The sequence below is a fragment of the Trichoderma reesei genome (assembly GCF_000167675.1).
Source record: "Trichoderma reesei QM6a unplaced genomic scaffold TRIREscaffold_33, whole genome shotgun sequence".
NCBI classification, from domain to species: domain Eukaryota; kingdom Fungi; phylum Ascomycota; class Sordariomycetes; order Hypocreales; family Hypocreaceae; genus Trichoderma; species Trichoderma reesei.
The window spans coordinates 1-207,997 of NW_006711180.1; the positions used below are offsets into that span (position 1 = coordinate 1).

The 207,997-nt window shown below is 49.6% G+C and overlaps 58 protein-coding genes across 58 annotated transcripts; 34 read left to right on the forward strand and 24 right to left on the reverse strand.

The window, feature by feature from the left end:
* Positions 1 to 409: 409 nt before the first annotated feature.
* On the forward strand, positions 410 to 5,600 carry TRIREDRAFT_112103 (uncharacterized protein; the record flags this gene model as incomplete). Its single annotated transcript, XM_006969448.1, has 39 exons — positions 410 to 415; positions 653 to 672; positions 986 to 1,006; positions 1,115 to 1,165; positions 1,355 to 1,364; positions 1,875 to 1,878; positions 1,941 to 1,952; positions 2,015 to 2,026; positions 2,098 to 2,109; positions 2,255 to 2,266; positions 2,338 to 2,349; positions 2,412 to 2,419; positions 2,494 to 2,497; positions 2,569 to 2,580; positions 2,646 to 2,663; positions 2,726 to 2,733; positions 2,763 to 2,769; positions 2,800 to 2,811; positions 2,883 to 2,894; positions 3,062 to 3,079; positions 3,151 to 3,162; positions 3,345 to 3,356; positions 3,607 to 3,624; positions 3,733 to 3,744; positions 3,810 to 3,827; positions 3,884 to 3,901; positions 3,973 to 3,984; positions 4,130 to 4,141; positions 4,250 to 4,261; positions 4,324 to 4,335; positions 4,370 to 4,381; positions 4,444 to 4,455; positions 4,518 to 4,529; positions 4,595 to 4,612; positions 4,675 to 4,686; positions 4,743 to 4,760; positions 4,823 to 4,830; positions 4,988 to 5,001; positions 5,579 to 5,600. Coding segments are annotated over 39 exons (537 nt in total), but the record flags the coding sequence as incomplete, so codon positions are not given.
* Positions 5,601 to 6,312: 712 nt separating this feature from the next.
* Positions 6,313 to 7,770, forward strand: TRIREDRAFT_112104 (uncharacterized protein; the record flags this gene model as incomplete). Its single annotated transcript, XM_006969449.1, has 2 exons — positions 6,313 to 6,406; positions 6,641 to 7,770. 2 exons carry the CDS (start codon positions 6,313 to 6,315, stop codon positions 7,768 to 7,770), a joined length of 1,224 nt encoding a protein of 407 aa, XP_006969511.1.
* A 409-nt stretch (positions 7,771 to 8,179) lies between these two features.
* Positions 8,180 to 8,631, forward strand: TRIREDRAFT_112105 (uncharacterized protein; the record flags this gene model as incomplete). The annotated part of the gene is made up of 3 exons (XM_006969450.1): positions 8,180 to 8,245; positions 8,308 to 8,418; positions 8,476 to 8,631. The coding sequence occupies 3 exons, from the start codon at positions 8,180 to 8,182 to the stop codon at positions 8,629 to 8,631; spliced, it is 333 nt and encodes a 110-aa protein (XP_006969512.1).
* A 162-nt stretch (positions 8,632 to 8,793) lies between these two features.
* TRIREDRAFT_82208 (uncharacterized protein) lies at positions 8,794 to 15,745 on the reverse strand (the record flags this gene model as incomplete). Its single annotated transcript, XM_006969475.1, has 8 exons — positions 8,794 to 10,491; positions 10,547 to 11,305; positions 11,385 to 13,606; positions 13,668 to 13,813; positions 13,876 to 13,957; positions 14,023 to 15,010; positions 15,064 to 15,364; positions 15,417 to 15,745. 8 exons carry the CDS (start codon positions 15,743 to 15,745, stop codon positions 8,878 to 8,880), a joined length of 6,441 nt encoding a protein of 2,146 aa, XP_006969537.1. The 3' UTR covers positions 8,794 to 8,877.
* Positions 15,746 to 17,093: 1,348 nt separating this feature from the next.
* Positions 17,094 to 17,866, reverse strand: TRIREDRAFT_52476 (uncharacterized protein). The gene is made up of 3 exons (XM_006969476.1): positions 17,602 to 17,866; positions 17,344 to 17,540; positions 17,094 to 17,273 (listed from the first exon to the last, which is right to left on the reverse strand). Exons 1-3 carry the CDS (start codon positions 17,773 to 17,775, stop codon positions 17,216 to 17,218), a joined length of 429 nt encoding a protein of 142 aa, XP_006969538.1. The 5' UTR covers positions 17,776 to 17,866; the 3' UTR covers positions 17,094 to 17,215.
* A 774-nt stretch (positions 17,867 to 18,640) lies between these two features.
* Positions 18,641 to 20,945, forward strand: TRIREDRAFT_124079 (multicopper oxidase). The gene is made up of 6 exons (XM_006969451.1): positions 18,641 to 18,864; positions 18,927 to 18,982; positions 19,048 to 19,218; positions 19,280 to 19,450; positions 19,510 to 19,641; positions 19,716 to 20,945. Exons 1-6 carry the CDS (start codon positions 18,673 to 18,675, stop codon positions 20,863 to 20,865), a joined length of 1,872 nt encoding a protein of 623 aa, XP_006969513.1. The 5' UTR covers positions 18,641 to 18,672; the 3' UTR covers positions 20,866 to 20,945.
* A 1,656-nt stretch (positions 20,946 to 22,601) lies between these two features.
* Positions 22,602 to 24,002, reverse strand: TRIREDRAFT_112112 (uncharacterized protein; the record flags this gene model as incomplete). Its single annotated transcript, XM_006969477.1, has 1 exon — positions 22,602 to 24,002. One exon carries the CDS (start codon positions 24,000 to 24,002, stop codon positions 22,602 to 22,604), a length of 1,401 nt encoding a protein of 466 aa, XP_006969539.1.
* A 616-nt stretch (positions 24,003 to 24,618) lies between these two features.
* On the reverse strand, positions 24,619 to 25,685 carry TRIREDRAFT_112113 (uncharacterized protein; the record flags this gene model as incomplete). The annotated part of the gene is made up of 2 exons (XM_006969478.1): positions 24,619 to 25,348; positions 25,408 to 25,685. 2 exons carry the CDS (start codon positions 25,683 to 25,685, stop codon positions 24,619 to 24,621), a joined length of 1,008 nt encoding a protein of 335 aa, XP_006969540.1.
* A 1,368-nt stretch (positions 25,686 to 27,053) lies between these two features.
* TRIREDRAFT_112114 (uncharacterized protein) lies at positions 27,054 to 28,133 on the forward strand (the record flags this gene model as incomplete). Its single annotated transcript, XM_006969452.1, has 2 exons — positions 27,054 to 27,331; positions 27,386 to 28,133. The coding sequence occupies 2 exons, from the start codon at positions 27,054 to 27,056 to the stop codon at positions 28,131 to 28,133; spliced, it is 1,026 nt and encodes a 341-aa protein (XP_006969514.1).
* Positions 28,134 to 28,754: 621 nt separating this feature from the next.
* Positions 28,755 to 31,174, forward strand: TRIREDRAFT_112115 (uncharacterized protein; the record flags this gene model as incomplete). The annotated part of the gene is made up of 8 exons (XM_006969453.1): positions 28,755 to 28,830; positions 29,106 to 29,290; positions 29,353 to 29,377; positions 29,434 to 29,601; positions 29,660 to 30,309; positions 30,382 to 30,700; positions 30,804 to 30,955; positions 31,034 to 31,174. 8 exons carry the CDS (start codon positions 28,755 to 28,757, stop codon positions 31,172 to 31,174), a joined length of 1,716 nt encoding a protein of 571 aa, XP_006969515.1.
* Positions 31,175 to 31,568: 394 nt separating this feature from the next.
* TRIREDRAFT_70127 (uncharacterized protein) lies at positions 31,569 to 32,519 on the reverse strand (the record flags this gene model as incomplete). The annotated part of the gene is made up of 2 exons (XM_006969479.1): positions 31,569 to 32,203; positions 32,276 to 32,519. The coding sequence occupies 2 exons, from the start codon at positions 32,517 to 32,519 to the stop codon at positions 31,569 to 31,571; spliced, it is 879 nt and encodes a 292-aa protein (XP_006969541.1).
* Positions 32,520 to 33,201: 682 nt separating this feature from the next.
* On the forward strand, positions 33,202 to 34,862 carry TRIREDRAFT_70161 (uncharacterized protein; the record flags this gene model as incomplete). Its single annotated transcript, XM_006969454.1, has 3 exons — positions 33,202 to 33,612; positions 33,677 to 34,322; positions 34,393 to 34,862. The coding sequence occupies 3 exons, from the start codon at positions 33,202 to 33,204 to the stop codon at positions 34,860 to 34,862; spliced, it is 1,527 nt and encodes a 508-aa protein (XP_006969516.1).
* A 205-nt stretch (positions 34,863 to 35,067) lies between these two features.
* Positions 35,068 to 36,729, reverse strand: TRIREDRAFT_37950 (uncharacterized protein; the record flags this gene model as incomplete). Its single annotated transcript, XM_006969443.1, has 4 exons — positions 35,068 to 35,642; positions 35,727 to 36,184; positions 36,251 to 36,525; positions 36,628 to 36,729. Coding segments are annotated over 4 exons (1,410 nt in total), but the record flags the coding sequence as incomplete, so codon positions are not given.
* Positions 36,730 to 37,971: 1,242 nt separating this feature from the next.
* Positions 37,972 to 39,581, forward strand: TRIREDRAFT_37827 (uncharacterized protein; the record flags this gene model as incomplete). The annotated part of the gene is made up of 3 exons (XM_006969442.1): positions 37,972 to 38,132; positions 38,188 to 38,640; positions 38,699 to 39,581. Coding segments are annotated over 3 exons (1,497 nt in total), but the record flags the coding sequence as incomplete, so codon positions are not given.
* Positions 39,582 to 40,426: 845 nt separating this feature from the next.
* Positions 40,427 to 41,581, reverse strand: TRIREDRAFT_82214 (uncharacterized protein; the record flags this gene model as incomplete). Its single annotated transcript, XM_006969480.1, has 3 exons — positions 40,427 to 41,027; positions 41,093 to 41,344; positions 41,395 to 41,581. 3 exons carry the CDS (start codon positions 41,579 to 41,581, stop codon positions 40,594 to 40,596), a joined length of 873 nt encoding a protein of 290 aa, XP_006969542.1. The 3' UTR covers positions 40,427 to 40,593.
* A 1,738-nt stretch (positions 41,582 to 43,319) lies between these two features.
* TRIREDRAFT_70197 (uncharacterized protein) lies at positions 43,320 to 44,375 on the forward strand (the record flags this gene model as incomplete). Its single annotated transcript, XM_006969455.1, has 1 exon — positions 43,320 to 44,375. One exon carries the CDS (start codon positions 43,320 to 43,322, stop codon positions 44,373 to 44,375), a length of 1,056 nt encoding a protein of 351 aa, XP_006969517.1.
* A 1,037-nt stretch (positions 44,376 to 45,412) lies between these two features.
* TRIREDRAFT_112122 (glycosyltransferase) lies at positions 45,413 to 46,642 on the reverse strand (the record flags this gene model as incomplete). The annotated part of the gene is made up of 1 exon (XM_006969481.1): positions 45,413 to 46,642. One exon carries the CDS (start codon positions 46,640 to 46,642, stop codon positions 45,413 to 45,415), a length of 1,230 nt encoding a protein of 409 aa, XP_006969543.1.
* An 818-nt stretch (positions 46,643 to 47,460) lies between these two features.
* TRIREDRAFT_112124 (uncharacterized protein) lies at positions 47,461 to 48,525 on the reverse strand (the record flags this gene model as incomplete). Its single annotated transcript, XM_006969482.1, has 5 exons — positions 47,461 to 47,601; positions 47,658 to 47,882; positions 47,934 to 48,190; positions 48,268 to 48,410; positions 48,446 to 48,525. The coding sequence occupies 5 exons, from the start codon at positions 48,523 to 48,525 to the stop codon at positions 47,461 to 47,463; spliced, it is 846 nt and encodes a 281-aa protein (XP_006969544.1).
* A 2,342-nt stretch (positions 48,526 to 50,867) lies between these two features.
* TRIREDRAFT_112125 (uncharacterized protein) lies at positions 50,868 to 51,946 on the reverse strand (the record flags this gene model as incomplete). The annotated part of the gene is made up of 4 exons (XM_006969483.1): positions 50,868 to 51,006; positions 51,065 to 51,386; positions 51,461 to 51,636; positions 51,696 to 51,946. 4 exons carry the CDS (start codon positions 51,944 to 51,946, stop codon positions 50,868 to 50,870), a joined length of 888 nt encoding a protein of 295 aa, XP_006969545.1.
* A 1,870-nt stretch (positions 51,947 to 53,816) lies between these two features.
* TRIREDRAFT_112126 (aldehyde dehydrogenase) lies at positions 53,817 to 55,462 on the forward strand (the record flags this gene model as incomplete). The annotated part of the gene is made up of 2 exons (XM_006969456.1): positions 53,817 to 54,342; positions 54,408 to 55,462. The coding sequence occupies 2 exons, from the start codon at positions 53,817 to 53,819 to the stop codon at positions 55,460 to 55,462; spliced, it is 1,581 nt and encodes a 526-aa protein (XP_006969518.1).
* Positions 55,463 to 56,064: 602 nt separating this feature from the next.
* On the reverse strand, positions 56,065 to 58,016 carry TRIREDRAFT_112128 (Hypothetical protein; the record flags this gene model as incomplete). Its single annotated transcript, XM_006969484.2, has 5 exons — positions 56,065 to 56,337; positions 56,403 to 56,768; positions 56,828 to 57,119; positions 57,205 to 57,263; positions 57,345 to 58,016. 5 exons carry the CDS (start codon positions 58,014 to 58,016, stop codon positions 56,065 to 56,067), a joined length of 1,662 nt encoding a protein of 553 aa, XP_006969546.1.
* A 6,654-nt stretch (positions 58,017 to 64,670) lies between these two features.
* On the reverse strand, positions 64,671 to 65,475 carry TRIREDRAFT_112129 (uncharacterized protein; the record flags this gene model as incomplete). Its single annotated transcript, XM_006969485.1, has 3 exons — positions 64,671 to 64,714; positions 64,912 to 64,954; positions 65,137 to 65,475. 3 exons carry the CDS (start codon positions 65,473 to 65,475, stop codon positions 64,671 to 64,673), a joined length of 426 nt encoding a protein of 141 aa, XP_006969547.1.
* Positions 65,476 to 66,021: 546 nt separating this feature from the next.
* TRIREDRAFT_5888 (uncharacterized protein) lies at positions 66,022 to 67,765 on the forward strand (the record flags this gene model as incomplete). Its single annotated transcript, XM_006969435.1, has 4 exons — positions 66,022 to 66,207; positions 66,282 to 67,139; positions 67,200 to 67,566; positions 67,641 to 67,765. 4 exons carry the CDS (start codon positions 66,022 to 66,024, stop codon positions 67,763 to 67,765), a joined length of 1,536 nt encoding a protein of 511 aa, XP_006969497.1.
* A 433-nt stretch (positions 67,766 to 68,198) lies between these two features.
* TRIREDRAFT_112131 (uncharacterized protein) lies at positions 68,199 to 69,503 on the forward strand (the record flags this gene model as incomplete). Its single annotated transcript, XM_006969457.1, has 3 exons — positions 68,199 to 68,325; positions 68,420 to 69,013; positions 69,118 to 69,503. The coding sequence occupies 3 exons, from the start codon at positions 68,199 to 68,201 to the stop codon at positions 69,501 to 69,503; spliced, it is 1,107 nt and encodes a 368-aa protein (XP_006969519.1).
* A 780-nt stretch (positions 69,504 to 70,283) lies between these two features.
* Positions 70,284 to 70,799, reverse strand: TRIREDRAFT_42449 (uncharacterized protein; the record flags this gene model as incomplete). The annotated part of the gene is made up of 1 exon (XM_006969447.1): positions 70,284 to 70,799. A coding segment is annotated over one exon (516 nt), but the record flags the coding sequence as incomplete, so codon positions are not given.
* A 1,836-nt stretch (positions 70,800 to 72,635) lies between these two features.
* On the forward strand, positions 72,636 to 73,609 carry TRIREDRAFT_112133 (uncharacterized protein; the record flags this gene model as incomplete). The annotated part of the gene is made up of 5 exons (XM_006969458.1): positions 72,636 to 72,849; positions 72,906 to 73,061; positions 73,129 to 73,207; positions 73,254 to 73,357; positions 73,434 to 73,609. The coding sequence occupies 5 exons, from the start codon at positions 72,636 to 72,638 to the stop codon at positions 73,607 to 73,609; spliced, it is 729 nt and encodes a 242-aa protein (XP_006969520.1).
* A 432-nt stretch (positions 73,610 to 74,041) lies between these two features.
* Positions 74,042 to 78,782, forward strand: TRIREDRAFT_112134 (uncharacterized protein; the record flags this gene model as incomplete). Its single annotated transcript, XM_006969459.1, has 10 exons — positions 74,042 to 74,470; positions 74,538 to 75,035; positions 75,099 to 75,114; positions 75,180 to 75,576; positions 75,901 to 76,052; positions 76,263 to 76,351; positions 76,446 to 76,473; positions 76,530 to 76,692; positions 76,765 to 78,227; positions 78,283 to 78,782. The coding sequence occupies 10 exons, from the start codon at positions 74,042 to 74,044 to the stop codon at positions 78,780 to 78,782; spliced, it is 3,735 nt and encodes a 1,244-aa protein (XP_006969521.1).
* Positions 78,783 to 79,578: 796 nt separating this feature from the next.
* TRIREDRAFT_70108 (uncharacterized protein) lies at positions 79,579 to 80,888 on the forward strand (the record flags this gene model as incomplete). Its single annotated transcript, XM_006969460.1, has 2 exons — positions 79,579 to 79,722; positions 79,782 to 80,888. The coding sequence occupies 2 exons, from the start codon at positions 79,579 to 79,581 to the stop codon at positions 80,886 to 80,888; spliced, it is 1,251 nt and encodes a 416-aa protein (XP_006969522.1).
* Positions 80,889 to 81,569: 681 nt separating this feature from the next.
* TRIREDRAFT_5889 (uncharacterized protein) lies at positions 81,570 to 82,634 on the reverse strand (the record flags this gene model as incomplete). The annotated part of the gene is made up of 2 exons (XM_006969436.1): positions 81,570 to 81,879; positions 81,952 to 82,634. 2 exons carry the CDS (start codon positions 82,632 to 82,634, stop codon positions 81,570 to 81,572), a joined length of 993 nt encoding a protein of 330 aa, XP_006969498.1.
* A 957-nt stretch (positions 82,635 to 83,591) lies between these two features.
* Positions 83,592 to 84,140, forward strand: TRIREDRAFT_70201 (uncharacterized protein; the record flags this gene model as incomplete). Its single annotated transcript, XM_006969461.1, has 1 exon — positions 83,592 to 84,140. The coding sequence occupies one exon, from the start codon at positions 83,592 to 83,594 to the stop codon at positions 84,138 to 84,140; it is 549 nt and encodes a 182-aa protein (XP_006969523.1).
* Positions 84,141 to 84,408: 268 nt separating this feature from the next.
* TRIREDRAFT_5890 (sugar transporter) lies at positions 84,409 to 86,269 on the reverse strand (the record flags this gene model as incomplete). The annotated part of the gene is made up of 7 exons (XM_006969437.1): positions 84,409 to 84,736; positions 84,796 to 84,952; positions 85,009 to 85,097; positions 85,156 to 85,871; positions 85,927 to 86,013; positions 86,071 to 86,182; positions 86,241 to 86,269. 7 exons carry the CDS (start codon positions 86,267 to 86,269, stop codon positions 84,409 to 84,411), a joined length of 1,518 nt encoding a protein of 505 aa, XP_006969499.1.
* A 1,765-nt stretch (positions 86,270 to 88,034) lies between these two features.
* Positions 88,035 to 89,370, forward strand: TRIREDRAFT_112140 (glycoside hydrolase family 28; the record flags this gene model as incomplete). The annotated part of the gene is made up of 3 exons (XM_006969462.2): positions 88,035 to 88,501; positions 88,585 to 89,272; positions 89,320 to 89,370. The coding sequence occupies 3 exons, from the start codon at positions 88,035 to 88,037 to the stop codon at positions 89,368 to 89,370; spliced, it is 1,206 nt and encodes a 401-aa protein (XP_006969524.1).
* Positions 89,371 to 90,061: 691 nt separating this feature from the next.
* On the forward strand, positions 90,062 to 91,279 carry TRIREDRAFT_70186 (glycoside hydrolase family 28; the record flags this gene model as incomplete). Its single annotated transcript, XM_006969463.1, has 1 exon — positions 90,062 to 91,279. The coding sequence occupies one exon, from the start codon at positions 90,062 to 90,064 to the stop codon at positions 91,277 to 91,279; it is 1,218 nt and encodes a 405-aa protein (XP_006969525.1).
* Positions 91,280 to 91,387: 108 nt separating this feature from the next.
* TRIREDRAFT_52489 (cytosine-purine permease) lies at positions 91,388 to 92,937 on the reverse strand. The gene has a single exon (XM_006969486.1). The coding sequence runs from the start codon at positions 92,890 to 92,892 to the stop codon at positions 91,489 to 91,491; it is 1,404 nt and encodes a 467-aa protein (XP_006969548.1). The 5' UTR covers positions 92,893 to 92,937; the 3' UTR covers positions 91,388 to 91,488.
* Positions 92,938 to 95,769: 2,832 nt separating this feature from the next.
* On the forward strand, positions 95,770 to 96,582 carry TRIREDRAFT_124083 (uncharacterized protein; the record flags this gene model as incomplete). Its single annotated transcript, XM_006969464.1, has 2 exons — positions 95,770 to 96,050; positions 96,182 to 96,582. The coding sequence occupies exons 1-2, from the start codon at positions 95,777 to 95,779 to the stop codon at positions 96,580 to 96,582; spliced, it is 675 nt and encodes a 224-aa protein (XP_006969526.1). The 5' UTR covers positions 95,770 to 95,776.
* Positions 96,583 to 100,173: 3,591 nt separating this feature from the next.
* Positions 100,174 to 104,368, reverse strand: TRIREDRAFT_112146 (uncharacterized protein; the record flags this gene model as incomplete). Its single annotated transcript, XM_006969487.1, has 14 exons — positions 100,174 to 100,176; positions 100,228 to 100,234; positions 100,344 to 100,351; positions 100,463 to 100,471; positions 101,048 to 101,152; positions 101,613 to 101,813; positions 101,871 to 102,107; positions 102,174 to 102,386; positions 102,451 to 102,678; positions 102,772 to 102,945; positions 103,002 to 103,437; positions 103,507 to 103,862; positions 103,923 to 104,040; positions 104,100 to 104,368. The coding sequence occupies 14 exons, from the start codon at positions 104,366 to 104,368 to the stop codon at positions 100,174 to 100,176; spliced, it is 2,364 nt and encodes a 787-aa protein (XP_006969549.1).
* A 749-nt stretch (positions 104,369 to 105,117) lies between these two features.
* TRIREDRAFT_112147 (uncharacterized protein) lies at positions 105,118 to 106,377 on the forward strand (the record flags this gene model as incomplete). The annotated part of the gene is made up of 3 exons (XM_006969465.1): positions 105,118 to 105,477; positions 105,560 to 105,769; positions 105,835 to 106,377. The coding sequence occupies 3 exons, from the start codon at positions 105,118 to 105,120 to the stop codon at positions 106,375 to 106,377; spliced, it is 1,113 nt and encodes a 370-aa protein (XP_006969527.1).
* Positions 106,378 to 106,857: 480 nt separating this feature from the next.
* TRIREDRAFT_5894 (uncharacterized protein) lies at positions 106,858 to 107,962 on the forward strand (the record flags this gene model as incomplete). Its single annotated transcript, XM_006969438.1, has 2 exons — positions 106,858 to 106,890; positions 106,973 to 107,962. The coding sequence occupies 2 exons, from the start codon at positions 106,858 to 106,860 to the stop codon at positions 107,960 to 107,962; spliced, it is 1,023 nt and encodes a 340-aa protein (XP_006969500.1).
* Positions 107,963 to 108,091: 129 nt separating this feature from the next.
* Positions 108,092 to 108,984, reverse strand: TRIREDRAFT_70175 (uncharacterized protein; the record flags this gene model as incomplete). Its single annotated transcript, XM_006969488.1, has 3 exons — positions 108,092 to 108,452; positions 108,611 to 108,661; positions 108,914 to 108,984. The coding sequence occupies 3 exons, from the start codon at positions 108,982 to 108,984 to the stop codon at positions 108,092 to 108,094; spliced, it is 483 nt and encodes a 160-aa protein (XP_006969550.1).
* Positions 108,985 to 109,965: 981 nt separating this feature from the next.
* On the forward strand, positions 109,966 to 111,360 carry TRIREDRAFT_38372 (uncharacterized protein; the record flags this gene model as incomplete). The annotated part of the gene is made up of 1 exon (XM_006969444.1): positions 109,966 to 111,360. A coding segment is annotated over one exon (1,395 nt), but the record flags the coding sequence as incomplete, so codon positions are not given.
* Positions 111,361 to 121,516: 10,156 nt separating this feature from the next.
* Positions 121,517 to 123,079, forward strand: TRIREDRAFT_124084 (uncharacterized protein; the record flags this gene model as incomplete). The annotated part of the gene is made up of 4 exons (XM_006969466.1): positions 121,517 to 121,565; positions 121,713 to 121,982; positions 122,043 to 122,363; positions 122,440 to 123,079. 4 exons carry the CDS (start codon positions 121,517 to 121,519, stop codon positions 122,823 to 122,825), a joined length of 1,026 nt encoding a protein of 341 aa, XP_006969528.1. The 3' UTR covers positions 122,826 to 123,079.
* Positions 123,080 to 132,257: 9,178 nt separating this feature from the next.
* Positions 132,258 to 135,169, forward strand: cel3c (glycoside hydrolase family 3; the record flags this gene model as incomplete). The annotated part of the gene is made up of 2 exons (XM_006969467.1): positions 132,258 to 132,618; positions 132,735 to 135,169. The coding sequence occupies exons 1-2, from the start codon at positions 132,549 to 132,551 to the stop codon at positions 135,167 to 135,169; spliced, it is 2,505 nt and encodes an 834-aa protein (XP_006969529.1). The 5' UTR covers positions 132,258 to 132,548.
* Positions 135,170 to 136,423: 1,254 nt separating this feature from the next.
* Positions 136,424 to 137,922, reverse strand: TRIREDRAFT_28353 (uncharacterized protein; the record flags this gene model as incomplete). The annotated part of the gene is made up of 2 exons (XM_006969441.1): positions 136,424 to 137,288; positions 137,516 to 137,922. Coding segments are annotated over 2 exons (1,272 nt in total), but the record flags the coding sequence as incomplete, so codon positions are not given.
* A 5,175-nt stretch (positions 137,923 to 143,097) lies between these two features.
* TRIREDRAFT_70191 (uncharacterized protein) lies at positions 143,098 to 145,057 on the reverse strand (the record flags this gene model as incomplete). The annotated part of the gene is made up of 3 exons (XM_006969489.1): positions 143,098 to 144,301; positions 144,361 to 144,919; positions 144,991 to 145,057. 3 exons carry the CDS (start codon positions 145,055 to 145,057, stop codon positions 143,098 to 143,100), a joined length of 1,830 nt encoding a protein of 609 aa, XP_006969551.1.
* Positions 145,058 to 152,147: 7,090 nt separating this feature from the next.
* TRIREDRAFT_52499 (uncharacterized protein) lies at positions 152,148 to 154,848 on the forward strand (the record flags this gene model as incomplete). Its single annotated transcript, XM_006969468.1, has 3 exons — positions 152,148 to 152,243; positions 152,387 to 152,775; positions 152,910 to 154,848. Coding segments are annotated over 3 exons (2,424 nt in total), but the record flags the coding sequence as incomplete, so codon positions are not given.
* A 1,031-nt stretch (positions 154,849 to 155,879) lies between these two features.
* Positions 155,880 to 159,005, reverse strand: TRIREDRAFT_82235 (glycoside hydrolase family 31; the record flags this gene model as incomplete). Its single annotated transcript, XM_006969490.1, has 4 exons — positions 155,880 to 157,310; positions 157,404 to 157,958; positions 158,026 to 158,647; positions 158,777 to 159,005. The coding sequence occupies 4 exons, from the start codon at positions 159,003 to 159,005 to the stop codon at positions 156,041 to 156,043; spliced, it is 2,676 nt and encodes an 891-aa protein (XP_006969552.1). The 3' UTR covers positions 155,880 to 156,040.
* Positions 159,006 to 163,252: 4,247 nt separating this feature from the next.
* Positions 163,253 to 164,507, forward strand: TRIREDRAFT_52505 (uncharacterized protein). The gene is made up of 2 exons (XM_006969469.1): positions 163,253 to 163,619; positions 163,704 to 164,507. Exons 1-2 carry the CDS (start codon positions 163,379 to 163,381, stop codon positions 164,363 to 164,365), a joined length of 903 nt encoding a protein of 300 aa, XP_006969531.1. The 5' UTR covers positions 163,253 to 163,378; the 3' UTR covers positions 164,366 to 164,507.
* A 307-nt stretch (positions 164,508 to 164,814) lies between these two features.
* TRIREDRAFT_5898 (uncharacterized protein) lies at positions 164,815 to 166,654 on the reverse strand (the record flags this gene model as incomplete). The annotated part of the gene is made up of 4 exons (XM_006969439.1): positions 164,815 to 165,328; positions 165,416 to 166,293; positions 166,409 to 166,463; positions 166,521 to 166,654. The coding sequence occupies 4 exons, from the start codon at positions 166,652 to 166,654 to the stop codon at positions 164,815 to 164,817; spliced, it is 1,581 nt and encodes a 526-aa protein (XP_006969501.1).
* Positions 166,655 to 167,279: 625 nt separating this feature from the next.
* TRIREDRAFT_5899 (uncharacterized protein) lies at positions 167,280 to 169,822 on the forward strand (the record flags this gene model as incomplete). The annotated part of the gene is made up of 2 exons (XM_006969440.1): positions 167,280 to 169,517; positions 169,574 to 169,822. 2 exons carry the CDS (start codon positions 167,280 to 167,282, stop codon positions 169,820 to 169,822), a joined length of 2,487 nt encoding a protein of 828 aa, XP_006969502.1.
* Positions 169,823 to 170,162: 340 nt separating this feature from the next.
* TRIREDRAFT_70172 (uncharacterized protein) lies at positions 170,163 to 171,467 on the reverse strand (the record flags this gene model as incomplete). Its single annotated transcript, XM_006969491.1, has 1 exon — positions 170,163 to 171,467. One exon carries the CDS (start codon positions 171,465 to 171,467, stop codon positions 170,163 to 170,165), a length of 1,305 nt encoding a protein of 434 aa, XP_006969553.1.
* A 383-nt stretch (positions 171,468 to 171,850) lies between these two features.
* On the forward strand, positions 171,851 to 173,644 carry TRIREDRAFT_82241 (uncharacterized protein; the record flags this gene model as incomplete). The annotated part of the gene is made up of 1 exon (XM_006969470.1): positions 171,851 to 173,644. The coding sequence occupies exon 1, from the start codon at positions 171,917 to 171,919 to the stop codon at positions 173,642 to 173,644; it is 1,728 nt and encodes a 575-aa protein (XP_006969532.1). The 5' UTR covers positions 171,851 to 171,916.
* Positions 173,645 to 174,894: 1,250 nt separating this feature from the next.
* Positions 174,895 to 175,839, forward strand: TRIREDRAFT_39753 (uncharacterized protein; the record flags this gene model as incomplete). Its single annotated transcript, XM_006969445.1, has 1 exon — positions 174,895 to 175,839. A coding segment is annotated over one exon (945 nt), but the record flags the coding sequence as incomplete, so codon positions are not given.
* A 1,506-nt stretch (positions 175,840 to 177,345) lies between these two features.
* On the forward strand, positions 177,346 to 177,696 carry TRIREDRAFT_42355 (uncharacterized protein; the record flags this gene model as incomplete). Its single annotated transcript, XM_006969446.1, has 1 exon — positions 177,346 to 177,696. A coding segment is annotated over one exon (351 nt), but the record flags the coding sequence as incomplete, so codon positions are not given.
* A 6,114-nt stretch (positions 177,697 to 183,810) lies between these two features.
* On the forward strand, positions 183,811 to 184,647 carry TRIREDRAFT_112163 (uncharacterized protein; the record flags this gene model as incomplete). Its single annotated transcript, XM_006969471.1, has 1 exon — positions 183,811 to 184,647. One exon carries the CDS (start codon positions 183,811 to 183,813, stop codon positions 184,645 to 184,647), a length of 837 nt encoding a protein of 278 aa, XP_006969533.1.
* Positions 184,648 to 188,593: 3,946 nt separating this feature from the next.
* On the forward strand, positions 188,594 to 189,715 carry TRIREDRAFT_70139 (mPR-type GPCR; the record flags this gene model as incomplete). The annotated part of the gene is made up of 3 exons (XM_006969472.1): positions 188,594 to 189,097; positions 189,202 to 189,432; positions 189,545 to 189,715. 3 exons carry the CDS (start codon positions 188,594 to 188,596, stop codon positions 189,713 to 189,715), a joined length of 906 nt encoding a protein of 301 aa, XP_006969534.1.
* Positions 189,716 to 190,911: 1,196 nt separating this feature from the next.
* Positions 190,912 to 192,033, forward strand: TRIREDRAFT_82246 (mPR-type GPCR; the record flags this gene model as incomplete). The annotated part of the gene is made up of 3 exons (XM_006969473.1): positions 190,912 to 191,517; positions 191,583 to 191,813; positions 191,872 to 192,033. The coding sequence occupies exons 1-3, from the start codon at positions 190,939 to 190,941 to the stop codon at positions 192,031 to 192,033; spliced, it is 972 nt and encodes a 323-aa protein (XP_006969535.1). The 5' UTR covers positions 190,912 to 190,938.
* A 6,320-nt stretch (positions 192,034 to 198,353) lies between these two features.
* On the reverse strand, positions 198,354 to 199,376 carry TRIREDRAFT_70195 (uncharacterized protein; the record flags this gene model as incomplete). Its single annotated transcript, XM_006969492.1, has 1 exon — positions 198,354 to 199,376. One exon carries the CDS (start codon positions 199,374 to 199,376, stop codon positions 198,354 to 198,356), a length of 1,023 nt encoding a protein of 340 aa, XP_006969554.1.
* Positions 199,377 to 200,302: 926 nt separating this feature from the next.
* TRIREDRAFT_70204 (uncharacterized protein) lies at positions 200,303 to 203,826 on the forward strand (the record flags this gene model as incomplete). The annotated part of the gene is made up of 7 exons (XM_006969474.1): positions 200,303 to 200,910; positions 200,968 to 201,291; positions 201,363 to 201,499; positions 201,551 to 201,635; positions 201,694 to 201,826; positions 201,886 to 202,866; positions 202,930 to 203,826. Coding segments are annotated over 7 exons (3,165 nt in total), but the record flags the coding sequence as incomplete, so codon positions are not given.
* Positions 203,827 to 207,997: the final 4,171 nt, after the last annotated feature.

Here is a 207,997-nt window from a genome sequence, read left to right on the forward strand (position 1 = left end):
ATTATTAATATAAGAGTATATATAATAAATTTAATATATAAAGTATATAAAAGTAATTTTTATATATTTATTATAATTTATTTTATTAATTAAAATTAATATTTTAAATTAAAGTATATAAAAAATATACTTAAGTAATAAATATTTATATAACTTTTTATAAATAAATAAAAAATATATAAAATTTTAAAAAAAAATAATATATAATATAATATTTTTTATATATTTATTATATTTTTTTTAAGCTATTATATAATATAAAGTAAAAAAAAATAAAAATATTAAAAATTAAAAAAATTATTTAAAAAAAAACTAATAAAGCTATAACCTTAAAAAGACTAGTTTTATAAAAAGAAAAAAATCTATATTAATTAGGTATAGTAAAAATTATTAAAACTTTATTATTAAGAAAAAAGTACTTTTAGTATAAAAAAAAGAGAAATTTCTCTTATAAGCTATTACTGCCTTTTTTAAAATAAAGCCTTAAAAAATTAAAACTTTAATTCTAGCTTTAATACTTACTTTAAAAATTAAAAAAAAATATATATATAATCCTTATAGCTTATAATATATAAAAAGATTTTTTTAATATTTTTAAAGCCTTTATTTAAGATATAGTAAAATAGTAAAAAAAAGTAAAAATTTAATCTAGGGTAGGAAGCTTATAAAAAAGTAAAAGATCTTATATATTAAAAATATATAAAATTCTAATTAAAAATAAGTATTTTAAAGCTATTTTTTTTATATTTTTAGCTATTTTATTTATTAATAAAAAGCTATATAATATATTATTTTATTATTATATTTATATATAAAGCTTAAAATACCTATTTATTAAAGAAATATAGCTATATAAAAAATATATATAATTTTAATACTTAATAAGCTACTTAAAGCTATTTTTTATATATTTTTAGCTATTTTATTTTATAATAAATAGCAGTTTTATATTATAAGTATAAAATAATATACTTTTTTTATAAAGTAAAAATAAATACTTATATAAGTAAAAATAGCTATATAAAAAATATATAAAAATCTAGTAAAAAATAAGCTATTTAAAGCTATTTTTTATATATTTATAGCTATTTTATTTTACTTTAATTTTTATAAGTAAAAAGCCTTTTTTACTTTTTTTTTTCTTTAAGGCTTACTTAAGTAAAAGGTAAGTAAGTAAAGTAGTAAGGGTAAATACACTAGCAGGGATACTAACTGGATTTTAAGCTAATTATTTACTTAAGTAAGCTACACCTTACCTCTTAAATAATATACCTTATCTTCTTCCTTAAATAAAAAGCTAACTAAACTAGATATAAAATAGTAAATTATATAAAAAAATCTATTAAAAAATTAGCTTTTTAATAGTACTACTTATAGCTTAATGCACTTACTAATAGCCTAGTTATTTATAAGTAAAGATTCTTATACTACTACCTTTTAAGCTTAAGTATTGCAGGGGGAAAGGCACTAGCAGGGATACTAACTAGATTTTAAGCCAATTATTTAAGTGGGTCCTAGGCCCCACCCCTTATTAATACTATACTTAATTAAGGAGAAAATTATAAAAATACTATTTTTTATTTTTTAGCTTTTTTAAGCTAACTAAAAAAGGTATAGCTTAAATAAAAATATATAAAAATCCGCCTAGCTTAAACTATTCTAAAGGTATTATTTTTATTTATAAAAGCCTATATATAGTTAGTTTTTTATAAGCTTAAAAGTAAACTTAAATAAAAGAGAAAAAAAAAATTTTATTAAGTTTTTCTTTTCTCTCTTAACCCTAGGTATAAAGCACCTGTAAATAAGGAAAAAAAAATTATTTTATAATAAAACCTTTATTTAAAATAAGGGTTTAATATAGTAAGGTATTTAAGGTAGGTAAGAAATCTTTATTTAAGTAAAGAATTTAAGTTAGGTAAGAAATCTTTATTTAAGTAAAGAATTTAAGTTAGGTAAGAAATCTTTATTTAGGTAAAGAATTTAAGTTAGGTAAGAAATCTTTATTTAAGTAAAGAATTTAAAGTAGGTAAGTTAAGCTAGATATTTTTATTTAAGTAAAGAATTTAAGTTAAGTAAGAAATCTTTATTTAAGTAAAGAATTTAAGGTAAGTAAGTTAGGCTAGATATTTTTATTTAAATAAAGAATTTAAGTTTAGCTAAATATCTTTATTTAAGTAAAGAATTTAAATTAGATAAGAAATCTTTATTTAAGTAAAGAATTTAGGTTAGGTAAGAAATCTTTATTTAAGTAAAGAATTTAAGTTAAGTAAGTTAGGCTAGATATTTTTATTTAAGTAAAGAATTTAAGTTTAGTAAGAAATCTTTATTTAAGTAAAGAATTTAAGTTAAGTAAGAAATCTTTATTTAAGTAAAAAATTTAAATTAAGTAAGAAATCTTTATTTAAGTAAAGAATTTAAGGTAGATAAGAAATCTTTATTTAAGTAAAGAATTTAAGTTAGGTAAGAAATCTTTATTTAAGTAAAAAATTTAAGGCAGGTAAGTTAGGCTAAATATTTTTATTTAGGTAAAGAATTTAAATTAGGTAAAAAATCTTTATTTAAGTAAAGAATTTAAGGCAGGTAAATTAGGCTAAATATCTTTATTTAGGTAAAGAATTTAAGTTTAATAAGAAATCTTTATTTAGGTAAAGAATTTAAGTTAGGTAAGAAATCTTTATTTAAGTAAAGAATTTAAGTTTAATAAGAAATCTTTATTTAAGTAAAGAATTTAAAGTAAGTTAGATATTTTTATTTAAATAAAGAATTTAGGTTTAGTAAGAAATCTTTATTTAAGTAAAGAATTTAAGGCAGGTAAGTTAGGCTAGATATTTTTATTTAAGTAAAGAATTTAGGTTTAGCTAAATATCTTTATTTAAGTAAAGAATTTAAGTTTAGTAAGAAATCTTTATTTAAGTAAAGAATTTAAGTTAGGCTAAATATCTTTATTTAAGTAAAGAATTTAAGTTTAGCTAAATATTTTTATTTAAGTAAAGAATTTAAGTTTAGTAAAAAATCTTTATTTAAGTAAAAAATTTAAGTTAAGTAAGAAATCTTTATTTAGGTAAAGAATTTAAAGTAAGTAAGTTAAGCTAGATATTTTTATTTAAGTAAAGAATTTAAGTTAGGTAAGAAATCTTTATTTAAGTAAAGAATTTAAAGTAAGTAAGTTAGGCTAGATATTTTTATTTAAGTAAAGAATTTAAGTTAGGCTAGATATTTTTATTTAAGTAAAGAATTTAAGTTTAGCTAGATATTTTTATTTAAGTAAAGAATTTAAGTTTAATAAGAAATTTTTATTTAGGTAAAGAATTTAAGTTAAGTAAGAAATCTTTATTTAAGTAAAGAATTTAAGGTAGGTAAGTTAGGCTAAATATCTTTATTTAAGTAAAGAATTTAAGTTTAGTAAAAAATCTTTATTTAAGTAAAGAATCTAGGTTAAGTAAGAAATCTTTATTTAAGTAAAGAATTTAAGTTAAGTAAGAAATCTTTATTTAGGTAAAGAATTTAAAGCAGGCTAAATATCTTTATTTAAATAAAGAATTTAAGTTTAATAAGAAATTTTTATTTAAGTAAAGAATTTAAGTTAAATAAGAAATCTTTATTTAGGTAAAGAATTTAAGGCAGGTAAATTAAGCTAAATATTTTTATTTAGGTAAAGAATTTAAGTTTAGTTAAATATTTTTATTTAAATAAAGAATTTAGGTTTAGTAAAAAATCTTTATTTAAATAAAGAATTTAAGTTAAGTAAGAAATCTTTATTTAGGTAAAGAATTTAAGGTAAGTAAGTTAGGCTAAATATTTTTATTTAGGTAAAGAATTTATATTTAGTAAGAAATCTTTATTTAAGTAAAGAATTTAAGTTAGGTAAAAAATCTTTATTTAGGTAAAGAATTTAAGGTAGGTAAGTTAGGCTAGATATTTTTATTTAAGTAAAGAATCTAGGTTAAGTAAAAAATTTTTATTTAAGTAAAGAATTTAAGGTAAGTAAGTTAGGCTAGATATTTTTATTTAAGTAAAGAATTTAAGTTAAGCTAGATATTTTTATTTAAGTAAAGAATTTAAGTTTAGCTAGATATTTTTATTTAAGTAAAAAATTTAGGTTTAGTAAGAAATCTTTATTTAAGTAAAGAATTTAAGTTAGGTAAGAAATCTTTATTTAGGTAAAGAATTTAAGGTAAATAAGTTAGGCTAGATATTTTTATTTAAGTAAAGAATTTAAGTTTAGCTAGATATTTTTATTTAAGTAAAGAATTTAAGTTAGGTAAGAAATCTTTATTTAAGTAAAGAATTTAAGTTAAGTAAGAAATCTTTATTTAAGTAAAGAATTTAAGGTAAGTAAGTTAAGCTAAATATTTTTATTTAAGTAAAGAATTTAAGTTTAGTAAGAAATCTTTATTTAAGTAAAGAATCTAGGTTAGGTAAGAAATCTTTATTTAAGTAAAGAATTTAAGTTAGGTAAGAAATTTTTATTTAAGTAAAGAATTTAAGGCAGGTAAGAAATCTTTATTTAAGTAAAGAATTTAAGTTAGGTAAGAAATTTTTATTTAGGTAAAGAATTTAAGGTAAGTAAGTTAGGCTAAATATTTTTATTTAGGTAAAGAATTTAAGTTAGGTAAGAAATCTTTATTTAAGTAAAGAATTTAAGTTTAGCTAAATATTTTTATTTAAGTAAAGAATTTAGGTTTAGTAAGAAATCTTTATTTAGGTAAAGAATTTAAATTAGGTAAGAAATCTTTATTTAGGTAAAGAATTTAAGTTTAGTAAGAAATCTTTATTTAAGTAAAGAATTTAAGTTAGATAAGAAATCTTTATTTAAGTAAAGAATTTAAGGTAGGTAAGTTAGGCTAGATATTTTTATTTAAGTAAAGAATTTAAGGCAGGCAAGAAATTTTTATTTAGGTAAAGAATTTTTAACTTAAACTTATAAGACTAGTTTTTACTTTATAATTTTTATTAATTAAAAAACTAAGCTAAACTAATTAAAAAGGTATTTTTTATTAAGTAAGGTTTTTTTATTTAGGCTTAGTAAATTTTTAATTTATATTATATTTAAAATATATTTTTTATTAAGTTATATAATATTAAGCTAAAGGTATTTTAATATAAAAGTTTTAAATATTTTATAATTAATTTTAAAAAAATACTATTAAAAATTAAAAAGAAGTTTTAAAATATAAATTTTTTAATAGATTTTATTATATTTTTTATATTTATTTTAACTTAAGATTTAAAAAAAAATTTTTCTCTTTTTACTTTAACTTTTACTTTATAAATAAAATATAATTAATACTAACCTTAATAATTAATTTAATTAAACCTTAAAGTATAGTAATAGCTTTATTATTTATTTTTATAAGCTATAAAGTAAAAGCTATAAAGTTATTAAGGCTTAGTAAAATAAGCCTAAGCTAAGCTAAGGACTAGGTTTATATAGTAAACTAAGTAGCCTGCCTCTTACTTATAGCCTTAATTTATATAATAAGTTTATTTAAACTCTAAATCTTTTAAAAATCTTTATTAATAATAAAGGACTTAATGCCTTTTTTTACTAATTTAATATAATACTTTTTTATAATAGCTTACTAAAAGGGGCTAATTAAACTAGTAGGCTTTATACTACTTTTAGCTCCTAGCCTAAAAGTAAGGGATTTAATAAATATATTAAAAGTTAATAGGCTTATTAATATATATAAGTAATATATAAATAAGTCCTAATTAAAGCAGTTAGCTAATATAAGCTATATTACTAAAAAGTAAGATAAATCTCCTTACTTAATATATATTAATATTTATAATTAGCTAAGGGGAAGAGAAGTAGAATTATTTTATATTATATTTATAGCTAGAAATAAGCTCTACTTCCCTTTATTATAATATTATATTTTTATATTTAAAACAGTCCTATAACCTAGGTACTTACTTACTAACTATTAAGGACTATCCTGCTTATATAATAGCATGCTAAAGAATACTAATATACTTATAAAGGAGTCTTAAAGCTTTATAATTGCCCCTGCTTTTTTTAAAGAGTTTTAGATTCTTCTTATTTTTATTTCCTTATATTATATATAAAGATATTAAATATAATAATAAGCAATTTTAATTATAGAAAGATTAGGGGAGAGATACCTTAGCTTGCTGCAGGGTTTAGGGGCGCTTTCTTATCTAGGTGCCTACCTATATGTACTTATCCCTAAGCATCTCATGCAGTAACTCAGCCAGCCAGGGGTAGGAGAGAAAAGAGGTTGCAATGCCATTCCAGACTAAGGACCGAGCTTTCTCTCCTAAACACCGCAAAACTTAACCAGGGTAATGGACAAAGCGATACAGGCGAAGGATTGCGAGAAGGCTTCAGTCGGCTCAGGAAAAGACACGAGGCGTCTGTTTAGGAGAAGGTTGGCCCAAGGTCAGTCCAGCCTATCGCCTCTTGTCCGCATCATGACCAATAAGCAAACAAAAACCGCGGACTATAACAGCGGAATGGCATAGAGGAGGAGGCGACCGTCAATCATCAGACCTCCAAAACTAAATGGGAAAATACCCATTGCTGGGAACGCCCTTGCGACAAGGCACCAGGAAAAGGCTATCGACCTGGATTGGTATTGCTCTTGGCTGTCGAGCCGCCTGCTTAATTTACCAGCAACTGTCGCAAGCCTCCGAACTCAGGGCAAATCAGTTCGAGACATAGCAGCCTTCAATAGTGTTTGTGGCCATGTTGAATCTTACCTTCGCGAAAACCGCAGCTGTGGCATCAACGATGTGGTTGAGCACCTCCAGGAATTAGAGGTATTTGATGACAACAGCGAGGACTGCGAAACCTTCAACGCAATGCAACTCCTTGTTTTCTCAGCCCTGGGGTGGAAATCCATGGTCTACCAGCCGGAATTTAACGTCTGCAGCCCCGATAAGCTGGCCAATCATGACGGCAACGGTCCAGATTCTGGTCTAGTCTTCGACGTGTACAATGTGCCAGCCGACATGTGCGTTCGCCCATTGTTCGTCCTGCTGAAATGCTTCGGAAACCTCCTGCCCGCCCGCTCCAGTAGCAGCACTCAATTTGCAGTCGAGACGAGCAAGACCGCCGCTTCTTGGGCCGCGCTGTACCCAAGCGAGGTGAATGCCTACTTGTTACATACGCTGCTAGGCGTGCGTTTCCGCTGGGTTGACTCGATTGCGCTACATCTCGACTACGACAAGTCAAGTCGCACGCTTTCCATATTCTGCTTTCCGTCAATCTGCGCTTCTCAGCTGGAATCACGCAGCGGCACCATCTTTGCGTTTGCCAGCACTGAGAGAAACGGAGTAGATCCTCGCGCTGACGAAGATGACATTGCTCATCTACTGGAAGAGATTCTCCTGTCATACCGATTGCTATTCGGCCAATGCGAAAAGTCCAGAAAGTTTTTCCGGCTCGTCTTTGACTCAGCCAACTTGCCGTTTCCCCAGCCCGACACCCTTCTGCACGTCCTTTGTGGACAGCGCCAGCTCAGTCATGATGCTTACCATGCAAACTTGCTGCCGAGGGACCGCCGAGTTTATTATGCGGCGCGGGACTTCCCTGTTTTATATGAGAGAGTTGAGTTGCTGGCAAAGGAACTGAGCGGGGGCAGACCGAGGTCAATGTCGGGACTCCTCCGTGATCGACGAGACACTTTACAATTTTGGACCTTTTGGCTGGTCGCCTTGTTTGGGGGTTTAAGTATTTCGCTGGCTACCATCCAGACGATATTGCAGGCTATCCAGATTGCTCAACAAGCTGGAAAGATATAGATAGGCCTGCGCATGGAGTCGTGGTGTTAGACGGTTCCCCCACCTCTCACTTGCCGAAATTACTCCCAATAGCATTACTACTTTATGCATGCAGTTGGGATATTCTATATGGTTTGAACCGCTATTTCTCAGCAGCGATGGCGAGTCAGCGGGGTTTGGCCGGCAGCTAAAACGATCCTGGTGGTATTACTTATGTTTGCAACGTAAGTGGTGGAGTTCTGGCACTTGCATGAGGGGAAGTTCCTCTCTGTCTCTAGCTTAACCGCTCACCGTGGCTAACATTCATCTTATTCCTGCAATGATCAGAAGTTGCCCAGTCGTGGTTTTATTCTTTATTATATTCATTTACTTTGTGTCACTGGTTTTCTTCCCGCCTCATAGAATCTTGCTCCATACTACCCCCGCAGCCATGAGTATCACGCATACCGTGCTCTTCCAGATGAAGGCGGACGTGAAGCCTGAGGATGTGAAAGCGGTTCGTATCATACTTATCCCTCAAGCCTACATCTGGTGCCAAAGCTCACACAATCATCCCAGGCTTGCAGTCGCTTTCTTGCACTCAAGGACAATTGCATCCACCCAACAACAAACACTCCATACATCGCCTCATTAAAGGGTGGCCAGGACAACTCTCCTGAGGGATTGCAGGTATGGGACAACCGTAGTAAGCCTGTAGCTCTGTTCGTGTACTGACAGCTATGGAAGAATGGCATTACCCATGGATTTGTCGTGGAATTCAACTCTGCGGAGGATCGAGACTATTATGTTAAGACGGACCCTGCTCATCAGGCTTTTGTCAAGAGCATTGGCGGCCTGGTTGAGAAAGCAATCGTGGTTGACTTTGCTGATAGGGTCTACTAGAGCTCTGCTTTTATTACTCACTCAGCCACTCGGGGAGATGAATAAGATACACACGCACTCACGCATATATGTTATATATAGTTGTCCTTTATAGTGTTAGTAGTGCTAATACATATTGATGCTTCTTTTACTAGCTTAGATCTTCGTCTCATGTAGTTTGCTTTCTGGTAAATAGAATATATTTATAACTTTATGATTAGTTCTTTTACGTAAGGGAAATTCCGGTTACAAGCTTTTCCAAGTCCTTTACTTTGAGAAAGCACTCTTGATAAACTCTGCAACACGCTCTGTGTTCTTACCCTTATGCAGCATCGTGAAATGATTTGCATCCTGTATACGGCCAATCAAAAGGTTCTCACTACCAAGCAAGATATCCCAATTGTTCCCTCCGAAATTCGTTCGATTTTCAAGAAGCCATCGCATCTCTCGGGGATCGTCGTCTCTGTATTCCGGGCGTTCGGTAGTGCCCTTGCAAAGACCATCCTCGGCCCAGAGTATGTGTGTCTTTGGCGGTGGTGCTTTGCCACCGAGCGCCTTGTCCCATGGCACTGGTTTCCAGTCATCGAGTGCATCGATGAATGCAAGGAAGTGTGCGAGTAGCCAGTCTGGCGCCTTCCCATCTCCAAACAGTCCTAGGCCGTTGACGAAGTCGAAGAGTCGCGGTGGAAGCTTCTCCAGTCCAATCGGATTCGGCGAATCGAGGAGAATCAGGCGTTCGACCTTTTCACCATCTCGTGTCAATCTGATTGCTGCTTCATAAGCGCAAATACCGCCCGCGGACCAGCCTCCCAGATTATACGGTCCATGTGGCACTCGGCGTCTAATCTCTTCGACGTAAAGAGCAGCCAGTCCTTTCAGACCGAACTGAACCAGTTTGTCGGCCGACTTCAGCCAGGGACAAGTGAGGCCGTAGACACAGACTTCTTTGCCAATTGCGTTGATGGGGGCGTATGAGGTGGCGGAACCAGATCCATCTGGGAGGAGAAATAGAGTATAAAGCGCAGACTTGGGGCTGCCCTGCAGCAGTGTTGAAGTTGCCCGATACTGCTTCAGTTCGGCCAGCGGCTCTGGCTCAACTTGTTCCTTGGCAGCTGGCTGGAAGAAGACCTTGAAGGAGTCGTAGTTGGGGTGGGTTACAAAAAAGTCGGCGTCCAGCTCAATGTCCAGCTCTTCGCGGAGGCGGCCGAGCACTGTCAGCGACATAAGCGAGTCCATACCCAGTTCACCAAGGTTTGCATTATTAGTGATGTCAGTAGCGGACACGCCAATCTCCTCTGCCAGAATAGCACACACGTCTTTGCAGATGCTGCCAGACACCGATTCGGGTAAACTTCCGGTTGGAGTCGTGATGGCGTTGCTGGTCATGGCATCCGAGCTGTCGCTGGGTGGAGAGACCATCTCAAAGACGCTTGACTGCTCGGAAGACTGGTCAGACGGGGAACTGGTCAAGCCAAGATGAGCGATGAAATCAGCAAATGTGGCGCAAGCCTCAAAGACCGACGATTCAACGTCCAAATCAAGCTCCTCGCGAAGTCGCCCAGAGATCGTGAGAGACAGGAGCGAATCAACTCCGTAGTCTGCAAAGGCAAGATCATCCTGGATACTGCCCAAGGGGATACCAATCTCCTCAGACAAAATCTTGATAACGGCCTGCAGGGGATCCTTTGCAACCGCCGCAGCAGAAGCAGACTTCAGAGCCGCCTCGAGCTTCTGCGGTTCAATCTGGGCAGTCGGAATTGGTGCCGCCATCTTCTTTGGAGGCTCCGTTCTTACCACAGAACGTGTCTGCACTTGAGGCTCGTCCGCAGATTTCGGAGGTGGCATTGCCGAGTTCAGTACCTTTCGAGAAATACCTTGGAACTGCGCACAGGTTAGTAACCGAAGATTCTGGATGGCTTTGTAGGGCCAAACTTACAGTAATGCTACCGCAGACGCCAACGATCCCATCATCATCGAAGATATAAACGTCTCCGGCATAGAGGGTTCCTTCAACAGGTCGCATCCTGACATATGTGCGATATGTCTGGTCTTTGCGGAACTTCCTCACCATTCTGAACGATTGCCAGCCATGGTTGATGAAAACCTGGTCTTTGGGCGTCTTCGAATGACCGTTCATCAGAAATCCAGCAAGCTGACCACAGCTGTCGATCCACATCGGATTGCAATGGAAACTGCCCTCGTCAACTTGGAACTGGACCAGAGCAGTAGCTTCAAAGTCTTCGGCATCGACAATGGCCTCTTGCATGCCTTTATAAGCCTGACTGTAGTCGACCAGACTGGAAAAGAGCTTATATATCACGCCGGAGGAGAGACGACTGTTGAGACCCTGATCGGCTTTCCCCTTGAGCCACTCGATGCTGCGCTCAACGTAGTATAGGGTACCATCCCAGTTCTTGAGCCAAACCTTGGGCTGCCCAAAGGAGAGTGTGCATTGTGCATGGTCGGCTGTCTTCTTGCCCATGGGATTGATGCTGTAAATGGACATCGATGCGTCCTTTCCGAGAGTTACATCATGAGTGACCTCGATCCTAAGAAGCATTGGTTGACCCTCTTTGTGGACTAGGGCTTTATGAACAACCATTTTCTGGACATCTACCGAGTGGTCTTTGAGATCCACACGATGTTTCTCCAGAATGTAATTACCCAAGGTAACCCCAAAGTCCGTGTATAATGACTATGCTATTGTTAGAGAGATCCAATGAGGCACAAGTGTGGGAAGGATAAGGTAGGAGGGAGGGAGGCTAGATACTTACCGACGTACAAACTCGGTTGCCATTGACAACATGGCCATATACGACTTCACGCAACTGCTCGTTTGTAAATTCGCACTCCGCCGTGATGGTGAGCTTTCCTTTGTCTGCGACCTCATTGACAATCCGATGCACCGAGGCAGTTGAGAATGTCGAAGGCGCTTGCATTGGGGCGGCCGGTTCAACAGGAGGGTCGCCCCGTGTGAGCAACCAGTCATGCACATATTCAATCCAGTACCTCTTGTTATCCCAGCTATAAGCTGGCAAGGTCAATACCTCTTTGCATGCCTCAAAGTCGCGGTGATACTCGTCCCAAGTGATGGACAATCCTCGGCAGTACAAAGTTGCGAGGCTTGAAGTGAGTACCTGCCAGCCGTCTTTTTTGCGCACTAACGAAGGAACAGCGGTGATATCTTGCCCAAGATTGGCCTTGACGAGGTTGGAGCAGACAGTGTGTGGTCCCACCTCAATCCAGGTCGTCTTTTCGGAAATTACGCCCTCTTCTTTGGCTGACTGCAGAATGCCGCGGAAGTTGACGGCTTCTCTGCAGTGACGACTGATGTGCTTTGCGTCAAACGATGGCGTCTCCCCAATGTGGAACGTCTTGCCCAACAGGGGACAACCGATTGGAACGCGCGGAGAGTGGAACGTGACGTGAGAAGCAATGGCCTCGAGTTCATCCAACACTGGATCGACCTGGGCCGAGTGGAACGCAAACGGAACTTCGACCCTCGTGGCCTTGACGCCATTGTCCGTAAGCTTCTGAGCAAGACTCGAGATTTCATCTACACAGCCACTAACGACGGTATCTTGAGGTCCGTTGATGCACGCAACGTCATGAAGGGCTGCATCCAGATATGGCTGGATCTGATCGACGCTGCTTCGGATTGCCAGCATCGCATGGCTTCCTCTGCTGCACTTCTCCTGAAGTAGCCGGGCTCTCATGCCTACCAGGTAAATGGTATCGCTTGCTGTAAGAACGCCCGCGACTTTCAGTGCGGCGTAGTGACCCAGGCTGTGACCGACGACATAAGCCGGCTGCATTCCCAACGACATCCAAAAGCTGGCGAGTGCCATCTGCACACACGTAGTACCCAATTGGACAACGAGCGGCTCAAGGTCGTCAATGTTGGATGAGCCATCAATAAGCGGCAGGATGGAGGGGAACCCATGCCGTTGCGCCAAGCGGTCGTAAGAGTCAATCTCATCTCGAAAGCTGGCAAATTGTAAGAGATGCTGGCCCATAGCGCTGTACTGTGAGCCTTGGCCGCTGAAGGCGAAAGCGACAGGTGCTTCTGTGGATCGTTTGTGATCGTCTCGATTCACCTCTTGCTCCAGAGCGCTCAACAGCTGCTCGCAGTTTGCAGCCGAAATAGCAACGCGAAACGGATGGTGCATCCGGCGAGCGGTGGTTGTATAAGACAGCTTGGCGAAAAATCCCTCTGTTTGCGACTGTCGTCGAACGAAGTCTCTGAGCTTTGCCAAATTCCCCTTGAGAGACGGGATAGACTTTGCGGATATTGTCACCACGTGAGCCGTTCGAGGATCCTGAGATGAGGCGGTCGTTGTGAGTTCAGGATAGTCCTCCAGCAGCAATGCAGTGTTGCCGCCGGCAGCAGAGAAGTTGTTTACAAAGGCACGGCGGATGTTGTTGAGTTCCTCACGCCGCCTCCACTCTGTCACTGCTTTGGCAATATGGACATTGCGTTTATCAAGGTCGGTGGGGAATTTGTGGTTAATCTTTCCCTTGATACCGCAGTGCGGAGGAATCAGGCTCTTCTGCATCATCAACAAAACCTTGATCAGGGCAGTGACCCCAGAGGCAGACTCAGAATGGCCGACGTTGGCTTTCGTCGATCCCAAATAAAGGCTCTCATGGGGCAATCTTCCAGCGGTTGGTGAGGGAGCGAATACTTTGAGAACTGACGCCATTTCAGTCGCATCGCCGGCCTGAGTTCCAGTCCCGTGCATTTCGATGTAGCTGACGTGATGGGGATGGACGCCGGACTCAGTAAGTATCTTGGAAAAGATTTCCTCTTGCGCTCCGCAGTGCGGCCGTGTAATAGAAACAGACTCAGCAGAGTGGTTAGTGTGAGCACCTAGAATGACTCCAAGGATAGGATCATGGTCTGCCACCGCATCTTCAAGCCTTTTCAGGACGACAGTGCCGACTGCGTCTGCTCGACAGTAACCGTCGGCTGCGTCGTCAAACGTATTGCAATTGCCTATCGACAGGAATGTTGTCAGCTGCTGCTGAGTTTCAAGTGGTCCATTTGCAAAACGTACCGGTTCTTGACAGAAAATGTCCGCGATCCAATCCCGCAAAACTGTCAGGGTTCGACATGACATTGGTACCACCTGCAACGGCTGTATCACATTCATTTCGCCAGATGGAGTTGCAAGCTAAGTGAATGGCCGCAAGACTTGAAGAGCTAATCATGCAGAGTCAGAGCCAGAGGCTTTTGTATGGGGGCTTCTGGAATGTTCAACTTACCATGCAGTGTCAACACTGACCGATGGGCCGCAGTATTTGAAGAAATAATTGATCTTGCCTGGTGTAAAGGCTCGATTTCCACCTGAGCCAAGTAAGCATTTGATACACTGGCCTATCGACAATTCGTAGTTCGGGGTTGGTACTTACCTGGGATGAAATATGTGTCCACGTTCTGGCCACAACTGACTTCTCTGTAGTCGTCACTCGTCATGCCGTAAAAGACGCCCACACGGTCACGTTGTGTTGACGGCGTTCTATCAGCAACGATGCCTGCCATCTCAAGCGCCTCATACGCGGTCGCCAGGGCCAGGCGCTGGCCAGGATCGGATTGCTCAGCTTCTTTTGGAGAGATGTTGAAGAACTTTGCGTCAAACAGTCCAGGCTCATTAATCCAGCAACCATGCATGATCTTGCTTGTATTCTTCCGCTTGCCAGTCGGGTCATAGTATAGCTCTGCGTTGTATCTGTCTGCTGGCACTCGTCGATGGACGTCAAGCCCTTGGTAAAGAAGGTCCCAGAACGCTTCAACATCTGCAGATTCGGGGAATCTTCCGGACATGCCCACAATGGCAATCTTGGAGTCGGCTGGTCTACCGGTGCCCGGAGGATTCGACACTGTGCTTACCGCAATGCCTTCCGTGATGCTGTCGAGGACAGCGACGCGCCTCGAGAGCGGTGGCGGAAATGAGACCTTGAGACTTGAGCAAACGCTTGTTGACACTGGAAGCAACGCGCATTGGCCAGTGGGGCCTGCGGCCTCAAACACCTTTTGTATGTTCTCGGCAGCCTCTCTCAAGTCTAGCGGCTGGATGAGAATACCCTCGAGGACGTGTTGTAGTAAATCCTGGAACTGAGCCCCTTGAAGAGGGCTTCGCTCGGTAGAACTTGGGATGAAGGGCAGTTTGCTCGTGAGGCCGCTGACCGATCCAACATCCCGAAGCAGTTGTTCAATGTCTCGGACGGAGAAGATGTGCGACGCATGATACGGAGCATGTACAGCGATCGGCGTAATCTTCAGCTTTCCCGAAAACTGCGAAGACTGTAGGAAGTGCTGCACAACTGCTGGTGGACCGCTGAGTGTCCAGGAATTCTGACCCTTCGCACTGATGTATGGCGAAGACAGAGGGGGGATGTTCTGTTCTATTAGCCATTTTCATATCTAGAGAAGGCATAGTCATAGCAACTCACAGATTCATCATTATACGACGAGATGGCCTTTTCCGCAAAAGCCAGTGGGATCTGTGATTCGGGGACAACATATGACCAAGATGAGGTGCCGGTTGATTGTGGCTGGCCGAACAAAGCGGCAGTTCTGGCAACCAACAGACCTACTCTCAGTGACACACGAACTGCATCGATTCCCGCCTCCACCAGTTCGCCAAGTGACCGCGAGGAACTGACTGCTGCCGCGGCTAATGCTCCAATGCACAATCCGGAGACGTGCGTATCTGGCCCTGTTGGGTACGTTTCTTGGCCGTTACCGAAGTGACTGCGTTCTTGTTAGCTTCTCACTACACCGGCACTGCCATTGGCATTCTCACCTGAAGAAACAGCACAACTGATAGACAGTTGCCAAGGTACTCTCTACCGCCGCATTCTCGGTGTGTTTGTCGGTTTTCAAGACGCGAGAGACAAGGTTTTGGATGCTACAGAAGGCTGGAAATGATTGTCGCTCTGCAGTCGTAAGCCGAGCCACCTCATGTCTCAAGGTGTGATTGACCCGGTCGATGAAAGATGTCAAGTAGGGGCTGTCCTTCTTCAACAGCAGCTGCTGCAGCTTCGAAAGGCTACAGCTACTCTGATCTCCAAAGACGATAACCCGAACTGAGCGAATCTCGGCATCGGATTGGTAGATCGTCGTGCTTTCCATGGCAGACGTTGAATCCAGCATTGCGTAACGCATAAGCCAAAACTGACTCAAAAGGCTGGAGGTCAAGTCCAGCTATCACCCTCTTCGTCGTCCTCCCCGGTGTTTAGATAGTTTAAGTAATATACCATCAGGACAGTGCAATACACGGTGAGAACGAGGTACATTCCAAATCATTGCATGTGCCCCGAAGTGGTGATCTCATTGTCTCAAACTGAGACCCAGCCACCATACGCTTTCAGAGCCCCATAAGGCAGAGATAAAAGCCAAACTTACGATCAGCTCATGCCGAGAACGGCTCAAGATCACGATGCAGCGTTGCGGCCCGCACTGTCGTGTATCACGATGCAATAATGCGCCCGTATTGTAATGTACAACGATGCAATATTGCCGCCCAGCAATATTGCCGCCCGTACTATTGTGTATCACGATGCAATAATGCCGCCCGTACTGGTGTGTAACACGATGCAATATTGCGCCTTTACTGCCGTGGAGACTGAAGTCAGTGATGTGATCTCGGATATTTTTTGAAATGAGGCTGGGACTTTCTTAGAGCGGAATGTCATAGGTTCTCTTCCTTTCACGTTTGTTATTGGCTGTTTACACTTGGCAGGATCGTGTGCGAAACTCTTACGGTACTAGTATCTGTAGTTATCTTCCGATACTATCCAGTTCTGCCGTGGGACTCTTCCATCACCGGAATTGACTAGACCAACTAGTTCCCACCACACCGATTTGTGTCGGCCAGACTTAAAGAACCTCCCTAACTGCAAATAGTAATTGCCCTGGACTGAAAACGGGTGCTCCAAATATAGCTCCGTTGCTCTGTACAACTAACTATCCAACTTGGTCCGCATTCCATACCAACCTAAGGTTGCATGTGATCACCTCCTGTTGTCTCCATGCGTACCTATGTATACCAGGTACGCAGTAACTCTAAATACTGTGGGAAAGTGTATCGTCAGCAGCTATCACAGTTTAGCAGTGTTGATCTATCATATGGAGAACAGGGAACTTGAATCCTGCCTAAATTCAATCCCTTGGGCGACTTCGGAACCTACGCCACAAGATTACATGAAGTGGGTTTTGCACTGTTTAAGTTGAACAGATTTCGAATGTAGGTAGTGGTTGTTTAGGCAACTTGTAGCTGAGATAGAGAGCTGGTCTATAGCAGCTAATTGTAAGGTCTTTGAAAATATGCCACGCTAGAACATTCGGCCATTGGGGCAGTATGTTTATGTCAAGCAGACACACTTACAGGTTACCCGTCACTTACTAGACAGTTCGTATCATACATTTTTAGGTACTATCTGGCAAAATCTTATTGTAGGGATCAAGCAGTGATTAGCATCTATAGGAGCTTCGTATATCTCTCCTAGCAAGACTGACTGTTACACATTCCTGAAGACGCAAGGCAGCTAGTTCCCCATCTTCCTAAACCTTTGTTTTCCCAGCTGCCAAGGGTGACTAGTTCTATTTAGACACAAGCTCTCCATTGTCCAGGAATTCTTCAAAGTAGCCAATGGTCATACTATAGCCATGCGACTGTCAGCGTCTCGCGGGAGGTACTGTTACTTGGTCAGATAGGTATAATGACTCACGTCGATCTTGAAGTATCGGCAAAGTTCTTGTGATCAGGGGCGACCTTTTCCAAGAAGCGTGGATCGGCCTTCATCCGTAGGAAGTCCTCCATCTTCCGAAACACAAACTGCACGATGCAGTCATAGTCGGACAGCTTGGAGAATTCGGGGTCATATAGCTGGAAAAGCAAGGGCCGACTTGTGCTGTCGTTATGGGTCTATTGCATCATTAGCATGTTAGGGAAAGTAGGTAATGTCAGGCAAGAACAAGCGGCTTACCATGTTATATCGCACGATCCCATATTCCTTCATCAGTCCGCTAACTAAAGGAGCATGAGTCTTCGTCATGTACTCTCGATAGGCACTCTCGCTCAGTCCCGGTTTACGATAAGCAGTGATGGTGAGACATAGGAGCTGCTGCGATTCTGGGAGAGGGGAGTCTGAGATGGCCATTTCGGAATTCGGTGTGCTGAATGCTTCGCGTTGAGGGAACAAGTGTGCGCTTGCAAAATCGATGACGCGATCAATGGGCTTATAGCTGAGTTGATGAATTGTTTGGAAGCATCAAGTTAAGAGAAGTCATGAGCATGGCATTTAATAACACCGGGATCAGAGGAGCTGTGCCGTGCGACGCAATGCTGCATTCACCGGAAGCATGTGTTCAGCTGTCTCATGTCCTTCTGCAAGGGGGCCAATTGTGGATACGGTATGGGCTGAGTGACGCATTCGTTGATTCCATCAGCTTGTTGTTATACCGATTGCGGTGGCTTCAGCTGCGATGGGAACTTCGATCACTCACACCAAAAGGCGATTCGCATGCCTTGCATCCCTTGCGTCGCCTCGAATGACGGCTGTTGCTATGGATCAGAAATAAATCGTGTACGACAACGTCTCTCCCTTGTCAAGACCGTCCAAATATTTCGATCCCTCCCAATAGTCTCCGCGTAATCACACAGGAGAAAGTCTCCGCGTGTTACAGGGTATCTTGCAGCACCGGGACTATTCGCTTTAGATGATGCATGCAGTGCTAGCTCCAGGAAACGACACAATATCAGTAACAAAGCGAAACGGAGCTGTTTTGATGAATGCAGAGCTGAAGTAATTGATTACATGTGATGAATGCAGAAGTGCTTCTGATTTCGTTCCTTTTTCGTTTGCTAAGAGGCGAATTCTTCGAGCATGGGCCTTTCAGGGAGAGCTTGGACTTGGAATCCTGGAAGAGATTGTTGTTGATGTTGTGATATAAAAACAGCATCGTAGTAGGAATTTTCACAATCACCTGTCTTAATAGAAATAACACAACGACGCTCGCTCAAGACTTAGATTCTTCAGTACTGGATCCCATTCACCATGAGTCGTTTTGCGTGGGTGCTGCTGGTGGCGAGCCTGTTGCACACAGACGCCTGGGCAAAGACTGTTCGAGAGACTTTGCGCATCACCTGGGAAGAGGGTGCTCCGAATGGGCAGGCAAGAGAGCTCATCCGCACCAATGGGCAGTTCCCCAGTCCAACCCTTGTGTGGGACGAAGGGGATGACGTTGAGGTCAGTGTTCGGCATCCTCAAATCAGCTGTTCTCGCGACATCTAACACAATTGGGCCTCCAGGTAACCGTTATCAATGATATGGCCAAGAATGTTACTGTGCACTGGCACGGCCTAGAGTTCGTACAACTTGATCTCTCATGTTCTTGCAGCATCCGTCGCTAACACAAAACGCCCTTTCCAGTCAGAAAGATACCCCTTGGGCCGACGGCACACCTGGTCTTACGCAACGCCCGATTCAGCCAGGAACAGACTTCGTGTACAAGTTCAAGGCGTCTCCTCCAGGCAACCACTGGTACCACTCGCATGACAAAATGTCTTTAGTTGATGGGCTTTATGGAGCCGTTCATATCAGGTCGGCTTTGCCCCCTACCGCACCTTTTCAACGCTTGAATGCTTACCAAACAGTCTCATAGGCCGAAACAAGATCGCTCTGGACTATGGAGTCAAATAAGCGACAATCAAAAGGACATCGAAGCCATGGAAAAGGCCGCCCGTGATCCAGAATACCTCGTCGTATCTGACTGGAGTCAGTATACTTCCGAGGAATATTGGAAAATATCCACTGATTCTGGTCTTCTTGTCTTGTATGTTCCCCGTGCGGAAATCAGTTCTTGAGCACGATATATCTAACACTTTGGAACAGCTGCCTCGACAGCATTCTGGTGAATGGTGTAGGAGAACTCTACTGTCCGGGACAGAAGTTCCTTCAAAAGGAGCTTGCTCCAGGCTTAGCTCAGAATGGGTTCCCGCCGGGTACTGAGGTCTCAGACAAAGGGTGAGCAGCAAATTCTACCAAGTCCCTTATCGCTCAATCGCATTACATACATACTGACTTGCATGTGTCGCAAGTTGCTTTCCGGCGGATATCGACCAAATTCAAGGCGGCCCCTGGAACATCACCAAGCGCCCGGACCTTATACCCCCACGGGTCCAGGAGGGCTGCGTTGCATCCAGGAACGAGAACGCAACCATCTTTGTTGATCCGTCCAAGAACAACGGCTGGGTGAGCATGCACATTGTAGCCGCCGCCACCATTGCTCAGATTGCGTTTTCGGTCGACCAGCATCCTTTTTGGATATACGAAGTCGATGGCAACTACGTGCAGCCTAAGCGGTTCGTTTCGACCGTAATGTCTGCGGGCGAGACCTTTTCGATCATGATGAAACTTGACCAAGAACCCGGCAAGTACACAATGCGCATACCCAACTCTGGAGCCTCGCAGGTATTGGGCGGTTATGCCGAGATGGTCTACGCAGGCCATGCGCAAAGTCCAAGATCAGAGAAAGCGTACCTGTCTTACGGGGGCAATCCAATCACGCCGGATGTCGAGTTGCATTCCTATTTTCCATGGCAGCTGGAGACGGACCACATGCCGCCGTGGCCTCCGAACAAGCCCCGACCAGGCAATGCTGACCAGGAAGTTCTTCTCGCACTTGGACGCGTCGGCGCGCCGTACAATTACACCATGAACACAAAGTACCTGTTACCTGTCGATTTTCAGAACGACGATCCCCTGCTGTTCTATCCCAACGCAACCCTGGGTACCGAAGATGAGAACTTGGTGATTCGCACCAAAAATGGGACTTGGGTCGATCTTATCCTGCAGGTGTCGACTCTGCCCGGCGACAAATCGGCGTTTGAACATTTCATCCACAAACACGGGAGCAAAACGTGGAGAATTGGCTTTGGCACGGGCGTCTGGAACTACACCAGTGTTGAAGAGGCGATCCAAGAGCGGCCCGAGGATTTCAACTTGGAGACTCCTGGTCTGCGCGATACGTGGATCACAGCGTTTTCCTTCAACGAGGAGGCTTCATGGAGCGTTTTCAGGTACTTTGTTGACAACCCTGGCCCTTGGCTGTTCCACTGCCACATAGAGCTCCATTTGATGGGCGGGATGGGAATCGTCATCTTGGACGGTGTGGATGCATGGCCAGAAGACATTCCAGTCGAGTATCAGCTGGACAAGCCGCACGTAACACCAAATGCTTGTTCTTAGAATTGCAAATATGGCATATGGCATTCGAGTTCTTAGACATTAATTACCTTACCTAGAATTTAATATTTTCTTTCTCTCTCTACTCATATCGACGATGTACCACCAGTAGTCGGCGGCGAAACCAAGAGCTACCACCAAACCTCAAGTGCATAAAAGACATTGAGGGTAAGCATCTCTAGGGCGAAAGGACGATACTTGAACATGAACGGGCACGCTGAACCATCAACAAATATAATACAGCACGGTAGATTTGGCCCACGAACTCGCGCATAAAGTACTTGATAGGTGCAGCACTCGGCTTCGCAGTTTCACCGAACCTCGGGCATCTGGAAGCAGCTAGGCCGCTGAGCCCGCATTCCGCATAACGCCACAAGGGCCATTACTGGCCGCGAATCGGAATGAAGGGGTTTGAATAGGTCAGGAATGTCATACCATACGACTGTCCAGGATTGCATTGTTTTGGTGCATCTCTAGTAGTAACCAAGAAACGAAGCTCCTCCTTTTCGCTTGAGAGAGGTACCTAGCAGAATGGCGTAGCTTGGCAAGCGCTGCAGGAAGCAAAAGCATCTCCCTCGCTCACGATCTTCGAAGCGGGCAGGATGGACGCTTGAGATAAAGGCACCCGCATTGGCAGTCGAAGCAATGTTGTTCTGAGCACGTCCGACTTAATCAGCAGTCATAGACTAAGAAGCTTGGCTCGTGACAGTTGCTACTACAGCATACCTAGTCAAGCGGAGACCAAAAAAACAGGGACTGCAAATTAAATAAGTGCACAATTTCGATAATATCAGCACACAGAGGCCGATCAGCAGATCACCATTGATGTGCGTATAATTCATGCGTTGGGTGTTCAAAATTGCACTTTTCCCTATTATTTTGGTCCCCGCTTGCTAGTCTTCAATGGGCAAGTTACAATCTGTAGTTTAACTTCAGCGTCCAATTACGGAGCGCCCGCCTCCAACGCGTCGCTCTATAGCTACGCCATTTCTGCCAGCACGGCTTTTCCCCTGAGCTTATCGGATCATGCCTCCATTGCTGTTTGCCAACCAGAAAGACTGACCATGCCACCAGATTAGTAGCGGCATGGGAAATTGAAAAAGCGCGAAAAAAAAAAAAAAAAAAAAAAAGAGAGTGAGAGAGAAGGCAAAGGCTCTTCAGAGATATCATTGAACGCTTTCGGCGCAAAAAATCGCCATCTCAGACCAGCTTTCAACCTAGATCTCAAGGCGGGCAATAAGATAATTACCTACCTATTGGCCCTGAGAATAGGTACGAGTGAGAGCGATTGACGTTCCACATTTGGCAGGGATGATTACTTTACGTAAGGTATGTAGAGGATCTCAGGCGGTGCCACAGCAAAAAGGGAAGGTATAGCTGAAAGAGTTGCACTGGAACTGTCACACCTTGAGAAAACTGATATTTGAATGGGCATGGCACAAACAATGGCATAACAAAGGAACGAAAGGGGCGCAAGAATCAATGCAACTGTGGAAAGTGTCTGGTGCGTAGTTCTTCCCATCTACTGTAAGTAGTGTCCCTTCTTCTAGCAACTCGAATGTTTCAGCTGCATTATAGGGTACATTTTCCTTTTGTTCAATAATTGCGAGAAAGAGCACGGGTCAATTATTGCTATCGGAGGTTGTGGGAATAGAGCCCCCCGAGAGTAGGTGACCGTAAAGATGTTCATATCTAAAAGAATCACTGTCACCCAAAGGATTTATAAGTAACCCTGTGATTCAGCAGCCTATTATCTCCGCAACCTCTGTCATGAGTTTCAACTTCCTGAATCGCTCCATATGTGAAGGCTGAAGCGAAATAGCCACTTCCACGTCTCCGTTTTCATCCTTCTTCGATCCGCGCGGCGGCAGTATCACACACATTGGCATAAGAAAGATTTGAGCGACACGTAGCGCCTCACATTTGCCAATCCCGGAGCCCCAGTCGACGTCATATATGCGATGATGCGCCCAACTAGCGATGTAGAAATCGTTCAGCTTCTTCGGCCGCCACTGTAGCTTGCTTGCGTTTTCCTCCGTTTCGACGTAACTTATTATGTCTTTCATTTTTTCGTTCGTCACTCCATCTACACCTCGGCGAATAGCTGCGGCTACCCTGGCTAGCATTTCCATTGAGTTTCCCTCAGCTGCGGCCAGAAGCTGCCTCTTTGCCATACCAATGTAAGCAATCCCAATGGCACAGCCGAGGAAGTCGTCCGGGAGGCATGGCTGGAGCTTCGACCGGATGTTTACCGAAACACCGGTCGAGCAAAGGCTCGACGTGATCCAAGGCCGAAACTTGTGACTCATTGCCAGTGTAGCGCAGCTCCAAATCAGGGCGCAAAGTACATCGTTCGTAGAAAGGAAACGCACTCCAAGCTTGTGGACGAATCCGTTGATGATGACTTTGAGGTTCTGAAGCTTGTGGGACGGTAGACGGTACATAGTGATTGGCCAAGAAGAAAATAGAGGCCTAGGCAACATCGAGCTGAATGGCAGCCGAAGAAGGGATATGATGTTGAGCAGTATTTGCCGTCTGTTGGATATTTTGGTGATCACGGAAGGCTGAGATCGCCTATAAGTCGACTCGCTGTCCTCCAGAATAGCTCTTCTGTTCAGGCGCTCGAGGCGCACCTCTGGAGGCGGGCCAAGTGGATCGCGACAGGATGCTGCCCACATGTCGAACAGCTTAGACAAACCAACGCCATCAAAAACGCAGTGGTGAGCAAGCACCACGAGTATAAAGCCTTCACGAAGACGAGTGACCTCGGCTCGCATGACGGGCCAGGGTGCAACCCATGGCACTTCCGGAATGTGAGGATAGAAGAGAGGTGAGTTGGGAAAAATTGGAAAGGCGGCCATCCTCAGTCTCCCGTAGTCCGGTATATCTGCTCCTAGATCTTCTCGATACACCAGAATTTTGTCGATGGAATCACGTCCACTGTCGAGCCGAATATTTCCTGGCTGGGAATCGTCATCTAAGACGAAAGATGTTATCTGCGGGATATTGACGGCGATCTTGCTCAATCCTTGCTTCAGGGTTGGGAACAACGCTTCATCTGTACAGGGGAAGCAGAGGATTTTGCCAAAATACATGCGTGGAAGGATTTGGTCAAGTGGGGACAAGTACTGCCAGTCCATGATGAGTTTGCAGACTTGTCCAAATGGTCAACATAAGCAAGCCGAAGGGAGAGCCGTAACAAGAAGGATTGGGGACGGACATGCACGCGGTAACCGTGCAGCCTGCGCTCTAGATCTTTCGTAGACTTCCGGGATAGTGCACACGACAGCAACTGAATGAGCGCTCTTCTGTCCTTTTGAATAAAAGTCCTTCCGCATTTTTGTCACTAATCTAGGCTGGTCTGTGTGATTGACTAGGTCGCGTTGGCATGTCTATGGACCCAACAGTCGCATGGCTGGTCAGGTTGAACTATTCAACGGTCTTGCACATTAATAAAATAGTTGCATACTGAGTATTGAAGTCAGCATCTCAAATATATATCCACAGAGCATGAATGATTGGGTTACAAGGCTTTTTTGTTAAATTCTAAATTCGATGAGAAAGGTGTTCAAGGTAGCATATGTCTACTTGCATCGAGTGGATAAGATGGACGTCGGGTGAAAATCTTCACGCAACCATCCTGACATTAACGGGCTACCTTTGCATGTTCTGGTTTCAATTCCTGGCATATTGATCTGCAAACGCCAAGTCTAGCCAGACTTCGTAGAGTCAATTCTCTCTATAGCTAGGAAAGCTCTACCACTCTGCGCTATTGTTGGAAGCAGCTTCCACCTGGTTGGCTGATTGTGCTCTTGGAGTTGACCAGCAAAAGTACACATCTCTTATGAACATGAAGTAGAGGTAGCACAGCAGCAAGACCCATTGCCATACAAGCACTCGCAACACCGAAACTGTTCCGCGAGGAAACACTGACGGTATGTCTTCTCGCTTAAGGTCAGTTACCTGGCAAGTATGATCAGATTCGTCGGAAAAGGTTGTCAACATTCGATCTCCCCGCCGCAGGTCATCTTCGATGCTGTAGAAGCGAAGAAGCCATCGCCACTGCAAGTAGCACTCGAAAGTCTCCCAAATAATGGGAAGTGGAATAGCCAAGCCAAAGTATGCGTAAGCTTGATCCCATGTGTGCAAGAAGTAAAGTAGGTTCAGGTAGCAGCTGAGCACCGTAGTAGCAGTTAACCCTATGACACAAAATGTGAAGTATCTGTGAAGGGTGCTGCGCTTCAGATACTTCTTGCCCACGCGCAGTATGAAGACTCCGGCGCTGGCAAACACACCGCCCGTCGCTGCGCCGAAGAAGATGAACATCATCAAGCTGCGAGAAACCAGGGCGTCGGCTGAAGTGAAAGTCGAGAAACACAGACGAGTCCAAAGTAGCAGGGCTGGCCCCATGCAGTGATGAAGGACACCTAAGACATCCTCTCTGTAAATCATAAGGTCAAACAGATAGGCGCCAGTCATTAAAGAGCTAAATGCAGACAGTCAGTAACCGAGCCGTGTCTCGAAAAAGGATTCTGTGTGACGAACCAGGCGATGAGTGAGCGTTGAGTATCGACAGCCGTCCAGTTAGAGGCTGGTGTGAAGGCCAATATCACCGAGGGCAGAGAAAAGTAGACCAGGCCAATTCGGATCGGAATGCAGGCGATTTCAATACACATCCGGTTCCGCAGTGTTTGGGGGAAGCAATTCCATTTGGGAAGATTTCGGTCCAAACAAGAATGAGTATATTCATATAGAATTCCAGTGGCAATGAATGAAAGTAGGGCAATATGAATATCCGTGTCAAAAACCCCGAAGGGAGCCATTGTTCCTGTATCCAAGGCAAGTAAGGCCGGGAAATGAGTGTGAAGGAAGTATTAGAGCGATGCCTCTCTAATACGAGGTTGACAGGACTCAACAGAAGGACGAAAGGAAGAACAGTCACCTAAGTGTCCAAATATCAGGGCGATTATCGATCCCTTAATGCCTAAAGGCCTCGGCCCATAAGAATCGGTTCCCACATCAGGCCAGAAGCAATGACTGGGTTGAATAGACCACAATACGCGGTCCTTATCCCAGCAAGGAACAGTCTCCTGCCCGTGGGCACCCGTGGGGACGCGAAGTGTGCCGACATTGGTCGCACTGATAATGTTTCAATTCTGAGGTGGGTAGTAGCTGCCTTTTTTTCTGTTTTTTTTTTTCTTATTTCCTTCTTTCTTCCCCACGTGCCGGCAACTTTGAGACACGTGTCGAGGATACATTTTGTGAACCGAGATGCCGGTATTTGTTCACAAGATTGTGGCGACAGAATAGCTCGTATGCTTATTAGATGAGCTGCTTTTAAGGGGAATCAGTATCCATATCAGGATTAACGGCCTACCTATTAATAGCTATAAAATCCTAACGAATGCGATAAGGAGATCTTTTAACCGCATTCTCAAGCAAAGAGTAGCTAGGTATCTATGTATAAAACAACCGTTGAGTTTCAAGGCCTTGTTTTTTTTTTTTTTTGTGACAAGCTACCAACTACAAGTCAGTCGTTTTGAACGAGGAGACCAGAATGCCCCTCCCTTCTTTACCCCCCCCCCCCCCCCCCCCCCCCCCCTCCCTTCTCCGGCATATAGGATGTAAACCGGTTTCGGGTAGGTAGAATGGCAATGATTTGCAGACAGTACTAGTAACAAGTGGGAGACTTGACTTACCCCACTGTGATAATTCTCCGGAGGGCCATCCTTGCGTTGGCATTCTCTGCTTTGTCGGCCAGGCCCGTGCTTTGCGCGACAGTACATGCGATAGATGTACACTTGCCCCCAGGGCTTACCAGGACAATAGTAAATGATCCACTCAAATGCCTGAATACATGAAAAGCGGCAGGGCATTAGCAAGTCGAGGAAAGATTTGGCTGACTTTTGCAATAACTGGGTAACTACTAGGATCCGGTTCTATATAGAGATTGCTATCCGCAAGTAATCACTCACAACTGTATTGTCCGAGCGTTATAGTGTCAAGTGTGTCATGCAAACCTTCAGACCCCCCCAAAAGAATAAACAGAAATTGGGCTCTGTTCCGTCTGCCCCATTGATACTTCTAAATATAAGGCTCGACTCACCTCCGTTGAAGTCTACTTTGTCTGATGATCATGCTCTATTTTCTCCTCCCCCGTCGTTTTGACACCTTCATATCCATTTCCCATAATGCTCGCACAATCCACCTGGGCTCATGACCTGTTCATCGTCAGCCTTGTTGCACTTATCACGTCTGTAGTGCGCTCATATGCTAGGCTGTATTTTGAGCGTGCCATACCAGAGTGGTCCAAGCTTGATGAGTCCGTCAAAAGCCGCTTAGCCGTAGAGGTGGGCGTCGTCCCTTCTCGGATTGTTCTCTTCTACCTCACTTTACCGCTGGTTCTCGCGGGATTTTCTCCCATGGAATCATGGACTGCCGATGATACGGCAACGTCCCTCACATCGTGGTGCGTAGAAGGCTGTTAACTCAACACATACATCGGCTGATGATCGACTTGTAGTGCAATTCTGACCGGATCCTATATCATTGACCTTACTGTGACAAGGAATGACAAGGCCTCAACGTTGCACCATGTCATGGGTCCAGCTCTACTTTTATGGATACGCCTCTGTTTCTCATCGTTCACATCCTCGGATGCGCTTCTCTGCCGGCTGCTTATCCAGTTTGTCTTCTTTGGAGCAACTATTTCGGGTGCCACAACGACCGCCCTCGTCTTTCTGTACCAGTTCAGAAAGTCTTGGTTTCGCTCTTCTACCAGCAACGCTTATTACTGCTTCACATTGCTTCTCCCGGTGCTGGCCTTCTCAACGATTGCTAGCACCTTCTACTGCACCATCTATCTCCTTGTGTGGTTCGACGAAGTCTTTGCTTATTTTGGCCATTGGGGCTATCTCCCACTAGGATGGGTGTTGATTGAGTGTGGTATGCAGTGGAAGTGGCTAATGTGGTTCTACAAATTTGATGAGTGGTACCGCACGACGACGTATGACAATCCTGAGGAGTCGGACGAACTCAAGAAAAAAATGGCCGGGGTTGCTACCGCGGCATGGTGGCTGCCAAAATGGCGGTTCGCAGCTATCAGATGTTTGGCCGCAGCATGGTTCGCTACGGTTCTCGGAGTCACTTGGAAGACTGGTGATGTGCAGTTCTTGGCCAGGCAATTTGCCAGCTTTGTCTCGAATGCTTGGCAAGAGGCATTTGGACTCGGCTGGAACAGATTCAAGATCCAAGAGCATGTTGAGCTGTAATCCCAATGACAATGAAAAGAGCTGCAATTGCCCATTCGTGTCTACACCGGTGGATATCATCACTGACAAGGATGAATGCGATCATGAATTAGTGACCTTTTCAAACAGAGCAAGGTGCGTTACTCCTTGGTGTACACCCTGGCTCTGCTAAGGTAGGTGGAGCTTTAGGATGGAAAGTGGCCCAGCTATCCCGGACAAATGCTTTTCTCGATGCCTTCGAGTGTGTCTCAACACCAGATGCCACAATTGCTTGTGGGCGGGTTCCAACTGACGTCAAAGAAGGCACAGATCAACCATCGCCTTGATCTAGAAGGCCACGTAGAATAATGGTTGCACTGCTTCCACTTGCAAACCCGCTTTGAAGAGTGGGGTTCAGGGCCAGAATATGAGATCCACTTGCCCATTGGTCAGCCTTATAGATCGGCAAACCTCGCGATCCCCATTGTGGGCTACTAGCTGCAGGGCAGGGGTGTGCTTGTCATTACCACGCTTGGACTTCTTGATTGTCGGACACATCTACGACATTGTTAGGCGATACAGACCATTGCATGCAAGCTCATGTTGGTGTGAGTAAGTAGGCCGCCAGTTCGGCAACTCCGGCCACTCGTCTCACGCGGAAAGATGGCTACTTCGGCCGAGGCCGGGGCTATCTGGCTCTGGCTCTGTGGCATTGCTTTTACTGCTCGCTGCAGCGTTGGTGCGCCCTGTGGTTTGCGTGAGAGAACCTTCATTATGAATCGGAACGTCCTTGATGCGCGTTGTTGCATTTGATCATGATTTACTCCCCATGCTTTCTGGCAAAATCTGGTGTTCCTCTCAATGATTGACGGTTGGTGTCTCTTTTCAAGACAGCGTTCTGGCATCACGCGGGCCCCATTTCTCTTACGCGGTTAACCTACAGTATCTCGTATGGCTCAGGTTAGACTGTGGTTCAATATCCCCATTTGAACTGTATTGGTCTTCTCGCGATAGAAATGGCGTCCGACAATGTCTTTGGGTTCGCTCCAAAAGGTGCCAATTCGACTCTCAAACTACGGAAATTATGGGCGCTGAGGCGGCTCGTGAACAAGGGGGAGCCCACCACAGATCTGAACATTCCACTTACACCATGGAGGAAAGGCACCATTACGTGCGCTCTCGCTCTCGCAGGCTTCATGGTAAATCATTGTCGCATCAGAATCTTCCACTCTCACATAGCCAGTACTTATCATATTCTTAGATAGGCATAGACCAATCGATCATTGGTACGTCAAGTAATTGCCTGCTTGAATAGAGTTTATGTCTAATCTTCTACCTACAGAACCAGCTCTGCCTACCATCATTGCTCGATTTTCCGCTCTGCACGATATCGGCGTTTACACATCGGCATACCTTATCCCACAATGCGTGTTGCAACCTGTGTGCAACCGCCTTTATTCAATGTGCTCATTCAGCTCGGTATACCTCGGCTCAGCACTCCTGTTCATTAGTAGAGCCCCTCCAGCCCCCAGCAATGTCCAATCTAGCTCACTGACTCTTGCTTGCAGTCGGTTCAATCATTTGCGCTATTTCAGAAAGTTCTCCATGCTTCATATGTGGCCGGGCCTTATCAGGTGTCGGCGCAGTAGGTTTGAGTGTCGGAGGCTTTCGCATGCTGGCCCTGATGCCCGGGAACCAAAAACAGAATGTGTCAATGGGTGCCTTCTCTTTGATCTTGGGCTCAAGTGTCGTGATAGGCCCAATCATAGGCGGTGTCATCACCCAATCGCCTCTTGGATGGCACTGGCTTTTCTGGATCAACCTTCCCGCGATAAGTATTGTCATTCTTTTGATTATCGGAACAGCCTATACAGGGGGCCCCGACCTCAGGGGCGAGAAGTATGACCTGACAATATGGGAAAAAGCTAAGCTGCTCGACTGCATCGGCACAGGGCTATTGGCCCTGACTCTTATACCTCTGATTCTAGGACTGGACTACGGACGATCATACGGATGGAGTAGTACTCGAAGTGCAGTGATGTTCGCGGTGTTCGGACTGTCATTCGTGCTGCTGATCGTACATCAGAGAATGGCAAAAGTGGCGATATTTGAACGCAGAATTCTCTTGAACAGAAGCGTGTGGGCTACCACGGGCATCTTTTTCTGCGCGCTATCATCGGTCTCTGTCATCACATTATTCCTGCCTTTTCTACTACAGGTGCGTTTATCGTTCTTCGCTAGACTCTCATGCGCAATTCATGATGTGAAACTAACGGCTCTGCTTTATCAGGTTGTCAAAGAGCTACCCCCACGCTCCAGCGGGTTCCTTTCTTTCCCTCTTGCTGGGACGCTCGCCGTCAGCACCTTTGTCTTTTCAATTCTGTCTACGAAAGTCTCATTCTTCAACCCCCTGGCTATTGCCGGCGCCGTTATATTCCTTGTCTCTAATGTCCTCTTCATCACGTTAAGACCGGACTTCTCCATCCCTCAAATTGTAGGCTACGAGATATTAGGTGGCTTCGGGCTAGGTATGGCGTGGCTGGCTGAAATCATATTTCCCAGAGCAGTGCTCGACAAACACCAACTGGCCATGTCTCTGGGATACTCTCGTATGTTACAGCAGATAGGAGCGTGCGTACAGGACCCTTCAACTTGCTAAATGATCTCGACTACTGACTTTTTTAAGGGCTGTGGCTGTTCAACTATCTGCAGTCGCCTTCAACATGAGGTTGGCAAAGAACCTAGGCGGCTTGCCATTAACGCCTGATGAGAAGTCATCCCTCCAAGCAGGAAACCAAATCGGCGGTGACCTTTCAACAGAAACGAAAGATGCCATCCTGGTAGCGTATTGCAAGGCTATACAGGTAGGTCTGGCACCAGCGGCGGCATGGGCTGGGATAGCTCTTCTCTTTGCATTGGCATTACCTTGGTCATCTCTCCAGCGAGGCGTGGTAGACCCCAAGGAGGCGAATAACAGCGACAGCGGTAGCGAGTCACTCACGCTGTCGGTTCTTGGCCCTTCGGAGGAAGTCATTTCATCGAGGGAGCATTATCCCTCCGCCCATGGACGCGGGATGGTCTAAGCAGCTGGCCAACACAGCTTCTTTTTAGTGACTTTTCGTTCTGTAAGCTCACGATAAGCGCTTCAATGAGAGATCTGTTGCTTCCGCACCCTTTAATGGCAGTGATCAAGAGACTAGAGGTGCTCAAATGATGGATAACTACTACTTTAACAAGATGTAGGTGTGTTTCTACGCAGCTAGTGGTGAAAAAGGAACTCGTCACGCAAATTAAGACTTCAATAAGCTACCCAAACTATCTGAGAACAGCGTTAGTATGATTTCTTTGAATGAGCACACAGACGCGTCGAACAACTAGGATACCTAGTATAAGCAAATGTGATGATTGTGACCCAGACTATAATTTCGCGATTGCAGCCTGTCCCTACAACAACGAGATCCCCCCATCGATAAATAGTCATTTAGCTACCAAGGTAACAGGCTCGTTTTGGAGCAACACTGCAGGGTCAAGGACCAAGAAAACAACAGCAGCGATCACCATAAGGACTGCGTCGAGCCCTATAAAGTACCCCTCATGGGTGATCAAGGACCCAGTCCACCCCTCAGCCAATTCAACGGTACGGTAGATGGACCGGATGTATATCATCAAGAACGCCACAAAGAGAGCTATCAGGGCAAGTCTTGTGGGCCTCATCTTCACCAATCTTTTGGCGCGACGGAGGAAGTCACAGACAAGCAGCGCAAAAATGCTCATGGTGAAGAGTTGAAATGCGATCCCAGCGACCATGATGTGTGTCCCCGTCGTTGTGTCTCCGTTGAGCTCGACGGTAGCCTTGGCTGCCAAGGCACCACCCACTGCTTGCACGACAAGCGAAATTACATCGCAAGTGCAAAAGATGATTGCATAGGAGCTGGGCGAGAGGCTGCTCGTTTGGGACCCCAGCTGCTTGATCAGGATGCCGAGAAGGACATAGAGTCCGGCTGCGAAGAAGGTTGGCGCTATGATTAGAGTCGTGATCTGCATTAAGAAGGCGTCGTGGTTGTAAGGGCACTTCGCGTTCCACGTTCGTCCGGCCCATCCTATCGCCTCCGCTGCAGAGGAAGATAACACAGTCAGCCAGCCGACCTTGACAGACAGAGCTAAGATGGAATTGGATGAGCTACTGAGGGCGCCAATGGCAAACGTAATAGACGTCCAGCGTCTGAAGCGAATTGCCCGAATGACATGACCGAGGAATGTCAAGCCGAAGAGCACATCAAATGCGATTCCGGCGCCAAGGCTCGGCCGATATCCGTAGTCGTTTCTGATTTCGGGGAGTAGAGTAGGAAAGCAGCCAGTGCGAATGTGGAGGATGGAGTTCCAAGTCGCTGGATCGATGCCATTAGGAGCAGGCGGTGACGAGCTCATTTTGTGCAATTTTTTTTTTTTTTTCAAGATAAACGGCTTAAAAAGGATGAAGCAGTGTTGGGGTTTACAACAGAGAAGAGAAACATAGACGATGAAGCTGTGAAAAGAGTGAGTTAGAAGAGAGCCACAGTCCTTCCATAAGAAAGTACACGGGTATAATTCGTACCCTACAAGAGACCACCCTGACATGTAACCGATGACATTGAGTCAACAAGAGAGGATAAAGATCTCCAGTCACTTGCTTAGCCCTACCAACGATATCCCCGCGTTGTTGGGATGATGAAGACATAGCATCCCTGGGTTGAGAAGATGGAGCAGACATGCAAGGTAGGTGCGCACGCACTGATAAGCAATTCCTTGCTCACACATTCTCAAGGCTATTATCCGCAGTGGGACAATTGTGCTTTGATGTTGGTTCGCTCTACACTGGGTCAAACATGAACAGGCAGTGGAGGGGGGTGTGATGAGAATGAAACCAAGAGCCAACCTGTGGATCAATTTCAACGTGGGGCGATGTGCATGTAGGGACTCCGAAGTGTTTTCGGGACGGAACCGGCCTAAACAAGACCATGTTCGACGGTTTATTAAGCAGGCAAATATCGACAGGCATGGCGTATGTCAAGACCTAATCAATCATTGTCCTGGTGAGGCCTATACCTGCCGTTGTGGAAAGATACTCGCGATGTATTTTTTTCTTCTGTCTCTGTCATCGATACTTGCCTACTGGATCATCAAGACGGCCGTCTCTTCAAACAAAGATCGACTTTATGCCCGCCGAAAAGCATGTCAACCCTGCGCGCGCCTACCACAAACTGAAAGGGTCATTGGCTATTCTTTGTTCAAGCAAGATGCTACCATTGCACGCCAGGGGAGGTCCTTGCAAACAGCCCAAGACCGCTTCCGTTTGCTCGGTGACACGTTCTCCGGAGTCATCCTGGGCCAATTCTTCATTAGCACGATCGACCCGGAGAATGCCAAGGCCTTGCTGTCGAGTCAATTTGCAGATTTTGACAGTGGCAAGAAGGCCCTATTTGGGCCATTCTTAGGAGATAGCATGCTGACCACAGATGGAGCCCTGTGGAAGCATTCAAGAGTGCACAACCATCCGCTCAGCCATGATCTACGGGAAGCTCTGCAGCTGACCAGCTCTTTTACAGTCACTAGTCCGCCCGCACCTTGGCAGAACTCAGGTAGAGGACCTCAGTAACCTGGAAGGTTGCGTGCAAAACTTCTTCGCATGTCTTCCCAAAGACGGATCTACCGTCGATGTCCAGCACCTGTTTTTCCGGCTCACGTTTGATAACGTGATTCAGCTACTTCTCAATGAAACCGTATCTACCCTGAGCTGCCAGCCAGGCTCCAATCTGCACATGGTCATAAAAGCGTTCGATAGTATAGGGGACCTAGTCAACAGGCGTGCCACGCTTGGTCCCTTGTTGCGTTTCTATTGCGATACCACGATGAACGACGCTTGTAAGATATTGCATGACTTCGTTGACCGCATCGTGGAAAAGGCCTATCGAAAGCGTAAGAAATCAAGTGGCAGCACACCTCCTGTCTCATTCTTGGACAGCATGCTAGACAGCACAGATGACCTGGTGAAGGTTCGGTACGAAGTATTGGGCTTGCTCCTCGCTGGACGGGACACGACAGCCGGCACGTTGAGCTCTCTCTTCTATGTCCTAGCACGGCGACCTGATGTTTGGACGAAGCTTCAAACCGAGGTACATCGCCTCGGTGGGAGGAAGCCGACTTATAGCGACATCAAGGGCTTAAAGTATCTTCAACAGCTGATCGACGAGAGTGAGTCACCTTGAGCACGATATGTTTCTCGTTGTCGGCCTACTGATCAGTGTGGTTGAGTAATTGGTAGCCCTACGGTTATATCCCCCCGTACCAGTACTCTTCCGCGCCGCGAACCAGACCACCACCCTTCCACGTGGCGGGGGTGTGGATGGTAAATCACCAGTGCTGGTTCCTAAGGGTACGGTGATCAGCTGTTCCACATTCAGCCTCCAGCGTCGGCAAGATGTATATGGACCTGATGCAGAGGAGTTCCTCCCCGAGAGATGGAATCATTTGACTGCCCACTGGAACTTCTTACCGTTCAGCGCGGGCCCGAAAGTGTGCCTTGGCCAGACGTACGCATACGTCCAAATGGCGTATATCGTGAGCCGAGTTGTTCAGCATTATGAAAGGATAGAGAAGCGAAGCGATGAGCCCTGGATGGAAAGGTGGTCAATCACCTTGATGAACGCATCGGGGACAAAGGTCGGGATGATCCCCAAAAAAGGCACAGTACCTATATTGAACGACCACGTACGTAATGGGGCACAAGAATAACAGATAAATTGTTTCATAGCGACAAACGCACAGCTCGCAATCAGTGTACCGCTTCATACCACTCTAAGTTATTCTTATGACTTCCATCAAGAATACGGGTGTGTCGGAAAAAACGTCCTCATAACAGCGAAACCTTGACCTTCAATCCCTGTGGTTTTAAGCTCGTTCCTTTCTGTATCACGGGGTGCCAGCCAGGTATGGCCTCTTCAAATCGGAACCTGGAGACCAGAACCGTCAAGAAGACTTTGAGGCTAAGTGTCGCAAAGTCTTTACCGATGCAGATGCGTGGTCCACTCGAGAAGGTGAGAAACGCCTGAGACGTCTTGGCTCCACCGCTATAAGAGCCCTCCCACCTCTCGACCTTGAAGTCCTCTGCATCATCTCCCCATAGATCCTGTGACCGATTAACAGCATATGGACTGACCATGATTTGCTTGCCCTTGGGAATATGAAGCTCACCGACCATGGTGGCTTGGGCTGCTTCACGCATCATGGCCGGGAAGGCTGGGTAAAGCCTAAGGACTTCCATCAGAAAACAACGCAGGTATGTCAGGGAGTTGATCTCTTCCAGAGACAATCCGTTCGAACCAGCATCCTTGGAAGCGATGTGGATTTCCGCGCGGAGTTTCTCCTGGACATCTGGGTGCTGTGCGAGTTTGAATATCGCCCATGCCAATGTTATCGCCGTGGACTCGTGTCCAGCGGCCAAGATTGTCAAGATATGACTGAGAATCTCATTCTCATCTGTCAGTCCGGCCGCAATGATTGCCGATAGTATGTCTAGAGTTCATTGTGAGTGCTGACTCGGCGCGTATGTGAGGTGACTGGGGAGATGTGAGCTACCCTTTTCCCGTATTTCTGCACTATCATTCTCATCCTCCTCTATCTCTTGTCGTTTCTGTCGAATCTGGGCCAGGCAAAATTCCTGCAAAAAAGCCATTCCCCGGTGGAATTCTCGGATGGGTTTGAACGGCAGCTTGAAGAGCAGGTGTGGCGAGATTATCGCAGGAAGAGTGGCACCAAAGAACTTGTCTACCGCACTTTGATTCTCAAAGGACGGAAAGACTCGCTGATATGCTTGCAAGATTGGCTGGTCGGGATAGGTCACAGAGTCAAAATCGACGCCGAGAGTAGTCACGCCAATGACATCGAGAGTGGCGGCCATAGTGAGCGGGTGCATGTTGAGCACCTTAGACTCTGAGCCGCTTTCGGCAACGAGCTCCTGTATCTTGTTGGCTAGGATGAGAGCCTTTGCCCACATCTGCGGAACAAGGCGTCTGTTGCGATTCATGCCAAAAATGGGGGTGAGGAGTTTCTTCTGTCTCTGCACGTAACCAACGTTAGCTATAAGGCTGGATCGGCATGCAGAAGGCTGTAAATCTCTACACACTTTGTGAACATGTCCTTCGGCAGCAACAAGGCCAACTCCGAGGCTCTCGACAAGTCCATCGCGAACAGCAGCAGGTTTGTGAAACAGATATGGCTGAGTCATGATGGTGTTCACCGCTTTCGAGGATTTAGGAATCAGATAGTCGAATGGACCCAAAAAGATACGGTAGAAGCCGCTGGCGGTAGAGGGAACCGTCAGTTGCCAACGAGCCAGCGGAAATCCCCATGGTTCACTGAGGAATGGTATCAGGTTGCCCAGAATGAAGGATGTATCCTATAAAAGATATGTGTCAATCTATGAGATCATCCGCCATCAGTGTTGCTTTCTGCTTTCTTTCCTCCACTTTCTTCATGATGAGTGTCTCGATAGGCGTACTTGAGGGTGAGGAAGGTCTTTCGTTGGCGAAAGGAACCATCGGTAGACTAGGCTTGTGAACGCCAAGCATAAAGCCAGCTGAATTGCTAAATAGCTGGCCAAAGCAAGTAGAATCGCAGTATGAGAAGCGCCTGATATTTTGAGATACGACACAATGGCTGTTGTTCCAGCCAGGGCAAGGAATGACTGAACGCTCATCCTTGCCGCTCGAGCTTCGTACAACAAGATCTTGGACAGGTTCGCGATTACCACAAACAGGGTTTGCGAGGGTAAATGAGAGTAACAGGCTCAAAAGAGAAACAAGCTATGGCGGACGGCATTATAGGTAGAGCTCCGACTACGAGATACGCATTCTCGGAATGAGGTACCTTATGTTTCATTCTATCGTACCTAGCCACCTAAAGATGACCATCCGCTGGCGTTTACAGAGCTGCAGCATCAAGTGCTGGGGGTGTGGGCGTAACAGACTTTATCAAGACGATGGTGGAACACTCTGTAATGCTTATTAGCATCTAGTTAGCCACGCAGTTTGCACTTCAAATGCTTCAGAAACGCCTCATGCCGGGCGATAGTTCTAAAACTTCCACCATCTTCAAGCCTCTGGAGGATCCGGACTGCATCTCTAGGGTCGCAATTTGGTCCGTGAAAAGGCCTGAGTTATTGATGCGAATAATGAAATGGTCCAATGCCGCAGGATCCCAGGCACGGGCTTCAACGTCCTTGCTAGAGCAGGTCGAGATAATCTAGCGCCAACTCGCCTACGTATGTACTTTACAAACCCACCGCAGTCGACCTATAATTAGCGACATCCCTGATCGTACCTATCACCGTTAGTGGGCTATGATCTGACGCTCAATTACATTCAAGATCGCACAGAGCATGTTACTTGAACGAAGTCATAACTTGGCAAGCTTGGTTTTGTTGGAACAATGCCCCGAATACCCGGCCGCGGATTATCAACTAGCCTGTTGGGTGACAGTTGACGATCTGTGGGTCAATAATGCACAGGAGCAGACCAACTAGGGCATGGCGTATCAAGCAGGATCTTTCCAGACAATGCAAGCAATGATAGCCCTGCTTGACGAGCAGCATGAGGAGCCCAGAGAGCTATTTCTTGTCCATCGGCGCTTGTTGCCTAGGTAGTTCGAAGTGGCTGCGACAGCTGATACTGTACATATGTCAACGGAACAGCACCCGACTTTCTGTTTCGCGCGGTAAGACAGGACATCGCGTTCGCCCTTGATCTGGCAGGAATAGCAGCTGGCAGCAATAGAGTCTTGTACAATGATTCCTTCCTTAGGACTCGGCCATCTCGCCGAAAGCGCAGCCAGTCACACCTCCCTTACTTTTGCCCTCTTCCTGCTCCTCGTTCTCGCCATCTGGCACTATCTTGATACTTCTAGGCATGACTCCAGGGAACCACCGTCTGTGAGCCCTTCGATACCACTCATTGGCCACTTTCTGGGATTCTACCAGCATGGGGTCAACTATTTGGACCATCTGAGGTGAGCATAAGCTTCACGCGTCACCCTTGGTAAGCTTGGGGTCTAACTATCGAAGCCATCGCACATCATCGCCTGCGTACACTCTCAGCATGATGGGTCAGAAAATTTATGTCGTCACGTCCCCAGGCCTGTCTCACGCTGCGCTCAAGTCCAAGTCAATGTCCATGGATCCTCTGATTGCGAAGACGAGCAGTAACATGTTGGGACTAAGTAAGGAAGCCGGGCACTATTTTGGGCTCGACCATGCCGGGCTTTACAGAGATACCCTGGCCTTGAGAGAGCGGCGCGAGGAGTACAGTCACTCCCTCGCCCCTGGTCCAGGCGTAAATCTACCAGCTCAGCATTTCTCAGACGCAGTGGCTGAAGCAGTTAATGCTTTTGGTACCGAATGGGTAACGAGAGACTTTTTCATATGGGTGCGGGACGTCATTACCCTAGGCACCGGCAATGGCTTATACGGCCCGAAAAGTCCAATGGCTGTTGACAATACTCTCATTCAAGACATATGGTAAGTCGGGCATGGCCAGCTAGAATGCGTCGTGGTTCTCACAGAAGCCTCCAAATAGGACATTTGATGAGACTCAACTACGGCTCAGCTGGGGTGTCCTGCCCCTTCTCGTCGCACCCACCGGCGTACGAGCCGTTTCTAGAATTTCGCAGGGCTTCCAAGACTTCATTCGAAATGGAAGGGTCGAGTCTGCTAGCGAGGCCGTCAAGTCGGGGATTGCCACAGCCCTCAAGCTGAATGTAAGCATCGAGGATTGTTCTCGTATCGAAGTGTTCAAGATTTCCGTTGCTACGGTGAACACAGTGCCTACAACTGTTGCCATGATACAGAATATTCTCGCCAAGCCATCTCTGCTACAACTCCTACGTAAGGAGCTTGCAGCCGTCCTATCTATACACGATTCTCCCGCCGGTCGTGAGGCCGAGCTTGACGTCGGACTCATTGAGGCGGAGTGCCCGTTACTCCTTGCTTGCTACCAGGAAGCTCTCCGCGTCGGCTCCACGCCCACATGCAATCGGGTCGTTCTGGAAGACGTCGTGCTGAACGACCCAGATACCGGTCGTCAAGTTCTCTTCAAGAAGGGCTGGAGGGTCTGTATCCCAACATTCCTCCTGCACAACCGAGACAGCTTCTGGGGCGGAGACGCTGAGACTTTCGGGCCCGAGAGGTTTCTCCCCGGCGGTGTTGGTACAGACAATCATGGGAGAGTCAGGACCCAGGGATTCGTCCCATATGGCGGTGGCGCCCATTTGTGTCCCGGTCGCCACTTGGCTAAGAAGGAGATCCTCGCCGCAGGCGCGTTAATGATCATGGCTCTCGACTATGACGCAGAGAATGGGTTTACGGCGCAGAAATATACATCCAGCAAAGGGGCAAAGAGACCAGTTGGGTTGAAAAATATCCGCATAAGGCGGCGCAGTGGATGGGAGAGTGTTCACTGGAGTGTGAAGATATAATTTCACGTCAGTAGTTGGGTTTCCACATGAGCGACAATATGAGATGCGATTGATGGCAGAAATGAGCAAATGAACACCTGTTTGTTATCGGAAGAGTTAGGCCCTGGGTCTAGAGTTGAGAGACCATGACGGGCAAAAAAAAAAAAAAAAAAAAGAAAGGAAAACAGACGCATAAAAAAGAATCAACTGGCGTTGGGACTACTGCTCCCGGCAGGGCTTGAACCTGCGACCTTCGCATTACCAACACTTGGCCCAAAGGGAAAGTATTAGTACGAAGCTCTAACCAACTGAGCTACGGAAGCCATTGATTCATGGGATATACGCTAGCTAACGTGTTCAAGAGGGCTAGGGGAGGCATCGTATAGCGACCTTGTCGATCGAGTTGTACTGTCTCAAGGCGATGCCACGAAATCATAGAACCTCTGACCATTGAATTGCGCATGCTAAGACTGACTGCAAGCCTCTATCAAAGTCAGGGGCAAAGAGAGCCAGTAGTGTGACGAACTCCCGGATGCCGTAGATACGGACACTAGATAACGTCCACGACGTGCAGTAGTCACCGTGAGTTCTCACATCGTTGCTTCATTCAAGAGTGTAGCTCCAGGTTTCCTCCCGACGCTGGATGTTGGCATGATTGCCGAGCCCGGACCTGGAGGCGGCATAACTACTATCAATCTTTCTCAGTCCCAGCATACGGTCACTAGAGAATGGCCCAGAAAGTTTGAGAAGCGACTGCGGCAACATCTATATTATTCAAGCCACAATTGCCAAAGCCGACGCTGTATATGTGCGAATATCAATGTAGAGAAGTTATGTGACGTCGGCATGTCAGCTGTCTATGTGTGTATCAAGATCTATAGAAGTCATGAGCCATGCAGGCCTTGAAGATTAGCTCAATAACGCTGAATCTGCAGGAGCTAATGTAAAAGGGTCTCTTTGAGTGACTCCATGAGGCTTTCCAGTTACCGAAGTATCTACAACGACAAGCGAACCTAAACTACATTGCAATCTCCTGCAGCGAGTCGTTATAAAGGCTTTGCTTTTGGAGAAGAGGACTCATCTGTCCGGGATATTTCCAAAAGAGCCATGCAACAAGTAAGAACATGGGCATTGCGTCTAGGCAATAGACAAAAACCTCCGTGCTCAGTAGGTAGCCGTCACTGCCCTCGGAATACTCAACGAGACGGAATACATTGCGGATAATGATTAGCGTGCTGGCAACATAGAGTGCGTGAAGATAGCTTCTCCATCTGACATCGGGTCGTTGACTTCCTGCTGTTGGGGCCAGGTTCATCCGGCGATGGAACACGAGCGCAACAACAACGAAAAAGCCAAACCAGAGAAGCTGAAGTACAAGACCGCCAATGATGATGTCGTTACCAGCATTATACGCCGATTTGTTGTCTTTTGCTGAGGCTAACATGCCACCTCCTATAAAGGCGTCAGATGGAAATAGGAGAAGATGAATGCTATGTCTTGTCTTCGAGCGAACTCACCCCCAGCAAGGAGAAGGAAACAAATGACGTCGCCGATGACGAAAATCTTGGTGAGCCATCTTCGTCCTATGATCGCATGTCTTTCTCCATCAACAATCTCGATAATTCGACCGAGGGACATGTACACTGAGGCCGCAAAGAGGGCAGGGGCTAGCAGAATAAACATTGTCTGAACAAGATATGGTCCCCTCGTCCAGCATCCTGCCTTCTGGTGTGCCGAAACTGCTCTACCCATGAAACCGACAACTTCAACTGTGACTGGGTTAGACTGCGTCGAATTTTCATGGCATGGAACCACATACACAGACAGCCCAACACCAACGGCGTCAAGAACCATGCCTTGAACCTGATCATCTGAATGGTGTGACCGGCTAAGGAGAAGAAAAACAGCGCGCTGAAGATACCTGCAGCAGCGAGGGACGGCACATATTTGTAGTAGGAAAAAGATACATGTTCCCAGTCTGGAATGCAAGTGGCGCCGCCGCTCATCTTCGCTCGAAAAGGACGTAGAAGTAAAGCTCTGCCAAGCAACAAAGAGAAGGGCTGGAAAACACTGAAAGATAAGAATCGAGCCGTAAGAGATTACAAGTCATATATTAAGACTTTGCTGAGTGGTTTCCAAGGGCAGCCATGATGCTTCAGGCGCGTTAAATAGAAATCTACAGAAGGGTTTCCCCTTTTCCAGAAAGGCTGTGCCCTGACGCTTTGCAAACACTATGCGCGTATCCAGAGCCAAACAAACGCCGTACGCGTATCTTGGGGCCGAAGCCCATACGCGCGAGAGGACGTCGGGATTCGGAGTACAAGGTGTTCGCGCCTTGGCGGCATGATACACAACGGACCCAATACGTTGGGGTTCTACCCATACCTTACCTTTGTAACAGCAAGGTACAATGGGTCGCATCACATCATGCCTCCTAGCTCCGAAGGCATTCACTGTCTACTTTACTCAGCCTCGTTCAGTATTGTGCTTATCTAACTCTTAAAGTAGAAAGAACGGCTGACATTGAGATCGAGGCGGAGTTGACGCGTCTCCACATGATTGCGTTTGAAGAATACGAAGCAAAACCCAAGCCCTGTAATAGTAGAAAAACTATGCGAGTGGTTCCACGGGGCTTTATCTCGAAACATTGTCTCGATCGAGGAGATTAAATGGGATTTTCATTGGAACATTTACAGTACACTCGGGAAAATCTGAAGAACGTCTAGTCCTTAGGCAATGGATGGCTGCGTGGCTCCCTGAGCAAAGCAAGCGATGGCTCTGCAATCTCTTACCCTCTATGAGGAACCCCCCGTTCGAGATCCGAGACCGCTGCCTTTTCCCTCACAGGTCGTCTTTTCGGCGCGATTTCCCGTATATTTCTAGTGCGAGCGGCTTACAGGGGGCCGAGTCCTATTCCAGCTTTCGAGTACGCCCATTGAGGCAAACGCATTGCTTGATGCTGCATGAGATTTGCTTGAACCGAACGTACATACAGGGCAGTATTTTGTAGTCCGTAGCATATCGTAATTGAAATGATGGGAGGCCTCATCATCAGATTCCTAGCAACGTTGAACAGCGGAGACGGGCAAATGATCATGGATATCTGCGCGGAATGATGGTATCTTGATATAACTGTTATGTGTGATAGGAGTGCGCATTCGCCTTTCATGGAGGTTTACATGTCATGAGCATCAAATTGCCTGGAGTGAGAGACGGGGTCACAGAATTCGCTGTGCTTGGCGTAATTGGCTTCAAGGGACCTACCAAGCATAGCACTTCAATTATATAGTATATGGTATATGTAGTAGGTATGCAACGGCTGCACTGCTCAGATTGAGATACATATGCAGGCGTCAACTGGTAATCTGGTAACCCTTTTTTCGGCCAAGATGACTTGGTGATTCATTTTCGGCTACCTTGTTAGCTTTGGGCCGCTGAAGGAGCAAGCATTACTAGAGCCAACTCGCAGCGTGAGGGAATTGGTATTAATTGACAGCCGAAGAGAAGGCGGCGTGAAAACGCCCGATTTGTATGGTTGACATGTAAATCTGCGTATTCCGGGCGTCATACCCGCATCACCGGACGTTATCTCCATTCAGCGGCTAAAGGAGGGACAGCTAAGAGTCTGTGACTATAAATGTGCAAGCGGTGCACTCTCGGTTCAGTTCAGATCGCCGCTGGCAAAGCTTCTGCGGATTTGCTCAATTCACTGCCTGGAATATCTAGACTACCATGAGCTCAAAAATGCACCTTACTATTACGCCTTCGTCCAGGGTTGCGCTGCTTCGACCACAAGCGCAGGCCGGGAAGACCCCCAACAATCTCCCAATCAAAGACGTCCACACGCACCCTCGTTCTTCATCAGCAGGCAGAGAAGACGCCAGTGTATACTTCATTGGCAATGCCACCACAGTCCTCGAATGGGGTGGTTTTCGTATCTTGACAGACCCCAACTTCCTGCATGCAGGAGATCATGTGCATCTTGGTCCGGGAGTAACGTCCCAACGCCGGACGAATCCCGCCGTCGATCTTGACGAGTTGCCCCCGATGGACTGCATCTTGTTGTCCCACTACCATGAAGACCATTTCGATCAGCTTGTCGAGGAGTCGCTCAACCGAGATTTTCCCATCATCACAACTCCTCATGCAAAAGGATGTCTCACGTCCTCTTCGAAGCCCGAACCCTTCAGGGCGGTCCACGCTCTGGACTTTTTTGAAAGCATTCTCCTGGACGCTCCAACGAATATAGAGACCGAGACGGCAACACCCGTGATAAGAGTGACTGGCATGCCTGGAAAACATGTTCCTCCAGGAACTTTGTCTGCCCTCAACGATCTATTGAGTGCCGTTCCACCTACAAACGGTTGGCTGTTGGAACTTGGCTGGGCGGATGGATCGGCTAATGCTCAAGATGACGAAAATACCTCTTCTGAACTGCGCACTGGCTACCGTATCTACATCTCGGGCGATACTCTTTTTGTCGACGAGTTAAGGGAAATACCAAAGTGGCTCAACGGAAAACATGTTGACCTCATGCTGGTACATCTTGGAGGCACAACAATCCCAGGCGCCTCCGCGCCCTTGGTCATGGTGACAATGGACGCCAAGCAAGGCATTCAGTTGATTCATCTTATTCAACCAGATGTGACGATACCGATACACTTTGATGATTACGACGTCTTTCTGTCGCCTTTGTCAGACTTTCAGGACAAGATCAAGCAGGAGGGCCTCAAAGAGCGTGTGGTATATCTCAACAGAGGGGATCAGTATCGCTTTACAGTTCGCCGCAATGCAGATTGACACCCATGTACATGAGAAACCCTAGTTTCGTACAGTACTTAATGAAAATATGAACGGGACGGATCACCAAGCCATGAGAGGCAGAAAGTATTTAGATGGTAACATCAGTGAATGCTTCATTCCAAGCGATATGAGTCCTGCTATATCAATGATAGTCTCCCGCGCCACGAGCGAATAAGGCCACTTATTTAAAGATGTGCAGTGCGGTGCCCTGCATCAGTCTTCCATTCCGAACCGTGGTGTGATTGGCTTTTAGGGAAATGATTCAGCTCCCACTGGTCAGCCGCATCTGCAATGCAGAGCCTTTGGGCTTGATTTTGTTAGACTATCAGATTCAGCTCCGATATAGTGTAAAGATGGTGTCAATAATAGAAAATAGATGTAGGGGAAGAAACAGCATGACATAGGCTATAACTCATGGGTTTTCTGCTTAAATTATGATGGCGCAATGGGTTTAATATGGGTGTTATATCTTGCTATGCTAATTATGCAGAAGGTTTGTGTTTCTGTAATCATTGGCATATTAAAGCAATAAGCAACCATACATAATGCAGGTGATGGAGTGGCAGCAGTAGCGGCAGCAACAGGTTGTCCACATATACGAAGCTCCATATCCTCACTTTGAACACATCGCTTCCACCATCGTATCTCAGTCTATTTGGGATGTCTCACTACACCAACTGAATTATCCCCGGATATAGATTGACAATGACGCAGACCTTATTCGGAACGTCACCCGCCATCTCAGCTAGATATCGTTCATGGCGAGTGGTGCAGCAGACATCCGCAGCAGTAGCAATGGAGGATATACGGACGGAACTTCGGGTTGAGTGATAGAGATTGCTGAGTTCGGATCTAATGTAGACGCTCATGATGGCCTTCGAGAGCAGCATTTTCTCTCAGACCATCGGGCTATGCCAAAGGAGCCGTATCTATAATGGAGAGGGCGGAGGTTCCCTCCTTCTTACAGCTTCTCAGACACTACATGTATCAAACTCGAGACTCTCCACATGGATCATACACCCAATTGTGCCTTGTCACCTTCTGTATAGCCGTTCAAACCCAAAGTTCCAGACTTCGGCTCGACGCGTTCCATCAGAAGATTCCTTGAACCCAACATGCTGGAAAACACTCGGCTCCAATGCCCATTTGACCCATCCACGGGCTTCAGCGTAATCCTCCAGAATCATGTCCCCAGGGAAGTCATAGGGAGGATCCCTCAGCAGTGCTTGAAAGTCCGCCAAGTGTCGCTGAGGAAGAACAAGCCCCTGAGCACAACAGCCGTAATGCGGCATCTCGCGGGCTCCGTGCACTGCACTCCACCCGAATGGATTAAGTCTGTTAACAGAAAGACGACCAGAGAGAAAATACAGAGCTATAAGAGCGGGCAGCCAGAGACCGAAGATGAGCGCTGCAAGGTATCGCTGCGTGTGCGGCGAAACGCTGCTGGAAACGCCAACACGCACATATTTTCGCCCAAGCAAAAAAATGAGCAGCACGGCGGTGTACACCAGACAAATGACCTTGGAGTATGACAGCCATTCTTCATTGTTCCAGCCCATCAAAATCTCCGAGTAAAAAAGTCGAAGGTATATCCACTCCTTCTTGGTCTCTTCGGTCTTTCGTTCCACGTATGCCAGGCCCTTCTTGAATCTCGGAAACCAGTCGCGTGTTGTAACAATGTCGTCTTCCACTAAGGCGAAGTATGGATACTCTTGCTCTCTGCACGCTTCAACTAGGGCTGAGTGATCAAGCCTCATGTTCTCGACGCGACCATCGCCGCGAGTTCTCCCCTCCTTCAAGTCAAAAGGTATGCGACGGTACACAGAGCTTCCCGCGGGAGGCTCTCCGTAGAGAAGAACCTCGTCGACAAGCGGCTCGAGCCATTGTTGTCCGTACGCGAAATGCTCCGATGGCGACTTGTCGGCCAGCAGCACGACAATGCGAATGGACGCACGCTCTTCCGGTGCTAGGGTATCAGATAATGTAGCAATCGTGGAAGAGAGGAACGATTCTGTCGTGCGGTTAACGCTTGGAATGCCAATGCACAGCAGCTTGTCGACGGGTTCGGTCGGTATGACTCTCGCAGGCGGATTTCGAATGTAGGCGTCTGCCTCGGCTGCTCTCACGCTTGAGAAGCGCTGCTTGTAGGCTTTCTCGGCATTGAAGAAAATCGACGAGGGATCATCGTAGGAGAAGATGGCAGAAAACACGAATAGGAGAATCCACAGGACGCAAAAGACAGCGTTGATGCGAGCAACAGACATGGCTCTATTCGCGGCACGCACACTTCACGCTACACTGCCCGACTCCTTGCGACCGCCGCGGGATGGCTGGGCTTAATAGGGACGAGAAACTTTCCAAAAAACCTGACAGCGTTGCCCCCATAAATGTAATGATTGTGCCGGGGTATCATTAAGCGAGTTGGCTCGCTTTCACGCATTAGCAGTACCGAGTACTATTACAAGGTAGTAACGAGACCCAGTAAGGCTGTTTGCCCGTGTATGTATATCCCGTATTGATGCACATCATCCTACCCCATTTGAGGATGTGGGCTTTCTTTCTGCCCCCATAAACCAAGGCCAAATGTAAACACGGGGCGCTCCGTATCTTGGGTAGGTATGCAACAAATCGACGCCGATGACTAATTCCGCTCCTGGTCGATTACCAACCCAGCAGATATTACACCGCAAGCAGGCATACTTGTTCCCGGCATCCTTGCTAGATCCCCAAGTCCTCATTATTTCACCAGGTTTATCTATCTTCCCATATTCAGTGTCGTCAACAGAGCACAGTGCCAACCGAGGAATGTCAATATGCCAAGAGCAGCGCGTTCCTGCATCTCGCCAAAGAATTTGATAGCCAAGTATGAGTATGAAAGCGTTGCAGACCAGAACCACAAGCAATACTTCATCATGGCGGTTCACAACGGCATGTACATACTTCGTGCAGCAGGAAATTTAAGCCATACGGTGAAATTTGACCTCTTTCTTCTTTATGTCTACTCATAAATATGTGCCAAGGGGAATGATATAATTGCTGGAAATAACCCCCAGTGAAATCAATGTTCTTTCGCTGCTACCCATCAACATTGGTTGAACTTAGAGTCGGAGTACAGCCATCCAGTCATTCGATTGGCAATATCGCTGACGTATGAAGCCGTGGCTCCTTGGCCGTCGTTCAAATTACCGCTGTTTACCGAGCCCGAGTTATAGCAGCGAGCAGCCTAGTGGTCGCATGTTATTAGCCTCCTGATTTTGACATTTCTTTTGAGTCACTCACTTCGTATATGTTACCATACTGGTTGATACATTGAACCAGTCCGTCCCCGAGGGCGGTTCCCTGTGTTCCATCAATAACCATTTGAGTAATGCTGGACTGCTGGGCGGAGTTGCTGGCAGAGTTTCCAACAAATGTGACACCTCCATCGGACTGCATTAGGCCGGGATTGTCTGGCTGGGAAGGATCTGGATTGGTGGTCGGGCAAACGTTCACGCAGCCGATAGACTGCGAAATGTCAGCAACTCAGCCCCAGACAACGGGTCATGGAAAACCAACCTCTTGCAGAATGGTAGCAAGAATGAATCGATGGTCAACTAACGAAGCTTGAGCGACTTGTTGGATGGCATTCCATATCAGACCGGTTTGCTCTCCACTGTTGCCGGGTCCAAAAGCTCCAGCGCCATTCGAGCAAGATCCTATACCAAGGTCCGCGCAGGATTCTGCCATAGCATTCTTTGAGTAGTTCCACATGGCATCAAACTCGATCCATTCAGATGCAGGAGGGAAGCTCTCCCAGCCGCCATAGTAGCACCCTAATCAGGTCAGGGCCAGTCATGCGTGAAGAGTGTGCCTTATAGTGTGAGATATGAATGCGGGTACCAATACTTACGATATGTATCTGAGCCAGCATTTCCTGTACCATCGTAGATATTCGCATTGTTATTGTTGCCAGCACCGCTGCTGAAAGCTGCCGAACTGGTGACCTTTTGGCTGGAAGGGTTGGACACGGCCACGGACCGAGACTTTTCAATGCTGCTCTGTGGTCTGATAAGCCTTGAACAGCTTACAGGGGCATAGTAGTACAAACAGGTCCAGCTCCGAAGGCCAGACTGCCAAGAGCCAACTGCAGAGCTGCTGTGAGAAGCATGTTGATGTCTTCCAAAATTACGGAAGGGCAAAAAGGATTGTGTCAGTCAATGCTGCCAGATCATCCCGTGCGCCAAGAATGGAAGAGTAACCTTTTGTTTATATAGTTGTCTTTGATTTCATTCATGGTCCAGGATGGTCAAAAGAGGCGGATCTAGCTAGGTCCATCAAGGAAGGCAGCATAGATCCCATGGTGTTCACCCGAGCTTTTGCAGCTTGTGAAACAATATTGCTGGGGATACCTCTTAGTCTAACTACCTATATGGCATCTAATGGCTTTGAAATGTCGAATTCTGAATACACTTCGTGCCGCAGTATAGGTAAAGGTGTGCCGTCCTTTCCGTGCCCAACTTACCCTGAACTAGCCTTAATACGAGATATCCCCAAAGTAGAAGGAGGTTGTCGAGATACTCGGCAACTCGGTCCTTCTGCGGCAGATCCAACCAGGTCAAGGCCATTCAAGTTGGCTTTTGAGTACAGGTTTCAGTACTCTTAGCCACAGGATCTAAATCTTCAACCCCATACAAGACGACACAGTCGATTCGCTTTGTGCTGCAGCCATTCATACGAGCCCTCGTTTTACGAGTATGAGCCTTACTATTATGGTCGGGAAAATAAAACAGATAAGGGATCTCATACGTTCGATCAGCTGAGCAGCCGACGACGATTTGTTAAAGCCTACCTATACTTAACACATACGTCCTCTGATTGACTTAATTTCCAATTCCGTTCATATTGGCATTTGTCTTAGTTCCTTTAAAACTTTGGCGGCACATCATCTTCATTAGTCTCTACGTATAGTAGGATGTGCAATAAGATGACGGACTCCCGTTCAAGGTTCATATCAGCTGAGAATGTCTCAGCATTTCGATTGTTGATCGAAGTCTTCTTTACTGATCAATGTGTAATTAACTTTGGATTCAAACGACGAGAGAGAAGAGTGCCCCCCCTCCCCCCGAATAAGTGGTGGAAACTTCTTGGATACGAAGAACAGCTTTGACGCTTCAATGTAAAGGGGTTGCAACCACTCTGAAGTATAACATCAGAAGTGGAATACATTTGCCTCATCCTGATGACATGACGCCAGGTAGTTCTCAATTACCACATGATTGTATGTTGTCAGTTTCTTCCTCTTTGTAATATACAAACCAGTCACGCTGATGCCGTATGGGGTATGTAAGGCGATTTATGGCACGGGTATTTCTGTGTGCCTAAAAATCAGAGCCAAGAATGACATCCGAGGTGAGTCTACAGCAGTCGACTCCTTGAGTGGTTTCCGGCTCAAGGCGGCGAGGTTCGCGGATATATAAAGCAGCAGGTAAACATGGTGGCAACATGACTATAATCCAATGGTTCCTGCGAGTACTATGATGACATTTCGTTCAAGAAAAGTCACGGAATCGACCGCAGGCTTGCACAGCATGTCTCAGAAGAAGCACTTTCAGGGTCTCGAATAATATAGAGTTTACAATCGGCCACATACTTCGTGATGAATCTGGTCTTCCAGACAAGAGAAGATGAGCTACCACGGGTTCGGTGTGCGCCGTGGGTGTAATCCATCATTGTAAGATCGGGTAAAGTTTAGAAACCCTCGATTACCTCGATATACGGCAACCCTATTTTCTGGGCACCTAATCCCCAGCCTTATCCATGGTTCTACTTCTACTAGTCTAATTCGAATACTACCGTTAACAAAGGCCCACTTGCAGAAGCCATCACTTCAGCGAGTGCATCTCCTAAAACGCATGAGCCATCTACCCATCATGCTACAGCTGCAGTCACCATTGGCTCGCAAATGCTTCACGCATTCAAAATGAAGTTTATCTTTACCAGAAAGTTTGATCCACTCAATCAGGCACAGTAATTATCAGGTCACAGGGCTGCTCTCCCGTTTGCTGGAGGCGCCGATATAAATTTTCTCCTCGTGTACCAGAAGTCATGTTCAGGTATTCCGGACGTAGGTAGTACGCCAAATGCCTCTAGCGGGTGAGACGCTGGCGGCTGTCGATCCCATCGCAAGATACCCTCCCTTTCGTGGGTAAGGCTCCTAAAACGCAGAGCTCTATCGCTTTCGCTTTCAGAGCTGCATGTAAATCATATGCAAATTATGGCCAATCCATTAGCTCCGCCGGGGAAGCGCATGCCATTCTTTAATCGCAGGCGGCGAATGGCGTGGTATTCATCATCCATGGCTGAATCATCGTAACTTGAGATAATGCATTCTAGATAAAACAACTATATACCTAATTCTAGAGCTTTCTGAAGCATTTGTTTACACTGCGGGTGCGTTCGCTAAGGGATATAGAGGGATCTGAAAATTTGCTGCCCGACAAACATGCCGTTTCAGGTCGGAATCAGCCCTCGAGCCTTCTCTATGCTAGACTTTGTGAAGTTGGCGATACCCCAGACGTCTAGCATTACCACGATCGCTCCATGACCGGCTTCTACCAACGCAGGGACCATCTCTAGGTTCATAGCGGCACTATAAAGGATCAGCCTCTATCTACTACAGCGGGATGTCAAGGACCCTGGCGACTCACCCAAAGAGCGGAATACCGTGCTTCTTGCTTGCCTTGGACATGCTCTCCGTAGCAGCGATTAGGGTGGGATGAGGCTGCCCCAAGCTCAGCTCTAGTCCTGCATCGGCTGAGAAGTCTCCCGGCCCGAACATAAGAGCGGAGATGCCGGGTATTGAGGCGATATCATCGACGTTTTCAATTCCTTTGACGCTTTCAATCTGAGGAATGACGGCAATATGGTTGTTTGCTGTCTTCATATTGAACGCATCGTTCGGATACAGAGAAGCGTCCGAGATGCCGGGGGTGAAGACCCAGGGGCTGAAGGAGCGGCCACCCAGAGGGGCTAGTGTGAGACGTCAAATGATAAGTAGTGTGCCTCTATCGCGATTGAACTTGCCACTGGATTGGTATGCTTACGGTAGTAAACCCTCTTCATAAACTCTTCAACCTGTTCTCTGGTCTCACAGTGAGGAATGATGATGCCAGAGGCACCGGCGTCTAGAGCCGTACTTAGGGAGACTTCATCCTCCGCCGGTACTCTCACAACAACCATGGTTTGGCCCTCAGAGTGGTGCTGGGCTGCTTGAATGGCGCTATTCCAGTTAGCACCCGCCTCCCCCAACGCCATGGGGTGTGATATATCTTGTCTTACTCATGCAGCACCAGGCGGTCAAACATTCCATGCTCGACGTCCATCCAGATAAAGTCGGGTCTCGTGGAAGCAAAGACCTTTGTCAGAAATGTGCTTGGAATGCCTTGAGCGACCCCGAAAAGAGTCTTCTTGGGATCTTTCTGGGCTTCCTTCAGAGCACCCTTGAGGTTTCCGGGGTACGTCAAAAGAGCCGACCGCCATTTTGCCTGCGTGTGCAAGCTGGTGTTTTCGAGGTAACCTTGACCCGACATGCCGAATGTTGTCTGCTTAAACGAAACGGTGATGTTTAACGCACGTACAGGAATTGCTAGAAGAACAACGGGTCACAACAGCGGAGAGGTTCCCTTGGTGTATCAAAGACAGTGAAGAATGTATTTACTGACGACAATATCCACGTCCAGGAAAGGGCAACGGCTAGCCCTCCTTATATATGCCCCAACCCCTGTGGCTGTAACTCAATCACCTTAGTTGAAGGGGCAGCTACAGGTCAAGCTGTCTTGTTACCTAGTTAGCGCTTATCTAATTCTGACGGGGACACTTTTTAACATGATATCTTGACAAAGAATCGCGGTGATTACAAAAGACTTTTGCTGGGCTCCGCACGGTTCCAAAAGTCTGTCTCTAGTGCTGAGTCGCATGAATGACGAGTGGCTGTGATGCGATTTGTCACTGTTCGAAGGCCAGGCACCGAGAAAGGCTCGGAAAAGAGGCATGGTAATCTCCAATGTCCGACAGATCAGCCCCAACAAATGGCACCACAGTGAGGAACGTCGTATGCCCGATATGATGCGAAACCCATCTCGGAGAAAGATGTGGCTTGATGCAGTAACGCCGAGTCGTCAGCCATCTAAGGCCACCAAAATCTGTAGGAATCGAATCCTAAGCATTGTCGTACATACGAGTATGACCAACACAGCACGTTGTCTTTAGCGTCCAAACGACTGCTCAATACCGGCCCCCTTTCTCCTCGGATTCTGGAGACCTCCATGCTGACAGCATGGATGATGTAGAGTCATGTTTTCAAGACGCGGGACATTTTTCTCGGGGAGGCGCAGTGCTAGTAGTCCTCAATGATCAGTGTTCCTGATGTTGATGTTTCCCAAAAGTTATAGCGGACCTACGGCCCTTGGTTACATACCTTGGCTAGGCGCTGCTGAAGCCGATCTGATCGCTAGCATGCGATGCAAAAACAATGGGGATGTAACAAGTATTATTGTAGACCTAGGCCGTAAGTTATATATCGCGATATGCAAGCGTATTTGATATGATTCCCTTGCTCTGGGTAGCTTGCTTAGCACTTGGGCGAAGTCGACGTCGGCTGCTATGCGTCGTATTTCTCTTTGTAGCCATATTTGGAAGCAGCCTTGAGATACAGTGGCCCAATTCCCCTGGTCAGGTATGGTAGGATTCTACGCGTCAGCTCGGGTTGTCCACAGCGGAGCTGAAAGTGGACTCGGTGTGCTGGCCGATGCTGGCTTGCGTTTACCTTAATTCGCACCTAATTACTCTGATATCAGTGGGTTTGTTGTCAATGATACTACATGTAACCAGAACGCGACGAGATCGAAGCTCTATTGTACTAAATACTCCAATTCTACGTGCCATACTTACTCTCCCACAGCTACTACTCTCCAAGTCCCTTTGGATGATACAGCATAGAGATTGCAACGAGTTGGCCCAGACTCTAGGCGTGCACTTTGCTGTAGGTATGCACTTTGCTGTTGATTAGGGCAGCCTCTGCCGAGGCATCGACGGGAGGCCCTATTACGAGCACGGAGAAGGTAGCACGGTCGTTGTAAAACTGATCGATTGCTCCCTTCTTACTGGCCGTTGGCTTTTACCCTTGAGGATGATGATTGGCCGTTGGCTCGGATGAGGTCTCGTGCCACAGGTAGTGTCGTCCCCGCACGGCTGTTTGACTGGGCATCTTCGCAGATTGGGCTCATTATCTCAATTGCGGAGATGAGGTGTGAGGCCAAGTTATAGAAGTGTCAACACAGCTCGCTACGGACGACGTGAAATCTCTCTTTATCAAAGAAACTCATACATGAAGCCCTCGCCTGGTGACAGACGAACGCATCGCAATTGAGGCACCATCTACGCATGCACGACGCCGTCACCATGGGTTCTGGTCCAACCACAGCCAGTTTTCTAGGCTCAACATCCACCGACTTTCCTCGCACTCACGAGAAGATCTCAGAACCAAAGGACACACCGTATTTTGTGGACAATGAGTTCCGACTTTCTCAGTCGAAAGACTTCGTGCTTGTCCACGACCCTGCCACAAATAACCTAGTAACCAGGGTACCATTGATGACCACCGAAGAGTTGCAGGATGCGATTGATTCCGCGCAAAAAGCCTTCAGTTCCTGGAGCAGAGTCTCTATCATTGCCCGACAGCAGATCATGTTCCGCTACGTCGCGCTTATCAAAGAGAACTGGGACAGACTTGCCGCCTCCATCACCCTAGAGCAGGGCAAAACATTCGCAGATGCGCGAGGTGATGTGCTTCGTGGGCTGCAGGTGGCAGAAGCTGCATGCGCCGGCCCCGAGTATATGAAGGGAGAGATTCTCGAAGTCGCCAAAGACATGGAAACGAGGACTTATAGAGAGCCTCTCGGCGTTGTTGCCGCAATCTGCCCGTTCAGTATGTGCTTCCGCTTGCTGCAAACCAACCGTTACTGGTAGCGACGCCTAATGCATGCTGTGCAGACTTCCCGGCCATGATACCGCTTTGGTGCATTCCGATTGCCACCATCACCGGCAACACGCTGGTTCTTAAACCCTCCGAGCGAGACCCCGGCGCTGCCATGATACTTGCCGAGTTGGCCGAAAAGGCCGGCTTTCCAAAGGGCGTGATAAACGTGGTTCATGGCGCACACGATACCGTCAACTATCTGCTAGACTCCCCGGCGATCAAGGCCATCAGCTTTGTTGGAAGCAACAAGGCTGGAGAGTATATCTTCACTCGTGGCTCTGCAAATGGCAAGAGAGTGCAAGCGAACTTGGGCGCGAAGAATCATGCACTAATCATGCCTGATTGTGACAAGGGAGCGACACTGGACGCTATTGTCAGTGCGGCCTTTGGAGCGGCGGGACAGCGCTGTATGGCACTGTCGGTCGCAGTATTCGTTGGTGAAACGCGCAGCTGGCTTGATGAGTTAGTGGCCAAGGCGAAGACTCTCCGGACAGATGCTGGCTTTGAGGATGGCGCTGATCTCGGCCCTGTGGTGACACCCGAGAGCAAATCTAGAATCGAATCGCTCATCGCGAGTGCGGAGGCGGAGGGAGCCAAGATTCTTCTTGATGGACGCGGTTATAAGCCAGCAAAGTATCCAAACGGTAACTGGGTCGCCCCGACAATCATCGCCAATGTCACGCCATCTCAGCAGTGTTATAAGGAGGAAATATTTGGCCCTGTCCTGGTCTGTGTCGAGGTTGACACGCTCGAGGCTGGTATCGAACTAATTAACAACAACGACTACGGAAATGGCGCTGCGGTTTTCACATCATCAGGCGCCATTGCGGAGAGGTTCCGGCGCAACATTGAGGCGGGTCAACTGGGCATCAATGTGCCGATCCCAGTACCTCTCCCGATGTTCTCATTTACGGGAAACAAAAAGAGTGTGGCTGGAGGGGGTGCCAGTACCTTTTATGGGAAACCGGGGGTCAATTTCTACACACAGTTGAAGACGGTCACCTCCAAGTGGTCAAGCGCGAGTATCTCGCCAGCTAAGGCGGAGCTTTCAATGCCTACTGGATCATAGAAGTACGCACGTGCTCCACGATTGATGATAATCTGGACTCGCAACGAATATACTAGTTCTATCTTTGGGAGAAGCAGTGACTCGGTGACGTCGCAGTTGATGCGTACTGTATCTCGCCTTCCTACGAGCCCATACTCATCAACATCGGTTTCTTGGGCATTGATAAATTATATTCTTTTTATCTCAGAGGCGGTGGTGAATGTTGGCGATGTGGTAATACAGGGTATCTAATCCGATCAAGTCACGATGAAGCAAGGCGAACTACAATGAAGCTGGAATTCTATGCTATTGGAGCTACTGTGATCTCGGACGCGGTTATTGTTGTCTTAAAGAATCGGGTGGCTAAATTGTGACCGTCTACAATTCCAGATCAAACTGCATGACCCTTGTGATGTCCATTATGAGAATAACAACATTCACAATGACATAAGCAATGATATTTGCGTTGCTTATAGATTGCAAAGTATAACTCTCTAGGCTAGGAGGGATCCTATAGCGAAGATCACAAAAGTTCGCCTGCCGTGTCTTACACGACGAACGCAACAGGCCCGACCTCCTCGTCCACGGTTTGTGCAAGGAGGTTTCGACACGGGTGATTGTTGTTAATGCCTGGGAATGTCGTCCCAAGAGTTGAATAGGCTTGAGACTGTTCCATGTGGCCCCATGGCAACGATATCGAATGGATGTGTAGAGGCCGCTGAAGTCGGGCCACTGCTCTGCCATATGCCCGTATAAAGCGTGTAGTTGGTCCCGTCAACCTTACTCAAAGGCTGCATGGGGACTTCTTCTTGCGTCCATGGGCTGATTGGGGCGCTTTTGTTGGAGGGCTGAGGAACTACCAGAGAGACGTTTGTGAATCTCTCCGCATTGAGAACCTGGGATCTGGTTAGCAATGTGAACGCATTCCAAGTCAGGTACGCGGCGAGCAGGCTCAACATACTGCTGCAGTCAGGTTAAGCTGCATCTGGCTAATACCATCGATAGTCATTGCACCTTGACTTGAGAGGGAAAACATTGGCAAGACATCGTCGGGTAGAGGAAAGCCGGCGCCACCATTGCCGTGGATGGAGTTTGTGCCGGCCTGACTGTCTACGATTTCGACAGTAAAGGATGATATGCCGTGCTCAGATGGAATTTTCGAGTCAAAGGTGTAATATGTGAAACTTGGACCGCAATTCGGGTATGAACAGCCTCCCGTTTGCCCTCTAGATGTGGTTGCCTCTACTCCCGGCAATGGGTCACCAGAACGGGACGACAAGTGTACAATTATCCGAGTTCCGTTGCCATTGATGAGGTTATCGACAACCTGTATAGTTCCTGTTCTTTAGTATATCATTGAAGCATTATGAGTGTAGGAAAGCTTACCCGAATCACTCCAGTTACTGATAGTGTTTCATCGTCGTTAACAGTAACAGTCAATTTTCTTGGCTTGACATCGAGAGGATTGATGTCTGTCAATTTGACATTGCCTGGCACCGTGTTTATCATGCTCTCGAACATGGTGTTGCATGTATCAAGGAAAAAGTCATTTGACGTTGCCATTTGGGAGATCATATTGCCGCCGTCTGCGTTGAAGATACGAAAGTCCGACCGCGTTGTTTCGTTTTGGCCAAATGCAAGCGGGTTCTGAGAGACGTTGGCTATGAATTCTTTGGCACTGAAATAAGTTTTCCCGTTAGTAAGGTACATTGTATGTTAGGAGACAGAGAATGCAGAATGGAGAATTCCAGAGTGAGGCTCACACAACGTTGTCGAAATAGTCTGTTGTTGAATCAAAGGTAACGGTGTTATCGTTCTTTGACTATGTACATACTGCAAGTTAGTGGACTGGGTGGCAGGAGTGCATGGGGGAGTTATCAGCCATAGAAATAGGTATACGAACACCATCCGTTGGAGTAGGGTTTGGGACAATTTCTGGGAAGTCGACGCCATGAACACCTCCGACCGTATGCCCGCAAGCGACAAGGGCAATCATCTCAGAAGTGTCGAAACCTTGTTTCGCAAAACTTGCACTATGTGTCGGAAGATCTTGTTGAGGTTCTGGGACACCAGACGGACCCGGGCCAGCTGCGTCCACCCGGCCTCCCTTCAATGGAACAATGACTTTCCCATCAGAACACCCACCAACTGCCATCACCGTGGCCAACGCAAATAAATCAGACATCGACACTCTTTTGTTGTAATTGCCCTTGAAGATGTTGAGTGTCTCTTGGAACGCGTCACCAATGTTTTCCGGGCGATCCATCTCAAAGACGATCGAGGCATCCAGCCCACCAGTTCCAGCAACGACATCCGCTGTTGACATGTCGTGATAGGCATTTCGAATCCATTCTGCACCAAAGCTGCGGCCTATACCAAGAGCGCGCTCAGCTGGGCCACTGCATCCGTCAACAAAGGATGCGAGACCACCGGGGCCATCGAAAGGATTCTCTTGCTCATATAGAAGCTTCTCAAGTTCATCGACTTTTGGGTCTGGCCAGACGCGTTCGGCATTTGCGGGTCGAAATAAAAGACTGCTCAAGGCCGCATATGTAATAGCACGGCTCCAAGCCATGGTGCAAATGCCGGGCACGAGGTTGTAACGTCAGAGGAGTATTGATTGGGCTATCTAGTAAGGTTTGTGAGGTCCGTCCAACTTGATATAGACATATATACCCAACAGATCCCATAGCTTCATATGACCCCATTGCTATCTACGTACCCAGCTCGGCTCTACCACCGCTACTTTGCGGACTTCTGCATGGTGATTACTCCGCGCAGTCAGCACCTGAGTGAATCTGGATTGCGGCATCATCTCAACAGTTTCCTGAGGAGCATCGTGAATCACTCGTAGGCTCAATGTGCAATTGGGACGTGGGGGCTCTGCCAGTCCTTCCTTTGTACAGCGTAATAGAAAATTTGCCATTGGCCAGTCTGTTCAATACAAAACTCTCACAACTCCATGTGGCAGGAGAACAGTCTCTCTGACCCCCAATGCTCCTTGACTCAGCCAACATGGACGCGTAACGCAACAGGACATTTTTACCTCCTTGGCACACTAAGATGCCTGCAGCCTCGTGTCATTAAGCTTACATCCAGGTTATGTTTCGTATTGTCAAGCTTATAGGAATGCGTATACCCCGGTCTCCGAGCCTGTTCGGGCCGCGTGTGCATGTACGGGATACGAAGAGCTTAACCAACCACCGCCTCGGCAACTCGAGAATCCTTACGAGTGTCTGGCTAGCAATATTGCAGCAAGTAGTCCGCCAATACCATGTATGACTTGCGTGCGGATCCACTAGATCAACGGCCGTTGTACGTACAAGGAACGGTGGCCGTCCATTTCGCATCTCGAAGAGTTCTATGTGCAACCGTAGAGGCTGAATGGATTAATAGGTACTGATCTCGTAACTCCAGCCGAACGGAGCCCCGATAGCAGATACTACCCGCAATGCATGGTCACAGTTGCCCCTCATCATTCAGCCTCGGGCCTTTAAAGATCCCTGTCAGTACGCATCTAAGATACAAAATATACGCATGTCTTGGTGTCAGGTGCCAATGGCCGCGAATACTGCTACAAAAACAAGGGCTACAGTTCTAAGGATTCAAGAACCGGACAAGGTTTTGACAACGATTGAAACCAATAACGCGTTACGTTGTTATCCCGCTGAAGCCAAATCCGCGAAAGGAATTGTTTCGCCGCTCTCTGAACCGACGGCATGAAGTGATCCACAAACTTATCAACATTCTCCAGTGCCTGGATCCGGGAGCCGAAATCCTGAACCTCGACTGCCGCAACGAGGTAAGGCAATGTTACACAGCGACAAGGCTGTTTCGTTGCCCACTCAGCAAGCTCAAGTTCTTTCAAAATTATTAAAATGTATGTCAAATTGGCTTGCTTATTGTCCCTCTTCCTAGATGGGAGCGCGGCTCCTACTTATATTCTACAGACGGTTAACCCTTGCCACATATTATACTAGTACTTCCTATATTAGTGCCCCTATTTTTAACACTCCCACTCAACGACATAGGAAGCTGGAGTGTTGCTCCCACTGCTTCTATGCCTTTATAGTAGGGGTAACTGCCTAGAACCTACTCTCACTAGACTGAGTGTTAAGCAACATTCTTAACAGCTTCTATATTAGTAATCCTCCTCAGGCCTAGGGCTTTACAGAACTTTAGGAATCAGTCTTTGCCTAGAGGCTTAGTTAACCCATCTGCTACCATCTTGTCTATAGGGATATATTCCAGTGCCACCTCTCCAGTCTCAACTTTCTCGCAAACGAAATATTATTAGGTCTTAATGTGCTTTAAGCCTTTGTGATTTATGGGATTCTTTACTAGAGTAATGGCTCCCTGGTTATTACAGTAGATAATAACTGCGTTTAGAGATTTCTCAGGCGTTAATATTAACGACTCTGTATTGCGTTCCCCCTAAAGATCGTCCTGCAATTCTATAAAGAGCCTCTGCAGCCAGATAGCTTCCTTTATTACGTTAGTCTAGGCTATATATTCAGCTTTACAACTTAATAAGGCGGTCATTGCCTGCCTTTTTAATAACCAGCTGATTTTTCCACTTCTAACGTTAAACACATATCCAGAAGTCGATCTGCAGGTATCTAGATCACCAGCCCAGTCAGAATCACTATAGCCATATAGCAGTTGCAGGTCTCCTTAGAAGATAAGGCATAAATCCTTAGTTCCCTAGATGTATCTAAGGATGTATTTAACAGCTTGCCTATATGTGTTATTAGGGTTACTAGAGTACCTGCTGATAACTAAGACTGTATAGGCAAGGTCTGGTTGTGTTCCTAATATCAGATACATTAGTGACCCTACTATTAACTAGTATTCCTTCCGTTCCTCTAGTTAACTTAGATATCTGTCTTCAGCCTTCTGCAGTTATCTCTTTACCATTAGGGTTAGAGTTAGTGCATAATCTATCATGTCATATTAATAGAGGATTTTCTAGATATAGCCTTGCTGATTAAGTATAATTGTCCATGCCGTTCTGTTACGCCGGATTTAAATTCCCAGGTAGTAGTAACACTTTCCAAGATCTGTTATAGAAAAACGCTAGTAAAGAGCATTTTTTAGGTCTGCAATCTTCGCCTTATTTTCCCCCATAATTAGCAGATTATCCATATAGATAGTAATAAAGATGCCTTCTTTTATATATAACCCGCTGTCTGCTATTACTGCATAGAAACTAAGGGTAAGAAGGAAATCTGTAAGCGTCTTATACTAAACTCTAAGGGCTTGTTTTAAACCGTATAGCGCCTTTCTTAGTTTGCAGATTTTCCCTATACCGTCACTAAAACCTGTAGGTTGCTTAACGTATATAGCTTCTTCTATATTTCTATATAGAAATGCAGTCTTAACATCCATCTGCTCTATCTTAAGGTCTAGTGCAGCTGCAATTGCAAACAGCGCCTTATATGTTATTGGCTTAACTACAGATGTAAATGTTTTAATGTAGTCAATTCCAGCGATCTGTTTAAATCCTCTAACAACCCACCGAGCTTTATATCTAATAACTTAGTTATTAGGTCCACGCTTTAGCTTATATACCTATTTCCTGCATAAGATATTTATATTTAGGTTAGGATCTATAAGATCCTAGGTGTGGTTGTCTTGTAAAGCTTGCACTTCTTCTTCTATTCTGCCACGCCACTTATCTTAGAAGAAACTTCATTTAGCTTCTCTATATGTGGCAGGCTTAATGTCTTCTAGTAAGGACTCTGCAGAGGCGGCGAGGGCAAGAACGTTATATAAGGAGACCTGGTTTCTCAGTGGATAGCGCAGTTCTAGGTGACCTGGAATAGCATCTTCTAAGAGCATATCTCTTAAGTTGAAATCTTGTATGCGCACTTGCTTAGAATCGACTCGCTGCTCCATTAACGGTGGTTGTAGCGGTAGTACTTTAATTATAGATTGTACTAAACTTGTCTTTCTGTATTGCTTTCCCCTTGCTGTATCTGTCTAGTTGTCTATCTAAGTACTTATAGACTGCATGCTAATAGTTATTGTTAGTGCTGTAACAGCATCGGATTTAAAGTAAACATTTAACAAGCTGATCACCCTGCCTTTTAGCGTAAGCAGTTAATAGACTGTGTTCCTGACGAAGCTAAGGAGGGTGCATTTAATGCCTTTATTGTTAAGCTTCTTCTATTAAGCTTGCGGGATTAGATGCTATACTGCTGTACCTACTATTTAAATATTAGAGACATTTAGTTGTTGCCTATAAACATATTTAAACGGCGTTTTCTTAAGTGCTCTATGGGGACTTCAATTATGTAGGTAGTTAACTATTTCTAGAATTTCTAATCAGTACTGCTTTAAAATGCTTCCCCCTATTATTATAGGCAGCAATTTATTACATATTATGATATTAAAATTCTCGGCAACTCTATTTAACTAATATTATTCTGTAGGGGAACTCTTGAGATTGGTGCTGCGCTAGGCAGCCTACAGGTTAAATTCGCAACTATTAAATTCCTTTACACCGTCTAGGTAGATTATACGGCAGCGGCGTCCTTAGGGCTCTCTCTTCTCTAGGACCTGCATAAAGTACTAGATAAACTCCTAGGCACCTTGCCTATCCTTTATCGCCTTACTCCTACTAAATCTGCTGTATCCATTTACCAGCGTAATCTAGTATCTCTCCTTATTATAACTAGTAATATGAAAAGGACCATATATATTAACGTGGATAATATCTCTTACATAGTCTCCCTGTTATAGCTGTCCATAATAGGGTTTTTCTCTTATCCTTCCTTAAAGGCATGGTTTACAGAGATAGTATTCTTATGCAGCGTTTATCCTGTCAACTAGGTTTTTCAGCCTGTCAAAGTTGCTTCTACTTAAGTGGCCTATTTAATTATGCTATAGCTGCAACTAAGGGTTAACGGCATAGGACATGAGGACTGGGATAAGAAGGGACTTGGCCTTAATACTATAGGAGACTAGGGCTTATGTTAGAAAAGAGTCGGTTTAGAGGATAAACAGATTTCCAAAATGCCTTGCTATTATCTCCACATTATCCTTTCTAATTATCTAGCAGTCTTAAGCTATCTGTATCTTCCCCCCTAGGTTAAGAAGCTGGGCGATAGAAACTAGGTTAAGACCTAGGGTTAGCATAAAGAGAACTTTAGTAAGCGTGAGGGTGATGGATAGATTTTTATTTATGCATTTCTAGATAACTGTGCTAACGCCGTCCACTGGAATCTTAGAGTTGCCTATTCCACTAAGGAAACCTCTATGCGGCTTAAGAGAACCCAGGACAAATTAGTCTTGTTATGACGTTGCATGTTAACTGCAGCCTGAGTCTAATATCCATACAGCACTAAGACTGCAGTGAGGCGACATTTTCAGAACGTCACAAAGTGGTCGGTCTCTGTCGCTTCGTTCTTAGACAGAAGGGCTTGGTTTTCCCTGTTCGCTTGCTTAGCGTTTATGTAAGGACGACCTTGCCTGCCTCTGCGGTCTTCCTAGCGCCTCTTTTTCTCTAGATGCAAGTCCCAGCACCCCTTTTTTATATAGCAAGTCTTGCTGCAGTGTGTGCATCTCAGCACCCTTACTATTACAGAGTCCTTATTATCTATTAGCGCGGATCACTTCCGTATTAGCAAGGCCTGCGTCTGCATTATCACACCGCTTTTCTATCTAACCTCTTTAGCTTTAGCGCTCCTGATAACGCTATCTAGTATTAGGAATGTCTTAACACTGTGGCTGGACCAGAAGTTAGTGCACTAGACAAGGTACTATTCGCTTAGGCTATTAACAAACTTAAGGATCAGGTGGCTATTTAAGAGCTTATGCTAGCTTCTGGCTTAGAGGAACTTCTCCTAGACAGTCTTGATTCATTAAGCAAACTCTCAGACTAAATCTGACTCTAGATTAAAGTTGCAGTCCTCCTACTCCTTATACGCCGTTTATAAAGCTCCGAGGCCAGACTCCTAGAATTCCTCCTTAGCTTATTAAAACACCTTTTGCACTGTATTTTCTTTACTTATCATCTCGCTTAGCGAGATTAACAGTATTGTCTTTAAGATGCTAACGCATTATCATTACTTGCTTTTCCAGGCGCTAAGCTAAGACTCTAGGACTTTTTCTTTAGTGTTATAGGTGGTCAGCAGGTCGTCTCCCCTAATAAGGTTAATAACCAGCTTAAGCTAATGTTCCTAGACCAGGTAGTCCTCTTGTTTTTCTAAGGATAGTAAAGAGTGTAGGCTTAGGGCGTTAACGCTAATAGGTTTAATCTCAGGTTCTGTTACCTCTCTAGCGATAATTATTTCCCTAAGATTGCTTCTTTATTAAGCTATATTTCGTGTTGGTCTAGTCTATAGTAGTGGAGTATGGACTTCGCAACTGTAAATGTTAGTGTTGCTGGGAGGAGATAGAATTATCATTATCTTGTTATCTTTAAAGTCCTCATTTATTAGGCTAGGGGTTGCCTGTCTTGCTAAGTCCAGGCTGTCTTTATCCTTATAGATTTGCCCACTTCCCTAGGACTCCTAAGTCTCCCAGCCAGCAGGGGGCGCTGGTCCTGCAATTAGGTCGTCTAAGGATAGCAATCTTATCTGTCTTAGTTGACAGATGGATCTTAGCCTATCTGGGATAGCTGGTTAGTCTTCTCCTATTATCTTTTAGTTATACAGCAGCGTATCCTTAAGATACAGCAGGACTAGCAAGATTAGTCTATTAGCCCCTTAAAGTATTAGTACTTATCGTTTCTCAGCAATTTCGGCAGAAGCCGGGCTTATAACCTGTTAAAATGTATATTAAATTGGCTTGCTTGTTGTCCCTCTTCCTAGATGGGAGCGCGGCTCCTACTTATGTTCTACAGACGGTTAACCCTTGCCACATATTGTACTGGTACTTCCTATATTGGTGCCCCTATTTTCAATAAAAATTTCGTTTGACCAGATGCTCGCTTGGCCATCTTGGTGGCCGAACGGGCATCGTAGCCGATGGGCCACCAGTAGTGCCGCCAGCCGGTATACCTTTGCTTGCGCCAGCAGGTTGACCACGTCCACTGTTTCGTATCGTCGAGAGACGTTGCATATCAGCGGCGGCCTCCAGCCCTCCACTGCAGTTCGTATTCCATCGAGCTTCTTGTGAAGCTGCATCAAGCACGCCACGTCAATGTTATTTGCCATGGAGTGGCTAATAACACAGAGGTCGTAGTAGTAGGGTAATAGTGTTAAGCAGAACCCGAGATGATGGCTCACAATTGGTGTTTCTCCGAGTGGAAACCTCTGTGTAGGCTTCCTGCAGTGAACCAAGCAATCGGCGGTGTCCATCAGGACAAGAAAGCTATACTGCGAGACCGCTTCCGGATCACATAATGTCGCTGCAGATGTGAATGCCGCTGTAGTGCTCAGGCAGTGCTGACAGATCTCGGCTACGCCGAGCCCAGCCAAGGAGTACGCTGAGAGAACCAGGACAGTTCCAAGCGTGAGACATACTGTCGCCTCCCGTGCATTGGTGGCATGCAACAAGCGCAAAATCCTGATGGCTGATGAAGTACAGCGATAGCAAGCATTCAACTTTTCCAAGTCTGCTGCCTTATCTGACTGATCCAACTGGAGTGCCCACGCGTAGGCCAAAAAAGCGTCTTTGAGGAATGGTATGGAGGTGGGTAGAAGACCTGCGAGCGACCGATGTTCCGCGTCTTGGAAGCTGGGACTTACGAGATGATGCCCGAAGTTCTTGGGTTGGCTCAGAAGAAGCCTCAGCAGCTCTTTCTCTTGCGAGTCGATGTTCAGTCCATCAGTAACCCAGTCATCGATAGGCATGTGCGGCTTCTTCAGTTTGCCGGTTGCATTGGAACCGGGTGATGCATCTTCGGCGATCAATCTGGCCGATTGCTTCGGTCTGCGGCCAGCTGGCCGAACGGGGCGATTGATCGAACAAACGAGCGTTAATCGATCGCATCTCGTGCAGGAAACGCCAGTAGCTGAGCGATCACATCGTTCTTTGAGCTTGTAGCACCGATCACAAGCAGTCCTAGAGGTGTGCCGTTTGCGCATGGTGGTCGCCATCTGCTTGGCTCAAGATAGTGTGAACGTTGTGAGTGTTTTCAGTCTGGATGTTGAGTGGAAATGAAGCATGATGTACGAGCCCCCAACAATCCCCCCCCACCTCAGAGTGATGCTTCTGATTCGCTGCAAATTGTTCCACATTTGTCCGCCGGAAGGTTGACCGGAGATTTGATGATCTGCTGTCATACTAAGACTGGAAGCATGATGCTAAGAAATTGGGAACCGGAACCGGGGTATTTTGAGTGTAGACATGATTTCGAATTATAGGAAGAAATGTGATGAAGAGGCATGAAAGGACTGCACGGAGTGTTCCTCTTGGCTGCAGCTGGAAGCATATATAGACTGTGCCGAGGAGACTTGAATGTGACTTTGAACACTTCTGTTATCCCTTTTCATCAACATTTTCAACGGCTACTCAGCATTCACGTATACGACACAATGTCAGAGATGCGTCGCAAAGACTATCGAGCTATTTCACATGCAAAGAGGCTGCAGAGAAGTGAAGCAATTCCCGAAGAGTGGTCAATCAACCCGATGAAGTTTGAAGGCATCAACCTTTTGGATGTACCACTCGTCTGTGGCCTATTGTCCGATATCGAGCTCGAAGTCACATCCCAGCATGACGCAACGAGCCTTCTGGAGGGTCTCAAAGCTGGTGCTTGGTCCGTTGAACAGGTAACCATAGCTTTCTGTAAGCGGGCGGCTGTTGCTCAGCAGTTGGTAAGTTGCGCGACTCAGGTAGTGTCACATAGAAAACAGATGGCTGACAAGTATACATGCATGCATTCTCACAGGTGAACTGTCTGACGGAAATATTCTTCGACGAAGCCATTGAACGTGCTCGCCAGCTCGATAGACAACGACTCGCTTGTGTGAACACCGAGTTACTTCCACCGCTCTTCGGCTTGCCCGTGTCGCTCAAGGATACTTTTGCAGTCAAGGGACATGATACGTCGACTGGCTTAGCTTGTTATGTCAATGAGCCGGCGGGGGAACATAGTGCTATTGCTGCGATGCTTCTCGACCTTGGCGCCATCCTTTACTGCAAGACCAATGTTCCGCAATCCGTCATGACCGGAGACAGTGACAACCATGTCTTTGGCAGGACACTCAATCCGCGAAACGTCTCTTTCACGGCGGGTGGTAGCACTGGTGGTGAGGGTGCACTACTTGCCCTTAGAGGAAGTATTCTTGGGATCGGTACCGATATATCTGGAAGCATTCGTGTCCCGTGCGTCTGTAACGGAACTTATGGGATGAGACCGAGTGTAGGACTCGTTCCTCATGGCGGTACGCGTGAACTGACAGTACCTGGGACAGATGGGGTACGTTCGACCGTGGGGCCGTTGGCAACCACGCTCCGAGATTGCGCCCTCTTTCTCAGGACAGTCATGCAGGCAGGGACATGGCGATATGACAGCAACGTCGTATCACTACCATGGAAGAATGTAAAGCGTAAGGAGAGACTGCGCATTGGTCTAGTTGAAGATGATGGTGTTTACACTCCGGTTCCACCGGTAAGGAGGGGTTTGAAGAAGGCAGGCGATCTGCTTCGCATGAGCGAGCAGGTCGAGATTGTTCCGTTGACTTTACCGAATGTCCAAGACCATTACGAAGATCTTCTCAGTTATTTCACTCTATCCGGAAGCGAGGTAAGACAATCACTTACTTTCTCTCTTTATTTGGTAGCTTCTGACATGGGCTTCGCACAGCACTACCTCGAACAGTTCAGCCGAACAAGCGAGCCATTGGTACCATCGTTGGCAGCGATTGGCCTCTTGTCGAAACCGGCGTCGACCCTTGAGAGCTTTTTTGCTCTGAACGTACGCCGAGCTGAAGCTACAAGGACGTATCTTCGACTCTTCCTCGAGAACCAGCTGGATGCGATTCTGATGCCCGCAGCTCCCCATACTGCTCTGCCTTGGGATACTTGGACTAGCGCCACGTATACTGGGTTATGGAGCTATCTTGACTATCCAGCGGTCGTGATCCCCGTCGATGTGGTGGCAGCTTCAGACTTGATGGATGATCCTGGCAGAGCGAAATATGGGCCAAATGACACGGAGCTCTATCAACTGTGTATGTACACAATTGTGATGACCATTTAATTGCTTCAACCGTCGAAACTGATACAGATTGTTTTTGGCCTACAGATACAGGACCCGAGCGATACGAGGGCCTTCCGATCGCGGTCCAAATTATAGGGTACCGACACCAAGACGAGGAGTTGATTGCGACGGCGGAGATGCTGGACTCAATCATCAATGGCGAACCGTAACACACATGCGTGTCAATTGCGCGGCCAAAGCTTGAATGCGGGACGGTCAGGCTCTGCAACTGTTACGGTCACGGGTGATGATATGGCTCTGGTAGAGTCGTGTATGAGACCGCGTGGCTGCTACCATGGGTTAGGGGCCTCTTCTTTTTGACGTTATTACACGAAATGCGGTGCGACTCAACTTGATCTTCCGTATATCATCCGCTACACCAATTGCCAATACATACCCCTAGTCAAACTCACTATGTATCACGTGCTCTCCTTTCTTACTATTTCTTCGTAATTTCTTCATCCATTGCGCAATTTCTTACCATCCTCCGTCAATGGATCTGGGCACAATGGGCACGAATTTGCCTCGGACTAAGAATGGTCGCCCGGTTGCGTGCGAACCATGCCGTCAGCGGAAATACGCGTGCGATCGTGCTCTTCCAGCATGTCGACGCTGCCAAAGGAGTCGGATACAACAACAGTGCAGATACATCGGCCGGGCCGTGACGGTCAACCCAACCACGACGTCCCAACCCGGCAATGGCGCGAGCGCCGACCTCAATACGCTGCAAGTGTGTCTCGCGGGAGCTTCCCCCATTCTGGCGAGTGATTGGCAAGACATGGAATCAACACACAGCTCCTCAGCGTTGAACATCACGAAAATAGATCGATGCTTCGCACGCGTCGACGAGACCTATGAGACTGCAAGAGAATCTCACGTGCACGCGTTTCCAGCTGTGAGCAACGAGGACTTAGACATAGCTCTAGATATCCTGGACAGTCTTCCAAGCCCCGAAGCCGAATGCATCCTAGCAAAGCCTCATATTAACCCGTTTGACGGATGGATACCGTTGGAAACGACATGGCTGCTGACTGAGTTGAGAAGTACTTTTGCTGCTGCGTTCGGGTGTGATGGTGGGAGAGAGCGGTTCACCGAGCTTGCGTCTATCATCTTTTCCAATACCGCGCAAAGAGTTCCTCACACCCAGGTGGACTCAGCAGAGGACTGGTATACACTTCTTTCCGGGACAAGCCTAAGATGGGAAACGGTTGGCCTGCTATTCAGTAGCTGGGCGCTTGCTGCCTTGCAGAACAAGGAAGATATTGATCAATATCGGCCGCATATTCTGGCTCTGAGGTTTCTGAACATAATGGAGAGCTGCATCCGATTCTGCCGGGGGAACAGAGCGCATAATGTGTTATTGGTCTATCTCATATACCGAACAAGTATCGTTTCATCAATCTTGCATGGTACTGGTCGTGAGTCTCGAGATTCCGTCCGGCTCTACTGCAGACATTTAGGCTGACCAGTCACCCTTTAGATGAAAGCTTTTGGCGCCTTCACACAGAAACTGTCACATTAGCTTGCGCCATCGGACTGGATACTCTGCCCGTTACATCCATACGAAGTTGCTGCATATCGAAACAGTCGGAGCGTCGATTGTTCGCGGCAATATATGTCCTGGATAAGGCAGCTTCCGTCTCTGCTGGAAGGCCGCCACTGTTGGCTTCGAGCCGAGGTACTACGGCTTTGCCATTGGACATATCGAACACCGTTCTCGTACACTTTGAAGCTAGCCAGAAGCCAGATGTTGACTTATTGAGGATTGATGACCAAGGATGGAACACGGATGGCGAGATGTACGCGACAACAAGCCTTCGAGCAAGAGGGCTGATAGCGCATATTCGAGAAGAACTTCTGGCAATAGCCTTGAACAAGAGGCAAAACCTCCTGCTGGAACTGGCGTAAGGGTTTCCCTAATTGAGTACGCCGTAATATCTCGGCTTGATTTCAAGGGCTAACAGAATATACTCATCTCTAGGAACTTGAGATACAAGGAAGTCAACATCTACAACCACCTACCAAGTCAGCTGCGACTGTCTAGCGGAGACAAAGGCTTCAGGGGTAACATGCCCCAGGTTCTATACACAAAGCTCTTCATAAAGCTAGAACACCTTCAAAATCTTTTACTTATCGAAAAAATGCTACACAAAGCTCAGCCAAGCCTCCCTTCAGATAACCTGATTCAGAGAAGCCTGGACATTTTGTCGGTCACCGTCAGATTCTGGACTCATAACGATATCTTAGTTGGCATGGAAGGGGACCATGAGTGGTTCATCATGGAATACGCTGTCCCAGCAGCAGTTGTTCTCTGTGAATGTCTCCTGCAATGGCATGACGTTGGCTGCCTCGTAGCATCACGTTCTAACATCATAGAACAGTTGAGCTTGCTTGTGGGTTTCGTGGAATGGCTGATATCGAAGGTTCCATATGTTCGTCGTTGCTACAGGGTGAAAGATACCATTGCGAAGGCCTTGGATCTGGTACTAGACAATTCACCTGAATTGTTTCATGAGGCAGCGGCAAACTCGAAGCATGAGCAGACCAAAGATGAGGCAGCTGCTTGTCTTGATGACTTGAAAGAAATAGACACTTTCAGATGGCTTTCATAACAAAGCAATACGGTTTCTTTTATGTCTGACAAGCAATCCCATCCGTCTTCTCTACCCTAATTTTGCTCCACTGATCTCGTATCAGTCCTCGTATCACATTATTATATACTTGCCCGCCTTTGCACACCGCCATGCGTCTTGTTCCCTCGTGAAGATATCCAGCTCTCTCCAGCACCTTTATGCTCCCTCTATTCTCTTCAATCACAGTTGCCTCTAACCTCAGAAGCGTGGGGAGTTGCTCAAATGCCCAACAACTAAGAGATGAAACGACTTCCGTCATGATGCCATGGCCCCAATATTTGGGTGATAACCAATATCCGAGAAGCTTGGTGCGGGATTGTTCGCCCGTGAGATGCTGAAAGCCACAACCACCTATGACGATATCACTGTCGAGCGTGCATATGGCGAAAAAGAGGCTTCCTTCTCGATCCGCAATGTCGATCCAATTAACAGCATCTTCCAGCGTGTAGGGACTTGGGAACGTCGCTGTCATGTATTTCGAGACGAGATGTGAATTTGCAGCTGCAACTATAGCTTCCGCATCGGCTTTGCGATAGCGACGAATAACGCTTCGCTTGAGTTTCAAAAGAATGTTAGAAGAACCAGTCATGTTGGCCATTGATAGCACTGTTCCACGTCACAGAAAGAGATTGTCTGCTATGCTATATACTATTTCTTTCAACAGTACATTGCTCTGGCTGTGCCACATTCCACCCCCTATCGCAGGCCGCTTTTCGACTCTATGTGGTTAGATCAAATCGACCCCGACTCCGACTCCGACTCCGACTCCGAGCTTTACTTCTAAGTCATGCCGATCAAGAGCTGCAGCAACTTTACTACACCCGTAATTATTCTGCTATTTCTGTCCCCCCCGCTGCTCTTTCGAAGCTTGTCACCGCAAAGGGAATGCCTGATGTTTCCACTTATAGTGACCCACTGTTGGCACTCGAGGGTTCGAGGTTCGTAGACTCGCGGCGAAAGCGTATTCTGTGTAAACACGTTGTAGAAACAGCAGTAGCTCGCCAGCGACAGTTCATCGCTATCACGGACTCTTTACCTTCATCTATAGATAGGAACAAGGTCATCCACTCAAGTGCAATATAAGAAGGCATTTTTCATAGTAAACACTATTCATATATTCTAGGCTTTTAGAGTGAAAGACTTTGTGTCCCCTCCCCCAATTCTGTGTGAAGACGCCTAATTTAGACCAGGGGACACTATTGCTCAGAAAGTCATGTCAACATCAGAGCATGGCCCATACTCATTTGGACGAGCGTACCTTAGCAGCCAGGGAAGCACAGAGTCGCATCTCCAGAAGTACAGCATTGCTGGCCAGCCACACACGCGCACTGCCGCTTGTCGAAGATCTTTCCGTCACGCTCAACAGTGTGGCCAGGAGCGGCAACAGCAGTGAAAGCCAAAGCTAATGTAATGGTAAGAGTAAGGAGGTTCTTCATCTTGGTGTTTTTGCGAATCGAATTTCGTTAGGAGTCCTGGAGGCTTCTAATCGTGTAAAGGGGACAGGAAACAAGAATAGTTTTCGAATAGCTTGGTGATAAACCTCCCATCCATACGCAAGCCGATGGATGATACTTATAATTCAAGTCTGTGTAAGGGCCCACTACATGAAAGTCATTCAAGGCAATACTGATATTCTTCGCTCTTGCCCAGTCTGTTTGTTCTTTCGAGCAGAGTGATTCCACCAATTATACCCCCTGATTATTTTTATCTTGATTTTATAAGCCTCTACTAATATCTCACACTAGCTGGAGTGCCTCATGGCGTTGTTCTTGACAGATATGGAGGCACACACAGGATAGTGGGACATGGTGAGTAGTCTTGGCAGGACGCATTTACGAGGTGATATGCAAAGGAAAACAAGATAGACATGCATACCTATACAGTCTGTAACGAGGAGAAACTTGTTGTTAATGCGGGGTAGAGAGTCTAGCAGTTGCTCGAATTGTTTTTCCGTGAATAAGGAACGAAACAAGGCCCCAATTTGCAAACGCCCAGTAAGCTGACGAGGCAAGCATTCTGCAGTTTCCTATTTCGTTCGCGAATTCTGCCGCAGAATGCGCTATCGCGAGCAAATCACTCCCTTGATACCTTGTTCAACTATTAGGACCACTCAGAACATGTATAGACCCCCAAATCTCTCTAGGTACTCGCTTTACGAGCAGTGCACATCCACACATTGTGCTGTACCCGGTGACCACATGTCGTAAACTCGTTTTCTCAACATTGCAGTCCCGGGAGAATAATTCAAATCGTCACTGCTGTGTTCCAAGAGTGGTCAGATGAACCGACTGTTGTGTCTCCTGTCACTCTGGGGGTTTCATTCACTCACATATACACCTACAAACCACCCACTAACCACCCACGTTATCTTTCTCCGCCCACTCACTTCTTTTACCATCCCTTCGCCATGCTATTCTCTTCTCACGCGTCTTATGAGCCGCTTCAAGACGAAGGGAAGAGTGAAGCTTCACGTTCACGCAAACCGTCTTGTTCAATCTTTTGGCCATCTTGCTCTGCCGTCTTGCTGGCCATATGCTTGGTCCTATCATTTCTGTTGCAGCAAAGATCCGGAGGCCATTGCGGCAGTGGATCACACTTGACCTCCTCAAGTACTGACTTTAGTATGATTACCTCGTGAAACACAATGCTATATGTAGTACTGACGCAAATTTGATAGAGCCGGCTGTGTCTAGTATTCAATATCATCAAGTCCAATTTGGAGGCATAGTGCTGTCCGAAGGTTCATTCAAGATCACAGGAGGCGCAAGCACTCGACCCTACGTCGGGACTTCGTACCATGAAATCGACAAGGCATGGAACAACGTGCTGGAAAGTAAGCGTTGTGGATGTTGCTGGGCCGATTTAGCTTGTTGAAATAGCTTTTGCTAACACTATTGGAGAGAGATGGTTCAACCTGACTGTCAAGGAAAAGCGGGATGCATTTGGTGACAAAGCTGACGAGTATCTTGACTTTGTGCAGTGAGTCATACTCCAGGGTGAGCTGCATAATACTGACAGACTGCAGACTGGATACATTTCACTTGCTGCATTGCATCAACCATCTGAGGAAAGTTATTGATGCAGATTTCTACTACCCAAAGGGTCTACCTCCTCTTCGGATCCATACTGGTATGACCATGAGCTACAGAGCAGAGCAATGCCCATAGATACTGATTGTTAGATCACTGTCTTGACGTTCTTCGAGAATCTGTCCAATGCCATGGCGATCTCACCTTGATTCCCTATCGACCGGACAAGAACAGTTCCTACTATTACAGCGACTCCATCCAATTGCACACCTGCCGCAACTTTGACGAACTCCGCCATTGGCTCGCAAATACGAGGAAACCATTTTCCATTGACCCTTTCAAGCTGGAATAGGCTTGGTGCTGCAGACAGGCATCTCCGGACCACTTGCGTGAGTCACCCTTTCGCCGGCCCCCACGGGGGGAAAAAACGACGGGGGAACACTTGTAGTCCGTTTAGCCGCAGCGACGGCCCGGGCGACTTCCAGTGGCGACTCTTTTTGGCATTCTCCGCACGGAACTGCGGGGAGAAGATTGAAACATCGCCCGGGGAGTTAAGCAGCTTACCCGCATGGACCCGTCAGCATACAGGGGGAGAATTGGCAACGATGTGTGTAGTGGTGTGAGGGCCACTACTAGCTCTCTTTCAGTGCTGTCGGACATCTCTAATACTTGGGCTTGATCTTGCCGGGCAAGGTGCTACGGAATAAATAATGCTGAGACAGAGAGAGGGAAAACGTGATTCGATACTAATCGACCTTACAAAACAATCTTCATTACATCAAACATGCCGAGCCAAAAGCTACCATTCCACATCGCCATCGTTGGTGGTGGCATTGGCGGCCTTTGTGCTGCGCTCTCGATCCACCATCACTGTCCCAAGGACGGCAGTGTGGTGATAGATGTGTACGAACAAGCGCCGGAATACAAGGAAATTGGTGCTGGCTTGGGCATAGGAGTGAATGCAGCCAAGCTCCTCCACCGCATCGGCTTGGGGGAAGACCTCAACAAGATTTCTGGCCACCGCAATGGCATCTGGATCTCGTTTCGCCGTTACGACACAGGTAGCGAGATTGTTACTGTCCCGGTTGATGACCGACAAGAAATTAGACAAAGTCCCGTCCACCGAGCAGAATTTTTGGCTCTCTTGTTTGACCACGTGAAGAAGCGAAATGCAGCCACTCTGCATGTCAACAAGAGGTGCGTCGAGCTCAAGGTAAGATGCCATTTTGCTCCTTCTCAACGTTCTGCATAAAGAAGCATTGATTCATGTACTAGCTCAGGACCAAGGGAACTTCGTAGAGCTCTGTTTCGCCGATGGCACGACCACGACGGCGGATTTGGTTGTTGGATGTGACGGGATCCATTCCGTTATCCGCTCCCAGTTTCGCTCCGACAACCCCAAGTACAGCGGCCGCATGTGCTACCGGGGGCTGGTCCCCATCAAGGACCTTGAATCCTGGTGGCCGTTCCCATCGTACTCGGTTAGCTGGCTGGGGCCCGACAAACACTTCCTGGCGTTTCCCATCAGCAGAAACACGATTCTCAACATTGTCGCCTTTGTCTACTCCGATGATGATCGTACCAAGGAAAGTTGGACGGCCACTGGCCACCGAAGCGAGGTCCAGAAGGAATTCGAGGAATTCGACGCCACTGTCCGCAAGACTATCTCTTTTATGAATGAGAATCCGTCCAAGTGGATTCTGAATGACCGGGAGCTACTCGATCAATGGGTTTACGGAAACGGCAAAATAGTCTTGATGGGAGATGCAGCGCACGCGGTACGTCTCCGGTTCACCCGCAAAGTTACTTTATATCTCTGCTAATGCCTTCACGGTTTCTAGATGCTGCCACATCAAGGTGAGGACACACAAGAAGAAGTCGTAGTCAAGGGCATCCTGAAGCCACCTACTAACATGCTATAGGAGCTGGCGCTGGTCAAGCCATTGAAGATGGCTACATTCTGGGCCGAGCCATAGCTGACTACTTGTCTGCGCCTCCAGAGAGAGAGACTCAAACGCTTGACAAGTGGATGCAGCTGTATCAAGACGTTCGCCTTCCCCGTGCCCAAAAAGCCCAGGCAACAGCTCGACAAGCCGGGCAAGTGTACGAAATGCAGACACCAGAAATGAAGGGCAAAGCCTATGAGGACTGTCTCCCGCTTGTGCGAGACAGTCTGAAGGACCGCATGCAGTGGATCTGGGCTGGAGACATTGAGGCTGAATATGAAGCAAAGAAGCTGCGTCTAATGGATCAAGAAGCCCGCGAGAACTGTAGAGATACTGGCCGTAGCAAGATACACTCGGTGACGGAGCGTGCAGTGTTAGTAGGGCAAGACTAGAGTATCGCGGAGACGAAGTACAACAAGCTGCGGCGAGAGAATGGGTGTACTGACGATTTCATTCCATGTTTCCGTTGTACCCATAGTGGTAAAAACAATCATTTAGCTCGATTCGGAGAGTTCTACCAGTAAAGTCTTGCTTGTTCCTAAGCTCGTGCAAGATAGGGGGGGTTGAATTCTTCGCGACTGGTCTTGTAATCTCCCCGCTGTGGCGTTTGCTGCTCATGACACTAGTGACTGGACCACCGGTTCGAAGCCCTCTACCCATGATGAGGAGCAACGCGTACTCACCTAACAAGAGGTAGGCTGGAAGACCCCGCTGCTTATGGGAGGCCACGGAAAACCCAGCTATACACTGTGGCCATGGTTAGGCAGCTCTCCCCGAATCGAGCCTGCCGACGCCAAGTTCAGCGCGAGGAGTGGTGGTGGCTTCGCCAAGGCGTAAATCCTGACATAGGTAGGCACCTAGGCATCAATACATGTACCATACCCGACGACACAAGCCCCGTTCTTCTCCGGATAATATGCACCCCAGATCGATGATTCCATCCAACTGGGGGTGGCTTGTCCGGGGCCACATTACGGAGCGCCTTGATTATGCCGTTGCCAGAGAGGATGAAGCATGGAGCCGCTAAATTCCCGTAAGCCACTGACCCTCGCCCTCCAGGTGCTCGTTTGTTCCATGAACCAATACAAATCTTCTTGGGTCATCTCTGCCAGCGTGCACCGGCTCCGTTCGCCGTGCGGGCTGGCACGGTATGAGGAGTCGCTGCGTTTTACAGATGGACACCTCAATTGGAGACGGATCTGGGTAACGACGTCTTTCATCCCTAAATTCACCGCAACGCAGATGAGATCCCCCAGATGCGAGTCTACTCGTGAGTTCTCTTCCATAAGATGGAAAGCCATAGCCCTTCGCTGGCGCAATCTACAGGGCAGACCAGCTCTGCCTCTGATCACAAGGAAGGCCCCAGGAAACGGCGCCGAGCGACAGTGGCATGCCGCAGTTGCCGACAGCGCAAGACAAAATGCGACCACATTGTGCCGGCGCAAGCGTCTGATGAGATGCTTCGTGGCATGACCAAATCGGCCCAGATGTACGACTAGAGACTCCATCCTCTCATCGAATGATCCTTCACCGTGTGGACTAACCCATGCTATCTCTATAGATATATCCGATCGCTGGAACGCCGCGTGCGCAATTTTGAAGATGTTCAAAGGGACGCGAACAAGTATCACCAAAACCAGCAGCAGCCGCAGCCAACAGTCCAGACCATCTCTCCTGTACCGTCAACAAGCCAGAGCGAGGCAACGAGAATGCCACCCATACAGCGGTCTACACGGCCATCCGCATGGTCATTCGCTCACAACCAGCATCTGCGTCCCAATGTTCTTCCAACAACTCCGGACATCTTCCTCAGCGGGAAAGCCGGCGAGTCTTTCACACAGCTGATACTCAATGCCATGAATAATCCATCCGTCAAGCTCGATTCTCAGTCTTTTTCGTCCCCTCGAGACTATTCAGTGGACATTCGGGGCTCTGAGAACCTCTTTTCCCCGCCTGTCAATGCCCGAGAATATCTCCAGATCTACTTCGACTTCCACCATGAGCTGACTCCCATCTTCCATGTGCCCTCCATCATGGCCGAGTTCGAACAGATTCTCAGTACCAGGATCTCCTCTAGCAACAGTCATCATGTGTACATTCTGGCTATTCTCAACATGATATGTGCGTTGGCCGCGGCTCATAGTCGACAAAGACACGGTGATTCCGACACCATGTCTCGCAAATACTACAACACCGCCATGCAGCTAATGCAGCCCAATATCTTGTGCGATTGGAAGATTGAGAAAGTTCAGGCCCTCCTTCTCGGTGCGCGATATCTGCAGAGCTCTAGCTACAGCGATGAATGCTGGACGGTGTTAGGCCTAGCCATCCGCATCGCTTATGATCTGGAACTACATCGGTCGCCGGATCCAGGACAGTACGACTGTATAGAGCAAGAAGTTCGTAAGCGTGTATGGTATGCATGTTTTGGCCTCGACAAATTACTCAGCATGATATACGGCCGGCCTGCTGCTACCTCGACGGCGACATTCTCAACTCCCCTTCCAGAGGACTTGGACGACGATTGCATTCGACCGAATCGGCTACTGTTTCCCTCCGTTCACACTACCTCAAGCATGTCATTTTTCCTACAGGTCTCGAAACTATACCGCATTCTCGAATCAACAACAGTGCTAGGTGACCAGCCAGCGTTGGCAGACCTCGTTAGGCTGGACGAAGAATTTGAGAGCTGGCATGCCGAGGTACCCAACAGGCTACAGATCCGCGAAGCTGGTCTACGAGGCGACGAGGCAGCACTTATCTTGGCGCTGCGAGCCAATATGGTGTGCATTTTGATTCACAGACAGTCACTAGTATCCGGCCTAAGCGCACTCTCCTCAGTTCCATCATCAACTGCAACCCCGGCCGTAAAGGGATGGGAGGGAGGGCGACTACGGACAAGCATACTACAACGAAGCCGGCAAATATGTGTGAGCACTGCGGAAGAGACGGTTCGGTTGGTGGCTGAACGACATGAGCGGACCAAGAATGCAATGGGACCAAGCTGGTTCAACTTGTACTATTGTGTGTCGAGACCTCAATCTCCCCTGGAGGAATATCTGCTGACACCAGGGCATAGTGTTCACTTCTATTCTCATTATTGTCTCGCATGTTGTGGATCCTGCTTTCCAGGACGACCGGAGCGCATTGCTGCACCTCGACCAGGCCGTGAACATGATTCGACAAATGTCGGTCAACCATCTCTGCGCACAGAGAGCTTATGCATTCTTGCAGCAGTTGCTCGGGCTACTGGATAGGACAATGCCAGAAGACAGACGAAGGTCCCTGGACCGTTGCAGTACACCTCCCACCGCTATGACAGGAAGCAACCGAGGGACCGCAGAATCCTCGATGTACGGCAACTGCCCAACAATAGGCGCAGGCGAAGAGATGGAAGACGGCGTAGTTGACTTGTGGTCTCTTTGGGACACCACCCAAGATCTGACAATGGATTTGGGCTCTCAGCTGGAGCTTCATTCTAGCCTAGGCTCGTCCACGTGGTCATGGGGCGTTGACAATCCGGGGGCTGGGTCGTTGATGCAAACTCCACCGGCCCTAAACGGGATTCCGGGGGGGTGAATCTGTTCGTCCTCGGATCATTAACAAGATTATCTCATACTTTAGAAGACCAGGCATGCACACGGATAGTGTCGCTGTAGGTGCCGAGTTGCAGCTATCCAGCTGCCGGTTCATCGCTAGAACCCTTGGAAATCTACTGTCGTCCGTAAAATCGTTCTTCAAACTTTATCACAATACGTGGACAGGCTCAAGCATTGCGCCAAATTACGGTATTCACGTCCCAAGGTGATCTTCCGCTCCCTGGACCGAACAATAACACCAAACTGAGCATCATGCTCCATGCTGGCTGTGGTGAGCTCTCCTGTTTGGTGACATTCCTACCCCACAGTCCAGCGTCCGCTAGCCGACGAACTATAGCATTTAAAGTATATATGATGACCTCCGCAATTTCATTCTCTGCACATCTTGCCGTAGATTTTGTGGCGTTTGGAACTGGTGTGGGGGATGACTCTAAACTCCCCCCGATAAGCCGTCCGCTACCACTACCACCATCCCGGGACTCATCTCGAGGCCTACATTCGATAAATACCACGACCAGCAACGTCGCACAATGATCGGTCTCGGAACCGGAAGACATTCAAACCTCATCGCCATGATGAATAGCCGGATAATTTCTTGACGTACATGCTTCTCTCACTCATCCCATTTTCTTTCGCATAATTAGTGATAAACGCCAAATCGCCAACTTTAACAAGCAACAATAATGTCGGACAAGGCGGAAGCATCCGCTGCTGAGGATCGATCACAGAACAGCGGCACTGTGAAGCACGATGAAGAGAGCCGTGATCCGGTGAAGATGGACCCTCGCGGTCTGCCTTTGTCGCCGCAGCCGTCAAACGACCCGAAGGATCCTCTCAACTGGAATCGCTGGTTGAAGCTGATGGTCCTCGCTGAGGTCTCGCTCTTCTCGTTCCTTGCCTTGTTCAGTGCATCTTTGATTGTGCGTGCTCTTTTAATCGATCGAATCTTGAGCTCCATTAACATGTTGCCGCAATGCAGACCCCGGCTTTTGTGCCTCTCTCACTTTTTCTGCACAAAGATCTGGTGACGACCGCGTATGTGACAAGCACCTTCATCCTACTCGCCGGCATGTCCGCTATCTTCTGGAATCCCATCGCCAACGTATATGGTCGCCGCCCAGTCTATATTGGAACTGTCGCCGTCGCCGTCGCAATGTGCGGCTCTTCGGGTGCGGCCAAGAACTACGGGACTCTCATCGCTCTGCGCTGTCTCAATGGTTTCTTTGGAGGCGTGCCGCTTGGCCTAGGAAGTGCGACTGTCTGCGACATGTACTTTGCCCACGAGAGAGGTTTTTACATGGGCATCTACACCATCAGCTTCTTGACTGGTGGGCATATCGCACCACTTATCGGCGGGTACATCGAGAAGAACCTGAGCTGGCACTGGTGCTTCTACGTCCCGTCCATTATCACGGGCGGTGTACTCGTCATCTTCATATTGACCGTTCCGGAAACGCTCTACTCGCGTACGCCTGCGGCTGTGGCGCGTCCGTCTCAGTCATGGATGTCCAACATGCTCATGAAGAGACGCGCGCATCCCACGCGTCGAGTGCGCGCCATCGACTTCTTCCGACCATTCCAGATGATGATGTATCCAAGCGTCGTGTTGCCGACCTGGTGCTACTCGCTGTGCTTTGCCTATGGGAGCATCTTGTTCATCATCACCAGCGCAAATCTCTTCCGGCAGATATACCACTTTGAGCCCCAGCAAACAGGCCTGCTGTTGGGTATTCCAATCACGGTTGGCAGTATCATTGGGGAGTTGTTTGCTGGGGGCGTATCCGATTGGATCAGTGAAAGACGAGCACTGAAGCGCGGTGGCGAGCGTTGCCCCGAGGACCGACTGCTGGGTATCATTCCCTCCGTGCTGCTCACGCCTTTGGGTATCATCATTGAGGGTGTCTGTCTCGAGAACAGGACGCATTGGATTGGAGTTGCCATGGGAATTGCTATCGCCAGTTTTGGGCTACAGGTCATGACTACTGGAGTCTACACATACACAGCAGAGGCGAGTGACAGCTATCTCAATCTTCTGCTTCACCTTTCTCGCTATGCGCTAACTATGTATGTGCCTCTAGTGTTATAAGCCCCAATCTCCTGAGCTTGGTTCCCTGATTAATTTCGGGCGACAAGTGTACAGCTTCACTATCGGGTTCTATGCCATTCCTTTTGCAAACCAGATTGGCATTGAGGATGCTTGGATCACGTTGGCAATGATCACCTTTTTCTTCTTCTTGCCGCTTATTCCCCTCTACTATTATGGCGCAGGGTGGCGGAAACGTCTGGGCAATCCGACTTTCCACCAGGATCTGTAGGTATCTGAAAGGCTCATTGCGCCGCGCAACGGCTTCCTAACATAGTTTGTCAGATAGTATCGCAGTTTGACATTGATACCTATGAGGAATCACCAGTTATTCCAACCGTCAGTGAAGCTTGAACAAGAGACTATTCCCATTCGCGATGACTTGTAGCAAGTATGTCAAAGTGTAAGTCCTATGATCATGGGCCATCGCTATTCCAAACCTCAGTTCTATGGCTACCATGTAATCACGAAGGCACAATCTTGACCTCCCGCTTGTTCCAGGATTTATTGTACAGACCATAGCAGACTTCTCCTTGTTTCGCAGCCAGACCTCCTACTCGGCACTCTCGCGGGGTCATGGTCCTGAGATTGTGCGGCTCTTCTTTCAATCTTGGGATGATGCGAAGCACATTGTTTCGACCCATGTTGGTGTAGTCGTGTTGATTGACGCTGGCAGAGACATGTTCATCCCACCAAGCTGAATGACGCATTGTTAGAGGCCTCGTCAAACAACACTGGATGCATCGGACGAGAGCTTTCATACGTACCGCAGGCATTCGGAATGCTCTCGAAAGGGTAGTCAATAGAAAACATGATGGACTGCACCCCGACCTCGCCCATTGCACACATCAGCGCGGGAGTGGAAAAATGCCCAGACGTTGTGACGAAGAGCTGTTCGCCAAAGTAGTCACGCACAAGCTTGTCCTTCCTCATAGGCATGTTGGGGAAGCGGCTGCGATCGAGCTTATGGTCAATCCGGTAGATGTCATACGGACTGTATCTACGTAAGCTACAAGATTATATGGAATAAGGGAAGGAAGGGTTACTAGGTAGGATGGAAACTCACATATGCTCGCCCATGTGCCCAAAGATCAGCTTGACCTTCGGAAATCGATCCAGAATACCGTTTGTCACGATTCCCAGGATATGCATGTTGAGACGATCAGCATAGCCCAGTGCAGAAAAGTCGAGCCACGGGCGACCGTCCCACATCAGCTTGTGGATGAGCTTGTTGGAAGGCCGTGGATGCATGTATACAGGAGCTTCGAGGTCGTTTGCAGCTTGCCAGAATACATCGTACTCCGGCTGATCATAGTAGAGCATGCCGTTACCGTCATCGCCGCAACTCTGATAGTCGTTCAGCAGAACCCCGACGAAGCCCTTCAAGTCCGTCATGCATCGACGAAGCTCTGCCGCCGCTTGTGCCGGGTCATGCATACTCAGCGCGGCAAACGCTGCAAAGCGATTTGGAGCCTTCATCACCTCCGCTTCCATGCGGTCGTTTGCCAGCGTCGCCTGAGCCTCGGCTTGGGTCTTATCGGCAATGCCCTGGCAGCCGGGTGAATTGAATGAGAGAATCATGAAATCCACGTCATTTTCATCCATTTGCTTGAGGCGCGAGTCGTGAATATCGAGCAGCTCATTTGTCAGACGAGAGCCAGTTCCAGCTGCAACAAACTTGCCGGGATCATTATTCGCCAACTCCTCTGGAATTGTCCAGCACTCTTCAAGTGCAATTTTGCCGAGCATGGTGGAGTATTTGGGAATGAAGTCGGGCTGGAAGAAAGACGACGCCCTTTGGCACGAAGATCCAGAGATATCTGAAATTGGCATGTGTATCTAGAAAGAAGGAAAACAGTGCGATTCAGCGTCTTTCACTGCTTATAACATGAAGTTGCGTCGCAAGTATCGTCCACCAGCCCGTTTCTGTCTCGGGGAGTTAAGCGCCTCCCGACCTCAGTCCACCATCGCATCGCGTCTGGTCAGCTTGGCTATTTAGCCAGCGGGGAGACGAAAAGTCCTACGCGAAAGAACATGGGCGGAGATCCTCTGGCCCAGCCGGCAGTCATGTACCGGGGAGAGAAACAACTCATAGACGTAAAGACGTTTGATTGATATGTATTTCCTTTCCCAAAGAAGTGGTTGACGACCGATGACAATTTGGGGAGAGCACAAGTAAACATTTCTCTTTGTTTTGATTTTTTTTTTTGTTTTTTTTTCGTGCGCGCATGCTTACCGAAAACGAGAGACCATCGGTAATAAGCAAATGGATGGCGATGGCAAGAATGAAAGGCGCGAGCTACACAAGCAGAAGAATACGCCTCTAATATTGGCCAAGGGCGTCGTTGTTCTCGAAGGGCACATATATCGAGTGATCTCTGCGCCTTTGATTTCGACGATTATTGACACAGCTTGAGCATTGGGTCGCTTTTGTCGGTATCAAGGGGCGGTGACTCGAAGTCTCGCTGTGTCATTAGCGCCCTTGCTTTGACGGGTCTGCAAAAACTCGACAGAAGGATTGAAGCCAACTGGAAGTTTTCTGTTAGTTTTCGTGCTTGCTATGGAGAGGGCAAAATGGCATATAAGGGTGATGAGCCCTGAAACGTAGAGTAGGTAACTTTAGAATAATGCACCGGCATCTAGGTATCATTCCACATACTCCAAATCGAAGGTACAAACCAGCTTCAGGTCTCACACCAACCAACCATGGCGACTCGCAACCTCCAATTTCGTTCCGCGACTCTAGAAGACGCGGTGCAACTTCAGCAACTCGTGCAGTCCGCATTTCGCGCCGAGGACAGCAGGCCAGACTGGACGGGAAATGCAGAACTCGCGTCGAGCTTCAAGATAGGCGTTGAGGATGTCCTACCAAAGATTCTCAACCCCGACAACGTGGTCCTCATGGCTTTGGACGAGAACGATACGCTTGTCGCTTCCATCGAGGTCGCGAAGCGCGATAACAACACTGGTCGTCTGTCTATGATCGCGGTTGACCAGCGCTTCCAGCAGAACGGCGTTGGTCGGCTTCTTCTGGCCTATGCCGAGGATTACTGTCGCCAGACGTGGAACACAACCCGATTCTCTCTCGACGCCCTCTCGTCGCGCAAGGCTCTGATTGAGTGGTATATCCGCCGAGGCTATCGCAAGACGGGGGAAACCACACCCTTTCCACGCGAAAGGTTCAGCAACTTGGACCTACCCGATGAGCTGTGCTTTATCGAAATGGAAAAGGACTTCAGCCCGGATAACGCGTAAACAGCTGGAGGTGCATCAACATTGATGCCCTAATCATCAGCTAGAGCAGTCGATACTATTCATAGCCGGCAAGAGGAATCAATTATTCGGCAATAGAACAAGCATTCATTCTCGCAAATTATGAAGCTCCTGTTGCAGTTAAGCATACCTTTCATCGTTTCACAGTAATCGTGATTGATACCCCACGGAGCCAAATGATGATACAAGGAGCGCAAATCTTAATGTCCCCTTTCCTCCGATGGCCCTTCACACAGGTGATAATGTCCACCTAAGCATCCGCGATCTCCTTATCTTCGAGTTGTCGAACTACGTGCAGCTCTTTGCCACGAGTCTCCGGAGCGCCGAGAATCTGAGCACCTTTATCCACGTGGTTGACGCCGCCGAAAAGAACGTCAATCTCCTCCAGGGGAACCTGCTTTGTCTCGGGAATGAAGAACCAGACAAACACAACCAGCAGGAAGTTGGTTGCCATGAAGAAGTAAAGACATTTCAAGCCCTCATTTTTCAAGAATGTGGGAAAGAACTGCTGGAAGATGGTGTTGGCCACGTTTTGCATCTGACTACACATGCCGATTGCCTGAGCACGAACGTTCATGCTGGAGACATGCTGTTAGCACATGTATGCAGGCAAATGATGAAGGAACGCCACACATACCTGAAAACTTCCGAGGTCCAGATCCAGGTTGTTGCACCCCAAGACGGCTTATAGAAGAAGATGAACAAAAATAGCAGGAACACGATGGAGATGCCGACTGGTTTCGTCTTGGTGCCATTGATGTCGGGAGTGGTTTGGCCGATCACGGGAACCAATACTATACACTGTTAGTGTCTCTGCAGCTTTTAGAGTCCTTGCGAAGCAGGCGCTTACACATGCAGAGGCCCATGCCAACACCGCCAATGATAAACAACCAGCGGCGACCAAAACGGTCAGCTGTCCATGTCGCGTTCAGTGTGAACCTGCTTTTGTTTAGATGTCTTGAAGGCCTAGAGAACAGGAGTCGATAACAGTACTTACAAGATGCCAAAGGTCGCGTTCAAAGCATTGATAAGGTTGATGGTCTGCGTTGACGTCCAGACTTTCTTATAGATCGCCGTGGAATATGTGTTGAGTGTTCCTTGGCCACTCAGCTGTTGTCCTACATTGATGATGAAAGCGAGGTAAAGTCGTTTGCGGATCGAGGGGTCTTTGAAGAGGGCAGTGTAATTGTTGCTAATAGCCTCTTTTTCATACTCAAGAGCTTCACGAATCGCCAAGACCTCCTCATCAATTTCTTGTTCAGTATCGCGAATCTTGCGGAGAGCAGCCTTGGCAGCCTCCATGTTGCCATGGCGCTGTATATGCCAGCGAGGCGACTCGGGCTGGAACGGCAATAGTATCATGATAATGATTGGCACCATCATCTGGAAGATAACCACCATCTTCCAGTCCCACTCTCCCAACGAGCTGCGATGGAGAGAACAAGCGTAGTTAATCCAATAGGCAATAAAGGAACCGACAGAGTAAAAGAGTTGCCAAAAAGCCATGATGAGGCCACGGATTTGAGGAGGAGCCATTTCGCCGATGTAGACCGGTCCGGATGTCAAAGCGATTCCTTGCCCGAGGCCAACGAGAACGCGTCCGGCGATGAAGCACCCTAAGCTATGTCGAGGGGCGAATGTCTGCATAAACGTCGCGATAACAGTAGTAAAGCAGCCAATCCACATGCCCCATCTTCGCCCTACAAAATCGGCCTATCATCCATGTCAGTCAACATCTCGCGTCCTGGGATGGCGCAGCAAGACGAACAATTGGGCCACCAAGGAAGAAACCCGCGATAATTGCTCCGATTGTGTAAGTCGTGTTGATGAGTCCAATCATATAAGTGTCTCGCTCCTATGCTATCCGTCAGTTATGTTCTAGCCCCCAAGGTTCTCTGCCCTGTTCACGTACGGTGTCGAGATCGAAGTACGCCAGCCAGTTGTCTGAGCCTTGAACAGAATTGTATACCGATGCGTCATATCCATATAGAACCATGCACATGGCCGCTACCATAGAGATGTACCTAAAAATTGTGGTTAGAGGTTCTTCATACGCCTGGCTTGCGATACGATTTAACTTACCAATTGTATACCCTCTTCTTCGACGCCATTCTGCGGACTTTCTGAAGCTATCTCTTTTACTCTGTGTTCTCAATTAGTGTAGGACTCTGAGGACCATAGGTTCAAGTAATACCACAGAAGAATAAGGGATAGCAAGCAGGAAAGGATATATCAAAGAAAACTGAAGGGGAGGAACCCCAACAGGCGATAGTTCAACGCCTACTCCTTGTCGCTTGTTCAAGCGCCGAGACCAACCTCATGCAGAGTATTCCTTCGCGCAAGCCGCTACGGGGAATCTCTCTGAGCAGAATTGACTGGAAAAAACGATACCTGGCTACTAGTACGGTGACCTATACAAGGCACCAAAATTGCCTGACCTACGATACACGCTGTCCAATGGCCCCGTACGCAGTTGTAGCTAGGGAGCTGGGGTTGACAGGTTCCTATACACATCACATGAGAACGAACTATCCGTGATGATGCACGTCGGTAAAAGACCTCCGAGCCTATGAGCATCTCACAAGGTTATCCCCAATCTTCAACCGCTACATGCGCTGTGCTATTCTCATAGGAAGCATCCGAATCCGAAGATTGAGGTTCCATCACGGCAGACGGATCAAAATACAAAAGCTGAGACCCCGAAGCAGGAATAAAGTAATCACCTGGCAGTAGAAGTTGATTCAAAGCAGCCTAGGATCGAAGCTGCCACTCGAGATTCGTTGCTCCGGGGCTACCTCGTCATTGAACTCAGTTGTATGTAGCATGACCGATCAAGTTGGGGTAAAAGGTGTATTCCATAGCTCATTCCTTCTCCAAGTTGGAGCTCACACGGAGAATGCTCGTATATCAGCGATTCCCTCCGAGTTCCGTTTGCTTGTCGTGTATGACTGACCATATAGGTACATATATCTTGTTACATCTAAACTCACTTCAGCATATACCAACAACATCTTTCGAAGTTCCGAGACACAGCAAAAGTTTCGCCTGAGAAAGTGTCGTTCCAATGTTCTGTGACTCACGCTCATTGAACAGCCTGGAATATTAGCGGCTTACACTGAGAAGATGGCCTTGCCGCCGCACTTTCGCCAACTCATGATTGTTCTCGATTTTTGCTCGGTCGTCTTTATCCCGAACACGCGCATAGTAGTGCCCGAGAGCAGCCATCTATATATGAGCTTAGGGAGACGGCATTTCGTTATCTCCTGTATTTGTTGAACCCACATTAGTACAATTGTACTGTAACATGAGATCCCATCATTCATAAGACATCAAAATCTCATTCGTACGGATGATCATATTGTTAGCCGCGCCATTCAAGGCCCAGGGAACCATTGAGTTCGGCAATAGAGACCCCCCATCAATTTGCCAGTGGGCGCGCTTGGGCGTGGAGAGGCTGGAGAAGCATGTGCTCCCCGCATCTGGAGCCGAGATTTGCACTCCCTGTCCTTGCGGGGAATGACCCTGACGGTTGTGATTCTCTGCCATTGGCGGGATAATCCCATCGTCCAGGATGGGTGCCCTGTTTCTTTTTCTTGAAAACTTCCTTGCTTGAATACTAAATTAACAGGCAAGTGGCGAGCACTCCGTACAGTAGAGTTGCCAAGGTTGGGTATGTCTAGTCGAAGCTCACGGTCTTCCCTGCTGCAGTCCGAGCAATAATAGGCAAATTGGCCGGATGAATTGAAAATGGCTGTATAAAAATGATTGATCAACGTTTCTAAATGGAGGTTTATTACAGTATCCTCAGCTGACCGCAAATGTCCAAACCACCCTTGTCGAGCCTCGTCACTGCAAGTGGCTAAGCAAAGGAGCACGATGACAATTCTCAGTCGTCTGGCAGTCGGCGTGGCATTATTGGCCTTTCCGGAACTCATTGATGCTCACAGAGTTCCCGTTAAGAGACCAAACCTTCAATGGGGACCCAAGTCGCCAGGACATGCATTTCCTCATTCTCCTAAACGCCACAAGACATGCTATGTTCCGAGTTGCGGAAGTAACGACGCACCTGAGATTCTCAAAGCTTTCAAGAGGTGCAACAGGGGAGGCACTGTGGTTTTAAACGAGGAGTATGTGATTGCCTCTCCTCTCGATCTCACATTCCTGGAGTCTGTAGATGTGGCCATCACAGGCACCATCAAATTCACGAACGACATCGACTTTTGGGTGGTGAACTCATTCAAGTACGACTTCCAAAACTCCTCTGCCTTCTGGCGCTTTGGAGGAAAAGATGTCAATATCTACGGTGGGGGACACGGTTTGATTGATGGAAATGGCCAAGCCTGGTATGATCGATTTGCAGTCGAGCCTACTCTACTGCGTCCCATTCTTCTTGTCCTGGATGGACTTGATCGTGGATCAGTCACAGGATTGAAGATGCGAAATTCGCCCGATGCAGGTATCTCTTCGCCTATTCATCTGGAATCGTTGCTAATGTGGTTCAGTGGTTTAATCTCATTGCCAATAGCAGTGACATTCTGGTCAGCGATATCGACATCGCAGTCAAGAGTGAGAGCAAGAATCCGGCCAAGAATGGCGATGGATGGGACACTTTTCGAAGCGATTCAGTCGTTATACAAGATTCCTACGTGAATAACAGCGATGATTGCGTATCTTTCAAGCCGAACAGCACCAACATCATCGTGCAGGGCATGCAGTGCAACGGCTCTCACGGGATCTCAGTCGGCTCTCTGGGCCAGTATCCGGCAGAGTATGATATCGTCGAACACGTATATGTCTACAATATCTCGATGTCCAACGCCAGCGACGGAGCTCGTATCAAAGTGTGGCCTGGCACTGATACTCCTTTTGAACCCGGTCTCTCTGGAGGTGGAGGGGCCGGATACGTCAAGAACGTCACTTACGACACCTTTCACAACAATAACAATGACTGGGCTATTGAGATCAATCAATGCTATGGCCAGAGTAACCAGACGATCTGCGACAAGTATCCTTCCAATATGACCATCAGCGATGTCGTATTCAAAAACATGTGGGGAACAACTTCGAAGAAGTATGACCCTAAAGTTGGGACCCTGACATGCTCGTCTACGGAGGTGAGTCGAATCGTGAGAGGCACTTGTACTACTACAACCTGACACAGAGTTCTTTAGAAAAGCGTGAATATCGCGGCGAAGAACATCTCGGTGGTTAATCCGAGTGGCAGGATTCCTCAGTGGATTTGCACCAATATGGACGAAAGCCTGCTAGACATAGATTGTGTCCCGGCTACGTCGTAAACAATTTTGGCCTCGGGATTATGTTCGAGCAGGATGGTGGCAATAATTGAGAGTATTATTGCCATATTAGGGTTTTCTTTAGCTTTCAAATGATAACTCCCCCTGCATTGAATGACCATCTAAATACCTCGACTTGGGTTACAGATACACGTAGGCTCGTAATGCATGTAGACCTTGGTCACTGTATTCATAACCCACTGAAACCTCGAGGACGATCGCATCCTTCAATGTGACTATACATGATGCCGAAGCTGAGTCCCAGTGTTCTGGTACAAAGGGGCCTCGCGTTCATTGTAAGTCCAAACGCGTGAAGCTTTACCGCGCCAATGGCAATGAGAGAAAAGACACATCACTGCGACATCAAACGATAGAACGATTTAGTCTATATATGCTACAAGATGCAATGAAACTCTACTACAATGTGGGCGCCGGTTCGTTTACAACGTCGTATTGCGAGAACGCCCACGCGAGAGGACCCTACAACCTACCTCCAAACATAAATCTCGAGTGGACGACCTCCGTCCCAATATTGGCTTTGATCACTGACAAAGACCATCCAGTTACTCCAACCAATTGCCAATCCACTAAGCGTCATCGACTTCCATCATGCTCCTTGGCGGGTGTCTTGTTCTTGTGGCCGTGGTGGCCAACGTCGCTGCGGTGAATTTGCTGCAACCTCCGACCAAGGTCATCAAGAGAGCCTCGACGTGTACGCCAGTAGCGGGGCGTTCAAGTGCGACAGATGATACACTCGCGATTCAATCCGCGATCGCCAGTTGCTCCTCTGGGACTATTGTTATCCCTGCGTCTACGACTTACCACATCAATACGGCCCTGAGCTTCAAAGGCTGCTCTGGATGCACGTTGCAAATCGAAGGCACTCTACAAGCCATATCCGACACCAACTACTGGGAAGGTTTACGAGCCATCTTTCTCATGGATGGCATCAACGGCGCGAACATATATTCAAATACGGGCAAAGGCGTCATCGATGGAAACGGCCAAGCTGCGTGGGACGTCTTTGCAGCCAATTCTTCGTATAGACGACCGACGCTCTTCTACATCAACAATTCCAAGAACGTCAACGTCCGTAACCTCTACTTCAAGAGTGCTCCAAATGTCTTTCACTCGGTGACCGGCGGCTCCAGCAATGTCACTTACACCGACATCACTCTCTACGCCGTGAGCAACAGCTCCAATGTTGCGCACAACACTGACGGCTGGGACATCGGACAGTCAACCTACGTGAGCATCAATCACGCCACAGTCACAAACGACGATGACTGCGTTGCTTTCAAGCCAGGCAGCAGCTTCGCGACCGTTACCAACATCACCTGCACAGGTAGCCACGGTATCTCCGTCGGAAGCTTGGGCAGCGGTGCCGGAAATACAGACACGGTTCAGAATTGTTTCGTGAGCGGAGCGACCATGATTGACTCTACCAAGGCTGCAGGTCTCAAGCTTTACCCGGGCCCCCCGAAACATGGCACAGCTATCGTGACCAATGTGACTTTTGAGAACTTTGTGTTGAAGAACACCGACTACGCTTTCCAAGTTCAAAGCTGCTACGGCGAAGATGCATCGTATTGCAGCAGCAGCCCGAGCACCGCGCAAGTCAAAGGCGTGGTGGTGCGGAACTTTTCGGGGACGACAAGCAGCCATTATTCGCCGAATGTTGCAAACCTCAACTGCCCAGCTGCTGGGTCGTGCGGCCTCACCTTGAGCAACATCACGGTGAAGCCGCCGAGCGGCTCAGCCGTGTTTCAATGTGCAAACACGCCCAGTAGCATCGGGGTGCCGTGCTCTGCTGGCGCCAGCGGATAAGGTCTAGCATAAAGCATCCGCGGTGATCTGGCAACTCGAAAGCGCTCGACGCGAGACCATCGACGTGATTCAGCGTGGTCAATTGAGAGACATTCGTCCTTATTCTCACTACGCAAACTGTGTCTCTTGCTTTAGGTAGATCGCTTCAAGGTATATCGTGAATCGCGTATCTGAAAACAGGCGGTCTTTCCATCTTTAGACCGGCTACTCTACCGGCCAAAATACTTGAGTTCCAGGTATCTCGCTGGCACGAAAGTCAAAGCCGTAATCACAAACGTAAACTCATTCGCAACATCGCCGCCATTCTTTCCAATCGTCTTTGCCAGGGGTCCGATAAACCACGTCTCATCCATGCCCATGACCCAGGCAACAATGCCGAGTCCAAAAGCGACCGAGGCACCAATGCCGAGAGGAAGCTTTGCAGGGTTGTTCCAGTTGTCGAGATCGTAGTTCGCAAAGTTGCCCTTTCGAAAGATGAAATGCTCCTGAAAGAGAATAATGGCGTAGCTAGTGCACCAGTATCCGAGGAGACTCAGAAAGTTCTGCAGGTAGGCGTTCAACTGCTCTCGGCCGCCAAGAGCCAGGGCAAGAATGCAGAGGAAGCAGAATATTGTCCAAATGAAGCGGGGGATCGCTGCAAACGGCCGAGCAAGCTGCTGGAACGAAATGGCAGCGCTATAGATGCTGATGACGTTGGTGTTGATGCCGGAGAGGACTAACAAAGTAAGTAAGAACTTTGCGAAGCCACGCGGATATAGCACTTCTTGGATCAGGTAGCCCAGACCCTGGTCGTAGGCGTCACTCCATTCGGGCTTGTTGTTGAATCCGGAGGCAACAACGCAGCCGGCAACCATGCCGATAGATGTCGGGATTGCGATTCCAAAAGTCGTCATCAGGAAGACCTTGAGTCGGCTGACGTTGGCCGGATAGTGAACGTAATAGTCGCTGACCATTGTGCACCAAGAGGCACTCGAGCCGTAGACGATGGCCAGCAAACTGAGAATCGCTCCGCTCAGCGTGGCGCCGGAAGCGGCCGGTGGTGAAGAGTTGTCCGCAAAGCGACCGCTCTCGCCAAATATGATCATGAAGATGACGAAAAAGATGATCCAGGCGTATCGTTCGTACACCAGGATCGCGTTTAGGCCAACGAAGGAGATGGCCAGCGCCACCACCGCCAAGATAACAATGCCGAGAATCAGTGAGACATGGCCATCAGACACGGCCGTCAGGGCGAGGCCGCCCGTAATACAGGACACTGCCGCCCATCCCATCTGCTGAATGCTGTTGAGCAGTGCAATGAGCTTGTTCGGCCACCAGCCGAAGCTGTATCGGCTCACGCTGATCTGTCGTAGCCCTGTCGCCGCTCCAAACGTTGCACAGTAGCCGGTAACGGCACCGCCCATGATTGACGCGAATATCGTGACGAGAATGGCCTGCTTGAGGCTCAATCCAAATTCGGCACCCAGGAAGCCCGTTGCGAAGCAAGACGTATTCATCGTTCCGCTCGCCCATAGCAAGGCCATTGTCAGCTGCTCTATCCACGGAACCGGCTTCTTATCTTCCTCTTGCTTGCGGACGATGGCTTCGGACTCGATGCCGAGTTTCTTGTCCATCTGAGCCTCGATTCTGCGCAGCCGGAACAGCAATCCGCTGCCGGTTCCTCCAAGGGCCGACTCGGTAGAGTTGTCGTCAGATACAACGGCTGTGGCATCTTTTTCGTTGGCAGGCTGGCCAGGCGCCCTGTAGCCGAGTTCCGGATCGTGCTCCATTTGCAAAAATTCTCTAGGCCGTGGGAGCCTTGAGGAAGAGGAAAAGATGCAAAGGTGCACGACTTTGTTTTTTTTTTTTTTTTTTCTCCTTTGCTGGGATTTGAGTCAGTGGGGAGCTGTCCCTTTTAAACATCGATTCAACCATTCCCGTTCCTACTCCTCCAGATAAGACCAGGCCAGATACGATACTGGAGCAGCCCCTGGGCAACTAACTTTTCTTAGTTGCGACCTTTTGTGTGCCGACTCACGCGACCTCGAGAGGACTGTACTTGGTAATACTACGTTCAAACGGTCCGTTGGCTTATCTGGATGCGCCACCCGTGCTGCCTTTCCCTTAGCGAGAGGGTCTAGTTGTGAGAAGGGCACCGGCTCGCCATTCCCGAAAAGCGCCCCATAAGGTGGGATATCAGGGAACGGGAAAACTCCTGCTCTAGTCGATGATAAACGCGGGGTGGAGACGAAATGAAGGAATTTCATGACGGGAAGAACAGACCTTGTCTCACGTAGTACTACTACTACTATCAATTGATGTCTCACCGTTGATCACAAGATCTATGCCTTTATGCCAGTGCCCTTCGAATGCTCCCGCGAATTCGACCAGCAGTCACTGAGGCCCCTTGAAGCAGAATGAGCATCTCTCTATGTGTTACTGCTCCGGTCAGTCAAGCTGTGTTGGTCATCTGTCATCAATCTCGAACCCGTCTCTATCAGCACTCTGCGGTTCATATCTGGCACTAGTGGCCAAAAGACCGAATCGTAGCAAGGCTGGCAGTACGACGCTACGGCACGGCTATGCCGACATTCGGGGCAGTTCCCTTCCCGTTGGCCAGAACTGGGGTTGGTCGGTCAAGCTTTCCGGGCACTAAGCCTGGGCGTGGCAATCGTCGCCGGATCTTTTGCTAGTTAGGACGGCGAAGCGCTCCGTATCACCAGGTGATTAGAGAGTGTTTATAAGAGTGCAGGGTTAAACGCACAAGAGGCACTCATTTCTAAGCCCGAGATCCGAAGTCACAGTATCGGGTCGAAGTAGATGGCCGGCTATCTATCTCTATGGGGCAGATAGGCTGTTCGAGTGTCGGCATGTCGCAATGAAGTTCTCTTCTACCATCTAGTCGAGTCGGTCAGCTCTTGAGGGCCAGCGAAAGATCCTCATATGGAATAAAAGGTAGCTAGAATGGCAGTTCGCATAAGACTCCAAGTTTGGCGCCGCGGCATGGCCTTTGCACCAATGTCACTCAATAAGCGCTGGAATTGCCATTCAACTGTCTCTGAAGAGCTCGTTGTTTCGAGAGCGTGCGTGGCTTCAGTCCTACATTTGACTCAGTTGCCCTTTGAGATTCTTATTGACCCCAGACAACGTGCCAAGCAAGCTCCGCCAGTGGTCTCAGAGCTGTCACACTGCGCACGACCACCCGGCACTTTCACAGCATCCACCTTGCTCACTCAACTAACGGCGTCAAAAAAAAAAACAAAAAATAAAAAAGCCGGCAGTATCCATTTCTCGAGATGGTGCTGGAAAATAGAGCCTGGAAGTTTGCCCAATTCCTTTGATGCACCTAATATGGCAATGTTCAGGCAATACGGAGAAGAAAAAAAAGCCATGAGTGATCAAATGGGCTCTCTAGAATGTGCTCGTCGGGCCATCTCAGTAGAAGAAGTTAACAGCATTTATTCACGAGGATCGTGCGAGGCAGAAAGTCACATGTCTGTATTTGAGTGCGTGTGCACATATCCTTCATGGCTTTCTCTCTTCTCAATAAAAAAGGGCATCTCTGAAACAAGCTTGAATGAGAAACTCGATGATCCCATCACAAATCTGACTTCAGGAGATCGCGCGCTCAATTTGCAGGTTAACCTTGCTTACCCTAATATGATGCTTATCGTAATATGCTGCTTTCAGCCAACAATGGGTTACTACATTTCTCGGTCTTCCGACAGAGAGGCTATAGACCTGTAATCACTCGTTCAAGTCTCCATCGCTATTCTTCTCAATCTATCGGTGTCGTTGCAATCGTACAAGAAGAGGGAACACCTCATAATGTTGCAGAAGATTTGCAAACCCGATGCCCCAGCCGTCAACGTAAAGCTGAAGGAACGATCAATGTCGGCAAATTGCAGTTTCTGACCCTCTCTTTGACTGAAAGACTGCTACCTATCCATAAGTGATACCGCTGAGTAGAGGCATGATAGCTTACTCAAATGGCTTTGCCATGGTGACGAACGAACCACTCTCCTCATAGGTCTGTTTTTGTTTTGAACGACAAAACTTTGATGTGTCTAAAAGTCGAGCGGCGCTTGGCTCTAGCCGCTGAATGTATATACAAGTCCTGACCATCTCGCCCTGAGTGCGCCCTTGCGGATACTTGTTTGTGTGTACGAGTACACTGCAGTTGGTGGACATTACCACTGCGTAGAGTCGGTAGAAGGCTTCCACCAAACATGTTCCCAATGCCACCATGATGGCAACCGTCGGTGGGCCAAAGGCTGATGACGCTAAAAAGTCGAGCGCGTTGCTATAAGAATGTGCAAATAGTGCGAGTCACACAGGGCTGAGGAAAACTCAAACAAGCCTCCTTAACCCCTTCCAGCGTTCCTCTCTTGCTTGCAACGCTCCACGCGTTGGTCAACGAGGGACTTTGAGTCTTCAACGCCAGCTTCACCCCTCAACGGCAGTACAAAGAACACCCATCTCACATACCACACAAGCCACACACACAACGCACGCACCATGGGCATCATCCGCAAGGCCAGCCTCGGGGTAACACTCGGCACGGCGGCAGCACTAGGCTACGTCCGCCTGTCGACCAGCATCATTGCGCCAATTCCTCTCAGTGACGCGCTGTACAGCTCCAACACGTTCAAAAAGTACAATCTGCATCGAAACCCCGCCACCAACGACATCTGCGTCAAGACGATCCCCCTGAACCGCATTCGCCCGGAACTGCTGCAGAAGGAGGGCGACTTGGCCCTCGAGTTTTGCCGCGCCGTCTGGAAAGGCTGGGGTGAGTCTTGTCCCCTTTGCTTCGTTTCGAATCTTGCGTAGTGGTCAATGCCCCTCAATCTATATTCTCACCTCCACAGGCAGGCTAGATATGACGTGACCTGGCTTCTCTCTTGCTGACAAACTTGAAAGGCTACTCAATCCAGCGACGATACCTTCATCGCAAGTACTTTGGCGCCGACACATCCTCGCAACTGTGGACACCAGAACAGATCGCTGCCTCAAACTTTGAACCCGGTACTATTGTAACGGACCATTTTGAGGTTGTTGAGCGCACGCCGACTGAGATCACGATCCGCTGCGGCGACTCTCCCCGAACTCAGGGTCCTCGGGCTTCCGATGGCCTGTTTGCCATTGGGGCCACTATTGACAAGGACGCTCAAGTGGCGCGACTGACGCTCAAGAGCTGCTTCTTCCCTAGTGATCGCAAGGTCGAAGGTGACAAGGGACCAATGCCCGGCTGGATCGAGAACCTGCACCAGTGGTACTCGCGCATCCTGATGGTCAGCGCAGCCCGTTCATTAATGCGATGATCGCTCGCATGAACAAAATGGTATATGGTGCCCCAAATACTTTGGTCGGGCCAGGGTGGCATCGATATCAGTATTCGTACTCAGTAGACACTCTGTAGTAACCTCCAGGTCGCATCGCTCGATAGAAAGTGTCAATTCAGATATCAGATGCCACGAGTGCTTCCTAAGAGTGCAAGTCGTACAGGGATACAGGTGCACTATCGGGAACCTTCGATTCGTCTCGAGGACAGGGAAATGAGCGCGAATTGAAAGAAGTCACAGGACTCCATCTTACTGCCTGACATAAAGGTATGTCATCAAGAAGGTCGCAGTGCTGGGTGCGCTTACGATTGTTCAATATGCATCTTCCTTCCCAGACGCTAAGCAAGGCTAATCATCATCTAGGCTGCTGAAAGCCGTAGCCTCATGTCATAAACGGACTCTTGAAAGTCGGATCCGAAGTTACTGCTGTAGCGCGGCTCATCTCTCAATCGACGTTACCCGAGGCAGTGAACGTAAAGAGAGCTGACATAACCTCAACAGGAGCAGTTGAAGATGCTCTCCAGGGCCATGATGCACTCGTTTCTACTATGTCCGCCGTAGCAATTGACGACCAATGAAGATTCATCGACGCCGCCGTTACTGCAAAATCTCAACGATTCTTTCCGTCTGAATTCTACGTCAATACTTGAGACCTATAAGTCCCTTACTTTTTTATAAGTATTAACGCATAAGAGAGAAGGCTCTTGGCTAAATTATAAAGAGCAAGGTTAAGGCTCTAATACAATTTGCTTAAAAAGTATTTAGCCTAGCTAAAAAGTTAAAAAATAAGTTAACCTTATTTAATTAGAAAGGGATTATTAGCATAAAGTTATATATAAGAATTTAAATACCTTAACCCTTAATTATAAGGTATTAAGCTAGCTAAGGCTATATAAATATTTATAAAAAGAATAAATACTAAAACTCTTTAATTAATTCTACTAATAGTAAGGGATAGTAATTAAAAACTTTTTAGCTTTTAAAAGGCTTAATTATATTTAGCTGCTTACTTTTTTAATTTTATAAAAATATTATTATAATTATAAATTAAGTTATTAATATAGCTAATAATAAAGTATTAGCTAATATTATCCTAGTTTATAAATATTAAAGGCAGTATTATTAAAACTTTTAAAAAGCTACTATATTATTAGCTATTAAATATATTTTTTAAAAAAAAAAGTAATTATAGTAATAAAAGCTAGCTTACTTAAAAGCAGTTAATACTAAGCTTAATAAAATAAATAAAGTAAATAAAAATAATAAGGCTTTTATTAGTTAATAATTATAATATTATAAAAGCTATATAATAAGCTTTTTTAAGAATTAAAAAAAAGATTTAAAAAACTATTTTATATAAAAAAGGCTATATTTTAAGCCTTTTATAATTAGCTAAGTTATAATATTAATATATTAAAAAGTTATAAGTAATTTATATAATAAAAAGTTATAATATTTTTATAAATATATATATTTAATAAAACTTAAAGAAATATTATATATTACTTTAAAATATATTAATTAATAGTAGCTTAAATTATATAAAAGCTATTAGATTTTATATAGTAGTTATATATAGTATTTATAATATAGCTACTATTAATATATATCTTTTTTAAAATTATAATTAAAGGCATAATTAAGGCTATTAATAATATATATATTTCTGCCTTTATTTTAAAAGTAAATTAGTAATAATTTTATTTAAGAAAAAATAATATTATATAAAATATACTTATAGCTATTACTTTAAATAGCTTATTTTACTATATATTAATAAAAGGTAAAGGATTTTTTTATAATATTACTTTTTTATTATAAGCTATAACTTAAAGCCTAAAAGTATTATAAAAAAAATACTATTTTACTAATACTAGCTTTTATATAAAATAAAGTATTATACTGCCTTATATTAAATTATATTATTATTTTAATAATTAAAAAAATATTAATTAATAGCCTTATAATAATTATAAGCTATTTAATTTATAATATATTTTATTAAGGACTATAATTAAGTATATTTTTAATTATTATAAAAGGAAATAAAAAATTATATATACTAGTGCTTTAAAATATAACTTTATAAACTAATGCCTTTTTATATATATTATTATAAAGCTATATAATTTTATAATATTAAAAGAAAAGACTTTAAGTAAAAGTTATTATAAATATTTTAAAGCCTTATTATAAAAAAAATAGTTAGTTATTATTAAAGTAAGGGAAATAGCTAATTTTATTATATCTTAATTTATACTTTATAAGTTAAAGAAATATATAGTTAAGGAATATTAACTAAGTTATTAATAATATTTTAATAATAATAATAAAAATTGCTTTTTTAATAATAAGGGTTAAAGCTAGGGCTTTAAGAATTATAAAAAAAATAATAATAATAATAGTAGCTTAAAATTAAACTTTATTAATAATAATAAAAGTAATAATAATAAATTTAATAATAAATTTAATAATAAATTTAATAATAAAAATAATAAAAATAATAAAAATAAAAAAAAAGAAGATATTAAAAAATAAGGCTAAAAATAAATATAAATATAGCTTTAATAAAGTAAATTAATACTAGGCAGTAGTTAAAATAATAATAGCCTTTTAAATAGTATTTCTTTTTTATTATAAAGCTATTTATAATTATTATAAAATAAAGCTAAATTTTAGCCTAAGTTTATTATTAGCTATACCTTTTTAGCCTTATTTAATAATAATAAATTTTATATTAATAAGTTTATTAAATCTTTATATATTTAATAAACTAGCTTAATTAAATATTTTATACTTTTATTATTAATAAAGTTAAAATAATCTTTTATAATAATTTTAAATACTTTAATATTAATAAATAATAGCTTATATATAATAATATATATTACCTTAGCTGCCTTAATATTATATAAATTAATTAATATTATTATAAGCTTATAAATAGCTTTTATTAATAATAACTTTTTTTAAGTTAGTAACTTTTTTTTTTTTTACTTTTTTATACTTATTATAACCTTAAGTGCTATAAATAATAATTTAGGTATTAGTAATACTATTTATAATATTAAAAATATCCTTAATTATAATAAAGTTAAATGCCTATATAATAAAGATATTAATTATAATATTAAGGCTATAAGCTATAATATTAATAGCTATATTATTAAAATAATTTTATTTTTATTTTTATCTCTTTTTATAATCTTTATTATTACTATTTTTTTTACTAATACTAATACTTTTAATAATATATTTATTAACTTATTTACTAATACTTTTTAATTTTTAGCTATATTTTTAAGTATATTCTTAACTTTTTTTATAAAGTTATTACTAACTCTTATACCTTTTAAATAGTAATTTCCCTTAATAAAAGTAAACCCTTTAATATTACCTACTTCTTAAATATTTTATTTTACTAGTTAGTCCTTAATAGTCTTAATAGCTACTAGGAGATTAATAGCCTAATAAAAGTTTTTAAACTATAACTTTATAACTAAATAATTTAAACTTATAATTTAGTAATAATATAATATAAAATATATATAAAGAATAAATAAAAATATATTACTAAGTATTAATATTAATATTATTATTAATAAAAAGCCTACTTTATATAACTTTTTTACTAAAGTAAAAGTATTATAATACTATTAATTATTAATTTATAAGGCTTATATTAAAAGCGCTAGTCTTAAAGTTATATATTATTTTTTAAAGCTTTATTAAATACTTACTAAAACTTCTTTAAATAGTTATATTTATTTTTAAGTATTTAAATAGTTTAATTATAGCTAAAATACTAGTCTTTTATAAGTTTAATTATTTTTTTAAAGCCTTATTAAAAGTATATTACTTTTATTAACTTTATAAAGGTATTACTAATAGCCTTATATAATAATAAAAAAAATAATATTTAGTTATTAGCTTTATTAACTTATAATACTTATAATATAGGTTTTAATATTTTAATAAGTTTATAATTTATTATAACTTAAAATAAAAGTAAAATTATATAGCTTTAAAAATATTTTAAAAATTAAGCTATTAAATAATATTAAATTTAGCTTAATTAAAGTTTAAAAGTAGTAAGATATTTTTATTTAATTATAGTCTAGTAGTTTAATAAGAATTTCTAAGGCTAGAAAGAAGGTATAAGAAAAACACTTTACTTAGTGCTAATTATAAAAGTTATACTTTTTAGCTAGCTAAATACTTTTTAAGCGAATTATATTAGAGCCTAAGTTAACTGGCTACCCGAATGCAGTTACGCAGAAATAATACTAATTCACTTAGGCTGGCTTAACAGTTAGTTTAATTTTTGATTAAGTAGGTTGTGACAGCTGTTTAAGCAGTGTTAGTTGGCATGTGCAGTGGGCTACTCAGAAGCAAGGTGAAAAACAAGACTGCAACAATCATTCACTCTGGGAACAAAACATACGCAGCAAAAAACGTCTCCTTTCATCGGCGAGACTGTCGCTGCCATACTGAAGAAGCCAGAGCAGACTGCGAAAAAATCCCTCTCTGTGTTCTCCTCTGTGATTATCTGATTCATGGTTTGAGATCACTCATGTGAGGCTGCGACTTGATCAAGGCAGCAAATAAGAGCGTGGCAGAGGTCGCTCATTCCCCTAATCTAGTATGCATTCCCGGCGAATAAGTCAAGGAATCCGGTGGATAAGAGTGAAAATGACGGTGGCCCTCTGGAAGTCAAAGCTGAGTCTACGCAAGAGCATCCAGTGGAAACTCAATGACTTTCAATAGTCCAACACTTTACTAGTATAGCGACATATCATATCTGACTGATAATTGTCAGATTGTTCACTAGTCATACATGGACATAATGACCCCATCAATGGAGCATTGCAGACATAGCAGCTAAAGTTACCCTCACTACCTCGAATTTCGTCGATTAAGCCTCGATTGGCGGCTGTGTTTGTTTCATAAGCAAAGCGTTCATCTCAATTTACGATCCAGTGGCGAGGAATATCTGAAGGTCGACCTACCAATAAGGAGCCAATGTCATTGAATGGCCTCAGGAGTAGCCCCTTGTCTCTGTCAATCTGCTCGTGAACAGTAGTAGTGACTACCTGAGTTCCGGATGCGATTGCCTGCCTGTCGGATGAAGCAATGGGCGAAAGCATTTGCAAATTCTCGGCAACTTCTTGAGCGTACTCCTCGAGGTTTCCCATTATTTCTTGTTGATTCTGTGCCGACTGTTAGTCGATATTTTCATTACTGTACTGAACGGCGGAACCACCAACATCTTTGACCGTAGATTTGACACCATTCTGTGCATCTTTCATGAAACTATTGAGATCTCTCAATTTCTTGTCCATGACATTCTGCTGACTGTTGGAGGCATTGGCCTCGACGCTGAGCTGTTCACACAACTCGAGGCCTGGAAAGATGTATTCTTTGGACACCGATGTATACATCAAGCCAATGCCACGAAACATGCCAAGGTAAGCACGTATCATCATTGTGAATGTAAAGATTGTCTATGCAAGTAAAAAGAGGTCAATATACGAGGGGAGGATGCCGACATCTCACGATGAAGAGCATACCTGGCGGCGAAGATCTGTAAATGTGAAGCCCGCAATCGATGGCCCATCGCTCGTTGCGGTTTCCACGTAGTCAATGAACCTAACGATCTGGTTTTCCATTGCATGATCGATCATTTGACCAATCGCAAGGAAGAATCGAGCCAATTTTGTAATCTCCGCCTTGAGCTTGGAGAGCGTGGAGATGCATTTGATGAGGATATTTTTGATCGTTGTCTGATTCATCCATCATTAGAAAAGGCGCGCTGATCGAATACAGAGAGGTATAGCGAAGGCTCACAAAGGATATCTTGTTCGATTGGAGTACTGCAAGCTCCTCCATGATACCAGAGAGAGCTACTTGAACATCAACAAGACTGTCTGACGCTTTCTGGTAGTTGGATTGGGCAGCGGTGAACCCAGCTAGAGTGAGCTCCAGATTCGACTTGGCACTTTCGACGTAGTTGGCGACCAAAGAGTCAGATCTGCCATGGCTGGATACAGGCTGCCCGGCATTTACCAGAGGAGTCTGCAAAAGTCAGCGGCCGTAAGATAGAATGACTGCTGTTCAATAGGGAGACCTGTGTCATGCACCTGACAAAGATAAGTCAAACACACTGACCTGTCCAGAGGCGCCCCCAGGCACAGCTTGAAGGATACCGTTCAGCTCCAGCAGTGCCTCACGTGCTTCGTTGACCAGCCGATTCCACCTAACAACCTTTTCCGAAGATTTGTCTGGAGGGTTTGTCCCAAGTTCATTCAACTGCGCTGCAGTATCGGATACTTCATCCATAACCTGACAACCGTGAGCACGTAAATCCAAAATGGAAGAGTTATGCTGCTTTCTGTTACCTCGATTGTGGTGTCCAATACTTGATTGAGCTTTTTGCTGGGTGGTCGCTCAGACGCTTGTAGCGAGCCCTTTGCTTTCTCAAAGAGAGATTTAATGAAACGGAAGCCGTCTTCGCTTCCGGGTTTCACTATGCTATCCCAATCAACCCCGCCATCCTTGCCGCTTAGCAATGCTCCCAAGGATCGCACGCTGGAGAGCACCATTGGGACATAAGTGAATGCCGGATCGTCCACGTCAGGAATCTGAAGCCGGTTGCTGGGCTCTGTCTTGTTGGTGGCTTCAACATTTCTTCCTCCAGAGGCTGCCGAGGAAAATATGTTGATCGCCTGCAAAACGGAGCCAGTGTTGCCCATTGAAGAAAGCATTCCTGCTCCCATTGTAGACGAAAGCGTATTTGCGACTGATGATACAAACTGCATCCCAATCACCTCCCACCTATGCAGTTCAAGGTCAGGTAAACGCCAACTGAAGGGGATGAGTTTCGTGTCAAAAGAGAACACTCACCCAGACGGAAACTTATCAGCAGCATCTTTGAATGCATCTTCCGCGGTATCGAGGGCTTTTCCCATTCTCTCAACTGCCGCCTTGGCCATATCTCGCGCTTCAGTAACTCCAGAGAGCCGGCTCTTTTTAGCCTCCAGCTCAATCTCGTTGTGAAGGATCATGTTTTCAGTGTTTGTCTCCTCCTGAACACTTGCTTGGTGCAATTCTAGGACGTAGGCTTGCCACAAGTTGAAACTTTCTTCGACCTCAGTAATTGATTCTTGGCATCTGGTTGCCCCCTTTCTCAGAGACTGCATGTGGAATTTCAGGTCCTTGGCAGCATTCCGGTCCCCGAGGGTGCTTATAATGTCTTTAATCTGATTCGGCAGTTAGCGTCTCAGGTAGGAACTAGGTAGAAGGCACGGTCCTATACGCACAATATTGAACATATTCGTGGAAACAAGGGCAATGTTTCCCAGGTTGACCTCAGCCTGGGTGAAGGCGATTCGACCCATATCGGAACACTCAATTAGGTTTGCATTGAGGGACCTCCAGCTATAATGTCATATCTTAGCACGGTCTTGACCCGTTCGGAACCAACGTGGTTATAGGACCTTAAATGCTTGAAGCCCCCTTCAGGCGGAGACAGCGTTATAGAGGTCGCGCCGGGAACCGTTGATGCGACATAGCACGCACCCATAAGACTGATGGCCATCGGGGCGGCTGAGAGGAATTCGCTCCAGTTCATGGAGTACAGGAGAGAGCTCTGGATATCGAGGATGAATCTCGAGGACGCATCCGTACGCGTTGCTTCTTGTCGCCTCTGCTCATCAACGATGGCGGCTTGCTTTTCAAGCTCATCATGTCCGAGTGCGAGAGCCATGATGCTTACCTTTCCTGCAGTACCTCATCGCGCTTAAAGAAGTCGAACAACACATCAAATAGGTGAACGTATTCTATATATTTATAGGTGAATAGCCCAGAGAGCAGTGTGACATTCTCACAGAACAAACTTATTTCAGCTCAGGTGACGCGTTCCCAAATGAGGCAAGCATGACGATCAAAGGTCGCTTGAAGTTCAGCTGAAGCACGGTATGACAGCTTACCAACCGAGCTGGAGTCCAATAGTGGTCGATTGGCTCATCCTAGTCGCCTCTTGGCTTTGAGAAGTGACAGAGTTTGCATTCCAAAAGAGTCAAGGCCATCGACAATCACATTGACGTTTCAATTCAATTGTCATTAGAAACTGAATGCGCTGCGCCATCATACGCCGGGCTGAGTGTGTCACGATCGCGATTGGGTGATGAAGATGTCAATCGACATGGCGATGCAATTCGATGAGATTTAGACTTTTGTGCCTGCTGAAACACTGGAATGCATGGTTCAGCTGCGGCTGGAAAGTGTAGGGGAGAGTCGAACATCAAGCCTACCACTAACGAGCAACTTGCTCTGGATAAGTAAGGCTCTTCGACACAGAAAAACAGAAATGCAAAACCGTTGGCGTCTTCCTTGGGCAGCTTTATCCACATACACATGATGGACATGAAACCGGGCATAAGAGTTGGAAAACATGCCGGGGGCATACAACGCTTCCAAGAGCGAGCTTTAGGACCCCTTGATTGGATATCCAGAATGAACTTCTCAAGCAGCAACGACAAGCTGACTTTCGTTATGAGGCCGACTTGGATGCTGATCCTGGAATCCTACGAGCGAGAGGCCCAAGGGATTGCTGTTCAAGTCGTCGAATTCTCAGCCAGACTCGCCGCACAGATAAAGGATTCAGCGGCCACATCTCTAACGAGCCTCAGAACAGCATTTGGCAAGGTGCATGAGCTATGCAGCGAGCTTCACGGAGACTTTGATGACCGAGGCGGAGACACCGAAGTCGTCACCCGCATTGAGTCAATCTTGAGTGAAGGGGTTAATGCCTTTGCAGCAGCAGAAACTCTCGCCGAGGACTCCTTCATTCAAGTTTCCCAACTGAGCCAAGAGGTACCCATGTTCGTTTTCTAAATGAAAATGTTACTATTTCAGCAAGAGCATAAGAAGCCTAATTTGACCAACCTTATGCCAGATTCGAGAGACGACGGACATAAAGATTCAGAACCTCCAAAGCGCAGTCACAGAGTTCGAAACCATTGCAATGCCTGAGGCATTGGAACAAGCCAGGGCAGAACTTAAACACACAGAAGATGACATTGAAGTGATGACGCGGGGAGTTGTAGCCGTCGCGGAAGCTGCCGCTAAGCTGAGGAGAATGAAAAGAAAGCTAGAAAATACGATTGTGAGTGCAGGGAGTCGTCTCTCGGTGATCATTGTCATTTCTGTGGACTAACGTGCAGAACCCAGCCCAAATGGGCCGATCCGACGGGGATAGCTAGGCAAATATCTGGTATTAAGGACAAAATCAAGGACTGCGAACGGGAGGAGTCCAACCTTAATGCCAGCATTGCCAGTCAAACTGCGGTTCTCGAGGGCTACAAGGAGCAGCTCGTCGCGCTGGAAAAGGCGTACCATGACCGCGAGCTGGGCCAAACCAGGATCCCGGAGCTGCAGGAGAGAATTGCTGCAACAAGCGGCGCTTGCGAGAAGACTTATGCCGACACAGTCACCACGAAGCAGCAGGCCGGGCTGTGCTACAAGAAGTTACTTGAGTGCAGCGTTCAGGCTCAGAATGATGCCGGCCTCAAGAAACGGCAGTTGGTGGATTACATTCTGAGCCTGTTCGACATGGGATTATTCCACCCTGCAGTGATAGAGCCGGTTCGAGTGGCTCTTCTGGAGTTGGAGAGGGACGATGGGCCCAAGGCGTTGTTGAAGACTGAATTTGCGGATCGGATCAAGGAGATATGGAAAAAGGTTGATTTCATGATACTTGGCCATGATCCATGATTAATGCTGAGTTAAATGTTCACGGGGTCATTGATGATGATGGAGCAACGCGGTTACCGAGCTATCTGGCTGTCAAGAGGAGCTTTAGCATCACAGTCATGTATAAGCATCGGATCAAGGATGGCGGTTTTCTAGTTGCCAACACATAGCATCCATGCTGATCGCATTCGCTTTTTGACTCTATATTTCTATCTCTTGGTATGTATGTCCATAATCTAATCGTTCCTTACTCTCTGATCCCAGAGAACACGAGACTCTCGGCCTCGATGATGAACTCCAATCTCCAAGGCGGGGCAGCGGAACCCTTCCCCCACTCTTAAACCACTCTAGAAGGAGACAAGATGAGTTGAACATTTAGACTTTTGCAACGGCTTTTCAACTTTGTCCCATCTTTTCATCGAGACTCTTGCATCAATCAGCTCACTGGAAGACGGAGGATATATCCCTGCACCGCTCTAATTGCCCATCATGCCGTCGACCATGGGAGTTGCCATAATCGGAGGCGGCCTGTTCGTCAAGGCATCACATCTGGCAAGTTCTATCGACTATTGCCAATATGACAACATGATAAAACCCTAGCTAATGCTTTGCGCAGCCCGCGGTTCTCAAATGCGACCTCTTTCATCTCGCTGCCATCTACTCAAGGTCTCTCAAGTCAGCAGAGGAAACCGCCAGCCTTATTCCCGACTCCGTTCCTAAGCCGAATCTCTACTCTGAAGACTCAGGCGCCGGCAAGTCGTACCAAGACCTCCTTGCACGAGACGACATCACCGCCGTCATCATTGCCCTCCCCATTCTCAGTCAACCTTCTTTCATTGAAGCGGCTCTTTCTGCTGGCAAACACGTCCTCTCCGAGAAGCCCATCGCCAAGGATGTTGCTACAGCACGAAATCTCATCGCCACCGCTCAGCGCATTGGCTCAGAGACCAAAGCCACTTTTGCAGTCGCCGAGAACATCCGGTTCTACCCCAGCTTCGCCTATGCCGCCAGCGAGGCCGCAAAGTTTGGCAGAGTAAACAACTTCACCGTCCGCGTCCTGTGGCGCATCGAGCCCGACAACAAATGGTACAACACCGCTTGGCGCAAGACGCCCGACTATCAAGGAGGCTTTCTGCTCGACGGCGGCGTCCACTGGGCTGCGGCCACGAGGCTGCTATTAACGGGCGACGAGAACACGCCGGACGCAGTGCAGGCATTTACCGCACTGACGTGCGAACACTTGCCGCCCATTGACACTGTCAACGCCATCATCAAGACCAAGTCCGGGACGGCGGGCGTGTTTCAGAACTCGGCTGGGTCTCTGCTCCAGGCATTCGAGTGGAACTTCTCGTACGAGAAAGGCGCCATTAAGGTGGCTGGCGAGACAGTCACGGTGCAACCGGCTGGGGGGGAGGAACAGGTCAAGCAGTTTGATAGGACGAATGGCGTGAGCGAGGAGGTGGCCGCCTGGGCGCAGAGCCTCGTCGACGGCAAGATCAACCCACTGCAGACGCCCGAGCAGGCCCTCGCCGACCTCGAGTTTATGGAGAAGATGTTCAGAAGTGGCGACGAGAATGGATCAGCGCAGAAGTACGAGCTTCTATAGGACAAGAGACAACAGCGCTAACAACGACGCATATGAGCACAAACTGAAGCCATTCAACGAGGCATCCAATCGCTGACTCCATACAGAGAAGAGTGAAAACATACGAGAACCATCTGCACAACCAACAGCTCAAAGCTTGCTTGCCTCCTTTGGTGGGACGACAGGTCCCAAGTGAATTTTACCCAATGCTTCCCGTAGTTGGGTATTTATGCCGTTTTTGGGGGGTCTCCCCGTGGCCCTCTCAACAAACACATGCACAAAGCCTCCCACAGCCTTGACCTCGTCACAGCCCTTTTCGAACAGGGCCACTTCGTAGGTTACGCTCGAGTTCCCGAGCTTGATTACGCGCACGCCGACCTCCGCCACGGCCGGGTAGGCAATGGAAGCCAAGAAGTCCGTGTGGGAGTGCACTGCCAGGCCGTACTGAGGTGATGTAGGGGGGTGAATGCCACACTTTTCGACCAGATAGCTGTTCACGGCCGAGTCGAATCTAGCATGCAGCAGATCCAGCGCGTCAACTAGTCAGCTATAGTCTCCAGAAGCCAAAGGTATGCAGTGTCGACCGAGTCAGGAAGCAGGAAACAGAGTTGGGTGACCAGGACTGAAGTTTCCCAGGTGGCTCAACGCGTATATGCGGGTGAGTCTTACAAGAAGTTATATACTGAGTTGTTCATGTGATCGTACATGTCGTTGTCGTTCCTGTAGCGGCAAAATACATCAACATGGGACACAGCCTCTCAAACACAGTGGAACATCTCAGCGCTGAATAATCTCTCTGGCCTGCTCTGCTGTCGAGCTTGTGTCTTGCCAACGCCTGGCTCAGAGGTGGGTTCGTCATACGGGTATGCAGCAGGGACTGAGAGACAGTCAACCCGACTGGCTGGGACGGGACGCGTGGACCACGGTGCGAGGAGAGGTGTGACGAAGATGAAGCAATGCAATCGGACTCACCATCTGGTTCTATACTCCAGCAGGTATGGATAGTCCCGGCGACAGCGGGTCTTGAGGTCGGCGAGGCCCATGCTTCAGGTTCGACGTGGACGGGGAAACAAGGAGCAGTGCAGAGGATACGTGGCGTGCCAGACACCTGTGCTGGTCAATGGCGATTGAGACACTCGGAGGAATGGCAATGGACACGCTGAGGATGAATGAGATGTAAAGGATACCATCACCTCTCAGAGCGACATGGATTGAACAGGTCCGCAAGTTAATGTCGTGCTCGGTGAGACTGGAGCGAGGTCACTTCGGCAGAAGCCGAGCCTCGGTACACTTGACGTTCCCTTCAGGGTAGGCAAGCAACCAAAAAGCGGCGAAGAGATGTGAAGATGTGATAACCTAAGCATCCAGAGGGTTGCCGGCCACGCCTAGTGTCGGATTCCCCAGTTCGCCGCCTGCCTAGTTGGGCGGTTCTGCCAACTCAGACCGCCTTTTTTTTTGTATGTTCATGTTGCACCTCAATGAATTTTTCCCTTCCACGGCAGCAGATGCTACGTCACTCCGCAGACGACAACACGCAAATTTCAGAACAACTTGATTTGCACTTCAACGGTCAAGTCCGTGATCCGGAGACTCGACACGCAACAGACGCCAGGCGAGCGGCGGCTGCTTCTGAGGATCGCCGCGGAGGAGCGTGTGGCTGCACATATTCGAAGCGTGTCTCCGGTCTGCGGTGCTGCCTGCTGATGCTGCCGCGGGTCTGTTCGAGACGCATCCGCACACTCACACGATCCGCCGCCGTCGCAATGACAACGTCTTCCGCACTTCCCGCTCCGGCCGCCGCAGCTCCTGCGAGAAGCTCGGCGTCCGCAAATGGCGCTTCGACGCCTGGATCGATGGCGGCCGCACAACCTGAGCAGTCAGGGGCGTTTGAAGCCGGAGTGGGAGCTGGAGCCGAGGGGCAGGCGATTGTTGAGGGGGGTCACCAGGACGGAGACAGAGCAGCGCATATGCCAAGGGTCAACGGAAGCGTGCAAGTGCTCGCGGATGGAGTCAAGGCTGCCAAGAAGAAGCAGAAGAAGCCGAGTCCCAGGGACCGATCCACCATACCCGACCCTAACGCCGTCCTCATTACGCCTGCGGGCGACATCTGGCCGCGTCCGTACGTCTTCGAGGACGATCTCCGGCGCGTGCTACCTTACCACTTCACGTACAACACGTACTGCAAGGAGAGATGGCGCGGGCGGTCGCTCATAGACATATTCGAGTCTGAGTTTCGAGACCGGCCTGTCGAGTACTACCGCAACTCCATGGTGAGAGGCGACATCTACGTCAACGGCCGTGTGGTTGGCCCAGACTACATTGTCCGCAACGGGGACCTGATATCACACACGTTACATCGCCATGAGCCCCCCGTCACCGCCGAGCCTATAGGCATCATCCACGAGGACGACGACATCATTGTCATCAACAAGCCTTCGGGCGTTCCGGTGCATCCTGCTGGTCGCTACAACTTCAACTCGGTCATTGAGATTATGATTGCAGAGAGGGGCAGGGACTTCATGCCCTATCCGTGTAATCGATTGGATCGTCTGACCAGCGGCATCATGTTTATCGCCAAGAGCGTCAAGGCAGCCGAGGCCATGGCCATCAAGATCAGGGGGCGCACTGTGAGAAAGGAGTATCTGGCGCGCGTTGTTGGCCACTTCCCCGATGGCGAGGTGGTCTGCGACCAGCCGATACTGCAAATTTCCCCCAAGCTGGGACTGAATCGCGTGCGCGCCAATGGCAAGTCGGCCAGGACCGTCTTCAAGCGACTGGCGTACTACCCACCGCGTGACGGCGATGCCGATGAGCCAGCTGTGCTGGGCGAGGATGGGCGGCCTTCCACGCCCGCGAACGAGGAGGGGTGTGTTGGGGATGAGCAGCGCACGCCTTGGCTGAAGAAGAAGGGCTACTCCATCGTTCGATGTCTGCCGGTGACGGGTAGGACACACCAGCTTCGGGTGCACCTGCAATATCTCGGACACCCCATCCAAAACGACCCCATCTACGCTAATCAGCGGGTCTGGGGTCTGAACCTTGGCCAGGCGGATGCCGATGGATCGCACAATACCGACGAGGACATCATCAGCCGTCTGAATCGCATGGGGAAGGAAGATGTGGCGGAGGCTGTTGTATACTACGACGAGATGGTGGACAGGTACGAGAAGCAGAGAGCCGAGAAGATGACGGGCGAGTTGTGCGACATTTGCCAGACACCGCTCTACTCAGACCCGGGGAGCCACGAGCTGTCTCTGTGGCTTCACAGCCTGCGATATGAGGACGCCGACGGGAGCTGGGCATACACGAGCCCGTTACCCAAATGGGCCCTTCCCCCAGAGGGTATGAGTGGGCCGACGACGGTAGGCGGCATGGAGGAGCTTGTGGAAGCCGTCAAGGACGAAAACCCCGAGATTTCATCCGAAGTGCAGGCCAAGGCAAAGGCAGCGGCCGTAGCCAAGGAGCAATCTCAGGCACAGGCTCAGACAGAGCCAGAAACGCAAGATGCTCAGTCAGGCTCACAGCTGAATCTAACGAATCACGAGTCATGAAGTACGACAATAGAACAGGCAGCTAGCCATAGACTTTGAAGAAGCAATCCAAAGACGGGAGCACCCGAAGGGTAGAGCTATGGAGCCTAGAATACTATGAGCCGATGGAAAGAGGGCTCTCATACTCACGATAATGACGACAATGATAAAGGTTGTTGGGTAATCAACGACTTACGGACGACCTTTATTTTATATATTGGTGTCACACATGATATGCCTACCTGCTATTGGAGCATCGCATCGCCCCGTGGGTTTTTATCGCCGAGTGTTTGCGGCTTGAGTCACTTATTACAAGCAGTGGATATCACAGCTCTTTGCAGAAGTTTGCAATGCTTGAGAAACGACAAAGAAACACTATACTCACAGCCGCAACCACAACCACAACCCACAACCACGTCAATAATCGCAACACCATGAATAATGACTCGTCAGAAACGCTCATTCTCTCATTCGCACGCCCCTCCCTGGCCTTCTTTCCTAGGCGAAAGTTATGTCGCGGACATGATCACTCTTTGCCAATTACGGCGATGGATCAGCTAGGTATGCGTGGACGAAAGGCTGTGGGGGGGAGAGGGCGCCAAGAGAGGGCAAATTTATCCGAAGATCTACTTTGAGAGATGAGAAGATGCAAGGGCCAGGCAACCTTGATGATGTGTACGAATACGTGTGTTTGTATGTACATGAGATAATAGATCACTTCGGCAAAAGAAGCTGTTGAGCCCGTAAAGTGCTGCCATGCAGCAAGGGGGGTAAAGATGGATGATGCTCAGCTGGGTAGATACAGGTAGATGGTTGACGGACGTTGGGATGTACATATCGTATGAAGGCAAACAAGCCACTGTGACGCGGCCAATGTAACTGGCAACTGCAAAGACAATGGGCATGAGGCATGCATGTGAAAAGTGAGCCGTTTGATCACCGCAACGCCATTCGTGCAGCGAAGAGCGAGACGAGCAGACCGGGGAGGGGGTCAAAAAGTGGCCTGCTGCAGATCCGAATCTCTACTACGACGGTACAAGTAGATACAAAGCTGTGTCCTACCTAACAACTTGCTCACGACGGGACGAAACTGCATGGACAAGGCTCTCTTCACCGACCGCTCTGTTTTTGGCAATGCTTGAGGGGGAACAGGGAGGCAGGGTGGCTAACCTACCTATCTTTTGACGACCCTTGGAAGTACATGCGGGCGAGATTTGAATGATAATGCCTTGACAATGATGGTGGATGTGGTTTCGCTCAAGGGGGCCTAATGAACGCGGGTACACTGCCGAGTACATCATCTTGCATATAAATGCTCATACTACAAGCCTAAGTGACTATCCTGGGGGTCGCCTTCTGTAGGAAGGAATTGTCCGAAGAGTGAGATAAGGCTGAGACGGGTTGGGTGAACTGAGAGCTGGAAAAATACACAGTCCACCATTCAACAGGCATCGTGATACAAGGCTCAACCACGTCACGCCTCTTACCCATGACAGCCTGGTCACCTCATGGGGAAGTGAAGCAGAAGAAGCAGCCTCGCAGAAGCAAAAAAAAAAAAAGAAAAAAAAAAGAAAAAGGACATAGAAGGCGAACAATAGCACTAACAACAAGGCAAAGAGAAGGCTGCCACAACGAGATCGCCAAGATATCTGGATATGACCAGTACTCGACTCGAGGATGGATGGCAGATGGTGGAGAGGGGAGGAGCAGGAGGGAGGGACCAGGAACCGGAAGTCAAACGAGCCAAATGGGGCCGGAACTTGACAGCCGGCGGTCAAGACCATGGACCAACCAAACAGCGTGCATTCTGCCAAAGGCGCTTCTCCATCCATCCATCCATCTTCTGTAGAAGTGAGCTAAAAACCTCCGGACCGTTATGAAAGATTCTCCAAGACAAGGGCTAGGGCGAAGAATAAATATTAGAAAAAATAGAAATAACCCGGCGGGACATGCCCTTTTTCGAAAAGCTTGATGAGCGGGTCCCTTGTCCAATCATTCGGGGCTAAAGGACTCCGTTCTACTTGTACTGTGCAGGTACTTGCAAGGAAATAGGTAGCTTTACTTCATGGATGGGAGGCAACTGGAGAGCTAAGATGGAATGGTGGACGTCCTAGAAATTTAAATCACGTTCTTTGTCACTAAAGCAGAAGAGAAAGCGAAAAGCAACAAGTCGCTATCACAATGACGAGATGGTAGACATCGGATCCCTGAGCGAGAGCGCGTCATCGTCTTGTGCCTTTGCATCTGCAGTCGCATCGCTATATCGCCGTATTGAAGAGGCTACCCAAATAATACTCATACAAGTACAAGTACAGTATTGAGCATCCTTGGCCGCATGAAAAACAGACACAGATTAGAGATGCTTAGAAGATGACGGGAAAAGAATGGGGCAAATAGGAACGCTTCTCCCCTTGCTCGTAAATCAACACTCACTCACCCGTCATTTTCAAGGAGGCGAATGAGCGGTCCGATGATGTACCCTCAAGTACCTTGGTCTACAGTATTACAGTGTCAGCAGACTGATTTGCGTCCGAGTTACCTACCAGTACTCGGAGATTCGCCAATCTTGTAATTTAATTCCGAATCCGGGCAGATGGAGAATGGAAGCCCGGACAGAACATGAAGAAGAAAAGGCGAGGCGCGGCAACACGTCACATATATCTTTGCTCTTTGCCTCTCCGCCAAGGGCTGTCAGTGCGGTACTTGCCGTGTCTCCAGGCTCCAAAAAGCTGGAATGACGACAACAGGTGTCTGTGTGTCTCCCTTTCATCCGCAGATGGCGGATAGTTGAGCTGAGCGCGCATGAATCCAGACAATATCCCGCCCCAATGATGGGCATCTCAGAGCCTTGCTCAGGAATAGGAGGCGAAGAGATTGAGAGAAAAATTTTTTCTTCTCCCGTGTCAATTGGGTGAGGCGGTAAGGGGATGCAAGTGACATGTAAGAAGAGACCAGCCTGGGGAATCTATTTGCCTTGTTTCCTTTGGGCGTAGGGTGGTTGGCGTACGAAGCATTTGCTCCGATGTTTGTCATGGGCTCAGCCTTGGGAAGATGGGTGGGCAAGAGTGATGCACGTCTGCAACCTCTTCTGCCTTGTTACTGGGCTCTGGTTGGATGAAAGGCACTCTGTTGTGAGATGGAACGTAAGCTGAAAATATCACTAGAGGCGCTGTAGGATCACGCAAGTTACGCGCAAACAGGCAATAGTCTCCTCGATACTCGTTTTCAATGTTTGTCCGGGGCTGAAAAGGTGGCATACCGCATGCAAGGAGCCAGATGCAAAACCCTGTCGATCTGGTGGTCTTTCTCTCACACCTGCCGGTACGGAGAATTGGTTGGATGAGCTTGCGCTCGTCGCAGCCTTGCAATGGTGCCAGGATGCTTGGAACCCAGTTTCTGTTAAAAGGCTCGTAGTACTGCAAGATAAACAACTTGCTGCTGGACAGACCGCAGAGGGGGCGCCTCCACGTACATACCGTCAGGCTGAGCTGGAGATTGCTCTCGAACCACCCCTCTGGGGAGCCATGCAGAGTCGCCATAGGAGGCAATTACTAATTCCATGCACCGAACTTTCAGAGCTTCAGCCGGCTTGCATTTATTACTATCGAAAGCCACCAAACAGATGCCCGAATGAGCAATTGTGAGCAATTCGCCACTGCTCACAGCCTCGCGGCAATAGGTAGCCTCACCCATCTTCACACTATGGTAGGTAGTAGGTGCGTGTGTCCTGTTAATGGCCAGAGTAGCCCAATCAACCAATGCAGCCAACACCCAATCAAATCTCGTCCATGCGTCCTATTGCTCCGAACCCAAGTCCATGTTGTACCTGTACCTTGGATAGGTAGTACGTGAAGCAGCATTTTCTTTGGTTAGGTCACCGCCAAGGGTTCCATACCCAGTCGGAAGCGCCGCGGCTGACGGTGACATTTCATTGACAGATTCACGTCGCGTTACCGAAACCAGCGGGCAGGGCTGGATGACAAAGAGGGCATGAAAACGGTATGCGCATACTACGAGTACGATACTATAGGAAGGATTTGGGTATCAAAGACGCATTACCAAGACGCCTCGCCCGAGCCCCGACGTCTGACGCCTAACATTCTTCTGAATTGGGTCATCTGGTCTAGCAGAGGTCGCAACAGCGCATCACCGTTAGCCCAATGTGCAGGATATCCACCGCCTGTCAGCGGGTGGCCGCCCCTCTCGGCTACATCCCGACCTTCACTCTCCCGTACCTATCCAGACGGCAGATCTGTTCGGCTATGCAGTACGAGTACTACTAACATTTGTTGCTTCGTACTAGTAGGTAGCTTGTGTAGCAGAACTCAAAAGGAGACGGACAATTGTTGGAAACCGTCGTCCGTGCAGCCCATGCTGGCCTAAAGCCAGCGCTCGGGTAGTGGCAGAAGCAGCAGGATCGGTGCTCGGCGTTCAACCTGCCATGCCTCGCAATTCCTCCCATCACCGAGCCCACACTTCCAAAGCTGGGTTGCACTTGTAGCCATATTTGCCGTCTCCGAACCAAAGTGCGGACAGGCGGCTCTGGGACATCCATACTTGTACGAATGCCGCTGCCCTTTGGGAGGCCAGGGGTGGGCATCATGGCGGCGCTCAGTCTTCTCCGCTATGCGCTGCTAGGGGAATTTGATCTCGGATGGGGTGTATGAGTGTTGTATACATACTGTATTCCAATTAAGCAGACTAAATATTCGTCGTGCCGTCTGCAGGTTAATCCCAGAATAACCTTCTTCTCCTCGCGGACGGACATACAGGAGGCGCCAGCGGTGGATCGTGGAGATTGAGAGAGATAGTACCCTGATCGCTCTCTGGCATTTGCGTCTCCGCTCGTTGGGCTGCATGCCCTTGCTGGCGCTGTTGTAGAATTGCTGCCAGGAACGACCTTGTCTAGCCCACGGAGCAGATGTCCGATGAAGAAAGGCCATGGAAGCATGTTCCAGAAAAAAGCGTTGCCAATACTACCAGCAGACAAGGCCGCCACAGACGCTTTGGCTGCAAGGGTGGCGCCTCCCCCTTGTTCTTCGATGGCTTCTAGTCTCGTTCTATTCCGTTCTTCGTCTGCTTCTCCGTATGACTTACGCTACTCCAACGGACCGAGATGCAGACCAAGAGCTCGGAGCAGAGTTGTGATGGAGGTGCACGCTAAATTCGCTGTCATTAATGACCATGTTGACCGTCAGGTCTAGAATTGGGCAATGCTTGAGTGACGGAACCGGGCAAGCGACAGATCGACGAAAAAGGAGCAGTATCTCCATCCAGGCTAAGCAAAGAACATGGGGACGAAATACTCACAGCTATTACACTGGGCGGAAAGACTGTGTGGCAGTCAACACAACTCTCCAGGACTCTCATTGGGGGCAATGGTCGAGGAAAGCTTTCCTCTTCCAAGATTTGTCCCCCCGCTTGTTAGCAGAGAGTTGGGATTGATGAGCATCATGGATGCGTGCGTCGTGTTGAAGATACTACCACCGCCCCCGCGCAAGCCCATGCGCGCAAGTCATGTTGCAGATTCCAGGAGCACTTAGCGGCAGTTTAGGCAGATGCATTTCTCGAGAGCTGGCTGGTCGATGGCTTCTGGCAGCACCAACAAGGGACCACGCCCGAGACAGTCTCCTCTCTGCTCAAGCGTGCAGAGATGGCGGGATGTGCCGCCCGTCGATTGTGCGAGTCAAACACTAGCGGCTGACTGGCCGTCGCATCTTCTTTTCTGCTGCTTTGCGCGAGCCGTCCTCAGGCCTGTCGCTGCTCCCTCAATCATCATTTCCTCCCTCCATCTCGACCAGCAGGAGACATATCCTGTCGCGTTTCGAACGAAGCATCGCCGTCACCAAGGGCAAAATACAGCGGACCGTGCTTGGTCAGCAGTAATGAAGCAATCTGCTCGCATCCGCAGCAGCCGCGCAAGCAAAGGGCCAGCAGAACAAAGAACCTCGTTTCTAGCCTGCCTCTGCCACGAGCATCGCCCAGTCTTTTGATCCCGCCAGTGGAGTTGATGGCGTTGCTGGAGCAGTCGCCACGCGCCACCATCAGCGTTAGCCCGAAGCCTCCTTTCTCCCTCCTCCGTGTGCTTGTTTGCAAGACAATGGGGCTAATGAACCCAAGCCGGTTGTAGAGACATCAACGCGACAACTCACAGGGCTCATACAGTATCAGTGCTTGACCCAATGGCGTGCAGATCACGCATATCAGGTCGATATCCGCTTGGCAATGGAAATAAAAAAGACCTGCGGGATGATGACATGGGAAGCCGGGGGCGGGGGTGTGCAGCACGTTGCATGTTTCGGCCGATGCCACAGCGTAATGCCACCAACTCCAATCCGCCGTATCACAGCACACGGTTCGAGGCCGTCTAGGCGCTCGGTGAAAGATCGGCTGCTGCGCTATTCGGGGGCTTGGAAGCTAGGTATTGTGATGACAGAGCAGCAATTGGGACTTCTAGAATGGTGAAAGACTTCCAATGCCCATATTCTTTGTTGCTGCTGTGCGAGTACCGGATGCCGGGAGTTGCGGCCCATCCGGCTGTAGTTGGGGCGCTAGGGCCGTCTCGACGGGCGAACACCTTCGTGATGCGAGACGACGACGTATTGAGTGATTTAAGATGCCGTGAGCTCGGGGCCTTGAGGCTTGGTCAGGCTGCCGGAAGGCCTGGGAAGAGAAGGCAACTCTAGTCGTTTCGATGGAGTTTATGGACGGGATACCGCATAGTTGCTGACTGTCGTGGCGAACATGCACGATGCTGCGGGCGGAGGGGACGAGAGGCAAAGCGTGGTGTTGCGAGTGCTGGGCTGGAGAAGGAAAGAGTTTGAGCACAAGTTGCTGCAGAATTTGAAGTGCCGTGACGTTGAGGAAGAGAAGAGACGGCATTGGACGAATTACATCATCGCTACAATGACGTCCCCCCTGGGATATAAACTGGGGAAGTGGGAAGTTTTCTTCCGGCGTGCCGTCTGTGGTGCCTGCCTATCTTACCCTAGGCAGTTACTCTAGATACAGAGGTGTTACTAGACGCTCAATGCCGTACGGATGACACGTACCTACCTACATGTATTTACCGACTGTGATGCATCGCGATCGGATGCGATTTCCCGGTTGGATGTTGCCCAAAAGCCTCAACACTGTTCTCGTACACTTTCGTGCGTATTCGCTTGCTGGGGCTAGCGAAGGCGGTCAGTAGCCCTCTAGTATGGACATCGAATTGATGCGAGTACTAGTAAGCACCACAACACCTGTAGCTGCCCCCCACATCGACACCCAACGCAGTGGAGGGCTCTGCGCTAAAGGCACTAAATCTGCAGCGCACCACCACCAAAAGACCACTGTAGATACTGCCGGGCTTGTATTTACCAATGTTGAGTTGCTGTGACGAGAGTTGAACGAGAGTCGAACGAAATCCATCAAGTCCCGTCGTCTTCAGTACCTATCTAGCACCCTCAACTGGACCAATTCGCACTCCAGTTGGTACACGACAACGCCAGCTCCTTCAGGGCTTCAATCAAGGTCTGGTACACCAGCTGGACAAGTCCTTGCGGCCCCTTACCAGCTGGACGATGGTCAGCTCCGTCGACCACGTCGTACACCACCGGCACTCGCGACGACCAAGAGAGGCGCACACCACCACTGGTCTAGCTGCGTCTGCAGCCTGCAATTAATGGCAAACTGTTGGCGCTGGCGGTCAAGAGCAGGTTCCTGGCTGCTGTATGTCTCCAGGGTCGCTGTGGAGAAGGGCTGGACTGAGGAAGACGCTGAGACGACGAGCCTTACTAGTAGTCGAGACCAGCACAGCAGGACAAATCCGGAGAGCGACGAAGAGCACATCGCCAGTGATTACGAGGTACGCCGGAATTATGTTTCACGAGCATCGAACTACCTAGGAACCTCAAGGCACATTGACTTGCGTCCTATATTGGGATGATGCCTGTCGAATTGCTCCTCCGGAGGCGAGCTGTCCAGCTCTTGTATTGGTCAGCGCTCTGGAGGCCTATCTAGAGTACTGAGGCCATGGTGAGGGTCATCTCTTTGCCGTCTGTCTGTCTGGCACACGAACTGGCCAGGTAGCAGGGGGTATACAATAACTATCAGATGGACATCATCGACCCGACCCACGACGAGTGTCTCGTCCTCTCTTCTCTCTGGCAGGGGCTACATAAGCTGCTGACTGGGCTGCAGCACCCCCCTGGAGCCAAATCTCGATATCCAGTCCACCTGCGAGAGACTGGCGCTGCGCGTCCTGGCGCCGTATGAATCTGCTACGACGGGTTTCCTACGAGACGCATTGTCGGCACCAAGATACAGTACGAGACAAGCCAATGCCGGAGGGCTCGACTATGCCTGTTACATCCTAGCAGGCGACTGCCGTCAGGACCGCGAGCCGTTGTCTGGCTGGCGGCACCCACGCGGAAACGTGCTCGCCAGCTCCATCAGACCAAGCCCAGCGCCAACGCCCGCGAGACAATCATGTCACGGCAACAAGATCGGCCTGCAGGCCCCTCTCAGTTTCAATTCTCCCTCCGCCAGCCTCCTCCCTTGCCGCGCTGGAGAGACCAGCAGCCGATATTGAGTGCGGAGGGGCTCAAGAGGCGACAGCACATACGACCGGCCTATATATCACGAGCTGTGTGCCCGACTGTACGTTGTGCTGTTGGACGTGATTATCGGCACTCGAAAGTCCTTGCTCGACTCCCTGCGGTGCATATGCTCAATCCCTGCTTTGGCTATCACTCCCTAGGTAGTCAGCCCAGCGCCTCCCCAACGTCCACGGCTCATCTTTTCTTGCTTGCATCCCCAGCGGCGGCGTTGAAATGGTGTACGTGCCATTACATGCACGCGTTCTGTCTCGGTCTCTTGACACTAAGGCAAAGCGGTCCGAAGCAGCTCGACGCCTCTGGCCTCTTGTACTGCATACTGTACTGTACATCTCGACCTGCAGTGGCGTCGGTTCGTCTCAAACCCTTCACCCCGCAGACTGGCACGACGGCACAGTACCATCTCGGTACGCTCTCACCTGGCCTCCTCGTCGACGCCTTCATACTGTACGAGTACTACTGTAGGACTATGCCAGTGCCGCCAGTATGTACTGCCAGAGCTAGTGGGTTGTGTACGCAACGCCACAGCACGCTTTCTATGGCAGAGTCTGCAGCCTCTCTCTCAAGCCCCGGTCGTCCGCTGGTGAACGGACTGGGCTCGGATATGCCCACGCCCCCCCCCCCCCCCCCCCCCCCCCCCTCGAGCGCCCCCTGGTCGCCTTCAACCTCATGGCCTGGTGCTTTGCCCACACACACAAGTCCCACCCACTACGTCTTCAAGGTAAAGCCGTGGTCCTTGTTGCTTGTAGTGCTACGGAAAGTCGAGGGTCCACACCATGTTTTTGCCTGCTGGGCTGATGGGGTGCTAAGAGGTGCGTGCTGGTATAATAGTATTTATTCATCTTAGTACCTTGCAGCATCAGATCTGTTTTCTTCCCGTCCACCTCAAATAGAAGGGAATAAGAAGAGAAAAACCACGTTCTGGGTCCCTCATTGAGTCTGGTTTGAAGCATAACCTCTTCTCTATTGCTTCTGACTTGCTCAGTGTTTCAGAACAGCCTCTCGAGCCTTGTCCACCAACGCTATCGAGGCCCTTCTTACTGCCTCATCTCGCTCCGTGTTGCAATTGCTGTTTCCGGCGTGGCAACCTCTACGTTTGATTCGGCTCGGTCAGGGCATCTCGCGCATCTACAGCCTTATCTCTCTGGTGTTTCTATTTAGTTGACGCCTGAGTCAATCAACCACCGTCAACGAAAACGAAGCGGGACCCCCCGTCTCTTTTTTTTCGTAGCGCGACCCACGACGAGCTGCCTCATCAACTCTCTGCTGCTGGTCTCCTGGGGCAAAGAAGGAATTGATACACACTATTTATTACGGAGGCTCCCCCACTTGACTGATTTCCACGGCCTTTTACGGCTTTTCTGCCCTCTTCGCAACCCAGCTGCTTCGACTGCGGCCCTACTACCGAGCTTTGCATGTCCCTCTTACACAAGATCGAGTGCAACATGCCGCGATCATCATCCGGAGAACCTACAAAGCCTTCCAAGCGAAAGGGTAAGTTGAATTCTCCCACTTATGCAGTTGACCTGACTGGAGAATCCATCGTCTTCGCTGTCCCGGCAGTGACGGCGTGGGTCCTTCGGCTGCTCCTTTGCCCTACTGTTTCACTTGGACCATCTACTGACTCTCCATTCAACACAGGCACAAGAAGTGTTTCGACCCTGACGCCCTCACAACTGGCACGCAAGCGAGCCAACGACCGTGAGGCTCAGAGAGCCATCAGGGCCAGGACCAAGGAGCACATTGAGCGTCTGGAGCGTGAGCTTGCCGAACTCAAGGGCGTCCAGAGCCGTGACAGAAAGGTCCAGGAGCTTCTGCGGCGGAATAAGTTCCTCGAACAGGAGATTGCCCGGCTTCGAGAACACTTGGGCTACACCGCTACGGACTCGTCCTACTCCTCGAATTCCGCAGGTACGCCAGGTACCATGACCAACAACGCTCATGACCTCTACTTTGGACCGCTAACCCCAGGTCCATCAGTCTACGACGACAACCTCAGTTCGGGAAGCGGTGCTGTGCCCAGCCCGAGGGTGTCGCCTCTGCCCTCGAGTGACTTCAATCAAATCAACGACTACGCGCAGCAGTCGTATGGCCACATGACGAGCGCCGGCGGCGAGCCGTGGCAGCCGCCCGTCGCCCCGAACCCCGTCCTCGGCAACATCCCCAGCCCCTCGTCTCCCGCCCACGGTGAAGAGTACAATGCGGCCTACATCCCCACCAGTGTCCCTCCCGCCATGATGCCGGCCACCCTCAAGGACATCAAGCAGGACTACGACGAGATCGACCACAACAGTATGCACTTCTCCTCCCCCTTCTTGCCACGCGTAGAGACGACTTGGACTGACCTGAGCTACTTCTCGTCGTCCAGGTGGGCTCAGACTCAACACCTCAACTCTGCATAATTTGCCACAAACATATATGCAGCAACACCCGCCTCAGCCTCAGCCTCAGCACCAACACCAGCACCAACATCAGCACCAGCACCAGCATCAGCATCAGCACCCGCAGCATCCGCAGCACCAGCACCAGCACTCGCAGCACTCGCAGCACCAGCACCAGCAACAACAACCGCCGCCGCCGCCGCTCCACGCATATGCCCAGCAGCACCAGCAGCAACCGCCGCCTCACGCTGCGCACAGCGGCTCGCCTCACACGCCGCTGCAACAGCGCAATCCACAGTGGAATGCCGCGTATTCTTTATACTACCCTCCAGAGATGGCCGATAGCCACGCCAATCCCGGCATCCATCGATGAATCAGCACCGACGCATCCGAAATCCCCAAACTTGACACGACCGAAACTCATGGAAATCTGGCCATCACAGCCTCCCCTTGCCGGCGAATGCAAATCTCTGGCGGCCACCTGTTGTCAGTCTGCATGCTGACCCAAGGTATACAACCTTGGGCGCAACAGCCAATTAGCTTGAACCTGGAAAACGGGGGGGAAATAATTCTGAACAAATGGCGACCGAGATTTGGCTGTTGACTGCACTGCAGCAGTGGGCATGCAGAGCACAATCAAGCATTTTTGTCGTACCGAGCAGCCACGAAGCAGGGTTGCGTTGGGCAAGACCAACAGGGCATGGTGGAGCTGAAAATTTCTACGTGGCATCAATAAAAAGGAGGGAAATTCGAACATGATGAGCTGGTTTTGGCCTGGATCAACGCAGCCAGCTCAGCGAGGGCTGAAGCATGACGGAGCGGTGACAAGTGGGCGAAGAGAGGCAACAAGCAGGGCGATCGACAGCTGCGATGATTGCCTCAACGAATTTATGGGGGAGGGTGTGTTCAGGTTCAGGCCTGAGATACCGACACTTTGAAACATTCATCGGCGTTTGGGTCTCGCACATGCATTTCAATCTTGGGCGCACAAACAGCAACGGGACGGAAACAACAAGACGATGCATCAGCGGAAATATATATATGGAACTGGCGGCTCGAGATGGAACGCTGACTTCATGTTTTGTCAATACTCGTTCTTTTTTTCTTATCATTTATTTTGTCCCTTATGCTTGCTTTTATGTTTTCCACTCATTCTATGTTGGTCATATCTTGGAAGATACCATGAGGGAGGTTTTACTCGGCCGGCGAGCGGACAGAATTGTTAGACGGATATACTTGTTGGGAATATTTTCTTTTTTGTGCAATTTGCGTTGCATATTCTGTTTTTGTGTGTATCAAAACCTCTCCTCCTGGTCAATGCTGTTTCATCTTTACTTATTCTTTTACGAACTCTGTCTGCTCCAATCGCTTTTCCTTGTCTTCTTCTCTTTTTGATGTATCTGTTTATAGACTTGCTTTTGTACGGATATTTAGACGACCTTTCGACCTACCTAGCTATAGAGGGACTATGAGACTTACGAAAAATAGAACACTTCTCACCGCGAACCGTTCCTTTTAGCCTAATCCAGACCCGGCTTGTATCTATAACCCATCTCTCGTGAAACGTCGAAAACGTGGGGGACTGCGGCTGAAAGCCGCAGATCTCATGGACTACTTACCTTGTCTTTGCATCCACCGGCTCTCATTGCGGCGCGCGTCGTCTCCTCCCTCTACCAGGCCAAAACCAGCTACTACTAATCCCACCATTACCTACTCGATACTGCACGAACCAAGGCTTCATCTAGTTTAATCCGCGCGAAAGCTTGCCACATGGCGTGATAGACCGGAAGACAAGAGTCCCAGCGTGCCGGTTCCCTTCCACACCTTTTCACCAGCCCGCGCCTCTTTTAGTAGATGGTCTTAAGAATTAGCTTTGGACGGGGAACCTGTAGAGAAGCAGAACAAGGAACGACGGAAAAGCAAGCTATTCGCTGTCTCAGCCATGTAGAGCTGGACCGGCTAGAAGCAAGACTATAGGCTTGGAACTAGCACTTTGTGGGGGGCAGCAGGCAGCTCTTGTTTTATTCTAGTGAACCGCTGGAAGAACGAAAGCAGGTATTCAGGGAATGGTAATAAAAGTCGTTACCTAAACTTTGCTACCTAGACAGGGCGAGTGCCGCGTAGTGGTAGCTCGATTAGGGGGCTTCAAGCGCGGCCCTCGTCTAGAGGCTATAATGGTGCGCAATCCATGCCGTTTCCACTCGAGCTTGCATTTTTGGCGCCTGTCTTCTAGTTTCGACAGGAGGGGGAAAGAGTGGAGGCGAGAGACTTCATTAGCACTCTAGGCCAGGCTTGTAGACGACGTTGGCCGATTCCTTGTGTTTTGTTGGTTGTTGGGGCGTGGGAAATGCTTATCTTGACCACACCCAAGTAGTACTCGTTGTCAGAACAGCGTACCTAGGCAATGGCCGTGATTCTCAGGACTTGCAAGACACGGTGGCAGTGGGTTTCGCAAAGCTGGACAGTGAAAGTGCGGCGGAAGAGCGTATTGGATGGAGAACACTGCAGATCAGGGTCTTAGTGCCATGGGCTATTGAGGGGGGAGGTAGAATTGCTGAGCTGTCAAGAAGGTGCGTGTATGTAGCAAAGCCGAGAGAGGCGCAGGCGAGTGTTTGATTTGATTACCTGTGGGTTTGGAGCTGCTCTCAGCTTCAGCCTCACTTGTGGGAGAGGCAAAAGAGGTGAACGGGGTCATGTACTCGCCAAAGCAGGTTTCGCTTCTTGGCATTGACCTCCTTGCAATTTGGGGACACAGAGACGCAAAGGTTGGGGACTCTGGGTACAGCGACGGGCGTACTTCCATACACGTGTAGGTGTCTGTATGGGTTGTAGGTACGTATACACGGTTTTTAAGAGGTACGGTACGAAAATGTTGAGACCAAGAGTAGACTTGGGAGAGGGAGAGAGTGGAGCTGTCAACAGGAGACAAGAGGGGCATCGTGAGGGGGTGTATCGACGAGGAGTTGCAGCAACTATTGATGCCATGCGAGCTGCCCGTAAATATCTCGTACCGTCTCCATTTTTCCTCGACCAAATAAAGCGAGCCAAACGGCGATGCCATCGTGATTTCTCCTCTTCTGGCTCTCTGTGGCGTGAACTGAGACCTGGAGAGGGCGCAAATGCTGGACAACCTGAGACCGCACGTCAGTAGTGTAGCTGAAAGCCAGCGGAAAAGCTTCCGTCAACACCTAGGCGAGCTGCTATCACCATGCATTAGCCACTGCGGCATGTGGTCTGGGGCGATCCCCCCCAACTAGATGGAGCCGGACCTTTTCTCCGGTCGACTACTGCAGGTAGTCTTGCAGACGGGCAAGGGAAGGCAAAAGACAAAAGGCGGAGTTGGTTTCGAGCTGTGGAATAACAGCATGAAAAGAAGCCATAGTCTGGTCTCAAAGAGATGGGCCGCACACCAGGAACATCGTCTCACTACTCAAAGATGCTGCAATACTGTCTATGCAAAGAAATGATTCAATCCGTATCCAGTGCGAAAGTAGACAAGATGCTGCCAAAGAAACGCTTGACCGATGAATTTGTTGGTGCAGGGAGACGATGGGAAATGCAAGCGGCTCTGATACAGTTCCGGGGATTCACCAACGTCCAGAAACAAGGATAAAGACTGGACCTTGTCTTCATCAGCGGCCATTGCTTCGGAAATAATTCTCGTAATCATGCAGTGGAAGGTGGATGCGGAGACGCAGTAGGATTTACCTTATGCCAACCAGCGGCCGCCCCGATCCGAAGCTGCTTCGGCACCTTTAAGTGATTCACGGCCTCCTCCCTCCTCGTTCATCGGCCGCATTGCGGTCGGCCTTAAACCAGCGCAATCAGTAGTCTCGACGCGGTCAATGCCATCGTGTCTGGGGTATATCAAGCCAGGACCGCTTGGGGTTCATGTCAGGCGGCGCGTCTATAAACCCTACAGAGTCCCCCGAGATTATCAAGTCGAGACTCTAAACCCCTTGGAGAACCAGAATCGTCACTTAGTGCACTAATAACCGATTGGCTCCAGGATGATGGCAAGTAAAACGGCGCCGCCATTTGAAGCGGCCGGAAGAGCGGCCGTAGGGGAGAGTATCCGGTCTCGAGCGGGTCGGTGATCTGCTCCATATACTACTAGATTCAGCGCCGCTGCGAACCAAGTCGTCCCAATAGAGGTAGACAGGGGAAACTGTTCGAGACGCTTTGTCTGGTAGATGAAATAGTATTCAGCAGCTCAATTAGGGTTGTCTTCATAGACAGGAGGCAACGGGAGACTCGATAATGATCAGAAATAGCCGACTTCACAGACCGCACTTTGAACGCTCTGCCAAGCTACCCCAGGCAGACCGATGCCCACTTAGGCAGATAGTGACATGTTGTCGAAGCCAGCTGTCAATCAAGGCTAATCTCTGTCATCTATGCAAGACGTCCCTCGTCAGCGCAAAGCGGACCAAGTGATGCAGGATTCCAAAGGCGAAGGCCGATGCAGCGGGATCATCAGGCACGGAACGTTGGACATCTGCAGAATAGCGTTCAAGCCAGGGCAAGGACCCATGGTGTCGATGCCGGTTTCAATCCGAGTTCTGTAGGAGTCTCACACGGGTGGCTGAATTGATTCCGCAGACTGCGGTGTACAGTAGTGAAGCGCAGGGCGGGGGACTCAAGTTCATGGTGGTGAAATAACTGCTCTCGACAGGCCTTGGCTGGATCTCTCCTGGGGCATGGATTTCAAGCGAGGGCCAAAGCGATCAGCACGCTATTGGACAAGCTTTGTTAACAACCTCCCAAAAAGGCAAAAAACAGTGAAGGGAACAATAGTAGACGTAATAAACGGCGGTAGAGAGTTGCAAACGTGCATGTATGAGAGAGAACGAAGAGGCACGACGGACCAAATTCGAATCGTCTGGCCATTCCCCAGATGGAGGGAGGGTAGGCATTTCATTCAAGAAACTTCTTACCTCTGGTTTCTCTCCTTTCGCTCGCACCGTCATTTCCTTCGGTTTGACAATGTCCTCCCCCAAAACAAGCCAAGCCCAGCCGCAGAGCACCAGAACACCTGGTCTGGAGAGCTGAGCAGAACCGGCTTCTGCATGAGCAACCTGGAACCTGGCAACAGAGCAAATGGCACGCCGTCGAGTCTCCTCCAGTCTTGTCGAGTCCCCTCTTAGAGGGCTGAAAATAGCAGAGCCCACACAGGCGTTCCAATCGCTGGTTGGACAGCCATCCATCATGCGGTGGGTAAACAGCAGCGGGCCAGCGAAATAGCGAGCATCAAGCGTGAAGAAATTGGCCGAGGTTGACCGAGCCGTTTCGGTGGCGGTCCAAGGGGGGAAGGGCGGGAGAAGCGCGCTAGAAGGCCAATCGAAGCTTTCGTTTCCTTCTTTTTGCTGTCATTCCGGTCCCACAAGAGACCAGGGGGGAGGGGTGTGATAATCTCGCGTTGAACCAACGTCTGGCGTCGTAGATGGGTACGAAATGCTCCATACAGACCAGCGGAACGGCACTAGTGGTAGTCGGACAAGCGTTGGACATCCCCTCCCTTGCTGAAGAAATCTCCACGAGGGAACCCTGTTAGCCTGGCTCAGGTCTGGTGTGGATGATGACATAGATCAACACATACCTAGTACCTTGAGAGACAGAGAAGCGAGAGAGAGGTCGTGTGAGAATGGCGATGGAACTGTGGCAGAAGAACCGCAACGAGCACCAGTGATACGCAGCTTGACTCTCCCCCGTTCCAATGACAAACAGACAATATAGTGTGTAGTAGGAGAAAAGAGCTCTGGCCAGCTCCAGCCTGTGTCCGAAACGGCTGAGAGCTGAAGTGATGCGACTCCATCAGAACCCACTCACCGACTCCGTGCAAGCGCCTTAGCCTGCGTGTTTGCGGATGCCCTCAGCGGAAGAAAGCAGACCACTCATCTGCGTGCCGGGGCACACCTGCGTCCAGAACACAGAGTACCCAGCCATGTCGGCTGCCAACCTCCAGGAAGGCCCTCCACCTCATGCGTTGCTCCATACAATGCGGCCGTATCGCACTTGCAATCAACATGAGGTTGGCAAGTCCACTAAAAGCCGCATCGTGAGACTCGGAGACCAACAACTTGAGGGCTCTCCGAGGAGTTAGTTGTTCGTTCGCACACCCCCAAAGAACCATCACTCAAAGAGGATGGGGGGCCGAAGAAGACAAATAGTTTGATGCTCAAGTATCTGTGCGAGCTGCTTGGCACGTATGGGGGAGCAGCGGCTGGCCTTGTCTCCTTACGAGCAATAAATCGAGACGAGTCAGGCGATGCGATCGAGCTCTTTCCTTGGGCCGCCGCATTTCGACTCTGGCTCATCCAGCAACACAGGCTTCCCTTGCGTAATCAATCTGCATGTCTTTGACACTTTTGTACTGTGTACTCGTACCGTGCAAACTGTGATGCTTCAAAGAAACGGCGTGATGCGTCGGCAGTTGAGGGCCAACAACAACAAGGTATGGGGACGTTGGACGATCCAATGGAGAAAGGGGGCTTCTGCCAAGCGTGTAACATCGGCCTCTTCTAGTGCCGTCGTCGTCGTCCCCTCTCCGTCCGTCCGTCCGTCCGTCTCTGCAGGCTATCGTGGTCGACCAGACGGTGGGATGAAGCCATCAGAACCTAGACTTTCTAGTGCCAGGCGGTTCAGGGGCTCTTGTTGTCGATCAACACTGGCTAGCCCAGAACGGTCCGGGGCGGGAATCGCGCCTATGATGTGTTGCTGTAACTTCTCACAAAACGCTCCGGAGGCCAGTCCGGCAATAGGGCCTCATCGACAAGGCGATAGCAGCGGTGATGCAAGGTGTCAAGGGAGCTTGAGACATTGGGTAGCATCACTAGGTGGTAGTGCCCACACGATGCCACCTCACTCCAGATAGAGCCAGCCTCAAGCGACGCAGCGTGTCACATCCATCTGTGGCTGGCGTCTTTTATGCTTCTGCCTGGAGGAGGCGTCTCCTGCGCCCGGCCAACCGGCTTCGAACCGCCCGGCTTCGCGCCGCGTTATCCAGCCGATGCAGGGCGTCTACCATCGTCAGTTACTTCATCCCAGGCCAGCAAATGTTGACGCCTTCAGGGTATACTTGACGCGTGCATGTACGGTACTCCGTACGAAGCACTGTATTCAGACGAGGTAGGGTTGTGAAAAGACAAGGTTCTCCGCATCTTGCGACAAGAAGACCAAAATGGCCATAAGACGCGGAAAAGGCAAAAAACAGACGTCGAAACTCCGCTGTGGCTCTACGTCAGCATTGTCTGAAGTGTTTGCATTGTTTGTGCCACGTTGACAGAGTGGTCTCGATATCCTTGTCTATAACGACTGACACACTCGTCGTTACTGAAGATGAGATGAACCCAGCATGCGCATGCTTTTCTCCCTTGGCGACAGGAGGAGGGGAGCAGCAACAAGACTCGATGCGGAGTCACCGGCAAAGGCAGTTGTGAAATAGCTGGTGAGTGCTGGTGTTTGTTCGTCCGGTCGCTCGCAGTGCCATATCATATGTCAACAAGGCCCGCTAATCGAACATGCAGATATGGCAGGCAAGCAACGATGCCGTCTGCGGCGTCAGCAGTGGATTAGATCTCATCACGGAGTCCGGGTCCCAGATCGATGCCGCCCCACGCAAATCGTAAGGCGAGTAATGGCAGATGGTGACCCTTGATGCCTAGGGAAGCCGATGGTACGATAAGTCAGCAGAAGCCTCGCACAAAGCCCAGATGTTCTGTCTTGCCGTATACTATTGCCCTACAGTCTCCTCCACTGCCTTGCCTCGTTCGCTGCCCTGCTCGGCCCTGCTCTGCTCCAGCATAGGGACACGTGCAACAGTCGCCGGCTTCTCAACGTCTAAGTGAACAACATCTTTGGTCGTGACGATTGCCGCCAAGAGCTGCAGAAAGTCGCAACGCTCGACGGTTATTCTGCCGTAACGCCATTGATATTGCCGTTGAACCGCAAGGAAACGGTAGCGGAAAGCCTTGACGAGTTGCTACTTTGGAATTGTGCCATGGAGCACCCCGAAATACTGTTCCCATGGTAGGATTTGGCGGGATCCATAGGATCACAGTCAAGAGCACATGTCGCTCATCCTTGCCGTCATCCTCCCGCAAGCCCCTGCTTTACCGTCGACGATGGTCCCGCTAGCCATGCAGGCTGTCCAGATTGCCCGTGTCCCTGAACTGACAAAGCGTGGAGCTGGACATTATCGTGATAAAGATGCCAGAGTATCTCTCCATGGGCTAGGAGACGTTGAGCCAGACCCAATGGCACGGGTCGTCTAGGCGATTATCCAGGCCAGATGCCACGACGTGCTCCCTCGCAGGCACGCATTTCACAAATGACTGAGAGCAAATCACCAGTATGTCGCCGTGGATGAGGAGGAGTGCCAATGCGTGCGAGACAAGGTCAGAATGCGGACCTTGGTTGACACTCGTCCCTAAGGCACAGCTACTGGAGACACTTCTGTGTCACCATCCACTGATTGCTGGTTGTAAGCAGCTTTCGAAGGCCAGGTCAAATGATTATTCAGAGTTCTGACAGCGCAGAGGCAATGACCGCACCTCCCGGGCTACACAAGCTGCCAGACACCTGTTTGCTTCTCCGTAAGCGTCGCGCATGCGTGGCACAGACGGACTCATCGACAGGAAGGTAGACGCAGAGCTGCCGAGCCATCGAGCAGATCCTCAAGGATCCTGAGTGTCCGCTCCATAGGGGTGAGAGCATCGCTGCTGTGCGACAGATGGAGTATCGGCGCCCAGATATGTGACAATCTGTAACCACGGAGATACACGTTGGTGACATGGCAACCACCGTCACCAGGTTCAGTCGTCATATTCATGCCGTTGCCAGTATGTAGTACCTAGTTATGTGCACTCATAGTGTAGGTATCAAGTTGTGATGATGAAGCTGACAGCGGGGAGCTGTTGTGCTCGCGGAAAGCCGCTGTAGATGGATGTCCAAGGGCCAGAATCTCAAGGGACGGCGGCAACGGCCATGGCATATCCACGTATCAGCTTCACCAGCTCCACCAAGTCCGACACTACCGCTCTCAACGTTCCCCATCGCGGCAAGATCCTACCGGCTCCCGGGTGGAAACATGCAGAGGCGTCCCGAAAGCCGGGTCTCGGCTCCTGCAGGATCGTCTTCCTCCTTCATCCGACTCTGAGGGTGGAGTCTGGTCGACGATATCCGTCCGTGCTCGACGTTCGCTACGGCGTTTATCCGCCTCAGGACGGAATCGAACTGCTTTGGTCTGAACCACAGACATTGAGAATCGCCCACATGATCTCGAGGGCCTTCGAGGGGGCATCGGGGAGTGTCGCTCATACCTCACCGAAGCCAAGAAGGCTGAACTTGTCCATGCTGAGCTTGTGTGGAGTTGGACCCCGATCTTCTCCAATTCTTTTGGCGGGTTGATTGACTGATAGCAAACACCGATTGGACAGGATTCTGCCTTAATCGCGGCAGAACTCTGGCTCATCGGCTTAATGCCGGTTAAAGCACGGCTGAACCCTGTTAGCTCAAACCTGATGGCGGGGATGATCGCGGGGAAACTCGTCCAATCTGGAGACGGTTTGTTCCTCGTGATTGATTCCTACCAGAGAGGGCGCAGCTTTCGGAGAATCCTGCAGCTGCTGGGATCGCGACAATGCCTGCCGAGAGGAGAGAGTAAGTCCGCGAGCGAGAGCACAGAAGAGGAGCTGCTACATACATCTGCCTATTTGCTATACAGTATCTTCCGAAGTTCTCACGACTACCCTTGGCAAAGATGGAGAGCCCACGCATCCGTCCAGTCTGACCGACGGCTATATAAGCTGCTTGTCCCGTTCCTGTGCCTGATGTCTATCTGCCGTTGGCCTCCTCATCCTCATCTCCCTGTTGTCTGTCTCCTCTTAGTGCTTCAGTGACGCTAGGTTCGGTCACTTTGTCCCCCCTTCGTTGCTCTGGTGTGTCCAAGGTCTACCCTGCAGTGGTTTTGAACCCTTGATATCCTGCTTGAGCATCCGCGTCGCCATATAGAGCAGCATATTCTTCTATCTCCAAAGATCCCCTCACCGAGAGTTCTATTCACCCGACCCTTGCCTTGTCATCCAGTCCTTCCATCATGGCTGATATTGATGTTGAGGCCATCTTGAAGAAGCTCACCCTGGCCGAGAAGGTCGATCTGCTGGCTGGTGAGTTGTCACGCTATTTGATAGTTGTTCATTTACGCCATGTCCCAAAATCTACATAGCAATGACCGAACATTCAATCTGGCTCCCTATATCGAATCATTGTCTGACTGAACAAGGTATCGACTTCTGGCACACAAAGGCTCTCCCCAAGCATGGAGTCCCCTCTCTCCGCTTTACAGATGGCCCCAACGGCGTAAGAGGGACCAAGTTCTTCAATGGCGTCCCTGCGGCCTGCTTCCCTTGCGGCACGTCGCTCGGTTCCACATTCAACCAAACTCTGCTCGAAGAGGCAGGTAAGATGATGGGCAAAGAGGCCATCGCTAAGAGTGCGCATGTGATCCTCGGCCCGACTATCAACATGCAACGCTCCCCTCTCGGTGGACGTGGCTTCGAGTCGATTGGTGAGGATCCGTTCCTGGCGGGCTTGGGAGCTGCGGCTCTCATCCGCGGCATTCAGAGCACTGGAGTGCAGGCTACGATCAAGCACTTTTTGTGCAATGATCAGGAGGACAGGCGCATGATGGTGCAGAGCATCGTCACGGAGCGGGCTCTCCGTGAAATCTACGCACTCCCGTTCCAGATTGCTGTGCGAGACTCCCAGCCGGGTGCGTTCATGACGGCGTACAATGGCATCAATGGCGTGTCGTGCAGCGAGAACCCTAAATATCTTGATGGGATGCTTCGAAAGGAATGGGGTTGGGATGGCCTAATCATGAGCGACTGGTACGGCACATACAGTACCACAGAAGCCGTTGTGGCAGGCCTCGACCTCGAGATGCCCGGACCTCCACGCTTCCGAGGAGAAACACTCAAGTTCAACGTCTCCAACGGAAAGCCCTTTATCCACGTCATTGACCAGAGGGCTAGGGAAGTTCTTCAGTTCGTCAAGAAGTGTGCTGCCTCCGGAGTGACGGAGAACGGCCCCGAGACGACTGTCAACAACACCCCCGAAACGGCAGCTCTCCTCCGGAAGGTTGGCAACGAGGGCATCGTGCTGCTGAAGAACGAGAACAACGTTCTGCCCTTGAGCAAGAAGAAGAAGACGCTGATTGTCGGCCCCAACGCCAAGCAGGCCACATACCACGGCGGAGGCTCTGCCGCACTCAGGGCCTACTACGCAGTCACTCCCTTTGACGGCCTCAGCAAGCAGCTCGAGACGCCGCCATCGTACACCGTCGGCGCCTACACCCACCGCTTCCTCCCCATTCTAGGCGAGCAGTGCCTCACGCCCGACGGCGCTCCGGGCATGCGCTGGAGGGTCTTCAACGAGCCCCCTGGTACCCCTAACCGCCAGCACATTGACGAGCTCTTCTTCACCAAGACGGACATGCACCTGGTGGACTACTACCACCCCAAGGCGGCAGACACGTGGTACGCCGACATGGAGGGCACGTACACCGCCGACGAGGACTGCACCTACGAGCTCGGCCTCGTCGTCTGCGGCACGGCAAAGGCGTACGTAGACGACCAGCTCGTCGTCGACAACGCCACCAAGCAGGTCCCCGGCGATGCCTTCTTCGGCTCCGCCACCCGCGAGGAGACGGGCCGCATCAATCTCGTCAAGGGCAACACGTACAAGTTCAAGATCGAGTTCGGCTCCGCACCCACCTACACCCTCAAGGGCGACACCATCGTCCCCGGCCACGGCTCCCTCCGCGTCGGCGGCTGCAAGGTCATTGACGACCAGGCCGAAATCGAAAAGTCCGTCGCCCTCGCCAAGGAGCACGACCAGGTCATCATCTGCGCGGGCCTTAACGCCGACTGGGAGACCGAGGGCGCCGACCGCGCGAGCATGAAGCTCCCCGGCGTGCTGGACCAGCTCATTGCCGACGTGGCCGCCGCGAACCCAAACACCGTCGTCGTCATGCAGACGGGCACCCCCGAGGAGATGCCCTGGCTCGACGCCACGCCCGCCGTCATCCAGGCCTGGTACGGCGGCAACGAGACGGGCAACTCCATTGCCGACGTCGTCTTTGGCGACTACAACCCCTCGGGCAAGCTGTCCCTCAGCTTCCCCAAGCGCCTGCAGGACAACCCCGCGTTTCTCAACTTCCGCACCGAGGCCGGGCGCACGCTGTACGGCGAGGACGTCTACGTCGGGTACAGGTACTACGAGTTTGCCGACAAGGACGTCAATTTCCCCTTTGGCCACGGCCTGTCCTACACCACTTTTGCCTTTTCCAATCTCTCCGTGTCTCACAAGGACGGCAAGCTGAGCGTGTCCCTCTCCGTGAAGAACACCGGCTCCGTGCCCGGCGCACAGGTGGCCCAGCTCTACGTCAAGCCCCTCCAAGCGGCCAAGATTAACCGCCCCGTCAAGGAGCTCAAGGGCTTCGCAAAGGTCGAACTGCAGCCCGGCGAGACGAAGGCGGTGACAATCGAGGAGCAGGAGAAGTACGTCGCTGCGTATTTTGATGAGGAGCGGGATCAGTGGTGTGTCGAAAAGGGTGACTATGAGGTTATCGTGAGCGACAGCAGCGCAGCGAAGGATGGGGTTGCGCTCAGGGGTAAGTTTACGGTGGGAGAGACGTATTGGTGGTCTGGCGTGTAAAGTCGTGCATCATCTTTGGCAGATTGAATCCAGTCACTTTGCATATAGCGCCGATGAAATGAGAACCAACGATCATTGTGAATCTCCTTTATTAACTTTGTATAATTAGGTTCAACTCGTAAAGGTAGTTCCTTTTGACGTCCATGACCGGAAATTTCGACCTAGAGCAGTACGGCCAGCCAGAGCTGGGGATAGCTACCTTCTTCCAGGTCCGGTTGGGTGTGATTCAAGGGAGTATTAATCGTGTAAGATTCATGTCTTCCGAGGCCAATTGCTCGTTGTGGCTTGTTCCTGCGAAGATGTCATATTGCATTAACATTGCAGGGTAGATTTCACCAAGTAACGAGCGAAATCGAACCAACTACCGAACAGCTAGCTGCCTTGACAGTCGAAATGACAAACCCACTCAATCATACCCTGGACCATAGACCGAGGAATTCCAAAGACAGCAGCAGCAACTATAAAACCCTTTGGATTCGCGAAATCTCCTTTCTGCCTTTGCTCCTCCGATAACCATGAGCTGCACTTCCCTCCACATACCGCATATGCAACAAACCTTGCCGAGGGATACCAAAACACCTCCTCATCATACCAAAAATCCAAGGGTAACAAAAGGAAGATAAAAAATCAACACAAAATCAACGCTTCCAACAGGACCAATTTGCCATATGAGCCAAAATGCCATGCCACCCTACAATCTCGTCCACCCTGCCAGCCGAGCCGTTCCGTCTCGTGCTGCACCATATCCCTTCCCCGTTCGAAAGACCCAACCTCTGCACAGAATGTGATTAAATAGGTCGATTGTTATATATTGCCGGACCTGGTAAATGCCACTCTGATCATGTTATGCCGAGTATCAGCTTGGGTATTTGTGTGGAAGCAGCCGCAAGCCAGAAATATCGGAGGGTCGCCTCAGTTCCTCTTCAAGTCTCCCGCCGCGTATGCCTGTCAGTATGCCACTCCTCTGGTTGAGGCACTTTCGGCACTTTTCGCCCTCCCTTTCTGAGTGCATCGCTCAGTCGTTGTATTATTATCGCGTCGTGACATTTCCAGATGTATCGAGTTCCCGAATTGACACAGCAAAACAAAATGCCGACTCAATCATTCAATCAGCTCGTGGTCGTCGTTGCACCGCACATTGGCAACAACCTCCGGGATACTCGCCTCTCGCAAGATGAACCCATGCTTCTCCACTACAACCTCTCCGCCGAGCGGCCCCTTGTCGTACATCATGCCGCCCTGCTGGTGATACCCGCCGCGGAGCCAGCGCTGCAGCCCCAGGGCTGCATTCGCCGCGTTGATGGCGACATGCCAGTTCTCAAGCCCTATGGTCATCCAGCCGACCACAGACAGGGTCTTGATGAAGCGTGCAGGGGGCGAGTTGTGACAGCTTGGCACGGCCGCGGCCATGACCCAAATGAAGACGCCAACTGCCGTCTTCCAAAATGGTACCGTCACCTCCCACACCAGCTCCCACAGCTTCAAGAAATCGGCCTCTGATAAAATCTCCGTGGTGGGCACTCGGGCCACAATGGCACGGTAGTAGACCGAAGCCGTCACGCGGATGCAGCGGTACATGGCGTCGTTCTTGGTCCTGGCCAGCCGGGCACTAGCGGTCTCGTCCACCAGGGCAGGTGGCGAACCGTTACTGGAAGACGCGGCATCGTGGCTCCTGGGCGAATCGTAGTCCGAGCTGCTTGCTGGGGAAGTCCCCGCCCCCTCGTATCCTGTCGTCTCCCACATGCAGTCATCACCTTCATCGGCTGGCCGGCTCGTTTCCTCATCCTCCTCATACAACGGGATGTTCTCCGGCATCCGATCCAGCCTGTTCAGCGCCCACAGAGCCGTTTCTGTGACATTTTGCAAGTCTTGCTCCGTTGGAGAGGGCGGCAGGGATTGTACCGTCTGTATCACAAGTCTTACATCATCCAGGATCTGGGCAGAGCTTCGGTGAAGCTTCAACGCTGATCCCGGGTCGACAAAGCGTGGCCACCCTGATAGGAAGGGGGAGTTGAAGGAGGTCTGATAGGGCACCATGAAGTCGTCACGAAAATCAAATTCCGGCTGTCCATAAATATCCGGCTCAATATCATGAGCGATAGCGATGGCAATGTCGTGACTGGGCGAGATTCGAATAGTTAGCACACTAAAACCAAAGAGGCGAGCTCGATGGCTGCGTAGCGATGGAACTGGAACAGCTGCCAAGGTAGTGACACTGCATGTTGGTTCATACACGCAGCAACACCAAGACAGGCTAACTGTTCCGGATCAAGGGGGTGGGAGATGGAGAACACGGCAAAAGGGTACTGATAACTACTGCAAGTAAAAGAATAGCAGGACACTTACATGAGCACCGTCTTGGCCAGGAAACCGCCCATCCCCAGGTCCTGGAGACCGCCCCTCATCCGGATCATGGTCTTGAGGCCCGCCATGTGGGCACGTAGCTCTTCGGTGGTGCCCCAGTACCACGAGTCCATGACCATCTGGGCAGCTCCCATGATGGCGGCATCTCCTGTCTGCGTTCTGGTAGAGCTAAGGTGCTCGTTGAGCATGCGGTGTACCACGCCCTTGTAGGCCCAGACGAGCATCTTGGGCACTCGGCCCGTCTCCTTGAGGAAACATACGGCCGTGTAGAGCACGATCTGTAGTAGTAGGGGATCCTTGATGGATAGCGGAACCCAGTGTTTCATGAACCGGCTCTCAGGATCGGGATTTCCGTCGATGGAGGCCTTGAATCGTGACAAGAGCTGCAGATCTAGAGAGGAAGCTTCAAATCAGTACCTGACACTAGTCATCACTTTGTTTCCCTCAGCTCCTGGTTCGACTCCAAGCCGGGCAATTCTCTCCATGCATCTTTGAAAATGCAGCATGTCTGGGGAGAGCACTAGCACTGATCCGAGTCCTTGCACCACTCGAATGGCGCATCGGAGGTGTTTGTCCGCCTACGTGGACACGTACATGTGCGCATAAGACTTACTGCAATAGGAAACAGACGAGGGGAGTAGGGGGAGGGAAGAGAGGGGGCAAGAGCTTGTCACATACGTATTCGGACCAGTTCAATGTTTAGCCTGGTCGGTTCCATGGGCAGGTTCCGCAGCTGATCGTCCAGTCCTCCTAACATGGCAGGCGGTTGAGCAGCCTGTTGCAAGGCGCGCATGAGTTGAGGGCCGTCAATGCTCCATTCGTCGTTGACGATGCGATTGGTGACCTTGAGGCGGGCCTGCAGGATTAGGCGCAGCATGGCGAAAACGGACTTGGGCTTGAGGGTGCCCGTTTCGTCGGTGACTACGACGCGAAAGGGCTCAGAAGAGCTGTGTGAAGAGGCATCCTGGTCATCTGGTTGGGCTAGGGAGATCATCTCGCCGTGAGCAACAACCGGTGTAGCCGAGGGCCGGTCCGCCATGCCGCTGGCAGCGACAACGCCCTCAACCTGGAGAATGGCATCCTGGATGTCGGATAGGTTGAGGTGGGCATATGCGCCCTCGAGCACGACCTTGACGTTCTTGGAGCTGCTGCCTGGGGATCCGGCAGTCGCGGGCCTGTGATGAGATGGCGATCATGTCAGCTTATAAGTGCAATCAATCGTGTGCGATAAAAGTGCGTGCGTCAGTGAGCTGTGAAAGAGCAGTTGGCAATAAGTATGAGCTGATGCTCTTTCTGCAGTCTCAGTAATAATTTCTTCTTTTTCTTTTGCCTCTCGGGTACCTCTCCTCCTTTCTTGTCTCTTTCTTGGGGGTCACTGTTGGAGTAGAGTATCATCTGATTGGAGGAGAGCACAGCATCTGCCGCGAAGCTGCAGACAGTTGACAAGGGGAGTGGGTTGGACGTCCGGCCTTGTGGGGGAGCTGAGGCCGTAGTCTGTCCACTCCCCACAAGCTTTCTCCGAAGTCCCTGTCCTGTCTGGCCCCCAAAAGAGACGACAGGTGGGCATGTGAGTGGGAAGGACGTGGGATGGTGCCAGTCAAGTTGAGGGTCTCCCTCTTTCGGCTCTCGTTTAGGGCTGCGATGCGGCGGGAAGTGATGGAACTAATACTGACCTCTTGGTGCTTCGCTTCGCGTTGTATTCGCACGTCGGCTGCGGGAATCGACGGACACAGTTGCTACACGGGCGGCCTTGGTCGCACTACAAGACAAGCTCGAGTCAGTCATCGCTGTCCCTAGAGTAATAGCGCTCTGCTTCGTCTTTCCGCCCATCCTTTTCGCCGTCATGTCCATCCAGTCGCCGGTTTCTCTGCGACTCGTATGCACGGGTCGATGACGAGATTCGGCGGCATCTGCTCGGAAGATAGCCGCCCCTGCCATCTCCAATCGCCAGGGGGTTCGGACAATGACATATATCTAGCTGCTGGCGCTCCTGGGACATGCGAAAAAGCAGCCCCTCAAAAAAGCAGTCTGGGGAGCCGTTGAAAGCAGCAGTTCGCCGTTTCTACTAACCCTTTGCTTGCGACGTCGACACTCGGTGCACGAATTGCCCCTGGCCTTGACGGTCATGTTTGCGCCTAACCGGCGATGATGGGGCATGTGCCCCTGCAGCTGCATCGTATCGGACATTAAACCTGAGCGCCGGCGCGGCGGAATTCTGTAGCGAGGCGGAAAAGAAGAGGGAAAAAAGGAAAAGCGAAAAAAAGGGAAAAAGTAAAGAAAATAAGGACCAAAAAGAGCGGAAGCGAAGCCGAGAGATGCGGTGAGGACTAGGGAGGGGAGATCGAGAAAGAAATAGAGCGACGACGGTTTTCTTTCTTAATCAAAAGCGTGCGCTCCCCCTACTCCCACACCAGACGGTCAGACGGAGCGAGATTTCTCTCGTTCGTATGTAGCCAGTGAGTGATGCAGCGATCCCGAAGAATGACGGTTCGACGGCTCGCGCCGCGTCGCTCAGCCGCAGATTCGTCGAGATTCGGCAGTCCGGCCCTATCGAGTCGGCAGACGGATGACGGGCGTGCGGATGGGCGTTTTGCACAGATTGGCAGAGTGAGGCTTGGGCTCCAGTAGCGTGCAGATTGCAGATTGCAGATTGCAGGTCGCAGGGCGCAGCTTGCGAGCTGCAGTGATCGATGTCGGACACGGACGGCGACAAGATGCGGGCTCTCGGCAAGCGAGGTGTCGTCAAGTGTCTTCTCCCCAGAGCAAAGGCGCAAGAGCGTCGAGGGTTGGCGATGTGCCGAGTCGGGCGTCGCAAAAACGCTGGATGCGCCGAGAGGGATGATGAACAAGGCGTGAGCCGGCTGTCGTCAGACAGCGAGGGGTGGAGCAACAAAAGAAGGGGAAAAGAGAGACAAGAGGTCACAGATGACGGTCACACAGAGACGACAGCGGCGACTGGGACAATGCAATGCGCCGTCTCGGAGCTGTGTCGCTCTCCCTTTCGCCACGCACAGACCAAAGAGGGACAGGCAAGAGTTGAGAGACGAGGCAGAGGTCGAAGGCCGAGATTCGCGAGGCCGGCCAGCTTGCGCTCCAGCAAATAGGCTCAGCGTCGAAGCAAGCGCTGATGGCTGGGGCAAAAGGGGCGGGATTTGAAGCCAGAAGATGATGACAGCGCTTTTTGTCGCCAAACCGCAGAAGATCGAATGGTTTTTGATTTGCGAATAGCTTCGTCTCTTTCCTCTCTCTCTCGTCCCGATATTCAGCTCTTGCTCCCGCTGCTTTTGGTTTCGGTTGTTCGATCAGGCTGTCCTTGACTCTTTTTTTCCAGCGTTCTCCAGACGACTAGAGACACGGGCGATTGCAGCGCAGCGACTCGGATGAGGGCAAAGGAAAGTCGGGTGTAACGCCAGTAGGGAGAGACCAGGATGGTTGAATCTCGATGCTTCGTGCCCAGGCCAGGTGCTTGCTTGACTGGGCAGCTCGTCGGCATTCCAGTGAGTGGAAGATGAGAAGCAGAGGTCCTCTCGACCTCGAATCTGTTATTTTCAGGGTCCCTTGGCCGCGGCGGCTTCGCTCGTTGCCTCCGGGATTGCGACAAGGACAAGACCCAAGACCAAGACCAAGACTGAGAACCAACGGAGAATTGTTCCGCCTTTCCCCTTGCTTCTTCACCCTCCACTTTCGGTCGTTCTTGCTTCTCTACCTACTAATATTCTCTGGCTTTTCGCCCCTCTTTTTGTGTTTCGTCTTGTCTCTCGTCTCTCTTCTATTTTTGTCTCTTGTCACGCCCTCGTTTTTGCCCTTTGGTAAGACGGATTTCGCTGCTTTGACGGAAGTCGAGAGTCCGGATCTCCCACCCGCAAGGCACAATGTATGCGATGTATCGTTTCCGAGTCAGTGACCTCGATCCGGCGAGCCACAATCCCACAATCCCACACAATCTGCCAAGCGGCACAGAAGCCGATCCAGGGCGGCGCGGCGACTAAGCGGGATGGTCTGATTTGGCCCGTGAGCCGGCTGCTGTGGCTGACGGGTCGCGGATCTTCTACATACTAGTAAGTACGATTGATCTGTTTTAGACCTTCAAAGTCCACCTCTTGTCGATGATGCAGTGTTTCTCGCCTATCTCTTGTTTGTCGCCTATATTCTGTAGCTTTGCTGAACGGATCTCTCCTTGTTCATTTCGCTGGCTTCCCTTCTCCTACCAGCTCACCGGATCAGATGCGTATCTACAGCACACCAAAAGAAAGTCGTTTCCCACACGCAGCGTTGCAGTGCATCGAGGTGCAGCTGCCGACAGCCCTTTCCCCCCCCCCCTCTCTCCCATCGAATCTTCCCCGTCCTTCTTCGCATCATCATAATGCATCATCTGAATCCTGCCAGGCCCTCGATGTGTCATCTACTGAGGGCCCTAAATCCTGCTGCTACTTCTGCTACCAATACTTATATAGTAACCCTCCACAATGATGGATGAATCATGGCGTTTTGCTCAAGTGCTGCCCGCGTGTGGGGGTTCCGACCTCGTGCCTTCTCCGTCCCCCGCATCTCGGCAAGCCTGTTAACGCCGAGCCTCATGTTCAACCACCGGCGCAGATCCGCTCGCTGCCAAGGCCGTGATGCGATTTCTTCTGCGATAAACGATGAATGCGACTTTCATTGGCGCTTATCATTGACTCACTTATATATTACCAATGCCTTCTCTGCACGGAGAATGGAACCAACAGCAGGCCGAGACCATGCGGCATTCGCCACCCAACAGCGCTTCGGCATTCTGGGCTCTCTTCAGTCCTCCGACCAACGACGAGAGGGGAACTTGTGGGAGGCAGTCTATGCCTTGGTGGCATAGAACTGTAAGACTTGCCTGTGACAACATTGAACGCACAGGGCAGCGGGCAGCGGGTGGATGGATACAGATGCTGCAGATTTAAACGTTTATTGCGTGTAATGGACAACCTACATACCCTGCACACATGTCCACTCCTCACCAACATCAAGAAATTGAAGACGTTTTCATGATTTCCAAGCTATATGCATCAAGCAAGCGGAGTCGATTCAGAAACTCAACATGCTGTATCACTGCCACAACGTATCCGATATGCTGACGCGCGGCGATACGCTTCACACACAGCGTTTGCATCAGAATGTCTTGCCTTCTCTCCCTGCACAACTCGCTACAAAGTACATTACGATGGTACCATTAGCACTAGGAAAGAGATAGAAGAGTCGAAGATATATTGCACCACCCAAGGTAGTTGCTCAATTCCTAGGCTATCCACCTTTTATATTCTTCCCCGATTCCCTTCCACACTCATCTCTCATTTCAAAATAGTAGCTCATTTTTTTGAAGCCGCCGTCATCCGTGGTATCGATCAAAGCATAACATCGTAAAACAAATATCCAGCCCAATCCCCCCTGCCTCCAGCACATTTAGAACAGAGAATATACACAATGAAGAGGAATGAAGTAAAAGAGAGAATAAGAAGAGGAAAACAGTCAAAGCCTCATCGTAACACAGGCGCGTTCCGAACCGCAGTATCCGCCTCCATCGGTTCTTATCACGACTAATACTGCAGGTAATCCGGCTTTCGTGCCATATTGACCGGAGGTGGGCCTTCATCGTCGTCAAGAGGGTAAGGCGGGATGGACGTCTCGGAGTCGCGAGGCCGATGGCCATAGTCAGGCAGGGGCGTCTTGGGAGGCAGAGGCGGCGGCTCCGGTCGGGTAGCTTGCCTGAGGGGCGGAGGCACTAGAGGCAGTTGATATCTTGGCTCCTCATCAGGGCTCGTGATGGCGATTGGGTCGTCGGAATAGGGTATCTTGTTGCTGTACTGGCTCGGAGACATCAAGTCGACCACAACCTCCTTCTCGGAGGCAGGGCTGATTCTTCCGAGCCGTGAATGGCCGGTTCCTGGCCGGATGTGGTCGTTGGAGGCTCGAGGCGAGGACAATGTGTTTGCCTGCAGGTGCAGAGTATCCGGCGCCGAGTCAAACGACGACCGACTGGCCGGGCTGTGCGGGCTGTGCGAGAGAGGCCCTATGGGAGAGTCACCGGGCAGCTCGACCGCAAAAGTATGCTCAAAGTTGCTCTCCGACGTCGACTGGACCAGCTCGGGCACGTTGGAAATCTTGCGTTCCCATCGCAGCTTTGCTCTGTGAATCTTGGCCAACCTGGTCGAGATGCCGTGGATCATCTTCTGCTCTTCCGCTCGCGACATGTATCGTCGAGTGCCGGTGCTGATGTCGCTGAGCCGATTCCATTCATTCATTCCAAACTCCCCGACTCCCACTTCGACGTTGAGGCGAAAGTAGTTTTCCACATTCACTCCACGCTTCGCCAGGTGCTCTCGGATCATGTACTCGTGAATCTTCTCGCAGCCTTCGATCTTGGCAATCATTTTTCTTCGCGCTTCCGCAAATTCGCCCAGGAAGCCCTCGTACCACACCTGCTGATTTGCGTCACTTCCCCTGGGCCGCTTGCCAGTCCCGACGCTGACAAACACTCCGACATCACGCCCCGGCCATTCGTTGAGGACGGCCTCGTCGAGAGCCTCTGGGGCGGGGTTGAAGGTGCCGGCACCGTCGTCGTGGAATAATGACTGGCCAATCTGGACGGGCTTGAAGGCGAGGCCGATGGAGCAAGTCGCCCGCCCGGCCTGCCAGATCTTGCAATCGAACTCCGGTGGCGGTTCCTTGCGTGAGTCGTAGGATCGTAGCAGCACGGGCGGAGTCCCTCGCGCGGAGCCCTTATACATTGCCGTAACGGCGCTGTGTGGTGTCTCTGGTCAGCTGTGTCATCACCTAGCAAAAGGCAGTTTGTCTCTTACGTTTTGCACCTATTTTCCCTTGCGTCATATAACCTTGCGTTCCCGTTGCCGTATCGTAGCGGGGTTGGCCGAGAAGACACTTGGCCGGACGGATGGCGCGCACTGAAGCTTATGGTGCTGGCGTTGCTGGAATGTCGCCTTGGAGAGCCCGAACCCGAGCGACGAGCGTTGAGCGGGTTCACAACTTCGGTGTCGCTGTCGTTGCCTTCCTTGTTGTTGACGGTATGCTCCCAGACTCCTTGCTTGATGGCCTCTTCCAGCTTGCTGGCCTTGAACAGCGTAGATCGATATGGAATGCCGGCGATCGTCTTGTCTGTCTCAAAGACCATCTTGGTCAAGCGAACGTACAGCTCCTTGCACGTCTCCAAGTCCAGGCGCAGCCGGCCGAGCATGATGGCGATCAGCCCGCCGGTGCCGGTGCCGACGATGAGGTCAAAGTGGTCGCATGGCTTCGGGATTTCGTGGCGGCGGGGGGCGCGGCCTTCGATCTCGACGAACGTGCGGTGCATGAGTTCCTGGATAATGATGAGCATGGAGTAGCCGCGAACGCCTCCTCCGTCTGTGCGAGCGCAGGTACCGATGGTCAGCAGCTGTGGCAAGAACTACAAGGAATCACGAGAGGAAACCTACCGAGTGAGAGGATGCGCAGAGGCGGCCCTTTGGTGGTGTCCGACCTCCGGACTCCGTACGAGTCCATCAAGTCGGGTCTGCGGTTCTTCTTCTTCGGTGCTTGAGGAGGTGCGAGGTCAAAGTTGTGGTCAGGCGTCGGCTCCTCGAGCGTCATAGTATTAGACCAAAGTAAGAATCAGCGCCAACCCCACAACCAGCTCGAGTTTGCTGCTCCTCGCGATCCGGATAAGCAACGCTGCCTGGGCAAAATTTTCGGGTCTGAGGCCTCTCAAAGTAAGTGAGAAATAATCAGAACCACGTTGTCTGGGATGCGACCAATCAATTTCCGGTACCGCCCAACTCTTTGGCGCTGCTGTGTCGCAATCGAGTGAGTCGCGGTCGCAAAGCGAATCACGGGATGTCGCCGAGTTTGCGACTTTGTAAGAAATCAAAAGTGGTCGCACAGTGATATCTCACGCATGAAGATGCGCAGTGAGCTATAAGCTGCCTTCTTCAGAGGGAGCAAAAAGAGAGGGAAAAAGAAAAGCGGAAAAATAAGTATCAAAAAGCAACAAGAGCAGAAGAAGCAGCCTAATAAGGCAGCGCTGCGACTGTCATGGTTGTTATGTATGTACTGATTCCCCGTCATCTGCTTTGTCCCGTCCTCAAGGCGCCGTGACGCAATCCACGGGTCCCCAGTACCTGCGCCTGGCAGCGGTAAGCTCGTACCTCAGCGAGGCGGAGGGGCAAGAGGCGCAGCCTTGGAGAACGAATTGGAACCGCCAGGCAACGTCACAGGGCCGCTGGTTCTTCGCCTGTGGGCCCCCGGCTGGTCACTGTCTCGCCGTGAGACGAACGCCTTTTGCTCGCTGGAGAGGGTGGGTGATCCGTCAGGAACGGGCTGTTCGGGAGTGTGGACGCTTGACCAGTACCGAAGATGCCGTCGATGAAAGATACCTCACAAGGCCGTGTTTAGACTCAGCTGTCATGCAAGCAAGAAGGCTCTATGCGATACCTTGAACTCCTTACGAAGACTAGAGAAGAGAAGCAACCAGAAGCCGGGAGAGACCAGAAAAGAGCAGAATGGGCGCAGGTAGGTACCCAGCCGTGAGAAGAGACGTGCTGGCGGGATGCCAAGTCTCACTTGCTGCCGTCACGAGGAGGCCGAGTGTGACGGCTAAACTGAAGGCTTGATAAGCTTCTCTCAGCTGTGTGGGAGCTTGTATGCACATAATACCTACATCTACTACCTGTAGGTATGAATGATTGACTCTGCATCCTTGACAACAGCTCGTCGACATACCTCCAAACCCAACCTTGCCCGTTACTGGTGGTTTGCAGAAAGATACCTACCTATACGATTACTAGTAGCTACATGTTGGAAGCTAGAGACCTTTGTGTCTGTTCGTTGGGAAAAGCTTTGAGAGCCATCTGAGGCTGTGCACACTGGCGCTCATCAGGGTATCGTGTACTTCAATGCTCGTACCTGGCGGGGCGGTCGATGATGGACTCGGAGTCAAGCGTCTCACCCAGGTGCAAGAGGTAGCATTCGGCCCACGTGACGGCTGCATATCGTGATTCATCAATCTCGATTCCTATCGAATACAGAAAGGACAAGAAGATCAAAATGAATCATTCTGGCTCCGATTCAAGGGATGCAGAGACAAGCCCTCAAGTCTGCCTTCATGCGCGATACCGACAACATATGGGTAAGCTGAATAATGCCCCATGTGGAACATGTGGAAGAGGATCAAAAGATTACACACACAAGTTAGACTGCGCCTCAAGTTCCGCAAGGATTCACAGCTACTGGTCCCTCGAGGCTCTGGAATCTCATCGCCGTGCGAGACGTGTCTCATAGCTTTCCATCTCAGCAAGCTGTTCCTTACATTCATTAGCCATTCTCTTCGCTCTGCATGGGCAAACCTTGGATAAGTGCGGAGAGCTCACAAAGGTAGCATTGCACCGTCGCCTGGCTTGGCATTTCTACGTCAGGATTTCGTACCAGAAGATGAAATTCATCGTCTAATTTTCGCCACGGTTTAGGTAGGTAAGCAGGTGCCAGGATGCCTCATCTTCTTAAGAAGTGTTGAATTGGGAAAAGCCAGCGCAATAGACAATGCACGCCAAGCAAGCCTGAATCATCATCACCTAGTACTCCCTAACTCGCCATTAGGCGGCTCAATGGGAGCCTTTCTCTGAAGCGACTCGACTCGACACTGGCTGCAGAACAATTTATCATCGTGAAGACGGGCAAAAACATAAACAAAAACAAAAATAGATTGTGGCTTCACCCCAAAAGCTGTGGCTGGAGATCGCCGTTGATTAGTACTTGTACCTTATGCGGTGGCCACAGAACTCTGTTTCTCGTACTCGTTTTCACGCTCTGCAGAAGCAGTGGCAAGTTGACAGCACAGATTAGTAGCATCCATCACAAAGTTGAAGCAGGCTGCCAAGTATGACCAATTCGTTGAGACTTCCCTAGAAAGAAGCCCCACGATGGCGATCCTCGAACCGTTTGAGTCTTTTGGGCAACGTCCTGCGGCTTCTGATTCGGCAGCACACCGTCCAAGTATCATCGCCACACGCCTCGTTTAGGAAGTCAAGGCCTCGTTTCCGCGGGGCTCAGCGTCCGTTGTGCAACTTTTAAGGGAGGTAGACGCTGCCGTGTGCTCCAATAGAGGATCTAGAACGTCTTCTTCCTGCAAGAGAAGAGGGACCGGCGAATGGCGAGCTGCAATTGACCACTCTGAAGAAAAGATTTGCACTCTTCTTGTTTCGGCTGCCTCTTTGAAGCGGATGATACAATATCAATACATACATGTACATACATACATCAACTGTAAAGATGTCATCGAAGTTATGACGCCGGCAGAAGATCTCAGCGTCTTGTCTCGGCGGGGCTACATAACCAGCAACGTCCACAAGATTTTTACAATATGCATTGAATGCCAGCAGATCAACTATCTGTGCAAAAACGGCTCACTCCTGCACACAGTGTCTTGCTGTAGATGCGTGAGGTGCACCTAGCCATGGTATAAATGGTGATAATCCCGTGCAGCGACTTGAAGAAGGTTCATGGAGCAACAAGGCTGTCTTGATTGTGGCATGTCCTGCCACCCACCGTTCTTTATAAAGGGACGGTTACCCTCCTCCGCCACTCCGTGATACATGGGCACGGCTGAGACATGAGATCCCAGATACTACTACTAGCGTCCATGCCCAGCTGCGACAGAAACAGCCTCCCAAGGATATCTTACAAGTCCAAGTCTATCAGCCTTTCGGCTGAGGCGCAACCCGGGGTCGTGGCGCTTTTGAGCGGATCACTCAAACAGAAGCTGAGCCGCGTCACTACCTACTGTAGGTAGTTCTTAATTGTCAATATTGCGTTCAGCACAGGGGATGTGCCGCCTCCTTGCGCATCTAGGCCGTCGCGACGGCAAACATTCTAATCCTCATCAGCTCGGTTAGTTCCATCCTGAACCTGATTGCGGGAGTTTGTCTTCTCTTTCATTGCTGCGAAACAAGCCCGGCACATTAGCCGCTAGCCTTCGTGGATACACAGCGAATGAGAGGCAATAGTCTGGTGTCAGTGATAGCCGTGTGTAGACTCAATGTGTGTGTGTTTTCAGGCGGCATGGCAAACTTTCCATTTGCCAACGACGGTCCAATGATGCTGGAGAATACCTATGTACATGTACCCAGAAATCCGTGCAGTAACGGTATCTGGGTAAATCTCACCTACATTTGAGCCTGCAGCACTGGCGTGCCTGTACACGTAGGTGCCCGTACTTTGTCATGTCGTCTGCAATCGTGCCATCGTCGCAAATAGCACTCTCGCTTGTATGTAGGTAGTACTCCGACTCCGGACGGACGGACAGTAGGCAGGTATATGTAGCCAAGGCGTTAAGCGATGCCACCCACAGCCGCGGGCTGGGAAACCTGGTAAGATACCAAGAGGTCATGGCCAGCGATGAGCTTCGGAGCTCTGACCATAGCGTACCTCGAACCAATTGCTCCCCTGAGCCAATGAGCAGGCGTACTGCTATTGATTTTGCGAATTGCTTCAGGTACCGGCACGAGAAGATATTTCGATAGCACCGCCATGCCACTCTCGAGGGAGACGACTCAGGCGACCGGGGCTGAGACTCCTGCGAATTGATGTCTATATCACGGTGAGCCTCGCAGCCCAGCCCAGCCCCGGTTCTAGACCCATGGCCTCCCGAGACACCCTGATGCCGCCACATCGCGAACCCGTACATTGAAGCTATACCCGGCTCAGCCTAGGAGGGGGACGCGACATCGGGACAGCAAGTTGGCAGTCTGGCACCTTACCCACTTGACGAACAACTACCAGAGAAACTGCCGATCAGGGACGTCGCCAAAGGTCTGCAATAGTATCATGTATCCATCTGTTAGCGGTGGACGTTCGATTCGCGCTCCTCTCTGTCCCGGTTGGAGACAAACACTTGACAACATGTATCTAGGAAGTTGCTCGTCGTCGTAACATCTGTACTTCTAGGGCGAGGCTGCGAGATGGAACGCCTGGCTGCACTGTGGAGGCTAGATGCAAGATGGCTCGGGCTATGGTTGCGAATCAGCAGCGGCTGCAGAACTGGATGCAACGCGTCAGCCCACACGTAGGTAGCTAGCCACAGGGCACGGAGACAGTCTGTCTGAGACTAGGTGGTACTCCTCAGGTATGTAAGGGCCAGTCGTATACATTTGCCAGGAATTGGTATCTATACATGTACCTCAGCTGGCACCGGGACTATCGACTCGGGAGTTCCACGCTGTCCCAAGGGTTTGCAGCCATTGGCAGCCGTATGCGTGTCCGGGGCTGCAGTCCTGCGGTAAGACTGCTTTCTGTTGAAGATTCTCGGGCGAAGCAGTGGACGTTGAATTGTGCAAAGGCCGTGCTTTCTGGAGCAGCGGAACTGTCAAGGGTGCCGGCACTTCAAGGTCAAGGTAGGTGTGTATGTATTGTCAGGCAATATCGACTCGATTTCGGCATCTTCCAGCGCCTGGGCCACGGGCCAAACGAGATTAAAATTGGCAAAGCAGCATGAAGTACGCGGGAGCAAACTATCGTATGACAATTATTGAAGTGTTCATCACGTTTTTGAATATGCAGGGAGAACCTTCAAGAGATTGGTGTGCCCGTCGCTTCGGTGTGTGGATGCCAAGCTGCGGATTGTCGTGCCAGCATTTCTAGATACATGTACATGCATCCTTCAGTTGGGCAGGAATATCGCAGATTCACCGTCCTCTGCCATTGTCAAGGAGTCAGTACCTGGTATCTTGCCCTTCAACACTGTCGACGTAACAGTGTTAGCGAATGCTACATGTAAGGTACTCAGCATCACGAGTGCCTGCTTTAGCAGATTGACTAATGCCCATGTTGCAACTTGAGCACCCAGACGGGACAAGGATCAATCGTCAATGCCAGTGAGGTGAGAGATCAATCATAGTCGACATGCTCAGGAGAAAGCCACCTGACTATGGTGAGGAGCGATCGGTGGTTTGCCGTCAATCACCGGCGATGACCGCATCGATTGTATCATTGCCAGGCTTGTTAGTGACTGATGTCCTTTAGGAAACGTGAACAACGAAGACCGACTGCCGCTTCAAGTCGATACAGATCCATGATAGCACGAGCTTTGCACAACATTGGAGCGCCTTGTACTCGTACCTTCCATACATGCATGTATACATATGTTCGCCGTGCTAAGGTACTCGTACGTGTGCCGCAGACACAGACACCAGCCAGCAGGTACATGTACTTGGTACAGGGCACGTCCAAAGCCACTTCGAGCAGCACCCTGGACAGATTTAGAACGAAATGTCACAGCTCCCGAGCCTCTGCAGCACCCTTGTCGTTTCATCCAAATAAACGCCCCGGTCCGCTGTCGTGGGATGAATGAATGACGCCCCCCCTGGAGTCTTGTTGAAGACTCCATGTCCAGCCTGCAGGACGGCTGGCGGAAGTATTGTAGTAGTACTGGTGCCGGTACATGCATATGCGCCGCCACGCCTAGCCAGTTACAAGTACCGCCCCTCGGTCGTGAACATGCGTCACTCCATCTGCCCGCTGCATACCTGGGTACCTATGTAGTATTGAGCTTGGCCTGGAAGAAGAGATGGAAGCTGGAAAGGATGGTCCAGCAGAAGCATCAGCACCTCGAATAGGCTTAGGTACAGGTACATTCCTGCCAAGTTGCCGTGTGCGTCGTGTCATGTCATTTGATGTCGGGTGGGATGTCATTTGATGCTAGGCACACGTATCAGACCTGAAGCCGCCACTGGCGATGCGCGCACCTCGTGCCGATGCTGGGGCAGGTAAGTAGGTACCGGTACCTGCGGTGCTGCTCACGGGCTCGACGGGTTGCCCTCGCCCGTCCTCGCACAAGCCAATTGCCGCCACAGCTGGTCCCCCAGCAATTGGGATCTGATCCAGACATTGATCAATAGCAGAAGAGCTGCTGCAGCCCCGAGAGGCTCGCTGGTCGACCAGGCTTGGCCAAGGCCCCGTCCAACCTCGGCTACCGGCCAATGGCAGCGCCGCCCCAAGGCCTGCACAGCCAGGCGGCCCGCCAGCTAAAATTATAGCGGCTCGCCCTTCCCTCAGCGGCCCCTCCAGTGGCCTCTGCAGCGCCTACGAAGCACTGGGCCGGCACCGCAGCGCCGGGCTGGAGAGCGCTGGTGGCTCCCGCTTGGGATTGGAAGTACCGGTACCTGTGGCCACTGAGCAGGCCCGCCTGGCAGAATTACAGCCTCGCCGCCAGAGCCTTGAAGCACTCGCTCAACAGCCCCCCTCCCCCCCAGCCTTACTTCCTGCTCTCTCGCCCTGTTGCTGTCTCACCTCATTCTCTGCCTTGTCCCAAGCCGGCCGTCGTTTTGTCTTGTCCCCCTCCTCTTCTCGAGCCTTCTGCCGAGCCTCGAACCCCCCCAATTGCCGCGTGTTCGACCTCGCTGCTCACTCGCCGCCAGTCGTCGATTTCCATCCAGAAGCTCGGCAATTCGAAGCTGTCCTGCCGACTGCTCCGCCTTGGCCTTGACCCAGCCTTGGGGTCTCTCGCCGACTGCAGACCTGCCACAGCTCTCGTCTTCCTGTCACTTCGTCGCCTCCTCTCCGCGCACCTTCTCGACCTTCGCTGTCCTCCTTGCCGAGCCTGTCCATGGAACCGTCCAGTAAAAAGCGGAAGCTGGCTCCCAAAGTGACCACTTCTGTCGCTACCAACCCTCAGCCTGCTGCGCAGTATTCTCACGAAACGGTTAGCCTTGCGTCTCCCCGAGCCGTTCCAACGCCTTCGCTATCAGAGCCCTGTTCCTAGTCCATTGGCCATGCTTGCCATTGCCCGCTTGGCTGCTCGCATCGTTGCCAACGCTTGTTTGCTGACCTTCTGTTCACCTGCAGCCGCCACAGCAACAGTCATACCCCGTACACGATGCTGCCCTTGCCGAACGACAGGACTTCGAGGCCTTTGCGCGTCATCTGCAGGATGCCGCCATGCTGATACAGCGCCAGACGGAGCGTCCGCCTCATAGCGACGTCTCCGTCTTGCTATTAAGCTGGGAAGAGGACCACACGGTGGACGAGGATGTGGCCGCGGTCGAGCAGGTCATGCAGAAGCAGTACGGCTTCACCACTCAGCGCTGGCAGATCCCCACCGTACCAAACCCCAGCATCAAGCTCGGCGTTCAGATGGCTTCCTTTCTCGAGAATGCGAGGCCCAACCACCTCCTCATTATATACTACGCTGGTCACGGATATGCCGGTCCCGATGGCCAGCTATATTGGGCCTGGTGAGTTACCATTCCGAGAGGCGGTCGCCGTACCGCGAAACCAATAGCCTTTCTTTTTCTCTCTAGAGATTTTCTATCTCTACATCGCGCACGCCGTTGTCATCACCGTCATTTCTAATCATTTCACCATATAGCAATGCGCGCGAAGACGCTGCCAAGCTCAAATGGGATGGCGTGCGGTGCCTGTTCGAAGACGCCCAGTCCGACATTCTCCTGCTCCTGGACACATGCGCCGATCCCGAGCCCGCAGCTGCGGGTAGCCACGGTGTCAAGCAAGCCATCGCTGCATGCTCTCCAGAGCACAAGTCTCGACACGAACCCGGTCAACGATCTTTCACATCCTTCCTAGTGGAGGCACTTCACAGGCTAAGTGGCGGACAGCAACCCTTCAGCGTTCAGAGATTATACGAGGAAACCCGTAGCATAAAGCAGCAGCAGCGCGCGAGAAGCCCACCTCTGGCGAATGGCGCGACGACTTCTGCTTCGCCAACCATGCCCATATTCTTCACTCTGACCCCTGGCAAGGGGCAGAACCTGATGCTGGCGTCCATGGTCGGCAGGCCGCCTGCGGCTTCGACGAATGGCGATGCGTCGGATGGGCAGAGCAGCCGCTCTCGCGAAGATCAAATCATCGACCCGGAGTCTGTAGCTGACATTAGGTTTGAAGAGCCGCGGATACTGGTCTGCACAACATTCGTGGGAGACGCGAGTCCAGACATGTCCTACTTTCACCAGTGGCTGCAGAACAAGCCAACTCTTGGCGCTTCCATTGCTGTCGAGGGCATGTTTCTGGGGCCCCCCACGATGCTGCTCATCTCCATGCCTCACTCCATCTGGAATGTGGTTCAGCATGACAAGGTCTGCTGCTTCTTGGGCTACATTAGTTCGCACAACATGATCCATTTGTATGAGAAGCTGGTTGGGCCCGCCGGCATCCGTCCATCTGCGAAGGAGGTGGAGGACGGCCGGATTCTGCTGGAGGCCAGGGAGCTGGCGGCGGGAACACCTTCGCGAGCGCGACGCGAACCCGACCAGTACCTTCACGCTGCGGCTCGCGATGGCCTCGAATACAGGTCGCAAAGCAGCCCGTCTGGGGCGGCAAGCTATACCCCGGCCGCTCCTCGAAGCATCGCGCCAATCAAGCCCAAGGACGAGGTCGAGGACTCCGCAGAGATGCAAGAAGCCGCAGAACAGCTCAAGGCGCTGAGCCACGTCCGACCTAGAAGTGACGACGGCCCTCCGCCGCCTGTCGCAGCTCAGCCCCCTGCGCCTCCTGTGGTCCGGCATCGCACAACGCTTCCCGACGGCGTTCCGGAAAGGCATATCGAGCCAAACATACCCCGGGACGCCCTTGAACCAGGCGCCGATGCCATGGCTGTGGATGCAGCCCCCAACTCGCGCATCAAGGCGCCTAGACGGTCTCTCCCCAAGCAGGAAACTCGCTGTGACCACTGTACTCATGCGCCGTTCAAGGACTCTTCGTCGCTCCGGAAGCACATTGCCGCAGCCCACACGCGCCCCTTCCCCTGTGCCTTTTCCTTTGCCGGCTGCGCAAGCACCTTTGGGTCCAAGAATGAGTGGAAACGGCACATTGCTTCACAGCACCTCTGCCTAACGTACTACTGCTGCTCTGCATGTCCGCAGAGCTCGGCCGAAGGCAAGGGCAACGAGTTCAACCGCAAGGATCTCTTCACCCAGCATCTCCGCCGGATGCATGCGCCGTTCCAGATCAAGAGGACCATCGCCAAGGGCGACAGCAAGCTGCAGGCCGAGTGGGATGCTCATGTCAAGGAGATGCAGCAGTCATGCCTGGTGACGAGGCGACATCCTCCCCAAAAGTCGGCCTGCCCCAGGAAAGAATGCAATGCCCTTTTCGAGGGCCCGACGTCCTGGGACGAGTGGACGGAGCATGTCGGGCGGCACATGGAGAAGGGCGAGGGCCAGCGGCTGGGCGTCGACAAGCTGCTAGCGGATTGGGCCCTTGACGAAGGCATCATCGAGCTGAAGAGCGACGGCGAGTACCGATTGTGCGCCACCAACGGCGCCCTGGCTGGCGGCAGCAACGGCAGCGTGAATAACGGCGCTGGTACTTCTTCTCAGCCACCCATGGAGCACAAGGAGTCGACTGCTTCGCTACCGGAAAATGCGTCTTCGGCGGATGAAGCCCAGGTCATGGAGGTGAAGTCGGGTGATGACATGGAAATGGCCGAAGCATGACCCGTTGCCATCTGTTCGAACATTCTCGTCTCATTTACCACAGAAATACCCGACACGTTCTACCTGGCGTCTCTTCCCTTTGTTTCCTCCCCTGTGCATGTATACCTACCACCAGAGTCTTTGTTGCGTTTGTTGCGTCTGTTGCGTGTGCGAATCTGAGAATGACTCACGAAAGCTAACGATACGGAAGCCTGCCTGTTGTGTGCATATCTATCATATGGTCATTGTTTTGCATCTGTGTCTTGTCTTGTTCAACCCCAACCTCGTCAGTCATTTCGTCGTTTTATCGCTGTTCTATTGTACCCTAAATGTTTCTCAAGGCTTGCTATACCTGGTGATTTACCACCTTTCATTTTACTTACTTTCTCTGTCATTACTCATCATCATTCCCGTTTTCATGGAAGGCGTTGGCACGGTTTGACATTTGCAAGGCAATGCATCCAAAAGGTGAATAAATCGGAATCTGTCTTTTTTTTCTTCTCACTCATTTTCTTTCTTTTCTTTTCCAATGCTATGGATTTCTGCTTTGCCAGAAAGGGCAGTGTTACATGTAGGTGAGCGCTAGTTTGAGACTGACTGATGTATGTACGTCGCAAAGGGTTAGGAGCATGCATCGTGAAGAAAGGGGGAATGGGGAAGAAGGCTGTCTGCCTGACCTATGTGAGTTAGTTAGATGGTAACTAGGCACTTATCTAGGTATGTAGAATAAGAGTGAGCTAATCAGTTATATGTCATTGGCGTGTCTCTTCTTCTGTGTCACTCGTTGCTACCTGGTAGGTTGTCTTCTCTCTCTTCGATGGTAGAAGCTTCGTACACTAAATGGAATCAAGAGACCTCTAGGGTCCATCAATACTCTTATTCAAAGCTACTACTTCACAGCGCGCTACTGAGTATCTCAACAGAATAGGTGACATAAAGGGGGGTATACACATAAAGCCCAACAAAGCGTAGGAGAAGTGGCCACTGTGTGCCCAGAACCCCCCGAAATACAATACCACCTATGCAGTCTACCTACCTAAAGAAACAAAGCTACAATATGCGTCTATGGCTAACCGATCCTCACAGACGCCGGACCAGTAAACGGCAAGTGAACGTCAAACGACTCGCTGTTGCTGCCTCCGGCGCTGCTCGACTTGGCAGCGGCAGAGGGCCTGCCGCCCAGGATAGTCACCTTGGAAATGAGGAATGGCACTCTCAGGCTGAAAGACCCGCCGAGGATAAAGATGCCCTTCTTGTACGTGAAGGTGACGTGGGTCGTGGCGCGCTGGTGGATGGACACGCCATCGTCGAGGTACAGCTCGCCCGAGGCAGAGCCCGAGGCGTCGAGCGCAATGAGGAGCTCAAAGTTCTGCTTGCGCAGCTCGGTGGTGGTGTTGGCGGACTTGACGCGGAGGGGCAGGATGGCGCCGCCGCGGATGAAGAGCGGGATGGAGGTGATGTCGACGCCGGTGATGGCGTGGTTGGTCGCGCCGCCGTCGATGCGGGCGTGCGTGTACCAGTCGTAGAAGACGCCGCTGGGCAGGTAGACGTTGACGCTGGTGGACCCCTGCTGCGTGACGGGGGCGACGACGAGGCCCGGCCCGAAGAAGAACTGCAGCTCGAGGCCCCAGGTAGCCGGGTCCTCGGGGTACTGGAAGAACATGGGGCTGACGGCGGGCGTGCCGTCGGTGGACTGGCGCCACAGCGCCGTGTAGATGTAGTCGAGCAGGCGGTAGCGGATGTCAATGGCCTTCTTGGCGGCGCTGGCGACGGACGGCCAGCGGTAAAACTCCTGACCAATGTTGCCATAGTCGTTGTGGTTGCGGTAGAAGGTGTTGAAGGCGCCCAGCGACGCCCAGCGCGCGCACAGCTCCTCGTTGGTGTTGCCGCCGAAGCCGCACACGTCGGAGCCCACGAAGCCAAACTGGAAGAGGGACGTGAACGCCAGCATCGTCCGGATGGACACGGTGTAGTAGCTCCACTGCGACATGTTGTCGCCCAGCCAGTGGCCGACCTTGGAGCCCGCGCCCGCGAAAGTGCTGCGCGTGATGACCAGGGGGCGGAGGCCGGGGCGGCGAGCCTCCATGGCGTCGCGGGAGGCCGACGACATCATGGTGCCGTAGAGGTTGTGCGTGTCGTACATGGCAAGACCGTTCTGGTGGATCAGATCCGTGTTGACCGTGTGGTTGGAGATGCCGCCCTTGTCGGCGTTCCACGAGTCCTGGTAGGCGGCTTTGTTGTGGATGGCGTACTTGGGATACAGCAAGTCGCGGCCGGGAAGCCCTTTTTGGTCCCCCCTGCCACTGCTGGGCTTGTTGTTGGGGACGATGTTGCGGATGCTCATGGGCTGGCTATCAATGCCTGAGATGGCGTGCAGAGGCTCGGGCTGGGCCTCGCGTTTGCCAGGGCAGCCGCCGGGCTGGAAGTCGCACGGCCAGCCGGGCAGCGGACGAGGCGGGGCACGGACCGGCGGCGGGGCCGGAGGATAGCCGATGGCGGCCTTGTAGGGATCGTCACAGGGGAAGTTGCACGGAAAGTTGCTGGGCTCATTCATGTCGATCCACAGGGCGTCAATGTCCAGGCCCGTGTCGGCGTCGAAGAAGGTCTGGAACTGGCCGTTCCAGTACCGCGTGATGTTGGCCGAGAACCAGTCGGGAAAGACGGTGACGCCGGGCCACACCACGCCGATCCACACGGAGCCGTTAGACCGCAGCATGAATACGTTGTCCTCGAGGCCCTGGTTGGCAGGCGGGTAGTTCTGATAGGCAACGGCCGGATCAACCATGACGACGTAGTGCTGGTCGTGCGCGTGCAGGTGGTCGACAAGCTCTCGCATCTTGGACAGGGGGAAGCGGTCCGGGTCGAGGGTGAAGACGCGGCGGCGGTCCATGTAATCAATATCCGTCCACATGGTCTCCAGGGGAATGCCGGCCAAGCTGTAGTTTTGGACAACTTCGGCGACATCAAAGGCGTCCCGGTATCCGTATCTGTGACAAGACGTGTCAGCTTCTTCTCTTGATCTCACGTGCTGATACATGTCCGTGTTCATCCTACCTGCACTGGTGGAAGCCTAGGCCCCAGTATGGCTGCATGGTTGGGAAGCCCGCAAACTCGCCATATTGCTGCACAGCCGCGACGGGCGTAGGGCCGGCGACAAAGTAAAAGTCAAAAACGCCGCCAATGGTGTTGTACTCGAGATACTGGTTGCCGGAGGCGTCCTTGTTGATGATGATGTCCATGCCGTTGGAGTTGAGAAAGAAGACACCGTGAGCACCAGTGGCTCGCTGCTCCAGGTAGAACGGGTGAGTTCCGTAGAGGTTGGCGTGGCTGGGAATGCCATAGCTGTCCTGGTTCCACATCGTGCGGATGTAGTTGGTCGTCTCCAGGCGCAGAGAATCAGAATGTTCTCCCAGGCCATACAGGTTGGGATTTGCAGGCAGGCTGGTCCGGAGGCGGAGGTACTGAGACTCGAAGACGAGAGACGCCGCCGAGGTGTCGAAGATGACCTCGCCAGTCTTGGCGCGGGTGATCTTGAAGGAGAAGGGATTCGCCGTGTAGCTGAACTTGAGCTTGCTCGTCTGGGACCAGACTGAGCCTCCCGGGCGGGGGAAGACGGACTCGGGGACCTGGTAGACCTGGTTGCCCTGGTCCTGAATGAGAACATGGATGCGGTCCTCTGATGATGGAACAGATTAGCATGAAGCCCATTGATCACGCGTTTGCTGTTAATATCAAATAATCAAGGCAGGCGCCCGAAGCATCTGTTCAAGTGGTGCTCTGTGGTGTTAACGGATGTTTGGCTTACCAGTCTGGTAGGTGACCTGCAGAGTGAGGTGCGGAAGGTCTGTTCCATAGACATTGCAGGCAGCGCCGGCCAGCGTCAGGTCGGCCGTCACACCAGTCGCCGTGACGCGAACATTGGACGCTTTGTAGCCCGGGCATTGGTCCAGGCCGGCGGCCGTGGCATTATCTTTCTTGAACAGGGCCGCGGCAGACGCGAGCCCCGCGTACAAGAGAGCCTTCCAGTAGACCATCGTCGCGGCAATGGCGATGACGACGGCGAGGAGGATGGCGGGACGGGGCAGAGAGGATGAGGATCGTGAAGAGCCGACCATGGCAGCTGCCCTTCGGGGGCTGGAGCCCCTTGTATATGTAGACATTCTTGCGACGGAGCAGGGAGTGCAGCCAAGACACGCTCAATGCCCAGTGCCGGAGCCTGCAGAGAAGCAATCTCAATCTCCTGCCCTCACACGCCTAGCTCGTCAGCAAGGGCCCTCGTCACATTGCACAGCAGAGCAGGGGAGAGGGCGAGCGTAGAGCAGATCCAGAGTGCCAAATCGAGGCAACGGGAGCCTGCAGTGGGACGGAGGAAGAGGGGAGAGAGATGAGGAGGGCGTGGGGCACGCGTCCAACGATGCGGGATGGGATGCCTCCAAGACACGGGACCCCGGGAAACGGACCCGACCTGGGCATTGTGATCGTTCACGCGGCGGTGATGCTGGAATTACCTCTGGAAGATGTGTGGTGGCCTGCACTCTTGGTCGCTTGGCAGTTTGCAGGCTCTCTATGGATAGGTACCTAGGCAGGCAGACAGAGTGTTCCTAGATCCAATGTTTCCTGGTGGTGGTGCGGTGGCACAGCAGGTCGGGCTCGAAGATTCTCGGGCGCTTTCGATTGGTCATTGTCCGATCAACGTGACGGCGGAAACGGAGCTTATTTCGGCGGGAGGACAATCTGTGGGTGTGACGGGCGAGTTTTGGGGAGGCTTCGGAGAAAGGCGAAGACGCCACCCAGGAGAGACTGAGACGGGCATTTTCGATGGGACATGGGGTGTCCATGCTCAAGGGAGCGAGCTCGATTGTCTCTCGATCGGAATTCGATGAATCGCCGCCGCATCGCGTCTGCCAGAGAGACAGAGAGAGTCAGTCGAGAGCAGCTTGTCGCCTGTAGAATCTGCTAGAGTAGCATCGCAATCTGATCCCATGTCCAGTGCAATTTGATGCAATGCAACATGAACCTTGTCGGGTGAGAGTGAGGTCACCAGCTCCAGGTCAGGCTGCAACTTGGATGGAACTCAATTGTCGAGGTTCGGAGCTCTTGACCGCAAGTGGGGTCGCGTTACCTGTAGGCGCGAGCTCCAAAGAGTTTCCAGGGCGGCTCTCAGTGGTTGCGCGGTGCCTGTACCTGCGCCCCCAGGGCACATCCCCCAAGCTTCCCCGCACCAAACTCGCCGGAAAGCACAGGCGCCAGCAGGGGTCACAGCACTGGCCATCCCTGAAGCCGCCGCCCGCGTGCTTTTTGCCGGCCGGCGAAATAAACCCGCGGGGGGGACACTAGACGCGTTCTGGGACTAGCGGGCAGCTAGCTTTCGCCCTCGGGTCGGCAACTCAAAGAGCCTCCAGCTGGCTTCAACATTGTCTGCTAACAACCTAGGCAATCAAATTCCCTTTATGTAGGGATGAGCATCCTGCGTCACCGACCAGTGATGGGGACTCGACTTTGCATCGTTCGATTCAATGCAGGGGACTGGACGACTTGGCACGCCTCGGTAGGATGAAAAGGGCATATGCGCCGCTTCTTGGGGCATCCGCACCCAACGGGCCGACTCAGAGGGCAGCTGTAGGAAAGTGATGGACTCGTCTGGACGGATCAATCAGCTGAAAGCCTGTGACGCTATTCAGTTGTTGCTGCTGAAAGGCTAAGAGAACACAATCTACGACAAAACTCACGCATCCTCGAGTGGTTGGCAAGGTGTAGGTGTTGAAAGATCCGGCTCTGCAATACAACAGATGCATACCTATACAAGCGTATTCTGTGTGAGACACCAACAGACACCTTGTATATCTCGTCTCTTCCATGCCTCTACTACTACTACTCCTAATTCTTTCATGATACCCCAAATGATCAACAGGCGCAGCGTTGCAGCACTACAGTCGATCTAGAGCCATGCAAGTCCCTTGCCTTCAGCTCCGGCACCAGAGCCGAGGCCAAAGGGTAGCATTGGGGATCAGAATCGGAGCTTGAGCTTCGGTTGATGTTGAGTGTAGTAGTCGGAAACACGAGCAGAACCCGAACATGCTTGCAGAAGATAATGCCCCTTTCAATAGATCTATTAGTAGTATTCTACACTTTTCCCTCATTGACTTTCTGAGTGATTTATCCCTCTTTCTAGGAGCATCAACAAATACGCCAACATCAAAACCAACTACACGTACCCCGCGGCTCGGTTCATCGCGATGTTCCAGATGCTCCCGCACAAACAGGGTCTGGTGATGTCTCTTACCAAGCAGCGAGCTCTGTCAGTGTCGCATTTCCCCACTCCAGATAATCTAGTTTGAGAGCTCGTGATATACCAAGGGTGTCCAGTCAAGATATCCATCGTCTCTGTGCACAACGTCGTTTCTTATATTTTGCCAAGATTAACCGGCCATCACAAACTGAGTTATGCGATCATTCGACCAAGGAACTATTGAATAGCAACCATCTTCCTTCAATATATGAGTGCTTGTTGGCTGCATCTCGACAGGCCACGTGAACCATACACACACGTCTCTCCCTCGCAATACTTCTGCCGTTTAACCTCAACACAGGTGCATGCGGCGGCCTCACCTTCTAGTATAGGTCAAGGCCATAAGAAAAGCATCTGCAATCTTCAATTTCTTTCGGCTCTGTCTCGGTGACTTTACTTTTCTATCCTCATCTATGATGTAACGCTGCAGCCTCCAACATGCAGTAGGATTATGTCCCCCATGCCTCACTTATTAGTCTATCATGTGGGGATGGGATCAAGGTGATGGGGTAATCTCTCGCTCGGGTCAAATGGGAAAGTCTGCTGGTATTGACAAACAAGCGACCTACAAAAGTTATCAGGTTTCAGTCAAGCTTTGATGGACATACCTCACTCCGATGAGTGGACAACGCCGTGATTCCCAAGTCGGCCGTGCAGACATCGCGAAACACCTAACCTGGAATAACTATGACACCCAGTCTTTATGACTTGATTATGACTTGCAGTGACAAAGCACGAGATTCTCGTCGTCCTGAGGCCGAATTGAGAAATTATCTACCTTAACAGTTACTGTCAAAGGTCAAAGACACTTGCGGCAACTGAGAGGCGCAGCCATGATTCGGTTGAGAATCAACCTTAATTGCGAGTTTATTCAATCGAGATGGTCGTAGAAAGTGGCTGGTTCACAAAAGCCTGGGTGCTGTTTAGCCACCTTTGAGCTGTGTTGTGAATCATAACTCAATTGCCTTGACATAAGAAAGCAAGTGAACAGGAAGCAGAAGAAAGGAGAACATCAGTATATGGGTACCTTATTCAGAAAGTGTCTCCGGTAGAACAGCAGATCATCGCCAACCAAAAGTTTCATCATCCAGGAGAGTCAGATCCAAGCCACACGTGACCTCTACTTCCAGTGTCTTTCAGTAATGGCCTCGCATCAAGAGAGCAAACAAAGAACAGAATCCGTAGCGTTTGAGGCACCTGATGCAGAAATCAATATAAAGGAGATTTATGCACAATTTGAATGAATGTCGAATTGATACGCTGCGAGGTGACAACGAGTCGCAATCAGCATGGAACCAATAAGGTAGAAAGCATCCCCGCCATTGTACTGTAGTCAGGAAGTACAAGCAGTCCGCTCAGAGGAGACGCTGAAACGGTCGTACTCTGCAGGTACCTCGCCAAACAGGTCTCCAAAAGTCGGCAGCCAGCTGGCAGAGGAAAACCCCCCCCTTGCGTCTGCGTTTTTCGCACTGCTCTGCTCTGCAACTCTGGCAGACGAATTGGGAGTCGGGCAAGAAGGGGAAAAAAAAAGAGCAAAAGGTGCGAAAGCCAAATTGCAGTCTGCACGTCTCGGCATCATCGACAAGAGACTCGGAGCGAATCAATTCCAGTTGACCTGCCGCAGATGGTCAAAGGGTTCAATTTACAGCATAGCAGCGCCCGCCAGAAGACGCCGTCCCGGTACTTGCGAATCCAGGCGAAGCCCGAAGAGAAACCAGGCCAGCCGCAGGAATGGCAGCCGAAGCGCCAGAGCACATCTTGACTAACCTGCACCAAGAACAAGCCACGCGCGACATGCCTTTTGCCAGCCTGGACCCCCAACAGCAGCAGCAGCAGCAGCAGCAACAGCAGCAACAACAACAACAACAACATCAAATTCAATTCCAGGCCCAGCTCCAAGCTCAGGCGCAAGCACAGGCTCAAGCACAGGCACAAGCACAAGCACAGGCTCAGGCTCAGGCTCAGGCGCGACAGCAGCAGCAGACGCTCCACCAGCAACAGCTTCAGCAGCACTATCTCCAGCAACACTACCTCCAACAACAACATCACCAGCAGCAGCAGCAGCTCCAGCAACAGGCCCTCTACCATCAACAACAGCAGCAGCAGCAGCACTACCAGATGAACGGCATGAACGGCGCAACCATGGGCGGCGCCGTCATGCCCGCGCCAACCCCTGCCGGCCACCAGGCCGAGCTCAACTACATCTACGGCATGGTCGAGGAGTTGAGCAGGCAGCTGGCCGACAACAGGCGCGTCACCGAGGAGATTGTCAACGGGCTGGGCAGGATACGCAACAAGGCCAAGGCCCAGGGGCTGAGCAACGGCGACCTGATTTCGTCTGCGGCGGACGACATCAATGGTGAGGACCACCCTACCGATGACTCTTTTTATTTCCCCCACGATCCATCTCTCTTTGCTAACGACTGTTGTAATCCCTCACCAGCCCAGGAAACAAACCTCGACAGCCTCATCTCCGAGCTCTCCGAGTCCTTCGACCGCGCCAAGCACAGCCGCGACGCCAACGCCGCCCTCCTCACCCAGTACGCAAACGCCCTTTCCCTCATGCTCAAGCAGTTCCACGAGTACAAGGCCAAGCACGTCGCCGACGTGGCCGCCTGGCACCGCTCCTACCGCGCCCAGCTCGACGAGGCCCGTCGCGAGAACAGCCGGCTTCGCGAGCAGATCTGGGAGATGCAGACGCACGCCGGGCGCGCCAACGAGGCGCTGCGCACGTTCCGGCGGCGCTACGACGAGGACGAGGAGCGGTTCAAGAGGCGCGTGGACGACACTGCGCTGCGGCAGGAGCTGCGCTTCTGGAAGAGGATGGCGATGCCGGAGCTCGAGGACGATGATCCGTACTGGAGCGCGGACGACGATATCATTGACGAGGCGGAGAAGGAGAGGTTGAGGGAGCTGGAGCTGCGGGCGGCGCAGGAGCAGCACATGGTGGATAGCCAGGGCGAGGACAGCGATGAGCAGCAGCAGCATCACTTGTCGTCCATGGGCATCATGGGTGGTGTGGCCATGCAGAGGGAGGAGTCGCTGCCTATACCGCCTCCTCGGCCGCTGAGTGCGGCGTCCAGTACGGGGTCTACGGGTAGATGAGAGGCGATGGAAAGGGTGTAAGATCGGAGGGTTCACGTCAGTGCAGTGGCACGAACGACTTGAGCAAGTCAAGTCTGGAGAGATGTGAGGCGGAGTTTGAGATATCCGCATCGTCACGATGCTGCTTTACAAAGTGTAGATACATGTAATGAATGGCAAAGAGCAAGTCACAGCATGTTTAGTCTGTATACCAAATGAATCCAGAAGCCAACATGGCAAGATATGAAAGTACAATATGTAGGGCAAACTTGAGCCGTCATCTCATAGGTATCTATGAAAATTGCCTTCACGTGCTTTCCCGGCATCCCGCTTTCCGAGCCCCTTTGCAAATCCCAACAGTACCTATCAATACATGTTCATCAAGAAAAAAAAAAGTTGACAATATCATAATGGGGAATTGGAACCCCGGTTATGACGACCAAGCAGGAGAACGGACACAACTGCACCGTTCAATATCCGCTCTGCTCGCGTCTCCCACCACCCCCACCACCCCCATCGTCCCCATTCTCCTTGGACGACGCGGCAGCCTCGCCCGCCTCCTTGATCCCCTGCTCGTCACCCCGCAGCTTTGCGAAATATGCCTTGATGTCCTCCGCCCCGACGGCCTTGCCGCTCTCCGCAAACTGCTTGAAGAACGGCTTGAGCTGCTCCTTGAGGTGGTTGTACGCCATGACGCCCTCAATCGCCTTGACGCGGTCCATGTTGCGCAGGGCGCTCTCGCCCCGGTCGAGCAGGCTGCCGCTTCCGTGCGTTGAGCCTCCGTGCTGCGAAGCGCCGTCGTCGGACAGAGGGGGTTCGTAGACTTCCTCCTCCTCCAGAAGCTGGGGGTGGGCGTTGAGGTGGCGGAAGCAGTCTGAGCAGCGGCAGAACTTCTCGCGGAAGTCCTCTTTGAAGAAGAGGGAGAAGCGACCTTTGGGTGCGGCAGGGAGGTTGGGCAATTTGCACGAGGTCGGGCCGTCCTCCCTGGCATTCTGAGCGTCGGTAGGTTTGACGTCGAGGCTATCCTTGGCGGATTGAGCTGCAGCGTCAGTTGCGGTGGTAGATGCAGACTCATCTTCGCTCTTAACGCGCTTAGCATCTGCACGGTTTTCGTCACCATCTTCAGCCTTGCGCTTCTTGGACGCAACGGTGGTCGTGCTATCCGGTGGAGAGGGCGCAGACGCTGCGGGCTGCTCTAGGAAGATGGCTGGTAGGAAGCCCGAGGTTCCTGCATATTGCTTGATCCACGGGTTCGCATCAACGCACTTGTAACACAGGAACCCTTCAAAGTCGTCTTCGCCTGGGAACCCGGGAGGCATGGGCGGCTCGTCATCCTCGTCCTCAACAGCCACATCACCGGCTTCCGCCGTGCCGTTGATCGGCTGTGCCTCATCACTCTCGGCGATGGTTGCCAGGCCATTGGTTTGGCCCTCCGTCTCCTTTGGTGCTGACTTTGGCTTCTTGCTGTCCATCTTCTCATACCACTTGGGGCCCATGCCGACCAAGCAGCCAGGATGATACCAGTCCTCTCCGCAGCCTCCGGTCTCTTCCGTTCCCAAGCCAAGGCATTGGAACATGGTTCCTTTCTGTTCAAACGGGTCGTAGTCGCACTCGCAGCAGCAGAAGCGGTTCTTGAAGTTGTGGTTGTACTTGTTGTTCGCATCCGGCTCTTCGGAGTGGACATTGCCTTTGGTATTTGTCTCGCTATTGATGCGCAGCGTGCAGGGGCTGGTCGACGGCATGCGCGTTGTTCCGCAGTCGCAGGTAAAGTTCCTTTTCTGGAAGATCTCGACTAGAGTGTGTTCGCCGTGGCAGGAGACGGAGCAGGCGTAGCACATGCCCGCGGGATTCCAGGCGTCTCCATCCTTTGCCGGCGCAGGGTTGCAGGTCAGGCAGGCGAAGACGTTTTGTCGCAGCGGTCCGAGGATCTTGGTGCACGTTTCGATGCTCTAGAGGTGGGATATTCAATCAGCTATGGAGAAGAAGAAGAGTAAGAAGATGACGAAGATGAAGATGATGATGGTGCTGCTTGTGTCTTAAGGTAGGTCAGGGTGTCGAACATACATAAGGTAGGGCTTCGCGCGCATCGGCCTCGAGCATCTCCTGGTCTCGAAGGAAACTAGACCGCGTATTAGCTCGTAGTTCGTGACATCTTTGTTCTCCCATTGCGACTTACTCGGCGGCAGTTTGAGAGTCGTCAGAGGCCCGCGACTGTTGGGAGAAGCTGTTGCTGCGGCCGGAGACACGCTCCGTCTTGGCCTGTTCGATGGACAGCGAGTCGATCGGGGGCGGGGCGGACTCGCTAGACATGATGGGCGATGCGCGAGTCCAAGGCGATGGAGAGGATGATGAAGATAAGGTAAAGGAAGAAGAAGGATCAGATGCTGCGAAGCCTGGCTGTGGAGGAAGACGGCTCTGCGTATGACGAGGCAGCCTCAGCGACGGTTCGGTTCGGCTGACAGATTAATCTAGACGCGAACAAGTGTAGCTGCCTGCGGGACATGCTCATATTCTTTTGTCAGCACGAGCGAAGAGCCGGCAAAACCACTTTACGCGTCGACGCCAATCGGGCCTAGCGCCCAGCAATTAACGCGTCTTCAGCGCGTCGAGCACCTGAGCTCCAGCCAATTGCTCCCTAATTCTCGCTGTTGTCGCGCCCCCACAGCCAAACCTAGAGCTGCATCGCCAGATTTCCGTCCCTTCATCCGCCCAATTTTTCGTCTTTACACATCGAGCTGCAACTCCCACCCGCAGCCACTCCCACAGCTGCCATCATGAGGTCCGTCTCCATTTCTGCATCTTCTTCCACTTCCTGCTAACAAGGCGCAACAGCTCCCCCCTTCGTGACCATCCCGCCTCCGCCAATCGAGGCTCCGCCCCGCGGTCAGGCCGCAAGCGCTCGCGCCCTGATGGCGACGATGTGTCCACGCCCGGCATGAGCTCAAGCCCGCTGCCATCGTCTCCGCCTGGGCCCTTGATGGCTCATGGTATGGACGATGACGACGAGGTCGAGGAGGAGGCTGAGATCCAGGACGATATCGACGACATTGACGAGATGGCCGACGACGACGTCGACCTGTTCCGCGAGGGCTTCGAAGCAGACTACAGAGAACGAGAGGACGATGCGTACGAGGGTGCAGGCCTTGATGACGAAGGCGACTACGATTCCATGGACCTGGGCGACAGGCGGCGACTCGAGGCTCAGCTCAACCGACGAGACAGAGAAGTGGCCCGCAGACAGAGGATTCCGGCCGCGTACCTCCCCGGCGATGACGAAGACGGAGACATTGACCTCACGGCGCAGCCTCGTCGGCGAAGGCACCACTACGACGAAGACCCGGATGATGCCATGGATGACATTATGGACGAGGAGCTCTCCCTCGAGGCTCTGGGCGACGTCAAGGCCTCCAACCTGACCGAGTGGGTATCGCAGCCCCCGGTTCAGCGCACCATCAAGCGAGAGTTCAAAGCCTTCTTGACGTCCTATACAGATGCCTCTGGCTCATCAGTCTATGGCAGCCGTATTCGGACGCTTGGTGAGATCAACGCAGAGTCGCTGGAGGTCTCGTACGAGCACCTGGCCGAGAGCAAGGCCATCCTCGCCTACTTCTTGGCCAACGCCCCTGCGGAGATGCTCAAGCTGTTTGACCAAGTCGCCATGGATGTTGTCCTGCTGCACTACCCTGACTACGAGCGTATCCACTCCGAAATCCACGTCCGCATCTTTGACCTGCCTGTTCACTACACACTTCGACAATTGCGCCAGTCGCACCTCAACTGCCTTGTGCGCGTCAGCGGAGTAGTCACACGTCGAAGTGGCGTCTTTCCTCAGCTGAAATATGTCAAATTCGACTGTGGCAAGTGCGGTGAGACTCTCGGTCCTTTCCAGCAAGAGTCTCACGTCGAGGTCAAGGTCACGTTCTGCCAGAGCTGTCAGTCTCGCGGGCCCTTCACCTTGAACTCTGAGAAGACCGTCTACCGCAACTACCAGAGGCTCACCCTTCAGGAGTCGCCCGGCACTGTTCCTGCCGGTCGTCTTCCCCGTCACCGAGAGGTCATCCTGCTGTGGGATTTGATTGACAAGGCCAAGCCAGGTGAAGAGATCGAGGTCACTGGTATTTACCGGAACAACTACGATGCGCAGTTGAACAACCGCAATGGTTTCCCTGTGTTTGCCACCATCCTCGAGGCCAACAACGTTGTCAAATCCCACGACCAGCTTGCTGGATTCCGCTTGACCGAACAAGACGAGCAGGAGATTCGCAAACTAGCTCGCGATCCCAATATTGTGGACCGGATTGTCAACTCCATCGCCCCAAGTATCTACGGACACACGGATATCAAGACGGCAGTTGCCCTGTCCCTATTTGGTGGCGTAGCCAAGACCGGCCGAGGAGCCCATCACGTTCGTGGAGACATCAACGTTCTCCTTCTTGGTGATCCCGGAACGGCCAAATCACAGGTTCTCAAATACGTCGAGAAAACAGCACACAGGGCCGTCTTTGCCACCGGCCAAGGTGCCAGTGCTGTCGGTCTGACGGCTAGCGTCCGCCGAGACCCCTTGACGAGCGAATGGACTCTCGAAGGCGGTGCTCTTGTTTTGGCTGATAGAGGCACTTGCCTTATTGACGAGTTCGACAAGATGAACGACCAGGATCGAACTTCGATCCACGAAGCCATGGAACAGCAGACCATTTCCATCTCCAAGGCGGGTATTGTGACAACTCTTCAAGCTCGCTGTGGCATCATTGCCGCCGCCAACCCGATCGGTGGTCGTTACAACTCCATGATTCCCTTCTCGGCCAACGTGGAGTTGACGGAGCCCATTCTGTCGCGTTTCGACATTCTGTGCGTGGTGCGAGACTTGGTAGAGCCCTCCGAGGACGAGCGGTTGGCAAGGTTCATTGTTGGCTCTCACGGCCGAAGCCATCCCGTGTCACAGGCGCGTCCAGGCACAGCTACCCAAGGCAGCGCAATGGACACACAGCAGACGGCTGCTTCCAGGGATCAGCGAGATGTCAAGGAAATCCCCCAGGAGTTGCTGCGCAAGTACATTCTGTATGCCCGGGAGCGCTGCAGTCCCAAACTCTATCACATGGACGAGGATAAGGTGGCCAGGCTGTTTGCGGATATGAGAAGAGAGTCCCTCGCGACAGGCGCCTACCCCATCACTGTGAGTTTGAACATGTGTGTTCTGATACATACTATGGTGCTAACATTTTGTCCCAGGTCCGTCATCTTGAGGCTATCATCAGAATCAGCGAAGCCTTCTGCAGGATGCGCCTTTCCGAATACTGCTCAGCACAAGACATTGACCGGGCCATTGCGGTGACGGTAGAGAGTTTTGTAGGAAGCCAAAAGGTCAGCTGCAAGAAGGCTCTGGCGCGTGCCTTTGCCAAGTACACGTTGGCTCGACCTGGTGCAAAGAAGGGGCCGGGTAATGCTTCGCAGAGGAGACCGGAAGCCGTGATGGCTTAATGTTGCGACGGTTTGTGGGGGTCCACGGGTGGGAAAATTTGTTGACATTGGCGAGGAATATGGATACGAATTATCTTGATATTAAAGACTAGGATGCTGGCTAGACAGTTGACGGCGTTTGGAATTGAATCAAACATTTTGTCATTTACCGGCTTGTCATTGTCAACTTAACGCGTTCATTTCCAAACATCATCTGCATTAGGAGGTTGCATCATGTCGAACGTGGTGGTAGCCATGCATGTGTGAAGTTGTCTTGTATTCGCAATTGTTCCTGTATTTAAGCGAGCTCTAATCATGACGTCTAGATGTCTTGAAATCTAATTATCATCTTCATCCTCGTCTACACCTTTGTCGTCAAATTTGATCCAGCCTTGGCCATCCTCGCAGCCAAAGCCATCATCGCGCCCAGAAGAATGCTCACAGCAGCAAACATCTGCGCCCCCAAGTACTCTCCATCCTGCCTCTGGATAATGGCACCACAGATGGCTGGACCCGTGAGCGTCGAGAAACTGACAAACCCAAGAATCATCCCCACACGTGTCCCGGTTCTACTCGGATGAGGAGTCATGGTTGTGGCGACGGCTGGGAACAGGGCTTGCAGTGCTGCTGCTACCAGGCCGTAGATGACGGCAAAGGCATACAAACCGGCTGTTGATGATACTGCTGTCCAGCAAAAGACGAGCAAGCTCGCGGCAAAGCTCATGGGAATGAGCATGTTGAGCATGCCGACCCATTTGTCGGCGGCTATTGTAGGCAAAATACGTCCAATAATGCCCACGCCGTTGAGAACGATGAGCAAGTTGATCGGTTCTTTGGTTCCCACCTTTTCGCGAGCAAACGTTCCCAAGTAGAAAAAGGCAAAGTAAAGGCCCCAGAAGTTGAGAAACATGCTCAGCGCGAAGAAGAGGAATGGCACGTCTCGGAAAGCAGATGTATCAGTCCACGCGCCCGTCTTGTGCGGTGGCAAACGGGGCTTGAACCAAATGAGACAGGGGATGTAAGTGGCCAGCATGATGAAGCCCATGATGCGTAGAGTCCAAGGGAAACCGAAGTTGTCATGGAAGATGAGTCGGTTTATCAACACCGGGTAGACAAGTCCACCTACAGCAGCCCCGGCAGCAGAAAGACCAACCGCAAAAGCCCGATATCTCTTGAAGTACTGCGAGAGAACAGCCAGAGCAGGACAGAATGTAAGCCCATTGCCTATGCCTAGACACACTGCCTGCGCGAGAAAGATCTGCCAATACTCTGTGCAAAGAGAAGTCATGAATATGCCCAACAGCTGCAGCGCCACGCCGCAGGCAAACGTGACCCGAAAGTGTCCCGCGTCGGTGAGACGCCCGGCGACGGCGCCGATGGAGAAGAGGAAGAAGACTTGGGCGCTGCCAATCCAGGATATGGACGACTGGGACTGGTGGAGGGTCTGGGTGTAGTAGTCCTGGAAGACGCCGTAGCCGTTGGCGACGCCCCAGGTGTTGAAGAAGATGATGTGCATGAGGAGGACGTGTGTCCATGCTGCGAAGCCGCCGTCGGGAGGATCATTGGAGGCGTCTTGGTGTTGGTGAGGGCCGTTTAGAGGTGGTGGCTGGTCTGAGTCGCATGTTGTGTTTCCGTCTTGTTCTGCTGAACACTTTTCCACCTCCATTTTTTCTCTGTTGGCAAGCTGAGGCCTGGTGTCTTGTGCTCAAGTGTGCCTCAGTGTAAAAGCTCAGCGTTGCGTTCACCAGAATTACTTGTATGGGTGAAATGGTGTAGGGTTGGGTAGAGAGTTGATTTTGTCTATGAAACAGAGTCAGTCTTGACTTTTTGCGACTCTGTTATATCTGTAGTAATGACAAACAGGCCCTTGTTGTCGTTGACATGCCTCTTCCCGCTTTATGCGTGATACCCGTTATTCCCGCCAACGATGGCGGACTGCCCAATCCCCCATATTAGCCTATTTCAAACTTGGCATTTGCTCGGGATCCGTTCACTTGAACATCACATTGCCTCGATATCCGATTTCCTGACCATAGGACCAGTCTTGAAGAAGGTTCTGACCAGAAAACGAAGTCGAATACCCCCCTCTTACAAGTACATCATAACCCTAGCGCGATGACTCGGGACGAGGGGCGCAAACGTTCCAAAATCGCATGCCAGACGTGTCGCGACCTCAAAAGGCGATGCGACGGCGCTCAACCATGCGGCACGTGCGTGCGCTTCGAATACCACTGCATCTATCAGACGTCCAAATCGCGGCGAAGAAGAGAGTCCAAGCCGGACCCGGAGCGGATCCCGGGTCTTTCCGGAGACGCCGTATCGGCTCCGGCTCTGGTTCCGGCCCCGGCGTTTTCAGAGACGAAGCTCGCCCGCGATGAAGCTCAGTCGGCTGCGGCGAGTAAAGTTGTTCAGGCGCGTTCCGTGGAGGCGAATTCCTGCCCGGCATTTGTGAGGACGTTGGCCTTGAGGCTGGATCCGAAGAGAAACCCCAGGATGCACAGCTTTGCCTGGAATGCCTTTCTCGGGTCACGATCACTACAGGCTGTGCAATTGCATGCTCCGCCCGCCCAGTCTATCACGGACATTATTTCACAGAAGCGACTGCAGGAGCTGGCAGCTGTGTACTTTCAGAAGCTCGATCCGATCTATGGCTTTGTTGATCGTACTCAAATTTGTCGTCGGATACAACAGAGATGGGCAGTGCCAAGCGTAACGCCAGAGCAAGAAGCCGTGCTCTGCGGCATTGCTGCACTCGGCTGCCTGTTCTCGCAAGTTCAATCTGACACTGCCGAAGTCGCGCTGGTTGAGCTATCCCGGGCCTTGCTTGAAAGGACCCTGTACAGCACTCCTTCTGCTGACAGCATCACGGCGTGGCTGCTTCGTGTGATCTATCTGAGGATTGCCGAGACGCATCATGTCGCTTGGATGGCGAGCTGCACGGTAATGCACATGATTGACGCCGCTGGCTTCACCGTCGACGCACCTCAAGAGGCAATCCTGTCCTCTCCCCACAATGAAGTCAGTCTGGACACAAAGAAGAGGATTGTGACCATTGCTCAGCATCTCAACATTTGGATGTCGTTCGACATGGGCCTCACCCGGGTCTCCTTGTTCAATCCTACTACGGCAATGCCTTCAAAGAGAAAAGGAGACTTTACCCGCGAGCTGATGGAACTGCTTCCGTTGTCAATGGAGCTTGATCCGCAGCGGAAGCCCACAGCTCTTGAGCTGGAAGACGCGCTTCAGGTCGTTCTCAACCGCGTGCACTCGGCTCCGCCGTCTATTCTCGCCCAGTGTAACCTCGCACTCTGCCTCTGTCGGCGATTGCGCTCCATGGACGTTGCCCTGTCAGACTCCGTTCTCCAACAAGTCCTCATACTCACGTCAAACGGAATCCAGGCTGCGCAGGCTGTCCTTGCTGCGCGTACCCCTTGGCATCAGATGACCTATGTGCCGTTCCAGATTGTCTGTGTGCTGCTTGCCATAGACACGGTTTCATCCATCTCGCAGCTACGAGACGCGATGCAGTGCCTGCGAGACGTGTCTGCCGTGTACAAGACCGAGGCAACGCGTGAGGCTCTGAGGACGGCTCGTTCGCTCGTCTTGTTGCATCAAAGGGGTAAAGAGATGTTTGCTTCTGCGTTGAGTGAAATACTAAAGAGTCGTCCGATGAGCCCTGTTGAGGACGTTGAGGATGTCCTGGATACCTCGCCGATGCTGTCGGAGGATATGCTTGGTATGGATAGCTTTACGGATCAGTTTTTCGGGCTGCAGTATAGTGATATTGATCAGTTGCTCAACCCTGACTTCTTTTGGAACATCAACAGCAATAGGTTTGGGTAGAATATGTGTTACATCAAGGGGGGAAGGCGCTCTTGATGCTTGCCGACATAGTCTTCCTGTCTAATCAAATGGTCCCTTGTGATGCGCATTCTGTTCCATGTCCATAACTAGATACTCCTTGTACTGTAGAGACTCGTGAGTCCCCATCCCAATCGTACTATTCTCCACGACAACAAACGTTGCCATAGACCATCCGCGAGTTAACCTGGAGAGTGGACTTACCCCCTTTTAACCTTATTACCAGACGAGATGCATGCAGAAGCCCCAGAGAGTTGAATTTTGCATAGAAAAGGAAAGAAAAAGAAATCTAGCAAAGCTAGAACTTTGAAGTCATTGGTCTGTACTCTCATCATTCAACCAGTCTTCTGGCGGGACACAAGAGCCTCCTTCATGTGATCAGCTTCACAGCACGGGAAACTAAACAGACTCGTCAACATGATCGTACGGCTACAGACTGCACCGAGACACGGCCATCCTGCCTGTGTTTGACCTCTCCAAAGGGTGAGCGCATAAGTATAGAGAACCTCCCGCGCCATATTAATGGACGCGCGCGCTTACGGACATGTAGCCACCCGTTGGTATAGGAATGGCTAGGAAATAGTATGGATGGTTGGGGTATTTCCGTGGCCGCACGGTGCCTATCCGTTCCGCAGCGGAGACGGGCTCAATCACTGGCTGAGCAACGACGTACCTATTACTTCGACGTTATCCGTTAAACATATGATGCCGGCCCAAGGATTCGACCCCAGCAGGGGTGGACGTCTGCCTGCCCTTGGCACTGTTGCAGCTTGCGCTGACAGGGCTGCGCCTCATCCTTCTGCGGTGTGTTCCCGAGGGTGTGGCCCAGGAGCCTCATCAGCTCTCCGGGTCCCAATTGTGTTTGGCACCGCCAGGCCAATCCCTCGGAAAGTGGACGCTTCAGGGTATACACGCCCGAGGCCTGATGCTGGGGGTGACAGAATGGAGCAATAGAGGTACAGGGTAGGTGATCAAGACCCTGTCTATGCCTCTATCCCCCCGCGCGTTCGCGGCTGCATACTCCTTGTTTGACTTGTTGCTTGACGGATCGGACTGTTTTGCTCTGTCTTCTCACCTACATCAACCCACACAATGTTCTGTAAGGTCGATTTGGTCGTCCCTTACCGACAGCCACAACCAGTCTCAAAGTAAGACAACGTATAGGCACTGAAGTTCTGCGAGTTTCTCGCCGCGGTGCTGTGCGTGCCGCCTACCTGGAAATGGCATCCCGTGATGACTACCTGGTCGGATGGGTTTGCGCACTGCCGGTAGAGGTCGCGGCAGCCAAAGCGACGCTTGATCGCATCCATGATGCCCTACCTCCGGATTCAACCTTGGACGACAGCAACAACTACATTCTAGGGAGCCTTCAAGGCCACAATGTTGTGCTCGCATATCCACATTCTGGCGTGTATGGCGAAACCTCGGTGGCGAGCGTGGCCGCGCAGCTCCACGCGAGCTTCAAGTCTGTACGATGCACTCTGTTGGTTGGCATTGGGGGAGGAGTTCCAGGTACGAATGAGGATATACGCCTTGGCGATGTCGTCGTCAGCAAGTCGACAGGTGGCCGGCCGGGTGTCACCCAATACGAAGCAAACGAAGAGCGAGCAGGAGATCAACATCAGTCGATCCGTGGCAGAGCGCCAGAGCAGCCAACGCCATTACTTCTCACAGCTATGGGAAAGGCCGAGACAGCCGCCATCTTTGATGAAAGCCAGATGTCCCGGCACTTATCTGAGATCGTGCAGAAAGACCCCGTCATCTTTGCCCATCCCGGCCCAGAGCAAGACGTCCTCTTCGAGCCCGATTACCAGCACGCAACCGCCGAATTTGCAGAAGACGGATGCATACATTGCAACCCAGATATGATTCGGCCCCGGCAGCCACGAGAGACACAGAACCCTAGAGTTCATTATGGTCCGATTGTCTCTAGCCATCGCCCTATACGCCATGGGGCGACTCGAGACATGCTGGCACATAAGCTAGGCGCTCTCTGTTTGGAAACAGAGGCGAGTGGCCTGAAAGATGCCGCCAAATACTTGATCATTCGAGGGATTTGCGACTATGCAGATTCTCACAGTTCCAGCTCCAAGCTCTGGCAGGCATATGCGGCGGCAGCTGCAGCTGCATATGCAAAAGAGGTCCTTTCGTTCATACCTACGGCGCCCAAGACGGCACCTCTGGCAACAAACACATATGCCGAGGCTGCGCCGGTCCTCGACGCTTTGCTCTTAACCAGACCCGAGGTCGATCGAAAAGCTCTTATTACTCTGAAAGGGCGTAGAGTTGATGGCACCTGCGAGTGGCTTATACGGCACCCCAGCTATCAAGGGTGGCTGGCAGATGCCCATCGACCACTCCTCTGGATCTCGGGCGGCCCCGGGAAGGGGAAGACTATGCTGGCGATTTATATCACCGAGATTCTCCAGCCAGCAATCGATGCCGAGGGCGACGTTCTCCTTTACTACTTTTGCAGCAACCGAGATAAAAACCGGAACACGGCACTGACCATCATGAGAGGCATCATTCATCAATGGATCGACCGCCAGCCACACCTGGCGCAATACGTCAAGAGCTCCTTCGAGGGGACTGAAACAACCAAATATACCGTTTCCAGCTTCATCTCCTTGTGGAGGGTGTTTCTAACCCTGCTTCAGCAGAGTTCATCTTCCCAGGTGGTCTGCGTGCTGGACGGTCTGGATGAATGCGAAAAGGATTCGCTTGGGCAGCTTCTCGATGCCGTTGGAAACTGCCTGTCAACCGATCAGGAAAAGGCAAGGCCACGACTAAAGCTCATTTGTCTCTCCCGCCCCCAGCCGGCTGTTCTGGAGAGAACGCTCGGCAAATACGAGTATATCAAGCTGGACGCCTCCGGTACAGAGGTTTCACGCGACATTGAGAGGTATATCTTGGCAAAAGTTGCCGAACTGGCATCCGAACAAAACCTCTCCGAAGAAAAGGTGGCCCAAGTTCGACAAGCTTTGTCGGCTGGTGCTGATGGCACCTTTCTGTGGGTTGGATTCGTTGCCAACGAGCTTCAGGGCAGGAGTTGGAGCAAAATCACCGAGATCCTTCATCGTGTCCCCAAAGGCCTTGGCGGGGTTTATCAGCGGCTACTTCAGCAGATTGACGATAAGGAGGCTCTGGTTCCCATCCTCCAATGGGTTGTTCTCGCTTCCCGGCCGCTGACTGTGGATGAGTTGACAGTGGCCGCGGGGATCAGGGCATTTGGTGACATTCCGGCAACTACAGTGACCAAGAATCGACTCAGACGCTGCGGGCTACTCGTAAAGATCGAAGGGGATGTAGTCAACCTGGTCCATGAGTCGGCCAAAGACTTCTTCCAGAGCGATCAAGTCAACATCGACGGGATCAGAGGGTTCCGCATGAGCCACGAAACCCACAGGACTCTTATGCGGACCTGCCTGGACCACATTGAACGTGGTTATGGGACTCCCAGGAGTATCGACGAGAAATCTGGCCACGATACCCTCCTAACTTATGCCAGTCAACATTGGCCGGCGCATTTTCAACATGCCATGGACGCAATTGATTCGCCGTCCGAATTCTCACGTCCGTTCTTCGAAGCCAATTCACCCATCCGGGACCGATGGTGGAAATTCTATTGGGAGCATGAGAAGAACGGCGGAAATGCGCCCACCTTCACGCTTTTGCATCTGGCTGCGTATCTTGGCAACGTACCCTGGGCAAAGATGTTAATCACCGAGCATACTCGTGCCATCTCGCGAAGGGACAACTACGGCCGGACGCCGCTTTCCTGGGCCGTCAACCGAGGTCACCGCGACATGGTGGTGTTTCTGCTCGACCATGGTGCTCGTGTTAATGTCAAGGATCGGAGCGATTTGACGCCGCTCCATATAGCTGTCACTGGACAGCACAAAGACATCGTGTCTGTGCTGATTGACCGGGGTGCCCGTCTTGAGAGCAAGTCTGAGCATGGCGACACGCCCCTCATCCGAGCTATCCAGGCGAATTCGAAAGAGATCATCCAGATATTGCTGGAACGTGGAGCGCGCGTGAATAGGCTGCCAACTCCCCCGGGAGTCACTTCTTTAAAAGGGCCTTCAGACCCAATGGAAGAGAGGGTGAAGGAGTTGTTGGGACTTCAGGAGCCAATCTTTCTTGCACGATACAAGCAGGCGTCGCGGAATGTCGAAATCGTCATGAAGACCATGGGCTTATCTTTCCGCTTTCCCATCATCCTTCGATTGGTGACGCTATATCTGAAATTTCTGGCGTTGGACCGCTGGGAGCACATGTCTGTACTGCAGGAGCTCGTGGACGAAAACAGGACGGACGAGCTGCGAGAATGGGCCGAGCAGTATCGCGAATTCTTCGTCCAGCTCATTGTGGCCAGAAATCCACGAAGACTCACAGCCATGACCGACCTGCCGACGCAGATATTCCGGTCGGTCGCTCCTAGAGATCTTCAAGCATTGCTGGTCATCGCGGTCCTCGTCGGCTCGGAGGCAAAACTCGCCGCTGTCCGACAAGGATGGAGAGAAGGCGATGCCATCACGGCCAGGGCATTCTCGCATTGGGCCGCCATCGCTTACAACAGAGACGCGGAGGAGTACTTGCATTACGGCGTCCGCGAGTTTCTCAACGACTTTGATGCCAGCATTGAAAGTGGCAACCGGGAAGAGAACGTGGCTCGAACCGTGGTGCTCCTAACGTCGCAGTTCGCCATGATCGAGAACAAGGAACCCAAGCCCATTGAATACTTCGCCAGAGTCATTGCAGAATTCTACGAGGGATACATTGGCGGCAATCACGAAGTCGAAGTGTTTAGCGATGCAAGCCAGGCTTGCGCCAATGAACTACTCGTTATCAGCCAAAGCCAGGACTCCCAAAGGTTACTCCTCTTCCTGACTAGTATCCTCCAATTCGCTCAGCACTCCCGGGAGAAGGGACAAGACCGCTTTCTCAACATGCCATCCGCTTCGTGCTTGATTTTATGCCAGGAGAATGCCGCTGCCCACCGATGGCTGATCGGCGAGGCGATCCCGGAGGCGTTCAGTGCCTTGATATCACAGCAGCCCCCTGGACCGCTTCAAAAGCGTGCGTGCAAGACTCTTGTGGAGTGCCTCATTATCGGAAAGCAATATGGCCTTGCACCTCCTGCGGCGGCACTGAGACAAAGAGTGAAGCAGCATCTGTACTCGTTGCCAGGGGTCGAGAATATGGTGAACGGGATCGTTGGTTTATGAAGTCTTATCGCGCATCTTTTCGCCTGATTAGTGGCAAAGCAGAGCGAGAACTAAGCGGAGAAGAGAATGCAACTGGGTAGGGTTCTAGAGGCAGCTGAGACGTCACGTTGAGATGAGAGCCGATTTCGAGATTCTCGGGCAGATTGTCATTGCTTGCAAGAGTATTGTACAAATGATATCCCCTTATTCTTTCGTCAATTTCAAGGCAACAGCATTGTAATTTTCACCTCATTGTATATAAAGTAATAGCTAAAACTTCATGTGTCCTCCACAACTGTCTCTGCCCACTCTGGCATCGAAGATGGACTTACTATCCTATTAGTCGTCTCCAGAGGCCTGTTGCGCGCGACCTGACTGTACCCGATTTGCGCTTCTTATTGTCATTTGTCTGGGTTGCAGGTGTTGGTGAGCCCGCTGCCACACTTGGAACCAAAGGGTCCGGGACAGATGGCGCGGAGGAAGCCACGACAGGTGATGACGAGTCGACTTGCACAGTAGATCGCCACGACGTTCGTGTATACGTGTACTCAGCTCCGACCTCAACTCCAGTCCCAGCAAATCCACCAGGAATAATTCTATGCTGAACAAAGGACTGGGTTCGAGTTCTAAGTGCGAGTCGAATCTGACGCTCTATCTCCGGGTCAGGATCCCACCTTGTGTAACCAGCTCGGTTGAGCCGAAGTAAAACGGCGTCATCCGAAATGAATTCTTCCCAGCTTCTGCGTCCTCTTGGGAGGATATTGGGATCCGCACCATTCTCGAGAAGCAGGTCCATAATGGGAAGCATGCGCTTCTTTGCAGCGTAGTAAAGCGCAGTTCTTGTCCCGGAATCCATGCCATTAACGCGATGGCCTGCTCTGATTAAGTACTCGATCACAGGAATGATGCCCATGACAGCAGCTTGCCGTAAGCCTGTGACCCCCCTACAGCAGCGCGACTTGCCGAATGCCAAGTTGCTGGTCGCTTTGTAGGAGTGGCTAGTTAGCCCAAGATCCAGCCATTCCTCTGCAGTGAGGCCACTCTCGTCGACGAGGGCCGAAGGCTCTGCAATGCCGGAGCTGCCAAGTAGGGCCTCGACCGTAGCCAGGTCTCGACTATGGACGGCCAGATGGAGAGCGGACCAGCCATGGTTATCCTGCTGGTATGCGCTCGATCTTACACGCTCGTCTTCCAGGAGCCTCTGGACAACGTGAGAATGCCCCATGAAGGCGGCGTGATGCAATGCAGTCCAACCGTGACATGTTGACTTGAGTGGGTCGGCTCCCGATTCAAGAAGCAAGCTCACAATGTGATAGTGTCCCCCGTTTGCAGCACAGTGCAGTGGTGACGTGCCATAAGAGCTGGTAGCATTAACGTCGGGCCTATTGTTCAATAGGTAGTCCACGGTTCGCAAATGGCCCTCCTCCGCTGCCCAATGTAGAGCGGACCAACCATCACGAGCACGATGGTTTGGATTCGCGCCAGATATGAGGAGCAATTGTACGATGTCAGTGTTGCCCGAAGCTGCAGCTTCCTGTAACGGCGTCATGGGCGTGTCTCGTGCCCAGATTGTACTGTCATCGTGATCAATAAGCAGTCGAACAGTATGATATGTTCCCAGACCGGCAGCCCAAGCCAGCGCAGACTTTCCGTCCGCGCTGGTTGAATTGGGATCGGCGCCCATGTTTCGTAGCATATAACCAGCGGCGTTCGTTTGCCCAGCAACCACAGCCCAGAGGAACGGAGAGAACCCGTAGTTGTCAGGGCTTTGTGTATCGGCACCGTGCTGTTCCAAGACATATATGTAGCTCGTGAGGCCCCTCTCTGCAGCGTAATGCATCGCTGTTTGGCCGCTGTCGTCACCTAGATTGATGATGGTTTTACCCCCGGCCTTCAGGATCAGTTCCATTATATGAGAAGCAGGATAATCCAATTCGCCCATGGCCGCATAATGCAACGCTGTCCTGCCGCGATAGTCCTTGCTGGCCAAATTTGCGCCTTCGGAGATCAGAACCTCAACCAGGCGCTGGTCGCCGGCCTGCACCGCACGGTGAAGCTTGGTCCTTCCCGAGTCGTCCTTGTCCTCTAAGTCGAGATTTGTTACCGATGCACTGATGTCCTCTTCGCGGTGCTCCCATGTGCCATCCGCAGGCTCCTCTCCGTCGTCCTGGAAGTCCAGATCTTGGTCGTCGAGTATACTGTACATGGACCCGCGCAAGTTTGCAAACCCCGGCCCATCTTCATCTAAGGGCTGGTCGCTATCCACGTTCTCGGCGTCTTCATCCCCGTCGTTGGGCAGTTTCTGCAATGTAAGTAAAGCAATTTCTTTCATATGAGCGGCAACGTGTAACTGGAGAGCTTCGCTCGAGAAGACGGCACTGGAAGCACTGGATGCATTCCTTTCGGGGGGTTGGAAATCGTCGCCAAACGGACACTCCAGCACCTTGTCATGGACTGGTCTTCGTGCTGCGTTGCTGAGGGTCCCAGCATGCGCTTCGGGAACGCCATGCTCTTCGATAGAATGCTTCTGGTATTGGATCTCCTGATCAAACGTGATTGGATCATGAGAAGGGGCCCTGCATTCCCATGCATGGCCGTGCGCGTTCTGCATGTGGCTGATCCAAGCTTTTGAAGATTCGAATGTGAGTGGACCGGTCCCATGCTGGCCCGATTCCAAGCAGTGTGGAAAAGTGCAAATGAAAGGTTCCAGATCTCCGATGACATGGTTGCTAAAGCACATTAGGCGTTTTTGTCAATTAAGAGTAGATGGTCGATCATTTGCTTACTTCCAAAGTATCGACTTAGCAGAAGTGTTCTTGAACTCGATGATGACGCCGCAGTATGGGCACTCCTGTGTCGGCGGTATTGGAGGAAATGACAACTTGTTATTGACCAGAACGGACTTGGCCCGAGGAACCTCAGTTGTGGACTTGGCATAGAAAGCTCCAACGGCGGTTTGTCGAGCAGTAGTTGCGTTCGTTACTGGCACCGGCGGCGGGCCAGATTGTCCCGATGTCTTGTTGATGGTCGTAGGCTTTGGTACAACGCTCGGAGCAAAACGTACAGCCGCAGCGCCCTCTTTGATCTGGGGCATTTGAATAACAGGCGGACTAGTCTGAGGACTCTGAACACTCATGTCAATACGCCTTCGATGTGATCGCTGATAGTACAGTCGTCGAAGCCGGAGCGCATTGGCCTCGACCAATGCTGAGCGAAGCGAATCCGGCGCCATCGGAAAGCGGAAGCGAATGTAGCAGTCCGTGTACAGGCACATCTCGGCTACAGCCTTGTTTGCCTCTTCGTCGTCTCTGTATTTCTCCAGTTTGCGGGCTCGATTGGCTTTTGCGGACTTTCGAACAGCATTGGATAGGCGAAAAAGCCGGGACACGGTCCCGCCGATGGTTTCAGTGATTTTGGATATGTTTTCTTCTGCCTCATCCACGTCACTGTCCGAGTCGCTTGCATCGTCGTCGTCCTTCCTCGTGAGTTTTGGTTCGCTGTATACTGATATGCGCTGTCTCTTCCTGCTTGGAGTCTGTGGTGGCTCGTTGATTGGCTTCACTGTTGAAGAGATGCTCATTAGCAGCTGTTACTCCGGGGTTCAGTCCCTCCAGAATTGGATGCGACAGGGACCTACAAGATGCCAAGGTGTCGCAAATGACGTCCAGGAGCTGATGTATGATGTCTACCACCGTCGGACTGAATCGGAGTCTGTAGTCCAACGAGACATTGAGCGGCCCGAAGACGTCCATGTTCGACGCCCACAGCGTAAAGCGCGCCAGCTGGTCGTCCATGATGGTAGGATCCGGCACGATGTCAGGCAAAACCATGTACTTGCGAAACAGAGAGTTGCACTGCGCCGCGTGCTCTGCGATTGTCGGGCAAAGGCCCTCTTGGAGAAAGACATCCTCCACAACATCCTCGTCCATGCGATCCAAGATCATGATGCCGAGAGGCCGTAAATGAGGCCGTCGGCGGCCAGTCCTTGGGACTGCGCTCGAGGTCCAGGAGGCCGATGAGCGTGTTTGCGAGAGAAGAGACGCCTGAGATTCGTGGACAGGAATATCGCGCCTCAAGACGTCTCATGAGCCGCTTGAGGTGTCGGGTAATGGAACGATTGCATGTTGCAGCTGATGCCCAGCCGGGGTGGGTTTTGTTGGGTTAAGTACAGGCAAGGTAGTGGTACAAACGGGAAAGGTACAGCGGCAAGTCGACGCCCGTGACATGGAAACTGGCACCCGTTCCGAGCAGCACTCTCATAGCCTTGTCGTTTATAGTCTACCTACCTACCCATCCATGGATGGCTTCCGGCGAAACAGGCATGATTATCAGTGGCCGTTCTAGATAGGCTAGCAAAGTCCGTGTAGTTACACACGACCTTTTCGCTGCGTCCTCGTCTCATATCCTCGGCCCTCCATTCTCTTTTGCGCAGAAACACTTGCCCCGCTGAGGATTGACGTCTGTTTGAGATCCTTTCGCGAGAGTTTTGCGGCGGTAAAGGTCATGCAAGCATTGAATAGGCCGAGCCGTGCTCGTGTGTCAGGTTGCCCACGGATAGACAGTTGAGTGGTGAGACTTTAGCAGGGCCTACAAGGGGAGTGCCAACGCGAGGTGGCATCGTTTGAGGCAGAGCGTGCCAAATGGGGGGAAGCTCTATCCTAGATGGGGGGTGATGAAGGTGCAGTTCAACTTGATATTATTAGTATCCTGCGCGTTGCTTTAGGGGCCGAGATTGGCGGCTGTGACTGAATGCAAAAGGAACCTGGCCCACACTCCTTGAAGGCATACGGCGCGAAGAGAGTGCCCATGGGCGGCTAAGGCCTGGGACTCCTCGCATATATAAGACGGGAAGCTTCACGAGATATCAATGATAAACCAATGCTCAATACCTCACAAGTTTGAAAAGAAGCACGAAATCTCAAAGCAAAGCTTGACACCATGGCCTTTACATTTACAAAGACGTATTTCCTCTGTCCCACGTCCAACTTCATCCGTCCACCACCGGCCGGCCCGCTAAGTCTTGGCTCTATCATCCGATCCACGTCAACGCCTCAATATCCTCTCAACAGAGGGAGCATAGTTGCTGTGTCCGACGCAGATCCGCCCGTCGTGGAAAACGATTGGAAAAAGACCGTTTCCACCCAGAAGGGCATCGGTCTGGGCGTCTACGCACAGTTCCTTCAAGTGGCTATCGGCGGAGCGCCCCTTGGAAATGAGGTGAACTTTGAGCACACCAGCAAAACGGCAAACACGTTCGCATTCGACAAAGTGACGACTTACGCATTCGAGCCAACCCAAGAATATGTCCAAGAAGCCATTCAGGCACCCGCCGTGCAGGCATGGCTGAGGGAGCCCAGGCAGAGGTTCGCCCCTGTCTGCTCGCTCTATCTCGTCACGGGCTTGAAGCTCGTCAAGGGCGCGAGAATCAAGTACTCGACTTCGCACAGCGACGGCTTCACCGGTAATATTGGCATCGATGCGTCCTCGTTAGGCACAAATATGGGCCCAAAGGGTCACTGGAGCAGCTCGAGTGACGATGAGACAGAGACGATTCGCGCGGACGAATTCGTGTTTGCATTCCGTGTCAAAAGGCTTAGGTTCGGGCGGAAACTGAAGCTCAAGGACTACAACAAGGGCGCCTTTATGGCCATTGGCGGAGAGTCAGATGACGGACTGTCTGTGATTGTTGAGGATGTGGATGGTTCTGAGATCGAGACTGCAGAGGCGGTTCCCGACCTGACGGAGCAGGGCAGGGTCTATTGCGTTCCTGCATAAGGATGGTGGACGAATGTGGATGTACTATCATACAACTTGCTATAGGTTGCTAGTCATACAAGTGTCTTCTGATATCTTTGATCTTGTCGTAAACCTCTTCCCTGGTTGCCCTCTTATCAAAGAGTAAATGAGGTGTGATATAGTCATAGCCTGCCCCCCTCCTCTGTTTGACCATGCTCTTGAGCACCTCGTCCATCGAGTGAACGTCTTTCAACCACGGCCCCAGCAACTCGCTTCCTGAAGGCATGTGCTGTTCCTGTTGCCGAACGAAGGACAAGATCGCTGCGGCAAGCCCAGCAGCAATGGGTGTTGCAACTGATGTTCCCGACATAGCTTTCACAGGCTCATTGTGGCCGTTCTTGCCTGTTGGCCAGTGAGAAGAGACGTGCTCTCCCAGGAGACTGAAGTTGACGTCCTTGTCGTCTGCCGTTGGGTTGAATGCAGAGGGATTCCCGTTTCCATCGGTTGAGTGTATGCAAAAGACACTGGGGTATTTAGCTGGAAAGGCCCTCCCGAGGTTTGCTCCATCGTTTGACGCCGCAGCAAACAACAGTGTCTGGCTGTGTAGTGCATTCGATATGGCTGTTTTCATGGGTTCGTTGTATTCCCGAATGCCGAAGGACATGGAGATGATGTCCACTTTCCACTCAGAAACTGCGTGATTGATGGCCTGTATGAACAATTAGCTCAGTCCAAAGAGGAATGCAGATAAATGTGTGATCTGGGAAAAGGCTCACCTTTGCAATATCATCGTAAGTGTTGCGATCCAAAGTCTCTCGATTCGCGATTCTGGCGATATAGATCTCAGCGCATGTTGCAACGTTGAGCAAAAGGCCGAGAGCGTGGGTGCCATGCCCAATCTCGTCTCGAATCTCGTGTTGGGCTGTTCCATGTACAAAGCTTCGCGCGTCCTTGATCCGCGGGTCCAGTTGGTGGTCCTCAGTCATGAGCAGCGGATTCTCTGGATCAAACCCGGAATCCAGGATCGCTATTCGCACCGGCTCGAACGTTCCGCGCCCAGCGTTGACAGCGTCGAGAGGGTCAACATGGTGGTAGATCGAGGACAGAAGACTGTCCATCCATTGTCGTGAAAGTGGAGTTCTGCACATATCATTAGTACAAGGAAGCCTTATATCTGATACAGAACACATTACTCTTGCTCAGAGCCCGTCTGGTGGCTTGCGTCGAAAAAGTACAAGCTCTTCGTGGAAGATTCCACGGGGTGTCCGCGGAGTTGCAATCCAGGAGAAGACTGTGTCGGCCCGGCTATCCGCAGCGCCATGTCGGAATGGAAGGATGAGTAGCTCGCGGGCGCAGCGTCAGATATAGAACGATACGGCATTGGTGGGTGTGCTCCGTTATTCGTATCTGAGTGATCGGCCTTGCCTGTCTGATGGCGGACAACTTCTTGGCCGATGGAACCCCAGCAGAGTTCATTCTGTCGAGGATCGAACGAGCCCAGGTTCTGGATTCGAAGACCCCACGACTTGAATATCTCAGCCTCGAGTCGTTTGATAACGTTCTGGTAGAAGAGCCGCTGAACGTCGACGGATTCAAAGTCAGCCTGCTGTCCAGGGGGGTAGTACTCCCACTGGAGGCATGCTTTGGTAGCGAGATAGTAGTCCACGCCAGCGTCCACTTCCAGAGACTTGAGCATGTCAAGGCTGGTATAATAGTCAGAGTTCACGTTCCTGGGTCCGTGCGGGTCTTTTGCCATCAGCTGCACAGGCGTGCAGTAGTGAAGCTCACACAAGAGTATACCCAGCGCCAGCACGGTGGCATTTGGATGCACCATGTGTTTGGAGCTGTCAGTGCTCACCCCAGAGCCTGACCTGCCGGCTGAGACAATCGGAATATGTTCCATGGCCAGGAAAGGCTTTGTGATGTCGGGGAGTTCGCCCTCCTGCAACGGCTCAACGAATAGGATATTTGAATGGTTGAACGAAGGCTGCAGCCACGGCGTCTCCAGGAACGGAAGCAGCGCAGTAGCCAGTATGACAGCCAAGATACGCTTCCCTTTGAGCGGGAGTGCAGATGAACTACCGCGTAGCTCCTGTTGACGCTGGAAAAGAGCCGACAAGGACACTGTCCGCGACATTTGCTCACCACCAAACGTCTTTGGCTGCGGACGGAGCCTCTGGAATATCCCACCCTCAAGAGCCAAGTGTAAGCAATTTCGCTGACCGAGGGACTCTGTGATGCTTTGGCAGATGTGTGCAAACTCGGACACCCCGCTAATCGCCGGCTCAGACGCGCTCCTCATCCTATTCTGTACGTCTCTACCGGAAGAATGTCAGCGGTAATCTTGTCTCACGAAGCCTCACGAAGCTCACTTGATTGTAATCTTGGCTTCCTGCAGCGCAGTCTCAACCGGAGACCGTACGCCAAAGAACACTTCGAAGGACGTCTCAGCGTTGAAGTCCTTCTTATGCTGCGGCAGCGAAAGCCTTACGCTCAACCCTGAGCACTTCTGGCAAACGCATACCCAGTGTTTCCGTAACGCGTTGTCCAATGAAACCAGATGCCTCCGCATCAGCACCGCGAAGTCAGCGTCGGGTTCTTCGACATTGTCGGCAGCATTGGGCTCTTCACGAGCCAGCACTCGGCGCTTCCTTGCCTCCCTGTCCATGTTCGAGAGTTCCTGGATGACAGTGTCGCTGTCTCGTTTCCGCTTACTCACGCGAATGGTAGTGCCTGGATATGGAATCGAGTCATGACTCCGACGCTCCATCATGTTGCGCATCGCCTGAAGCTTAGGATACGGCATGTCATGGCGAAAGCCCTACTCCGTAGCCTTGTGTTAGCAGTGCAAGGCTCAAAGGCCGGAGCCTGTCGTTCAAGGAGAGCACCCACGGGATCAGATTCTCCATCAGAGTTGTATTGCACATAGTCTTCGAATGCGCGCAGCGTTCTTGCAATGCGCTCAGGGTCGGGCTCTTCAAATTCAGCGGCTTCTTGCTGCAGAAAAGCCTCTGTGCGTAGCCAGGCCTCGGCTCTCCGGGATCTCAACGACGCAGGCTGCGCTGGCTTTTCCGGTCGTCTTCGGACGAAGAATCCAAGCACAGACTGCAGCAGGCCTTGTGAATCATCCACACTCATGGTTCGATGTTGTATGCACGCCGACGGATGGTAGTGCCAAAGCTTTTACTGAGACGCGGTGCCAAGCTGCTATCAAGGGGAGTTTTAGTAGAAAGCCGGGATCGCCACCTAGCTCATACGATTCTGTAGTATCAGAATCCGACGACAACCCCTTCGCACCATAGAGCTATGTAAGCCTGTGAGATGTGTTGCATGTGTCGCGCCCTGGGTCTTCCATGGAGGCATACCATTGTGTTGTTATAATTATCCCCAGCTTGCCCAGGTATCGCGTTGGTGAAACCCCTCAACAGCGGGCTGTGCTAATTTGCTAGGTCTTATACCTGCAGGGGAACAAGGACACCAGAACCAACAAACGAATCACCATCCTTGTAGATTCCCAGCTCCCCAGCAGCCGACCCTCCATCTCAGAGCTGAGGCGGCAACGGTGGAGGCCATGTGTCTCCCTGCATGTGGTCGCAGGCATGTAATTATGAGGGTGCCTACTGTGTACGAGTACGCTGGTAACAATCAGTTCATGAGGTACATGTAATATTGAACTATCTATACCTACCTGAAATACCTTTAACGCTGTTATCTCTCTGCGCTCCAGGATGTATGTCGATAATCATTTTGTCATTTTGTTGGGGGTGTTGAGCGTCACTCTCTGCTATTCTGATCTTCTTTATAATATTGATACATTCCCCGGTCCATCGCTCCGCATTTCAGCCCAAATATCGTCAGGTTTCGTCCGGCCTCATCAACATCTTCTCCTCCTCGGCTTCGTCGTCGGCCACCGCAGCTCAGACCTCTGCGAAGAAGAATCATGTCGGGAGCAGAACTCAAGAAACGACAAGTGTCGAATGGCAACATGAGTACTACGACGAACGGCACTGCACAGCATCCAAAGACAAACAACCCCCGAACCGTAACGTGGCGGGAGATTGCTGAATGGCAGTTCGACAACAAGTATATCCTCACAGGCTATCGACCGGAGAAGGCAGACTACCTGGAGATATTTACAAGCCTGACGTTTCTTCATAACGAAACGTGCAATGTATACACGCATCTAATCGGTGCAGTGCTCTTACCGCTTGTCACACCTGTCCTCCTACGATTGCTGGCAGAGCCTCGGTTCCTGAACGTCTCGTCCATCGATTATGCCATGTTTGGAGTTTACTTTGGGTGTGCGGAAATATGCTTGGTGCTGAGCGCACTCTACCACCTGATGCAACCGCACTCGCATCCGGTAGAGATGTTTTGGCACGGAATGGATCTTCTCGGCATCGTTATCGTAACAGTGGGCACATTCTCCTCCGGTATCTACTATGTCTTCTTCTGTGAAGCAAGACTGCAAAAGCTACATTGGGCCATTGTGAGTCTCCCCGAGCAACCGTGGCCTTGTAACCGCATCTTCCCCTCCCCGCCGCCCAGGTCAGGCAAATCTGATAACGATTGATGCACTGACATGAGCCCTAGATCTTAACTACAGGAACCGTCACTGGTGTTCTCATCTCGCATCCCCTGCTGCGAACGCCGCTCTGGCGAAAAGTCAAGGTGGGCGCCTTTGTTGTTTTTGGTGCCTCGTCATTCATACCCCTGCTGCATGGAGTTCAGCGATATGGACTCGAATACATGCTACAGTACTCGGGGATGAAATGGTATCTTGTCGAGCTTTCTTTCTATGGCACCGGAGTTGGCCTTTATGCGGTATGTCTGGCATGTTTGCAGAGTATCCTCACCACGCGTTCGCGGTTAAAAAAGAAAAGAAAAATAAGAAGAAAAAGACAGTAAAAAGCTTTGGCTGATACTCTCTCTGCAGTTCCGAATTCCGGAGCGTTTGGCTCCGGGGAGGTTTGACATCTGGGGAAGCTCACACCAGATCTTTCATGTGGCCATCTTATGCGCAATGGCCGCCCATGTGACGGCTCTGCTGCAAGGTTTCACAACCTGCCACACACTGGATGTATGCAAGCTCCAGGGTGTTTATTGAACAAATCGAAGCTTACAGGTAGATCAATTGCCTTGCTGCGGCTGGGACACTGGCAGAGGCTCATGATGTTGTATAGACGCTTCACTTTTGGATGTGAAGACATTTGATAGTAGGTCAACTCTCTGGCTGGGAATAAGCACTTCCACTACTAGTCACTGTAACGCATATTGAGTATCCACAACCTCTTCGGAGTTTAAACGTCCTAAAAACCACCATCCATACTGACGTACTGTTAGGCAGGTACTAGCAGTAACCCTAAGCACGCCGCTTCCGCCTCACCTCGCCCAATCATCTCTAAGGGGCGTTGCAACTAGACTCGCATCTGTTGATCCTACTGTTAGTCTCGTAGGCCAACTCTTCGGGAAGACTAAAGAGCCCGAGCGTAGAATGAACTGGCAACCATGAAGTCCTTTTCAAGGCAATCTTGGCAATGCAATCCGCGGGCTTCTACAATCTATTCGCAGCTTACACAGTTGGAAACACTGTCTTTGCATTGTGTTGCAAAGACTTGTATCTTCAGGAAGGAATGAGGCATTTTTACGATTGGGCGAACACATGCTGCAAACTAGGAGAGAGCAGAGCCTCATGACACTGGGGATCTTCCTTGGAGAGGAAACGAAGGATGGTGTGGTGTACAGTATCCGCACCAGGCAGGATACCGTTGGGTGTGTCCGTGCTGAAGATAAGGCACCTAGGTGCCGACCATTGAAGCAAGCCTACGAGTACGAACTCTGGGAATGGTGAGGTAGGTAAAGTGTAGGCAGTACCTTGTGTCTAGGTACCTCGGTAGGAAAAATTGCCAGCACTTTCGACACAAATGAGAGGCGTCTATTTTCCTACTAATGTACGCGATGTACGGAGCAGTATCTCCAGGCTACGAATTATGAGCCGACAACGGTGTTGTAAGGCGGCCGACCCCTGCGGGCGGTTAGCGGTGCAACGTGGTTGGTTGACAGACAGGGATCCTGCCACACAGCACGCGACGTCGCAAGCTTCAGGGGTCCTGTAGGGCCAGGCGAAGCAAACAAGAAGACATGGAGACTCTGACATTTGGCCTTTTCTTTGTTACTGGAGAGTGCACATTCCAGCTCCTGCAGGGCACATGTAAGCAAGGCTGGCGTCTGGCAGAAACCAAGAAAGACAAGGACGCCGTGCAAGAAGCAGAACAATCCCAACACCTCCTTCTTTATTCTGCATTCTCCTCCCCCCTCCTCCAAGTCCCGATGGCGTCTGCTGCCCGTCTTCGACTCGCGTCTCCCCAGCCGCCGGTGGCGCCTAAAGAGCGGGGGAATGATTTTCTCAGTCCACGGCCTGCGGACAGCACTTCCAGGGTCACCAAGGCAGCACGCAAAGTTCTTCTCGCCTTTGAAGAGCTGCCGGAATGGCATCAGGACAATGAGTTCATTCGCCATGGCTATCGACCGATTTCAGGCTCGGCCAAGGTCTCCTTTCAAAGCTGGTCATACATTCATAATGAATCGGTCAACATATTTTCTCACCTTATACCGGCAGTCGCTTTCCTGCTCGGCGAGTGGTATATCCTAGAGTACCTCACCAGCAGGTACTCTAATGTCACCGGCACCGATTTCTTCATCTTCAGCTTCTTCCTTCTGACTGCTGTTGTCTGCCTGGGGCTCTCGGCAACATACCACACTTTGACAAACCACTCCTCCGAGGTTGAACAATTATTCCTGCGATTCGATCTGGTGGGCATAGTCATCCTCACGCTGGGCGACTTTGTGTCAGGAATCTACATGGTCTTTTGGTGTGAACCTTTGCAACGCAAGATTTACTGGTCTATGGTGAGTGAATACCTGAACTCCCAATCTTTCACTGATTCGTATCCAACACTTATTCTGGCTGGCAGATTGCAATCCTTGGGTCGCTCACCATCTTCATAATGCTAAATCCCCGGTTCCACGGCCAAAAGTATCGCACTTTCCGAACACTTGCGTTTGTAGGGACCGGCTTGTCTGGGTTTGCACCTTTGATACATGGTATTACCATCTTTGGCTTCTCGCAGATGATGAAACAATCGGGAATGCCCTACTATCTGGTCGAAGGAGGATTCCTTCTGCTTGGAGCTTTGGTCTATGCCGTAAGTCTCCAAAGTCTGCAATGTATATGAGACAATTCTAACTTCTCGAATCCTATAGACCAAGTTTCCCGAGTGTCGATGGCCAGGTAAATTCGACATTTACGGCGCTTCCCATCAACTCTTTCACATCCTGGTGGTCCTCGCTACTGTGACTCAGTTGATCGGGATATTGGACGCCTTTGACTATAACTACACCAATCGGAGATGCTCATCTCTATGAGTCAGCAGCAGGAATCGTCGTCATTATTCGCTGGATCGTTGCTTCACGTTGTTGAACAAACCTGGCGCTCAATTCGGGAGAGGTAGAAACTTCACTGGGCCTTGCAGTAGATCATAAAGTAGACAGGAGACCATATTATTAAAGCTGGATAAACAAATTCAGGTGAATTGGAATGGATTATCCCTTCTCACATTATGAGTAGTAGAAAGAATACACAGTTGATGTTCTCCTAATTTTTCCCCATAGGTTGTTGGCTAGTCTCGGCGTGTTTCTTCCTTTATGCTGTCCCTCGCCTTCGAGGCCATATCATCTCCTTTTGGGAGCACTCTTTTCCAAATACGTCGCTAGCATCCTCGTCTTCGTTCGTTGTCTGAATGGCTATTGCTTTTTTCCTATTCATTGCTGTAGTTCTCTCGGGCTCCTTTTGTTTCTCTCTCTCTCTCTCTCTCTCTCTCTCTCTCTCTCTCTCTCTCTCTCTCTCTCTCTCTCTCTCTCTCTCTCTCTCTCTCTCTCTCTCTCTCTTTGTCTACCTTCTCCAGCATCGCCATCTCCAATCAGTCGAGCACTTCCATTCGAAGTTGCAAAACCGTCCCTACTAGCTTCTTTGGTATCTTCTGCTTCTTCTGCCATGCCTATTCGCCGACAGACTTCGTCATCGCTCTTTACTCTGCGGTTTTGTCAAAGAAAGCCCGCGCTCTTTTTACCGCTCTTCTTCTACCATGCCGGCGTCCGTGGGAAGTTAAATGGCAGTTACGGAGTTGGTAGAAGATCAGGTCTTCCCGGGTAGTTTGTGGGCTAGGCGGTCCGCAGGTAGGCGAAGAGAAATTGCTCAAGCAGCTTGTCAATGATAATAGGAATTATTGCGTAGGATTCGGCAACCGAAGCGATCAAATGTCTATCCTCTGCTTGCGAAAGCTGAAGGGGGGAGTAGTCATTAGACAGCACAGTCGCATCATGTCTGTGCTAGTCAAGAGAAGTATCCTCTGGAATGTGAACTCTGAGCAAGTCGACATACCACCATTGATCTAGGCCATCCTCGCAAACCCCAAGAGCTAAATCAAGAGAGGATTCTCCTGGAGGTGGAGCTCGGGAGAGCAGTGCTCGGCTTCACCAACAGCCTAGGGGAATCGCAGGAGCTAACAAACTTCGACTTTGTCCTCGGGAGCAGATTCTACAATAAGATGACTTTTAATCAGGCATCGTGATGGTTGACGACATCACGAAGACGTTACGACTCACCCCGGCGCTTTCCCATCAATCTGCGACTGGCAACTTCAGTTCGAAAGCTAGTAGCTATTCAACAAGAACATATTAGCATATATGTGAATTGCCGTGAAGGAAAGCAGAGCATACCATCGCTGGTCATGTAAGACTACAATTTCCGTCAAGTTCTCTACAGGAAGATTGGTGTTGGCCCAGAGCACTGTGCGGATGACGTTCGCCGCAAATCATGGTCGTGCAACGACTTCATCGCGTTGCCATAATGAACTACAGACTCTGACTCTCGTAACTGAATGAGGGATCTCCAGTTCAAGACCGAGTAGTCCCGTGCTTCGATTGTTAAGCGCGAAACGAACACATTTGACATGCAGCTAATATCCTCATGACTGTATCTCCTAATCTGCCTTCTTATCTAGTAAGAAACCTTCGAGTTGGTCTTCTTTCCAGCTTTCTGCGATTTCGACTCCCTTTTTGTTCGGTTTTCCGTCTCCGTTTGCGTCTTCTTCTTCTCCTGGATTTTTTCAGAGATTCTTCTTGATTCTGTGTCGCTTTCCGATGTCACCAACTGTGCTTCTTTGCGATTGTTCTCGGTCTTTGTAGCTTTCAGTTTCCGTTGCTTTGTTGCTTTGCTTTTGCTCACAGGACCTTTGAACTCCTGCGTGACAATAACTTTCTTAACCGATGCAGAATTGCCACATGGGGCTCTCGCAGCTCGTTTTCTCAATAAACCTTCGGAATCGTTTTTATCAGTGCTTCGGTTTCTTTCTCTTTTTTCTGCCTTGCCTCTCTCCCTGTCAGCCCTCTTTAAGCTCCCTTTTCTTTTTCCTGCCTTGCTCCTCCTCCTAGTAGACTTCTTTAAGCCCTCTTCTTCTTCTTCTTCTTCTTCTTCTTCTTCTTCTTCTTCTTCTTCTTCTTCTTCTTCTTCTTCTTCTTCTTCTCCTTCCTCTTCTTCTCCTTCTGCTATAAGTATTCCCCTGACAGGCTTCTTTAAGTTGCCTCTCCGTTTCGTGAAAGTTTTCACGGCAACCTCAACGTCGGCTCGCATCTCTGATCTCCTCCCATATTGCGTGGTGCTGGTGGTACAAGAGCTGTCAGACTTTTTCATCATTGCCCTGTATGCAGCTTCAACTCACATGGGAGATTTTCACTCACCTATTCTTACGCTTGTTTCCCAGCTGAGCCAAATTAATTAACTCGCCGATGTTTTCTTTGGTATCAGCTTCTCGCTTCTCGTAATACTGAAACACCATGTTCTTTGGCCCGCGAGCTCCCAGTGTTGGCTTGACGGGAGTCTCGATTGAATCAATGGATAGCATGGTTGCGATGGCGCATTCGCCGTATGCATACTTGACCCAGGGGTTTTGGTCGTCCTCGACGAGCAGCCCCATCGGTTTCGCCTCGCTTTGTTTGACTAGCTCCACCGGTCCGTCCGCCTGACCACTCTCAGGCGTCAAGGAGGCTGCCTTCACGTCTTCATGCTGGCCGCTGCCGTTGTGAGCCTGCGAAGATGTCTTCACGTAACGAAATTGGCCACTGTCATCGAAGACCTGCACAAGTGTATCTTGTCTCCGGCCGTTGAACTCGAATCGAATGATGAAGTGTGGATCATCTCTCTCAGATACCGGCAGAGGCTGCCAGCAGATTGTCCTGAAGTCTTCCAATCCCTCCTGCTGGGTATCGTCAGCGGCCTCGGCCACCTCTGTGATTGCGTCACATAGCTCGCGCCGCAGGCGCACTTCGACCGCGTCGTCAGGGGTAGAGCTCTGATCGTGTTCATCCGTTGCGTAATTTTGAAGCACGGCTCTCAGGGCTTCGAGTTTCTTTGGCGTCATTCGGTCCAATCTCCGCGCATCCTGCTTTAGATGACCTAGCTCATCTCTCGCTTCCTGTTGTCATGTCTACGTTAGCGATATGCGACTCTCGGGTGTTGAATCGTCAATACCCTCCTGATGTGAAGGGGTTTGAACGCACTTGTCTTTGCTCCTCATCATAGTCTTCTTTTGTCTTTTTCGCAGCCTTTGTTAAGGCGGTGTAGTTCCTTTTTTTGGCATCCTCACCAAGCCAAAATTTGTATCTGACGAGCTTGGTCTTGCCCTTGCCGTGTTTTTGTCCCCGCCGTGCCGCTTTCTCCCCTTCGCTCAAGAAATCGTTGAATTTTCCCCTCGCTTCCTGAAGAATTCCCTGCGCCTCCTGTCTCTCTTGAAGGTCCCGAGCACGACCGAAGAAGATATCGTAATCCGAATCACTGCTATTGTCGTCTTCATCATTGTCTGGACCCCCTTGGTCAGCGTCATTCGAAGCTTGCTCATCCTCTGCTATCATCTTATTGAAGCCACCTCCAGTAACAGATCGCCCTCGCTTTTCAAAAGCTTCTCCAAGTAGATGATTCTGGTTGATGTCCTTCAGAGATACTTCTCCTTTGATGAGCCAGTACACTGCGCGAGTTGTGAACAACCCTTGTATCATCGCACTCGGGTTACCTCTGGCGCCAGACAACTCTTCGAAATAGGCTCTAAGAAAGATTATAACGTCCCAGGCTGTGGAAGAAACGCCCCATTGTTAGCTGCACTATGCCTTCATCAAGGGGCGGTGGAAAGAGCTCACTGGGATGGCCGTGGAGGGTTCCCGGCGTAACGAGAACCTTGCGAGGTTTCAAATCCTTAATTATAAGGCGTATGGTTTCTGAGTCCGTTCGCGGCCCCTCTTGTTCCTCCTTCCTCGACTTCGACTTCGACTTCGACTGTTGGTTCTCTTCTTCAGATTCGCTCTTGAACTTGGTTTTTGAGAGGTGTGACCCCCCAAGGTTTTCCCTTGTTGAGCCATGGTGATCCAGCTTGACCATTTCCACGTCGCAGTCGGGCCAAGTCTTGTCGAGCCAAGGCCTGACAATTTCTTTGAAGACTCCTGGATTTCCATCTCCGCCCGTGTAGTACGAACATAGGTTCTGGCGCTTCCAATAGAGGAGAGCAAGGATGGACGTCTCGTTCTTTGACGGTTTTTCCTTCTTAAAGGGAGTCGACTGCCCAATTCCGTACCCGTTTGCTCCCACTACGCAGAAACGCGGTGTGTTCTTGGCAGCTACCGCATGGTGGTCGGATTCCAGCCGACGTTCAAATTCAAATAGGTGCTCCGTATACTCATACTCTTCTCCCGTTCCGCTATGGTACTGGTAAGAGCGAGTAAAAAGGTCCAGACCTATGAGCTTCTCACCCCATATGCACCTCAGCAGCGACTTTGCTTCAGTTCCAACCGGTCTGGCCGGTATCGTCATTGACAAGCTGCCCCAGAGGTGCAGATTGTCTTGCCTCACGAAGTGGCGCAAGAAGCCGTCTCCTCTCACGAACATGGCTTCCACGTCCCATGCGCCGCAACATAGCCAAGCATCTTCTGCAAAGTAAAGAGACGCAAAGCTTCCTGACATTCCCCGGGTGACGTAATTCCCAGCGCCGCTACAGCGCGTAAACTTGATGCCCTCGTTGAGAAGCAGATCCTTGACACCGCTGTAGTGGTCCGCATCCCAGTGCGTGACGACCCATGAGTCAAACTTCCAGTCATTGCCCAGCTGTAGATCGATGAAGCGAAGGGCTTTGAGGATCTGAACCCAAGCGACGTAGGTGCCAGCGTTTGTGCCGCCATCCATAAGAAACGCCCTGCGCACCTTGTTCGAATTGATATCGACCAGAAAGTGCGCGGAGCAGTCGCCGATAGGTACTGGAATCTGGTAGTTGATGACTTTCCAAGGGGAAGAATTGGCCGTACTGTGAAACCTCGATGTCTTGTAAGCGTTGACAGACGACCTTGGGTGCTTTTCAGCTTTACATGTGTTAACTCACGGCGTAATACCGCTGTTGACAATCTGTGTCCCATCTTTGTTATGCGGAAAGAGGTTGCTCGCAGCCTTGCCAGAAGATTTGCTGTTCTGAGATATATGTATGCCATCGAATTTCTCTGGGCTACCAAATTACTTCTGTCAACCTAGACATCAGCTCGGCAAGCTTCCAAGAACTTACATCAAAAGATCTCTTGGCAGTTGAGATCCTTGTTTTTGGGAATACGGATTCAGGCCGGCATATGCACTCCCGTTCATGATGATGGACTATAGCTTGGCTATTGTCAGACATCAACCTTGACGCCAAAAAGTAGCGGATGGAGGTGTCGAGGATTATTGTATTCATCAATACTTGGTCTTGCAGCAAATCATCACGGTGATGTGAGGCCGGTTTGCAATTGAAGAGACATTCTCCCCCTGAGTCTACGGCTGAACTAAGAGGCCTTCAGTGGCCCAGACCTCATGCAAGGGGACTTCCCAGCCAGCCTCAGGAGTAGGCTATTGTCAATAGCGCGGCCATCAGCCCGGACTAGACTTGGGGTGGCGCTCTCGCGTCGGCCCGGGCAGGCATCAAGCGTTAGTTTCCGGGCTGGGATGGCATTTTCCTCCTAGTGGTAAGAGCTTGATCCGGCATGTCGCCCCAAAAACACACAGAGACCACTCATTCAGGGCCTGAATCTCTGAGTGTCGAGAATGTCGGAAGTAGATTGAGGCTTCACCAAGATACTGACGCGAACTCCTGAAAGCGGAGGCCACCCAATACCACCATGCCAATTAACTACTCAATATACCGAAATTGAAGAGTCTTCAAAGCCCAAGTTTGAGTGTTCCCTCCTCATACATTGTTCTGTCCGGAAGTCTTCAGTACCTTAAGAGGTATTGCAGATCAAGGCAGAGAAATGGAAAGGTATTGTGGCAAATACCATCGTGGTTCACAACCATGTACCTCTCTCTGAGCATTGTGTTGCTCAAGTCAGCACCAGTACCTAGGTAATTGATATGTGCTGCTCAAGGATAATGTCCTGATCGTAGAAGATCGCCTCGCACCTTGAACATTCTACATAGTCATCGCATTGTTAGCTATATATTCTCTGCAAGCCTCTTAGCCGGTTTGCTTAGCGGTTCAAGCCATTCGCTCTTGTTGTCTCTTTGCTCAGACATTGTTCCAGCTCACTGAATACTAAACCTTTGCATCGCCTCAGGATATTATTCGCCTGGCTATGGAGGGCAAAGACGCAATAAAGTATTACAGCCCTTGAAGATACAGGCCTTACAGTGCAATTGTCCAATAGCGAACCTGACGCAAACATTCCACCGGCACCAGCAAAAGCTCGACAACAACCGCTCGTGAACACAGCTGCGCGCACTGCTCCCGAGTCACCAGCCTGCCCTTGCTCACCCCGATGTCCTTGAGAACCTTGGTGATGGAGTCATCCAGTCCTTTAGCGCGTTGGTATATGCCTCTGCCTTTCTCGATGGCAGCCTGGAACTCGGGCGTGTCCATCTGAACCGCCTCTGAGATGAGAGCTTGCTCAATCGTCGAGTAGGCACTTACACGGACTACTCTCGAGCGCTCCGTTCTGAATGACCTTGTTGCCGACTGCTCATGGTAGTCACCAAACCATGATTCCACATCGATTTTGACCCTTTTTGTCTCCGTCACACTACGGGAGCTCACATCGGTGCTGAAGAGGACCGAGGCATCGCCCCCGATCCTGTAGCCACCCACGTAGAAATCACCATAGATGGCGTGAAACCCATCAATGCCCTTGCGACGCAGCACATCAAAGGCATCTGCCGAGAGTTCTGGCGGACGCACAAAGGCCACCGTGCCGGCGCGGTAGCTCGTGGTGATCGAGGCCTTGTTTGAGTCCCTGTTTTCCATGACGTCCTTGTCAAACTGTACCGAGACGCTGGCTTCGAGAAAGGGCAGATCGACACCAACGCCGGCGCCAACGCTGAGGTGGTCTGTTGATGCGGACGAGCTCATTACTTCTGAAGACCTGAAGCTGCCACTGGCATCATCTGCCGTGAACTGTATCGGCGCCGAGACAAGAGAGTCTGTGTCGAATGCCGACTGCATGGCGAATGGATTCTTGCCATTGGCCGTGGCGGCTGATCGGAAGAACATTCCCAAGGGGAGAACGCGAGCTTGCCATGGGAGACGGATTGGTGACCGGGTGATTGCTTGCTGGGCCACGCAGGGGATGAGCGGGTTGAACACATCTGGGTCGAGGGTATCAGCCGTCAGAGGAGCCAGCTTGCTGACTTGGTTGATTCCAAAGACGGGCATGGCGATGGCTGCTCATGGTGTTGGTTCTGCCGAACGCGAGTGGGGAGGCGCAAGAGTCATGAAGTGCTGTGAGAACATGGAGTGGCCCGGAGATCGCAACGCCGGAGCATTTCGCGGCTCGGGCGTCTTGCAGACTTCCGTATCCCCACGCTCACTCCCCTGTCCCCAACCGCCGTGGCTGCGTTCTAGACTGGAGGGGCCGGGATCTGAAGCCAGCTGAAGGCGCTCAGCCAGCCCTGGTGCCATGTGTTTGCTGGCGTCTGGATTGTTCGAGCGGGCTAACATGTCACTTACGAAGCCACTTTCGGGACGCAACTGGTCGCTTGTGGCAAAGACTGATTCAGCTGTTGCAGATCGTCGACCTCATTAGCTCATGTTCACCGGTTACTACGACTAGAACTACATCCTACCTGTCTTGAGCTGACATTCTGCAAAGAGTTCGAACCAATTGCACATGTAGGAAGACTTTACAGAGGCCATGGGGGCTTCGATCATGGCTCGGGACCGAAGTCTGGCCAGCTGCTTGCCCGACACCCCTGTCAATATTGACAATAGTGGCATACTCCGTCCGATGTGTTATTAGAGCATCACAACGAAGACAGGTAATAAGATCGCCACGGAGGGTCCAGCGGGAAGTCGAGTTGAAAAGATAGAGCACAGTCCTTCATTCCATAATCTCAGGTAGTTGTTGTATTACATTGGCCTTGAGCTTCAGGAACTGCTCCTTTTGACTCCGAAGGTGCATCGTTGGTGTAGTGCCATCATGTCTCTGAACCTCGCGCCTTACAACAATGGCATGCGCCTTGGTACGTCAATTGTACAATGATTGGAAGCCTATCTGAGGTGGACCACTAACACAATATAGGCCAAGGGTAGGCTGTGTAACAGGACTCTCAAAAGTTGGTGAAGGATCTAACAGGCTCAGCTTCAATTCGTACACACAGCAAATCTGCATTGACGACGCCGTTGTCATCGATCCCGATCGCATCGACAATGCGGTTACCAACGATGGCTTCACCATGCGAGAGCTTCGGTACGGCATTGGTGCGCGCGCAAAAGCGGCCCGTGCCCTCAGCGGACTGAGGGATGATGAGGACGAAGATGAAGATGATGAGGATGAGGATGAGGGCGGCCTTCAGCCTCAACCACAACTAACAAAAGCGATACCAACACCAGCCACCTTTACGGGGACTGATACCTCCAATGGACAAACACCGCCCTTGATAGGGCCTGCCCCTCCTACACCACTCGACAGCATGGCGCTTCAGTTGAGTCAAGACGTGAAAACAGTGGCCAAGCTTGTCGAAGACATTGCCAGACTTGAGACTGCCATTGAAGAAGCGGTTGATCCCGACAGTGCGGAGTCAAAGAGAGATGCACTGCTTCTTGAGAAGAAGAGAATGCGCCTTGCCCGTCTCAAGACGAATGGAACTGGCCTCAAGAGTAAAAACCCTCGCGGTGCCGCGCGAGAGTTGTCGAGGCGTGGTCCGAGCCAGATTGTCTCGTACAGTTCACGCTTTGTGAACAAAATCAGGTAGACCATGGCTTTGCTTATTGAACTTGCGTGTTTGGACACAGCTGACTTAAGCAGTGAAATCACGGACGATATGAACATTTCTGGATCTCTTTCAATCAAGTACGGCGCCATTGGCGGCTCCGGCAAAGGCTCCTTTATCGACTCAGACAAGTTCAAGGAGAGCGATCTCAACTTCTTCATCTCCGTCAAGGTCGTCAACCAGAGCATCAACATCAAGGATGCCCTTGTTTTCCAGGGCCTGCCCTCGGTGAACGAAACCAACTTCCGGTCGGTCTTTGGCGACTGCTTCATATCGGGCTTCTTAGAGGGCGGCGAATTCAATGCTCTTGTGAGCATGAAGGTTGTCAACAAGGACAAGCGCATGGCTATCATGGCGGAGTAAAGCATCCTCTCATCCGTCTTCACCAACAACTTGCTGTACGGGCTTATAGCTAATTGATCCTGCATAGAGCAGAAGTCGCTTTGAGCGTTGGTGCTGCCGACATCAAAGCCAAGGCCAACGTCGACATGGCCAAGTCAAGCTTCTCGTCGCAGACGGAGACGACCATTCAGGTTGGCTGGTCAGGCGGCGGCCACATCAAGCCAGGTATAACTCATCCTTCTCGGCCTCCTTGTCCAATGTGTTAATAGCTTGCAGTGGACCAGCTTTGGACGATTCAAAGCTTGATGGAAACGGCTGCCAAGTTCCCTGATCTCGTGGCAAACACTCCTCAGCGTACATAGTGAGTTTGCTGGGCTGTTTTAATCACCAACGAATGGCTGGCTAACCATTGTCCCCAGTGCCATTCTCACCAAGTATGAGTCGCTTCGGAGCTACATGGCCCTGAAGCCACCAAAACTAAAGCCAATGTTCTACGAAAACGCAGCCATTTATACGAATGCGCTGCTGGACGCCTATATGGACTACAAGAATGTAATCGTCTTGCCCCCACCATCTGAAGGAAGCTTTATTCAGTCGGCTGACTTGAGCAGATTTACCGCACCCTTGGAACCCAACTTTTTGATATCCAGGCTGGCACAAAGAAATTTGTAGATTGGTCTGATCAAGTGAAAGACTATGCCGATTCGACCACGCTCTCTCTCATCGACGACGAAAAGCCCTTTAAAGCGACCATCAAGGGGCTTGACCTAGCTCGCCGGGCTTGCCGGTTTCAGATGGTCAAGATTGTCAAGGAAGTCGATGCGATCGAGGAGCATCCAGACTATGCCGCCGATGAAAAACGTCCAGAGGCCATCCAGAGCACCATCATCTTTCGCGAGCGGCTTCCCGGTGTCAAGGACAAAGAGAAGGTGCCGTATCCCGAGATTTTCGGAACCGAAGCCCCTTGCCCCTTGCTTGACCGTGTTGACGGCGACGGCGTGAGCGAGGCCGAGGCCGCCAAGGCTGCCAGCTATGGTGTAGAGCAGCCTGAGGTTGGCAAGTTCCAGAAGCTGGCGCCCATGGTCGGCTCGCCCCAAGGCACGCTCTTTTGCAACTTGGATTTTGTCAAGGCTGATTTCAGCTTGCGCACCGTCACGGTCGACGTCAACGACGGCGTGGTCATCGGTCTCAGCGTCCGATACACCAACGGCCTTTTAGCTGCCGTAGGAACCTCCGGCGGCCGCAGAAGTACACTGACGGTGCACCATGAAGATGGCGAAAAGATTATTGCCTGCTCGATCGAGACGGGCCGTCGCAAGGACGTGGACAAGGCCCCGACCCGTGTTACTGCTCTTCGGCTGTACACCAATCGTGGACCGGACCTGTTGGGCAACTCGGAGGACTGGAAGCCTGCCGTGAATGGAGAAGGAATCCGTGACAACCGACAATTTGAGCAACTCGACTTGAAGCACTTTGACCCTCTGCTCGTCAATGCTCAGATCAAGGGGTTCTGGGGTTACGGCACCACAACACCGCAAATCAACTCCCAGAGTGGCATCTTCCGTCTGGCCCCAATTTGGGGCAACAAAGAGGTTCGTTATCAGTGCCGTATTGTGTCTACTATGGCTTGTGTACTGACTCTGATTGCTTTGTAGAGTACCGCTGCCACGGTAGGCATTCCAGTGGAGGAACCGACCGACACATCTACTATCAGGACCAACGTGGAGGCTCGCTACTGGAGTGGCCGCGAGCATCGAGGGTGGCAAGGGACCGCAGTTGGCCGGAGTGCCATATTCGAGGACACCTTCGCCAGGCCCTTGCCCATTGTCCCGACAGTCATCTACGGCTTCCGTCTCATTGACGTTGCTGGTACCAACTCTCCCCGTGTCGCCCTCAGCCTTCCGTCTGTCTCGGAGACGGGATACACCTTGTCGGCCAAGTCCTTCTTGCATGGGACACAGAATCTCGAGGCCAGCGTCATGGTCCTTCCACACGGCACGATTCCCTTCCAGCATGGCTATGTCGACGCCAGCGACAACCCCGGCGGCCGCGCGGCAAACCAGAACGCAAGGCTCGGGGTCAAGTTCAGCAAGCCCTTCAGGGAGCCGCCCAAAGTCTTTGTGTGGTTCACCGAAATTTCGCAACCGCGCACCCGGCGGTACCTCCGGACCTACGTCGACGACATCACGGCGGACGGCATGACGGTGCACATTGACACCTGGGACAACAGCGAGTTTGAAGCGGCGCGTGTGGCGTGGCTGGCATGGCCCGCCGAGTGTGACGGCAAGTCGATCAAGGCTGGAAACTCCATGTTCAGCAGGGACCGGGACCCCCAGGAGACCGGCTGGTACGGCGGCAGCTTCGGCAAGGACCCCAAGGTGTTTACTGGCATCAACTGCATTGATTTCCCGGTCGATCCCAACAGCCCTATTCCTCTACCCATCTTTGGGAAGCACGAGTGGGCGACCAAGGACAAGCTACGTTGGCACGGAGGGACGTGGGGAGACACGGTAATGACCAAGGTGGGCTTCTGCTGGATTGCCGTGGAGTAGGATACACGCTCTTCACCATGTTGGTATGATCTCTATGTCGGATGGTGTAGAGGGTTATGACACACGCTGTACCGTCTTAACCGCTTACCCACCATGAACCCTTAGCCATCATGAGGACGATCAGTAGAGATATGTGATGACATGTAGGTAATAACCTAGCAGCAAGAAGTGTACTATCGCCCGTTATATGAATCACTATGCAACCTCGTCAAGTCAGGGGTTGGGCGTATCTGCGTATGAATCAGCAGCTATAGGGGCTTTGGCTAACTAATAAGAATTAGAAATGGCTCTTATGGCCAAATAACAAGGATTGAGATACTTGATTCTCTTAAAGAATGCTAGACAGACGAGATCACATGCATGTACTCATGGTAATGGGTCGCTAATTGACCCCCATCAGACCATGAGCAGCCAGAAAAATGAGAACACTTATTCACCCAAATGCATTGATTTAACAATATACACGGGCAATGGCCGGGTTATGAGCTTCGCTTATGTCTGCTTATAATCTGACTGTTGGGTGCTCGAATTTGGTCGGATCCCTAATTATTTTGTCCACATCTCCCTCCGCGAATCCTTTCACAAGCGCATCATAATGCCCTTACCACCACATACAACTATAGGTAGTAGAAAACTTAGGGTCCTGTTAAGCACTTCTCTTAAGTGTATTATCTGCTATTTTTAATAGCTAGGGGATCTAGATCTAGGGTTATATGCTTCTATTTCTAGTAATTAACTAACCTTATATTAAGGTAGTTACTACTATTTTACTTTAATTAAATATACTACTAATAGTGCTAGTAAAACTAGGCTAAGTTTATTTTTTATTAAGCCCTTAAATATTACCTTAATAATTTCACCCCCCTTTACTTAAAACTAAGTTATTTTTAATACTAGTACTGCTATTACTTACTTTATATAAGGTAAAGTTATATATAATACTATGCCTTTCTTATACTTTATATAATATTTTTATATTACTTACTAGTATTTATTTTCTCTTTTTTTATAGCTTTTTTACCTTATTAATATATATCCTTAATAATTATAATAACTAACTTTATAATAACTATTACTATTACTTTTATAACTATAATTATAACTATATATTAAAAGCTAAGTAAGGATATATAATATATTTATATATATTTTATACTTTATTACTTACTTATAGTTTAACTGCTTTATAAAACTAAATTATTAAACTTAATATATAAGGCTATAATATTCTTTTTAAATAGTATTAAAACTATTTTAATACTTTCTTAATCCCTATCTTTTATTATAAATAATATTTATTTAAGGTAATTAACTTTATAAAATATATAAAAAGTAAAGAAGAATTTAAGTAACTCTTTAAAAAAGAGAATAAAAAAAAGCTTAAGAAATGCTATAACTTAGTATAAAAAGTATATTTAAAAATAATTTATAACTATAAGATCTTTTTATATAAAGATACTAGGAATATAATAATAAAAGCATACTATAGTACCTTTAAGTCTTTTATATACTTTTTAAAAGGTACTGTTTTTAATTAAAAAGCTAATAAAGTTAAAAGCTTAGCACTTAATATAAATATTCTAGTTTAAAAAGGGGATAATATTTACCTAAGTTTTTATAAGGACTGCAGGTTAATATAATTACTTTTTTATTAAAACTGTAATTAAAAGCTAGATTATTATAATAACTACAAACTATAACTAAATACTTATAAGTGTTATTTAATAATATAACTTAAGGATATTAATATTAACCTTATATAATATATAAATACTATTTATTATAATTAATAAATAAAGCCTATAGTTAATAGTGTTATAACTAATAAAAATAAGCTAAAGATAGTTACTTTAAGAAAGCAGTTAGTTTATATTTAATGCTATATCCCTTTTAATAAATATATATTTAGACTAACTAGCTTTACTTCTTTAATAAAAAAGTTATATTTAGTAATAGTCTTAATAAATATTAAGCATTAGATTATATATTATCTATATTTACACTATATAGTTTAACTAAAAGAACTATAAAAAATATAAATACTACTTTTAATTATAGTTATTAAAGTCTTACTTATAAGTATTAAAAGCTTAAAAGTTCTTTTTTACTTAAGCTAATATTAACTAACTGCTATTCCCTACCCCTACTAGCTATATATTAAAAAGCATTTAAAAAAGGACTTAAATATAATAATAATACTAAGTATAATTATATTAATAAGCGTTAATAGTTTTAAAGTTCTTTTATACTTAAATTAATATTTACTAACTATTATTTCTTACCTTTACTAACTATATATTAAAGACCTTTTAAAAAGAGATTTAGAGATAATAATAAAATTTATAATAATAATATTTATAATAATAATTATAAACAGAAGTATTAAAAATTAAGGCATCTTACCTCTTATATATTAAATTTTAATATATCTTTTTTTATTAAATAAGTTATAAATAAGAAAGTTACTAAAATTAAAAATAGCCTTTATTTTAAATATAGCTAATAAAAGATAAGAAATATATCCTAAGTCTTTATAATATTATAATCTTTTAAAAATATAAATACTAGGTCTATAAGGAGAAAGGGATAATATATATTTTAAGAACTAGATTATTTAAGTAAGCTATGCACTTTATAAAAGCATTACTGTTTTTTATTTCCCTTAGTATTTTTAAGTAGTTATTTTTTAAGTGTAGTAGCTTATTTAATAGGTTTTAATTCTTAAAGATCCTAAAGATATAATTATTATTCTAGCAGGGCTAAATATAGTAGCTTATTTAAAGGATAGGTTTTAAGTCTTAAAAATTCTAAGAATATAGTTATTATCTTAGTAAGGCTAGGTATAGTAGCTTATTTAAAAGATAGGTTTTAGGTCTTAGAGATTTTAAGGATATAGTTATTATTCTAGTAAGGCTAGGTGCAGCAGCTTATTTAAAGAATAGGTTTTAGGTCTTAAAGATCTTAAGGATATAGTTATTATCTTAGCAGGGCTAAGTGCAGTAGCTTATTTAAAGGATAGGTTTTAAGTCTTAAAGATCTTAAAGATATAGTTATTATCTTAATAAGGCTAGGTGCAGCAGCTTATTTAAAAAATAGATTTTAGGTCTTAAAAATCTTAAGGATATAGTTATTATTTTAGCAGGGCTAGGTATAGCAGCTTATTTAAAGAATAGGTTTTAGTTATATTATTTAAATATAAAATTAAAGTAAGGTTTAATTAAAATTAAGCTAGATTATTTTATTATTTATCTCTTTATTTAATATACTATATAATTAAGATTAATAAGTAAAGTCTATATTAATAAGGTAGAGATATAAATATAAAGCATAATATTTTAAAATATAAATAAGTTTAGTAAATCTTAAGCTGCTAATAATAAACTTACTGCTTTTACTTATACTTTAATATTTTTATAAAGTATACTAATTATTAGTAAATAAAGCCTAAATTCCTAATTTACCTTAACTATCTTAACCTCTAGCTTTTTTAAATATAAAAAAAAATACTTCTTTTACTATATGCTATAAGCATAATATATTAACTTTAGCTTTAATTTTTTTATATACTTTTTTAACTTTAGTAAAAATGCCTTATTTACTAAAACTTCTAGTTTATTAATATATTTATAAATAAAAAGCATTATAATACTAAAAGCCTAAATATCTTTTAAAAAATTATATAAGATATTTTTAAATATCTTTAAAAGTAAATACTTATATATTTTATAAGTTTTATTATAAATTAAAGTAAATAATAACCTAAAGTTAAATAGTATTATATTTTATATTAAAAAATAGGTAATATTTAATAGTTTAATATTATAATAAATAATATTCTGCGCCTTTAAGTAATTAAAAGCAGATAATATATTTTAAATAATCTTTACTATATTTAATATTAAAAATAGCTATTTACTATAATATATATTAAAAAGTAAAGGAAGAAGAAGCTTAAAATATAGTATAAATATATAGGTATTAGCAGCTTTAAGCTTAATAATATTATCCTAATAAGACTTTAAATTAAAATTTAAAATAAGAATTTTAAAAATACTTATATACTTTAATAGCCTAAGTATATCTCTCTTATATTTTTATCTTACTGCAGCTTTAAAAAGGTTATTTTAAAGGAAAACTTTTACTACTACTATATCCTTTATACCTAAATATT

Excerpts from the sequence above, each read along its gene's own strand:
- TRIREDRAFT_52476 (XM_006969476.1), bottom strand. The coding sequence starts at position 17,775 with ATGGCCATCTCAGACTCCCCTCTCCCAGAATCGCAGCAGCTCCTATGT. Across the intron at positions 17,541-17,601 it reads GGATCGTGCGATATAACATG|ACCCATAACGACAGCACAAG; the intron begins GTAAGCCGCTTG and ends ATGATGCAATAG. Across the intron at positions 17,274-17,343 it reads GCCGATACTTCAAGATCGAC|TATGACCATTGGCTACTTTG; the intron begins GTGAGTCATTAT and ends GCATGGCTATAG.
- TRIREDRAFT_124079 (XM_006969451.1), top strand. The coding sequence starts at position 18,673 with ATGAGTCGTTTTGCGTGGGTGCTGCTGGTGGCGAGCCTGTTGCACACA. Across the intron at positions 18,865-18,926 it reads ACGAAGGGGATGACGTTGAG|GTAACCGTTATCAATGATAT; the intron begins GTCAGTGTTCGG and ends TTGGGCCTCCAG. Across the intron at positions 18,983-19,047 it reads GTGCACTGGCACGGCCTAGA|TCAGAAAGATACCCCTTGGG; the intron begins GTTCGTACAACT and ends CGCCCTTTCCAG.
- TRIREDRAFT_52489 (XM_006969486.1), bottom strand. The coding sequence starts at position 92,892 with ATGGACAAGAAACTCGGCATCGAGTCCGAAGCCATCGTCCGCAAGCAA.
- TRIREDRAFT_52505 (XM_006969469.1), top strand. The coding sequence starts at position 163,379 with ATGAACGGCATGAACGGCGCAACCATGGGCGGCGCCGTCATGCCCGCG. Across the intron at positions 163,620-163,703 it reads TGCGGCGGACGACATCAATG|CCCAGGAAACAAACCTCGAC; the intron begins GTGAGGACCACC and ends ATCCCTCACCAG.